The 288,358-nt window shown below is 39.1% G+C and overlaps 5 protein-coding genes and 1 long non-coding RNA gene across 14 annotated transcripts; 2 read left to right on the plus strand and 4 right to left on the minus strand.

The window, feature by feature from the left end:
• The first annotated feature begins 7,540 nt into the window (after positions 1–7,540).
• On the plus strand, positions 7,541–22,819 carry LOC119155583 (very-long-chain enoyl-CoA reductase-like). Its single transcript, XM_037404397.1, has 13 exons — positions 7,541–7,591; positions 9,520–9,606; positions 10,103–10,154; positions 10,491–10,535; positions 11,872–11,975; positions 14,007–14,122; positions 14,241–14,346; positions 18,852–18,924; positions 19,013–19,056; positions 20,448–20,505; positions 21,239–21,327; positions 22,361–22,406; positions 22,506–22,819. Exons 1-13 carry the CDS (start codon positions 7,541–7,543, stop codon positions 22,631–22,633), a joined length of 999 nt encoding a protein of 332 aa, XP_037260294.1. The 3' UTR covers positions 22,634–22,819.
• Positions 22,820–23,959: 1,140 nt separating this feature from the next.
• Positions 23,960–108,249, minus strand: ABCA4 (ATP binding cassette subfamily A member 4). Of its 4 annotated transcripts, XM_037404341.1 has the most exons (51): positions 107,897–108,249; positions 102,388–102,520; positions 98,450–98,542; positions 94,533–94,626; positions 93,876–94,017; positions 91,877–92,016; positions 88,990–89,117; positions 84,732–84,929; positions 80,447–80,536; positions 79,826–80,066; positions 78,176–78,315; positions 76,946–77,062; positions 75,980–76,177; positions 71,286–71,491; positions 70,311–70,487; positions 67,154–67,376; positions 65,088–65,309; positions 62,983–63,187; positions 60,276–60,374; positions 56,046–56,270; positions 53,261–53,438; positions 51,778–51,909; positions 50,914–51,053; positions 50,084–50,221; positions 49,642–49,829; positions 48,770–48,860; positions 47,960–48,165; positions 47,490–47,538; positions 46,703–46,944; positions 46,151–46,275; positions 44,817–44,915; positions 43,595–43,784; positions 41,420–41,514; positions 40,302–40,334; positions 39,056–39,161; positions 38,858–38,932; positions 38,249–38,418; positions 37,102–37,279; positions 35,564–35,679; positions 33,711–33,858; positions 33,077–33,200; positions 32,181–32,310; positions 31,213–31,333; positions 30,319–30,381; positions 30,101–30,207; positions 29,118–29,259; positions 28,407–28,541; positions 26,847–26,950; positions 26,667–26,759; positions 26,075–26,324; positions 23,960–25,148 (listed from the first exon to the last, which is right to left on the minus strand). In XM_037404341.1, the coding sequence occupies exons 3-51, from the start codon at positions 98,513–98,515 to the stop codon at positions 25,026–25,028; spliced, it is 7,002 nt and encodes a 2,333-aa protein (XP_037260238.1). In that variant the 5' UTR covers positions 98,516–98,542; positions 102,388–102,520; positions 107,897–108,249; the 3' UTR covers positions 23,960–25,025. The 4 variants fall into 4 exon arrangements, with proteins under 4 accessions (XP_037260238.1, XP_037260240.1, XP_037260239.1 ...); XM_037404343.1 differs by lacking the exon at positions 102,388–102,520 and having other exon boundaries at positions 56,139–56,270; XM_037404342.1 differs by lacking the exon at positions 102,388–102,520 and having other exon boundaries at positions 46,703–46,941.
• Positions 108,250–110,295: 2,046 nt separating this feature from the next.
• ARHGAP29 (Rho GTPase activating protein 29) lies at positions 110,296–163,696 on the minus strand. Its single transcript, XM_037404132.1, is given in 25 exon segments — positions 110,296–112,182; positions 112,581–112,700; positions 113,067–113,175; positions 113,345–113,651; positions 114,459–114,691; positions 116,207–116,344; positions 116,517–116,705; positions 116,956–117,119; positions 118,619–118,717; positions 118,889–119,017; positions 119,521–119,687; positions 121,469–121,659; positions 122,938–123,075; positions 123,317–123,505; positions 123,800–123,880; positions 123,993–124,103; positions 124,602–124,666; positions 124,951–125,076; positions 125,569–125,629; positions 129,535–129,601; positions 129,971–130,041; positions 130,043–130,068; positions 138,692–138,835; positions 160,465–160,810; positions 163,584–163,696. Coding segments are annotated over 24 exon segments (4,086 nt in total). The 5' UTR covers positions 160,727–160,810; positions 163,584–163,696; the 3' UTR covers positions 110,296–111,283.
• Positions 163,697–171,849: 8,153 nt separating this feature from the next.
• LOC119155266 lies at positions 171,850–190,988 on the minus strand. 2 transcript variants are annotated; one of them, XR_005106658.1, is made up of 3 exons: positions 190,646–190,988; positions 190,176–190,499; positions 171,850–173,092 (listed from the first exon to the last, which is right to left on the minus strand). It is a non-coding gene; the product is annotated as an uncharacterized LOC119155266 (long non-coding RNA). The 2 variants fall into 2 exon arrangements; XR_005106657.1 differs by having other exon boundaries at positions 171,854–173,092; positions 190,701–190,983.
• A 27-nt stretch (positions 190,989–191,015) lies between these two features.
• Positions 191,016–223,945, plus strand: ABCD3 (ATP binding cassette subfamily D member 3). Of its 5 annotated transcripts, none has more exons than XM_037403650.1 (23): positions 191,016–191,201; positions 204,657–204,693; positions 207,010–207,111; positions 208,623–208,711; positions 209,574–209,643; positions 210,526–210,623; positions 211,280–211,403; positions 212,373–212,429; positions 213,598–213,740; positions 214,040–214,109; positions 214,548–214,617; positions 214,755–214,852; positions 214,932–215,023; positions 215,592–215,680; positions 215,756–215,828; positions 216,881–216,944; positions 217,315–217,392; positions 217,485–217,550; positions 217,654–217,743; positions 217,966–218,085; positions 218,513–218,617; positions 219,984–220,040; positions 220,794–223,945. In XM_037403650.1, the coding sequence occupies exons 1-23, from the start codon at positions 191,089–191,091 to the stop codon at positions 220,869–220,871; spliced, it is 1,983 nt and encodes a 660-aa protein (XP_037259547.1). In that variant the 5' UTR covers positions 191,016–191,088; the 3' UTR covers positions 220,872–223,945. The 5 variants fall into 5 exon arrangements, with proteins under 5 accessions (XP_037259547.1, XP_037259550.1, XP_037259548.1 ...); XM_037403653.1 differs by lacking the exon at positions 191,016–191,201 and adding an exon at positions 191,494–191,664; XM_037403651.1 differs by lacking the exon at positions 191,016–191,201 and adding an exon at positions 192,154–193,355.
• A 9,478-nt stretch (positions 223,946–233,423) lies between these two features.
• On the minus strand, positions 233,424–239,876 carry F3 (coagulation factor III, tissue factor). Its single transcript, XM_037404802.1, has 6 exons — positions 239,767–239,876; positions 238,621–238,735; positions 236,589–236,773; positions 236,017–236,198; positions 235,733–235,892; positions 233,424–234,566 (listed from the first exon to the last, which is right to left on the minus strand). The coding sequence occupies exons 1-6, from the start codon at positions 239,834–239,836 to the stop codon at positions 234,427–234,429; spliced, it is 852 nt and encodes a 283-aa protein (XP_037260699.1). The 5' UTR covers positions 239,837–239,876; the 3' UTR covers positions 233,424–234,426.
• Positions 239,877–288,358: the final 48,482 nt, after the last annotated feature.

Genomic DNA, 288,358 nt, shown 5'->3' on the forward strand with positions numbered 1-288,358 from the left:
GGGCGGCAGCACCCCCGGGCCGGCTGGGCTGGGCTGGGCGGCGCGGAGCCGGCGAGGGAGTTGGTGCTGGCCGAGCCCGGCGCCCCCCGGCGCAGCGCCCACCGCCCGGCCGGGCGATCGAGTCTGGGTGGGGAACGAGACAGCCGGCCCGGGGTTCGGTAACAGCTCCTGGTGTGCGCGGGGTGCAAAGTGACAGGCACCGGGGGAGAGCGAAGGGTGAGGTATCCCGTCAACTTAGACACACGGCCACGCCGACTCTGCTAGAATTAGTTAGGCGGGCTGATGCAAAAATTCTCCGGAGTGGCTTGTATTACAAAAACAGGTCGGTATGAGCTCAATGACAGCAGTCCTGAACGTGTTTCTGCAGGCTTACACTTCAGTTTCTCCAGCACGACTTGCTTAAAAAATGAACACAGTTCCTCCCTCCCCATGCAAAATACAAAACAATTGTTATAACATTAACAGAATCCAAAAAAATCTGAAAAGCGGCTGCTCCTCTTTCTTACAATGACCTAATACTTCAGATCTCGCTTTTCAAAGCTATAAAAGCATTCTGCACATCACACAAAATTCAGCAGAATAGGCTGTCTCCAGCTCTTGTGGCTGTGATGTAGGCACCTGTGCCGTGCCTTCTTCTCCGCCGTGTTTACACCCATTTTTAAATAAAAACAACCAAGCTTTTCACTGCCTCCTGCATTTCTACTACTGTCCCAAACTCTGCTGAGATCCAAATGCAGGAGCAGACACGTGTATTATCCTCCTGAATGTATTTGGTCATTGCCTGGTCTGCAGGTTTGGTCTTCTGCCTTAGCCATACTGAACGTCTGAAAAGCACTTGCTACTAGAAGACCTCAAAAGCATGAACATCGTTACTGTTACCTGATTTTGCAGATGGGGAAACACAGGAAAGTGGAATGCCCTGCTGCATCTTGCTAGGCAGAAGAATAGCAGCAGATATAGGTCTTTTGTGTCCTAAATCAAGATCTTGTGTTTAAGCAACACTAATCCAAACTCAGAATGCCTCGTGAATTTCTGTGTCAGCCTTGTATGTTTTAGTACTTTTCCCTGTACAGCAGACAACGGGTGGAAACACATTTGCCTAGCTCATCCAGTGTGTGTCTGAGCTGGCTCAGGACGTAGGATGCGGACAAAGGCAGCCTAGGTAGCACCGAGCAGTGCTGTTGCATATCACTTTCTGCACTGTTCTTCCCCACTGATTTGCTTTCTGTTATAAATTCACTGAATTTGTATTCTGAATTGCATTTCCCCACCTTGCATTCAAAACTGAGCTATCAAAAGAGAGAAGGTAAGTGCCCACCTCTCCCAGTGCTTCCTGAGGAGGGAGGGAAATCTCTATTGATGTTATGAACGTGAGTGTTCCCTTATTGAGGTATTGTACAGTTTTGTACTTCTCTCTGTACATTTCTAAACTATTTACCGTTTATTTCTCTTCTGTGGTGCTTCCTTATGAGAATCATGAAGCACTTTACAATCACCGAGCTGTCACTGTTTGAATTTTTTAGAATATGGCCTTTACAAGTATAGCAGAGCTTCATTGGTAGAATATTTCTTCCTGTTTTGTTGAGTTTGTGCATTTGATCATGCCAAGTACACAGTCAGTTTTATAGGTTCCTGAGTATGTAGGAAGATCCTCTCCCTTATGCATGAATAAAATTACTCTTGGGTGGACAGACCTACAAAACGATGGCCAAGAACATCAGACTGACTGAGTGCTGAGGCTGTTAATTCCATTGCTTTTCATTATGAGAGTCTTCCTGAGTGCAGCTAAAGACAGAAACGTTTAAAAAATAGGCAACATTGTATTAAAGTGACTGTTAAGAAGCCAGTGAAAGGCAGATTCAGCTTTGGAAGTACCTTTAGCTCCTTATTTTGAGCTGGCTGTGTTCAAACCATACCAAGAATTAAGAGCAACCACCTAATCAAGCCAAAGTATGCTGGACTGGATGGATGGACAGCAAAAAAAACCCAAAACACCAGAGTGCCCGAGTGATATCCCTCTGCTTATGAGATACCTGTATTAGAACCGATATGCAAAGTCAGGTCCCTGTACTCCTAGACCTATGTCTGAACGGCAGCCTCTACATTTCTGATTCTGTAACAATGCTAGAATAGGTCTTGTTTACATCAGGCACTGGTATATTTCTACTTTCACCTCAGCTTTTTTATCAGTGATATCTCAGGAGAAGCTTAGCAAGGACAACTACATTTTAAAGAAATACATGCAGACCTGAAAGTTCTGCACCTGATAATTTTCATTGGTTCACCTCTGAAAATTTAGAGATTTATGATAAAGATTTCAATCTAGATAATATTATCTAGGAGTGTTCATTTCTCCAAACTGTTTAAAAAACAAGTCTTCTGACCTATTTTAGATATGTTTCGGGTCTTGTGATACAGTTTATCCTAAAAGTGCCTGCTTTTCTCCTTTCCGTACAAGGGATGCCTGTGTGACGTGCTCAGATGTAAATGTCTGTAGTAGCACACTCTGAAGTTAGTTAGGCTAATGAATTCTTTCTACTTGACAGGTTTAGGTCTTCAAAAGCATTTCATATAAAGAAAATAGTACAGTGTTCTGACTTCCTAGAGGAAAGATACTTGAACACACACACTCATACTGTAGAAAATTTGTGTCATAAGAGCCACAGTTGTCCTTTTGCTTCCTTAACTGGTTTGGATGGGAAGTGCCTCTTGTGAGCAGTGATAACCAAAAACGTTTTGGAGTCTTCACTCCCTGAGGATAGATTGAACCAACATATGCAGTACCGTCTGAAAGCCCCCCCTTTGCTGGCATTTAAAGTTTCTCCTTCTGACTGTGATGAAAATGCTCTGAATGCAAGGGAGGGGGTGGGGGTGACGGCTGCCTGGCTGGCATCGCTGAGATGTCACAGCTCCTGTTACAAAGGTTTCTCCCACTCAGAGCTATGCTGTCTAAAGCCTCATCAAGTAAGAGCACTGAGAGCAAGTGCCAAAAGCAGGACTGCAGAGGATTTAAAGCTTCTGTATCCTCCAAGATTTGCCTGAACAAGACAAGGCCACATATGAGATATCCGAATGGTCATTTAAGGGGACACTGCTGAAAATTGCCCTGCTATTTGAAGATACCTGCTCTGTTTTCACAAGTAACACATAAGATCATTGTCACAGGAAGAGATGAGATGATTGGGAAAAACATTATCCCTTTCTCTCCCCTCGCCACTTTTCCACACACTTACCAACACTTTCTACACTCAGTCGTGCTGCTTCACTTAAAAGACAGCAGTTTGTCCTTTTTCTCTATGGATCTTGAGAGAGAAACTTAATTTTGTATAGGAAAATATGATGGTAAAACATTACCTGGCAGGAAGTACCTGGAGCTACTCAGAATTTGAAGGCTATGTTTGAAATCAAAAGTCTTGTTTGAAGAAAAAAAATGGTCTTTTGAAGTATATTTTAAAAAATTAATGCAAATCTTGTGCGTTCACCTGTCAGCATAAGGTATCCAGACTTCCCAGGGCTTCCAGTCTTTATGCTCTGTCAAAAGAAGCAGACTCATCCTTGCTACCTCTAGGTTAAAAAAAGGAAAAAATCTCTCTCATTCTTTTCGATTCCATGTCAAAAACATACACTGGATGTACATTTTGACATCCATACACCAAATGATCCATGAGAAGTAGTAATGGAACTGTAGATACTGAAGATCAGCATTGCAAATCACAGTGCTGATGCAAAGAAATTATTGTGATTTCGCGAAGAATTTATAAACCTCTTCTCCCTGAGTACTGCCATTGTAGAAAATAATCACCGTAAACTAAAGCCTGAAGGCAATGAATATTCTCTTGTGTGTGGAAAAGGCTATGCAGCGGAGTGTTGAAAAACCTGGATGTCTGCTTAGTGTTGAGTCAAAGCTGGCTTAGGTTCTCAGATGGAGGCACCCCAGTCCACTTCATAGTGACAGTGATACTCAGGGAATGGTGTGACTCTTCAGTATGCCTGGGAAACTGGCAGTGTGCTGCTCTGTGTTAGCCAGTGTAAGTAAATACACACTGCGCAGTATTAACTTGTGCAGGTTCCTTTCCCATCTTGTGTATCCTCCTGGAAGATGCATGCTAGTAAAAGCTGGAAAATTTTCATAGGCCTTCAAGAGCCAGAAGTCGCTGTGAAAGCACAAACCACTTAACAGCTCTTCCTTTTGTGAAAAATAAACCGGCTCCCAACTCCATGGGAACAAACCTTTCCTTTCCTTCCTGACCATCCTTACGCCAGCTCACTTCGTCCCCTGTCAATTGCACAAACAGGTTTGTCGTTCTGAAGGATGACCATTTGTGCTCTACAGCTGTTACCAGCCACAGGTCCACAAAGGGACTCGGGTTTTGCTGTGCCTTCAGGTTAGGCACCCAGCTCCAAGAGTGGATATGACAAATTTGGTGAAGGTATCCAAGCTGACTTCAACTCTGTCCCTTTACCATGTAGTATCCCAAAAGGCATCTGCTGTAGGGAAACGCTGGACAGAAGTACAGTGGAAGGGAGAAGTGCTTGAAGCAGCCCAGAGAGACAGGAATTCAGGATTTCTCTTTGGTAGAAGGCTGCGCTTCTCACTGGAATACATTCCTGTCCTCTCCTGCCTGTACTTTCGGGTGTCTCTTGCATTCTTTATTCCTTGCTTGGTGGCCCAAGTCGCCCAGACTGTCTGTGGGAGGAGTGGGGAATGGCAGAAGACAATCTAAAGCAATTTTCCCACTTCTGGCAGTGTGTCTAACCATTACATATAAAGCCTGAAGAACTAGATCATCTCCTTTGCTGACAGTATAGTTTCATTCAGGAATAATCTAAATGCTGTGCACTGTGCTGACCTTCAGATAAAGATGGTTACTGGATCAAAGTCCTCAAGGATTTAGATGCAAGCATGCCTAATTAACAAATCTGAGACAGGTGGAAGACATCAAAATGTACTATGAGTTTCAGGACAGTTCAGACAGTGGTGCTCACGGGCTTGCATAGGAGCAGAACTTGGGAAGCTGAGGAGTAAGTCCCTAGTGTTTATCTTGTGAACCTGTAAATGTTAGACATCTAAATTCTACAAAAGTGAAATTTAATTGTATAAAACCTTTTGAGATGGGTGTAACTATCTTTTCTCTTTATACATAGTGAAATAAGGCAATAAGGTTCTAGTCTCATGAAATATAACCCAACTGCTTCAAAGAGGTAAGGCTTTATTTAGTTGGACTACTTACAGTTTAAGGTACAGCACTCCACAGGTAAGATGATGGAATTTTGCTTTGTGGTTAAACTTTTGCCTTGGTTCTGTTTTGGGGATTCCTCATGCAGCATGTGACTAAGCTGTGGAACTCCGTGCCTCAGGACACTGCATGCAAGAAGTTTACACATGTTTAAAAGGCAAGTGGATAAACAAATTGAGGGAATATCCATGAAAAGCTATTACACACAAAGGCAGCACTTCTGGTAGAGGAAAATGCAATCTCTGTGTCTGTCTCCTCCCCTTCCCCCAGCCACTACATTCTTGCCCTGTTCTGTTACGTTTTCTGAGTCACCTGCTGCTGGCTGTATCAGAAAGGAAGATACCATCCTAGATGGATCTTTACACTCATCCTCTGCAACAGTTTGTACATTCCTGTGCAAGGGAAGTTTCAGACTGAAAGTCAGTTGTAGCAGCAGCAGCACAAACACAGTTTTCAGTGTACGTACACTTACAGCCATTTTCTTTTGGCTTAACTCTATTGACTTCAAGAAAGTTATTCTCGTACATGCTAGTGTGAGATCACACTAAGGCATGCTTACTTCCTTCAGGAACAGCATAGTCTACCAGAAAATTCTAAGGAGATAGAGAAAATGACTAATTCCATAGAAAAAATAAAATATTTAGAAAGATTTAATTAGAACTAGATTTTTTTTTGGTGTTAAATTCAAGGAACCTGACTTATGTAAGCACACAAATAGTTCAGGGAGAATTCAGTCTGCATTATTCTTTCCCAGGCTGGTTGGTTCCTAGACTGTAAAATAAGCAATCTTTTTACTGAGTTATTTCAAAATAAATCAATACAATATATGGTTAATGTCAGTGCTCACAAAATCTCACTCAGCTACAGTTTACTCAATCTGCTGAGTACAAATGGCTGCAAATAAAACTTCCAAGAGGCGCAGACATGATAACTTTATCAGTATTTCCATAATAGTTATCACATAATTTCTGAAGATCTGTTGATCCTTAAGAAGCACTTGATATAGCTTTAAACTGTGGGAATTTGATTCACTATATTTTTGTAATCCTGTTGCAGGGACACTGCATCTTAAAAATGTTTTTTTAAATGCTGTTTGCTCAACAGTTTTCCCCTTATGAATAAACTTTCCCCCCTTTTATTTTCTGAACAAAAGTTTAACAGCTGGATTTATTTTTCTCTGCTTATGTAATGGATTGTTTATTCTTTGCCCTTGACCGTTCTAAACAATAATAATCAAGAATTTTTCTGTTTTTAAAGAGACTATCAATCTTTAATCCTTACACACTAGCACAAATTTGTCTTCTAAAATTGAAGATACTTATTTGTAGTCACTTATAGAAGAGTTTTAACATGGCTGTCTTTCACAAATCTGCCTGTTGATTAAGTTCTACTCAAAGTAGTTTTAGAGAAGCCATAATTTAAAATGCCTTTAAAAATTCACCAAGTAATTGGACTGTAAGTCATACTGCACTAGTGCAGGCCAACAGTCAGTGTCCTATTGTGCTAAATGCTTTGAAAACACATAGACATTAAAGTTCTCTGAGCCGAACAGTTCATGTTTGAAAGGGATGATACCCATGAGAAAGTGTTCCAAGAACAGATTGCTGGGTATCTAAAAACTGTTGCCAACCAATGCATTAACTGACTTGGTGCTGCGCCTGAAGAAACACTGTGTTCAGTGCTATGTGGGTTCGTGTGATTGGCCATTATGTTCAGAAAAGATAAAATTTCTTGCCTTGGATCAGGCTTTTCTGTCCCTGATGCAGGGATCATCTGAACACTGGGGAATGTTCTGATACAGCTAAGAGGTGTGATAATTAGAGGAAACGGTCACCTTGTTTTCACTCTGTCGTCACACAACTTTCTACAGACTGGAGTGGAATCTAAAGCTGTGTTCTTGCATCCATCTTTCTGAAAAGGGAAGGAATGTTTGATATTTGCTTAGATCTTGACAATAACTGAAAGTAACAGAAATGTTTGAAGTTCAGGAATGGGTGTCCAAAAAAAAAAAAAGAAACATTAAATAATTTAGGTTGCAGGGGACTTCTGGAAGTTGTGTAGTCCAGCTCCTGTTTGAAGCAGATACAACTAGGTCAAATGGCATTAGATCTTCCCCAGACCAGTTTTAAATACCTCCAAGGATGGAGATTCCACATCCTGTTTAGGCAAGTTGTTCCACTGTTTGGGCAAGCTCATGGTGAAAAAATTTCCTTGTATCTGATTGGATTTTCCCATATTGCAACTGATGTCCATTGCCTCTCACCATTTTCACTGTGCACCTTCAAAAAGATTCTGGATCCACCATGTCTATAGGTTCCCTTCAGGTATTTAAAGAAATGGGCCAGTACAGGCAGGTATGTCAGTTTGACACTTCAAAGAGACACACTGGAATAGAACCAAACAATGGTACAGAAGATCTTGTTTGTTTTCCACACTGATTCCGAAGGTCCACAGAAGTACCTACATTTTTGTACAGCCACTCCCCTGAAAACCACAGAGCAAAAGAAAATGCTCTATATTTTTCAGTCTGGCCTTGTGCATAATAAGAATAACTCAATTAAAAGAGCACAGGTGGCAGAAGGCAATCAAAACCACTCTGTAATTGGCCTGGAGAAGATTCCTCTGATACAGCCACCGAAGGCCATAGACTAAAACAGCCCCCGGGGGGTTCTGATCCAAACTGTGTATGCTGGGAGTGGGTATGGAACAGGAGGGAGACTGCTGAGACTGGGGACTGCTGTAGTCTGTAGGGCAGTGGTATTCACTGAGGCAAAAGCTTTGAGATACAGCTCATTTTTTAATAATCCTTATAGCAACTTTGCATCAGAAAGGACAAGAAATGGTTTACAGCCCCTACAGTACTTGTTCTGTGGATGGCAAGAGTCAGAACGCTGTATTTCAAGAACAGCCCTCTGGGAAGGGAATCCACTCATTTGCTTTCCCATGGAGATGTCCCACAGAGACACTAGAACTTGGTATTTGAGTCATTTCAAATTAAAAAAATAAAGGGAAAGCATATAATATTCCAATCATTGTTAGATATCACAAAGGAGGAAAAGTGCTTACCTCCCTTGATGTCCTACATAAGAGCTTACGATGCACAAGCAGTAAATATCACTGCAATAGTACCCCTGGCGGAGATCAGATCTGATACTTCTGGCTGGAGCTGAAGTGCTCCATTGCTGCACCAATACAGAAAGAACAATTTGGGACAAATAAAACAAGGAAATAAGATACCCTAACCAAGCTATCTCTTCAGTGCAGCCCTATTAGAAAGATACTGGACTGTGACTCCTATTTTTAGTAAGGAATCATATTTAAAGCCTAATGTTAGTCTATCCTCTTGGCCAGTTAATACCAAGCATAATTAATGCTAGATGTTTATTTAAGAAAAACAAAACAACTAACTCGTTTGTTACTAAGTAATGATGTCATTTAGTGTGACAGATAAGCTTTGGACTTTCACTCTTAGCTACACCACAAAGTTCCTTTACTGTGTTTGATGAGAACAAATGAAATTAAAACACCATCACTGTATTTTAGGTTTTGCTAGCCTGCTGCAACTGGGCTTTGAAACCTCTGGGGACTTGTCTGCTTGTCTGTTGGTTAAAATCATAACCATCTGCCAAAGTGCCATTTGATCATGGAAATAAACTGCTCTTTCCTTTTCAGAGCTGTAGCTAAACCGCTACTTGGAATATAAAATGCTAATATGTAGTTAGTAGTACAGGTGATCTGAGGTGCAAGAGTGAAACTGAATATTCCTACAACAACCTTTTAAGGATTTGTGAAATCCAGATCTTTAGCTGCGTTTGCTCATTATGTTGCCTATGTTTTCCACTCTCTTTATAATTAAAATATTCTGGGAACAATGCACATTAATCTTCAAGCTGTGTGTACTCAGAACATTTGCTTACATGCATACATATGCACATTTAAATTTTTTTTCTCAAACTGTCTAGTTTTACGAATCATAAAAATTATGTTCCTTAGCGATTCCTTATTTGTTCCTCTTGCTCTAGCATAAGAAAATATCCAAGATCAATGTGTTTTAATCAATGTTAGCTACCTCTGCTTCTGAATATATGCAGGAAGATCATTTATTTGGCAAGAATATTACTAGTTTTGCAATTTGAGTGCTTTGAGAACCTGGCTACGAGCAACACTGTCTCTTGAGCACATCAAAATTGTTTTTCACACAGTCCACAGATCAGAGAAAAATGGTGCCTCTGAACAATGATTGTGAATTTGGGAATCAACTAAGAGTTTAGAGATTATGTAGCCAATAATTAGTAATTATCATTTTGTGCCCTATCAGGTGGAAATCCTTGATTGGAAGACAAAGAAACAGCTATGCTTCCTAGATAAGGTAAAACAAAAATCTGTTTAAAATGCTAGGTGACTGTTTAAAAATTACTAACTTTGCTTAAGTAAACTTAGTGTTTATGAAGGTTATTTCATCTCCTGATGGCCCATCTTCGGCCATTGAAGGGGCAATGATGATGCACACTTCGTACTGACTAGAGTACTTCAACCCTTTCCCAGAAGGAGCTTTTGGGCAAAGAGCACGCTTCAGTTCCTTCACTAAGATGTTGCCAGTCATGTCTTACTCACTCATAAGCCATCAAACTGTTGCTGCTGTTGTAGTAACTTTTGATCACTGCTAGAGAGGCTGCCTCTGAAATAGATGTCACAAATTGTCCTTTTTCCTGTAAGAAGTGATGCGAGTCACCCATACCAATCCTAGCCATCTGTAAGAAAGTTACAGTGTTACATTGTTTGAGTCACATTTCTACTTGGAATAGTCTTAACTAGGTGCCTTTCAAAATATGCATCTTACATATGCAATATTTTTTGTTGCCTAGGTGGAACCAAATGCCACAATTAGGGAGATCAGATTGATGTTCCATAAATTCTGTGAGTATAACTTTTGCCGCAGTTCACGTCACATCAGCATATCCAGTATATAAATAGGAGAGAATTACATAATTTGAAACACGTGATGTACACACATAATGCTAAGTAACCTGCAGCTGAATGCGAAAACCAGTGAGATTTCAGTATAGTTTTTTATACTACCCAGATACACCTTTGTGTTTTGTCTGCTGCATAATTTCTTACAGATATTCATGTTGAATAAATATTCCTAAAAATCTTTAACTAAATCTTATCTTGTTGTGTTGCATTCACTGTAATGGTGGATGATGTGAAACAAACATTGTATATATCACACAATTCTGTATGATCTTACAGATCCTCGGTGGTATCCAGCAAGGCAGTCGCTAAAACTTGATCCAAGTAAGTACTTGTGAGGACTCGAGTAACAAAGCTCTGAGCAGGGGCCTGGCATAAAAGGTGTACTCTGCATGGGTGTTAGCTCTTAAGAATGAGTTTCCAGCTACATTAATTAGCACTATGAAGGCTGAAGAGAATCCAGAACAAATTTAATTCTTTGAAAGTACTGAACGGAGTTCCACCCATGTGCCTGGTGCTTGGTAATTAACTCAGGAGTCTGCACATTGTTCCAGTGCACTTTCTAACTACTGAGCACTTGTGCTTTCAAGACAGGCAGCACAGAATATAGATACTAATTTCCCTTAGCTGCAGTGAAATGATCGCCACAGTGATGCTCAGCTGGGAGCACTAAAAAGGGCTATGAGTTAGAGCTATCAATTCACATAATCCACTGCTCTCAAGCAGGAATTAAAGTTCTTTTGAGGTAAGCTAATGCAAAACACATTGCTGTGGATGTGGGATTTGCTGACAAAGCTGATGCCAGCTGGCTGACTTCATTAATGCAGTTGAAGGTATTGCTACTAGAAGCCTCTTAGTACATGTCCTGGGTGCGCAAAAGAAAGTCTAATTGCCAAATTGTGTTAATTGATCTTTGCATTCAGTATAAAGTGTAGCACTTTCTTCTTTTGCTTTCATTAAGCATAAGTTTATTTAAATGTCCCTTAGAAGCATGCTGGTGAAGATTACTTCATTGTGTGGAATCTTTCCGTGGAAAACAGGCGTATGAACATCGTATTTCCTTCTTCAAAGATCTACCTTGTCAGATTCCTCCATGGACTTAGGTTGTGAGGCTTGCCATGAGAAAATGCTGGCCTTCTGGAGATTCCCCCAGATCTAGGCATTAAACCCTTGAGTACTAGTCCAAGTCCTGTGGAATAACCTCCTAGCTGCTTGGCTGGGAAAAAAGGAGGCAATGAAAACCTCTGTAGGGGGGCCTTCCAATCTCAGCTTATCCTAGCTTCTGTTTGTCTGACGATGAGCAATGAGGACAGATGAGAGAGATGGAGGTGCAGCTGACTAGGAGGTCAGTGAACTCTGTTAAAGGGCAGTGACCCACCAGCAAATTCTGCTGTAGCAGTGATGGAGCAAGTCTACTAGACTCGGCAGGCACACAGGGCTGAAAATTCTCCTGTCTTAGTGTGAATAGAGGATCCAGGCTTATATGTGACTACAGGGATACATCAAAATTAAGTATAAACATTCTCAGTTTACTGAGGTTCCAATAAACCCATGTCACGTCAAAGAGTCTCACAGATTGGTTAAAGCACAATATAAAGCTAGTATGCTACCAAAGTTGACTTGAATTTCACTGAAATGTAATTACCTCTTTCCTTCTCAGAAGGAAAGTCCCTGAGGGATGAGGAAATCCTGCAGCACCTCCCTGTTGGCACAACTGCTACCTTATACTTTAAAGATTTAGGGCCACAGATAGGATGGACTACGGTGAGCTATGCTTCAAGTCTGAGCCATTTTAATGGCTATTTTTCCATAATTAATCCTTACATCACATTTTGTCTCTCTCCAATATTACTGCATGATGCCTGCTCTGACAGTGGGTGCAGGCAATGAATCCTCATTGCTTCAGTTCATGTAATCAGGGAAAGCAGTAACAGGATATTCTGAAGGCCTAGTTCCCTGGGAGAGCAGCAGTGGAAAACTTGCTGCAGGGTGGGTTGGCTCTACTGAACTAAGGTGCAAGTTCTCAAATTAATCTAGTTGTCTACTGCAAAATCACTAGGAACTAGGTGGCTAAATGCCTTTGGGGCTCTGCTTCACAGGGCCTGCATAACCCTCCTGACAAGGACCAGGATTATACCTCTATGAGTTTGTCCTGCAAAGGGGCACATGAGCGACTTCACATGTCAGTAATTGGAGTGACTCTAGCAGGAAACCACACAAAAGTAAGATCAGCTAGTGGTCTGCATGTGGCTACATCCCAGGGTGCTAGCGGCAGGCTAATTACAGCTGATAATTTCTGCAATATTAGTAGCCATCACAAAGACCTTGCATATTTACTGTCTTAGCTCAAATGCAAATTCTGTCATAACTCAGCTGGCAGGCAACACAGCACTGCTGTTTATGCAGTGAGGTGACCAATACCCTTCCAGTTCTCCAGAAGGTCCACGATGCACATATTAAAATAGTTCTAATGAAACAGCACAGCACAAAGGGAATTATGTGCCCACATTAATAATATCTTGTGTACATGACAAATAGCAAAGGCAACATTCATAGGAGATTAAAAAAAGTCAAATGTTCTGCAAGACTGAATCTTTGCATCATTAGTTTGGACGCAATGCTGATAAATCGGGCAGCTATCACACAATCAAAAAACCCAGCAAGACAGGGGAAAACTAATGGCGGTGTATACTCCAAGTCACACATGCATTAATATATACCAAAATATCACAGTGCAGAGTAAACCAGAGTTCTGCCATTCCATAATCTTTCCTACACATTCTGCTCTCCCTGCCCTCCAAAGCTACTTCATTCAAATGTAAGCCAAGAAATACTTTAGTATTATCAAATAAAAAAAGACAAACTTCTCATCTACAGTCAAATCCAATCTTTGCCAGAGAAAATGCTGATTGTTACAGCACAACTTCTCTGAGCGTCCAAATAACTCTAAACACATTAGAGAACAGTGGTTGGGGATTATTTTTTTTTTGGTTGTTCTTTGGGAGTTTTTTGTTGGGTTTTTTTTTGACAGTACAATCAATTTCCCTTCTTTCTCTATGAATGAGATATGGTCCTACCTTCCTCACTTACGGAAGTGTGGAAAATTCAACTGTTAGTGTTTGGTCCAAAGTAAACTTCAATTTAAAGTGATGTTCCTAAGAAATGCACACCTATCTGAAATGAAATCAAGTTAGATAATAGCTTCGTTGGTTTCCTGTCTCTTTTTTTCTTTTTTTTTTCCTTTGTGTTCAAATTAAAGATTGTTTGAACATAGAATGAATTGATTGTTTTCTGGGGATATCTGCCTTGCCTGACTGTTCACACAGATGGGGTCACCTGTGAACACTTACAAGCTGTGTTTCCAATTTAAACAACTCATTCATAAGAAAAAAAGCTGCTCTTTTTCAAGATAAATTCTTCACCAAATTTCATTTTTACCCAAAATAAAGTGACAGTTGTTGAGGGCAAGAGGAGGGTGAGAGCTGCGTAAATGTAACATGCATGTGTATTTATCATGATCTCTGGGCTGCCATTACTATCTTTTCATACCCGTACTGTTTCAGCTGCACTGGCGATGGCTGTTTGTATGCAACTGAGGCAAATGCATTGCAAAACATTTACTGCATGTCTACCAGTTTCACAGCCCAAGCCCAAACCTGCTATTTCCTCCCTGCCTCTCTAAATGCCATCCTGGGTCAGCGGAGGTGTTTATCCCACTGCATTAGTTATCACAAAGAAACCAAAGCAAAACCATCATCTAATTCAGCTGTCTAATTATTTTCTCTCTTTTTGCAGGTATTTTTGATAGAATATACAGGTCCATTGTTCATCTATTTTCTGTTTTATTTCCGCATGCCTTTTGTCTATGGGCTGGATGAGAGATTTACATCAAGTCCGCATCCAGTAGTTAAGTAAGTCCGTTTGCAGGCTTGAGCAGTATTTCTTGTTAGCATTGTAGTCTTATTCCAAATGTCTTGCCACACTTGTTTTTTTAAGCACTCTTAAATGCTTTTGTCTTGCTGTTTCTAGCTTGGCATGTATCTGCCATTCTTTCCACTACATCAAAAGGTTGATTGAAACAGTATTTGTTCATCGGTTCTCCCATGGGACTATGCCACTGAGGAATATTGTGAAGGTAAATTGTGTCAGAATCTATCCATAGCCCCCCTTACAAATCCAGCCTAGCCAACCTATGCTCTGCCTCCACAGCACAGATTTTTTTGGTGTGGCTTTTGTAGTAATGCACAGCAAATCTCACCCATAAAAGCTGTAGTTCTTTCAAAAGAGTTCTTAACGTCACAGTTGTATAACCCTCATGTTACAGTAGTCTCATTGCTTTTTTAGTATTTTTAACCTCCAGCATACCCTTCCTTTTCACTCAGCTTGGTGTGAAGGTTTTAGTAACACTGGTAACTTTTATGGTAGTACAGGCAGGCACAATGTTGAGAGGGTTGCCTCTTTTTTTTTTTTTTTTTTTTTTTTAAGTCTACCTGTTTTTTAACAATCACTGTACATCTTCTTTGCCCCTAACACTCTCTTTGCTGTTAAGCAACCGTTAATTTACTTTGATCCAGCACAAAGCAGCTGGGTTGTTCTGCATTTTCTTCTCCCACCGGAGCACTCCCTAAGGTTACCACGGCTGCTGTGGCATAGGGCAGCTTTTGAGATGCAGACCTGCTATTTCCCAGATGTCTGCAAAGTAGTACAGTGGACTGCATGGTTATGCATGGGCGGTAGTTATTTTACAAATGTTTGCAACAAAGTACACACTAGTATTCAAAAATACACTTTATACTCAGGAAGACAGAAGATTATAATCTACAACTGGGAAAGCATATAGTATCAGCGTTTGGGTATTTAACTTTTGGGATTTAGACAGACCCTTGGAATTTGCACTGTGGCAGTGACACTCAGCACCTGAAGCTCTGCCTTGCAGCGAAATACTTACAGCTGTGCAGCAGCTCTGATAGTTCTGGTGAGAGCTTCATGCTTCCTAAATGGAAGGAGGGTCCGTAGCTGAGCAGTGGCCCTCAGAAAGAATCCTCCCCAGCAATTTTACTGTGTTTTCTGCAGCAGAAGAGTGCAGGCGTGGTTAAAAGGCTAGCAGATCTCTTAAAGATTTGTTCTTGGCACAACAGTAGCTAATGCATGCTAAACAGCAGATAAGTGAGCAACTTCACCTTGAAAAAGCATCTGTACCGTGTGATAAATCTTCATTTTCTCACTGCTGTCTCTGACAACTACTCGTTCCTTTCAGACCATACAAACTGTTGTTGCTAAAATTGACACTTGTACCAGTCATTCTGATCACTTCTACTTTTCTGCCTTCTCAGGTTGGTGGTACTTGCTTTCATCTGTAAAGTTGATCACAGTTCTTCTTCCTTCTTAGCAGTGCTTGGGTTTGATTTGCTTTTATGATTTCATTGGCTTTGGTGGTGCTACTCCAAAATTGTGCCAGTGAGAAAAATATCAGATCCTCTTCCCTTTTTTCTCTTACATACAGATGGTAGACAAAGCTGCTTACTTTAAGTAAGGCAGCAGATATAGATAGCTTATTTCCTAAGTACAGTGGAGTGCTACCTTTAAGAAGAGACACTTCAGTCTCAACAAGCAGAGATCTAAGACAGGAATTAACAAGGTTTGTGATTTTCATCCTTTTTTAACCAGATGGAAATAGGAGTAAATGATACTGTAAACCGCAGCAGGGCTTCACCAAACGTGGTTCATGCTATATACTAACATAGTATAATTCTTTCTAAGATATGTGATTTTTCTAGGCAATGGAAAGGTAGAATGCCTGATTTATCTGGACTTAGTAAACAGCTGGCTCAGGGTGAATAACATAGGGTTTAATACAAAAATTGTGTGGTGGTGAAGGAACTAACTAAAGAAAAGATGACCGTGGTTGTGCCAGAAAAGGATCCGTCAGACCTGTAAGAATAGAGAGGTACCAGTGGAATTCCTTAAAGATTGGTCTTATGACTGTTCTTACTGAACATTTTCATGGGTAAAAAGAAGGGATATTGTCGCTTTGTGTAAAAACATCTGGAGGAAAGAGGAGGAAAGAAAACACTAGACCTAAAGAAATACTATTTAAACCAGGAGACAATATAACAAGACAAACAGAAGGGTACATGCTTGTCATGAACAAACACGGGCAAGGCATTAGGAAATAATTTTGATCTTTATAGGGATCATCAACAGGAGAAGAGAAGACAAAAATCCTAGCCATAACTTTGTAAAGTTACAAAAAATTTATTCATGGGGTCCCTGCAATATCTGAACTTGATCCACAAAATCTTTTTCTGAGAGTTTGTTGTAAGGCTTTATTATTCACCTGGAATATTAAATATTCACAGAAACAATTTTTTCCTTTCGAGTGAGTTTATGAAGTCTGCCTGTACTCTGCTGTTCCTATCTGAACTGCACTGAAAGCTTTTGTATGAGCCATAAGGCTTCTAGTGGCAGCCAGGCATTTGCAATGTTACTGCTAAGGACCTTAGCAGTGCCAGACTCCACTCATCTTAAAGCTCCTTTTCTTATAACTAAGGAATACTCTTGCAGTAAATCATATTCTTTGGATGAATAGTACTTGTTCAGTTTAATTACAGCATGTATTGCTGGGAGCTAAGCCATGATTATTTATTTATTTAATTTTACTTTACTGAAATCCATTGCCAAATGATCCGTCCTGTGCCAAGCCCCAAAGTTAGGGAAAGGTTTTTCATAAGATGCCATTCCAAGATTACAAGAACCTGTTTCCACCTAAGTTTGTACAGCAGTTAGTAAATAGGTGATGGTGGAAGAAGCTAGTGTTAGGGAGGAAGCAGTAGTTTATGGACAGGACACTAACTAGATTGCTCCTCACTGGAGTCATTCTTCTGGCTCTGCTTCTTTTCCAGGGAAAAAGGGAAGTCATCACAGGGAAGTTACTTAATCTCTTTACTATTTTGTCCCACCTGATCTGTAATTATTCATTAATAATTTGCTTTTTCTCATCAGTTACCTACTAATATATAATCTCAGAGCAAGGACATAGTATGGGCCTGTATTATGGCATACCCCAAAAGGTGTCCATTTTGCCTAAGCTCGCTGGGCACTTCAGTGGTTCAATTAATTCTGAAAAGAAAGGGGAAATGCAACAGAATGTTTGACACAACTGTTTGGAGCAGATCGGGGGGCTTACCCCTCACCACCATTTTAAGAAAAATGCACCATTAGACACTGCAGTCAGCTAGTGGGGGTTGCAGATGCTAAGGTAATCACTTTTTCAGGGTATTGTTGCTAGAAATGCAGTTCTGATACATACAGGGGGAAAAGGTTGCAAAATTCAAAGCCACAAAAAAAATGTTAAACCAGGCAGGACAGGCAAGAATGCAGCCTTGAATAAAACTTTTGGCTGCATGAGCAGGAAAGGAAAGCTGTGAAGGAGAAAGCAGGAAGACCTATAAATGTCTAAGGTACATGAACCTATTAGAAGGCCAAGAAAAAAAGTATCACCAGAAGAAGTAAGAGGATCAGTGTTTTATGCAAGAGGAGGGAAGGAAAGACAAGAGGAATGAAAAGAACAGGAGAAGGGGTGAAAGGAAGATAAAGAGCTCAGTTTTGGTCTCACTGAAGTCCAGGTAATAACCAAACATGCCCTAAAACGTTAACAACTGAGGCACTAGGTTTGATAAAGGAAGAAATCTCAGCTGATGAGAGGCAAATTTATGAGTTGTCAACAAGGGTTAAAGTCTGTCTGCAAGGAAATGGCACCTAGAGATGAAAGCATAGAGGAAGAAGAGGAATGGGCCAAGAAAGGGCCTCCCTCCTACCTACAGATGTATAAGAAGGGACAAGATTACCTGTCACCAAGATACTACAACAGCAGTGAGTGTCTGAAGAAAAACTGCAAAGAGGCAGGGCCAGGAAAATGAAACAAGAGGTAGAGACTGTCATTGTAAGTAGGATTTTTTCATGGACGAAGCCTGCGAACAAGCTCTGAGATTCGTCAGGAATGAGTCAGTATAGCCATTAGTGACAGCTGTGTTACCAGAATTCAGAGAGCGGAAGCTGGATCGCAGAAAGCCAAGGGCAGCAGCAAAAGGTACAAACTGAAGATATCACAGTGAAAGGGCAGAGGAAAGTGTCAGGCATGGTGCCTTTAAACAGGAAAAGTTAAAGCATGGGAAAAAAAGAAAACTCATGGGGTGAAGGAGAAAAGGAAAGGCAAGAGATTGGGCAGTACAAAGTAATAAGCGGGGAAAAGAGCGCAGTGCCTAAATCTGGTTCTACAAAGTCTCAGGGGTCAGCAAAACAAGTCACTCCCTCACGTACAGTCTGTATGGCATTTATTCTTTGGCCATTTACTTGCTTCTCAAGATAAATTTGTTTCCAATAATACGATCATATGTTCTAAAACAGTTTATAAACCTAACAGCTCCAAGATACTTGAGAGGAAATCTTGCTCAGTGAGCACTACTTCCTTCCTGTTATTTCCTGCTGTCTGCTCCCACCTTCCCACACTTAGGATGTCATTCTTTGTTGTATTATCAGCAACCTGAAGGATCAGCCCAATTAATTGTTATCAGTGGTCCTTGCAGTGAGTACTGGCCCAAAGGATTGTACTAAAACAGAGAAAAATTCCATGTTTTTCAGAACTGCTTATATTACTGGGGATTTGCAGCTTGGCTTGCTTATTACATCAATCATCCTCTTTACACTCCTCCCTGTAAGTAGCAAAACAACCCTCAGTATGATTTAAGTACTTATGTGTTTGTATATTAGTACTAATCACATGTAAACTTTTATTTTTATAGCTTATGGGAAAAAGCAGATTAATTTTGCTGTGATCATGTTTCTGGTAGGTTCATTGCTCTTTTTATAAAACACTAAAACATGTTGCTTTATTTCTTACATTGTATAAATGGAGGAGTGAGTAGGATTAGCAGATACTTGGAAAGTCAACACTTGGGACATATTACTAAAGCTGACCACTTGCATGCAGAACAGATAAATCTGTCAGTTTTTAATGTGACTCTGTACGCAAGGAAAGATTTCGACTCTGTATCCATTCCAAGACTGGGATATATGGGATATATGCTGGGGTGATGTCTCATAATCTTTAAAAGAATCCTGAAACTACCAGTTTGTCACACTGTTTAAAAGCCAATGGTTTTTTTTTTGTGAACTGTCTGTTAAGAATCACAACAGATCATAAAACTCAGAAAAATAAAACAAGAAAGCAATAAGAAAGTATATTGCTGATAATTTCCAGGGATAAAGGTTCATTTTACTGGGCTTCAGAAACTTTTTACAGCTTTCCTTATAAAGCAAAACTCTTAAGTCACTGTCTGTTCATTCTCACAGTTCCTAGGAACATTTCATACACGTGGAAGCAACATTAGTGTAGCCAACAAAGATCTACCCATTTCTCTCATGTATGCATAACTTGTTTAGGGCATCAGCTGTCCATTTGCTTTGAGCAACTACTTGTCAATGACTGCAGGATCTCAAAGCAGCTCTCTAGTATGAAAATTCTGTGAGTTCATAATCTATTCCCTTTTTATAGAGAGACTACATAACTGAAAACACAGAGCTAGGAATAAAACTCAGGAGCTCTGACCACCAGTCATTTGCTTTAATAGTTATGCTTTGCAGACGCTGGAGGCTATCCATAACCATATAAATAGGCAATTTCACTACACTTTCTGCATAATTGATTGGGGAAACATTATTTAAAACCAATGGAGAAACCTGGGTTATGATTCATGTCAATTATACTCTAGAGAAAACTTACTTAGAGTCCAACCTGTATCTTCCTTGGGATTTTAATAGCTTTTGAGAAACCAAAACTATCCAAATAATTTTTTTTTGTGCTTTAGAAAACGTAAGACTAACCAAAAGATAAAACAAGTACCTCCTGGGTTTACTTTTATCCCCTTTGGTTTAATTGCCTTTAGACCTCACAGGGATTATATAAGTAGAAAATTTGATCTTTTGGACACAGAGTCCACATTTGCTGGCAAATATTGTAAATATATGAATATAATATGGACTCATGTTTGAACAAAGACATTCAGTTCTCCTGTCAGACAGCAACCTTAGTTAAGGATATTTATTATTTTATAATAGAATCTTTCCTCCCCCCCCCCCCCCTTATTTTTAAGTACCCCAGATAATAACAAAAGGAAATAACAAAAGGTAAATAGAAGAGAAGCACATTTTTAACACCATCATGCTGTTTTCTTGCAGCTGTGTGAAGCTGGAAATTTTTCCATTCACGTTGCACTCAGTGACCTCCGGAGAAATGGTAAAAATTGCATTATTACTTTTCACTGTCGTACAGCCATTCAGTACTTCTGCAGTTACTCTGCCTCACAAAAGACCTGCTCCTGGAGGGTGGTGATACCCGCCAGCTGACTGCTGTGGGGGTGCAGATTGCTCAGCGCTGTGGAGATTGGATTCTAGGGGAGATCGGACAGTGCAAGGAATCCAACACCAGACTGTTAAACAGCACTTCTTATCTTACTGTCATTTTTATTGGTTAGGGCCAGGTTATGTTGGGGGGAGCTGGTATATTAGTTAACACTGGTAGTGCAAAAGGAGACTGCTAGTATAAGCTATGCTGTGGGGAGCAAGGCAAGTAATTTCACTGGCTTCTACAGGGGGCACAAGATCTCTGTGCAGGCCAGGGTTCTTTGGGCATAAGCCAAAGATCTTATAGCTGTCAACTATGACTGCTAAAATTCCATTCTGTGGCAATCTGAGAAAACCTTTAACTTCTAAATCTAAAACCTGAGGTACCTCTTCTTACAGGAATGACTGTGATCAAAGGCATATGTAGATGTCTTCCTAATGCCCAGAACATTTCCTCACAGTTATCCTACTCCTCCTTGTGGGTCCAGAGGACATGCTGTTTTCCCACATTCTGCTTGTCCCTCTCACAGTGATGAGACACAGGAGTAGGCAGAGTTGGGTTGTCTTTATAGGAAACAATATATTTAGGAGTATGAACATTTTGTGATTTGTTTTCTAATCTATAGGATCCAAAACCCGTAAGATCCCATATCCAACAAAGAATCCTTTCACATGGCTGTTTTTCTTTGTATCTTGCCCTAACTATACATATGAGGTATGTATTTTCAAACAAGATGTTCAGATTTTAGTTTTACTGAATATATTTTCATTTATTTTAGAATGCTAAATATGGAAGAAACCTCTGAAACAGTTCAGCTCAATACATATCCCCTCCTCCCCTAAATCCCATGAAATCAGATTGCAGACAGGAACTTGTCTGTTCTTCCTCTCCTTCCCTGAGGCAATACTTATGGGACTAACCTTAAACAGACAGCCCTGACCCTGGGCCTACACGTCAGTGTGGCTGCTAGACAAGGCAGATACACATTAAAGCAGTGCAAATTCTGCAGAACAGGAACAGCATTGCAATGAGGGGATGGGGGCATCTGGTGGATTTATATTGTAAAAGAGCCCAGGAATATCACAGTACACGGGAAGACAGTGGGCAGACAAGTAAGAGATACTGTGGTAGAGAAAATGGGGAAACAGATAAATAGAAGATGTTGTGGTAGGGAAGATGTGCCTGGGTCTTCTTCCCCATTTTCTTAAGTTATACATTCACTTGTGTTGGTGGTGATTGCTTTAGAAGCTTGAATGAGTTTATCAGTTCATATTCCTTAACCAGGAGCCAAACTCCCAACTCAGTTTAAAAGCAGTTAAAACCAGTGCAACTCTGTGTAACATGCACTTTTGCACAGGAGGACAGCATCAGGTTTTAACTTCAATGGAGTTTAACAGATGTTAATGAGAACAGCACCTGGCCTCAGGCTATAGAAAGTTACCATTCCTAGCACTGACAGAAGGAGGTGTGAACAAAGACAAATTAGACAGAGAAACAGATAAGACACTTGTAGTGCTTAAATTTTTGTCACGTTAATAATAGCTATGGAAGCAAACACAAAGGTTTTGTTTGTGATAATAAGGCACTATTCACCTTTTTGGCTAAAGGTTATTAACAAATAGAAATTGATCTGGCTGACCTTGGCTTTTTTATTTACCTGTACTAGGACAAGGTTGTTTTTGATCAATAGAGACATAAATGCAAATGCTGTCACCAGAAATATTTTAAATTTCCTTGGCCAAAACAGGTGGGGACGTGGATCAGTTTCACTATCATGACTCAGTGTGTTCCAGGTGAGTAATATTTTGGTACTTCACCCTGAAGTGATGTCAGTAACAAGAATGTGGGTTTAATACGATAATGAAACTTTGGGTTTTCTCCCTTCCTTCCAGTGGGGCTGTTCACTTTGCTTTGCTTCATTCAGATGACAATCTGGGCAAAGGATAAACACTGCACTTACCTGCGAGAATTCAAGGATTACCCAAGTCTTCGAATGCCAATTATTCCCTTTTTGTTGTAAGAAAAAAGGTATAATTTGAATATTGCACGGAACTTCAAGAAGAAAAAGCTCATAAGCCTCCTGCCAAATAAGCAAATTAATTTAAAGGATTTTGGTGCATGTTTAATCTCCACTGCTGAGGGAAACTGTATGCACTCAAAAGCTACACTTCCTTAAATTCAAGAATTCTCAACTCAGAAGAACCTTTAAAAAAAAAAAAAAGGCTTCGTTGCACAGCTGGTAGTCAAAAACCCCTACAGTTCACTGAAATCTGACTGACTTAGATTTTCCTGTACTAGTCTATTTAGATGGATGGATCAGATACTGAGAAGTCTGTGCTGAAAAGCAGCTCCAAATTTAGCAGCAGCATTCTGCAAGACATAAGTACATTGGAACAAGGACATACCAACTAACTACTAGAGAGCTCAGTTCAGCCAGCATGGCCAGCTGGCCTGAAGACAGTTGCATGATCTGGCTTGTTTGACTTGAAGAGAGTGTGCTGCCTGGAGGCAGCTGCTGTGTAACAAATAACACTACCAAAGAACATGAATGATTCTTGGAATAAAGAAATGGGCAATACTCAAATACCTGATTTGGGTCTAACCCCTAATTTGCCAAAAGAATCTGAAGTAAGAAGTATTTGTATTATTTATGGATGTAACATCCAGTGTTGCTGGGGTTTTTGTTTGGGTTTTTTAGTCTTCTTCATTAGTAAATTGCATACTAGTAAATAAGGTTCAGAAGATCCTATATATGTGATATTTGGCCTGTTTTCATATAACAAGTCCTTATGATACTAAAGGATCTTTTACCTAGCATTTTATGTCAGCATTCTCTGAATAATTTTTAATACACTTTGTAAATACATGAAGTGACAGCTAGTCCTCAGAATGCTAGCTTCCTTCCTATTTTCAGAGCCAGGGAGAAAAATCAGCTACATTTTGGACTTCCTGTGTTTTCTTTTTCACAAGATGTTCAGTGGGACTTAGCTGGGTTTTGTGCAAATCTAGTAAAAAAAGACTATTGCAATCTATCTAAATGACATTTTAAAGAAGCTATTTTAGAATATGAAGAGAATGTATAGATACTGTTTTGTTTCATGATTAATTTATTTATCTATAATGGATGTATAGAAAGATTTTTGCAACTATTTGTAAAGGTGAAATATGCAATAAATTCTAGACTATATTTTGAAATCAGTTGAAATAATTATGGCAAAAGAAGATACCTACAGCTGGTTGCTGAAGCTTCATAATATTTCGTACAGTAAAAAGCAAGAGTGTTCTTTTATATATATATAAAAGAAAAACTACATCAATTGAAGAAAAAAACCTTAACAAAGCAGAAAAGACATGACCCAGATTTTATTTCTGTAAAACATATCTTAGAGAAGATTCTTAGAAATGGTTAGCTCTGGTAGATAACTGAAGCATTACATCATTATGAATTTGTTTTCAGTATTGTTATTTTCAGTAGTTTAACTGTGAGCCAGAGAAAGGAGCTAAATGTCAAATGATTTCCCACAGAGTGCAGTGTGGAGTACAAGCAGGTTGAAATTTTCCATCTAAGCACATGCCCTAGTCACACTTTACACCCAGTTAAGGTCCAGTCACAGGAAATAACTAAAAATTGATCTTGTTTAAGTAACAAAGATATCTTTCCAGGCCTCCATGAGAAAACAAAACTTGTGGCAGATTTGGACATATCTCTTTCCTTTTAATCTTCATTTTGACACTTTGCTTCTATTTGAGAAACCTGAAGATGAGTATGAAATAATTTTCATTAAGATTATTTATTTTTTTTGGTAAGCAAATTTCTGGCCTGGGTCTGAGATCGGAATTGATTCTTCCCATTCTTGCTGAGACAACCATTTGTTTTCACTGGCAGCCTGGTGAGACAGTGAAGCTGTTTCCCAGCACTAGCCCCATCAGCCAGCACTGATGTTCTGACCTTGGTAGTCCCGTGCACTCAGGATGGCAGGAATCCACTTCTTAGCTGGAATGCTCTTTGCCTTGGGACCTATCTGCTGAGGTGGCAGTTGACTTAAGCAAGAAAAACCTACCATCCTGAAAGGACCAGATGGAGAAACTATCTTTAATGTTCTTTACATGTCAACAAGGAGGAATGAGGACTCCCTCCTTGTATCTTATAACGAACTTCATGTTAGAGAAACATTGTGTTCTATAGCAAGGACTCGCCTGTCCTTTGACACTTTCAGCATGTAGTGTTCCTGGTAGAGCAGCAGAAGTTGGCTGTTGCTAGGGCTGTTGCAGTTGTGAGCACAGTGCTCAGAAAGGTGCAAAAAAATCAGTATAATACTGAGTGTGGAAACTTTTATCTTACCCTTGTACTGCTCTGATATGGCACATCTTTGCACTGTGCACACTCAAGCGCTAGTGACTGTAGGAATTGTCTATGCAACTCCCTGCTGATGCAAAGCAGGGGACACCTTTGCTTCTCGGCTGGCTCCAGCTGCACGGGGATGCAAAAGAATTTCCTCATCCTCCGTCTGCTCTTTAGCAAAGTTCACAAAAACCTGTATGAAGAAAGCAGAAAATGTCACCATCTCATATCAACTGGGATGTATTAGTGGAATGTCTGTACATTTGCATCCTCTTGGCCTCTCTGCAGGGAAGAGACAGAAAGGTTTAGACATGAACTGAACTGAGGCACTGCATACCAGCAGGGAGCATTAATTCCTTCTTTATTTTGAAAAACTTCCTTGCAACCTCCTTTTTGGATGCACTTACTTGCAACTAAAATCCTGTATTTTTGCAAGCAGGAGATGGGTTAAGCAAGGTTTGCATGGCTTGCACAATGTGAGCTTGGTTGTGATGGGAAAGAGGAGACAGAATATTTTAGTAGGAAGCTGTAAGGCAGCCAGGAATGTCTCTCTAGCATTCCCATCAAAGACAGCTTTGCATATGTGGACCCTCAGCTACTTAGGGAAGCAGGCAGATGAAGTTAATACCTTCTAGCAAGTGGGTGCTGCCAACAGTCATAGTGGACTTTCCAGTTTTTTGAGGTCTAATTGCTCCTGTATAAAAGCGCATGACACAGACATATAAACATTTAACTAGATAGCACAGTGTCTGACACAACACAGCCCAAATCTCTTATTTAAAATAAAATGTTACTCCCAGCTCAGCAAGCCTTATTCTGAACAGGTGACCTTGCTCAGACTGCTGTCTCTGAAGGAATGGGTTGTGTGAATTCTGTCATCTGGGAAACGCTGTCTTACTAGCTTTCAAATGGCACCTATTTACACAGGGAATTAATTACAGATTTCATATCTGATCCACCCTCCTTGATGAAGGGTCTGTGAATTTTGCCTGAGAAAGAAGTGTGAGAGAATTCTCTACTCTGAACAGTTTGGTCTTTCCGTTGTTTAGATACACCCCTATTGCATTGCCTAAAACCCACCAGACAGGCTCTCTCATGGATGCTTTATTTCTTACTCACCTGATCTAAAGTTGTTTGAGACACAGAATATTCTTCAATATGCAAGTTTTCCTTATTGGAGAGTATTAACCGAAAAATCTTAGCCAAAGAGGAGGAGCAAATCTGATACTGCAGCATGTTGTAGTGTTTCTCTCTCTGTAAACTTCCTGGGAAGTTCATGCGTATGAATTGCTCAGCAGGAGTAGGATCTGGAGGCATGCCATATTTTGGAGCTTTGATTTTCAGAGTGACAATATAGCCATCTCCAAACCTGGGAAGCACATGTGGATTTGGGAATTGGATGAAGAGATGGTTTCATTATTCAGGAAGGAAATTAATTTTCTGCAGCTATGAAAACATTCAGAGTTTCTGAAAGATAAAGCATAAAATCTAGCTTTGTAGCAAGCCCTGTGTTTGCCCTGCAGAAGTGATGTGTAGCATAGCAGAGTTGAAATGAGATCTGCTCAAATTGCCTAGCATACCACATAGTTGCACCCAGAAATGGGTCTGTTTAAACAACAGCTCTTCAGATTGAATTGCTATTTTAAGAATGGTATATGTCACATACATTAAGTTTTCCCATTAAAATGCACTATAAAAATCTTTTACTCACTTGTATTTTAGCTGCTGAATTGTGCCCAGGCATTTGAAGGTACCTTTTACCATGATGGCTAAACGAGTACAGAGGGCTTCACATTCTTCCATACTTTCAAATAAGAGAAGAGATATTTGAGATAAAAGCCAGCAGATGAACTTCAGCTACTCTGGGATTCTGAATTCTAACTCTTTTTACCTGTGTGAGGTTAGAACCACAGCTCGCCCATCTCTGAGCACACTGACAATAGAGTCCCACAGGAAGCGCCGGGACTGAGGGTCCATTCCAGTAGTCGGTTCATCCTGTAAGGGAAAGGTTAAGACAATCAGAGTCAGAAAAGCAGATAAGAAAATCTGTTTAGAATCAAGTCATTATGTGTTTGGGCCTTAGCATATAGCTGCTTCCCTACTGAAATCTGTGTCTTGAGAAAGCACCTGCACCTTGTGCACTGCCCATGAGTGAATGGGTACTAATGTACTTCTTGGCACAAAGCAGTAAGGAAAAAGGTACAAGAAATTGCAGGTAAGAATATAATGCTGGCTGTGTAGGGCACGACTACAGGGAAGGGAGCGAACACAGTGACCAGTACAACAGTCTGGTCCCAGTTTAGGGACTTAGATATCAAAAGTATAAGCAGTTGTGATACCCCATTATACAAATACTTAGGACCCAAAATATAAATAAATGGAAGGAGGCTCATGCAGTAGCAGTTACATCAAATTGTGTCAAGTTTGGCTCCCATGTTTTGATGGACATTAGAGGTGTAGGTCAATGTACTGAAGAAACAAAGAAAATAATCTTAGTTCTATAATAATGGATACTTCAGATAAAATCTTCCTTTTCTGGTGCAACAGCTCTTGTAAGAGGAGAGCAAGTTCTCCCCAGGTAACCTTCTTACTTAACACAAACACAGAACACACCTCTCAACCCAAGAAGCTAGTGAAGTAACCCTGATTTACACCAGCTAAGGATATGGTCCTGCATAAATCAAGTTAACACAGTTAGTAAGAAAAACTTTTAACAAAATCTTGGGGAAAACAAATTCATTCAACATTTTGTCTTAAGAAATTATGAGAAAACATTTTATCTGGCTGTTTACTGTGTACAGGCAGAACACATATAAAGGCATATTAAATGGCACAAGGAACCATGCTGTTGAAATGCTATTAAAATTTTTCTTTTTAGCGTACAAATTAAGGTGATACAGTGTAATTGAAATAAAGACTTTCTGTAGTAATTGCATTTAGAATCTCCCTTGAGATACACAATTATCTGATAACTTATTTGATGAGAACTACGTTTCAGCATTTGTATACTTTAGTCTAAATTTGTATAATTTATTCAAATACATTAAAGGCTGCAAGAGGGTAACTATCTTCCTCTGTCCTCCTGGATAAAGCAGCAAGCTGTGTGTCATAAGATAATCTTTTACATGAGCGGTTATACTCTAACAAGAAAAGGCAGACTGAAACCAAATGTGGATTTAAATTCAGATTTGTCTGGATTATAGATTTTATCTAAACCATTCTTTGTGGAAGATATTTCTTTCATAATCACTTGGGGTCCATTGAAGACATAGTTATACATTTCAGTCTATCCCTGAAATTAAAGAACTCACAATTACATTGAAGTAGATATAAGTTGAGGGTAGAAAGGAGCTTGCGAGGACTGTCATAAACATTCTCGTACCTCTTTAGCACGTAGTTTTATGAAATGTTATATTGAACTATCACAGAGCTATGTTACCGTAACACTTACTAGCAAGATGAGCGGTGGGCAGCCTATAAGTGCGATGGCAGTGGAGAGCTTGCGCTTATTGCCACCACTGTAGGTCCCAGCCAGGTGGTCTGCATACATAGGAAGGCCCAGCTTCTGGATGCCCCATTCTGCAACCTATGAGAAAGACCATCTTTTTCACACAGCAGCTAATGCATAACAGACAGGATTGCTGATACATCCCTCTTCTGGCAGACATGGCAATCCGCTGGGTTTTAGCACATTCATTTTAGAAGCAGAGCAGGGGAGTCCAAAAAATTCGTGATGATGAGGGGAATTCTAAATAGTTGAGGGAAAGTCATAAACCAGCCTCAGCTGTAGAACTCCTATCTGTACAAGAATTGAATTTTTTTTCTTCTGGAACCTTCCCCATGTTTTCTTTCTTATACATAAACAACTTTAAAGGCAAGAACAAACCAGCAACCAGTGCAGTTCTGAGTCATAACAACTGCATCTTTACCCTTCCACAGTTGGCGCCACAGTTTTGCAAGTACTATTAATGGCTAAGAACCTGCATTTGATGGTGCAGTCTTCTATTTAACTGTCCAAATCACAGGAACCAGTCCCTGGCCTTCAACACACAGAATGGCAAGCCCACTTTGGAAACTCCGGCCCTTGGCATGTTATGAACCCAGTTTATCACCACAAATACTCACTGTAACTACATCTAAGTCAAAAGCAAGAATGCTTTACCCTCTTGATTTCCTCTGCTGGAACCCCCCGCAGGCGTGCATATAAGTAGAGATGTTCTCGTCCTGTGAGCAGGTCATCAATGGCATCAAACTGAGGACAGTATCCCATGTTTTGATGGACATCAGAAATGTGGGTCAATATACTGGAGAAACAAAGAAAAGGGTATTAGTTCTACAGTACTAGCTTTAAGACAGAGATGGACAGTTTCAACAAATTTTTTCTTTTCTGGGGCAACAACTCTTCTAAGAGGGGAATGAATTCTTCCTGATACAACACCCTACTAAAATATCTGTCTGTACAGAATAGCAAGGAATATATGTTCGTTAAAGTCAACTCAGTCCTGGTTAAGAGTGTAAGCCCATTTCCCCTCACCCATTTTCCTAACTACAGACTATGTTAAGAGAATTTCTTTGAACAGCCACTCAGATCTTATTTTTTGCTAATGTTGTTTATTTCTAGAAGAAAAAGATCAGTCAGTTTCATCACAGAGTGTGGCCACTGGGAACACATGGGCAAGACACAAGGCTAACACTTTGCTAACACTAGTAGTAGTAGTAGTAGTAGAAGTACAGAATCACAGAGGATTGAGGTTGGGAGGCACCTCTGGAGGTCACCTTGTCCACTCACCCTGCTCAAGCAGGGCCACCTAGAGCAGGTTGTCCCAGAACATATCTTGGCAACAAAATAGCCATTGTTCAAATCACAACCATGGACAAAGAATCAAAACCCAAGCACACCCAACAAACCAAGACACACAACCTGAATCTAAAATAATGTAAGTGAGTACCAGATCAGACTTCATTAACTTCTGACATTATGCCAGCACTGTGCAAACAAAGACACTAGAAACAGCCAGAGAAAAGTCCCAAAGGTCAAAGTACCCTATTGGACTCGTTATCTAACATTTGTTATCTCTTGCCATTAGATCCAATTGCTTTGTCCCACTGTCAGCATTAAATTTCTTATTTTTTTAAGGTACTTACCTATTGCCAGCCACTACAGCATCTCCAGATGTCACATCAGTATCTCCAGTCAGCATTTTGAATGTTGTGGTTTTGCCAGCGCCATTCACTCCCAAAAGACCAAAGCACTATATAACAAAATTTGTCACATTCTTTAGTATTTCCAACTTGGAAATCAGTGAGGGCATGAAATCTGAACTGATCTGTGGAATGTAATCTAGTGTTATTGAACAACCTACCTCTCCGGGACGGATGCCAACACAGAGTCTGTCCACTGCAGGCGTGTGCCTACCTGCATAAATCTAAATAGACAGGAAAAAAACCCAATAAAAATCCTATTTTGAGACATCTACAGCAAAGTAAATCATCTGAATTTCTTAGTTTAATGTTATTGGGATGAGCCAACTTTAGAACCAAGACAGGAGTAAATAAAAAAACTTAAGAGAAAGAGTAAGCATTCTACAAAGTCAGTCATTTATTTACATTAAGTAAATCTGTAATGATCCCTAAAAATACCAATTTTTCTGCATGCAGCCTTTTCCTTCATATCTTCAGCACTAGGAGACAGACCTGATGCTTTGCGAGGACAAAGTGTCTCTGACATATCAAACCAAGGTGGAACAATACAGCAAGATAGCCTGAAGAATGATACTCCAGTTCTCTATTCATAAGATCCCAGTAAAGTGTGTAATCTTTGTACTTCTGTAGCTCAAGCTCACATGTGTTTTGATAGCATGCAATGTCTGGAAAGAAGATAAGTTAGCAATAACTATAGCCCTTGGTGTGAAATCAACCACGTGGTTAACTGAGACTGAAACTCACCTATGGAAAAAACAGCATGGTAGAAGAAAAGACTACTAGTAGAAATGTACACTCAGGAGGTAACAGTTGTGTCAGACAATGCGAGGTTAAAAAAAACACCTTAAGCAGGGAGGGTTGCACTGTCCTTGCTGGACTTCCCTGTAGTTTGATTTCTAATCAAAGGAAATAGCCTTGACTTCTAACATGTTTGTTGTTTTCCAAGGCACAAGGTTGACTTTGAAAACAATACTGTCTGAATCCACAGCTGAAATACATTCTGAAAGAATAAATTTACACTGCACTCATTTGTTTCATTCTTCTCAAAATACTACCTTGGTCAGGTCTTGCAATTCTAAGATATCTGTTTTGTTCCCTCCACTCATGATTCTTTTTCTTTCTTCTGCAACATCCTCATCTTCATCGGTAATGGGTGACATGGCAGTCTCAGAAAACCTGGAAAAAACCAAGAGATTGATTGCAGAAACAATGAGTTGCCCCGGATGCAGTTAGAATAACAATGTGAAACAATGGTTAATCAGTTGCTAAAAATGCAACTGGTGGAAGCAGTGGTATTGAAACTTCACAGTGTGACAGTGGCTGGAGCATTCTTGCTGTTGGGAGAATCCCTGACCTTTGAAAGTTATTCTCTAAATACTGAAATGGGAGGAAACTGCTTGCTTGATATCAGTCACTGCTTTTGCTATTTGGCTGCTCTTGAGTGACTACAGATAGTCCTTCAGCAGGTCTTTTGAGTGCACCTCCCTGTAAGACTGTATTTTTGTAATTGCACCAATTAGTACTCTTGCTGGCAATCTTGAACAGGAGTCAATGACCTGCTCACACCTGAAAGGTAACTGCTTTCATTGAGATAGAGGCACATTTGTAAAGCAGAGAGGGGAAGCTTCCATAGTGTCCAGGCTGCAACTGTCCTGTGCCATGGACTAGAATTCCTGTTCAGGGGTGTCAGGCTAGTACCTTATGCCAGTACTTATGACACTACAAACTTGCCAAGTAATTTTATAATCTTGCTATTACAGTGTCTTAATCTAAAAACATCTTAATTCAAGAAAACTAATTTCTTTAATAATATTTTCTTAAATCCTCTTAAGATAATGCACATTTGTAAATGCTTTCTTGAGCCAGGATATCAACAAATTCAGATGAAATCAGGTAAGCAAACAGAAGGAAAAAAAGCTGACAAAAGAGAAAAAGAAAGAAAAAGAAAAAAGAAGGACATAGAGAATAACAAAGACACTCACCCTGTTAATAAAGGAACATTAATAGAAGCTTTCAAACATACCATCTTGTGGAGAACAAAGGGTGCTGCATAAGGAGATTCAGAATGAAGAACGCAACCCCTTGAACAGCCATGGCAACCAGGTTCTTTCCAACAAAATCCCACTGAAAAGGGTTGGAAAGATGCTCCTCACCTTTGTGGAAAGAGCACCGGAAAGCAAAGTGAAATACTGCTGACAAAAACCACTGCTCCTCAGAACAAAAGGCATAATTGTAACAGTTTAAGATGAAAATCTGTACTTTATTTGGTCATGATCAGGCACTATCTTCATTTTCCAGTGTCTTATAAAGATTTTTAAGATACATCCCAAGCTCAGCTGGCACACGGGAGTAAAAGTAAATATAAGCTCTCCAAAGATATATTAATTTGGATATCATAACATGAAATTTGCATGGATTATGTGAAAGACATACATTTTCTGAATAAAAACAGATGAGTTCAAAACAGATGAGTTCTGCTATGTGACTGTTCTTTTAATAAGAAGTTGTCTGGTATCAGAGGCAGCCATATCCTAAGAGGATGCATTTGAAGAACAGTGGCCACTTTAAGCATTAAACCAAGGGCCGCCAAAGTATTAAAATGAAATTAAATAATATATCCTCTGCTAATGATCTAAGGACTTCAGAACAAATGATAAGAAGACACCAGAATCTGGCACTGAACAAATGGGTTCATTTTCAATAGAGACAACTGGTTGGGCCGTAGAGTTCTAGCAGCTCTGTCAGAAGCTGTGATTCCTTCAGAGAGGTTGAACTTTCATATTCCTCATCCATCTGATGATGTGAAAGGGGAGAATTTCAGAAACAGCCACTAATTTTCCAAGATAAAACTTTCAACCATCTCATCCAAGGTCAGGCTATGCAATGCAGATATAACTTGTGCTTACTGGCTTAACTTACCAAACCTGGCATATACTTCAGTCACTGCTTGGTTCATGGCCAAGTCAATGAGTCCACGGCCCAGGCAAAAATGTGGGAAGACAATCAGTACATTTTTCAATGTTTTATTGAACTTCAGCAAAGACTACAAGAAACAGAAACAACATAACAAGCAGCTGAAACCAGACTTCTTTAATATATGATTCTATGAATTTACCTTACTTTCTGTTTTTGATTTTGAGTAGCTAATTATGAAATTATTATTGAAGTTGGAACAGCTGGCTCCAATTGGCTGAAGGGATATTCTGTACCATATGATGTCACACTTAGCAGATAAAGCTGGGGGAAGGAGGAAAAAGGGGGGACATTCAGAGTTATGGTGTGATGGAGCCCTGCTTTCCTGGAGATGGCTGAATGCCTGCCTGCTGACGGGAAGTGGTGAATGAATTCCTTGTTTTACTTTGCTTGTGTGTGTGGCTTTTGCTTTACCAATTAAACTGTCTTTATTGCAACCCATGAGTTTTCTCATTTTTACCCTTCTGATTCTCTCCCCCATCCCACTGCGGGGAGGGGAGTGAGCGAGCAGCTGTGTGGGGCTTAGTTGCCAGCTGGGGTTAAACCACAACAACCAGGTGTCAACAAAAATATTACTTACCGGCTTATTTTCAAATAACTCCAGGATGAATGTAATGGCACTGCTGCTGATCCCCACAAAGAGATTAATACAAGACAATGCAACATAAGCAGTGCTAGGGACATTGAAGAAAGAAGCAGCGGGGTACATCATGGGAATTACTGCCCATCTGCATGCAAAAGACAGAAAAACTATGACAACAGCTTCTCAGTATTCTCATGTCAGTTGGTCTAATGAAAACACAAAGTTGAGCCTTCTCATCCCAAGTGTAATGAAACAGTGTAACCAACCAGACATACCACTACAGCATTCTTTCCCTGGTTACTAGATAAGTTTTTTCTGCTTAGTCTTTTTTGTTGTTAAAATGCCGGGCAATAGAAACTGCTAAAATTGAGAAAGCTTAATGCTGGCAAGGTTATTATTACCCCAGATATCTTTGCCCATCTCACTGGATTGCACCCCAGGAGGGAGAAACAAATGTTAGATAAAGCAGATAAGACGCGCTGCTTTGCTAGATACTCCTCAGCCTTTGGAAATGCTCAAAGAAATCAGAAACTCTGTACATTTTTATATTCTTTTCTAACTCCTCTACCATTGTTTTTTTACTCCTGATTTGGAACTTCCTGTGCCATGATTTCTGGGACATAGCAAATGTACATGCAGCAGCACAAGAAGAGTATTCCTCTGGAATAAACTTACAATACTTAGCAATAATCAGTCTGACTAGAAAGAATTCAGTAACAATAACCTGAATTGCTTAACAGGAAAATACACATGTGGTCAGAAAGAATCATCCTAAGTTTCCCACTGTGACTGCAGCTGAACACAAGGGTTAACATACAGTTCTATTAATTTACCTTCTTTTATGTTTTCTATTCAGAGTAGGAAATCATGAAATTATTATTGAAGCAACTGCCATGTGATTACATTTTTTCTGAAAATTTCATCTTGGTAGATGCTTTAAAATATGCAAAGACATTTTAAATGTCCATCCACACAGCCATGAAATACTGTATTTAAAAAAAAATATACAGAGCCACAGATAACTTATAAAAGATACCACTGTTGCACTTTAAAAAGATATAATGAAAAATTAAAACAAATGGATGTTCTGATAGCATTTTTTAACATTGGGTATTTTACAGAGATTAAGTGACGGTAATGTTTTTCATTTTCTTGGGATTTTCATTCAAAGAACACAAAAACTTCAGAAAATTAAAGGTAGTCTGCCCAGAAAAGAACTGTTCCCTCTTAGGCTTAATTTGTGATATACATAGAAGGATGTGAAGCACCTCATTTCTCTCTTCAGCTCTAGAAATAGATCTAGTTGATCATTTTGCCTAGACTACATCAGCTGCAGGGCTATCAGGAAAATTATTTTATAGATAAAAATATATTACCACTAATTAAATGAGAGAGTGAATTTCAGTCAGCCTTATAAAATGGTATTTTACCAACACAAATGCTCATTTGAAGGGAAAAAAAAAAGTCTTGAAGACTCAGTACTCTCTGCCTTTCAGTTAAATGCTGAAAGATACTTGGGTATTGGCTGTCAATGAGGCAAATGAACAAGCGCTAAATTCCTACACAATGTACTTATCAGAAAGCAGCAAACCGAACAAATATATTTTCCTGTAGGGATCACACTTAATGCTTAAAAATCTAAGGCACTGATGATAAAATCTCCTTTACAGCATGTGGCCAGAGTGTGTAAATATCCTGGAGGAGGGATGGAATCCATTTCTAACCTGTATTGCCCCCACTCAGTTTTACTCTTTAAAGCTGGATTTCTCGAAGCACAGAGCTCAATAGCATGAAATCATTTCCATGTGAAATACAGGGCCCCACATGCAGGAATAACCTTGAACACTCACCCATACAGAAGCAGCAAGGCAACAAGCACAGGGAGATTAGTCGGAGAAGTGTATGCTTTCTTGTTGAATCCAGCAAATATAACCACAACCATTCCAGCACTCAGTGCATAATTGACCTGCCACATCACAGGGTGAAGATCAGTGTGTAAGACCTGAGACAGTCTGTAAACATACCCAGATCCTACACATTATTCCAAAAAGATTTTGAATTGAGGAACACTGGAATTCATGAGCTAGACTAGTCACCCTCATGCTTTTGGATCAATGGGTCCCTGGCATCACTCGACATCTTCTTATCAGACTGTTCAACAAAAATACAATATATATTGCTGTTCTTTAGATTATGGTTTGGGAGCCAAGTATTTCATGGTCCTGCTGGCAGGCTGCCTGCAGAAAGAGGCCGTGCATATGCAATGGAAGTGCAGTTTCTGATGGTGCAAAAGCTGTTTAGGAGGGAAAAAGCTAGTTACCTGAGCCACATTCCTGGGAGGAGGCTAAAGCAAGTATGCTTGGCCACTGCTCTTCTCAGTTTCTCTGTTTGGTATTAGTAGTGCTAGCCTACTGCAATGCACAGAGCTCCCCATGCAGAATGGAAGGTGGCATTTCACAGAACTGCCAGCACCAATCAATACCTTTGCATCATGCTATCAAGAGCCTCGGTCAAGCAGAATCCATGTCAAAGAAGTAGCTGGGAGGCTGCGCTGACCAGCAGGGGACAGGAATTCAGAGAATTGCTTCTTTTCCCTCATTTACTTTACATTCCTCTGATAGAGCACCTTCTGAAGCTTGAAGAGGTTTGGGCTTTTCAATTATTTCAATATTTTTCCCTTTTTTTTTTCTTTTTTTTCTCTCCAATTCCATGTTCATGCTTTTCTTATTGCATAAGCCCTTGGCTGTTCTCTTTGTTGAGAAGGCTTGGCTAGAAAACAAGCCCCTTGCTGTGCATCAACCAGGCAAAGAATTTGCTCCTTTGTCACAAAGTGGCCTGAGGAGTAATGGGAGGGTAGCTGAACCCTGACTAAGGAAGCCTGGGCCTGTGGTCTAAATCCTTTTGGAACAACACAGATTAACATGATTCAGTGACCTAAACAAATACATTTATGTAATTTTAGACACCCTAGAGTATTTTCTCTGGCCTCCAGTTACTGTTCCAGCAGCCCGTGAAACTCCTCCACTTAGATTTCCTGAATATCTTGAAACATGTTATGGTTCTTCTAGAGGACAGGAGTGACTAGCATCATGCAGGCTTTCCCCTGCTATGGGAAGTTGTACTTTATTATGCATTCAGTTCTAAGGAAGGTAACTCTAAGATTACAACCATTTCAGCTTCATTAGTTGAATAATGAGTTGGGCACCCAACAATTCCTACATCTGTAATTAGGAGGTCAAATCCTTAGCATGCTCTCTGAGAAACATTTAAAGAAATGAATGCTTTGCAATGCTCAGCATCACCCTTCACTCAATTCACTGATTAGTCCCCAGTTCATGCAAACCCAGGAATAATTGCAGGCTATGAAATCAGACCAGCCGTTACTCACTATGTCCCACATGAAGTTAGTTAGCCAGTAGATTGCAGGGCTCACACCACTGATGAACTGTAGATGCTTGGCTTTCGTTACACGTTCTTGAATCAGGTATAAAACATAACTGGCTGGTATAAAGGACATGGCAAAAATCACACAAATGGCAACAACAGCATCCACTGAAGTGGTCAGCCTAAAACAGAGCACAAGAAGCGACTGTGAGCAAGGGAATGGATGCAACACAGCACTATAGTAGCATTTGGGGAATCTGGAAGGAATTTTAAGATCTAGAAGTAGCAACATTATTTTGTAAGTAGAAGACCTTTCCGATTTCAAAATGTGCTAGTGTATTTCCCAAGTTGTGCTGGGTACTGTAGCTAAGAAACACGGATGATGGTGGTACCATTTCCTGATTTTTTACTTTCCTTCATTCTCTGGGACAGTTCAACTCCTATATATATCTCAGTTTGATAGCCTTTCCTTTATGGTGTGTGTCAAAATAGACATTAAGGCACAACAGTCAAAGTGTTCTGGGTGCTGGGAAAAGAGGGACTCAAGGAGGCAAGTTGCAGACAGTGAGATGAAGTGCAGATCTTGCTAAGGCAGAAGCTTTCAGTTTCACTGAATTCTGAACTTAATAGAAGACAGGAGTGGGAAGTCATGTTTTCTTAGGGGTGTCTTTTTCAACAAATTATGGCTTTTAGATTCTGGAATACACCAAACCTACCACATGCCATTGAAAATAAACCTGTGTGCTGTCCTTGACACCAAGATGGAGATGGTAGACTACTGTCTACCTGTAGTCAGTTAAGGGCAATTTCTGATTCTTCTTGGGATTATGATCTCTGTGTTATTTCAGAAGTAGGTCTGTTGGCTTTTGAACATGAACAGACTTCAGAATCTTTCAGAATCAACAGAAACATGTAATCATGTATAACCAATGGTCATAGCTCCTGCATGGGATGGGAATGAACTCTTACAGGAATATAAGGAGACAGAAAAGAATAGATTGCATATCTAATTCTCCATCAGAATGAAACTTCATGGAAAGGCCTCCATGTTCTGTCAACTGAACTATTTCTCCTCAGAGTGTGAGTACATTGGAGGTGGTAAGCTCCCAGGAGAGGAAGGGGTAAAAGCTAGCAGCAGAGGACAGACTTACACAGTGACTTCAGAGAGTTGCTCCTTAGTAAGGTTGAGGGGATGGTTTATAGCAGTGATCCCATACTCCTCAGGGGCTTGGCCAGTCCGCAGGTTAGCTCTAAGGATTGCATTGTTGGCTACATTGATGAAACTAACCATAGCATGCCAGCCTTTATTGTTAAACCACACCTAAAAGAGCCAGAAAGCACAGATTCATTACCAGAAGCCTTCACTAATAACCCTGAGCTGCAGGAGAAAACTTGGCTGCCTTTTATCTACTTTGGTGGGCATTGTCAGCAGGGAAGAATGCACCACCAGGAATTCATAGCTTCTAGGCACAGTCCAGCAGGAGGAGCTCACAGCCCCTGTCAAGGGATTTTGTAGAAGCACATTTTAAAATTTAACAGAATGTGTCCTACTCGGAAGTATTTAGGACAGCAAGAAGTACTAAGAACATGGTTAAAAAATCTCACATTAGAAATAACTTGACATTATCACTGTATCCCTTATTACTTATCATTAGTATTTCAGCTCCTCTTGCATCCAAGAATGCCACTACCAATAATGTCACAACTCAAAGTCTATGACAGAAAGGACTATGAGTTAGCAGACTACTTCCAGAAAATACCTTAATATTATCTTCAGTTTCCATGTATTTAAGGAAATTAGAAATTTCTTTAGCAGCAGCCAGTGAAGTTTGTCCCTAGAATAGAAAAGAAAAGGCTAAAGATCAACTGTCTGGGTGCAATCTGGTGCTGCAAGTTTTCAGCTTTGTAACAATTCTTTACTAAGGGGACCAAAAAAACCCCAAAACTATCTTGCTTACTCCTGTCACATTCATCATTCGGCCAAGATCACTTAAAAAATTGACAACTTGATCTCCAGAAACATGAAGGACTGGGAGCCTTCCTCCTGTAGAAATTCCTCCGTATCTAACAAGAAAACAGTATCATCAGTCACTTTACCACAGACACAAAAATCTGTACATTGATCCACTTAATGTAAGTTTGATTTCTATATATCATATAACTAATGTATAACTCTCCGCTCTTTTCTAACAAGTTGTATTAGGTCTTTACAGGGCTTACAAATAATAGTTCTATCAGTTTCTGGGAGGTTCATGCTATGATTCTGAGAAAATTATTATTTAGATAAAAGATTTGGAGAAAACAGTTATTTCTACGGTGCAAAATCTTTAAATCAAGATAATTGACTTATAACTGTTTGGACAGCATGAAGGACTGAGGACAGCATGGACCTCAGTTAAAATTTCAGTTGCCCTGAAAGGAGCAGGGATTCACCTATGCTGGTGCCAGCCAATACTCCATAATGATAAATACTATTGCACAAGGTGAACCAAAGTCTAATCCCATAGAAAGTAATGTCTGCACATGAACAAGCAGATATTCTATGAAGGAACCAGTCATCTGTCTACTACCTTCGAAGTGAATTCCTACTGCTGATGAAAAACTAAGCATGTTCCTCAAGGCTAATTAGTCACCTTTCTAAGCTTTGTATCTACAGTGTAGACCATCACACTGGCATTAGCTGATGCCTCTACATAAGCGTGGAGTACTAGTGGAGTCTGTTTTATAACTACTGTACATATTCAGAGCAAGGATGAGGAGTTGTTATTGTTACTTCTATATTTCATAGGCTAGTGTCTAGGTCTCATCTTACTCGTGTCCTTGTTTTGGAAGGCTCATATTTTTCTGCTCCACTTTGAAAGAGCTGCATCAGAGCACTATTGCAATGTAGTGCACTATTGTATTGTAACTTTCCATCACTCAGACCCCATTAGTCTGACTCTTGTAGATAATAAAACTGTGACAGTTCCATTGTGTGCCTCTGACCTTCATCCTTGTGGGATTAGTCCAAACGAATATAACCCCTTGTCTTTATAAAACCCTTGCTGACTCCCAACCTATTTCCCACTAAAGCAATCACTTTGTTATATACTATCTGCCACAATTCCCCTTGTCCATTCAGAGAAACATTGTGAAGCTCCATGGTTAAACACAAATTCCTTGTTCCTTTTATTTACAACCATAATCTATGAACTAGTTTCTTACCTCCTTTCATTGACCCAGTATTTGCTCTTCAAGCTGAAACAGACAAAGAGAATCCTGTTTTTTAACGCACTGAACCAAAGTCAATGGTATTGTCAGGCTTAAATGGAAATTAAAGGTGAATTAAAGGTGAATTCCTATACTTTGCAGATCTCCAGTTCCCCCCAGACAGCTTCCCCCCCTCGCCCCCTTTGTATTGTCTTTCTTTTTTTAATTGCTGCCTATTACTTTAAGTTGTGGGGTTGTCAGGACTTCTGGTATTCCCTGCAGTGGGTTTTTGGATTTTTTTGTTTTGCTTTGGTTTCCAACATGATTCACCTCCAGCTCATACAGAGATAAGGAAGATTTCTGAAGTGACACATACTGGCTTTATCCTAAATCCGTAATGAATTGGTTTTAAAAGATGTATCTAAAGCAATTATGACATATGCTAAGAGGAATCAGTCAAAGGCAGCCAGCACATAGCTAATACAACAGAAATTTCAAGAACTCTGCTGGGAATTGAAAAGGTGGCAAGGTCTGAATCAGAAATAACAGGCGATGGACACTGCATAGCTAATTACTATGCACAACACTCAGGAAAGCTGAGAAGCTATCAGTACGATAGATGTATCTATGTAACACTGTCCTTTGGCTCTTCAGCACTTCTGGGAAGCAAGTGATAGTTAACAGAGGCAGATAGTCATGCTGGTGTGGCTAACAGTCCTTCTCCTTTGGCTCTTCAGCACTTCTGGGAAGCAAGTGATAATTAACAGAGGCAGATAGTCATGCTGGTGTGGCTAACAGTCCTTCAGGGACGCAAACTGGTATCTCTGCAAGGCAGTTCCCCATGCTGTGCAGAGGCATCAGTTTTCTCACCACTGACAGTTACCATTAAGATGGCATTCCATCACCGCTGCAGCTTAGCTCTGCCTATAAAGGAGTAGCCAATTATACAAATAAGTATAATTAAAACAATTTAACTCCTCTAAAATGGGCATCTCCTTACATCAGTAATATGGACATGATGCTCAAGTCTATGCAATACTGTGGCAAATCAGGTGCTGTGTTATTATTAAATAAGAATGTAAAGGCCAGATACAAAATACCACATCTGAAAAAACAGAGAGATTCATCCCTACCTCCCTTTTATCAAAGTGGGATATGTTTTCACCAGAAAATCTGAAATATTTCTGTGGGTCAGGTCTTGAAGAATTTCTGTGCTGTGCTGTACTCTCTGGAAAGAAAAGAAAACCTAATCAATCACAGTAAACTTTACAGTCTCTAAAGCTATTAAGTAAGTCTCAGTAAAACAGCAAAAATAGTTTTGACTTAGAGGAATTGCTTAGGTTCATACTGTTGCTGATAGTGGGTCATTCATTTTCTAGCCCAAAATTCATTATTTTACTGAGATTTCAGAAGAAATCATGAAATCACAGAAGTCTGTGATGTCTGACACAAAACAGCTGCACTTTACTCTGAAACTTGCCCCAAATTTTTACCTCAAGTTGCTAAATCATAGAAAACTACCTTATCTTCACTGGGACCTCAATTTATTTGAAAAGCTTCCTTCTTTCACAGTGAAGATAAGGTAGTTTTCTATGATTTAGCAAGTTGAAGTAAAAATTAACATGAAAACTTCACCTTCACTAGCAAATTAGATGCTTTGAATGAAAACCATGCCTTATGACACCTTTGTGAGCTTTTTTCAAACACAGGGTCCCGTGAAATGCAAAAGCTCAAACTTGCTGAGTTTATCCCAAGGAAGAATATACTTTAAAAGGTTCCCGGGCGGTTTCAGAGGGCAAAGCTTGCAACCTGAAACGACCTAGAAAGTAAGGCTAATGAACTTTCCAGAAGTTCCTACATTTGTCCACAGAGAGGCAGTACCGGATGACAGAAGTTGAGCCGATTCTTGACAACACACAGGAAGACGTAGCATCATAGTGCCTTCATTAAATAAGCTGTCTATGCTCAGACATACTTCACTATTATTTACTTCCCTGGAGACTTAAATGTGTTTCTTCCTGAAAAGTTATATAAAATTATCATATCCTGCAAAATTATCAGGATAATATTATGATAAAGACATTTCCCTTAGACTACTAGAATCTCCACAAACAAACAAACAAAAAATTAATTTTGCATCCTACTTGGATTTGAAGTTTTAGACTAAATTTCCCTCTCAAATACACTAGCATGCAATTAGCAAAATTCAACTTTGGCTGTCTGTTGGATCGGAATTACTTGGAAATGAGAAATAACTTGGGATGCTGTGAATAACATCAGACTATAATCTCTTTATTATTTCTTTTTTTGCTTCATAGACAGGAATTCTAGAGATACGTAAACAACTTTTCTTTGTTGTTTTGCGAATAGTGGTAGATAAACCAAAGCAAGGAGAATCAGTGTTTTTAAGAGATTGTGTCATAGATTTGGCTTCAGAAATTTATCAAGCTTGTGACATTAGTGGTAAAACTAGAATGACTTTAGTCATTTGGCTGTTGTGTGCAGTCTGCCAAACAGGAATATTTAAGTTGAATGGGGTGCATGGTGACACATTAAATTAGCCAGCTAATTACTCTGAGAGTGGCTGTAGTTCCATTTTCTTTAACTTGTTAGAAAAACATTTAGAAAATGTAAATACTAACAGGCTACAATTGTCCTTAGCTCCTCAAAAGAGCAAGCACATTTTATAAAGGGCACTACTAAGATTATTCATCAATAGAAGCAGGTGGGAATGTAGGTCTCATCTCTTCATATAGCATCAGTGGTTATTAAACTACTCATCTTCATGCACATCTAACGAACACTCATTAGGATTGCTTAGAATTTTCTTTCTAAAAATGGAACCAAAAGGCATGTAAAAAAATGATTATTTGGGGTTGACTCAATATTAATTTTTCCAATTTTTTCCATGTTTTTCAATTAATGACATTTTTTTCTTTCCTTCCTTTCTTCTTTCTCCCTTCTTCTCTTCCCTTCTTTAAAGAAAGGCAATCTTGCAAATAGAATTGTTCTCTGAGGCAAAAATAAATAAATAAATTATTTGATAAATTGTTGAATTTTTTTTGTGATTTTCTTCTATATGAAAAGTTTGTAATTTGGATGAAAATAGTAATCACATTTCATTTAGATGTGCAAGCTTTTCCAATACCTTTGAAATTTAATTCCAAATTCCAGCAATTCTTGTTCCCTTGGAAATATACTCAGCTCTTTTCACGTATATTGGCATGGCAAGGTACTTGCACACTAATCCCTCCTCCAGCACTTGCCATGAAACTTTTCTACAAAGATTTATGGCACAAGGACACAACCTGTGGTGGTGGGAGGCCTCCTGCGCCTGCAGGGCATTCTGGCAGCATAGTGAGTTTCTTGTCAGTGCTGCACTTGCAGGAAGGTGATGGATTCTCAGGGCTCCACTTTTGGCTCAGCAGGAGCCTGCTTAGGTTAGGATGAACAGAAGGTGTGTTCCAGGCAGTTGGCATATTATTGCATGGGTAGTTTCTGTGTAGAAGAACAGATTCCTTAAACTGTGCAGATATACAGTTCATGAGAGCTCACAAATCCACAAAATCACAATGCTTTCAACAGATATTCTCCTCTCAGCCCTCATCCTGTGAGTTATGAATAATAAGAACATTTTAAAGTACTTGGTAAACATGAACAAATATAATCTCCCCCTACATCTCTGCCAAGTTCACTGTCTTCAGCTTACAGATAGGACACTGAAGGAACAAGGGGACTGTGTTAGACCCATCGGTACATACAAAATCTGCAGTGGAGACACATCTTTGTAAAGAAACTACCCTTCTCCTTGCTCATGCAGTATCTTTTCTCTATTTTTAAAACTTTCCTCTTTGCTCCTGCTGTAGCAGGCAGAGGAGAGGAATCGGAAGAGAGAGGAGAGGAGAAGACAGCCAGAAGAGTCAAGCTGCTGGATATCTTGACTAGGAGAGAGGCAGGAGAAAAGGAGCAAGTGGCAAAGCATAGCAAGCCAGTGACAAATGCCTCCAAAGCACGACTCACGAGCAGGGTAAACAGGTAGGACAACAAATGTTAAAGAACTCTAGTAACACTTCCCTCACTTCACAGTGAGAATAGCTTCAAATTGTGGAGACTGTTCTATTGCTACTACACAATCTGAGCACCTGCTGAAGCTACTGCTTCCAAACACACCAGGGGGAACAGGAGGAACATGAGGGGACTCACGTGGGAAATGCCAGAGAAGCTGTGAAGATTTGGATCTGAGCCCACTGGCCTACTGACATAAATTTCAACATTGCTAAATGCTCAATACAAGGCTACATGAGCTGGTTTCCAGCTAGGCACATTGAGCACTATGAATCTTTCTTAATTCCCTGGCACTTGCTGTTTGTTTGTTACTTTTGACCCCATATTAGATATTATTGCCAACCATCTATCTGAAGCATTGGTTCTAGTGAAAAGTCAAGACAATTCATACTTGTTTCACTACTCAAGTTCCACTAGTAATATCCTGCTAGAATCTTGTTCAAGAGAGATTAGCTAGCAACTTACGGAAGAGGCTGATTCTTCATGCAGCGATTTCCAAATCCTGGTTTATTCAAGAAAGCATTAATGAGGGAGACCATCTGCTCACTGCCGGGACGCTCATTGCTAAGGGAATAAGATAGGACTTTCTCTATCAAATTTTCTTTCAAACTATTCTACTGGAATACACATAGCAACTGGTGAAGGACAGCCATATGGCAGAAGCAACTGCATCCCTACAAATGCTGATAATGAAATTATTTATTTATGCAAAACCCCAGAATCTTCCAAGAAAGTGAGCAGGCTAAAACCTGTTTCTCCAAATATTAAAGCATGACTTCTGAAATAGTCCTATAGCAATACTCTCCAAAAAGGCTTGAATCCACATTTCTACCCTCTCGGCCCTGTCACACTCAGTAATTAGAAGATGAAAAACATATTCTGCATTTTCAGTTGCTGAGGCCAAAGAGACAAATCTGCTAATAGTGAAGTGTCTGCAACTAACAACCTAATAACATTAGACTACAGACTGTTGCTAGTGACAAGTGTTATACAAATAAAAATATCAGGATCTGCTCCACACACTACCAGGTGTATATTAAATTAAAGTTTCATGTCCATTTTCTATATGAAACTCGAGGAAAATGCTTCAAAATTACTGCCTTCAGTTTTGCTGCTTTCTGCTAGTTGTGATCGAAGACTTAAACATTTTTTATATATTTCCTCTGCACTGCATGTTTTGACTTGGCCCAAGTTCAGCTTTGGAATATGTGGAAGTGAAGGTGAAGCAGGTGTTCAGGAGAGCACAGAGGAATTGTGAAAAAAATTCTGACCCAGTGAAAGGATACTGTGAGGGGAGAAACTGTTAAGCAGCAGCATTAATAACACTTGAGCTCTGCTTTCATCCTGTTTCCATAACTTTGTCCGAATATTAAGTATAAATATATCTACCACAGGTCTGCAGATAGGCTTGAATCATTTGAATCATATTGTTCTCTAAGATTATGATTACAGGAGTAGTTCAACAGTGTATCAGAAACAGTCAGATTTCTCACTGTCCTGGATCTGCTGTTAGGTAGTGTATGTAACTCTGTAAGTGTTGAAGTCATGAATTCAGGTAGGAAGAGAAGAGTCCTAAAGGTAGCAAGATATATGAAGGACTATTGGTTAGACATACTAGCAGCTGTATTCTCAACTTGCACCAGTTTCACGCTGTTTTAAATCTGCTGATTCCAGTGGAGTTAATCCTTTTTTACACCACACCAAGTGAGTACAGTAAGACAGGGGCCCATGATCTTAAAAAATAGGGAGAAAAGGGTGTATATATGACAGATGTACTTTTACTCAGTGATTCCTCTTACCTGAAGAAAGTAAACTGTTGTCCATAGATCCAAGGGTGCAAGGTTAAGGCAGGATATTCTCCAAATGGAGGAATAATTACTGTAAGTATTAAAGACAGCAACACAAAACTACCAGGGAGAACAGTCTGCAGGGAACATGAAAAAATCACATGGTTATTAGATATATGAAGTGACACTGTACACACCTCATAATATATATAAACGAAGGAGGAACAACAGGAGCACACAGGTCAGAGCTGGTTTAGCTCATGAACACCAACAATTTACAATTCAGTGCTTTCAGTTAAGATTCTCGTTGTCACAGAAGTGTATTATGTTAGAAATAAAAATGCTGGACTAGTAGTGACTGAATAGTGAACTTGGTGGAGTGATAGACTCTAGGCAGAAAGAAACAGCATAAGAAGCAGAAGAGTTGGAATCATAATTAGAACAGTCAGGGACATCGTTACCCATTTGCAGCACCCCTGTTGCTTTGCATAGAGACATTGTTGGGAAAGACAGTGTTGAGAATGTTGTAGGAAACCATCAAAAACAGCAAACATCAGTCAATACCTGGGCTAGGAAGTCCTTGTGGCTGCGGGACGCATGGTGGAACCGTTTGATAAGCAGTGCTTTGATCTGCTGATGTACAAGCTGAAAACCTTTATACTGCCGGGACCCTTTGCCTTCATTTTGATCTCCAGCTATGCCTACTGGCATTCGAGAAGTGCCATTAGTTTTCAGAGCAGTTTGTTCAGCTGGTTTGTCCTCAGCAGAAGTTTTATCAAGAGTAGAACCATTTTCTTTAGTGTCTTCTAGGTAAAGATGAAAAAGGGCGGAGAAGACACTTTATCTTCCACACGCGAAGGTAGCACAAACATTTTCATGATCTCCAGATTTTACCAACTGAATATATCACATCACCAGATTGCTTTACTTACAAGTGTTGCACTGTGTCTGTATCTGCTAGTGGCATCATATAAGTTAACACTCCTCTTACTCCAGCAGGATGAACAAGTGACTCGTGTATGTAGACTATGGACTAATGGTCAGCAAGGTACTTTTCATAAAAATTACTAAAACCATTGGCATTTGGGGGCTTGACACTCCACTTTTATTTAAAGAGTTAAGAGCCTTATCCATTCTAAATAAAAGTCTTTCTGCTGACTTCATCTTGTTTCTGAGATATCATGTCAGGCCCTGAAAACAGGTACTTGCTGACCAAATTTTTTTTGGCAAAACCACCATACAAAGACCGAAAGTTCTGAGACTCCTCTTTACATGGCGTTCAGAATACAGAACAGTCCCAAGAAAAGTTTATCAAACACTGTTTATCAAATGCTGATTCATGGATCTATACCTGCTTTTGGCACTCCAGGGTCAGCTTCTGCTGTGACCTTTAGGAAAACCTGCCACAGACAAACACATCTCATGGTTAGGAAAAGAACAGGTACAATAACCTGACCTCTGGAACACTATCCTTTGATGTAACAGGAAAAATTTAGATACCTTTTCAGTATTCTTGCTTATTACAGAACCCGAGGTCTCTTATGAAATAGCTCAGAAAATAAAGAAAGGAACAAACTAAGATACAAAGACAGACAGATTTCAGTCTAATGAGTGATTCACCACAAGGCTAACATGAGGTAAGGCTTGGATCCTTTCTCTATGCCCATCCCAAAGACTTTCTGAGTGTGCCACAGCATATGTGACTAGGTTTTGAAGGGAACATTAGGAATTAGGATGATTAAAAATTTAAGAACAGGAACTGTCTCAGAAAACATTTTGGGGACTGATGGTGATCAGCAGGTATTTTAGTTTGTCTCTTACCTCTTCAAGCGGTGTGTCTGAAACTCCAAAACTGCTGAGTCCAAGGTCATCCAATGTTTCCTCCAGTTCTCTGAAGAGACTGGCATAAGATCTCTGTTTAAAGTGTTTATTGGGCAAAAGGTAAATGAGTTCTTGTCCAATGCTTTCAATTAATTTTGCTTCTGGGATATGATGATGAATAACTTCTGCTAGCTCATTCAGATCTCCTGTGAAAAGTCAAAACAGTGTTTAAAGAATGAATATTTAAGCACGATTTCAAAAGCTGTTGTTTGCACTATACAAAAGGGGACTGTTATATTACTTAACTCACAAATATCTCAGTTAATTCTGTACTAGACTGGGCTATATTGTTAATCGTGCTCTGGAACTATGTAGCAGGAAACTATTTCAGGTCTGTTAATAATGCACAACAAAATCATCAGGAATATCTACTTCAGTTCTTCAATTACGTAGAAAAGCCAAAACATTTTTTCTGAGAAAGCCAATTTCCTTTGCTTTAGATATGTTTCAGTTTTCATTAACAAATTACAAATTTTGGTACAGAGTAGTTAAAACTCAGTCTACACTTCTAAAGCACACAAACTTCCAATTCATCACCTGTGCCTGAGACCACATATACATCAAAAAGGGGCAATGGTAATCAAAAGCACAAAGAAACCTTATTAAATTTATGTTACAATACAATACAGATGTCAGACATGACACAAGTACTGAAAAAGTGGGCCTCAGCAACACTGATCTGTAAGATGAGATTGCAGCATAACTGGAGACACAGCTATGCATTGGAATGCCAAACATCCCAGTTCTTACCATCCAGTTCCTGCTCTGGAGCTCCTTCTTTATCCCTGTGTGCACAGCTGGAGCAGGAGCAGGAGCACTGAGATCCACAGCTACAAAATGACTAGCACGGACAAGCAACAGATACAAAGATAAAAGTGCTTCAGATACATGCAAAACAGGATGTAAGGGTAGTTCAGTCTCCGAATGGCTTGAGTCAGTGAAAAATATGTGGTATCTGGAGCATCTTGAGCATGTTATACTGAAAGTCATCTGAGGACTGGATTAAGCAACGCAGAAAACATAAATCAACCTGCATAAAGCATATCTGTCTGTTCTAAATTGCATGCAAAACACCTGGGGAAATGCGATCATCAGTGCCCATGAGTATACAGATCATGATACTAAGAATAGAAGCACTACTAATAGCAGAAGGAATCCAGATCCCTGCTTCTCAAGCTGTCCAAGGCTGGTTTAGCTACAAATTAATGTAGACTCTTCAGGTTACTCTTCAGTAACTGAGCTAGTTACTAGACTACACCATGTTTCCAACCAGTGTACTGCAAAGGCAAACATCAGAAAGACTTGTATCTGGACAAAGGCAACTTGGTTGGTAAAAGTTCAGACACGCTTAACTGACAAGAATGAACTACAAACCACTGAGGGCTTCAAATCCACCTATTATTTTCACCTGTCTGGCTGAATACATATTTAGAAAACCAGAGAAGATTTTTACAGAGACTCAGGTATCCATATAGTTTCCTGAGGTGTCATCAAATTTTCTCATTGCTTTCTTCATTTTTAAGCCTCAGGCAGCACTTAACTGCTTTCTACCTTGGTGCAGTGCATGAATACGAATAACTGTTTTTCAGATTACATGCGCAGGAAGGGAGCTACATACTTACTGAAGCCCTTCCAGTTCTGGTATTTCTCATCTTGCGAACAAGAGTGAGATAGAAGCCAGACCCAAAGCGGTTCTTTAGGAATACAGGAGAGCCTGAGCAGAAGAGTCTTCCTTGGGATATGATGGCTACTCTGTCTCCAAGGATGTCTGCTTCATCCATGTGATGGGTTGAAAGGATGATGGTTCTGCCTAGAAGGAACAAGGAGGAATGTACAAGGCATGGAATTTCTCTGGAACTCAAAACTGTGCTTAGTTTTTTGGCAATTAATGCAGGGGTTTTCTGCACCACAGCCAGGTCCCAGGTTGCCACATCCATAGGTATCTGTTCAAAGAATCTTGTTTGTTTGTATTCTTATCCCACTACTCATGACAGCAGGCACATGCTGCATCTATGACGGGTTTTGAAAGAAAACCCAAACAATTTCCACTCTCAGATCTGTTACCTGAGCGATACTTCAGCAGAAGATCCCAGATAGATCGCCTGGAATATGGATCAACTCCAGAAGTGGGCTCATCCAAGACTACCACTTTTGCTTCACCCACAAAAGCAATGGCAACAGACAGTTTCCTTTGCATTCCACCTGCCAGAGGACAGACACATCCAGGAGTCTGAGATGAGATGTATGAGTATGTGGCAGGGATGTAATCAACACTGCTTTTCAGTGCAGGGACAAATCGATACAGTAAAACAAAATCATCCTCAGACAAATCTTTCTACAATGTAAATCAACACTCACATTCTTCTCCTGAAGTTCAGAACAGCTCATTCAAAATTTTATTATTTTTTAAACATATTTTTCATCAACACATTGCATTTTCTGCTTCTGACAAGAAGCAAAAGCAGGAAGGTATGTGAAACTAGCCAACTTTTATAGTTGCAATCAGGACAAATCATAGAGTATTGTATTTGGAGTACTGATCGAAACAGTAGAGCAGCATGATAGTATAATATTTCATTTGCCTTGAAATAATAGAACATTGTATTTTGGTTTTTTCTTACATTGATAGATTATATTTTTTATATAGTCATTTAAAAATAACAGCTTTAAGTATATTTGAATTTGTTGTGTATTTATAAGAAACAGAAGCTTTAGGGACAGGTTGTGCCAGCTTTACTATTTGCACAGTCCTATTTACTCTTCGAGAGTAAAGACCTCCCCAGTGCACAGTGATATGTCAGAATATGGCCTCAAACATGTTATTCAAACAGTAATTGCCTAAAGACAAAGAAAAGGCAACAGAAAAAAATATCTTAGAACAATCCTGTGGGCACCTGACAAATTCTGAGCCTCTTCATTCCTTTTGTGGGTGAGGCCTATGTCTTCTAGCATTGTTTCCAACTCTTGCTCAGCTTCATCCCTGGATCTCCCTTTCAGCTGAGAATAAAACAAGATGTGCTCTGCTACAGTAAGGCTGCAAAATGAGACAGAAAGGCACCAAGGCAATTGAAATGAACAAGATTTTTTTCCCAAGCAGCCATAAATTCACTCTAGCTTTATCTTGCTAAAGGAAGAAAAGCGGCTTTAAATCTGGATCACAGGTCTTTGGTATCAACACACTTCACTCAGATGTCACAAGCTCTTTCTCTGCCTTTTCAAAGCAGAACGTGCTACTATAGGAACAGGTATATCAGGCCTCAAGCTATCCATTTATGGGAATAAATGGGAACTAACACGAGCTGCATTAAGGAAAAGAGTCTGCTGTTGAGATGAACATGAACTGATGGCAGTGAAGCTGAAAATCACCTGAGAAGGTAGTAGTAGATGGTCGGGTGGTAGTGCATAATGGGTGTAGAAATAGCCTGCTACTGTGCTGTTGGCTCAGGTTTTTTTTGCTTTAGGAGGCCTAAATCATAGTGCATGAATCCCAGCCTGAACTCCTGCTAACCCACAGTGCTACAGAAAACACCAGGAGCACTGCCATTTTCCTTGGAAACTTTGTTCCCAGCTAAACGATGCAGGAGAATTCTACTGGAGAAGGGTAACACCTACACTATGTCTGCGTTAAAGAGCTGGAGAATTGCCTCTGAGATACATCTGCTGCCAGCACAGCGAGAGAAACAAGACAGGCTTTGGGGATGTGTCAAGCATGCAGACTGGGACCCTTGTTCTGAAAGCTAGTATGGACTGATACTTACTGATTGAATAAGATGTTGTACTGGGGGCACATGCCTAATCTGTGCCGAATGGAGTCCATGTGAGTCTGAATATCCAGGCCGCCAATCAGCACAGTTCCAGAGGTGGGTGGGAAAAGGCCTGTCAGTATCGACCTGGGAAAATAAAATGAGGAAATTCCCACTCCCCTATATTTCTGTGCCAGATTCAGAAGATGCATTACATCATTCCACTAGATGGAGCATGATGACTTCTTACTATGAGTCTTGAAACAACTCCAATTAAAAGCTTATATAAAAATACTCTTGCTCTGCTACAGTGAGAATCTTGTGGCTCTGCTAACGTAATTTTTGATACACCTGTCTGTATGGTTCTGGCATGCATTAAAAAACTGTTTGAGTCAGCTTCTCTGTTTCAGAGTAGTTCAGCATACTACATCACCCCCATGTACAAATGTGTCTAAAATGAAACCTACTAGGACTGAGATAGAGAATAATGGTTTGAGGTCTCTAGCCATGCCGATTCATGCCCTACACTTTCATCTTCTGTAAAATGGAAGGGGGCCAAATGTTATGCTGCAAATGGGTGGAACCTGTTACTAGATTTTAATGAAGAATGTTTTTTTCAGTTCTGAAAATTTCAAAGCAATAGAAATTTTTATTTTTATCAAGAGAACAGAAAAACAATAGAAAATTTACAAAACATTTCAGCAGATTAGAATGTTTTATTTTGGGTTGAACATATTTCTTGCAGAACAATTAAAAAAATTAAAAGGCAATTTAAGGTGTGTTTCAAATAAAAGTCTCTTTAAACTGAAAAACCTAAAGTGTTCTGCTGGGAAAAATCAAAATGAAACACTTCATTTCTTTCAGCATTTGGTGAACTTGTCACAGACTCATGAATTGTTTTGTTCACCAATTGATCCTATTTTGCCAAATAAAGTTCTGCCTATGTATGAAAATTAAATGTATATGTATGCAAATTAAACATTCCTAAAGTCCAGCTTCCCGAGACACTGGGGTCTAGGATTAGAGAAACATTTTATTCTGGACATGGATCTTGCATATATGTAACCATTTTGCCTAAAGAGGGCCTATATTTTGTACTCTTTTCCACACAGACCAAAAAGTCTGACTGAGTTCAAGTCAGAGAAACCAAGAACACAAGGAGTGCGGTAGCTTTCAAATCTTCAGCTCTTTCAGCCAGAAGATCCTTCTCCCTCTTCATCTGTTGGGAACTTGGCCATGGGAAATTAATTACGGGGGTTGGGGGGCGGGGGGATTACTTCCTTCTCTCTAGACTTTCACTTGTTTTGTGTCCCCACTGCCTCCCTCTCAGGGTTTTAGTTAATCTCCTCTTTGCCTAGGGGCAGCATTTCCCTTCTGGAAGAACCTTGATGTTGTGTGTCAGGCTAGCTGCAGAGGTGGTAGAGGAAAGAGTGGAGAAGACTTCCTCAGGACAGCAACAGAGCACTGCCCTGGATTTGCTTCTAAAATACAGACTTACATGGTGGTTGTCTTTCCTGCTCCATTGTGACCAAGGAAGGCTGTGATCTGGCCCTCATAAAAGGTGATATTCATGCCATCTACTGCTGGCTTGGGCCTGTTGGCAAAAATCTTCACCAGGTTCTGAATGCATACTCCTGGAATCAATCCCGTTGGCTCAGGCTCAAAGAAGGTATTTACTTGAAAGGCAAGAAATCAAGAATGAAAAAAGAATAAAAGCACATGTTTTAATCCCAGTTCTGATGATGACACATCAATAAGTGCAGAAGCAACAGCACATACCCAGTAAAACCCAGCACCACATGCCAGGGCCAGGTTCTCTAGACACACCGGTACCAAACTGAGGCAAGATATCTAACTGCAGTGCAATTTATTTAGATCCACCCACGTATCAATGACAGGAGAAGCAGAGCCCAGAACTGTAATGGTCTGTGGAGAGGTAACTCATTGGATCAGGTGAAGCTGAACATGCTTTCTGTTTTCATTGTGTAGCAGGAAGATTATTTGGGATTGTTGTCTGTAGATACTTAGATAGGCTGAGGGATTACATTAAACAAGCAGCAAGTTGCCTTTCTAGCCAGGCTGAAATCTGCCATTCAAATCATTTGCCCAGCTGTGCATTCTTTTACCATGATGCTTTAAAAAAAACAACATTTGCCTTTAATCCTGGTAGGTGAAATATACCCCCTTGCTGAGGCCAGCTCAAGACTTAGGCAATACCTAACATGAGCACTACACGGGATGTCTTTCTCTCCAGATTAAAAATGCATTATTGTAAATAGCACCATCAGGATGTTTTATTGCATCAGCTTCTAGACAAAACAAACTTCCTTTGAAGTAAATTAAGCCCTTGGGCAATGTGAATTATGGAAGTTAAGAAACTTAAACTAAAGACCCTGTCCACTTTTGTTTACACAGAATGCTCAAGGCTTTGTAGGGAGGCTTGTTTTGCAACTGCAGTTTACTTAAATTGTTCAGTACCCAGCAGGCCTGTGTGGAGAGCAGCCAATGCCATCTGGGTGAAACCAGCCCCACCTCCATCAGTGGCTTGTATGACAGACATTATAAACAATACTCAGGAAAATGTCCTGAATATGTCATACATGAGAGAGCTGTGTATACTACAGAGCATCTGAAATAATTTATCTAGAATGGGTAGCTTTATTTTAAATAAAATTATGTTTATGACAAACTTTTCTTTTGCTTTGTGAAGAAATCTAGGTTTCGTTTTACTTTACTGGGCCAACAAACATCCTTGTATTCACAAAAGTTCACATGGAGTCTGGCTAGATAGTTATGCATATATTGGAAACTGAGGTACTGTCCTTGGTTTTGTATCTATCACAAGCATAATTCATACTTGCCTTCAAGACTCACTGACAAGTTCTGACATAAATTCTCCGATGATCTCCCTCAGTACCTGCTTTGCATCACCTGAATGACACTGGTGGAGGGTTGAGCTCACTTTTTTTGTGACTCATATTTCTCTATTCTGAACCTGTTCCCTCAGTGCAATTTTGGGCCTTTTAGGTCTTTCTTCAGAGATGGCAGTATTTGTGGGAGATGTGGATGGGGCTTTGGTGAAAGCTCTGCTTAAAGCATATGAAGTAATTTGGACAGATTTATGGTGTGTCTTCCCTGCTCTGCTAATTCATGCTAGTATTGGACTGCATAGAGTTAAGCCATTAGAACTACTCTCCATTTCCCATCCCATTACTCTCATATGAAGCACTAGCTCTTACATGAAGCCATTTTGGAAACTCTCCTTGACCTATACCAGGTCTGTTCCTGGCTTCTCCAGTCTCCCAGTTCCTGTGTGGCTGGCTGAAAGGGAAGGCAGTTTTTTGTGCGCAGTGACAGGCAAAGCCCTTCCTCTGGCCATGGAGCCGCTGGAATCTGGGAGCTGACGAGTACAGCACCACAAAGATAAGGCAGTACTAGGAGAAGACTGGCTGAAATAACCTTTGCCCTCTGCCTCTCTCTTCTTTTGAAGTCCTGTCCTGTTTTCATTCATCCTGAATGCATGTTTTCAGTGCCTACGTGAGGAGTTCTCATGACCCTAGCTTTTATCTCTAGCTTTTCAAGAGAGTCGGAGTGGGCTCAGAGCTGTCAGTGCAGTTACTTTTGCTACAGAATCCACATGCATTCCTCTGAGCATCATATACAGAAAACTCCTCTGGCTCCCCACAAAGGAAGACATTAGGAATTGAAAACAAGGCAGGTCATTCAGGAATTCTTAGGTGGTGGCTAATGTCAGCATCAGAAAAGGCTGCAGACACATAGCACTTCAGATAAATCCCTTTGAAACCTGCCTTTCCCTATAGATGCAAGACACACTAAAGTTGCGGGGGAGGGTGTGTGTGGGTGTGTGTGTGTCTAGGAGGGAAGAACATTCCTCTCAGCATAAGTATTTTTATTGAAGTAATGGCTCTCTTTAATTCTAAGAAGTCAATGTATGTGTGTCTGAGGCTTCCCTCAGCATGAACACTAACTTGCCATAGAAACAGCCTGCATTTGCACAGTAAAAAACAAGTTACAGATCTCTTCTACAAGGCAGCTCTCTTACACATGGTGGCTAAAATATTGTAAGGAACTGTGAGGGTAGAGGAATCAGTAAGAGGGTAGCTGGGACAGTCAGTGCCTCTCCTGAGATTAGCTCTGGCAGTGGTATGCTATCCCCTGTAGCCTACTGGGCTCTTGGACTCCAATCACTCCTATGCCTAGTTTGTTATGAAGTACAGTGAGTATAGTATCTCCGAAGTACTCAGATTTCTCTCTTTCCTTACTATTAATTTCATCTTTGTCCTGGACATCTGTCTTAGGCTTCCCCTGCTTGACGGGTTGTTTTTCTTGTTTGTGTTTACATTGTTTGTTTTTACCATCCTTTGCCCCCTGGTTGTCAGTCTTTGCTTCTGGCTTTTCAGGTTCTTCAGATTTCTTTGTTCTGATTTCATTTTCTTCCATTTCCATGACCTTCTGATCCACACAGCCTTCTGACTCTGGGCTTTTTTCTATATAAACCAAAAGTAACCAACATTTAATTAACAAAAATTTAATTTCCTCTTATCTCTAGAGGTGCTTTGAGGAAGGAGGTAGTCCTAAGCTGTGAACTCTCCAAGAGCATTAATCATCAGTGCTTTACTTGGGTTAAGAACACAGTACTCAAAGCCATCTAGCTTAAAATCTGCTTCACAGTGTTAGGAACAGATATTTAAGGAAGACAACTGACGATTTTGCAATTATAGACTCAGAGTAGAAGATCCAGACTAATATTAAGTACATGCTTTATATTTTTGTCCATGCAGCTCTAGACCAAGTTCTTCATCACATGAAGAGAAAGGTCCTACAAACATTTCCCAGACTTACAGGGGGTGAGAGGAAGAAAAACAAAATGAAAAATTTAAATAAAAAGCAAACTGCTAAACTGCTGTTTAGATTAAGAGACTAGCTCCAGGCCAGAGTGAATGAGCTGGTGTTAACATTTGTACAAGAATTTTTGGCTTTCCAATTTGGTCTTAGACCTTGTCACACAGAGGAAAACAGTCACACAAAATCACTAATAGGGACAGGCTTGAAGCAGCAAGAACAGTGATGTAAGAAGAGGGAACCTATGTAAACAGGAAACTGTTTATATAACACAAATTCAAGCTGGCAGCCTAGAGTGCAACTAGCACAATTGTAACTTATCAGATGGCCTAGGACTTAATTTTGTTGTGAAATCTCACCAAAACCTTCTGCTCTAAGATGTTTTAGCCCATAAAATTGTGTAAAATTACCTGGTGCTCAAACAGCAACATAAACAAGCTCATCACTTCACCTAAAATGGCAGTGGGAGATACAAAAGTGCACTGAAAGAGGCAGTTTTAAAAGTACCAAGATAATTTACATATTTAGCTTCATTTTCAGCTGTACATTTGCATTCTGACATTCTTACCCCGTTTTCTTCCCAACACATTAACGAGTTATGATAGATTAAGACAATGCTTAGTATTGGCCTTGAAGGAAAGATATGAGCTGAGAAAAGTTCTAAAGTAGTTCCTGTAAGCTGAGGCACTGAAGACTCTTAGCTCTTCAAACAGGTAAAAATCACGTGTCTCCTACAAAGGAATTAATCAGACACGACCTTTCCAACTGTCCCTGCTTTAGATAATGCAAGGCAATGTTTTGTAGAAGGGAGGAATAATTTATATCAGAAAGGACTTCCAAAGATCTCCAGTTCAATCCTCAAAAAATAGGGCCACTTTAGATCACAGGAACTACCTCCAAAAATGGAGATTTCACAAACTTTCTGAGCAATTTGTTCCAGCATTCTAACTACCTTCACAATAAATAATTGTTTTCTTATGTTGAATCAGAATTCCTGTTTTCCAGCTTATATCCATTGCCTCTCATGCTTCCACTAGGCACATCGGAGAAGTCTAGCTCTTAGCTTTCTTAAGGCTAAGCAGACCCAGCTCTCTCAGCATCTCCTCATACGTTATATGCACCAGCTCCTAATCAACTTGGTGGCTCTTTACTGAGCTCCCTCCAGTAACTCTATGTCTTCCTTCCAAAGAGGATCCCCAAAGTGGACAACACAGTACTCCAGATGCAGTCTCAAAAGTGCTGACTGGAAGGGAAGAATCACTTCCCTTGAACTGATGGCTATACTCTTGCTAATAAAGTTCAGGATGCATCTGGTCTTCTTGGCTACACAGACACAATTGATGGCTCATGTTCAAAATGTTGTCAACAAGACCTTTTCTACAAAGCTTCCAGCCAGCCAGGTGGTGGCCAGTTTGTGTTGTCCTGTGGAGTTATTCCATCCCAGACACAGTATTATGCATCTACTTTTGTTGAACTCCATGAAGTTCCTATAAAGCCGTGTTTCCAGCCTGCTGAGGTCCCTCTGAAGAGCTGCCCTGCACTCCACTGTTCCCTCCAATTTGGTATCTTCCACAAACTTGCTTATAATGTCCTCTATCCCGTCACTCAGGCTGTTAATAAAGTCATTAATAACAGTATTAAGTCCAGCGTCAGTCCTTGTACGACTGCTGCAACTAATACGTGGTCCCCAGTTATGCTTTGTACTGCTGATCATAATCCTTTGCACCCAAGAGTTCAGTCAGTTTTCTACTCACTTTAGTGTCCACTCAAGCAGCCTCTATCTCCTCAATTTGGCTATCACAATACTATGCGAATTTGTACTAAAGCCCTTGCTAAACTCAAGTTAAATGGCATCCACTGCTCTCCCTTTGTCCATTGATCCAGTCATCGCAGAAGAAAATCAGACTGGTTAGGCAAGATTTACTCTTGGTAAAACCACATTCATTATTACCTATCACTTTGTCCTTCACGTTCTTGGGAATGGCTTCCAGAAAGATCTATCTCTTAATCTTACCAGAGACTGATAAGCATCATCAGAACTAGGATGAGAGCTGTGAAATGGACTGCAAGATAGCTCCATTTTTTCTCAACAGCGAGCTGTTAGATCAGCTCAGCTTTCTGAGGTAGTGTCACCTACAAAATAAACTCTAGGCTTCAATTAAGTAAAATGTCTTATCCAAGTAACCTAAAAAATGCTACTAAAGCCTCATAAAATAAATGAAATAAGGCAATAAAGTAGTAGCCATGAACTTTTCTGTTGCTGACCTACCTGAGCAACTGAATATTGTGGGGTTTTCAAGCCTTCTCACAACCATTAGTTTGGGTACCAAGAAACTGTGAGTCCACCTTGTATTGGAAGTATAGTAAAGAACACATAGAACTTACAAGGCATTAAGATAACTGGAAAATAAATTTCGTTTCTACTAAATTTAGGCTTACACTAAATAAATAGAAAACGTTAAAATACTGTATGTAACTGTGCTCCAAATCTGAGATATTCAAAGGAGCTCTGGTGTAGGATATGCCCAAATTCCACTGAAAAGTTGCTGAGATGTAGTGGCTGACATCTTATCTGGGTCTTCAGAAATTCTGCATTCATCTACAAACATGCTCCAGGTCCTCCTTTGGCTCTTTCCTCCTCCTTCCTATACAGTCAAATTCTAATCTGATGGCAGCATTTGTGAAGCTGAAGCAGGTAACAGACTCCATAATGTCTAAAAATCCTCTACCATTCTGAATACTCTCACAGAAAGTCAAAAGGAAAATCTGGTCATTCCCTCAGAATGCACAGCCTCTTCAAAAAAACCAGCAATGTTATAACCTCCTCTTTTCTGATCAATACCTGTGAGCAGTGGACTTCACAGGAAGGATTAACTCCCTTCTGGTTTATAGGTATCAACCTGAGATCGGACTGCCTTAGCAGCAGTCTGTCTGAGTTGACGAAAGGTAAGACTGCTAATGAGAAGACTGAAGAAATTATTTCTTCATCTGTCATTTTGATTGATATCACTGTTACCTTGTAAATTTAAGCCAGACTTCAGAACACTACCTTCAAAAAGCCTTTATCCCAGTCATCAGTCTGCATTAATTCCTATTTACATACAATCACCTACATGTTGTTCTTAACTAATCCAGTATCAATGCACAGAAAAAAATCTGCAGAAGCAGGAATTCTGTACTCATTCAAGTTGGTCCAAGGGTGTCATAAATTTTGATCTTGCTTACAAAACCAAAGTAAACAGACTTAAATTACTATTAAACTAGACAGAAAAGAATCAGGTTGAGAAAGATGGGGGAGCCTCAGCATAAGTAAGATCAACATTGTATTTCATTTTGACTCATTTCACAAATGCTGTGTTGAGCAGTAAGGACTCCTTGAATGTCTCAAAGAGTGTTAGTTAGAGAGCGGGGGTTTGATGTTGCTAGCTAACTCATGCCTTAAAGGCTCTCAGATGGAACAGTGACTCACCTCTAATAACTCTAATAATAGCAGGCCACTCCAAGTTCAAAGGCACCTGCTGAGATTCCCAGTGTATGGCTGTCTCTAATCTTTGGAGCAGCTCAGGTAATGGAAATGTTATGCAGTCACCTCTAAGCGGATCAGTGGTTTTGAAGGTATTTCTCAACACTGAAGTTTTAAAAAAACTCACCATCAGCAGTTGCTGTTTTCTCAGCTTTTGGGTTTCTAGAGCCAAGCCAATAAGATTCCTGCACAGGGAAATACCAGGGCTGTGGTAGCCCATAGTCCCCTAAAACAGAAATAAGCAGGTAAAGTGCACTTCATAAAGACATTCCTCAGTAGGCATAAATTCATCTAGGCAAAGCCTGAGCTATAATTATATACACCTTGCATATCAGAAGGTCAAACCATCCACCTGACAGAACAGATTTTGTTTGCATATAGTTCTTTTTCTTTTAGACAGGAGTAAAACACTCAAAAAACATGTGATCTGATTTGCCTTACTTTTTCTTAAGTAGAATGTGGTTTAATTACAGAATGAAGCTACTCCTTACACAGGGACAATTTGAATCCTCACTAACCAGTCAACAGCTGTCAAGGAACACCCTGACTGCTTAAGATGGGATCCCAGCCCCACTCAGGGATTTTCTTTTAAGGCCCACTTAACACTTGAGGGTTGACATGAGTGAAAAGCTTATTATATTTACACTTATCACCCTGGGCCTGAATTCACAACTGGCAATGAGAAAAGAGACTCTGGCTGTTACTTCAGCACACAGCTTTGCAGGAAAAGTGACAACAGAGTAATCCTTTTCTTAAGGAGAAATGGGCTTTTTGGTCACACGTTAATTGTTTTGAAAAGAAAAAGTACAGTAACATTATCAGTTCTTGTCAGGTCAGACCAGAGTTAGTACAAGTCAATACTGCTGTCCTGGATCATATTGCTTTATAGAATGCAGGGATTTGAGCTACTATGTTTACAACTGTCATCCTTGGGAACCCGGATGTTATTGGCCTTGTGCTACTCTTGCAAAATAAGCAAAGGGAATTTGTGATGCTCACTCAAAGATGGTCAGGTTTTCCATACCGAAAACCACTGTTCATGAAAGCGTCTGCCTATTTCTGGCTTACCAAAAGTACCCTGTATTTCTGGCAACCACTTGTGCTCCCATTAATGCACACAAATGCTCTGTCTGCATCCATAAGCAGTTTTCCTTGCACTTGTTATGGACTGGATTATACCTCTTTGAAGCTGGTGGCTAAAACAACCGCTTCTCATTCAGGATGAATGCAAAATCCAAGGGAACTCCATTATGAAGCAGAATGCTCAAATAGCCAAAGGACCAGTGTGCCAATGGGTGGCTGGTTGCAGAGAAAACTCGAGCAAGAGCTGAACCATATGTTTCAAAGGATTAGCTAGGGAACTCATATAGTAACCTCAAAGACTACAGCATTGATTTGGTAGGTCTTCATGTGTGTGACAGAAATGCTATGAGAAATTCTACAGAAACAGAGGAACAGAAAGCCAAGGAGACACTCAGAGCAAATATTGGGAAGAACTGAAGCTAATGAATAGAAGTCCTGAGAGGCATTAATTTTGTGTAAAATGCTGGCTGAAAAAAACACCAAGTGGGATCCATGAGCAAAGAAACCCATCTTATTTAATTCCTGCTGTATTCATTGAAATGTATGTTGTTTGTGCATTCTTTTTTAAATAGAGAGTTAAACAGGGTTGCAACACAGGCATCTCTAAAGAGGAGCTTCTAGGAAAGTTACTGCACATCATCTTTGAAAATAAGTATGCCAAAATTGCATTAAAATTCTTTGTGAGGACACATTTCTTAAAAACTTTACAGGCATTAATTTGGTGTAGCATAGCTCACTTTGGTAGGGACAGAAACAAAGCAGTCTTACAGTAATATGTTAATTTTGAAGCAAAAAATCCTCATCTAAAACCATTTAACAAACCCTTCTTTTCTTGACTTGGATTAACTGTTGTGATATGTGCAGAAAAGCACCATACTCCCTTATCCATCATTAGTTTCCCTTCACAGCTAAAAAATCTGCAAGGTCTCAAATTCTGAGTAACCAGTCAAGCAAAAAGTGAGGTTTTATTTTGTTTTTAAAAAAAAGAAAAAAAGAGAAAAAAGCAATCTGCCAAGAAACACATCCTGGAACTGTAGTTCACATGTAGGAGTAATAAATTAATGAAAAGAAAAGAAAGCTCACTTGCTTGTACAGCATAAGAATCTGCATTTATTATATTGTAATAATATTCAATAAGAACATAATAATTTAAGCTACAAGGACAAACCATTTTGTCATAAAAAGTTCCCAAACTTTGTAACTGATAACAAAGGAAATCCTTCTGTGAACTCGCACTAGAACTAGGACTCCCATTTAGAAATAAAATACATCCACATAGGAACTTTCACAGCTGTCTAGGACACAATATTCACCTCAGGAAATCATACTATCCTTTAAAAAACAGGTGGCCTAATGTGGCCATAGTATTATGTGAACTAGGACTGTTATTTCTATATTTTCAAAAAATTTAAAAATTCTCACTAGATATGGTTGAAACTTCTCAAAAGAAAAATATACACACAAATTGGCTTTTAACAGATGATATTTTGATAATTATTTTCTATTTAAATTTCAAAAGGACCAGTAATGTTATCCTCCTCACTCTTTCCTCCTTTTCAGGACTAAAATAAGAGAAAGGAAAAACAAAAGAGAGAAAAGTGGAAGTCCTTAATAAATCAGTGGTGCTATACTGGATAAGACTCACAATCTGCAATGTCAAATACCCTTTTCCTGACAGAAATACTCAGTGATTAGACTAACACATTTTATAACAAATACCACTACCTTGTATGAATCAGAAATCGACATACCTGGAAAAACATTATCAAAATACCAAGAAAGTACTCCATAAATAAAAGCGTCACAAAGCATCATTTTAATGGAAAAAAGAAAACTATATTCATCTCCTTCCAAGGGACTGGTTCTGATGTTACCCCACTGTAGGCCAAGACCTTGCTCTTCATAGCGTGACAAATATTCTGTACCAAAACCAAAAGCTACTTGAGAAAGCAAACTCTGGAATAAAGAAAAAAATATATTCAACTCAGAGGGACATTTTGTAAAGCAAGCACAAAAAACCAATGACCTTCAGGGACTGGACTTCAAAACTGATAATGCCTAACAACTGATCAGGAAAAAGCGTTTTCACACTATATTGGACCCGGATATTTAATCCTCTGAATGGCAGCAATTCTAAGCAGTATTTAGCCATAACAGACTGAATTAAACCTTGGCTGTACTTTCTTTAGCTACTAGGTAACCTTCACAGCTTGTTTTTTCCCATTGATGTCTCTGTTCTGAAAATACTGTAGATGCATCTAGAAATCTGCAGTGTACACCTTTGCCTACCATGGAGAAAGAAAATATTTCCTGAGTATATGGGGCAGGGCCACTATTGAGGATCGAGGCAGAAAGTACACCAGATGCTCAGGATAAGGAAAACCACAACCAACCCCTCCCTTGGTGTGTCTGCTACCTGGTTCTCACACAACAAACCAATAAAACAGTACAGGATTCAAACATCCTTTTCAATGTTGTATTGCAAAAAAAGAGCAAGAAATGATATAGAGCTGTTTCACAGGATATGTAGTTCAGCCAGGAATGTCAGATCTTAGGAAAATGAGGGGACAAGAGGGATCCCGACAGCAACTCTCAGTGAAGCATTATCATAGTGGGCTAAGTAAAAAAATATTTAGTTTTCAGCAATACATTCATCATTCAATTAATTTACTTGTTCTTAAAAAAAAATTGTTTTTCTTCAGGCCCCTGACACATGGACAGCCCACCCCTTATCATCCCTTGTAATTAGCTCTTCTTTGAAGACCAACCTCTGAACAATAAAAGACTAAATGTAACAGGAACAGAGAAAAATATTCATGATTTCTGGCCAGCAAATATCCTTTCTTACCAGAATGTCTCCTCCTCCACTTTAGGAGGAGGAGAAAGTTGTCTTTATGCTTAGACTGTGCACTAGTCTCAAGATTTCTTCCCAAATCAGAACTTGTAAGAGGCCAACCCTACTCATTTCCTGACTTAATGACAGGATCAAACTTTGCAATTATCGCCTTACTTGGTAGAACTACATCTATACAGTACATCAATTAAGCATGCTGATTCACAGCCATATTTACACTTAGTTATAGCCTTTAAAGTGTTTTGTTTTCTTTTTCATTACATTTCCTAGTGCAAGAGGAAAAGACAGTACTTCTCTTTTACCAAGGTTGGTAGAATGCTCAGCAGAGATGGGGAGAGTGGATTCAAACACCTGCTCCCCTTTCCTGATCCACTGAGCAATGGAAAATCACTTTAAGTTCACAGTTCCATTTCAAAAAACAGCAAGAAGTTTCCACCTCCACTGAACTGTTATGTTTTTTACCTATAATGGAAGACAACCAACAAGGAAGCACTGCATGGAGAATGTCCACAACTTCTTACGCAGAAGGTATTTCTACAGAACTTTGGTACTTGGGTTTAAATCCTAATTCTGTTCAGGTAAAGAAGGAATGTGAACCTGAGGTCTTCTCATCCTTAGACATTACCCTGTTAATTAGGTTATGGCACGCGAGAAAGATAACTGTCCCCATTTTGTGAATTGCCTTTGTATATATTAAACATAGCTGAAGTTTATAAGGAAGTGTTAAAAATTTTTTGAACATTATGATAATCTCCTAGCATTCAAAAAGTAAAATAATTTTTACTGAGTTTTCTAAAAGCCATGAAAATATCTCTTGGTCAGTAGGTCTGCTTATTCACTTGCAATCCCTAATTATTTGAGAGAGATTCAGAGGTCTCCCTCTCTGGATCAAAAAAGCAGAGAGGAAGAGAGAGGTGTGCAATGCTTTGTTACTTACATATGCATAGTGAGGGCAGCTAAAGTTTGAACCCAAAGATACCATAAAATCTGTGAAAGACTTACTGCTAGGATCTTCAGATTAATAGTCATGTGGTCTTGCCAGACAAAGCAGACAATGTGGGGCAGGTACAAGGTGAAGTAGATGACACCACTGCAGGCAGCTGCTAGATTTGCTTTGGAGAAGAAGGTGCTGAACAAGAAACACTGCATTATGGTGGCTGTGATGAACGTCAGTAGGAATAGAAACAAGAGAAGTGGACTGCTATAATGTAGTACTTGTCCAAACTGTAAGCAAAAGGAAAACAGAAAAATTTAGAAGTACTGCCACTTTCTGAACTAGCAGGAAAGGTCAGAATTGCTATTGACATGTAACATGTAATAGGCCAGTCTTCCTTACCTGATATGACTTCTAACTCTCTCAGGCAGTAGTTTCAACACCTGAGATCATTACAGTAACAAATCCTTCAACTAACTTGATCCCTGCTCCTGGATTGTGATTTCAGGTTAGTACAACTGGCTGTGGAGTTCATATTCATATTTGATGACTGAATTAAGATCATAACTGCTTGAAAACAGACATTCTGTCCCTGTCTTAATAAGCAAATGATTCCAAGCATGATGTGCCTGCTTGGAAATTCATACACTGTAAATAAAACTATTTGAACTATCATAATAAATTTTCATTGATCTCCTCTCATCTTCTCCTCAATCCACTTGCTCAATGTGCAGGAAAGACAATGTAAGGAAGTCCAACAAAATGCATCTTCATAAAAAAAACCAAAAACCAAAATCCAAAAAAAGCCCCAGGAAAATTATAGAGTTTCTGCACATACATGGTATTCAGACTCCAGAAGCTTATCACAGCTGAGGAATCCAAGTGTAGTTTCTCAGAGATCCTTCCGTACTAACTAACCCACAGAGTGAACTTTAATGGACCTTTCTTCTTTAGAGCTTTTGTAGATTAAATGTTCCCTCTCAAGAAGAGCATGTACTGCTGCTGATTATTTATTTACTCTTAAAAAACAATGCTGAGATCTATTTATTAGGCTCAACTTTGTTCTGACCCTTATATAAGGCTCAAATAGATCAATAAAGCCCTAAACAGGTCTCAATATTGTTGCAATGTCCCAGTGGGCCTCTAAGACCGATTTCTTTATCAACAGTGATACAATCTCTCCTAAGAATGTATTTACAAAGGTGCGTCACACAGGCACAGCGAAATCCAGTAAAGGAAGCAAATTACAGGTATAAGCACATTCCTCTCTGGTATTAACTACCTCCTCATTTTTAATTAAACCAGTGTAGCACATAAAGTAAGCTTTCTCTATCCACCCAAGCTGTAATGGAACTGCAAGTAACTAGGATTCATCAGGGCAGGCTGATAAGATAGAGGAGATTGAACCCTAACTATACATTTATACCAATACCAGTTCCCCATATCAGAAAAGATGCAAGGGCATTATTCCTTATCAAAATGTAAAGCTTTATATAACTAAATATAGCAGCCAGGAGGAGCTTGGTTCTCAGGTAACAGAGGTAAGAGGTAGTCCTTAGAGACAACATCCAAACTGTCCTGAAAAGTTAGAAAAATTACAGAAATTACAGAAATTCTGAGTCACAGAGCTAAAAGATTTTTGGTTTTGGCTTTTGTTTGTTTTGGGTTTTTTTTCAGACTGTCCTGTAAGTTCTGCCCTTGCAGTCTCCTTTTCCATTGAAATAGTGGCATCAATTCTAAGCAGGCAAGCACTGAATATTATAAATGAATCACCTATGGTGAATTAAGAAATTAAAATTCTTCATATTATGATCCCTTCTATTTAAAGAAAATTATTATTTCTTGAGAGATCTGCCTCTGTCTACAGGAAATAAAATATACAGAGTAATCAGCTTGATGTACTGTTCTGGGGGGGATACCACAATAAATCTTCCTAGTGAATTTATCTTTCTGTCTCTGCCAAGTGCTAGTGCTGTCATTAGGTCTGCTTAGAAGAATGTGCCTGCTGCCTGCTGTGATCAGAAGAGGCCACCAGCCATTCATATTCCCTATGAATGGCTACTGTTCTTTCTCAACAGCAAACTAGTATCAACAGTACAAACACAACGGTGAGTTTGAGAGTAGCGATCCTTACCATAATCAGTGCTGTGAGGAGGAAGGTGCTCACAGCCATCACGACAAAGCTGTCTAGGAACCAAGTGCACCAAATCACCCCATTAGTTATACCCCGGTTCTTCATAGCCTCTTTCAGACGCATTTCTTTCTCCAGCACTATACTCTTCACAGTCATGGAAACTGAATATATCCAAGCTAGCACCATGAAGATGGGAAAGGCGCGGTTTAAGGTGATCATGAAGCTACCAAAGCAAGAAGGGAGAAATGAATTAAATTTAGGTAAAACAATGAAATATTGACATGAAAAGCATGAACAAAAAGGAAAAGGAGTAGAGAAGAATGGATTTGTTAAAACGGGCTGGAAATTCTCAGTCTAAACGTCAACAACACATTGTTCACACATTGTGAAGTTCACGAGCAACCTGAAAATTAATGAACTAATGGTTGCTACACTCCCGTGAGACAGACAAATGTTATTTTTATTTTACAAAGAGGTTCTGAGGGTTACTGAAGGCTACAAAATGTGGTGACTCATGAAAACACCTCTCTCTTCACAGTGAATTGCCATAATGCTTTTACTATGATGTACAAGGAATATCTTCAGACATATTCTAACTTTAACAATTTGGCTATGTCACTGTCTTCTTATGCTCCCCAGATTCACTGGCAAAATAATTAAACAAATTAACCGTTAGAAGCATCAGATGTTGCCAGAAAAGCTGCTGAAATTCATACAAACCATGACTGGGGGAATGCGTTGGGAATATTTCACACAGTACCACTTCCAAAATGGCAGCGCTGGGACAGGCTGCTGTGAGTTGCCCTTCATGTACTGTGATGAAGATGCTGCTCCCCCTCTGTCCCTCCCCCCAGGCTCTATGGCGGTTCAGCCATGGCAGATGCTTCTTGGTAAAGCACTGCCCCAAGTGTGCTGTCACGGTGAGAAAGAAATTTTGGGGTGATAAAGCTGAACACATTTTCTATGAATTTGGGATTGCAATTTTCCAATGAAATTATGATGAAAACCAAATGCAGTTGATTCTTTAAAGGCCAAAAGCTTAGAGCTGTTAAAACCAAAAGGGAGCAAAAAGCCTTCAGCTTCCTAAATATGACCCCTACAGAACTACATTTTTTCCGTATGCTATCCTAGCTATTCCATTGTCAAAACAAATGGAAAATCTTAACTTTTTCACCAAAAATTCCTGAAAAGCAATCTGGCCTGCTGAAACAAAGCTAAGCTTTGGCATTTTGCCTGTTGGCAGACACATGTAACCCAGCACTAGGCCTGCATAGCACAGCATACGTTTGCCATGACAATGCACTTGCTTCACTTAAGGAGGCTCTCTGCAGATGCAATCACTGGGGTTGGATATCAGCCCTGAATTGTGCATGGCTGCTGCAGGCTTCAGAGACCTTTTGCACAGATAGGGTTTCTGCCTCTGCAGTATTCTCAGTGGGTAGGAAATAAACAGCAGGCCCACCAGGGTGATATTTTGTCAGACTAACAGGTAATGACCAGTGGGAACGACAGATCAAATTATGTATGTCTGCAATCTGCTGTTATCTGAATTATTAGCATTTGCCTGCACAGAGCACACCAATAGAACTATGAAATTATTTTTATAGTGCTTTTTTTTGTTTGTTTGAAGTTTTTTGTTTGTTTGGGTTTGGGGTTTTTTTGGTTCTTGGAGTGAAATGTATACCAAGACAGTCACAAATTGTAGCACTGGAACAGGTACAACATGAACGGGGAAGAGGTACCACTTCATATAATCTGAAACACCCACGCTGTTTCAGGCAGTGCTAAAGGAGGAATCACAGCATCCACAGCCCCACTGCCTCTGTGCAGCCGTGAAATCTCCACACCCAGGAGCAAGCCTCTCTTTCTTCATTACAGAAAAACAAACCACCTCTTTCTCCTTTAGCTTCTTCATTCTGTTCTTCCCAGGGAAAGAAACTCCTGGTGTCTGCAGTAATGAACTGCAGACACAGTCCTGGAATCCTTTGCTAGATTAATATGAGATTTAAGACAAAAACCAGTCAATCTGCATAAAAAACATGGACAGGCATTAGGGAGAAGAAGGTTAGAGAACACCAGGTTATTGTTGAAAACTGTAGCATCCACTAGGGAAGGGGAGAGAGCTGATGTTAACAGAAACCAATGCCATATATCCAGTTTGATTGCAGATACTAGTCATGTAGTTATAAACAGAATCCTGTTTAGAGTTGTAGTTAGGATCTTGAAAGGAAAGAGTCTTAGGAGCCTAAATTGTCTTGGGATTCTGCAAAGCCTGTAGGTGTCTTCAAGGAACAAAACCTACAGCTTTGGGTACTACCATATCTAGATATGATGAAGTCTATGGTTAGGGTTTCATAACACACTTGAAGAGACTGGGTTTGTTTGATTCCTCAAGACTCACAGAGATAGCAAGAAAGGTACCAATTCCATTGGGACAACCATTTTCTGTTCCATTTCTTCTTAGGAAATGATTCTTTGGATCTAAAGAAAGTGGGGTTTAGAGATGTAGTTAGAGAAAAGCTTACTGCACTCCAAGGGATTCTGCACAGGTAACTGAAGGAGGCAGTCTTTGTTTTAACATGGTTCAGTGCTTTGTGTTCAGTTTTGTCACACACACACTGGTCATATGCTATAGCATGAGACTTAGTTTTAGTTAGAAAAAAACTTTTTAGGAGATTACATTTTTTTCTGGCTCCTGTGTAATCACAGGGGTAGTTCCAGGGCTGACATTGTTATAATTGTTAGAATCGGGGTGCCCTGCTGACAACAGATTCTCATCTGTAATCAATATTAAGGTTTCAGTTATTATTATTGCCTGGAAAAGTAAGGCCAAAAAGACCCGGATTATTTTTTGGAAATTGGAAGAAAACTGCTGCTTTGAAGGGGCCAGTGTTTTGTGTTCATTTTAAGTCTGGACACTAGTTGCCTGGATGCAACAAAGGCCAAGACTGGGATTAGGTGTAGAATCTTGGCAAAACTGGCTTCTGGATTCTGGGTTACAGCAGGATAAGGAAAAGAACAAATTAATTCAGTTATGTCTCAGTTATTGCTCTTGCATATATACCTTAGGACTAGGGTTAGAACTGGTGCTTGAGAGTCTTGAAGCACCCAGCAATCCAAGTATTCATCAGATTTGAGACAAACTGCTTTTACTCACACATCATCCACAAAACATGGATATGGCATTTGCTGCAGATAAATTCCTAATGGCACTTCAGTGTTGGTCTGGGTCTTTATAATCCCATGCTCAATCATGTCTTGGAGATATGCAAAGCCTCCCCAGATATACCGTAAATCATCCACAGGATCAGCTCTTGGACCAGGATCCCAGTACCTCAAAAAAAAAAAAATCACATGGAAATCATTTGGGTAAACAGTGGTTTTAGGAGAAGGGCAGGGGATAAATATTAATAGATACATCTTAGCTACTGAAATTGTAGAGGCACTGCCTGGAATTGTCTTTTCTAAATTTTGGTCTGTCAGACCACATTGCTTGAGAAAGTATATGACCTCCAAGGTTATTTTGTTTCCTTTAATTTTCTCTACACTGACACAGAATAGCAATTTTGGCCAAAAATGTACATAAATTAACAGAGTAGCTGTTCCAGAATAGAAATAACTGTATTTGGAATACAGTATCCTTGGAGATTAAACTGAAACAGCTGGATTGCAACTACCAGCCACCATTATATTCCTCTATGTAGACAATCCTGAGAAATTATTCCTGCTATTCCTTTAAGTGAGTCCATTTGAGAGGGACTTGAGGAGGAAAAGTAGAGAAGTTCTACTGTCCAGGTGGAGGACAGCTGGGTCACAAACCATGTAGGACCTCCTTGTCTGTCTCTCCAAGTGATGGAGCCAACTAAAAACTTAAGCAGATTACTGAATAGATTCTGAGCAGTCTCATTCACTTTGCCATGTATCCATGAACCTACTCACTGCCTGGCCTAACTGTCACAAGAGTGATACCACTTGTGTACCTGGTAACTGGAGATGGATTCTGCACTGCATTACACTATTGTGAATACAGTTCTATTTCATGCACGTATCTAATGCAGGTTCTAATATCCTTATGTCTCTCATATTCATGTTATGGCAGGCAAGAACTGAGAAGGCAAGAACTATCACATACCGGTCTTTGATTTTGTTTGTTTTCTCTACTGCATCTATGTCCATCCGGATCTTGTATGTCACATGTGGTGGAAGACTGCTCGCTGTAGGCTCTATGTCTGGAAAAACCACACCAGCCCAGAATTTGTTTTCCTCCAGCAGATGAAGGGCTTGATGAATCAGTTGAGTTTCATCAAGATAACCTTCAAATTTATCCAAGGTCAAGCACTACAAATAACCATAAAGAGAAAAATCACCTGGGAATAAACTATTAAGAGGTATACATTAAAGCAAACATCAGTAGTTGAAAACAGAAAAAAGAGATAGGTTAATCTGAAGTAGTTGCTATTTTCAGCTTTAAAAGCTTATGCTGAAACCATTAGAAGTTGGCTCTCTCCTCCTTCCTGAAAGATCCTCTATTCTTACTCTAATTCTGATGACAAATTCAAAACACACAGCATTACCAATACCAGCTCAGAAACATCATTCTCCCTAATAAGAACTGTAAACCTCAGATTTAGCATTGCTGTGGTCAATGTGAGTGGATGGAATAATTTTGAAAGCAGCTTATTCCTGACATTTAAGGATTGCCTTACTCCAAGCTCAAGAAACGTCCATCCTGACAAGGAAGAAATCAAGCGAGGGTGGCCACTAAAGCAGGAGCTGTGCTGTAAATTTAAGTATAACATGGCAAATGTAGATGTACCTGTACAAAACATACAGCCAGTACTGGGTTCAGCCAAAGCCTATGGTATCATGTTTACTAATTAGGTAGAATGAAATAATTTAAACAAATATATTTAACTCTAGTTAAGTCACTGCAATCATCCAGCATGGAAACATGAACTCTGCCACTTGGACTATACTTGGAAGTTCCCTCAATAAGGCAAGTATCTGAATTGGAAAGGCTAAAGCTGTAGCACAGATGAGGTCCCAGTATCAGCAACTTTCTTGACAGTCTGCATCCTGGAGATAAAATTAACTCATCTACAAAATATATCTGGCCATGACAGCCTTTTAGCAGTCCAGCTGAATGAAAACACTATCCTTTTTCAAGTTCAGGGACATTGTTTTCAGCTTAGGAAATGCCTGAGTGAACATCAGGGAGCTAAAGGATGACTGATCCATAAGAAAAGCACATTAGCTATGGACTCCAGCAGAAAAGCACTTCATCAAGTGAATTGCTGGGAAAATCAGAGCATAAATTTGAATATTAAAGTCTCTTAGGTATTTAAGCATTTATTCCTATTTAGTGGCAGTCAACTAGTCCATTGATCTTACTGATAATATTGTGTTGCTACTAAATTCTGACATGTGATTAACTTGCTGGCTTAAGTAAACATGCTTTGGCTATCTCAATAATAAAATGTAGCTTCCCCTTCACAGCAAATAGCCTTCTTTCTTAGTCTCTGTCATTACTGTGAAATGTATTATTATCACTCCATATGCAAGACACCAAATCATCAAAATCTAAGCCCTTTACGTCCCCCTATTTAATTCCTACTTAACAGGCATTGTAAGACAACAAGATTGTGAACCCTACAAACTCTATCATTAGTTATGTGTAGAATTACAGACTTATGTTTGTACATTTAGCTTCCCCCCCCCCCCCCCTCCAGAATTGGCAAGACATTACTAAAGAGTAGAATTATTTAACCTCCTGATGGACTGAGAAGATACTTATTGAATTTCCTCGCCTCATAAAATTCCAGGAGGCTAACTTGTTTGATCTGATTTTCTTGATCATCTCTCCCTGGTCAACAACCGACAGTTACTCCACATCAAATTGCTTATGCCAGCAGCTTGTTATTTAATGGGCAGACATCTTGAGGACTCCTTTAGGTAACCTTTTGTTGTGATAAATCATGCTCTGTTTCCTTTAAAACCTGAAGTATCACAGTTTAACGGGATCTATATGAAAATACATTTTTAGCTGGCAGCAAAATAAAATAGTGCTTAAACTGATAACTTTTTTAGTTTGTAGCTTTACTTTTCCTGGTGTTTTGCAAATGTTCATTCTCCTACTTTGCTTTACAAAATTAAACTCTATAGATTTTCATATCAGAAAGAAAAATAAGGCAGAAAAACTTTCTGGTTTGTATGCCAGAACAGATATTGAATTAGACTGATGGCTCAGGTTGTATTAATTTTTGGGGGATACATTTATCCCACATAGTTAACAAAGATCTGGAAATCAGTTTAGTTCTTGCCAAAGTGTCAGCGTTTCCACAGCAAAGTCCTGCTTCGGAACTGTGCCTTTGCAGCGTCTGGAGGACTGTTTGCTGTTTCTTTGTTATGAGAAATAATTTCAAGGTATTTGTTGCAGCTGCAGAAGAACTCATGTAGCTCTCCAGGGGAATGGCACTGGCAAAGTACTGACAGACAACTGATTTGTCTAGATTTTCACTGCAGAATAGACAGTGTCTGAACTGGGCTGAGGAGCAGTTCAGGGGTCCTTATCCAGGGGTCCAGTCAAGGAAGCAGCAAGTGTTCAGAACAGAAAACACAAATGGTTATAGAAATTCTGCATTAGTAGAATAAAACTGAGGCTTGTGTAAGAACATAGGCTAAGACACCAGTGTTGCAATAATTCACAGAGTTAAAAGAGATTTTATATTGTAATCTACTAGCCAAAAGCTAGAATTTCTTTCTTGTAACATCTTAACTTCACTTGTATTCAAAACAAAGACTGCTCTGCTTAGTTTTTTTTTCAGTGAATTGCAACACAGCTTGTGCCTTCATAAACTTCACTGTATCAAAATTCATCAAGCACTTGGGGAAATTTATTTCAGATCTTCTCCCAGTAATTATTTAACAATTTAAAATGGTCCAATGAAGATGGGAAAAATAAAACTAAATACAAAGTGCAGGTTTGAAAGATAAAACCAGAAAATAATAAGTATAGAGAGGGGACCAGGAAGCTCTCACGAACAGTTTAGCTATTCTGTGGCCTAAGGTAATCAGGGAAGAACAGGAAATTCTTGGGGTGGTGAGGGTGAGCAGCCACTGCACAATTTGTGGGATTCTCAGCTGCATCAGAACAGTTTGCAGCAGAGATCTGGAGTCTCCAAAGATAGTTGCTGGCAGCACACCTCTCCTCATTGTCCCTGAAAGAGAGCTATTTGTTTCCATTGTGCCTGGCACAGTGTGAAAACAATCTCAAAGGCTAACAACTCAGTGTAAACACCAGACTTAAAAGAATACGCTCATTACAAAGAACTTCAGGACACAAAGATCTATTGCCAGGTACAGTAACTGCCCTGATGTTCCAGCCGTGGATGTTCCAGCACAGACCTGCTGCAAGCGATATATTTCACTCAGCTTAAGTAAGAAATAATTCCGCTGACATGATGCAAAAAGATCACCAAAAGAACCAGCAGAGCTTTGTGCAAAAGTTTTATTGTTCCCTCTTGCCATAGCTATAGGAATGCAGATAAACTCTCAGTTCCTGCCTTCTTGCAGGGGACGAATGGTCTTTTAGACTGAAATGGATTGGAATTAGGAGAGCTAGGCTTGGTTTTGTTGCCTACAACTAGTACCAATTTTCACTGTGAGCTTGAGGCTCTGCTTGTTTAACCATTAAATAAAAACTCAATATTTACTTTTATTTCAGAGATGTTTGTAAGATGTAATTAATCTCTATAAAGACTCTGACCCTCATATGGCAGATGCTAAGTGTTGAGTTCCCAAGTATTAATATTACTGCCAACAGCAATGTTTTTTTAAATTCTTGGGCTTAATCTGCAACATTGCAGGGTCTGTGTTCATAAGTTTACAAAGAAGAGTTGGCATTTCATTTATCTAACTGAGCAGGAATCCACTCCATCTCAGGTCTAGTTCCAAACACATCTTTACCTCTGGATCAGAAATGTAATGGATAAAAAACCAAACCAAACCAAACTGCTCTGGGAAGGAACGGATGCAGCAGTTTGCCTAGTCCTCTAAAAAATATAACCTTTTTTGCTCTGGACTTAGAATGAACCTGATGAATTCATCAGTAAGTTAGATTAGCCACACCAGAGTAAGCTCTTACTCAAGCTATCTTCCAAAGTATTTTTACCATGGCTTGATATTTTAATCTTTTTCATTTTTAGTATTTTTTTATTTATGTAATACAATTTCACCTCACTTTCTGCACTGTGGCTCTCTAAAAACCTCATAGAGCCCCACTAAAAAACCAGCAGCCTAGAGAAGGGGGGGTATAGATACCAGGAAAGAGACACAGACATATTGTCAGAAGCGGCTTACAGAACAAATGGGAACTCCCTCATTGGTTTCAATAGAATTTTGATCAGGTGCTTAAAAACCTGAAGGGGGACTTACGTGTTAGCTTAACTGTTAGCGTCTCTGGTCCAGGTCTTGCTGAAATTAGTGGTCTGTCAGATATTAGTACTTACAAAAAAACATTTCCTTGAGGTTTTTCATTCACTTTCTGCCTCTCACCATCAAAGTGTGTTCAGACATTTAACCAGAATTTTGAACACAGCATTTGGGGAACATCTAATTGAAGGCTTTTTTCATAATAATTATTATTCATGTTCTTATACTGCTGTATCATTTTTAAAATGTGCTTTTAATATTGAGATTAAATTTGAAACAAATGAAGATGTCTTATAGTTTTGCCTTCTTGACTGTTGCCACGGATCCGCAATAATGCCTACCTTTCTTTAAGATATTCTCTACAAGTATTTCTGGCAATGGGAGGGCTGACCTTACCTCTAGATACTGACTGAGCAAACGCAGAGCTTGGTCTGCAGCACTGAAGATGTTCCGCCAGTCAAAATCTGCCATTCCCTTCTCCCGGCTCTGTGGAGACCCATTGTGGAGAAAATTGATTATGTGTTCAGCGGTTAAGCCTTCAGCACGCAGTTGGCTGTTCAAGAAGTCTCTCACTGTATGGTGCTTCAGAGATTCCTGAGGAAACACATCAGGACAGCTGCATTAAAATGATCCTCTTTACATGCCCTGTTTAGCTAGGAAAGTTTCCATTTCTATAGCTCTTCCTGAGCCATGAAGTAGTACAAAAGGGTATGCCAAGGAATTAATTTCATAAATGGGCAATTGCATAGCTGAACTGGAGGTGACACTTGAAGAAAGGATGAAAAGAAATTTATCCTTGACTATTTATTGTGTCGTTTCCTTATAAGCAACAGTATAAATGTAGTAAATGTCTAATCTAATATAGTGTGGGAAAACAAATGTTCTCTCCAGTATGAACTGCTTTATAAACTTTAATTACAGATACTACTTGTAGCTCATCAAAGTCAGATCTAAGGGATGTGCAAATAAACAGTTTGCTAAGGTATTAAACTGCTGGGCCTAGCAAAAACATGGTCCTACTGCCGCCTTTGCCTATGCAGAACCCAAGAAAATCAAGTTGTCTGTTCTTGAAGGACATTTTGGAGAGAAAGGGAAGCAGCAATTGCTGCCTTTGTTAAAGAAGTCAGGCAGATTCTGGAGTGTACAGATCTGAGTTTGTCACAGACATGCTGTAATGCATCTAAGACTAGCCTTCAAACCAAGCCCACTAATGAGTCCTGCAGCCTTAAAGGCCACAGACTCCTTGCTGCAAAGTTTGTGCTTACAGCCAAACCTTCCAAATGAATTCTCTTCTCCCTTAGTAAATATAAAGGATGGTGAAAGTCCACTCTTACTGAAGATCCCTGCTAAGTTATAACATACACGGATCATATTCATTTGCAGGCTGTTTTGAAAGAAGTACCACAGCTGAGGTCCTACTTCTTCCCAAGCTTTGGTCAACAGTCTGAGGCGTTCAAGTTCCTCAAAAGTGGAGTTTGCCTAAGGAATAAAACAGCAGAAAAGGATGTTAGAAAGCTAAGGAGATAAACAGAATTTATGATCCAGCCACTCAGGGAAGTGAAACCTGTAACTTACAAATGGTTTAGTTTTTACCCTCAATACTCAATAACCTTGTTAAAATAGCAGAAATGTTAATAATCGTCAGAACAAGAATTTCTAAAATCCAACTGGAATCAAAGTCACTTCGAATAAATTTCTGTTTTATGTATAATGGAACAAACAAGTGCAGATTAACCCCAGTTAACTTCAATTCCTTTAAATACTCAGGTTTAAGGTAGAATGATGTCTTCCTCCCCCTGCCCCCCCCCCCTATTTTTCTCCATTAAGAAGGAAAAAGAGAGATGGTGTGGGTAGGATAAATGGAAAGCAGTTGGAGAAGACAGATACTCTTATAGTTAAGATTTGAAATGTTTGGCTGCTGTAAATCTGATCTTCTTCTGTTTGAACTATGAGCAGAAGTTCTGTGCCTTACATAGATACTGAGTAAGTGAATTGAGGTTATGAGGCAGCCAAAACCTAGGTCACAGGCAACCTTGATTTAACTGATTGATTAATTTCACCCAACTTCAGGCACTTCACTGAAGAGTCCAGGCTCCATCTTATTTTCATGAAGTGAATACTATTTATCATTTCAACATAGACAATACATAAATACATACATAATACTAAGCCATGATGTTGCCATTGGTTTGTAATCCCTCTGTGTTAGGTCTCAGTGAGTCTATCCAAGCCTCACAGCTTCTCTATTTAAATACTTACTGGCACAGAGCTGCTGATGTTCCTACATCTGGAAAATATATATATGAAAACTACTATTTTTACCAGTGTAGATGTGGAATCATGCCAACAAAAGGCTACTTGAGCTGTAAAAAGCATGTAGTGTGGACCAAAATGGGATGAATCAGTGAAGATCTGTCTCCTGTTTTTTAAACAAAGAGTAACTGTCCCTCCTCTGGTGACCGTCAGAACAAATGGAGTTCTGAGAAGAAAATCTGATTAAGCTGATGTAGCTGGGTCACTTTTTTTTCAAAAGACGTTTCTTAGGACACAATTTTCTGCAAATATGCATTTTTGTATTTCAGAATTTCTTACATTTTTTAGGATTTGCCGCACGGAAGGTGAATCAGGAGCAAAGAGAATTTTTCCCATCAGCAGGGGCTTCACAGCACTCCAGGCTATCTTGGTTAAAGGGTTTGATTCCAAGGTCTGGATCAATGCATTACAAAAGGGTGCTAAAGACAGAAAGACAGACAGTCTTTATATAACCCTACTCAAATCCTATCATATATAATGTCCTGCAGGGCTTTTTACTGGCAATACAGACAGATTAAAGCATTTTGACTCTGAATGGGTTAAGTACATTCTGCAATGCAGAAGTACAGCTTCTGATTAGATGTGAAAAAGTATTAAGTACATATTGGAGTTGTAAAACAGACACTATGGAAACTGGAAGAGCAAAGAAATTTAACCATTTGAAAGTTGTTGTTATTTATAAGGCATTTCAGATGGAAGGAAATTGGACAGCTCAGATCTCACTGAAAAATTTCAAACTAATTGCCTTTTCTGCTAATGACTTAGCTCCTTTGTATTGCAGTTGATACTGCTATGAAGCTATTTTTTCTCGTATTAGTGGTTAATTATTACACAGTATAAAGCACTGGACTGAAGATTCAGCAGGCTTGGATGTTGAACTCTAGAACAGTTCAGGACTGGATCCTACAATAATTTAGAACTAAACATTTTAATGTAAGCATTTCTGTCTTACTCCTACACTGTGAAGTAATTAGTTTACTTGGATAGCATTTAACTGTTCTGTCTCCTGGCTGAAGAAATGGAGTAGTGGGCCTTTTACAGGCCTTGTGAAGGTTCAGGCATAAGTAGAGACAAGTATCAATATGAACAGTGAAAGGTAGGAGTCTCTCTATAGGCAAAGTGCTGACCTGCACTTTGTAACCATACAACCATATCTATCACAGTAGAAGGGACACAGAAATCTACTACCGGCTGGAATATGGCTGTTAGTACAGAAAAAAAATTGCTGGCAGTCTCAATGTAGAGAAAAACTAAACAGCAAACAGAAGGGGACATAATAAAAAGATAAAATAATGAATAGTAGAAAAGATAAAATTGGTTCCTCCTTGCATTGCATTATCTCCTACTACAATTGCAAGAAAGTAAGTGAGGAAATCAAAGCAGTGAAAACTGGTAAATTGAATTTTTTTCTATGTAAGATTTAATTATGCTGTAGAACATTACTGCTACAAAATATATACACTCTTATCAGGAAGATAACAGCTGCCGTGTATCAAATTGAGTATTATTTTAAAGGCGATATTTATAAATTCCTGTGCTCCAGGCCATCAATCTAGCTGAGAGGCTTTGAAAAAAATTATCTTGAAGAAAAGTAACTCCAGAGTGCGGTACTGTATTTTCCTGAAACTTCTTCAGAAGCATCTAGTTCTTCCTGATATCAGCAGCATATATTAGAAGATAAGACAGACAGACTGTCTTAATAATGATGATGACAATGTTTATGCCATCATATTGAAAGCAAATGAGTATTTCTCTCAGTTCTCGGGCTTCTCTGCTTCCAGTTCTTCAGTATGAAATAAAATCATTTCACCTTTCACTAATTTCCTGATTCAACTGCTTAAAAATGTTATTTTATAAAAGCAACAGTGCTATTCTAATAAAAGTTGCACCTGTCTATGGGGTCTGCAATGGTTTGGTGGACAAACTTACTGGTTGTATTATCATAAAGATAACTGGATTTCTTCCTTGTTGAGTCAATCCCCAGGAAAGCTTTGTAGTTATTATCTTCATACCAGTTGAAGGAAAGCACTCTGGATCCACCTCCTTCTGGGTAGCCACAGAAAAGATCAGACAGGGAGCTCACCAAGTGGCCTAAGGATTCTGGCCTTCCATCTTGTATAAAAGGTTGCAGAACTGTCAAAAGGTTCTGAACGCTTGACCTCCTGGCTAGCTGCAGTAAGACAAGACTTTGTTAATCACAGCCCTCAAAGGATGAAGTATCTGGTGAAGTCTCAGCTCTGCCCAGACTGGTGAAGTATGGAAGCAATCAGAACCTCATCCTTTTATCTCCTCACTCCTGGTCACAGGCATCATTTTCAGTTCTTGTTCTCTGTCTTTTCTGAAGAGAAGAAAATGCTTCCTAATTGCCAATACTTATGTCTGCATTTATTTTGTAATGAGAGAAGAACTAATTTCTAAGGAATCAGCTCTTCCCAAACAAGTCTATTTCCTTTCTGATAAAGCAGGTAACTGGAACATGAAAAGGACTAAGGAAAAGGACGACTATGTGCTACACAGAAAAGCGATGTCATCTATTATTAGACCACTTACCTTTTGCACTGCTCGGGAGACATTAGACAGCACCCTCCCCCAGGCCTTCAGGTCAGCACCTGGCGCATTCCTGTCCAACACAGTGGGAAGCTGTGAATACACCAGAAATACAGAAGAGTTTTATGTGGTTTCTACATGACAACAGCTACTACAGTGAGAGAAGAAAATCCAAATGGCATCTCTTTAGCTCAAATACTTTGAGTTACTTAAAACAGTGTCTTGCAAGCCTGTCTTGTGGGGCCACAAATCCAGTACCCATGTGCAGACTCACACAGCAACCTGTGTAAGTGTTCCTACTAATACGAGGCTGAAACAGTTACAGGCCACTGAAAATATAGCCTGAGATTTGTTCTGTTTATCTCAGGCCATCGTGAAGGTGCAAAAATGGAGAAAGAATGCAGCAACTGGGATTTCTGAGGAGCTGATTCTCACAGAGGCTATAATTCCAGCAAGATATCCAGGCTTTTGGTAACTTCTGAATTTCGTAAAGTTTGTGATACAGAAGCCTCCATTTGCCATGGAGGTAAATAACTGGTAGTACTTCACAGTATTGCTACGGAGAGATTTCCTGGTTTTGGAGACAGCCTGGTCCTTGCTATCTACCAGATTGGACAGAAACCATTATTTCTTCAGGCTCCCGCAGACCGGCCAAACAGCCTTTCCAGCAGAAATTAACACTTTAGTTATCACTGGCTTCTTAAGAAACCACTTTGCTTGCATCACTGCGCCCTTCTTTGTCACTTGAGGCTTTCTTCTCAGGCACCCATTTCTTCTGGTATTACAAAAAACCCATAAAGCTGGGCTTTTAGGTAGCTAGACTGTGGTATTTATGAGCTAAGCCCCTAAAAAGACTTCCCCAAAACTGTGTAGCTATACAACCTGCTGATTCCCTGCCATTCCTTCCAGTCGGTAGGTGGTTAAGAAAGCAGATGACAGCTGCACTGTGTAGGTACCCAGCAGGGAATCACAAAGCAAGATGTTTCATGGAAAGCTTATGTTAGCATGTTCTGATCTGTCACTTGCAGTTGAGGCAGGAAGAATACACACAGAATGCTTCAAAATACACTTTTCCTTTGTCCCCTAAGGGGAACCAGCCTCTGCAAAGATTATACAGAATTCTTAGAGCACTTGCCTTAACCTGGCCTTTTTGAAACTGTGAGCAACAGGTCTTGTAAACAATTGGAAGTTAACCAGAGAAAAAGCTTGGATAAAGCTGAAATTAAGAAAAGAACCTCCTTCTTGTAGCTAGAAGAAAACAAAAGATAAGTAGGGGCAAAACTACATGTTTGCTCCTAAATGTTATTTCTTTCAGGAGGCATTCAGTAGAATCAGGTCTTAATAGAAATATCTTAAATGAGTGAATTTGTACTCAGCTAGCTTACGTTCTTTAGAAGCACATGTAAGACAGGATCAGCAGACATTATAGGCTAACTACACTCTCATCGAACCTAAATACCAGAGCATACAGTTGGGAATGTTTATTGGGACTAAGCCGAGATGAAGATTAAAGCTTTCCCCAAAATATTTCTCCAACTATTTTCATATTCAGTGGAAGTAAATATGGTGTCATGAAAAAAATGGAAGAGCACAACCATTGAAGAGTTTCTTTCTAACAACAGAAGGCCCATTTCTAGAATTCACAGTCAGCTGCCCATCCTAAAATTATGCCCTACTCAAACAAGCAGCTCTACAACAACAAACTCTGGTATGTGATTGGTTATACTATACAACTGTAGCCTGAAGACCATGAAGTACAGAAAGACTGACAGTACAAGAGTGCAGAAAATAACCTGGGTCTTGAACAGACAAGTATTTCTAATACAGAGTTTAAAACTAATGTAGAATTTTTAAAAGTCAAATGAAGATTCATTCTGCATATGTATCCAAGTATAGATTAACACTCAGTTTGATTACATATCAAGTGCACGTGGTGATAGTGATCAAAGCCGCTGTTTCAGTAAACATGTCTGGGCTTAGTGAAGAAATGCTTACTTGACCCAAAATTGCAATAAGCTATTAAAGAATTTTATTTTCCTTTATTTAGAAGGTTTAAAGAACTTCAAACCCAACTTAAACAGGCAAGTTCAAGAACAGCAGTGCTTCAGAAAGAGGCTCATTTTTCTTGCTGCAGCTGAACCAGCCAGACAGTAAAGGAAGGGTCTTACTTTTCTGCCTCTGCTTTGCTATCAAAAAAGTGAGTTACCTTAATTTCTGGCAAAAACCCCTAGAGGGTATACATGAGCACATGAAGGACTTGAGCGTATATTCATGTACATACATGCCTGAATATGTTTATTACAAATTCAACAAGAAACGTTAATTTCCAAGTGCTGAAGTTCATTGTCAAAATAACCGTGGCAAGGAGTGTTTATGCACAGTCTACCTTTTAGTTTAACAGGAGTAACTGAGACAGATTTTGATTTAAAAGGGGAGCTTCTGCCTTGGGAAAAAACCAGAAAAATTATTATTTAGGAACTATAATGATAGGAGTGTGGGAAAGCTTCTACCAACTTGAGATCTTGTGCTAGGCATCATGAAAAGATTATCCCTCTTCTCCACAGCTGGGTGCACATTGAAACCCACTGGGAATCAGGCTATGGATACCCTTCCAACAAGGGACTTCCATTCCAATACTCAGGTATATTCCTGGCAGAGAGACCTTGTAGTAACAGACTAGATCGTAAGCCTGCATCTGAATACCCAGTCTTTCACAACTCCACATTTTGGTTTCAGGCTTATGCTCCTATGTCCCATGTGAGCCTGTTTTTGTATGAACACAGACAACTGCTTCATGAAATTTCATCTTTCCATTTTATTTCATATGGCAGCAAAATCATAGTATGTTAGCAGCTTAATTTTGAAGCTGGGCAGTGCAGTGTGCATGTTCACATGAAGTCTTTAATGCTGAAACCCTTATCTTAGGAGTACTGTAGCATTAATTCTCTGCTATTTCCAGCAAGCATCAGTTATATGAAAATATCTGAGTGTATTTTTAGGTATGGAAAATAGTAGCTTTCAAACAACTGACCACAGATTCTTATCAGGAGTGGCAAAATTGCAGGGGCACAATGAATGATTGTCAATGCTACAATAATCAAACAGTAATTTGGCTGGTGTGTCAATTAAAGCTTCTGGCATCCTCTGTTCCCAGATCTGAGCAACTCAAAGCTGAACAAAATCCATGTTAAATCAATCATCATATTACACTGCTGTGGCAGAAAAGTCCAATCAATACTTTCTATGTAACTTTAGCAGCTGCTCATATATCCTGCCTGCTGTACGCAGCAAACTGACAATGTGATGGTCTCATGACATTTTTACAACATGAAAAACAGCAAATTAAATTATTTGTTGAAAAATGCAAAATCATGATCATGGGGAAAACAAACACAAAAGGCCTATACACAGTGATGTGCTCTAAGTTTGCTGTCATGAGGAAAGAGGCCTTGGAGTCTTTATGAATAGTTCTCTGAAAGCACCAGCTCGGTGTGCAGAGTACAAATGGAGTATTAGAAAAATATTAGGAAAAGAACAGAGAACAAATGCAAAAATCCCCACCAGTATGCCACCTTATATATATTAAAAAAATATTACTTTAAAACTTATAATAAAATATAAATAAGAACATATAAATATATTTATAAATTGCATAATATATCCATACTGAACCTATGTTGCAGCTGTGGTTAATTTATGGCAAGAAGGTCACAGCAAAAACAGGAACAGCACAAGGAAGGGGAATGAAAATGAACAGAAGTAAGGAAATTCTTCTATAGAAAGCCAGTACAACTTGTTTGGTTTGGGTGGTTTTTTTTTTAAAAAAAGGCTCACATGCCTATCCCAACTCAAGCTTCATCATGGCTTTGACTTCAGTGTAAAATTCTGTCCTGCTGGATGGAGCAAAGACAGGATGGATTGTGTAGGATATTCTCAGAATCCTCAGTAAGGTCCCTGTAGGTCTTGCTACACTCTGTTTTGCTACACAGACTAGAAAGACCACATAATATTTACACACACACACTGATTTTAAAATTACATTTGATTTTTTTAGTTCTGTTGTGCTGTGAATTTCATCTGTTTCATCCTAAAGCATACTCAGAACTGTCTAGTGTCCTGCTGATGGTAGGTTAATGATCACACATTCATTACCTTACATTTTCAGGGGTAAATAAACAAAGACTACTTAGAACACTGGTGATGTATTACAAAGAAAATTCTTGAAGGGCAATGAAATATCAGCCAAAAAAATTACAACATAAGGCAAGATTATTGTGTTTATACTTACCAGCTGAAATAGCTTAAAGAAATCAACATTTGCATATAAGGCATCTTCTACTCTCTGTAGGCTTTCCTGAGACAAGGCGCACATGGCCTTGTGCACAGAAGGGAGTGCTTTTCGGCTGCTGAAGATAATAAAGCGGTCCAGGAGCATCTGACTGCAAGCAATGTCCTTCAAAGTCAAGCTAGGGACACCATAGGCAAACTGCAACCAAAATAAAATTGTTTACTGTTGTGGAACCTTTAAATCTTGAATTGTTCCTGAGCAGTGTATCAGAAGTGGACACCTTGATATCAGCCCCTGCTAATATTTTCATGAATGGCAGAAGGATGTGGCCAGCTAAAGCATCAACTCTTGAACCACCTTCACTTGATATTATGCTAGATCACTTTGTCTTCTCTTACATTTTTCCTCTTCTCATTAGTGATTCTCCCTTTCATTGAAAAAGTTCTTGTGAGTCTTCTTCTCTTTCTCTGTCACCTAAGCACACTTGCTGCCATGCCACCTATCCTTCTGGCTAAGAAGAGGTAGCTACAACTTGCTTGAAAGTATTTCCCCAGGGTCAACTGATTGTGCCACATCATTCTACCTTTCCTGTTTAGGTTAGTTATATTTTTGCTGTCAGTTGTTCTAAGAGAAAAAGGCCAGTTCCACTGATTCTCAAGCTTGATTTCCCTCAGTATTTTATTGCAGTTATGACTATTCCACACCAATGCTTCCTCACAGCCATTATTCATTGTCACTGTGCCCAGGCATACAGCCAGGATTTACAAAGCCATTACATCAAACCACACCCATCTACTGATTACCACTTCTAATAAAAACATGGAACAGAAAAAACCAATTATCTTTAGTGTCCAGCTACTGGGAACAGATTAGTTTATAGTTAAACCAATGTAAATACAGAATAACTCCACAGAAATCAGTAGATTTATCTGGGATTTACATTGTTGTAATGGAATACCCTTAGAAGTTTACAGTTCAGTCCTAGTTGCTTTATAATGGACAGAATACATGGCAATATAATAAAAAGTAGCACTGGAAATTCCTCATAAGCTAACGTTCCCATCCTTTGTACATCTCCTTTCACAGTACAAATTGTAAGGAAACAAGCTCACAACACTGATGACTACAAATGCCTACTGTAATTGTGACTCAGACTTTCAAACAAACAAGAACTATACACTGACAAGCCATCCTTAGGCTAAATGAATGTAATAAGCTGCATAGAAAAAGAAATCTTCAGAATCAGCACAGAATATAATTTTCTTCAGAAAAACAATCTGTTGAGCATTTCAGTCTAAAGTATTTGGATCAAAACAAACACACCACATCTATAACCAGGTCAGATGTAGTTGCACATTCATTTCCTAAGTAAAGTAACAACCTCATCTAAGAGATTCTGAACATTACCAAAATTTTATATCTGCAAATCTCCTACAGTTAGCAGCTGAGACTTGTTTGGTCGTGCCTATAAAGAGAAATACTTGAAAACCCAGAGGAATGAGAAATAATTTCATTCAGTTGCTTCTATCCATTAAGTGCTTCAGATATCAGAAGTCACCAATAACACTGCAAGTGTGGCTGTGGAAAGTCAGCAGCCAGAATAGGAAAGGCAGGGGAAGAAAGGTCTAGTACAATATTATATTTTGTCTACAATGACTGCCCTGAATTTCAGCTTATGGAGCTGCAGCTGACAAAAAACCAACAACATTGGAATTACAGATTGTGCATTGGAATTATGATGCAAAAAAGGGATGTGAATTTCTAGTAAAATATCCGAGAGGTACTGTCACTATCATCACTACAGCTGTAGCCCTGTAAAGGCATTGTTAACACGAGCCAGACAGTGTGGAGAGAGGCAGAATGCAGAAGATGAAATGCAACCGATGGATACAGCGTGGCTTGCAAAAAAGCTCTAAAACCAAAACCAAATTGGAACATTTGAATTGGATTTAACTGACTTTACATGAGTGAAAGAATTTGCTTATTTTCTCAGTCACTTATATCCTGGATATGTGTGTGTGTAAAGAACAGCATTTTTTAACCATATATGCCTGGTCTGGTACAGACCTTATCATCCAGTGTGAACTGCAATGAAACTGAGCTGCACAGGGAGGCAGCCTGGGAACCTTGTTTTGACTTGTGAAAGGAGGAAACTGTGACACTAACATCACTGAGAAAGATTAAACACAGAAGAAAAAAAAAAAAAAAAGAGATGCTATTTACAAACTGTAAGTGCATTTCAAGAATGTTCATGAAGAGATGGGATTAGAAAAACATCAAACCTCCGCCCTTCCAATTTTTCCGGTAGGGTGGGCTGTTGCCAATCTTTCCTGAACTTCTTATTGTGTTTTAACATCTCTTATCCTTATCTTAGAATGACTCAAAAAAGCAGGCCCTCAGAGGAAAACTTCAATACTTTTTTTTTTTTTTTTCTCTAATCCATGTGTCACTGTTTGGTCTAAGATGGCAATATGAAGTCCAAATTATTTTTTCAGCTAGTTGGCTGTTTGATCAGGTTTAGCTTTCAGTTCTGTGTGTTGTTTCCTGCACTCACAGGCCGCTCAGACCTAGATCTGCAGCCAGCTGTTGGCAACAGTCAGGTTCTTGTAAACAAGTTGCTTTCAGGTTGATCAGCTCTGTGCCATCAGAGCCAGGGCAGAGGGTTTACAGTGATACGCAAGCAAACAGAGGGTAGAGCAGCATGAAGAACTAGAGATGAATTATCATAGCTGGGGCTTAGGATGACCACGTATCTAGGTTCTAGTTATGGCTCTGCAAATTCTACCTCAACCAACTTTAAGTCCAGTGCCAGTAACTTGCTTATCAACAGGGTCCATAGGGATTGAGTGATTTACCTCCCATAGGAGATCAAGTGTTCAATTCCTGCAGAAAATAATTCTTTTGTGCTCTTTCGAAAATTATGAGATTAGTTTTTCTGCATTAGTTGCTCTTGGAGGATGTATTCACAGGACTTTCTTTCCCGATAGCTGTAAATTAGCCCTTGTGAGATGATCTTGTATCTCTGTGATCACTGCTAACAAGAAAACTTTATGGAGGACAGCAGAAGTGGTACTCAACATCAGGTCTCCTCTAGCTTCCTCCCTAGCAGGTCTCAATCATACTTTCAGTGATAGTATTGAAAACTTCAGTCCTGCATACACTGGCAGACAGTTTTTAACACTAGATGAATGAAAAAAAACACTGGGGGGCTAACAGAGGATAACAGAGGATAACACAGCAGCACACAGTTCTCTTGGCACAGCAGACCTCTCATGAAGGAGATGTTAGGGATGAAGGGGTAAAGAGAAGCCCAGCAGGATAATACATTCTTCTTGTAATACATTCTTCTTGTCACAATCAGCAAGGAAGCAAATTTTCACCATCTCAGCTAATATGGATGTGTGGAAAAAATGTAGGATGTATCAGCTGACACTGGCTTTGGTATGGTCTTGTATTGCTTCATGACAAAATGAAGATAGGGGAGAGCTTCCCCTGGTACCAATCAAGAAAACAGCTGATAAGTAATCTGGCTACTAGTTACACCAGCTGGAACCTGTGGTGCACAGAAGGAACTGCACACAAGTTCATTAATGCTATCCCTCTTTCTGGCCACACACAGTTCCAGCATTTGTATTTTATGTGACAGTGAAAAAGAGGAATTGTGCCTTTCAGCCTTAATTATTCACTTGCTTCCACCCACACACTAACACAGTGTAGAAATTGTTCCAGAGTTCTGATTCAGCAGTATTCATTCATTAATATAGCATTCCTCACAGAGCTCCCAGCCACCAGTACACGCAGAGGCAGAGACAGCCTGACTTGGTCACACACAGTCTCCTGCTTAGCTGCTCCAGGAGGGACCTGACCTGCAGTTTTCACTGAGTTTTCTGAGCAGATCTATTATTCAATCAGAATCTAAGAAAGTGGGTCTGTTTCTCCACTCCCACCTATTCAAGTGAGACAAAGCCATAAAGCCACCATATTACTCTGCTGACATTGAGGCAGAGAACTGCAAATAGTTCTCTGCTGCTATTCATCAGGACTGCTGTCACAAAAGGATGCACAGCTGCCTTACACTTTTGAGCCAAGTATTTAATCATGGGGATGGATGCATTGCTTGGCAATATCGTTTCTTGGTGTTTCTTATTTGGGAGCAACAACAGCATCGAACCAAATATCTATATTATTTTTTAAAAAACAAACCAAAACCCTCTTCCTCTTGATTCATAATGGGGAGAAGATGTTATACTCTACCCACCTGTTCAGGGCGCACTTGAGCATTAATAAGCTGGAAAACAACAAAATCAGGGATGCCGGCATCTTCCAGCAAGAAGGAAGTGAGGGTCTCCCCATCTTTCAAAATGTCTAGAATTCGTATTCCTCTTCCTGGATGAAGAAAGGAGTGTAGAGATCAGTGAGATCCCCCCAAAATGTAGTTAAAGAACAGCCTATACCCTGGCTTAAACCTGCAAAAAGTATGTTCTTTGGCTCACATACTTAGTAGCGACTAATAAAGCTTAGGGGTCCAAAGCTATTTTTGAAATTCAAAATAATTTTAATCCTTTGTTGGGGAATGATCATCAGAATATGCTGAGTGTTCTGACTCTGCATATCTGATTTCTCAAAGATGTTTCAGACTAGAACTTCATCAACGGAAGTACTAAAAGCATCCCTGACTATATTTGAAAGGCTGCCTTTTTTCTAAGGTAATGTCTCACTTTAAATGTTCAGATTCAAGTGTGCTACTGTTCTTAGCGTCCTTTCTTCTGAGCCCTGCGTAAATAAAATTAGTCAACCCCTTACATTTACATTAATTTATCACTTCCTGCTGATTGATCTTAGCTAGTTAATCTTACGCTATAGGATTGCAAAAATGGCCCCTTGAAAATCTTTCGTGAAAAAACCTCACTATCCTTGGAGAAGCATAAATTGTTTGCAATTAATAGTCATATTAGACCAGATTACTAACTATTAAATGAAAAACTGGCAAATCTTCAGGCAAACCAATGAGACTACCCACTGTTAAATTAAACACATGTGAAAGGCCTCCAAGTTTCCATAATTCCATCTATAACAATATCCAAAATACTGCTGCTCTTAAAGTCTAACAGTGTCAGTGTGAATTCTGCCTCATTATGGTCCAAGTAAAAGCTTGGAAAGTGAATGTTACTAACGTCCATTGAATACTACAGCCTTTAATAAAGTAGATCACAGAGCATCAACAGACTTCAGTAAAGAATGCTTGAAAAGCACTAGTTCTTCCACTTTTCAAGACAGGCAGTTGAAGCTGATAGAAGCAGCATGTATCATGCTGACAAGGGGAATGTAGCTTTAGACATCTACACATAAACATGCATAAATTTGCTCCTGAGTGTCTCCATTCTATGAGTTAAGCAGAGCCTTATCAGAGCTTGACAACTAACTTCCACAATTCCATCTGCAATAAGCATATGCTGTCCTAGGGCTGCAGGGGCTCCTCCATGTATTTATTCAAGCTGTAAACACTGAAAACAATAGTAGGGGCCTGTCCCTCATTCCCTCTGATGCTCTTCCTGGCGCTCAGGCATCGTGGAGGAAAAAAAAAACCCACAGTACAGGAACACATCTCGTCAAATGTGTCAGTGCAAGGAGGCAATGGGAAAAGGAAGGACTCAAGAAGGAGAGCCATTTTTAAGGAATCAGGAGAAAGAGCAATCTTAATTCTGACATTTGTTAACTTTTCATCACTCAACTTTGCAGCTATAACAATATTCTGTTAAGATTGTTACCTACAGGCGACACTAGTAAGCCACATGCTCAAAGAACTTAGTCAATTCTGCAGTACCTTTTCCTGTATGGAAAAACGTGCCAATTCATATTTTGTTAGTTTAGCTCCAGAACTGACTTTGTTACTTTGTTTTATGAAACAGATGATTCCAAACATTATTTTTTGTTTAAAGTAAAACACATTAAAAAAACCCACAGACTCTGAAAGAGAATTAATATTATATTTCACAGGGGTAGAGAGGAATGTGCTCTATTTTCCAGCTGCTGAGTAAAGTTGATAAGGGATGCAAAAGCAACTTCCTAAACCGTGGGGTGTGGTCCCTTAGAAATACGTTGCAAATCCATGGCATGTTGTGCTTTTCCTCAGCTCTAAATAGGCGGGTTTGGTTTCTATAGTTGTATACAAACCACAGCTCAGATTATATTTCAAGTTCTTCTTTGCATTCTGGGGCATTTTGATTGTCTCACAGCTATTTACAATGAGATAGTCCCTTTTTTACTTCTAGTTAGAAACTTCTGATAAGATAGTGGAGCACATGTATCAGAGGGTTTATATACATCTTACTAAAAACACATGGAGAGTGACTATTTGATTTTTAATAAGAATATTATTCCTATGGCAAAGGACTTGAGAATGGGACACATCAATTCTCAAAGCCAGTCCATTTTCTGAGCCTCTTTCGTTTTAGGAGTACCTTTTCAAATTCTATACTTAAAGACCAAATATTAAATTAAAAAATTGTTGTTAGTCCATTTCCTATTTTCCCCCAGGACTGTGTTTTGAGTTTGGCAGGTTGTTTTCAGTAAAAATTAATGGAGTCATATAATTTGCGATCCTGTCTAGAAGCAGCATAACGTACCTTCTTTCTCTAAACACATCAAAACAAGAAGAAGGTGCTTCCTTCTTGCAGTTCCAAACCTGTTTCAGCTAACACTTGAAATACAAGTATCTCTGAGCTCTTTTCTAGGTCATGCTCCTAGTATATATTCAGGTGTATTCCTAGCTTTCCATTCCTCTGCATCTCCCAGTGATTCTTTCTTACTGCTTCTGCCTGTATGGTAATCATAATTAATGAAATCTCCAACCACATGTTTTATTTTGGGTGGCAATATACTCATAGTTGTGTGGTTTGGTTTTTTCTACTGTTATTTGTTATTTAAGGAAGATGGTTACAGAATGGAGCTGATGACCTCTCTCCTTTCTCTCAAACAAAAGGTGTTAGTTACAACACTGGATGATTTTTAACTCGCCCTAATGGTAAGCAGAGTAACAGCTACATGTGAAATACATTATAATGTTGTCAGTCTGCACGGTAACTACTAGTCAGCTCTCAGAAGGAAAAATTCAATAATCTAAAGGATATAGACAAAGCAATTACCTGCAATCCTTTCAGGATTAGTTCTTATTGTTTCCATAAACTGAGTCATAATGACAAGTTCTTCCCAGATTCTTCCAAGGTCACGGATCGCAGGGGCTTCCAGTAAGAGCTCCTGAGCATCTTTATATACCCTTGCAAGGCTGAAAGAAGAAATGGTGAATGACCAATAATTTAAGACTAATGACTTGAGACCCTTTGACATTAAAAAAAAAAAAAAAAAAGTGAAGCTGACTTTCTTTGTGACAGCGATAAGGAAAAAATAAACTACTCTGTCTTCAGTCTTGAAACTCAAAGCTCAGTTCTGTGGTGACAACAGAGTAATTTCAGGTGATGTGGGCTCCAGTTAGATTTGCAAGTCCACAGACGGTTTAAGAGGGCTACTGGTGTTGTAGAAGGTTGACACACTTCCTTCATTAGCCATGCTGATCTTGCTGGGGAGATAGTACCTTCCCCAGACAGCATTCATCTCACAGCTGTAACGGTTATTTGCTTTGGTTCTGGCCCAGGCTCAGCTCCAGCAGTTGGATGGGACAGTCTGGGCACATGCAGCCCTGCTCAGCCAGGTAAGTGACATGGATTCAGACACAGAATTCTCCTCCCTCTCCCAGCTCAGTCCCCTCCAATATAAGGGTGGCGTTTAGGTCCCTTCAAAACATTTCTTCTAGGAGAGGCAGGAAAGCATGAGTGACAAACTTGTCACAGGCAGCTGTTGACCTACTGGTTCTGCATTAGAACATGCAGTTCAAGCAAAGATGCAATCAGGTCCTGTTTATAAACAAGTACAAAAATTTCTTATTAGCAGTAGGGGAGACCATTACATTTCTTTAAGTATGTTTGTCCATGCATGTAATGGTATATCTCAGTCTTCATGACTTTTTTTAGCTTACAGGAAAGAGCAAACAGGAAGGACTAAATTCTTTCAGAAAACACAATGTATTTGCTTCCTCTGTAGTGCACTGAGTTTACTCTGACTCACAAAGGGACGGTTTGCTCTGAAATAAGCAACCTAGAAAAGCCCGAACATAAAGAAAACAGAACCCTCTAGCTTCACAGTGTGATTGACTGTACCTGACAAAAAGGTCCAGCTGACTATTTTGAATCCTGTTCACTAGGAACAAAAGGTCAAATTGTAAGTTAACTCCAAGCTATGGACTTTCACTTGACTAGAGCTTTAATGGCCTGGACATTGTTAGCTTATGAATTTAAACCATTGGATGCTCCAAAGTGGACTATTTGGAATGACAGATTTGGTGCATTTTTTATAGCTATTTTAACAGGTTTTTATTTTAAGGGTCTTTGACCACTACGCAGTCTTTCATGACTCAGCTATAACAATCAATGCATTAAAGCACTCCCACAGGTGTTTTTTTTCCCACTAACAGTCTGGAAACCTCCTATCTTCCTATTTTGTTAATAAGCTTAGTATCTGAAGGTTACAATGCTGATTAAAGTCTCACAGGTATATAGTCAAAACAGGTACTACATAAGAAGTGGCAGGGCAGATTTTCCTTGCTGCTACTTCATCAGTGCTTTCATTTTAAGGGACAACTTAAGTGATGAGAAAAGAAAGCTTAGGGGTTTCAAACTCTTATCAAAATGATTTGTCCTGAGACATTTACTAAGCAGCAGGAAATAGAAAGGATGGATTTTATTAAGTAAATACACGTTCCTTAGAGACTAGTACAACTGAACTCTTTCTCAAAAAGGCCCAAACCTACCATCATGAGCTCTGTTTCAACTTTGGTGACCATTGTTGGAATCAATTATTTGCACCCTAGTGTCTTCTTAAATGCTTACATTTCCCTTTTCATCCACACCACAAAACAATTCTTTAAAACATCCCCCAGTATACCCGAGGGACCTTTCTAAGCAGGCTAAGGATACTCCATCCTTTCTTCTTGCACAGTTCATGCCCATGAATGCTTAACAGGTGCCAAGAGCAGGCTATCAGCAGTTGCCTAACAATGCAACCCAGTCTCACACGTATAGCTCTGCTTACATGGAATTGTTGTAGTTGGACACAACACCTGGACCCTCTCCATGGGTTGGGCTGCGGAAACAGGGGTTGTTCATGTTACAGAAGATGCCATGTAACCAAGGCAGTGTTCCTGCAGATGGCATTGCCTTGTTTGGGAAGTGACCTAGAGTACAGAAGCACAAAATGTAAACGATCAGGTGACTTTTCTAACACAGCCTGCATGAATCTAAATAGCATGATGGGCTGGCTCACGACAGAAGGAATGTGATGGATATCATACAGGTTTCTCATTCACTAAGCAAAAAAAACCCCAAAACAATATAAGCAATATGGTTATTTTCAACTGAAATAAATTCTGAGCTTTTATTAAGAGGTAGTGAGGCAGTACTTTCTCAGTAACAGAATTACAGAAATCTACAACCTGATAGAATCTTGAGATCCCATGTAAGTCCACCCACAAAGCATCTCACAGGAAAACCAGAGATATTTTTTTTCTCCTCACTGGTAATTCTTACAATATATGGCTATAAATAACTAAACTACTTGAGGCAAAGTCTGTTCTTTTGCCACTGGAGAATAATACTCAGCAAACAGGTCCCAGTGTCTCTGAGAACTTTTAGCTGTTACCTATGTTACCTAGCACAAGTCAGAGCATTAAAACATCTTTAATGTTCTTACATTCATGTTGGCGATACAGTGGATTAGCTTTCCTCAGCCAGACAAGAGCAAGAAATAATGACAGAGGCCATACAAGCTCCACCAGAAAACGAAGCTGGAAGGAAAAAAAAAATTAATTAAAAATAAATTTTACAGATTAGTCATGTACAGAGTCACTAAGTGCTTAGAGGGATAAGGACCCTTCTCACAGCAGCAATGTCCGGTGCAACATGGCCGTGGTTATCCCTCGCCTGTTTCACCATTTGGAAAGGACACTCAGAAATAGCAAGGATTTCATCAGAGCCCCATGAAGCATCACCATTAAGTCAGTGGCTTCACTTCTTCTGAAGAAACTTCTAAGCATCCTGACTGAGGTAAAAAGAGGCATCAGATAGTACTAAACTGCCAGAAAACCAGATATAAGACTAAATAGTTTTTACACAAAGTGCATGACTCTATAACAATACGGGAAAAAAGGATTAGACGCAAGAGAGAAAAAGTGTGCGGGTTGTTTTTTTTTTTTTCTACCCACACTTTTTCAATGCTTAGCTCATTAGTAGGCTGCCTGTGCACTGTGCTTATCCAAAGATAAAAGACTTTAGCATAAGCTTACATTCTTTGATCATTAATTTTGCTTCTTCTTGTCATCATTCATTTGAACATTACTAATTTTCTAATACAGGTAGATATGCATACATTAAGATCAAACACCTTACTCAATAACATAGAAGACCCTTTCAAAGGCCACTTTATTGCCCAAATCTTTCAACATGCTTAGAACAGTCACCAGCTCCCAGTTATGACAGAAAATCAAGGGCACTGCTTTACCACAGAGCAACATCCTGCCTGGTTTTCAGTCTGTTTCCTCCACTCCTGTGTTTCAGTTTGTTTTACTGCCTCTGTGTGTTTTGGCAGAGGTTTGAAACTACAACCCTTTGATCCTGTGGCACAGGCTTTGAGCTCTGAGGACCAGCTATGGGATTTTTGTGTTCAGCCACGTGGCACTTTTTTTCTTCTCCCTGCAAGAGCCAGGACAAACTCTCTCCAGAACCCAGTTTTTGTAGCACATGCACAGGAAAGCCCTCTGTGCCTCCTTTCCTTTGCTCCTGCCTCCGTGACCAGGCATCAAATATGTAACAATAATGCATACAGCAGCAGAGCCAGAGACAAGATGGGTCACATGTGAATGCTTTTTTTTTCTTTCCAAACTGAGCCGTGCAGGGCAAAAGATACTCCACAGGATAATTAAAAACAGGTTTTTGGACCTGCCCTGTTTTTTCCAATATAACTTTCTCTAATAGCTTTAATTAAGCGCAGATTATGCTTACAGCAAAAGGGTAGAAAGATTTACACCAGGCAACCATTTCCTATTTCACACTTTCTCTCTTCAGGCTTTTCCTTTTTTTAAAATAGAACAACAAAACCAAAAATACCTGACCACCTTGGAAGTTGTGCATGCCTGAATATTTTTAAATCCAGACAAATCTTACCAGCAGCAAAGGGCAGATGACATAATTATTAGAAAAGGAAACCTGCCACTGTACAGCTCTTTTGCTTGACAGCTGTTTTGCACAGCTCAGAATAGTGTTACAGACCCTTCTCAGCAGGGGTCCGCAAAGTCTGTTTAACACCCATCACCATCCATTTGATAAGACATTTGGGACAAGCACTGCATGCCCATAAACTCGGAGGGGTAAGAACTGGGAAACTCCTTGATTGTTGTCTTTGCTGCAGAATTTATCTGGGTTATTGCTCAGATGTCAATTCTTACTTCATTTCCAGGAAATACAAAATCCTCTCGACTTGAATTCAGTAATTCTTTTCTGTCTGAGCTAACTGGTTTGGAAGGGATTGAAGACTGAAGTGCAAGGGAAGCTTTCTTTCAAGCTGGTACACAATGTGTTGTGTGACAAGGACAGACCAAGTGCAGTTAGCCCTATGATTCTTTCCTGTGATCCTTTTCCTGAGGACACATGGGTGTCTCAGGACTCACTAGAAGGATCAGAGAGCCACCCACAAGCCTCCAGAACCACAAGATAGACAACCAGAAATCCCAGCAACATGCACAGAGAAATGTAACACTCAGTTGGAGCTGTAATGGATCAAGCACAGTGATAAGACCATATAAATATGACAAGCATAAATTGACTGTGCATCAACTGTTAACTCTGTAATTAAGTCCTTCCTCTTGTGAATTACCTTAGGCTAAAGGATGAACTTGAGTAGAAGATGGGCTATTCCTCCATTTATGGTACTGCACGATGGTTAACAAAAACCAGGCTGATTTTCACAAAACGCATTTCATTGCTACTTTTGACATGGATTTCTGTTTTGGCTAGCTTGTTTCTCTGTGAGGACAAATAACCAGGTAGTTTTATATACTTGGAAAAGGAAATTATTTTTACTGACTCTGTTGTAAAATGTTTTACTTTTCAGAGCGGAGAAAATATTTCTCTGTTGTGGATTAAATCACTGTGTTTATAAGCTAGGAATGATCATCACAGACAGGGATCTCTGGCAACACCAGGAAATACCAAATTAGCATTTTTTAAAATTATATAGGAAAAAAACAAGAAAAAATAATTCCTGAAACCCAAGCAGGCACTTTGGGTCACATATCTGAGCAGATTTACCCAAACAAAACAGTATTTCATGTACTGAAAATTCTGAAGAATTAGATAAAGATCCATTTGCTAAAAATTAAAACCCTGCAGGTTCCAATTCTCTCAGTATGCACATCTGAAGATCAGAAAGACGTGGATTTTCTGTTTGTTTGGTGCTTTTTTTCCTGACTTGAGAACCAAACTACTACAGCTCCTTGATAAGCAGCAACTAAGTCCAGCTTCAAAAAAGGGTCCTTATATTTGGTGTAATTTAGCTCAAGTATTGACTGGTGACTTTTATGCTGTATTAAATTATGAGCTGGCAATGTTATATGCATCAGCTCTTGAGGGCAACATAGACTGTGGGAGAAAGTCTGCTGAGAAGCTATGAAATAAAGCACATTCAATTTGTCTATGAAGAAAATCAGATAAACCTTTGATCCTGGAAATTTCAGCATGCGAGTCATTCTTAATGATTAAAATCAGGTCAGCATAGATCAGCATTTCAGCTCATCCCATGGTTCAGTTTGACCCTATTGATCTCTGTTATTATGGCAAAATTGTTTGCATGACTGTTACAGCCTCACAGATGCCCTAATGTAGTTTTAAATTATTTTTAGTTTGAAACAGATAGTCTATCTGTATAGGACCTCAAAGGGACTTCCTTTGCTGGACAGCAGTAATTGTAGTACATCAGATGACCAAGACCCTAGGCTGAGGTTTTGTTTCACTCTAAGAATTTGGACTAAAGAAAAAAAAAAGAAAAAAAAACAAGAAAAAAAGAAAATAGAACAATGATGAAATAAGGTGGAAAGTAATAGATAAATTTGCTCTAAGACAAAATATTGTAACATCTAAGAGGATTTGAAAGGATTTAAAATACTTACCTGATTTTCACTTTACTTATGTCATTCAGCCATATTAAAAAAGATAAAATCTGTGTGAATTTTAGGGCCTTAACTGGATTTACATCTAAAAGCAGCTGGTTGTGAGGAACAAATCTAAAATTAGGAATCAAACCTCTCTGAGCTGAATGGTGCCCATAATGCTTTCTAAATTAGATCTTTTAATGTGAAAATACAAAAATATTACTACTCAACTCTTCTCCTGGTACACCATACTACCTGTTAAAGAAAACCCCAATACAGGTATTCTGTGTTTGGTCTGTAAAGAGCAGCTTTGCAAACAGCACCAGACAAGATCTGAATAGGCCCATACAAAGACCACATTTGATTCTTTGGGGAATTTGATACATTTATAAGCACATAAAAATCACAGTCACTTCATCCCATGAGCGTACAGTCCAAAGCTGAAATCCAAAGACTACCACTTTACCTTTTGTCTTTTCCGGAGGATCCAGTTCTTCCAGAGTAGAAGTCTGACTTGCCTGAAGAAGCTCATTCTTCTGCATCAACACTTCTGGTTAACCTGTGCAAAGGATGCATTGCCATTTCTCAGCTGACAGCTGAAACAGACCTCAAAGCAAAATAACAGCTTTCTGTTCTTATTTTAAGATTATGTTATCATAGAGATTGGTTCCTTTAATTGTCTGCACCATTTAATTTTGCACTTAATACGCTATCATACATGAAAAATTGTGGTTTTCCTTTGTTTGGAGGCCATTTCCTGTGACACATTTATCAGTGCCAAAAAGCAATAGAAAGGAAAAGCGCCTCTTTCAAATGAAAAAATAGTCATTAACATTGAATCCAGCTATTAACTTGGACTTGCAAGTAATGAAAGCAGTTAACTGTTGCATCACTTATCAGATTAAATCTGTGCTTTCAAAATATTTCTTCCAAGAAAAAGATGGATTTACAACTGTACATTAGTTATTATGATAAAGACAGAATTATGTTTTCCATTCAGACACTAGAAATGTATATTGATTAACACAGCCTGGAATGGATTTTCTAAAGGCAAATACATTTTGTTGCCATTTTATTAAAAAATACAGGATCTCATTTTTGCGCTGTTTAATTCAGCAACTCCCACTGTATTTTAGTAGTGATACAACAGAATTTAAACCACTATATGCTCTGTTTTCTAGATTCATGCCTCATTTTTATCACCTAGAATTTTTGCCTTCAAAAGGAAAAAGATAATTTGACATATAAATCTAAATACCAGATAAAGGGACCTATTAAAAACCAAACAATTTGAATTTGCTACCTATATCAACTTCCTACTTTATAGATGCCTTATGGGATTTAAATGACTGAAGAGTGGTTTCTTCATGAGCAGCAGTAACTGGGAAAGTTGTGGAAAAGGAAATGGAAGTTAGATATTGGAAAGCATTTTCTAATTATAAGAATGGTGAAGTAGTAGAACTGATTGCATTGGAGGGCTGTGGGGCCTCCATTGCTGGAGACTACTGAAACCTCTGTCAAGACTCACACAGGCAAAACTGCCCATGGATTAGATTATTTGTCGAGTTTCTCTTGCCACTATTCTTCTAGAAATTTGTTTCTGGAAAATCTAATAAATGGAGGAGATTTTGTCTGATTTTAAAGGACAAAGTTTGGAAAACACATCCCAGTACTTTGGCCTAATGTGTCAACAAAGTATTAGTTACAATCATTAGACAAAAATCCACAATAGTTGACTGTTTCAGAAAATCATCTCAGGTCCACATTTTATGAACTGAAAAGGAATTCAGACCTCAACCAGGGAGGAGGTGGCCAGCCCTGGGGAAAGGCTGTCACCAGCCCTAACCAACCGTGCTGGAAAGGGATCCTAAAGAATGAGCAGCTCTCTTCTGACATACTGGGCATGGAAGAGATTAGAGCAGGACACTTAAGGACAAACTTGGCTAGAATTGGCTGTGCTACTTATTGGGGGTGAAATAACAAAACAACAGTTCTGCAGAAAGATCATCCATGCAAAACCAATGATGCCAAAACCTGGAGCATTTTCTATATTTTGTAGGTCAATGGTTTGATGCAGTTTTCAAGGTCACTCCATCAACTCTAACTGCCTAAGTTGCAAAGCACCACAAGAAGTGAGACTAGCTATAAAAAGCTACTAATGCTGTAAAGAGTAAATCCATTAACACTTGATGGTTTGAAGAGATACACTTTTGGGGTGTGACAGCCTCCCACTTTGAGTGGATAAAAGCTAAAGGGAACAAAATTAACCCACAGCTTTGGTAACTGCCTAACACTGTAAGTTGAAAAACAGTCTTAATAGTATAGACAATACTGGGATCCTAAACATGCATCATGACATGCAGAACAGGACCAGTTTTGATTTAGGACACTTAGCTTCACACTGATGGGATGTGAAGACTGTTTCAATCCATTATGAGAGGGAACATTATTGAAGTCTTGACATTGAGACTAAAGAATTGAATAGAGAGGAATATGAAATTCTGTATCAAATTGGCTAAATGCTGTCCTTGCAGAGTTTGCCACACTATTTGTGCACAAAGGCAGACAACCATGTAGTAACAGAGGCCAATTTTGCAAGCTTAAGTGTCAGCACACAGACATTTCTTTTTCTTAGAGCTTACACTACAAAACCAATCTAGATCAATTATTTGATTGCTGAGTGTATTCAGGAGACAGAAAAGGCTAAATTTAGACACTAACATTCAAATTTTTTTCTCCTTCACTAAGTAAATGAAAAGAAACACATCCAGTGCTTGTTCAGACATTTACCCAATCCAGGGCACTTCTGAGCAATTAGCTGTTGGAAGGGTTTAGAGAGTAGCAATAAAATTGGCTGAGCATCATCAAGAAAAGACAATACTTCTGTAGTTTTGCTAGTGGCAGCAGGTTCTGCATGTAAATAGGGTGATGACACGTAAGAACATTCTCACATGGGAAGCTGCCCTATATTTGGTTGCAGGCAGCTCCCATCAGTCACCAACTTGCAGCTGCCATTAGTGTGGCGTGCCTGCTGCTTCTCAGGAGCTTACAGCAGTGCTCTCTTCAGAGTTGCCACGTACAGGCAGTCAGGTGGCTTTCTGACACTCTTGCATGACCCAGGGCTCTCCTGCTGCTGTTCTGAAGAATGAATCCTGCAGCTGAACAAATGAGGGAAAGCCAGTTTTGTTCCAGCTCCTCTCACCTTCCTCCAAACCCCAGATGGACACTGCAATCTTTCTGCAACAGCTGTGAAAGGAAATTCAAGCCTTCATGTCAAGGCCATAAAATCTGTAGTCTACCAATGGCCTGGCTTCTCCTCTTCTTCCTGGCTCTCTACTGAGCAACCCATCATTAAGAGTATCTTAATGAGAGATTCCCTAACAGTATAGAGAGTCTTAGCTCATGTTCCTAAATCTCTCACTATGTATGACATACCTGCACCATCCTGTAACTTTCACTACTATTATTGAGAAAATTTGTAGTGCAAGACCATAAATGGGAATAGGATTGCCAGATAAAATGGCTGTTAGAATTTGCTCTGGAAAATCCAGCTATTATTCTGAGACTAAAAATATAAGTAGTAAAGAAGCCAAAACAAACAACTTTGAGAGAAAAACAGGGCAGTAAGGTTATCCCGATTGTGCTTGCAATTTAACTTTCAAGGTTTTTTACATTAAACCTTGCTAGTTACATTTGTTGATAGTAATGGGGAGAGACATTCCTTATAAAGAGGAGAAACTCAGTCAACTTAATTAATATGCACAAAGTGTGAAAGGAATTTGTCTTTAAGAAAGCAACTACTAGACTGATTACCAAGGTTAAGACTCTGCTAAATGAGTCAGAATTTAAAAGTACTTTTCCTTTTGGCCTAAACCAAGCTGTTAATGCCATATGGCATTAGTTATGGCATTAGTACATGATGAGCAATCAACATATAAAAAAGGTTCTATTTTACTCATCAGACACACCTTAGAATTGCCTCTAATTTTAGGATGAACAAGAATGCATTTATATATCCCCAGACTGCTTTGTTTATAACACCTGCACTAGGTGCTAAAGGGAAAGAACCTTGCTTTCCTAAATAGAACAGCTTCACAGATGTGTTGAAGTGCATTAACCTTATACTGCTTAGAAATCTGAATTAGGCAGGTGAACATGAGACAAAAGCGTAGAAAAAAAAGAACTTAATGTAATCAGAAGGCACTAGAGACAAGACTCAGATTCTCTAGCAGCACAGAATGAATAAATAATAATTAATTTTCAATCCTGAAATATCCCTTCCTATCTGGGCATTACTCAGACAGACAACACAGAATTGTGTGCTTAAGACTCAAGCTCTACTAATTTAAGTAGAGCAAAACACTATAATAAAATAATTGAGTAGGATCATGATAAAAACAGTACCTAGCAATAACGTGTTGAGAACTCCACTTGGGCTCAGGAAGTACCAGAGCTTCAAGGGTGATTAATCATGGTGGGGATCTACATTCTTTAAAGGCAGCACCCTGCTCACAAAATCAGTGGTGGCTTGAGACAGCTGCAATTAGAAACAGCACAGGCACTAGAAGAAGCTCAGTTTCCAAAAAACCAAAGTTTATTAACATAGATATTAACCCCCTCCTAAAACCAGAAGAAGTCCCCCACACTTATGAACTGTTGATTCAGTTTTTCATTAAGACGCTAATGCAAATTATGACTGTTACTATTTAGAACGGCAAATGCTTGCTGCCTTGAAGACAACATGCTCAAGGGATGTGACATATCCACGGCATATGAAAATCTGTGTTTTGTTGATTTTCCTTTTGCAGGAACTGATTTTCTTTCCAGGGTGCTGACTGTAAGGGCCAACAAAATTAACTTGGTTATAAAACCAGCATACTATTGAAGTTTAGGAAGACACTTACAAAGCCCCAACTCAAGAAAATAAAAAAAACCCACTTATTTTTTTACTTTTTTCTCTTTTTTTTCCCTCAGCAGTTCACACTACAACATGGATGACTTGCTCTCTGCATTCAGAAAGAAAACTCATATATTTGTTGACAGAAGACAAGAAAGTGAAATAAATAATTGGTTACACCAGTCATTACTGCTAGTTTTGATACACAGTATAATAAACTTAAATACTGATTTTAGATCAATAGAAATAAATTAATTTTTACATTTAAAAATCCTAATTTTTCACAGTTCAATCCTATCTTACAACATCCAGGACATAACCAGAAGAAAAAACCAAGAGTTAAAAATATCTTTAAACAATTAAGTAATAAAAAAAAAGGCCTTTCCTTTTTCTGGCTTTTGCATTTCAGCAAGGAAATATGGTGACAGCTTTTATCACCTAGACCTTCTTGCTAGACAGCACATATTCTAGTGTTACAGCTGGAATCACAAAAAGGTGTCTGGGTTAGTAACCAAGTTAACCATTTATTTCTCAGCTGATAGTGCAGGAGGCTGAAGACACTCATGCCGTGAATCAGATATTTCTGTATTTCACTTTATAAGAGGTAACAGTAACGTCTAGAAATGAAGCAAGCAAATTAACATCACGTAAAGTTTCATATTTTGACTGGCTGCCAACAATAAACAATAGCTCTTCCCTGACTTTATCCTGGACGTTCAGTAGAACATTCCTGGCCTCCAGATTATCAACAGCAGTTTGCAAAGGGTCCTCTTACCCTGCTTACACTGTATCAATTACACTTTACTATCAAAAGTTATCAAGAATTTCTCTCAACTGAGTATTTCTTTAAGCCATTGTTTTCTGAATTTAGTCATTACTTGTAGTATGTTCCTGCTTTTCCTGAGGAGCCTAAGCTCCCAGGGTACTGACATATCACAGCCTTCCTCACTACCATCAGGTTAAGAACACTGCAACATGTTCATTCATTCTCAAATTCTTTAATGATATCATGACAAACAAGCGTCACCCTCATTAAGTTTATTAGCATTCTTTCAATTGTATGCCTGCTGATATGACAGAAGTCTTTCCCACTACTTCAAAACTTAGTTCATAAGATTTTCAATACTTCCTCTAAGCTCCAATTGTTTCATGAACATGGCACAAGTGGGTTTTGTTTTAGGGTTTTTTTTTCTATTGGAGACAACATTTTAGAGACTGGTAATTCCTTCTAGGCTTTCTAGACAAATCAGAACTGCAGTAACTGGAGAAGACTATTTTTTTCACCCCATTCATTTTCAAAAATTTTTCTGACAAAATTAACATCCTTGCTGTTACTATACTTCCCTTGTGAAAGGCCTGGGAAGTTTGTTCTTGTAACATCTGCATGTGCAGAAATATAGCTAGTTTAGTACGTTTCTTCATGGACTGTCATTCTCTTAAGAATAGAGACAGCAAGACACAGAAGTAACTTTCACAAAACTGCAGGAGAGGAAAAAATATCACTCTTCTCATCTGATCTTTGATTTTATATTTTCTAGAATTTCTAAAATGTCATCAAGCTGCAAGCTCACATAGAAACGTACTAAGCTAAATACAACATGACCTTATGTGTGTGCAGTCTCAGACTTCCAGAGATGCTTTCAGAAAGGCTTTCAACAAGCTCTGCCCTACTTCAACTAATATTCACTAAATCAAGCTACATTATTATTATTAAATAGCTTATTTCACATCTCCAATGTAAATTACCCTCAAGTAGCATGATCAGATCCAGAAGCAAAAAAGCACTGGGTGAACACTGCATTGTTTACAGATTTTCATCTGTAAGGGTTGAAAGACACAGCAGTACAGCAAAACCTCCCACCAGTGCTCACACTAGGCAATGGCTCTGTATAAGTATCGTTAAATCCTCCCTCACTGCCTCGCTGTGACTGTTTTTCTAAGCAGAAGTTGAGCACCAATCCACTCTCCGTTATTTAAAACAATAAAAAAAGAAACATGCAAACACTGTCACATCCTTCTTCGCAGGGCTTTGAGGGGACCTTTGAGGATCCTCCACAAAACTTCATTTCACTGCATTTAGCAGTCGACAGGATTACACCACACCACACTGCAGCTCTGACAGCAGAGCACTGCACTCAGCACACTGCCTTCTTCCCAGTGCCGTGTCAGGACCTTCAAGCCTCCACACAGATTCACCACCTAAACCACTGATTTTAACCTGGCTTCCTGCATGAAGGAAGATGTGGCAACCTCCTCTTTTACAAGTGGCTTTAATCTAATTTCTGTGGACGTATGTTCGTATCTCAGCTAAGACTCACACTGCTGCCATCTTGACAAGGGGCTTTACAAAGTCATAGAGGGAAGTCCGCTCTGATTAATGGCAGTGCAAAGCAGAGAAACTACTGCTGCTGCTGATCAGCTGCAGACTATATGTTTAAGCGCTATGATTGTGTCTGAGGCAATATCTAACAATTTTATTCAGCAAACAAACATTTTAACTCTGAGATTCTAAGTAATTTTAAGAAAATGGATCCGTTTTGGCTGCCTGCATGTACACAGACAGCTCTAACAGATTAAACTAATCTCTCCTAATTAGATTTTTTACATCACAATTGGATGATGGTAGGATATATTTGTTTTCTATGTTCAGGCTGTGCCTGTGACCCATTTTTCCTCTGTAAAGCATGGGATCTTTGAAAGTAAACAGAGAGAGCTTATGTAAAGCCTATCATTTCACATGGGATGGGGAAAATACAGTTCAGTTTATGGAGCACACTGCACAGTTTCTCTGGTAGCTCTACCCACAGTTGTCACTATTAGGGTTTTCCTAATGATCTGTAGTTTGCTGCCAGTAGTAGCAAAAAAGGAGGCATTCCATGTACTTATCAGAACATAATGAAAGCACTGAGTGGCAAGAGATATGGTGATAGTTCTTGCATCATTCCTGCAATAGATATGTAATAACATAAAAGTTCCCTGTGATGTACCTCATGAACACATACATGCAATACCTCAAGTCATATGGTATGTGTGTTCCGTTACCCCTTCACCTACATACACCATAGTTTTAACAGCTGTTTTAAAAGCCAGCATTTTACTACTTTTCTTATTTCCAAGCTTATTCCGGACACTTGACTACAAAGTCAGATCTGGTTAAATGCTGTTTGTTCAGCAAACTACGAAAACATCACTAGTAAACTCTCCAGCAACACAACCAAAGATTTCCCTAAAATGAACAGAATTTAAAAATTACTTGAAAAGAAAGCTTTGAAAATATGCACACTCATGCGTACCGGGTGTGCCCATGGGCCAACACTTCTAATTTTCAGGAATAAAGCTTTCCAGCATTATGACAAATTCTTAACTGGCAAGATGTTTTTTCTTATACGCGTCACCAGACACAGTCTCACGAGAGAGCTAGCACAATTAATGCCAACACAATTTTACCCAGGCAAACTGTAGGAGTGTGCATGTGTAAATGTATCTTAAATAAACAGATACACCTGTGTGTACGTAAAGAAAGTTACACATATGCAGGCTGGGGGTTTCTGAGTTAAGCTTTTCACCCAGCTACCTTAAACAGGTGGGGAGAACACAAGCTGAAGGTTTATAAATTTTTCCTAATGTGTTTCAGAGGTTTCCCTCCATAAAAGAGTAACCTGAAGGACAAGAATGGAAACTTCTGGCAAACTGGGGTCAAATGATATTTCTTAGATAAGGCTGCTGTAAAAGAGTTAAAGAAAGGAGTTGGAAAGCGAGGAAACTAGTTGTACCACTTGAATAGATGGCAAAGAACACGATGCCAAGAAGTGAGTATACCCAGAAACTGGTGGAAGCTGTATTATTCACAAGGTCAGTGATAGAATCGTTCAAGGACAGTGCTGACAAGAAACCAGACAGAATAAGAAAAGGCCCAGTGAAACGTCCATTTGAAAGGTGCATTTCTAAGAAAAGACAATCAGAATTGGCAGACTCCTCCACACATCAAACACAGGGAAATGTGGCGTCTTGAACAGATCCTGACCATGTCCAAACCCAGTGTTGGGCTAATCGCCTCAATCTGGCTTTAAACAAGCACGAAGGATACTAAGTGCAAACTCAGAAGGCATGTTTTCTACTTCTGCTGTAAGCCAGTTTACTTCACAGACACTCTTCTGACATCCACCAGCATAAGGACTGAGGAGTGAGGCCTTTCCTAGCATTCACCTTCTTCCAACATTTTACATTCTGTAAGATTTGGGATGGCTTTTCCTTCTACCTGTGAGTAAAATCACTTTTCAAGGATCCCACACATCTCTCAATTAGAATCAGAACAACTCTCTCTCTTACAAAATTAAGTGGGCACACAGAATATTTTATTGAGAAAGGCTTGTCTCCAAAGCATCCTTCTGTGAAACTTATTTCCACATTGACATTTATATAAAAATAGCATTATCTGTAAATATCAGACATCCCCCCATCCCAAACTTTGCTAGTAGAAAGTTGAAATGGTTTCAAATGTCCCGTTTTCCCAACATATTAAGTCCAGGTGTATGCTGACAAGTAGGATGGCCCAGCGAGGCAGATTTATAGTGTAACAGTGAGTGCTGAGACCCAGCACCCACAGATGATGTGTCTGGGGGTTACTTCAGATGATCTCCAATCTGGCCCCATGGACTGAATGTGCATTAGCAGCTGCCGCACATCAGGTACACTGCTGAAGCACATGTTCCAGTTTAGTCTTATCCAAAAAGGATAAAGTTTGTGTGCTCTGAGATCACTCTGTACGGTGAACCACAGTGGCATGTAAAGGAGTCACTTCAAAAGCAGAAACATGCTCCGAACTAAGTTGCCAATGTTAGCGGACCCACACTAACTGCCTTCACAGAGCCTTTTGTGTCAGCTTTCAGAGGAACTCCGTTAGGCCTCTGCTACATAGACTACAGAAGCTAAAGAACTAATAGATTTACAAGCAAGGCAAGGAGTTCTTAAATCGAAGCAATAAAACTCCTGGAAAACTTACCACAAAAATCTTACCTCATGTGCGAGCGCTGCTGTGCTATGGGAAAGGGAAAGGTTTCTGAAGGAATATTCAGCTTGGTTGCAGAGAAACACATATCTTAGAGGCAGTTTGTGCTTGCAGAGTAACACTGCTCAGTTTTAAGGAGATTGTTTTAATCCCCTACTTGATACAGAACAGCTCAATCTGCAAGTTTAAAGGCTCCTGAATAAAAATCCTCCCAAATATCCAGTATGACCAGCACAAACACAACAGTCTGCACTAGGGGCTACTTCCGAAGGCGTTTCTTCAGATCTGAACAAACCCTGTATTTGAAAAGATGGTCTCAGAAGGGTAGTTCTGGTAGCATAGGGGCCCTGCTAAACAAACAGCTGTCATGACTAATTAGGTCAGTGACTTATGGAAGTCGGTACTCTGCCAAAGCTTTAAGAGGGATGAGGCAGCGCATTACGACTTCAGAAAACGCAATTACCAAGCAAATCTGACACAGAAAGGTTTCTTCCGCAGAGGACAAACCGCAGGGTGCTGGCATGACCCAGAGCCTGTCACTTGGGGCAGGTGGGTGGAATTACTGCGATTCAGCTGGAGAGAAGCCATTTCAAACACAAAACCTAGGGAAATCAGCATCAGAACCTAAAGAAACAATAGGGCCCATTAGGAACATTTCCAGTCGAAAAGAAAGCCTAAGTCTTTTCCCCCCGGCTGCCGGCTCTGCCGCCGCGGCCAGTCACGTCCCTCCTCAAGCCGCCGCCTCAGCGCCCGGCGCCCCCAGCCCCCCCAGCCCGCGATGGCGGGAGGCGGCCACGCCCGCCGCGCCGCTTCCTCACACGCAGGGGAAGGCGCGGAAGGCCCCAGGGCACCAGCCCCAACCCAACACAGCCCAGACATCAAGCTGCAAACGTTTACAAAAGTCTGCGAACAAGTCACACACCGGCCCCTGACCCGCTGCCTCGCAGGCCCCTGCAGGCTGCCCCGTCCCTCAGCGTGGCGGGAAGGTTCTGGAAGAACTCTGGCCACCACCCCGCAGGCGCTCCTGTGCTGGCACTGTGCTGGGCAGCAGGGTCACAGCTCCTAAGCTTCCAAGGTTTTCATTTCGAAAGAAGTGCGCTTCCTCCTTCAGTTGCATTGCATGAAGAGTCAAAGGCATTACAAACCAGCGGCGTGCATAATTCTTTTGAAAGCGATGAGTTTTTCATAAAATAATGGGGTTTTATGAGCCACCTGTGCACCCCCACGCACAGCACGCAGCGGGGTGCAGCGCTCCCCGGCTCCCAGCTGAGCCCACCAGTAGCTGCCCAGCTATGGGAAAACACTGAACGAAGAACCAGGGCAGATTTAAAACAGCAGAAACCTTTCACACTAGCAAAACACGGAAGCAGATGGTACATAAAAAGCAATATGGTAACTGCCAGTAACTGGCATTACGACTTGGCTGATGTTCATCTGTTTCTCACAGGTGAGTATAGGCTCCCTGATCCTCCATCACTGCAGCCTGCTCTGGCAAGTACTGGAGACCCTCCATCCAACTAGAGGAACAGCTTTTAATTATAACCTCAAGCTATTAGCATGTTCAGTGCTAGACATATGCTAAAACACTTTAAAATATAGTGAGACAATAGATTTCATGGTAGTTAACAAATAAATTAGCTATCTCATAGCCCTGATCTGTCCTGACCAGCACTACCCTTTCACAGCTGTGCTATGAGGTTCTGATACAACACCTGTAATGTTTCATTAATGCTATTTGCTGCTCCTTAACCAGTTGTGTGGGGTCTCCTTCCTCCTCCATTTTCTAAGTGGAACAAACTATGTCAAGAAGCCTTTATCCCTCCTCTCATTTTATTATGCAACTCACAATACCAGTCTGGGCAGATGGAACCTTCAGATTTTCCGTAGTATGAGGCAGCTCCCCAAAGGAAGGGCTCCGAGCATGGCCAGGGCAGCCCAGTGGTGGCAAGGGCTTTGCCAAGAGTGCAAGCCACGCTTCTGTGGAAACGTGACAAGGAATCAGAAGTTCAGCGTTGCGGGTTTAGTATCTTTTGCTCTGGAAACTGAAATCAGATTACGCCCACTGAATGCAGCGTGGGATTTTATCTGGGATATTTTGGGAAAAAGGATAAAGGGAATGCAGTAGGAAAGCCCAGCGTATTTTACGTTGTAAAAGCAGAAAAGCAATTCTTTGCTTTTCGTGTCCTCCAAGAGCCTTCTTGGTACTTATATCAGTAGCGATTACCAGGCTACAATAACTGTACTCTATAGTATGTGAGAGAGGGTCAAGCTAATTGTAATCTCATTGAGAAAAGCATACCACCCCCCATCCCCAGAAGACAGATGCAGCAGAGTACTATCCTATTACAAAGGCCAAATGTCTGTATTTTAATAAGTTAGAAAAAATCCAGATATGGAAGCCATAGAGTCACTGAAATGTTAACAAGTTAATATATTTTAAAGCAAATAACACAGTGTACACATAAAAACCATTTAATACAAAGTGAAAACCATTAGATGCACCAACTAATGCAGATTTTTGGTTATTTTCAGTTCTTTCACTGAAACTTGGAAGCAATGCTCTTCATTTCAGTTACACCAGGTTAAGTAGTGAAACTGATCTACAGCAAGCAAATCACTGCCTTTTCATTCACCTGGGAAAAACAGCACCACCGCAACTGACAGTCTCTCCACAAGGCCATCCCAATGAAACAGGCTGTGCACATTTGCCCCACTCGCTAAGCTATACAAGAAACCAGATGTGGATTGATTGCTGCTTCTAAATAGTAAAGCTCAGTAAGTGCATCCTTGCTGTACAAAAAATAATAATAAAGTGACAACATAGGAGACTGGCAACAGATAACCATGTCTGCCTAAAATATACACATATGGTACATAATTATGGGGCATGCTGGCCAGTACGTAAGTCTGTTCAGGAGCAAAGCTTTAATTGCACAGATTAGAACACCGAACAAATGCTTTTACAGAACAAAGCACAAGCTTTGGTTTATGCTTAGACACTGAATGTTAAACCTTCCATTTTTATTATAATGTCTATTATGAAAAATGGCTCCTTTCACTGCTACACGCAATAGTTGTTTCTCTATGGGTAAGTACTCCAATTCCATACAATGAAATGAAGATCAGTGCCTTATTTGATGAACCCATTAGCTGTATCTAGACTGGGAATGCATTAAATCTTTATGAAAAGCTACTGAATTACAAAAAAGCTTGACTTAATTCTTTCACAATTCCCTAGCCCTCCCCCCCCATTTTTAAAATGCTGCATATATAAAAATAACTTCAATATGGCACAAAAGTAGGATTCTCAAGGGAAGGCAAAGGATAAAGGGGCAAAGGGAAGCCTCCACTGGCAACATCAACAAATTGCATGCAGTCCAAGAGGAATTTGCAGCCTATACAAAATGAGCTTCCCTGTGTTCCAGTTCCTGGATCCTTTTTGGTCTGAGTCTCTGGTAAGTAGGCTTCAGATCTGTGGGGTGAGTGTCTTCTGAGCTAGTTTTTTGTTCATTTGTGTTTTGTTCAGTATCACCTGATGGAATTGCAGAGCTCCTAGCCTGTTTCACAGTATTATCCTGGTGAAGCACAGAGCTAGCACTGGCTGGTGCACATGCTTTAGCAGAAGAACCCTCTTCATTTTGTTTTGATTTGTTCGAGGGTGGTTTATAAAAGGTCCCTGGGGGTGGTTGCAATGTTCTTGGTGCTCTAAAGGCAGCAAGAGGACTGGCATCAGGACCATTCCCTTCTGTTGCAGTCCTTCCTGACCTGACAGAAACAGAATATGGCTTACTAGGAAGCATGGCATTAGCTGCACTATTACCAGTGCTGCATGACGAAGATAAAGCACTTGCAGTTCCACTCTCAAGTGCTCGGTTCTCCTGGGGCACATTAGTCACAATCATTGCTGTCCTTGATGTGATATCATACTGTTTATATTGCTTGTCCCAAGTTTTTCGCAGCATCTGGGTGTCATAACAAGGAATTCTGCAGCAGGTATTAACAGCAGGGAGTGCCCTCACCTCTGAAACTTCTTCAATAGTAGGGCTCCTGCCAAGCTTCTCTGGACTTACTGCTCCTGCATTTCGTGAATTTCTTTCATTCAAAACACATGGAGGAAGTATTCGGTCTACAGGTAGGCTCACAGGGCGAGTAGCTGGTTTTGTCCTTGGAACCCGCAATGGAACTTTGGTAATCTGACGGTTAGATTTTGCAGGAAATAAGTTAATTTTACAGCTGTCTTCACCTAGAGAAACAAATGAATCATTTCTCTCTGAAGCTGGACTCGCAGCATCACCTAGAAACACAAAGAGATGTGACAATCTTTACAGCAAATAAAGAGAAATCAGCAAACTTTTGCCAACAGAATATGAACTTTAGTAAAACACATATTGTACAGACATAAACAAGGAAAACATGAAGGAGAAAACAGGCCAAAGAGAGAGTGCACTTTTTGTCTGATGCTTTCCCATCCCTGAATATTTTCAGTTTTAATAATGTTTCAGAATGTTGCGCTATTAATGTACAGGACATGACTGAACTGGAAACACCAGCTGAAAATCAGTATCTAATTAAAAGAGATCATGTACAGTTACTCCTAAATAGATGAAATCATGTGTATGTTAAAACAAAACACTGTAGCAGCACAAGCAGATAAACAGAAAAAAATATCTTATAGAAGATAGGTTAACAAACCTGGCTTTTTTGGAGCAGAAACATTAATATCCAAAATGCTGGTAGCTGATGATTCTATCAGAGAATTACTCTTCCCAGAGCCTTCTGGTTTAGTTCCAGTGAGTGGCAATGATACATATTCTGGGGGACAGGAAATGGTCAAAACATGTTAACTGCTGGATACTGGTTTGCAGCATCATTGTGGATTTCAGGAATCCAGTGTCACAGCACAATTATATATTTTTTTTCTTAAAAAGGGAGAAAGCAAAAAACACCATTGTATTCTCTTACCAAATACTTTACGCTGATTCCATAAACACAGGTTTCTTGAAAGCCTTTAGAAAGATTTAACTCTCTGTTCCTCTTACAAAGATAAAACAGCATATCAAGCAGTGATAAGAGCGTTTTATCACATGCTTCTGTCTAAATTGAAGGGCTGCATCCACTATAATCCAATGTATGCATGACTGCTTATTCACCCACCCCAGGACTTTAAAGTGCACTAACCAGTTACAGATGTATCTACTTGTTCTTTTGTATTCTTGCTGTTGTTCGACTCCAAAACCAATGTAGCTGTTTCTGAAGCTCTGCTTTCACTTGGAGCTATCAGAATACCCTGTTAACAAGAGTCAGAGCAGAAGTAAATGAGAACTCAAGAGGAAAGGCACTTCTTAAAAAAAATGACAAATATTTAACAGAAATGTGCTCTGGAATGCTGCAGCGTTTGACATGGAAGTTAAGATGGCACAGGTAACATTGAGGCAACACAAGAAAAAGTTACTCACTTCCTTCACAGCAACAAATGACTTCCTCTGCTGCTGTGGCTCCCTCTCTTGTGCTGATACAGCAGCTCTGACTGTAATGGCAGCTTCTTCAGACTGAGATGTGCTCAGAAGTGGTTTCAATGAAACATCAAATATCTTTTCATAGTACATGATGAGCAGCTCCACCACCCGGGCCTGGTAAGGGTAATCCACAAGTGATGACAAAGAAACCGTAGCATCTGTTTGACGCGGCCTGATCAGAGTTGGGCCAAATATTATGCCAAGGTTACTGGCTGACATTTTATTTTCATCAGACTGTTCTGTAACCCTGCGTAAAGAAGGAAAAAAAAAACAACCAACAAACCAAACCCCCAAGAGTTAGAGGGTTTTACTACTTCAGAAGTATTTTAGATATTAAAATATTCTGTCTAAAGAGACTAAAAGACAATAAAAAACCAAAGGTGAGTTTGGTAGGTGGGAAGACTCTTCAGTGCAGCCTGCATTTAACAACAGCTTGGACTAGGCACTTTCCACACAGGCTGTTTTTATGTCCTACTCTGTTAATGTTATTAGGGGCTATTTGGAATTTTTGGGCTTGGGGAAAAGAACGTCTCTCTCATTCTAAATAATAATACACCTGTAGCCCAATATTACCCATTTTTATTGGTAGTCATCATCTTGGTGCATCCTCATTATACATCATCAATACAGTCCAGCATTTGGACAACAAGGAAGTGAAATGTAATTGGAGAATGGTTATTAACAGACATGAGACAAGTTTCAATTTTCTGTTAATAGCCACCAAATCACTGCCCTGACTGGGCCATATCCTCATTTAAATCACACCTAGGTCCCTGCAGCTGCCACTAGTTACCACCTGCTGACTGCAACGTTAGAAGAGAATGTTAGCAGAGAATCAAGAGTAATTGATTCCTTCCCTCCTTTCTTTCCATTTCATATTCTTCTCTCACCTTAGAATTCATTACACAGGAAAGAAACAGCAACAGAACAATGTTTTCTAAGGTGTATGTGACTTCTTCCTCTACAGTTATCAAAAGGGTACAAGAACTCCCTAGTACGCAGCATGTAACAGTTTATTCTTCAACATCAGTTTGCATTTTAAGTCTTTTCTCACCTGTGAAGGTGTCCAATAAGGTACTGAAGAGTGTTATAGTTTGGTACAGGCAGTTGCTTCAGAAGATCTTTAATTTTAATGATGATCCTATTCAGTTCAATACACATTGACTGTCTTTTCTTTGATCTGGGGCTAGCTTGTTTAGCATCCAATTCCTCATTAACATTCTGGCTTTCTTTTGCAAGTCCAATGAACTCATTGTAAAGCCGAAACAAAATCAAGGGTTCCGGAAGCTGAAGAAATAACAACATTTCAGAAACACACTCAAGCCTGAATTTTAACCACTTTGTTTCTTTCCAGTTTTTCTTCAATTTTGTCTTATCTAGCATCTTTGCTTAGATGATGGCATTGTTTAATCCTTGTTCATTAGCTCAAACCACAGTTTGTCAAATCCAATCCCAGCTAACAATAACACTCCTCCCCTACACCTTTCTCTGGAAATCTTTTGCTAGCCCTTTCCTGCAATAGCTTCAAGACTGAGCATTTATCAATACAGGTACAGATTTCAAGAGGGCGATTGCTGCGAAGGAGGGTGTCACACTGCATATGCATAAATACCATGATAATAGAGCAGTTATACTAGCAAAGACTGGAAAAATAAGTATTGTATGTGGCGTCAAGTTTGGTCCACATTCCATTTTCTTACTCTCTCAGTATGAAAATGAATAATTAATAAAGAAATACAGAAAAGACAAAGCCCTCAAGCCTGACCTGACTATTTGCGTTGCCCAGCTTAGATAAAAACAGAAAATAGGAACACTAGATAAAACTCAAAATGATTAGTTTTAACAGCCTCAAATAGAGTAACTCGGGATTCTGTCTGTAAGTGTCTTAACTGCATGTTTCTAGCACTGCTCCTGCATTTAAAATGAGCAGGTTTACCTAAAACCCACACCAACAGGACAGCTACGAAGGAAGTAATAAGACCAGAAAAAACCACGTTATTTGCCTTCTTTTTTTTAATTATGAGCCTTATTCCTAATACAGTACAGTGCCTCAAACTGGTACCCCAATATGATGTATATAATATGCTACCTTTTTATTTGCTTAAGTAGGAAGAGTACATCTTTGCAATTTTTCAGAAGCACTTAATGGTGATGATCATAGGATTGGAATGCTCATCTCTGACAGCCAGTGTAAGGAAGAGGACAGGACCCTGCAGCTAAGGATTATTCCTTTCAGGGTCAAGTTTTCAGACTGACTCAGAAATCTCACTGGGCAACATCCCAGATTCATTTTTTCAGATACATACTTTTGGGAAACTCAATCACGAAGTTTTAAAGCCCCATTTTGAAAGAAAAAGATGGATGAATCCTCTATAATGAGCACATCATCATGACCATTGTGTTTCATGAAATTTTTGTTAGCATATATTAACAGCAATACATTAGCATCTGTCTGTATGAGGAGGCAAGAATATGGGAGTTTTCAGCTTTACTTAAGACAGGCAAATTCAGTAACCAGAAAGGTTTTAGAAATTAAAGCAAGTGGATAAACAAAAGCTTGTTCTGTGTATGGTACTAATATTTAAAGAGACACTATGCCCAAGTGGAATACAGACTGTAGCACCAGCAGCTTTTCCCCATCCCTGTCATGGGCTCCACGTGAAAATAAAGAAGCCTACTGCAAATACACAATGCGCTCCTTTAATCTTCTGCTGCAGGACTGCTGAAAAAGATTTCTTTTTCCTCTTGTACTGAAGAAATATACTACACTATGGTTTTCTATCTGGCCTCTCAAGTACCTACCTGGCGGAGATACAACTTGAGAACATTGCTGATATCATGTGCATAGAGTTCTGAGAGCTCAACCAAATCCTTTCCATTTTCAAAAGCTTGACAAAGCTTTTCAACTCTTGACTTGGCTCCATTCACACGATATATACCCTGAAATTAAAGGACCAGTACAACTCTGTTTTAATTTGAAAGACAAGTGTTTTAAAAACACAGATGGTATCAACAGTACAGCATTAAAATCTTAAAGACTTTGTTATGTGTGTGTGTGTTTTTTTAAAAAAGATTGTTCATACTTAAGTTTTATAAACAAACTTGAGCATACCTTGACATTGAGCGCTCTGCTTTCGATTTCTGATGTACACTTTTTGATGATGAAAGGAATGCCATCAGGAACATTTTTAGCAGCTTGGGTAAATTCCACTCCAAACAAGTGAAGCCTTCCATGAAGTTTTTTGTGCCCACATTGAATAGCTAAAGTCTCTAAACATTTTTTATGGCATGCAAGCGAACACTACAGGGGAGGAAAAAAAGCACATGGTTTGATACAATCTGACACCATAAGAAATATCTCTGCTGTTTGTCACCCCATATGTGAACAAAAGGAAAGATTTATCAGTCTGTTGTGCTTTTGCTTTAAGTTCACAATGATTCTACAAGCCTCAAAGCCTCTGTACTTCTTATACAGAAAAATAATGCGAGTTTTCAAAAGTCCCAACTTTACATAAATCCCAAGCAGCTATTGGAAGTACTTTATAACTTACCTCCTCACATTCAGCTCCGTGAAATACCACTAAGCTGTCACATTCTCTGCATTTAGATGGAGCTCTCAACTTCCGCAGTTTGTGTGTTTGTGCTGCTTTGGACATATTAGCATTTCTAAAAGGTCCTGGAGAATTTGCAGTTTCAGATGTCAAATCATTTAAACCTGGAGAAAATTTTCCCTGTTTAAGTCATTCTAATAACTACTATTGGGATAGGGTATTCTGATTTTTTAGAACCATGGTGCAGAACACAGAATTCTTAAAGTAATAGCAACTATCAAAGCAAAAACATTTCAATCACAATGAAGCAAAACCATGTTACAGTTTACCTAACAGACACATTACCTATCAAATAATCTTACATAAAAGTAGAATCAAACAATCAGTTTTGCATTTTTAAGTATTTGAGCTTTCTCCTGTACTAATGGTATTGAAAATATTGGGACATTTAATTACAAGCACCCTACAGTTCAGGCAACTATTCATGAAAGTCTCATTCTATGTATCTCAAAATCCTGTACCAGAGAATAAAAAAATGACATTATGGTTTGGCCTGTAATGTTTCTGAAATACTTTAAATAATAATACTTTGCAGCAGGGAAGAATCACCACACGTTCTCATCAGACCCCATTTAAAATAATCATCTCAGTCTCCTATGATAACATCAAGGTATTTTCTAGATGATTCTAAAACAGAATAGCAACAGGTGCTTTTTGTGACCAATTTTTCAAGCAATTTACTTAAAATGCTATTAATAATTCTGTGAACCAAAATCCTTTGTTTTACAGATAAATGTATGAGGCAATTTTAACTTAACTGCCCAGAAAGCTTCTTTAAGGCACAAGTATTGATTAAACAATACCACTCCAAGTGAAAGTTTGCATTAATTAGCATTTTTCCAGGCTTTAAATCTGGATCTAAATTAGTGTTGTTAACCATAGGCTCATTCCTAGAAGGCAAAGTATACGTTTAGGAAATAAGGACTAACTGAAGAATTTCCTAAAGGATTTACTGAGCAAGGGCCACAAATATTTCAGAACTAGTCTGTAAATACTGCTGAATTCCCATAGAATTCTTTCTGATAATCCAGTTATTCAGGTTTCAGTACCTGTGGCAACACTGTCCTCCTACAGTCAAAATTATTTCGAAAATTAGAAATGGTCTGGTCAAATCTGGGGCAGATTACTAAACTTGTTCAGGTAAACTGAAAAGGGTAAAAATCTCTGTTATACCTTAAATGTTTGGATCCACTCTTTCCTAACTCGCCAGTTACCAACTCTCTGTTTCTGTGTATTTCACTTCAAAGTTTAGAAATGATCTTACATACCACAGTGCCATGCAGCTAATTTTAATTGCCAATGTCTGGAGGGGAAGGTTAGTGGATCATTTATGTTTACCTCAGGAGGGTGAAGACACTAGAAATGTTCTAAGGTTGTGCCTATAGTTAGTCTAAACGTATGAAGACAATTTTGCACCACTACATTAAAATGACCTGCAAGTTGTTCAACTCTCAACCTCAACTGGATGCACACTGTATTGAAAAACAACGCTGCTGGCAATCACAGCCTTGTTAACGAACTTTTCTTAAGCACATCAAAAAAAAAAAGCCACACATTAACAAAAAGCATCTTCTGGGGACTTCATGTATGGAAACAACATTACCACAGTCTGAAGGAGATGGTGGCTCTCTTTCATCAAGATCATCTGCAGATGACATAGTACCAGTGGAAGGTGTTCGGGGGAGTCGTCTTTTAAAATCCCCTAGCAAATGAGAAAAATTTTCAGGAAGCTGTAAGTATCAGTTCCACCCAACTGCTCATTTTCATTAGAGGCTCTATCCAACACTTGTTAAACTAACAATGATTTCTCCATTAATGCAAAACAGTCTAAAGAAAAGACTTCAAATTAGTATAGCAGTGAGTGTAGCCGTACCTGGGCTAGCAGATGGAGAATCCATGGACCGTGACTCGCTGCTCCCCCCTGCACTTTCAGAATCACTGCACATTCCTCCACTCTGGTTGCCAACTGACCACGATCTAAATGGTGGTGGCCCTCGTGTCACTTTTCAAAAGAAAACCCGCAAATTCCAAATGTCAAGGATGAAATTACATTATTTTGTTTAAAGACTGTTTATATTCAAAATAGGAAAATACTGCAAAAGTTGCATGAACATGCAATATAGTAAAAGAAACTACAGCATGTATTGCTGTGAACACTTTGGGATGTGAGATAATGAATGTCAGAAACTTGATATTTGTGCTTTTGCAAAAGACCTGAAACTAACATAACATTTACAAATCAAATGGATTTTCCATTGCTGAAGTTAATTGCAATAGTTTAGTATACTGAGCTTGACAGTACTTGCTGTTTGTGTCTCATCTCACCTTTCCTGTCAAAGAATTTGACCTTATGCTCAAGTACATAACTGGTTTTATAGGCTTTGAACTTTAAAATACTTTTTAACCTCTTCAGTGCTGTATTTCTGACAGCAAGACATCAAGCACATAATTTTTTTCTGTATTTTTATTTAGAGACGAACTCCATTTGAAATACAGAAGAACTACCTTGGATATCTGTGCTGCTGGAAGACCTCTTCTCTCCAATCTTTTGCGAATGATGATAAATGGGGCTTCCCACATCATCTACTGTCTGTGCAGGATAATCTCCTGAACACTGAGATAAGTTACCATGTGACGTATGGACACTATTGGTTGATTGCTTATTAAAAACCCTTCAGAAAGAACAAAATAATTTGAAGAGTGAGTAAGATAGAACTGAATAAAAGCCATGCATTTTTTTATCCCTGGGCACTAGGAAAGCTTCATTTAATTGCTGTTCATGGACATACATATTTGGTATGTAATTATTGAAGCCCCAATAAAAATATTCAAAAAAAGATAGCAATTTTTTTTTAAATATATGAATTTTCCTGGTGTTTCCTTCCCACCCCATAAATCAGCTTTTCCATATCTCTGCAAGGTATTACGACTGTTATTTTGCAGACTTTGTAAAAACAGCAAATGTATTCATCTAAATACAAGAATAATTCAGAGGCTATGGCAATCTACTTTTATGCTTTTCTCTGAAACACTCTCTGCCCAGCCATCAGAATGATTCACTTATAAATGTATAGGTGTTAAAATGCTGTGCTTTTTTTAAAAACACAGAAAATATGTTGAAGCTGCCAGAGCTTATAGTCAGTCCATTGTGAAAATCTGCTCTCACGATATGGACAGAAACAAGTTAAAGTAACGAATGTAAAACGCTGAAGCACCCTGTGGAAAAAATGGCCTGCTAGACAAGTTTAGCAGTCAGGAAGCTGCTCCTTAATCAGTTCTACCCTACCCACCTGAAGAAAATAAGACTTAAAAAAACATTAAAAATTGCATTTGTCCAAGCTACCATCCCATAAATAAATGCAGACTTAAACAATAAAAATGATCACTTCAAGTACACGAAGAATCACAAAGTCATGTCAAAGAAAAAAGGCAGGAAGAGGGGAGCAGAAAACACTTACTCCTATAAATCTTAAGCAGTAAATAGCTGGGAAAGCACACAGTATGAAATTTCATGCTCATCAGTTTCTCGGGCAGCTGCATAGTTAAATCCACCTAAGTCAAAGACTGTGAGTATAGCCTAAATCAGTCTTAAAAGGCAGGAAATTTACAGACAAGAACTAAGAATCTCAGCTTTAACATTGAATTTCCTGGCTTTTGTTGGTAGAAGTCTGACTCAAGCCTTAAGGTTTTTTTGTATTTGGTTTCCTTTTAACAGACTATGACCGATGACGACACTTCCCTGTGTAACTGTGAAACACACAGATTGGAATGGATATTCTGGTGCTTTAGTGCCAAGATGACTATTTTACAAGTTCAAGGTGGAAAACCATTTGGCATACTAACATTAGGAGCTATCTTTTGTTCCCTAGTCTTCCACATTAGCTGTATCTTTTAACAGTAACAGTAAAAACTGCCATTTCACACAGGCTGGAAATTAAGTTACAGCATAGGGACCTGTGGACTCTAAACTCTTTTCAGACACACAAGACAGAAATTGAGCAACACTTCCTGCCAAAAAGTTGCCAAATGTAAACAATATTAAAGAAGGTACTGTAGCAGCAAGGCTTGCAGAAAAACTACCTCCTCAGACTTTCTAAATTGGTTATCAAATACTAGTGCCACATCATACTACAGAGTTCGCAATTTACATTTTCCGTAGTAACCAGTATCTATATTTGAATAGTAGTAAATTAATTCCTGCACAATGATTGTCAATGGTTTAGCAAGTCTTATTACACAAAACAATACTCTGCTTCGGAATTTAAAGTTAGGTTTCAATGTCAACATTATATACGACCTACCAAAATATGAGTCAAAGAAATAGAGAATGGTAAAGCTTGGTAAAACACCAGAATTCATTTCAGTCCTCCAAAAACATTGTTTTACTGTTAAAATGTGTGTCTAAGCATTTAGTTCTAAACCAAGCAAATGCCAACTGTAGTTTGGGACTTACCCATCAACTCGGGAACTGTGGGTTTCAAAAGAACCTGATTCAATAAGAACACCTTCCTTCGGTAAGCTTTTCACAAACTCTGAATACTGCTGACCAGGGTCATAGAGTTTGGCACTCTCACAGAGGGACTGGCAGTTAACTGGAAGAGATACAACCTGAGCGTGCTGTAGCTGGAACAGGTTAACTGTTGCCTGTTGGGAGAAAAAAAAAAAAAAGATCACTTACTAGGTATTTCACTTGCACTTTGCTCAACCCAAATTAACATCCCAACAGAAAATTATTTAGACAATAGGACTAGAAAAATTCTATAAAGTAACATTTTAGGGATGGACTTTGTGCAGCATTCCCCAAAGTCAACTGCAAAATCTTCATCCGTAGTATAGGTACTAGTATTATTGTTCATTTTGGGTTATTGAATCCTCCAGGTAGCAAAGGCAATTCCAATGGCTTCCCACTTTGGGTTGATCAAGATAAGCAGCAAGGGTTTTTTTGCTACCAACAAGGCATTTTTCATGCTCTGCAGGAAATTTTGGTCACCGCTACAATGATGAAGTAGTTGGCGTTACAAACCCAAAGGAGCTCCATATCACCTTGATACAGAAAAAGCATAAAACTGTCCTGACAGAACAGATTAACTGAATGTTTTCCTTGTTAAATTACGTAAAACTTCTAAAATATTTTATCACAAGGCAGAGACCAGGAAAGGGAACAATGCATGGATGCTTCTTCAGCATCGGGGTTCCAAAGCAGTTCACAATTTAGATATATTTGGAAGTGACATATTTGTCTAAGCTTTCTACTGGCCTTAGGGATTGGCTTTTGGGTTGCTTTGGGAGAGGGTGTGTCTATGTGTTTTATTCTTTTTCATTTTCCCACCCCCTGCTCCAGCATTAAATTGTCTTTGTCTGATCTCAAAGAAGTACACATGTATCGCCATAATGCGGTCCTAAAGCTTTTTTAAAAACTGTGTGTAGATACACTGTTTTGACATTCTTTGCTTATTTACATTACATTAATATAGTAAATTAGTCACAATGGGTCCTGAGTAATTGAGACTGTCATCAAGATTAGCAGGCTCCATGCTGCAGTGTGCTAATGTCCATTCTGTGCTTGAGCCAAACACCTTTGCTAATGCACTAATGAAAATAACGGGAATGGGAGCTGTACACTTAAAGCAACAGATTAACACTACTACTATCAGTATTCTTAGAGATATTTCATAAGAATTACGTAGTCAGGGTTCTCCAAGCCAACAGCTCATAAAAAACATTTAAGACTCATCTAATGCCCTCCCTTCTCCCCGTCCCACAAAATCCTAACAGAAAGAGAACATCACAAACAATAGAAGTTTTTCTTCCTTCACTATTGGTTTGACCTCTGTCTTTTGAAAAACTTTCTATTTTAAGGCTTTGTCTTAGTCTTAACAATATTTATGCATCTGTGCCAAAGTTTTTAAAAAGCATGCTTACAGCTTTAAGAGTAAGATCACACTGGTAAATAAGCTCCCGAAGCTGTGTTAAGACATCACTTTTAAAGCTTTCCAAATCGTTTCTTTTTTCTTCAACCTCTGCCATGCTTGCTTTATAGTGTTCATTGGCCTCTTCAACCTAGAGAAAACACAAGTATAACGTGCTGATGGATTACAGGCCTTGATACTAGAAGCAAGAAAAAAACCCCACACAAACGCATGTAATTGGAGATCCCCATTTAGGATAAAAGTCCAAACGAGCACAGCAGGATTAAAATTAAGAATTATGAACACAACACTTGCTCAAATGCTCCCATTGGGAAAGCATGAGCAAACCCAGCACAGGCTTAACTTTAAAAGCAAGGAACAAAACCTCTCACTTTTTGAAGAGCTTCCTCCTCTAGCCTTCGTTTTTTTTCCAGTTGCTTGCTGAAATCTTTCACAAAGCTTCCACTCGAGCTAAGATGTTCCTCCTCAGCACGAGCAGTGCAGGATTTTGCCTTTTCATACTCATCTTGACGCTGTGTATATAGCAACTTTGCTTTTCTTAGAGCAGCTTCTAGCTCTTGCTGCAGTATGCAACAAAAAAAGCAAGAGAATAATTATTTTTAATTTCTAGTTACTTAACATGGTGTTTAGAGGCTGTTATGCACAGGTCTGTATGCTACAGTGACAAGTACATAGTCATAGAAAAATAACCTCTTACAAATACAAGTATGTAATGACATTGACAGTGACATATTACAACCAACACGCCCTTAGATTCTACATGTGAATTTAAGTGCATAACAGCCTAGTTTGAAAGTTTTGTCCTTTTGAAGACTTTTACATTGAACACTGTTAGATATGAAAGAAATACCAACCATTTTTTTCTGTTCTCGCTGCCAAAGCTCCTTGATATCTTTCCTTTGCCTATCCAATTCATTTTTCCTTCCGAGAAGAGGCTAGATAGGAAAAATTAACAGAGTATATAAAAGGCTTACAGGCTGCAAGTTTGTTGCTACAAAACTTTTTTTAAAACCTAAACAATATCTTAGTCTTTTTCTTTAAGCTTACCTGCACAAATTTATTAGACTGGAGAGCAGCTGCTGTTTGTTGCCAAAGTTGATTGTTCTCAATATCATTTTGAAAAGCATTAATGAATATTGATTGGAATGGCATATAATCCTAAAATTACACAAATGAAAACATTTATGTTCTAGGTAAGGTAAAGGTATGCTGACATTCTAAACGTCTGTACAACTGTACTAGGTTTTCAGTTAAATTTAATAAGGTATTTATGTGTCTGTGGAAGTCAGAATTAGGTATGAATGTAGTATTTACTAATTTCTCAGCTACATTTCATTTTACTAGGAAAACACTCTGAAAGAGAAGTCTACAAGTCCAAATCACAAGGCATACAAGATATTAGACAGAAAAAAAGCATATTGTGAAAACTGTAAGGCTATACTGCATTTTCAACAAAAATAAATTTATATATCCAAGTTTCAATAGGAGATGAAAAGACATAAAATACAGCAGACCTTTTAAGCAGTGATTTACAGTATAAATCAATTCTCTTTCAACTTAAAAATGCACTCCTCAACATCCCCAAAGTTTCACTTTTTGGCAAGACTTCTGAAACACTTTTAAGACTTTAAAATAAAGCCCCTAATATGTACTCACCTGGTGTCCAACAACAGCTTTAGCAGTTTCAGCCATTTTTGCTAAGTTTTTAGCACACTCCACCTCTGTTAAATAAAATAAAAAAATCACAGTTACTATTTTACACAAACAGTTGTACTACCTGCTAAATGCTTTTTATGTTCTCCCTTTAACAGACAGGCTACAGAGGGGACCACTTCACTTTGTTACAGGCCCTTAATTATACGAAATGTGGGATAGTTCTGTCCACTTCAGCGGAACAGCTACTTATTTAGAAATCACATTATTGACAGTCTGCAGCACAGAGGCCTGACAACAGATTTAATTTCATCATGACAAAGCTGATTAAATGCCAGAAAGAGCCACTCACCCAAGCTAAGCTTTTTTTCTACCCATGCGACTACATCCTTGGTATATTTTGACCATGCTTTAGCATAGGACAGAGCTGATTCAATTCCACTGTCATTTCTTAGCAGCATGCTATCAACCTCCTCTGCTCGAAGATGTCCTGAAAATAAACCATCCAACACAAAGAAGTGAATCTGAGACATGACCACACACTGAGAGCAAAGCCAGTATTAGCCAAACGTGAATGCTTAAGCAGCTCTGATCTTGAGTTGGTCTTTAATGCTAGTTGACTCTAAACAGGACTGACAGAGGTTTTAGGACAAATTAAAGGGTCATAGTATTTTATCTGGAGTAGTCATATGGTCAGCATAACTTTCTTAAAGAAAGTGACCCAAGAAAACACCAGTCATATGATGACATACAGAATTGCTTCAGGCACTGCTGCTTTTCTGCCCCCAAAAAGCAACCCAGGCTGGTTATTCACAAAAGTGTAAAACCTCTGCAATAGCAGATTTTCTTCAGTGAAGTTTTAATGGCAGCACAGGTGTAGAAAAGTGACGAAACATGTTATTTACAACATTTTAGAAGATGAAAATACAGGTACAGCATGGTTTTCACTAATATTGAATGAATGACCTACCTTGAATATCATCCCTTTCGTGCAGTGAACCTCCAGACTCCACAGAAAGATTCTCAAAAGACTGGTACACAAGAAACAAAGCATTAAATTAGCAAAGAAAAACTCTCACTGGAACTGACAGGCTAGCAAAATAAATGGCATCATCTGCTCTTTTCTGTTTTTGCAGATAGAGCAACAAACCGTATTGTAACTCCCTCTCATCTAGGGCACCATACCTTCTAAGCTCCCATAGCTGTTGATTGAAACATAAATAGCAAGGAATCGTACACCTTTAAATCAACAATCCCGAAAGGCTGTGATGAAAGAGTTAAATATCAACCTGATTTGTTACACAATTAAGTGAGCTCCAGCTTTTCTCAGATCCCTACCTATCTCTTAAAAAGCATTTCATACAGACACCATTCTACAAGCCATTAGAATCCTGTATATTTTCCTCAAGGGAATGAAGTTATGATTTCTCCTAAATTACTTGCAGGTGTGCACTGTAGGCACAACAGCTGACTAGTAACACTTGCTAATGAAGCTCTGACAATTAGTATAACATGACAGAATTCAATCCAAGAATATAAGGAATCTAGCACAAGAGTTCATCCATACCTTTGTCCTCATACTATATTTTGCTACCCTTTTAATTGTTCAATTTGAACTGTTTGTAGGACTGCACTGTAAACCGGGCTGCTGCATAAATTTAAGTGAATAAAAGTTTGCCTAGTAACCACCACCCCCTTAAAAAAAAACCAACAACAACCACAGAACAAAAAAACCCAACACAACCCTACATAAATTTAAAAGAATAAACTACTCTTAAAAATTCTGAGGTAGAGAGCAGGCAAAAGAAAAAGTCCAAGAAATAGCTGCAAAGTGGCCTTAATCTTCACAAAACCAGCTTGTTTCCATTTTAGACTTTGGTCCTGTTTTGTTTTCAGACTTAAAAGCTAAAATGGAACACAGTAACAGTGATGCAAGTATCTCTTCAGGTTTTTTAAATGTAAATGGAAACTTGATCCTAAGTCATACAGAAATCCATCAACAATCATTACTTACTTCACAGCAAAAGCAGTTCTTCCATATACCAAAACTTGCAAGGTATTAATCATCAATTACATTGAACAGAATCAAACTACAGTCTAAAGCACAGTGCCAATCCCAAGAAAGTGGAGTACTAGCACAATTGCTGTCTGATAAAAGAGTTTCAGTGAAATGGAAGGGCTTTTTCAGAACTGGTGGGAAACCCATCCAAAGCTGACTATCAACCAAATAGTAAAAAACCCGTAACACCCACCCCCGCCAAATTTAGAGATGTATCAATATTCCATTGCACAGAAAGCCTGAACTAGATTTAGATCTGGTTTGGGTATAAAGTATTACTGTCTCCAAGTAGATTTTAAAGTGGCATACAGTTGTTAGGGAAAAACAGATAAGAGGACACCCCACCCCCCACTTTATATTAACTCAGGATGCACTTTTAAGTTCAGGTCCTAAAAATTATTTCCCATTATACAGACCTAAATCGTTTCAGTTCTAAGAACTGTTCACTCCTTTCCAATAATTCAAGCACACATAGTTAGGACAGCTAATCAATGCTCATTCATCCATCCACATTCACCCCACTGCAAATACATAATACCACATTTTAAAAGCAAGCACAGGCACTAGTTTTACCCATGTCCTGCAACTTATTTTTAGAATTTGACCCATACAGCTTGCCCTCTCATGCATCCAGAAACTCACCCCAGTGAGACTAGCAATAATGAAATAAAATAAATAAAAAAAAGAAGCCTGACTTCTGGAGAGTTTTCATTTCTCAACTTTAGCCAGCCTCTTCTTTTTCCTATTACCCAAGAACTCTCACTGTAACAGAGGCAAATCTCTGCAGACATTTTGAAAATTTTATCCTTCCCCTTTATTATGCTCTCAGATCTACATAGCATTGAATAGCATTCAAATAGCTTGTTAAATAATGAAAGGTCAGACATGCCCGTCTCATCTCTTCCAATGTATTCTAAAGCTCTTCTGTTTTTAATTAAGAAAGATTTTTGCTTCCATCTTGTACTTCTGGTTTTACTACAAAGGCTAAAATGAGAACAATCACATTTGCTAAGAGGCAGTATACATATCATTTAACTTAAGCTTCCAAGTGGAATGCCTGAACTAAAGAATGTAGACTCCCCTGCAGTCAAGAGAAGCACGAACAGCACTGCCCCCCCCACCCCCTTAGAGCAATCCTCAACAGCTTAGTTGGGGAGGTCCCTAACTTAACAGGCAATTAAAATCTCTCTCCTTAATTAACCCTCAAAGCACTTACATGTTAAATTCTACCAAAATATTATGCTCTAACCTTTTGTAAGATACAGCTAGCTGCTGTGTTCAATGACTGAATGGACACATCTATGGGAATGAGAACTTAATACAGCTGCTGAAGTATTTTGGTTTTAATTCCTCCTAACACTCAGCTCCTAGTTGGCCTCCAAATTGCCCTCTGAATTGCAAATCAAAGTGAAATCAAAGTGAAATGCTTCATCTGTTAAACGTGTATTTCCCTAAATGAAAATGGACTGAATTTAAGACAATTTCTAAGAAATTATCCCATCTGCTCCAAAATTTATAATTGTTACCTTCCATATTAGCAAAAGTAAATGACACTATAAAAAATGGCTTTTAAATATGTACTGGTGACTTCTGGAGCATCTAGAATAGAATTCCTTCTCCATTTCACTGTATTTAATTTCCCTTTGGTCTTTCCTCACCTCCACATTCATAAGAACTATCTTTTAGCCAAGCATTCACTTCACGATACAATACATGGGAACATCTCATTTCACAGGAACACATTTATGCACTGCAAAGCCATTACAAGATGAAAAGATTGGCAAATTCAGCACCTTCCTTCTGCTGGTGAACCAATTAGCTGAAATAGTACTTGTTCAAATTGCCTCATTTAAAGTTACATGAGATGCTGGCTTCTATGCTATTTTATTTCATACTTTTTATCAGCAATCTAATCCTCTGATTTCAAGTCTGCTGGAACCAGTTTTCCACATAGCCTCCTTTCCTCTCCATGTTGTTTGAGGAGTTTTGTCGCAGCTACAGAAGTAGAACTTCTGTGATCATCCATCTCTCATGTGTGTTACCAAACACAATGAAATTAAAGACTACTACTCAGATGTAGCTGCCACAGCATTACTATGATTATCAAGCCTGTGTGAAGAAATGCTAAACCTTAAGTACATTTCAAAGCAAGCCTTTAAAAATTCCACAATTAAATTTTTAACCCTGCTACCACTTAGTTTGTCATACACCCAATTGTCAACTACATTTTCCTTGCATGTAACTTAATTGACTTGATTTACTTGAAAGTCTGCTTCTAGATGCATAAAAATTCAAAACAGAATTTGGTACTGAGCATTTTTTCATGTCACCTTCAAAGTGGTTAAAGGGGAGTTTAAAATGCTAATGTTTTTCTCTGACTATAAGTTGACAGTGCTATTCAGTTCTCTTACTGATTGCTGAAACAGCTACAGCACAACTGGGCTCTGGAAGAAGAAAAGGGTTATTTTGTGATTAATATTAGTCCTTAAAAGCCCAAAGGAGGTCATTAAACCTTTAGCTTCTAGGTCTAAAAGGTCTATTTAAACTACTCCAACCTGCATATCATTCAATATCTTACTTTTAACTATTTGGTTATTTTCACCTTAACCAATTCTAAGATCTCAAAGACAATACGCAGGTTGTTATTACATATTTGAGTGCTAGCCCACTGAGTCAGTCACTGGCATTTAGAACAAGAATACATTTAAGTATCTGAAGCTTTGAAGGCATTTTTAATGCGTTGTAATCGTTGTTTCAGCCTCTGAAGACTCCAAGTGTCCCCGCCCCATGATGCACAGAGTTTCAGTGGAAATGAAAATCCTCCTTAAAAGATAATATATTCCACACTCTCAGAGAAACGTGTTTAGCCTACCCGACTCTCCGAGATACAGGAAGTCCCAATGACGAGCCATTGTCTACATCTCCCATAAGGAAGTCTGAAACACTGCCAGAAAAACAAAGAATTGTGTTACTTCATTACTTTACTTACCAAGCAATTTCAGATCACTGAAGAAAAATTCAGATAGCATTTCTAGTATCCTTTAAAACGCTCTGCAACAATTTTAGAAGTAGTCTTATCGGTCCCTGCAATTTCTATACCATCACTGTTTCCTTTTTAAGGAAAAAAACCCAAACCAAAACAAGACCACCATCAACCATCCAAACAAAGCAGTACAGTGTTCTGGATGTGGTTAATTTGTATTAGTTATTAACTAATATTGTCCAAAGAAAACTAAAGGTTTTGTTGCTGTTTAGTCTTAGTTTGATTCAGCTCCAAGAGCTCTTTCAAAGCTCCTTCTGGATTCCAACTTACACGTTTCCAAAGGTGAATGCCAACGTTTCAATGGAAGAAAATATTTCACTGAAGAGTTCTCTCTTGTTTTCCTTCATTAACTTCTTTGAAGTTCACCGCTTAGGAAAAAAAAAAAAAAAAATTAAAGCAAGGGGTGAGAGGCAAGGTCAATCAAGCAAGTCTACTAGGCCTAAAGACGAATTTTATAGTTTCCTCCAGAACATGCAACATTATACTTCCCTGAACAATTTAAAAAACACAGTTTTCAAGAAGATTAGTAAGAAATGAAGGACTAAAGGAAAGAAATTAATACAATCCAGATGCTTCCCACAATAAAATCGGATTATTCTCTCACTTCCTATATCTTCCCACTTAAAAAGCAGCTTTGTGTGGGAACATGATGGTAATGTGACAGCAAGAGAAAAACAGTCGTTTATCAGCAAGAGTCAAATCACACAGCAGCAGCGCCACCGCAAAGTAGCCCACAAATGCAGTTAAGTATTTGAAAAACTCTTTCTTTTCTGGTTAGAAATTTAGAATTCATAACAGGAGCAGTAGGTCCTGGGAGTACCCCCACCAAACTGTATGCAATCCTGTATGCATGCAGAACACCGGATCTCTGGCTTAAGTACAGACAAACAAAAAATATCAAAAGGTAGTGTCTGTTGCAAACCCCTTTAATTATTAGCTCCATAGTCTGGGAAAAGCCCCTCAGTTCTGCCTGTTAAAAGTAAAGGAAAAACCTCAGCCTAACTGTCATTGTTCCAAAATAGGAATAGGAGCATTACTGGACAAACTATAGACCGTTTAAACTGGTGATCAAGACCAATATTTAGCCGCTCAGTACTGGAACTTGAACATGCTTCCAACACAAACTGGAATAATGAGACAGGAATGATTCATCCAGAGTTTCTATTAACAACTACTGGGCAAGGGAGAGGAGGGAGAAAAAAAGCACAACCATTTTGTGTTTTCAACTTAACTCCTTAATCATTGGTGACTGGGAAAAATTTTGTAGAGAAGTTGCACGTATTCCTTTGAGCAGAAGCTGAACCCTCTGAATGGAAGTTTTCCCAATTTTACATTGCGAGAAGTGACAATTTCACATTAGTAGTTACTGTTTGAAAGTTTGATTTTTTTTAAGCAATGCAATATTCTTAATTATCTAGATGCTTAAGTTACACATGCTTATCTGTTTCAGATACACTGCAATGACATATACAGTTCTTCACTCCTATTCGTCCCTTTTTCAAGACCCGTGACAATGTTGATTTATGTATCCTCCTTATATTTCAAGTACAAATATGGAAATAATGGACCGCAATAACTTCTAGAAGTAGCAAAAACTATATCCCATTAAGATGTTCCGTATTCTATACACATTATCTTAGCAAATTACATTAACAGATTTTAAGTCTTTAAAAGTATCCAAACTTCCTGCCAGGTGCCTAAATGCTAACTGGTAACAAACAAAGAAAGTACAGTAATCTGCTCCTCCATTAGACTTCCTTTGTGAAAGGAAAAGTTTTTTAACCAGTAAATTAACACAGTTGAATCCACTCCTTTTTACACAGCATGCCAACAGGGCTGATCAACATTTTTGTAACAATTCCTATACAAAGCTACTACAGAAAATATGTATTCCTCTCATGGGTTATTTTCACAATTACTTGCAGATCTGGAAGAATGTGTTGTAATAAGCCTACCGCAAAAAAAACCCCAACCAACAAAAAACCCACACATATCGCAAAAATATTAAGTCACTGTTGCCACAGTTCACGGCTAAATTAAGGCTTCTCCTACCTCTTCATTCTTCTACACTTCATAATTACATAAAAAAATGCCTCTGGCAGCTTTGTTTGAAATGAGACTCAATAAAGCTCCACAGACGGTAACTTTTTTGACAACTTTGTTAATACCACTGATTTCTTTATTTTTTTAAATTTGGGTTAGTTGAAAACTTCAGCTTTCCAGAGATAATGTTGCTTATAAATCTAAACTTTGCATTCCAAACCATTAAGCAACAGCAGTTATATGAGATCTATTGATTATCAGCCACTAATGACTGGAAAAATCATTTGGGTGCTGGCGTGAAACACAAACTGTTTCCAAATTAAAAGCAACAAACAAAAACTGTCTATATAAAAGCACTTACCGCTGAAACATTCGTATATCCATTAGCTGCAGTGTCTTCAGAGAAGAGCTTCTTTCGCTTTGTCCCTGAGACATTAATTTAGATGCCTCTTCCTAAAGAAATGCTGCCTGTTTCACCTCGGTCTTCCTGTTTCCAGGAAGAGTTTTGTTAAGCTTTACACTTTATATACCAGAGAAACCCTTTCTTCTCAGGATCCATCACAAATGGAATAACTGATCTGAAATTTTTCTCAATTACCACTTCTCCCAAAAAAGGTTAGTCCAAGCTCTCACTAAGTCAGTGGAATACAAACAGCTTTCTTGTAGCCTACTACCACTGGAATGCTGATGTACTTAACATCAACTTTAAACCATGCACTCTTTCCCCAGGACATCCTGACTGCACACAATAGCTACTGACAACAATGAACTATAGTAATCTTTCCATGTCTGGAAATGACAGCTATCTATCTATAGCTCTACAGATTTCAAAGCAAGTATAAAACTTAATGCTTTCACATAAGGCTTCAGGGGGCACATAATGAACTTTAAAAAAATCATATGGTAGCAATACATTAAAAACCAGAATCCAGTACTTGAAACGCAAGCCTAGCTTGCATTAAAGTGGATCTATACTTCTGAAGTTAGCAAAGTTGTCTTCAAACTGAGCTGGGTTTGGCAACCTCATAAAAATGCTGCAAGACACTGCGAAGTTTCAACTCTTGGGTCAAGCCACCAAAAGCTTTCTGAAACAAGCACAGAACAGCCTGGGGAACCAGCAACAGCCATGGAAATTTTGGAAGCCAGAATTCCAGAAGCTGAAGCAGCACCTAATGACATTCGAGCAAGGCTTCTGAAACTACGATGAAGAGGCTTGTCAGCTGTCAAGACTCAAGTGCAAACCAGGGCTTTAAACATAATGCTTAGACACCTCACAGTGACCACAGCACACAGTTTCTGTGAGGGTCTTACCTCCTTCCAGTCAAATCAAGACAGCAGAGCCCAGGAAACCTAGGGTCCACAGCCACGACAGCATCTGCAAAAGTTTGCTTGCTTCCTCCTTCCCTATAGACATGTGCAGGACTGGCAGCAGCAAAGCAAACTGCAGGGCCTGGACAAGTCTAAACTACACCAGCTTACAGAATTTACTCTTTGCAGGTCAATTTTCTTATTTTCTTGAGTCTAACAGACATACCTGGTAACACCACCACCTATTTCCTTAGACAGGAATACATCTTCAATCCATATTTTACTAGCTGACTTTTAAGCAGTAAGCAACTGGTTGACTTGTTGGACCTGAAGACCACTCTAACCAATTTTCTGTCCTTAAACTCCTAACAATGCTTTCAAGAAATTTTTATTTTTTATTTTATTTTTTATTAAAAAATAAAAACACCACTCACCCAAAGAAAAAGCAGCCAACCAAGACCAAAACACACTCCCTTCTCTCCAAAGACAGACTTGTAATACTTCTTGTTATAACCTCTCATCATCTTCAAAAAAAAAAAAAAAATATATATATGGGGGGGGGGGGGGAACTTAAAAAGTAGTATGCAGACTGGAAAAAGACAAAAGAAAAAGACAGCTGGAGAGGGTCAGCAGGCTGTCGAGGCCCCATTGTTCTACTTTTAGTTTTCTATGCTGTGTAATTTCACCAGCCTGTACTACTACCAAGTCTGTCGGCCTTCCAAAATTCACTGGAAGTCTTTTCCTACTCCCCATCCATAATTTTGCTCTGAATTTACATCACAGATACAGCAGAGCTGAAATACTTCACCTTGATAGAGATATTAACTTTGAGCAGGAACCTATTAGTAAAAAAAAAAAGTACCTAAAAAGGGAATTTCTACAAGGCAAGTGCAGGTTTCAGCTTTACTAGGAATCTACGTTCGTTCCAGTGATTCAGTTAAGTCATACAGTTTAGAGAAAAAAAACAGTGTAAACTTGAATTTAGCACGGGATCAGGAGAACCATGTAGTCTAGGGCCATCAACTACTTAAAGACACCAAGTAGAAGAATAACAACTATGTGTACAATGGCATGCCAGACTGGAAACTGACTTCCAAAAATAGGAGCCTAAACAGGTTCCAGGCAAGATGCTTCAGCAAGTCTCAATTCTTCCATATCAAGTCAGGTGTCATTTAAAAGACAGCCTTCACGAAGCACTCGAGTAAGCACATACAAGTAGCAGAGTACAAGCGAACAGGCCTGGTGAACCACGTTATGTCCAAGACATAACCAGAGATCTCAAGGTCCCCTGTCCATCCCTCTCTGCTATGTTTTCCTGCAGCCTCAAATGGTAGAAGTCTGCATTATTTGTTCTGCAAAACATCACTCTCTGTAGCAAGATGAAGATAACATGCTATACCTACTATTTCCTTCAATCTGTCCAAAAGGAAAACCATTAGGTATCCAAAGCAGAACTACAACCAGATTTATATCATTCCCACTGAAGAACCTGAGAAATGACTGAGAGGCTTGAGAGGGAGCACAAACAATTTTTGTTAGCATTCAAAATACTCCCAATTGCAGTATTTTAAAGGGGGTGGTCTATCTGCACTGGACATTAAGTTTAAATCACAGTGCAACTTGTCATACTCATGAGAATACTTCGCAAGCCAGAGTCACCGACAGTCACTGGTTCCAAAGTTATTAAGTGCTAAGGTAGTAATTTATTAAAGTAACCATGTGCCCCTAATATGAAGTTCCAAATATAAACTAGATTTGAAACCTTGGCATTATGCAAAGATTCAAAAAGGTCGTTCTAGAACTTAAGCCAGTTATGCTTCTATTTCTGATGGGGGGTGTGTGTGGGTAAATCACACGTAAATCCCAGCTTGTTTCTATTTCATCCTCTCCTAAATAAACATCAGAAATTTTCCGTGCCACGTTAATCATCCTCCTAGTCATAAATCTGACTACAGATACAAACTGCTTCCACATCTTTTTATAGTTCTATCCTCCAATGACAAGAAACAGATGAGTCACATGAACTTCTTTCATAATGTCACATTAACACAGCCTGGGAAGACAGAGGCAAAAGGATACCGGTTCTGTCCTACCAGCTTCTCACATTCTTGTAGCTTCCTGTTTATTCAAAAGTTACGTTACTTCTAGTGAAATAACCACAGCTGAAAACCTGTGAACACATGTGTTACTGACAGGCCACTGTAAGCAAACTTGAGGCCCAATATGCTTACGATTCACCCACAACATGCTGTATTTCTGCTTCAGCTTCCTCAGTTCCAGCAGTCATACACTTCAGATTGAATACAAACACAGAGCAGTGTGATCATCAAACAAAAACCAGCTATAAAAACCAAACAGATTCTGAAGACAAACTACCTTTGCATTTATCACAGATCACACTGGGGGGAGGTAGGCTGTCTGCATACAGCAAAGGTTTTGCTGTTCTCAGAAAAGCAGGGCTGAAGTACCAGACGGAAAGAGCTGCAGCCCTGTAACTCCCCCTGTAACTCCCCATTTCCATCTCCAGACACATGAGGAATACATGACTGAGGAAACACTGACAGGAATTACCGTCTTCAATTAAAAGTACTTGTTTGTATCAAAGGCTACAAATATTGAGGCAGGACTAACCGAGACCACCACCTTTAGAGTGAGCTGGAGCTCCCTTTCCTTGCAATTAACTCGGGAACTCCGCAAGGCCAGGTCATGCGGCACTGGATCACAGGAACAACGCTTTGCCACAGAGCAAGTTAGTGTTTGCTTTAGCCAAAGAACAACCAGACAGTTCACGCCAGCCTTTCCGTTCTAGGTCCAGAACATATGCTGCTTATGAGACAGATGAATCCTCAGCGAGAAATTAGCGAAAATGTTGTGAACAGCAATTGCATGCCATAATCTTCTATTCCATTAGAAAACACTTCTTATTTGCTTATTCAAACTGGAAGAACACATTTGTATCAGATCAGCACTGTGCATCATACCATTACTGAACTTTGGATCCTGTAGCAGGAGTCCTAAAGCTGGATTTTCAGTAATGTCAAACCATTACCAATGAGAAAATTATTCAGAGTAACATAACCAAGGGGGGGGGGGGGGGGGGAGGGAAGTCAAAATTTGAGCTCAATTCCAGCACAAGGACAAAGACTGTTACCATGACAAAATCCACTCCCCGCGCCTTTTTTCTTTGAGAGGTTTCTCATCATTAAGATTTAAGATCATTCAAGTGAGTCATGGCTGAACAGAGACTTTTCAGATGTACCTAAAGTACAGTCTTACAACTTGACCCACTTGAGCACATTTGACAGAAAATTGGAAGACACAACTGTACCGCTTTTGCTTCAAGTTGCATTCTTAGAGCAATAAAGAGTGGAGTCACTTTCAAAATTCTGTAGTTATACAATATACACAGTGCTTTCCTAATTTTCCTTTCCACATAGAAAATAACGCAATCCCTCCACAACTGTAGCTCCTCATAAACCAAATATATTAACAGTAAGTGTGTTAGTTTATTTCAAGTGTGCACATATTAATTATATGAACTACAATCTTCCTTTTTTTTTTTTTAAGTACTAACTTCTTTTGGCAATGCAGATACTCACACATACTTTTTAGCTACCCAAATATGTGTGAGTATCTGCATTGCCAAAAAAATCTTAGTTCTAAAGTTTTTTCTTCTGCTCACTATCAAGAGACATGAATGAATCCTAAACCAACTATTCAAAAAACAGGTACCCATCAAACCAGACAGAAACAGAAGTATATAAGAAAATGCATGAAACACTGGTGCACCTGCTCAGGGTTCAGTGATACAGAAAATGTACAATGGAACAGTGTGCACCAAGAAAAGAAAAAATAACATATGTACGGCACCAAAATCAGAAGCCTGCAAGTACTCTGTAAGAATAGATTCTGTAATTCAACAAAATACTTAATTCTCCTCTTCAGAAGCAGGAGGGTAGGCGGGAGAACACCTAAGTCTAGATCTGGAAAACTAGTACAGCACCACAACTACAGAAAGTGACCTTGGACTTATCATGGACTTTAAATTGAACACAAACATTGACAAAAAGGCTAACATAATTACGGAATCAATCACCAACGTTACCAGTAATTCTACTGCTCTAGTCTGTAACGGTAAACTTGGACAGTATAGGCAGTGATCAGTTTGGGGCACTGCATATCAAAAACCCCTTTGATAAACCATGTAGTCCAGACAGGATAGGTGTTATTGCAGTAGTTTTTGGAAACATCATTTAACAAAGGTTGATGTAATCCGATATACCTGCTTATCTTAAGTCAGTTCTCCGCATTTCTTAAATTAAAGAGCAAACAGTTGAGCATTGACCTGCATCCACTGAAATTATGGGAGGGTAGAAGACACACAGTAATCTTGCCATAGCACTTAAGCATGGGAACAGCTTGTTTAAGGTGAATGTAGAATTAGGTTCACTAAACATTCAACCTGTTCTCTAGTGTAAGTATCTGATTATTATTTTACATGTGTACTTAACTATTCCTGAGACCAACAAGACAAACAGCAGCTTCTCAGGGATATCCTCTGTGTTTCTACTGTTACATAGAATTCTCTGAAGGAAGTTCAGAAGTTGCAGGGTTATAATTCCGTGATAATTTCAAATACCTGGGACAGATCTATAGGAAAGTCTACATGTAGCAAGGAGAAAATGCCAAGTGGGCTGCCAGTACCTGCCAAGATCAAACTGGCAAAACTATGTATTAATAGGAAGAATCCATAAGAAGCTTGGAACCATCTAAGGTGTATAGGAATTAGGCAGCTAAACACATTAGCATTTTAAATGATACTCCTACTTTACTGAATCAGCAGTATATGTTCTGACATATAAGATTATTAGGAAACATGGGGGGAAAACTAAATTATGCATCTCTGAAGGAATATGTTCTACATGATTTAACAGAGGCAAGTGGTACAGACATACCATATAGACGAAACTGTACTGGTTCCACAGTAGTATACTGGACTTATTCCAGAGTAGGGAGAGGCTACACAGAGAAGAAACAGCTACAGTTTATGGGGTTGAAGCAATTGTGTGCTTCACCATTTGCATTCATCCGGCATGCAGAGAACTGCAGCAGCAAAGGCTAGCAACAGAAAGTATTAACATTTATGCCTATGCAGCTTTTTTTTTTGTTGGTGTTGACATTGACACCTTTACCATGCTTGTGATTATTTGTGAAATTTATAACTGTTAGGCCATTCAGATTACTTCTTCACTTGAGATAAATACAACACCATCCCTACAAATTCACAGAATTAAGCAGAGATTTTTGGCAAATCTCTAAGTGGATAAATGTGAGGTTTGTTATTCTGCTATACACAGGTAAAAAAAAGCTCAAGACTAAAGGCTTTTGTGCTTTTGGAATTTGGTGTGGGCTTGCAGCTAGCTTCCTATAAGCAGGATTTTACTACATCAACAGGAGAACAAGCCATTTATTACCACTTTTCACTTGGAGAAAGTATTTTTAAACAAGTGTTATGGTACTATTAAAAAAAAAAATCCTGTTTCTTCTGTATACATGGAATCCTATCTGTAAGTCCAAGCCAGAGTCAATCAAGTCACTAATTACAATTTTCCAAGAATATCAAAGGAACTAATTCCTTACCTTTCACTTTTGCAATAACTGTTCCTGCAGCACTAAGAATATCCACTGAGTTTAGAGTCTGATGTTTATTTATCACTGCTTTTAAAACACGTAGCAACTCCCCCAGGCGTTCATGTACTACCTGATGCAGGCCGTCTTGATTTTCTGAAAAAAGTAAATGAGAAACTACGTTAAAACAGTAAATTAATGCCCAATCACATTACAAACCACTTTGATGGTATTCAGCTGCACTGAAGCCTAGGTCATGTAGAAGCTGGGCCTGCTTAGAAAAAAGAAATTGTGAAAAATAAAAAGCTATAGTAGCATTTGCCAGTTTACTTGCAGTGTTGTATGCTGTTTGCATATAAACTCATTTCTCTCCAAAAGTCAAGCAAGTGTACTTAAACCCCAAAGGACTCTACACCAATACCCTAAGGTTTCTGAATTAAACCATCTTTTTCTCATGTCATTTCATCAGCCAACATTTTGATAGTCACATATATTAAAAAAGAACAACAACAAAAGATGGTTGGGATTGCTCATTAGGTATTTCTTCACCTGATACAAATTCTACACTAATTCTGTATATTCACAGAATTAAACAAGTATTTTTGGAAAATGTTGGCTAGCTTTTAACTCAAGTGTCAGTCAAATCTTAGAGCATTTTTAGTATATAAGCCTAGATCTACAAAGGTCTGTCTTTAAGTATGTCAGTCACGATAAAGGAGTTGAACACCTGAATTATTTGTGGAACTGGCCTAATCAGAAAAATTCTCTAACAAGCACACTTATAGGGCAATGGTTTTTACAGCATATGCTCTTTTGCTATGTGCCCTTAAGTCCCACCCCCCTACTTATTTTTTTTAAAAATAGTTCTTGTTGCATATGTGGCACAGGTTAAACCACAACCTCTTCCGTTCTGTTACAGGAGAGGTGCTGGTGCACGGAATTAAAAGTTTCACATGCACTAGAGTGCTGCGTTGCAAGTTGTGGTAAAAAGCTTTCAAATTCAGGAAAGTCTAGCTTATGAAAAAGAAAAAGAGGATCTAATACAAGCTGACTCACTTCCCCACTGAGCAAAAAGGAATGGCAATTCTGTGTTGTCTGTGGCCACGATAACAGGTCAATACAGACAGTTACAGTACAGTGCAAATTGATGCAGTGTTACTCAGAACAGCTTCAAATCTGACCCATTTTGTTCTGACTACAAGACTTCATATTTAGGCTAGAGGCACCTGAATTTTTCTGAAGAGTCAACAAAGTACAACATGACACATCGGTACATGTGTTAGGTGGGTAAGGTGGGGGCACTACATACAAATGAATACAATTATATCAAGTGCAAAAGCAAACCTTCCAAGGACCAGTGTACTTCAGGCTTTATCTCCCTAGATGTCAAATATCAGGAGATTTTTTTCAACTCAGACTGGCTTATACACGGTCAAAGGATAAACCCTGACTCAGGAAGTAGACTAAGGCAAAAACTTTATCTACCATTCATGGGAACTTTGTGTGTTTTTTTCCTGCTGGAGGGGAGGTAGGAAGTGCTATCTGTAACAGGACACATGGAAGTCTAGGAAAACACATCTTACACAGCAGTAAATTAAGAAAGCTCTACGTGATTTATTAAAGGAACACAGTTGTGGCTTTATCTTCATTTACATGCATAATGGTTTTTAACTGAGACTCAAACACAGCAAAGGCAAAAAAAAGTGTCATTAGGCTGGTACTAAATGTGGGTATGATTCAGTACATACATATTCACAGCACAGATAGTACACAACAAACAGATCGAGCTAAAGCCATGTTATAAGACTTTGGAACTTAATTGGGAAAGTAATCCAGATTTGAAGCAGTTTCCATGCAAACAATGATACAGAAGACGAGACCTTGGATAAGAGGCGATTTATAGGGGATATGAAAATACTTGAAAAGAATCAAAGTAGCGGGTACAAGCAATCGCTTACCAATGTGTTTCAGTTGAATATAACACACCTCAGATGATTAAACAAGGGAAGGAGGAGCCAGATTTGCAAGAGAAAAGGGTGATTCCTCATGTAAGAGACCTGTGGAATTTCTTGCCAAAACACAGCATCGACACAAGAAGTTTACATAGAAACAAGGAGAGACTGGACAAATTCTAAGTTTCCCTGTGTGTTACTAATGAGACAATAAATGCCTTACCAGGTCAGGCCATGGGTCCAACTAGCCTGTGCCTTACATTTACTTACATTACTTACAAGTGGGCAACGCTGCTTAGGAGACTAGACAAGACTGGCCACTTTCTGCAGTCTAGACCCCCAGCACCCACAGCTGCTGCACCACAGCTGTTCCTATGCACTTTAGTAACTGCTCACACACCTGCCGTCTTTGAATTCATTTAATTCCTTTTGAACCTGCCTCCACAACTTCTTTCCACTCAGCGACTTCCCTTTTTAGTCTACAAAACTACTAAGCATGGTAGTCAAACAAACAATGTAACCTGCAACAGCTCAAGAACTCCCCACTAAGCAGAAAGGGTTCGGAGGATACGTCCAACAGCATTTTCACTTTTCTCTAGTTAGTTACTTTTGGCAATCATTGGAGTTCAGACACTGAGCTAGACACAGCTTTAGTTTAAGTCAGTACAGATGCTGTCACCTTGTAAGACTTGGAGAAATCCATCAAAGCCTCAACTGTACTCCATCAACGCTGTTGGGAGCACCGGGCAGCTCCAGGCAAAAGCAATGGGGAAAAGCAAAGACAGCAGAGCTGTACTGACACCCATAAACCCAAAGTGGATCACACAACACAGAAAATACATCTGAAAATTACGGTAACATGTTATTTTCTGAAAACTGTATTAGATAGTTAAAGATACTTCCTATTAGTCCATTAAGAAACAAGTCCAGTGTGTAGACTTAAGTTTTGAAATACTTAAGAGGTAAGTCTATGGAGGTCCTGTCTCATCTCTTCTTACAAACCTCCAGAGGCAGACAAATATTCCACAGTCGCTCATCAGGACTAATGATTTATATTGGCAGGACGGGGGCAAATCAGCTTTTATGAAGGCATGTGAAGGCTATACACACAAACCTTCCCCGTCAGCTGTCTCTGTATAACCAGACTATATGCAGTCCTCACATGAAGGGCATGAGTATTGTGGTCAGCTCACTACAGCTGGTCTGCACAAGTGCACCTTTTGCCCTCAACCGCATCTCTTGCCTAGCCAAGGTGAAGGTGTCCCTGTCTTCTGACACACAGATGTCCACTTGTGGCTGGAGAGAAAAGGGTTCTTAACCATGTGATCCCGAATACCCATGCACAGGAAAGCATCCAAACAAGTCGACAGATTACTCCCAGCTTGAGAGTCCTCAGGGAGTACATCACAGACATATAACTGCATGCATTATTCTGGGGAGTTCAGTGTGACCCACAGCTACAGGCTTGTCATCACAGGATAAAACAGCCTCTTGAGGTTCCTTACAGTTTAGGTCAAGGCAAAGAAAAAAAAAAAAAAATCATACAGAAGACAAATTAAAGCATATCAGATCCCAAAAAACAGTTCGTTAGTATTAAGATCTTACTAGGCCAACACAGTTGGGAGAAAAAGCGAAGCAAGCAGGAGGGGGAGGAGAAGAAAAAAAACACCCAACTGAAGGGACATAAGCCTCTTCAAGTCTGAAACAGCAGCAGTAAGCTTCAAAGGGAAATAGAAGTTGAAAACAACTGCCGAGTTGAGTTAGATGTTTATCATGCTATCCAGGAGAACACTATCACTAAAATAATGCATTCAAGCATGAGATTAATTATTTGTACTCTCACAAGTAAAGGTCTGGCTACACCCAACTGAGATTTCTTTGTATTCCATCACTGTATTATTTGTTTACAAAATATCTGAAGCATTGTTTCTGTGCCTCCAGAAGACAAGAAGTCTGTGACAGAAGTAGTGCTTGGGGAGGGGTGGGGGCAGAAGTCAGGAACCACAACCACACTGCATTTTCAGCAGCTGATCCTCACCAAACAGACACTAGAACAGATTTCCTCTTCAGGACAGGTTTATTTAAACTTCAGGTAGTAAAACAGTGTAAATACAGCGGATTAACAGAAACAGTTTTACTACTGAGGAGTCCAAAAGTGGCTAAGAGACCAAAACAACAGTAGAGCAAATACTGGTTCAGCAAAAAGAATGCATCAGAAAATGTCTCCAGCAATTCAATCAGACTCAAGCAGTCATAAAAATTAGTATTTATTTTCAGTTTTTCTTTTCTCCCTTGTCTTACTGTACAGATTCATTTATCTACATTAAGTCAAGCAGGTAATTCCTCCACCAATGGATGCTATATCAGTTTTAAAATCTTTCTCAAGCTTAGTAACATGAATTGCAATACTGTAGAAGACTAGCTAGTACTCGGGGCCAGAGGACTGCGACTGCCAGTGATCCTGCAGCACAGAGGACCTCTCCAGGCACCTGAGTTCAGCTGTTTCCTTTGGTGACCAGTCTCCTGGAATCTCCTGGAAGAATCAGTCAGCCCTCTAACCAACAAAAGGAAAAAAAAAAAAAAGAAAAAAAAAAGAGAGAGCTCTTGAGACTTAAAAAGGCTTGGAGAGCCCTTAGTAGCCTATCTGCAAATCTTCTTTCCTTGGGGTTTAAACTGTCATTTACGTTAGCTGAAAATAAGCTCTTCCAAAATGTATAGGCAACCACACCAAAGCACACTCTGTAGCAGCAGTGTAGAAAGAAAAATAGGGTGAAAAGGCACATACTCAAAGCTGACAAACCTAAGGCACAAGAATGATAGAACAAAGCAGCTGGGAAGCCTGTCTGTGTTAGCCAACCCACCTCCATAACACACTGTTGTGATCAGCATCCCACTCCCCGACGGTTTTGGTCATCACATTTTATAACCATACTCATCCGTCTTTAACGTAAAAACAGCATAAACTACCTATTTTCTAATTTTAGGTATTTCTCAACAGGAAGCTTTTGTTTAGTAAATTAGCAAGCAATAATGACCTTACAGCTATGGATTCTGTTCATGCAAAACAAAATAAGATTTGCTCATTGAGCTTGTCAGCGCCCATCAACCTCCCTGCCAAGTCAGGACTGGTCACAATACACGTAGTCAGAAAAGGCACTGCTGTGTCAGTTGGCTGGTATTCTTTTGTCTGACCCGATTTACTGTTGGCCCAAACATTTCTGAAGCTGTTTATGTCAACAAATGTTTGCCAGGACAAGTTTAAATACAGACTAACAGTTTTTCCCTTCCACTGCCATTGCATATCCTATGCTGCTGTTCAGACTCCTACACAAGTGCACCATTCTGCTTACTGCTGCTCCACCTAGAACATTAACACTTCCTAACAGCAGTAGACCCTTCCTCTACTACCCAATTTCCACCAGTCATAAAAGAAGGGGAACCACTAATACAACTACTGTTTTGCTGCGGCTAAAAGTTTGTTTAGAGCTGAAGCTGGTCACACCAATGAAAAGAAAAGATAGGGTATCAATCCAGATAAACCACCTGACAACTAACACATCTTGGAAAAGTCTTCAAGTCAGATTGCATGAGACTTGCAAAGCAAATATTCTAGTTCACACCATCTAATAAGGTCCTGCTTTCCATACAAAGCTTTTCACAAGTAGAAAGATGTGATTATTTACTTAATGCATTCAACAGCCTTCAAGAATGTTACAAACAGTGAAAGATACTATCAGTTTGAAACAACCTGCCACCAATACTCTCTACAGCCACAAGTTCATAGACATAGACCAGTCTTTTGACTACAGAGTGGGGAATATATATAAACTCATCTCACTTGTGAAAATCTTAATATAACCAAGTTAACTTGTATTTTTGCACAAATAGTTTCTCCATCTACCCTCACAAACATGATTAAATGCCCTGTCTTTGGCACCTACCATGAAACTCACTCTCCCTATGGATGTTACCACTAGTTTAAGATGAATAAATGCAACTGGATGAGAACACTTAAAACATCAGCTGTGCAGAGTCACTGGGACATAGCCCGTGGCTGAAACCAACCATCACCCTCACTAGGTCTAGTCCCCATTTTGAGGGCTCCCTTTGTAAATTGCTGCTTTCCTGGGACCAGCTGAGGAGTGTGTACTTCAGCTTCCCTTTTACTGCCACTGAAATACAGGAGCCTCGCTTGTGGTTTTAAGTAACATCATCTGCACAAATCCCAACCTCCTTCAGAAGAAAGGGAGAAGCCCGACAGAACAGCCTCCCAGAGTGGTGGTGAGAATAAGCACACAAACTGGGAATCAATTTCCCCAATATCTGAATATTTGGATCCAGAATTTTTACGTTTCACCTGATGGAACACAAACAGTCAGCTCCCCATGGCTTTTGATCTTGGAAGGATTCAGAAGAAATATGCTGAAGTGACCAACATTTCTCTCTGCAAGACCAACATCTTGCTAAAAGACAGCCAGCTTCTACTATAACCTCATTTTTGGCGTTAAGGTAAATTACATCCTGTTTCCATTATGTTACACTGAAGGATTACATGGTATCAGTAGCTACACCACCTCGGTTGGGGGGGGTGGAACCAGCATTGGCCTGAAGCTGATTCAAAGTAAAGCAGCTTTAAACTAAAATCACATTACTATCACCTCCATCAACATCCACGTTGCACACCAGGAAACTGTCAGCACTCAGGTCTGAACCTGATCCAGACTATGAGACTTCCCAGTGAGCATCACAGAGTAGGCAAAACAATCACACAACAATGAACTGTGTGGAAATCACCTAAATCCTACATCTGCAGTTTGGGAAACAGTCCCAGATTAACCCATCACTTTACTTTCGCCGTCCTCCCCCTATCAGCCCCATTCTAACATGATTAACAGCCTGCCATTATTTGTCTGACTTGACAGAGGTCACCATCTCAAAACACAACAAGAACTAATCAAACACACAGTGAAAGCACGTTTTACCCTTTGGTTTGACCATAGTAAAACTGATCTACATCACTGCTATGTAGTCAAGTCTCAAGGAAGCTTTGTAAGTCAATAAACATATGGGCTAGACTTGACTTTCATCAATTGTACAGATATAAAATGAACTAAACTTTTTTTCCTTTGATAATGTTGTAGATATTTATATGTTGGTGGCCACAGCTCAGGAGTGATGAGAAAATGGCAGTCTTGGCTGTCATAACTTAATTGGCTGCAGATGTAAGGAATGAAACATTTTAATTCACTGAAAAACAAAAACTCAAAAGAATTTCTGGAGGCATTTGCCTTTGTAAAATCTCTTAACAAGGCCAGAAGCTGCCAAAGGCACTAGCAAACTCATCATGTTTCAACCCTATGTTATGATGCAGAATTAGAAGCTATCTACCAGAGATCTCTATGTCAAGAAACGTCATACTTGAAGCTTTCGAATTAGCAAGATAGCCAGTCCTAGCTTTTTTGTTAGTCTCATGGTGACTCTGGCTGTGATGGCATCACGAGAAGACACTACACCAAAATCATACAGTCTTTGGCAACATGTGCTCCAGAATCCACTGTGACCAATGTTTTAATCACATATTGCAGCAAAATATCTTTATTTTACAAGCAAGGATTTAACATTTGGCAAGTCAGTTGCCTACTTACTGCCAAACTACTAAATTTGATCTTAAAAATCAGGTTGTACAAATCTAGGTTAAAATAAAAAAACTTGTAAGTACCAGCTGCTTTTTATGTATTTTAGTGGTGGAAGTTCTCCCTTGACTTTGAAATAAATAGGGTAAAAGTACAAAAAAAATAGATTTTTTTTTTTTTGGCAGAGAAATTGCTCTTGGATAAAACACAAAATTATCCCTCGTTAGCCCAGCCTTCCAGGTAAGACTTCTAGCATGATGAGCTTTTGTTGGGTACTCATCATGATAGAAATCTTAGCCAAACAGGCCTTTCAGATTTGTCATCTGCTATCAGGGACTGGCCAAAATACATCAGTCTTTCTGTATAGATACAACCATTAATCATGCTGACTAGCCTCTGATGTGACTTTAAGCTGTGGCGGTTTTTGGATGGTTGGTTTTAAACTGGGTAAGCATTCCTACCCCATTTTAATTATGGGCCAATTCTGTACTACTTAGAAGTCAAAGCTCATCTAAGAAGTCCTTCTCTGCTATGCAAATAGGTCAAATCAATGCTAGATTAATTTTCAGAAGTTAAAAGTTATAAAAATCAAGATGTCTTAAAAAATATTTTCAAAAAGTCAAGAAAATAGGTGGTGTATATGCAAAACATCAGAATAATCAAAATCTCACAATTCTGCCTACACTGAAAGCAGTTAAATATTTTTATTATGTCAGTTTGCCAACTGACATCAGCAGAACAGTTACTTCACATTGAAATTCATAGATGAACTCCCCATTTGTGTATGTGGGGAAGCCTTTTGGAAAAAACCTACCACAATGCAGCTTTTCATTAATCTATTTCAATATGCTGTACGCTACATTCCTTCAACTTTTGTATTCTACTAGCCTTGAGATTCCAGTCAACTAACCTAGATGTGTTCAGCCATGCAGTTTAATCTTTTATTAACCCATAATTTAAAGAACAGAAACCAGCAATGAAAATGGCTGGCGTTTCCTTATTTACCTGTTCCTGACAAATGACAGTGAACACACTACATGGCCATTTTAGCCCCTGTTCATACAGTTTCCCTGTGTATTCCAGGAGTTTAAGAACTGTAGGTGAAGACAATGCTTCAGCACTTCCAGAACATGTTTTAAGTCAGAGCTGTAAATTGTCAAGTGGACACAAGGCTACATTGTTTATGATGAATACATTTTCAGCAAGCCCAGTCAGTCACATTTGACCAGGAAGTCACATCCATCAGGATCAGCGACTATACTTTCAGTAGTATGCTAGTTACTTCTTATTCAAGGACATTTTACTAAAACTTAGTAAAGTAGTCCCTGGACTGAACAGCTGTCAAATGGAAGACACTGTTAAAATAAAATGAGAAGACTTTTATGCTTTAAGCAACTATGTTCCTTGCATATTGGTTTAAGTTCTGAAAACATATGAAGTAATACTCATTCAACTTCACAGCATAAATTTCTGAAAAAAAGAATAAGCCGGAAAAGGAAAGACTATTCCCAGAAAGTCGATCTTACCATATGAAACTAGTACACAGAAGAGGTAGTATGAAAGTTTTGTTTTATTTATTCAAAATAAATTTAACCTTTGCTAACCCACATCAAGAGATCATAAAAAAAATACTTCAGCTTTAACTCTTTTTACTTTTAGTCTAAAATACTACATGGTTAGTTCTACATGGCTGCTCCTTCCACTTCTAGCCCAAGTCACTGATTCAGCCAAGAAGCTATTTTATTGCTGCCAGCCCACCTAGATTTCAAAAGACCACACAAAGCCAGGATTATAAGATTATATAGTGTTAAACAAAAGATGCATTACTTTGTGCATTTCTTTTAAAGGATCTTTCAAACACAACTATGAACTGCTATAGGATATGATAGTATCCCATTTCTGTTTTGGTGATGAAAAGAAAAAAAAAGTTACACAAAATCAACTTAGATTTTAAGTGGGATTCAAATCACTAAAGCAGCAGCCAGTACTATTAGTTGTCTAGAAAACTGGTGAACATAAAGGATTAATTATTTGAAGGTCCAGCATTTAAGTCCTGCTGAAAGAACCACCCGAGAGAGTAAAGCCTGACTATATGACTTGCACAGGTGAGACAGTGATGAACCATTTGAATGCTCAAGAGGAAGTATTTTCACAAACTTACCACTTTCTAAATCCAGGAACAGCTAACCCCCTCTGCCATATAAAGTTTTGGTATCAGATATTTCACACCAAAACAGTTTTGGTGATTTCGTATGAAGAGAAAACACTGAAAGACCATCATTACAGTATTAAGTGACGTCACACTGACACTTGTACACCCCAAAAGACAACAGTAACCCACTGTACAGCTCACTATGAATTTTTTAATTGAGTAGTTTCTTCACAAATACTTTGCAACAGAAAGGTGGAAAAGACAAACCATGGAATCTGTTTGCTTTATGGTTCCGGATTTACACAGCTGTTTCCCCCAGATCCACTGAAATTGTCATTTGAGCTAGTTACTGCTAAATTTTAAAAAAATAAAATTAAACAAAACACCACCAACCAACCAAAGGATGCACAGGCCAGAAAAAGCTACAGAATGTGAAAGTTTTAATAGAAACAGACTGAACTTGGTGAACTACATATTTGAATAGTAGCCCCATGCATATTATTTTTCATCCAATGGCACACAGTTTTGGGTTTATGACAAGCTTCTTTCATTATTAAGAATCAAATTTATTTATACACTCCAGACCTACTGCTTTCTTTTTAAATTAAATTTTCAGCCACCTTCTCTAAAAGCTCATGTCTAGTCACCACCTAAACACCTGCACCCCTAAGAAGAGTTCTCTATTCCTTGCTGAATATTTGCTTGTTCTTAAACACAAGGGCTTAAATATGAATACCAGAGACCACTCTGCAATCTTAATCCTAATGTTAGTTTCCACTTCTTCACCACTGGCATAAAGTATTTATCACAGTCACTTTCTCAAAGCCCTTTGCAAACTGTCTTCAATCAACTATCACAATTCACGTACACTACTAAGCTTTCAGACAAACAACTTGCACCTTACCAAACTAAGCACAAAACATACAGGACTATCCCTCCAAAAAGCTGCCTCCTTCAACTGCTCTTCTGCTGGCAGTAGTTATCCTACATGTCTGCTGAGACCACAGGCCGTTGTGTTGATCAGTACTTTTCTGTTTCTCTGCACCTCCACATTAGTGATTCCAGTAAGCATTTTTTCCACTTCTTGTCAGCATTGAAGAACTTCTGGACAGGCTTTTTAGTTCCATAGTTGTGGTAGCATGTAGGACAAAGTACCTTATGTACCCTATATACGATGAATTAATGAAAAAAAAAAAAAAAACCCAGAAAAAAAACCCAGAAACACAAAATAACTTAAGCATCCTACTACAGAATCCATTCATCTGACTACCAACACTAAAACAGCAATAGGGATCTGTGAACACTGAGCAGTCATCAAGGTAATGCTTCAGGAATTCCCTGTCCGTAACTAGCTCAGCAACATCTGATCTTGCAAATAGAGCTAAGAATAAGCTGCAGTCCAGAACTAGAACATCAACAGAGATGTTAAATTTGTTCACAACACAGAGCCTTAAACCAATCACACCTGCACAAACTGGAAAAATTTCAATACAATGTTCAGAAAAAGCACCCTTTGGAAATCCTGTGCTACAAACCCCAAATTTCACCCCAATCCTAAAGATGTCAAAACCTCTCTCATTGAAAAGGCATGGGGTGAGAGAGGGTACACACTTGTGCTTTAACTCCACCTTACAAATATACTTCCTGCAAATTACTGATCTACAATCTTGCAATTCATTTTAATCAATGACGTTATTTTCAATGCATCTTAGCTAAAACTTCCTCACTAGGCCTTCCACATCTTGCAGTTTCCTAAAACTAGGAAAGGATTAAAACATAACAAGACTTAGAAGAAACACTTTGTTCTTTCCAACATAGGAGCTTTCCTTTCCCTTCAGCATTCACAGTACGCATAGCAAAAACATTATGAACTGCTGCAACACCCACTTTGTGGGCCCTGAACCCAACTTAAACACAGCACAGAGAATAAATACATTTGAGAAAGGGAAAATGTTGTATTACAACAGCAGCTCTTTGGAACTGCTTAAGTCATCAGAATTTGAACCTTAGGCTTTCTTATTTCTCCCATACATTCCCCAATATGCATTTACATTAAAAAATAAAAAAGCCCATATGTTATTTTGCATACAGGCATGCAAGAAGGTGAGCGTGCAAATTTCCAGCATTCATTCTCTGATCATTATTCTGGACCAAAGCAAATGAAGCCATTTTAAATGCTGTTTCACAAGCAAAAGGACCATGTAACTGTGTGCCGTAACCCCCAAAATAAGAGTCTTGTAAATTCCTTTAAAAGCTTCTTACTGCTTGTTGTATTAGATATATTTTCATCATCACATGAAATTTAAATGGGGATTTCATTGTCACTGCACATTTAAGCAGTAAGTGAACTTGCTCAAGTATCTGAAGCAGTTCAGTCACAACACAGAACAACTCTAAAGAGTTAGGCATGATAAGCCAACCTTCGTCTTAAGTTGACAGTCTCCAAAATAAAGAACCACAACTGGCAAATAGGAATACATACATACTTTTAAAAATTAGCCCAAGAAAGTACTTTTAAACAGTAAACAGGAAAAAAAGGTAAAAAAGAAAAAAAAACTTTCTTCAGCTACATCACAGCCTCTACAAAAAAAAAAAATTCAAGTTCTATGTTTTTCAGTTACACTACTCTGTAATGAATGTCATTAAGATGAATGTTTAACCCAAACGTAACTCTTTTCTACAGCCTTACATGAGTCACTCAATCTTCTATAAAAAGGGGCATTTTAGCGAGACAAAGGAATAAGCCCCATAAATCCCCATTTTCATTAAAAACGGGAAACAGCTACCTATGAAGATCAAGCCCAGGCTTTGTATCCCATCTCCTACCCTTGCCATGCAGTTCTAACTCCAGTATGTGAGACATCAGACCTAACATAACCAAACCACCACAACTGCCAGATTAGATGAACACTTGCTTGGAATTAAGAAACAAATCAGCTTCAGTTCTGTGGCCTTGCTACATAAATAGAAAGAAGAAACACTCCCAATGAAACTGGTTGAAAAGGAATGATTTAGTCTATGAAATCTTCATGAAGTCAAGATCATTAAGATGACAGTCACAACTCATAACTCTATGCTGTTAGGCATAGAAAAAATACTTGTATTGATGTCCTTAGTTTATGTTGCAACTTTATAAACTGATGCATCAGAGAAATAAAATATATATATATATTTTTGTGGGTACACTGTAATACATTTTGCCAAGAGTAGGAAACTATTTTAGGGCAAGGGTTTCCTCTAAACAAAAAAGCTCCTACATGTACACAGGAACTGCTGTTAAGAACCAGAAGACTTCAGCCTGGATATGGACCAAATCTTATCTTTCAGGTGTTGGGGCCAAGATCTTAGAGATACAAGTTTTTGTGTCCAGGTGTTCCCGTTTCTTAAGCTGCAAACAATATTAGAAGAATGTTTGTTGTTGAAAGGCCTAACTTTACATTTACATTCAAAAATGAAAATCTGACTATTCATCCTCTTCCTCACTACTTACCTTTCATCTTGCTAATCTTGTAATTTCAGTTTCATTCGTCTAGCTGCTGTGATGGAAAGTGAAGGTAATTCTAATTAACAAACTAGCTCAGACTAAGTATTTTGAGATTCTTTTGTACATCAGAAATGCAAAAGGAGGAAGAATGCAGTTTTGCCTTGTATTACATTTTTTTGGACTTCAAAAGCAACATAAAAATGGAAAATGCCTGTGTTCTCTTATAAATAGTTCACTTTTCCCAAAGAGAGAGATGCTAATTAAGTCAATAAAAATATCCGGACTGCACATAAGGGTTGATTTTACATTTTAAACACTCACAGGCCTCCAAGACACACACACCCCCCTCCTGACTGCTGATCTTAGACACTATAGCAACAAGTGAACATTTGTTCTGAAGGAATGCGGAGTATGCAACTGGGGGAGGGGTAGTACTATCAGCCACAAACTTATCTCCTGGTCCACTAAGTTATTATTTAACTTCAGTCTTCCCCGAAACTGAAGAAACAGCATTTACTATCCAATGTTAGCAACCTGCATTTAACAGGCAGCTTACACTTTGACTATGAAGAGCACAGCTTTGCTTGAACTGGACTTCAAGAGGAGGTTGGGTTTTTTCCTCTGCTTGTTCAGAGTACTAGAAACAGCAGAATTGTTCCATGACTACAGATTAATTAAGCAGCGCTCTAATACTGCAAACCTGCAAAGCAGAAGAAAATGCCCATCTCCTCTGGCTCTGGTCACAGTATCTGAGTGTCCAAGACTCCCTAACAAAAGCCTGCAAGATGGTGGGCTCATAGAAAACAAGAAGCTTGGATAAAACACTTTGCAGAATGATCTGCAGTGAAATGGAAATAAAGGAGGCAAGTTCTCTCTCCCAGCTTAAGTGTAACATTTTTGAGGAAAACCATGTTCCATAACTATGGCTATCTCCCATAAACTTTGACTGTGAACTACTTTGTTGGATTGTTGTGGGCTTGCCTTCGTTCAGGCTTCACTAGCCCTTTATGGACAGAGTTCTCTGGAGTACACAAAGCTTCTGCTTTCTTCGCAGAACCTCTCAAGTTTGAGCAATCTGCCACTGGACAGGAACTGGACTCACAGCCATAAATCTCAGTGCTTTCTGCTCATGAGAGAGACTAGGAAGGAAGGACAGTGTGAAAGTAAGGGAAGTACGGGAAAATGACCAGGAGGTCTCTGGCCTGATGTGGTCAACCAAGAGAAGCAGTTTACATGCCTATTACTTTCCTCTCTGACTTTTGCTGTAAAAAGCATCAGTAGCTGTTAAAAAAAAGTAAAAATCACTACCATTGGCTTTGGATTCTTAGCAATAATTTTACTTGTTAAAAAAATTTAAGGAGGTATTTCCTTTGTTCTTACATCTCTTTGCTTGAAAGACTATTTCATATTTGTCAAAGAACAGTTTCAATTTCAAATTGGCAGAATCAATACTTAGAAGTGACTACTACTTGGAGATAGGTGAAAGGGTGTACTACGGAATTTCCAGGTCAGAAAGACTGGAAGCACATATGTCTTTGCATATAAGAAGCACATTTTAGGAAGGTAAGTTTAAAAGATGACTGTTGAATTCAAGTATGCCAAAAGCTCAGAGCTAAGAAAGCTGATTAATTTGCCATCAAAGGGCATTTTCTGCTTGCTGTTCTCTCCATTCCCTCCTCCACCACCACCACCACCCCCTTTCCTTCATATATCCCAGTCAAATTTTGCATTCAGCAGAGGAGACAAAAAGAATTGGTACAGGGTTTAGCAGTGGATGCAGTGATGCCAGAGTGGAGTGCCACACCAACTCCATCCAGATCCTCCTCCATAGGTTGTTGTTCCATTTTAACCTCTGGTCACTTGTTACTTTGCCAGCCGCCTTCTCCCTCTTTTGCTGTACCACCTTACAGTCAGTGCATGGAACTAATCTGGCTGAAAACTAGTTCCCTTCTTCCTAGGAGTAGTTTTCAGGCAGATCTGCCCCCAGAACTGGCTTGATACGCAATCACCGAAGAACTACTGCCAGTGCCTGGAAGGAGTGGTGAGATCACAGCAACTCACACTTAAGTTTCTTCTCTAAGCTGCTGTGGAAATACACTATTAGCACATTTAAAACACAGACCTAAACATAACAAGCTTTATAATAAGAAAACAACAATTTTAGACGTATCTTACATATTTTCAGCAGTTACAGAACTGTACCATCAATTCAGCTGTTAGTAGGGAAGAAAAACCTGTAATTTCTGCAGCAGCGCCTTCATAAATTGCTCCTTCCAGCTGCCTGACACTGGCCCCAGCCTGGTTTAGTCCTGGCTTCCCTGCTACTATGGCTCACGTCACTTCTGCCAACTCTGCTATGGGAACAGCAATATCCAAAGCAGCAAATACAAATTGTCAGAATTCACCTCTTAACACCTTATTTGACTCAGCAAGAGGATGAGCAATGTTATTACAGGCTAATACATTTAAAACATGCAGTTAGTTCCTTGTGGACCAAGCCTGAGTAGAGCTACAAAGCACAAAAAGGGTTGTATTTTAATAGCAAGTTACAGAATTATTCTTCAGGTATTACAAGTATGTAACACTTCAGTAGATCCTGGAAGTTATTAACATTAAAATTCTACTCCAGACTATCTGTCAACATCCTCAAATGTTGTGATTTCTATAATAGGATTTATTATCTACTAGACAGTTTGTTTTCCCCTTTTTTTGTGCTATGTGGAATAAAAGAAACAATGCGCTATGCTTTAAATGAATTCCTCTGCCTTTTTCCAAGGGTTCTTGAAGGTCATTTAATCAATTCACAAGCAGATTGTTTACACATTTGGTAATCACTACGTTCTCACGGTCCCTGGAAGTCAGCTGCCCTGACAGCATTTTACTTTCCCTTCTCCCATAAAGGTTTTTTATTTAGGACAGAAAATACTATCAAGAGAAAACCTGCATCACCTTCCACAAAAAAAGAAATCAGTCCAACTGCCCTCAAAAAAACCAACTACAGCACCCCCACCCCCAAAACATTCCTTCCAGAGACTGTTGAAAAGCAAGACAAACACTATCAGATCCTTGTTTAGAGCAGTTTGCCACCTATCAGGCGTTTGTACGATGAGGTGTCATTAGACAGGTAAATACATCCAGTTTAAGGTGTATCAAAGACAGCACCTTTCATTGAGAGACATCAAAATGGGAATAAAGAACAAACAGCAAAATTATACTTCGCATTATAAATTATCATAATTTCAATCTGTAATCTTCACTGCAATAGTTAATGAACTTCAGATTTCCCTAGCAAAACAGGGCAAACTGACTTCAAAAAATACTACCTCAAAAAAAGGACAGTAATATTTTACCCTGTAAGAAAATAAAGAAATAGAAGTCAAATGCTAAAAATACTACAATGTGTTAATCATACTGAAAATATGGACGGTACTAAAAAAGCACATATTATCAGGCCTGGAAGGGCTAAAGAGAAATCATTCATCTTTGACCCTTGGGCACTATATTCAGTAGAGAGCTTCTGGCTTTTAGCATAGCATGCAATTAATACCAGTCTTCAAGGTGCTAGAACAATGTTTTGAAGTCACTGCAGATTACAAGTTCCTTATTTTGAGGAAACTATTTAACCTGACACACCTTTAAAATTGTCTCACTGGGCTGAATATCTTATCCTTCAAAAATAAGGACCTGATACGTTTCAAGTTAGGCAGCATTCCTGATCCTTTTGAAAGTATTGGTGCTACTATAAAGAGGATGAAAACATTCATGACCAGGCCATCCAGCTTCACCAGTATTTTTACCTCTGCTTTAGTTTAAAATAAAGGAAAAAAAAAAAAAATATGGTCTCAAACTCTAGGAATCCAGACAGCAAAATCTGATCCTCAAGGACAAATCTACAATGAAAGGTAAGAACTTCATCTTGCTATTCCGTTTTCTACAATACCTGGAAAAAAGTGTGTATCAACATTTAAGAATAAGCTACAATTAACATTAGTTGAAGATAAGATGAACTTGAGGAAAAGAGGTTTTGCTCATGAAAAGGATGCAGAATTACCCACATGAAGCACACAATATCACACTTTGAAGACTACTTCAAAGTTTGTGATAAAGCAAGCAATAATTCCAAAATATATGCTAAAGTACAGTCAAGAAGCTTATATATTAAAATATAATTACTCCTGCACTTTTAAACCACATGCAAATTTTACCCTTACAGCTATTCATAATGTAACACAATTTTTCCCACAGTCCCAAGGGCAAACCTTACAGTATGAAGCATACATTACATTCCTTAAAAAATAACAAATAGCAGATGACACAAAACTAGTAGCTAACTATGTTCAAACCAGAGAAACAGGAATGTTTCCCTCATCTCTGATGTGAAACAAGTAAAAGCTACTATTTACTGTTTAAACGTGAAACACTGAGTAAAAATACCTTCTAATTAGGAACTCAGATCATGTCTTAAATATTCTTCTGTATGGTCCTTTTAAACCTGAGTAAATGAATCTGATTTGAGCAAAGACCACACAGTGGCACCATTTGCTTAAAGCAACAGTGGAATTTATTATATGCCGTAACAGCACACGGATTGTGTCACCAATCTCATACATAGATACCTATTTTCTTCAATAGGGTCTCAACTTTGCATATCTATGCAATAAGCAATAGTTTTTTTGAACTGATGAATTCTCTAATAGAAGAGGTGGCTAGGTGGCTCCTGCACGGTTTGTCCACAAGAGTGGCTTACGTGCTTTCTATACAATTTCTATGAGGTATAGGCATTCTTACCTTTTGAAAAGATAGGACAGTATATAGCAGTTGCCCCCTATCTCCTGTCCTCCAGGAGGCCATATTGTGCATGTGGAAGTCACCCAGCCTCAAAATTCAACAGTGCTTACTTGTAGACCCATTAAACCCCTGCTTTGGAACAAGAATTAACCTCTTCTAGTTACAGGATTTACCTTAAGTATGCCTCACACGCTTTAAATACTTCTGAATTTTCAATACTACTGCCAGGCTGTTAAGCCCTCAGCAAGTCTCTGTGGGAGGCAAAGAACTTCTCAGACCCCAAAACATTTTCTACCATGGAATCTACTTCTGGAGTGCCACTACCTCTGAAGATCACAGATCGATCCAGCCTTTAGATTGTACTTCACTGCATGTCCTAGTTTTCCAAGAGGAGTGCAAGCTGAAGGCAACAATTAATCTCACACTCTCAACCTATAGCTAAAAAGTTATTACTGGAACGCAAAACACAGACAAAACTCACCACCTTTCAAGCCACTATGTCTTAATAGTTTGTACTTCAGGTGTACATTAAAAGAGAAATAACAACTAAACCCAAGTTACATGAAGAGTACAGAATGCCATCAAAAAAGCTGAAAACTGAAATGAACAGTCTTAAGAGTAGCACAGATTGCAGGCAATGATCTGAGTCTTCGAGGTATTAATTCAACATACAGTCTCAAGTATGGGCTTCCAGGCAGAGATTTCTGAGAAACTGTTTTAATTTTCTTCTTATCAGAAAGGTGATTGACTTATTTTCAGTCTTCTCAACGTATTTCAATTATCTCTGACCTCAGAAAGTACAAACGCTACAAATGAAGATGACCTTTCAGTCATCAAAAAGATGATGATAATGCAACGATCCTCACTAATATCAGCCATATGATACAATTCTACTCATCTGGAAATTTAACTGAAAACTGTACCAGGAGACTGTTGCGCTAACTCTGCATTTCAACCCCTACAAGTTCAGCCTGTCATCAAGTAGAATTAAATAAAAAATTTCTTGCGAAACAGCACTACATTCATTGATGTGGGTTCAAAAAATGCTCAGACCTCTTCTTTAACGAGGACATTGATAAAGTATCTTGATCTTATGCCTCAAGTTGGATTGCCAATAACTGATAGTTATATCCAGTGAGCACAATGCCTACATTCAAAAGGGAATTTAAAAAAACACAGCAAGAACTGAAGTGTATGGAACAGATGTTTTTTCATTCCACACAAGAGGCAACTGCAGCTCCCTCATGTCCAAACAGCTGACAAACCTTTCATCTCTGCAGTTATATTCAGAGGGTTTTTTGTTTGTGGGTCTGGAGTGGGCTGTTTGGGGGGTGGGTTGGGAGGTGGGTGGAGGGTGGAGATGTTTTGGGGTTTTTATGTGAAGTATCATTAAGAAACAAGTTTCTTACTTGGTGCCAAGCAAGGAGATCCCAAGTGTTTTAGATTTTAGTTTATACAACATTGTTAGGTGAGAGTCTGAAAATAACGTTACAATCCTGGGTTTACCTTTACTGAAAAGTTGTAGCCAAAATTTATTCAGCATTATGACAATGAGACTACTGTAAGAAATTAAATTATATTAGTATAAGTAAAGCAAAGAGCAATAGCCTTTAAGTCTACAGAAAACCAGTTATATAACACTGCCCTTAAAAGAGATCTCAGCTTATTTTTCGGGTTACATATTGACTTGCATTGGTACTGCACAAAACACAGTCTATAAGGCAAAGGCACTTACAATCTAGTTTAGACATGAATACAGGTTACAATCCAAAACAGCTTAGATTTTTCATCCAAGATAGTATCACTACATCAGGAGAATGTGAAGTGAACTGTAGGTGAGTAACTGTTAGGCTCTTCCAAGGCAGCTCAGATAAGAACAGCAGGGAATATAACCATCGGTACAAAATGCACGGCACGCACCCACTGGAACCAGCCTACCTACTGATGCAGACCCCAGCAGCAGACTGGCCAGCCCTGGCTAAAAGGGAGCTGTGTGTCGAGACTGAAGCCACTGTGCACACAAAGGGAGTTTAGACAGGTCTGCCAAAGCAGCAATACGACGACTAACAGTAGATGTAGAAGCTGAGGGAATAGTGGTCAGAAGCTGAAAGACCTACAGCAGGCTCTAGGAACATTTGCCAGGCAAATACAACAGCTCACTGCCGCAAGCCCACTGCACCACTTAAATTTGCCACCTCTGAATTGCTTGTAGATATACGCAACGTATACGCATCAAAATTATTTTTTGTAGCTACTAGCTAAATTCATTTTTAGTTCTCATTTCATAAACTTCAGAGCAAAGTTTTACTATTCAATAAAATCTACATCAAGTTAATAGATAAATGCTGTCCAAAAAGGAAAGAATTGATTTCCTATCCCTGCAATTGATTCCACCTTGGAATAATTCATATAACTAATTTCAGGATGGGGGTACTCTACAAGCATTACAAGCCAGAATTTTACATGGAAGAAATCCGCCCAATCACTTTAGTAAGTTTTCGTTAATTTTTGGTCAGACAACTGTAAACACTTCCAAAGACAAATAAGATGGAAAAAAGCAATCCAAACTATGCAGCTTCTAGGAGGTTGTCTCCATCCAGCAGCAAGCAAGTCCAATATCACAGAATTCACTATATTATGAGACACTTTTGCGGACAGAGGTAAAAAAAGAACACTCCCAACTGTGGAAAACAAACATCTCTCCTTTATAAATTAACAATCTTTTAAATGAACAACACTGTTTCACCAATTAATTCCATAACATAGCATAAAACAAGATGACAATTCCTATCTTTCATATTAGTTTTTCAGATCTTCTGAGTCCAAAGTTTTAAACTGAACCTTAATTAACAACTGCTGCGTAGCAAACTGCAACACTTCATTATTTTGATAGTCCCTTCCTACAGGATGCCCATTTCAGTGTTAGTAGGCACCAGACATCCCACCTCGCAAGCAACTCTGCTTATCTTGTGTGCTCAGGAAAACCACTATGGACACAAAGTGATCACTAGTCTGAAATTATTGTTCTGTTAAAATCTGCTCACACCTTTTGGCCGAGGTATTTCAGCTGTGTGCAGACTCACCTGAAACACAAATGCTCAGCCCTCAGGCCATCTTGTACGTAACTGCTCTGGATGTCATTTCAGCTATTAACACTGTAATTCTACATTTCTGTAGAAATATAATAAAAAGCTTTCCTGCTGATGACCAAAAATGGACTAATACATTTCCCTAAAGGAGCAGCAACACACAATAACATACACTCCCCATAAGCAAGAAAATTTGCAGTTTCCACCTGCTGGCAGAAGATGGTAAACACTTACCTCGTAGAGGAAGAAAGTGCTACGAGTTACAATTTACCTTAAAACTCAAACTGCTGGCATATAAGACTTTCAAAAACCAAACCAAAACAGCCTAGAAGACTCAAACATACCCAAAATATTAACAGAATTCTTTGGAATTATAAAAAACATTCAGGTGGTTAAAAACGAATTAGGGGATGGTCTCACCAGCTTCTAGCAGCGGCCTAGAAGTCTGCTAAAAGCCTATTTTCCCTTGTTATGATTATGAAACAGATTGCACAGTGTTCTGATGAGGAAATAGAGAACCCAAACTACCACCATTTCCCGTCATCATCACGCTGGGGGAGGGGAAGGGGGAAGAAAGGGAGGATAAAGGGGGAAGGTAAAGGGCAAGGGCGAATAACCACAGTAAAGGCATATGAATGGAGTTGTGACAATTTCAGAAAGTCTAAGAATTAAGAACAACTGACACACCTTCTGAAAGAATGGCTTCCTTCAAATAGAGTAGCACATCTGCAAATTTTCTGACATCATTCACCAGTTGCATGATGTATTCCGGATCCACAACAGGATTATCATAGCAGTCAGAGTTGGAGCTAATGCTGCTCAGAGAGCTGCTCTTGGTGCTGCGCCCCATTCCCCAATTTCCTGAATTAGAGATGGTGAAGAAGTTGGAGGTAGACAGTCGGGCTAATCCCAAACCACGCTTGTTACTTCCACCGTTCTGTCGCAACATCCCAGCAGCCGCTGTGCTTATAGAGCTCTCACGGTTAACACTCAGTGTTGCTTACTGTCCATTTGACAAGCCAAAGATGAAACCCTTAAAAATTAAGGGGAGAGAAGGAGATGGAAGAGAAAGAAAAAAGCTCATTAATGTAGAAATACACATTATGTAATACTTTTGTACTGACATGATCCAAAACTTCTTTTGAGATGATACTGCTTTACATTACAATGCTTAACTGAAGTATTATAAAGGTTTTTGACTATTTGAAGTTATTTAAATTCGTACAGCAGATACAGTGTGCATAAAAATCAATGGTATGCAGAAATAATTTCAAAAGCTAATTACGATGCACACTCATTTCATGAGAAAAGCTTCTTCCCTGAATATTTATTCTGGAAGCTTAAGAAACATGTTTTTTTACATTTACCTCGAGACTTGCTCTTTACCATTAGATGTACTACGACTGAATACAACTGCAAAAACACTTGATGTGATATAGACCATAAGCAATATCCCTGCTCGCATCAACCACCAAGCTCTGTTCGCATCCTGTCTCTTAAGATAATAGACAGCCTTGATCTGATAGGATGAATTTTCTTTGTGTAGATTGTGCCGAGCAAGAAACTGTGGCTTTTCACAGTTTGTCTCAGAAAGGAAAACATCCTGAAAGAACTTATATGGGCTTTTTCAGCCTGCTATTTTTTAATATGGAAGGCAATCAAAAGAAAGACATAGAAAAGTGAAAAGATTTAAAAATATTTTAGAATCAAAGTTCATCTGCAAGTCTCAGTGCAGTTATCTTGAAGGGTGTTGCTCTGCTTTAGTACACCTTAAAAGTCCCACCACAGAAATGCACAGATTTGGGGGAGATGATACTGGTATAACTAAGCAACTACCTGCATTCCTTTCGTTCAGAGAAAAAAAAAAAAAAAAAAAAAAAAGAATGCTACTGCAGACTTCCCCATGTCAGGTTAAGCGATTCATTTCAAAGCAGCAAACTCCAGGTGGCAGAGTCAGGTATGGTTCCAGCAGCTCACACAATGCCTGCTATTATTCTCTCAACACCAGGAGAAATTCTCGATGTTTACACTATATGGTCAACACTACAGGGAAAAAAACCCCGAAGTGGAACGTGACAGCTAAAAAGTTAACTGGGGTTGCAGACATATCTGCAGCAAAATCCCAAATTCGACTATTTTTAGCAAAAAATAAAAGTTATTACTTCTAAACTAAAAACGCAGGCTGAAACAGGTTATCTTGCATATGTTTGCAATTTTTTAGACCAACTGAAGATGTAGAACCTTTAACATCATAAACACTCCCGCTATGTATTTCAACAGGCTTTGTTCTAATGCACTTCAATTATTTTTCCATTATTGCTGCTTTATTTCACTTTGCAATTTAAAAATATCTGAGGAAACGTGGTCACAGCAGTTGTTTTTGTAATTAATCTGGCAGGGCTTCCCGAGACTGTGCTGGGGGAGGGGGAAGAAAACTTCAGAATTTAACGCAAATTAACTGCTTTAATTTCTGTTTACTGTTTAAAGTCAGTACCTATAAGAGCACACATGAGACCATATAAATATTGCAGATAACTAAGCAATTCCAAACACCTCAAATAGACTGAAGTGAGGTTTACATTAAACATAATGTTTAAGTAAGTTTCTTCTGTTCCCACATGTAATTCTCATGGCTACAAAGCTACTTTGCAGTTCCGCCTTGCAATTACAGCAAAAACAGCCACATAACCCTCTCTCCTTTTAACAAGCGTGATATCTATTTATATCGGGACGGAGATTTTCATATTATTTAAAAGGCATGCCTCTTTTAAGTCTGGCCAGCTTCAGAATCAATTCTAAGCAGCACGATGTGTTAGACCTGTTCCCGTAGCAAGTCCGCACTTCTCATGCCACCTTTAGAACCACTGCATTTATTTATTTATTTATTTTTAAATTCAGATGAGCAACAAAGAGCACCCTAATACCACCGCTTTGAAAACTACCGAAGTTACGCCAAAGGGTTCCGAATGGGGGAAATCTGGAGAGAAGCCTTTACTGCAAAGCGCCAGCAGAAGCAGGGCTGCAGCTCGGCACAAGCACCTTTCCCTCGCAAGGATTAACCCTTCCGCCCGCGGGGGCGGGGGGCTCCCTCACAGCACACATGCCTTTCATTACTGGGACGTGTTTCATATTTCTTCAGGAGACTCTGGCTTCCAAAACGAGAAGCGTCCACCAGCTTTTCTATAACCGCCTCCAGACTCCTCTGGTTAAGAGCGAGCCATTGCCAGTCCCGACAGAAAAAGGAAAAAAAAAAAGTAAAAGCGCCAGATATTCCAGAAATTTGCTCTCCCAGCACAATTTCCCCGGCGGGGCGGGGGGAGAAGACGCTCCCGAAGGGGCCACGTCTCTCGGCCGCCGCCAGCCCCGTGGCCGCGGGCAGGGCCGCTCCCGTACACCCCAGGCAGGGGTCGGGGCCCCGCCCTGCCCCCGCCGCGCATTCCCGCCGCCGCCCGGCCTCCGCCGCCGCGCTCCCCACGGCCGCCCGGCGCGGCAGGTAGCGGGCAGAGGCCGCGGGGGCGCCACCGGGAGACCGCGTGAGGGGCGGGGCGGGCCCGCCGCCGCCCGGTACCGCTCCGCCGAGCCCGCCGGCCGCTGAGGTGTGCCCGGAGGGGCGACGCCCGCACCGGGGCCCCGACGGGCGCGGGAAGGGGGCGCCTGGCCCTCCGGCTGCCCCCGCTCCCCCGTCCGCTCGCGGCCGCCCTGCCCCGCGCTCACTCGCGGCTCCTCCCGGCGGCAACAGGCGACGCCCCCTCCCCCCCGCCTCGCCCGCCGCGGCGCGTCCCAGCTCCGCCAGCGACAGCCCTTACCGGAGCGCGGCGACCGAGCGCAGGCAGCAGCCGGGCCGCCGCGGGCCCTCCGCACACCCGGCCCGCTGCCCATGGAGCGCCCTCCCCACCGCGCGGACCGCGCCGCCGCCCCCAGGGTCGCCGCCGCTCCCGGCACCGCCCCCCCACGGCCGGGGGCCGCCGTTGGCCGGCCGCGCGCCGCTGGGCGGGGCTCTGCGCGGGGCCCGCCCCCCTCCCGCCCCCCTCCCGCGGCACCGGGGCAGCGCGGCCGCTCGCACGGTGCGGGGCGGGGACGCGGCCCGGCGGGATCGGGCCGATGGGCCGCACGGTGGCCGGCGGGACGCGGGCAGGCGGATCCGCCCTCCCGCAGCCACCCGGCGGGGGGCTCCGCACGGCCGCGGTGCCGCCGCCTCAGCGCCAGGCGCAGCCCGCGCCGCCGCCGGGAGGGGTCTGGGCACCGCCGGGCGCGCTGCGGGACAGGGGCCGCACAGGGGCGGCTGGCGCCCGCAAAACAGGCTCCAGCGGCCCGGCAAAGTCCGAACTGCGGCTGCGGCGTGTGCGGCGGATGGGGTTTGCTCTCAAGGGATTTTCCCAGCGAGAAACAAAGGCTGCGGCCGCGGGGAGAGCGCGTTCCGCGCGGAGCCCCCCACCCTGCGCCTGCGGGCAGCCTGCGCCCCGCTGCAGCTCCCGGCGCGGCCACGGGCGGGGGAGAGCCCGCAGACACGCGTGCCTGGCCGCTAGCGCTCGGCTCGCCTTTCTCTCTGGGTGAGCCCTGTTGGCCACCTCGGGACAGCGAGCGCCGTGACCAACCCGGAACGCAGCAGGGTCAGACTGCACCCCCGGGAGGGGAGCGGGGCAGCTGCCCAGGCAGCCCAAGGTCTGGCGTAATTTAGCTTCTGAGTTCAGTTGCAAGAGCACATATATGCGCTTTTGTCTGGTTAAGAAGGAAAAGAAGTTGGAAAAGCAGAAATTTGCAGCATCGTACAGAAACTCCAACAGTTCCCAGCAGCATCAGGACCTTTAGACCTCTGCACAGACATTTGTATATCAGCTCAGCTACTGGTGGCAGCAGCGCTTTTTCCAGAGGCAGGAACTATGAACCCACACACTATTCCTCAACTAATAAAAGGCCATTTCAATTCAGCAATCTTAGACCTGATGCACAAGCCCTGGACTGGGACATGCTTTCAATGACATATCAAAGCCCCCAACCAACATATGCTTCTTAGCCCAGTCCCTCCACCCTGGCAGTTTCAGGCTTTACACCTTGAAATTCCCCATCCTTGCTCCAATCTCCTTCCCCAGGCACTCCAGCACACTACCCATTCAGGATTCTGTGTCAGAATACCAGCCGTTTCCTTGGTCCTTTCTTCCTTTCCATACCTGCCGTAATTTCTTCTATTGAAGAATTTTATTCCGTTTCTTTTGGAATTTATAGAGCCTGAAACTAAGCAACTAAACTAAAACAAGTTGTGACATTACTTATCTCTACTGTCAATGTTAAGCACTGTTCAGTAACTTCACCTTAAAAAAAATCCTAAATAAAATGTGATGTAAATTTAGAAATCTGGTAAACGTCATAAATTCTTCAAGCCTCCTAAGTATGGAGAAAAGCAAACAAAGAAAACAATGCCCTGAGATTCAGAAAGATTTTGATCATTCAGGTAATTGGTCCAGCAGATGTCAAAATCAGGCCAGAGCAAACAATTGTAAACTAATTTAACGTGAAAGCAAGGAACTAAGGTAGGGAATGTGAGTTAAATAGTACAATCAACAATCACATCATCAGAAAAAGTATTAAAGGTTTATTGTGGGAAAAGTCATTGAAACCATTAGGTAAGTGTCCAACAACAATAAAAAAGATAAACAAGCAATTCCACCTATACTTATCAATAGATAGAATACAAAGCAATGGATACTATTTGGTCTGCCAAACCTTTGTTAGAAAGCAAAGCACACACCTACAGCAGACTCTCTCTTCCTTACAGATACTCTTTTTGAAAACAGAAGTGACTTTATCTTGCCATAATTACACCATTCCTAGGCACTTTTTAGAAAAGGCAAGGAATAATGAACTCGGCTGTTCTGAGTATATACCCAGCTCTAGTCCTTTCACTGTTTCTGAAGTAGACATACATTTTGTCATGCTTCAGCCCCTCTGTGTGTTAGTCTTCTCTCTCCCATCTTGGCTCCCACATAAGCTAACGTGTCCATACAAGAATTCAGCAAATTTATTTTGGTGAATCATTTATTTGAAAAAAAAAATTTAAAAAATCAGTTCCAGAGGTCAAACTGAAAGCGACAAAAAATAGAAATGCTAGGATTACATGTTTTTATGCTTCTGGAATATTTTGTTTCAGGCACTTTTGATTTAAAACATAAAAGTGTTCTACATTGTGGGAGGCCTAGCTTCAAACATCTTTTGAAAAAAGGATTTGAGCCCACATCTGCCACATTATGTGAATGTTAAGTTTTGGGGTTTCCTCAAAGTAAAACAAACAATCGTTCCTTTTTCATTTTAGTTGTTTAGAGCTTTTTTCCTCCCCATTTTCAGTTTGGCTGCCAAATTGAATACAGAGTCCTCTGGATTCCCCCTGAATCAAGACTAGCACAAAACAGCTGCAACCGTGTCCCAGACTGTAGTGTCGACTACCTCCTAAATTGCCTTGGAAAATATTATGTGAAAGAGAAATGGAAATAACAGATCTACATTCAAGAAAATACGGCTTGCACAAAAGCCACGTGTACATCACAGCTTGCAACTTTTGCCGGAGTAGATAACTGGAAGGAGGATTAAAGGTCTGACAGCTACTGTATGTTGGTCATCCTTTGCTAGTCTACAGGGCTAATGCCCCCTTTCAGCCAAGTATAACCTACAGCATCACTAATGCGGGCTTCAGAGAAGCAACAGAAGTTGAGCAGATGAAAGGTTGTTAAAGTTACCTTTGTAGTCACCCTTCTTCTGCACTTCATTCAACTATCATAGTTTGCTTGGAGTGAACATTCAGTTTGTTCTATGAACAGTAATTACGCAAATAGTGAAGATCAGGGCAATAAAAATAGTACAGTGTCTCAACAATGTATTCTTCAAAAAGAGACACCAAAATAGAATTTGTTTTCATTAAATATGCTGAATTTTCCTGTGAGCAGCCATTGAAATCTCAAAGTCATTAAGAGCCACTTGTGTGATTCTTTTAACAGGTGGTTTTTTTCCTATCGAGCATATGTACACAGTGGAACAAAAACTATAGCACATCTCTTTAAAAAAACCCACAAACCCGAACAAAACCAACAATCAAAAAAACAATCTATGGAGTAAACTCCAACTACCTGCTTCTCCCTTCTTAGTGTCGAACAGTACTTTACTCACACAAGAGTCCCTTTGAAATCCAAGGAAAAGCCTGCCTAACAAAAGCTGCTCTACACTGCAGCTTCCAAGCACTGTTAAGAAAAGAAACACTTCTAGGTAAGAGCATTAATGTAACTACAACCGGGAAAGTCACATTTGTTAAGAAATTAGTTTCAAAATACTGTCTTTATACTAAGTATCTGCAGAGATGCTAAATATTCTAGACTAGTTGTAAGACACAAATTATGAGTATACAGCTTACTGCAAGCAATAAGAGTTCAATACAGAGCTGGATATTTGTTACTCCTGTTAATGCCAAGTCAGCAAGGGAAGCAACAGCTGAGAAGGGAACCCAATTCCAGCCACACACAGAGCATCACTGTAAATAATGGTAAACAAATCACTTAGGCAACTTGGTAGAAGTTTCTACCTTCTGTTTACATTCCAGCGAGCAGATTCTGCTCTCAAGAGGTATTTACATAAACCATTTCTTTCCAAGAATCTTATATACAGGCTCCTGCAAAAAGGCCAACATCACTGGTATATCAGAAAACAATTCAAGACACAGCTCCTGTTAAAAGAAATAATGTGACATTTTTGGTAAAAGAAAACCCTGCCCACAAACACATTTTAAGTTTTAATGAACAGTCAATGAGGAACAGCTAGAAGTCAAACCTGAAAATAATTTGTATAACGTCTGAGAGAACTCAAAATTGTTACCCCAGCCCCATTGCATCTACTGCTGGTTTATAAAAGATTTTTTTTTTTTCTCCCATGAGATCTCCATTTTGGTTTTAATAAATGCCACCCACCTACCTGAGAACCCATCAAGATATCCAGATTCATATATGCACTTCCTAGAACATCCTACATTTCAGCCAGTGCAACAAATGCCCTTAAGGGAGCTACGTGGGTGAAACTGCAGCAGCCACTATGAACTGGAATGAACCTGCAGAGCCAACTGATAGAGACATGCAGACATGCTCTCCTGCAGACGTGCTTCTTACCCAGGGATCAGCCATCTTTCTCTTCTCAGTCCTGATCTTCAAGGCAGACCACAAAACACTTCAGAAGATGAGCAAAGGAAATGAAGTTCATAGCTTCAGCAGGTTTAGAAAACATATTTTTTGTTTTATGGCTCATTACAATTCACCCCCGAGATAATCCCTCCATGCTTTTCTATAGGAGTTAATCACTTTTTCACCATTATTCCCTGTTTTTTTCCTCTCAGATGATCTAGCTGATATTTAGCCTAATGCAGAGCAGTTATTCTCAGTTATTTTCAAACCCGATGCCCCAAAACTTGTTGGCTTTTTCTTTTCAGTTATATCAACTGATCTAATTTAAACCTTTTTCCCTGGTCTTTCCTCTGTTTATATAACATCCTGCCCTGCTCAGGATGAGCTACATACCATTATAAAGTATTCCTCAAAAATGGTGCAAGGCTAGAAGTGTGATGTGAGAAATGCAACTGGACACAGAACAACTCCATTTGCTAATTCTCCAGGGAAAAGGATTGCCACTGGCACGGGCAGCACCCCATTTCCTAACATTTAACAAGCAGTTTCTTAAAAAACTTCCACCTTAACTAGCAATTGCCAGGGAGGACAGTGGGTGGTGAGGAATGAGAGGAAAGACTGCATGAAGGAAACAACTTCCAGAACCTTCGCAGCTTGCCAAACACACTATTAACCAACAGTAATTACGGCACAGCGACCTGCTGCTTTGGGAGCCAGGAGGCCTGAAGCTAACCACCCTGGCTCTGTTAGCCCCACCTGCTGTACCGGTACCAGCTGGATTTAAGGGAGAGAAAGCCCAACAATTAAAGGTTAGCAGAGAAACAGGCTGTTTCTACAGGGAACAGGAGGTTTGGCTGGGAACTGCTTGTAGGTGGTATCTTGCCAAAGGCTGTCAGCCAGGCGGCTGTTGGTTTGATGTGCTCTGGGTAGCAGGGTTACCGCCTGCCAGCTGAGAGAGAGGTGGTAAGCAAAGCTGTCAGTGCTGGATTTGCCTTGCAGGAGAAGGGGGTTGTGATGTAGCTTCTGTTGGCTTTGTGTTTTGAATTAAGGGTTGGAAGTAGATTATAAGATACAGAGACAATGTTACCCGGGTTCTGAAAGTCTTCAGGATGCTGAGCCTGCAGGGTGCTGTGGGGCCTCCTCCTGTCGCTGGGTTTCTTTCTGGCTGCTCTGTAGCATGCCAAAATCCTTCTGAAAGTGCTGAGGATTGCTGCTTTCAGCTGTAAAGCAAAAGTTCCTTTATAAGTTCTTGATAGTTTTTAGTAGCTTAAGTGTTTGATACATCAGATGAAAACCAACCAAACAAAAAATACTGTGAGTAGAAACTTTTCCTTCTCCTATTTGCATAATTATTAACACAACAGTAAGTCAATTCAAGTGTAGCAAACAAAACCCCGAAACCTCCACAGTTTCATAACTATTGTCAGAGAAAAATGGAGTGTAAGTTAAAAATACTTCTTTGCCAGAGAGAACAGTGTATTTCAGGCTAGGAGAGCAGGTAAGGTCCTTAAGTACCAATCAAAGGCACTACGTGTGATTAAGTGGTTTCTACTTCCAGATCTATGCTTTTGCTTCGTCCTTCCTTCTCCTGCCTCTGATGTTGTGGCATGATTGTCCAAGTCTGGTCCTTACAAAAAGATCCAGATTAAAAGAACCCTGTGGTTAAAGGTCTTCCAGTTCACTGGGATCATTTTGCCAAGCAGGCAAATATGGCTTGCCTCAGCGCTGGCGAACCTAAGCCTAATGGTTTGCGATGGGGTAGGGAGCTGCGATCTCACAACCTGCTTTAGGTGAAGCTGGAATAGTTTTTCTCATTGTGGCTCAGGGCTTTCTGTGCTAGTCTCACAGACTCTATTTGGCTTCCATGTGCAGTTTTGTTGCCAGGGTTCATATTTTTATGTTGGAGCCTAGACAAATAAAAGAGACTCGGCTAAAGATTAGCACGGTTGATACTTCAGCTGTTACAGTTTGTGCAGGAAGAAACTGTTGCATATTCAGGTTTTATGCCAACATACCTGTTTCAGATACAATGATGTATATTTTCTGTCAGGGTTTTTTTCCCCCCACCTCTGGAAGGCAAAAAAAAAAAAAAAGTTAAACCAAAACTATTCCTAGTTGTTCGCAACTATATAGGCAAAACCCCCTGCCTTATACTGCACTCATTAACAAGATATGCTATTCTCAGTATAGGTATCTTCATAAGAGTGTAAGTGAGCCCTGTTTAATGGTATGTAGTGTAATCAAGAGTAAAGATTGCTGATACCTGCTAGTAAAGACAATTGAGGCGATCATGGTGAATGTGAAGCATAGTGACTATGTTAAAGAGTATATCTGAACTGCTGCTAGGGGACTGCTCAGATACAACGGAGGAAAAGGTGATGAACTACGTTCCTCTATGCATGACTAATGGTCAGTATTTGGTATGTCAGGACCAAAAAGGACTCATTCTCATTGTAACAGAGCAAGCTATCCTTTACCCTTACTATAGTTCATAGATAATTAAGCTGTATGCTGAAGCAGATCTATCTGATTATTCTGCTTTCTAACTATAGAGGCAGCATTTGACCATAATGCTACCAAGGCTAGGAAAACAGCTGTAATGCGTGGCTGAGCCACGTTTTTACTGGATTTCATACGCTGGTCACATTACCTGAGGAAGTGCTTGTTGTGCAAGGAGCGCATCCAGTGGTTTTCATCCTAGACTTTATAACCTGAATATCTCAGTCAAGTTCTTTCTAACATCTCACTGAACTAAGTATTACAGTCTGCTTTGTGATACAGTAGTCTTCAACACCTGCATTAATTTAGGTCTTTAAAATGACATCCCACTTCATTGAACATTGGTGAGTATATGTGCTAGAGGGTGTGGTATTGTTTGCTGAAGTGATTACAATGTGTTCATAGGTTTTGAAAGTACAGTGCTATTGCCCATCTCTTTTGGTGTTAGTGACTTCAGATCAATCTGCTGAGGCAATATTGTCAATGAGGACTCTGTAGCACGTCACCGGATTAGCAGCAAAGGTGAGCCTCAGGAGAGGGCTCTCTTCCTAGTCCTGTGTAACGCTTCACATAATTTGTCAGTGTTATTTGTCATCTAAAAAAATCTGCTCGCTTCTGTCAATGATAATTATGAATGCCTCTTGATCATGAATATGAGCCTCAGACAAACCTTCTGGGAGAGGACTTGCTACTCTAACTGAGCTTTTCCACCCATCAGTATTTCTTTTCTTTCGAAGTACTAGATCTTCACTCAAGAGATATAATTACAAACAGAGGTAAGAAACATCTTCCATGTAGTTGTGAGACCTGTTCACGTGAATAGAATGGTATAAATAAATGCAAGTAGAAAAGATGCAGGTATGGGCCCTCTAAGGGAGAGAAAATTACTAAACACCTCTTAAATATCTTTGAGTATGCAAATCCCTGAACTACTGTGCATAAGCTTCAGTAGAAATAGTGAATTCTACAACCATTTCATCAGGAACTGAGTAGACGCCTGGTCCCAAGGGACAATTCCTGAGCAGATCTCTGCTGTGAGCCTTCCCACAGCCTAGGTGCAGCACCTGAATTCCTGAAGGGGATTTCCTACTGACCTTAATGGCTCTTTGCTCAGGGCACAGGTTGTTCAGCTGTCCTATAATGAGGCTCCTAAATCTTCCTATTCACAATACAGGGAGTGTAGGTGCCTAATACAGGATTCCCTGCAGGCCATGGGCTGGGACACCAAGCGTTACAGCCCATCAGTCTCTCACTGGACTTGGCCCAAAAGTTGCTAATCCGACACCAACAATGGTTTGTCTGTTTTGTTTTGTTTCCTGTTTTTGCTTTAAATAGTAATGATGAACCTGATTAGCTGCAAGATAGCAGATGCTATGGCAATATAAGATTTGAATAACAGATGTGAGAACAGACTCTGGCCTTGGTTTAAATGACATGTTATTTTTTTATTATTTAACATTTTCTTGGGCAATGTGAGCCACGTTTTCTGCTCTTTGAGAAACTCATTACTGAATAACACATTAAAAAAATCAGGACCATTATTATTTTATGCATGTATATATAAATCTGAGAAAATAAAATTGCTCTACCTAAAAGAACAGTATATATTTTTAAATAGGATACTGATCACAGAAAGGTTAAGCGATGAGCTAACAGAACTGATTATTTCTGTCATCTTGCCTAGGTAAAATAATCCAACATGATACTTAAACGTCAATAAAGGACATGTGTAAAGCTTTGTGACTTTAGGTTATGTATATGGCATAAAAATACAGAGTACGAATCACTACATTGAAAACCAGAGTATTTTAATGATTTTATTCTGACAAAAGCTGTCAATGGCTTGCACTTACAGATCTGAATTATATATAAACAGAAAACTGCATTTTTAAGTAAAAATCAATAACCTGGCCCTAGCTGTTTATGTCCAAGTTATTACTGGTCCATTGGCACCTTAGCAGTATGGAACTGTGTTGGATAACAGCACAAATGAGAAATTGAAGTTGATGGGTTTGCAAACCTAGTGAATGGAAAGGTGATGTTGCCTGAGCTATGGCAGAATGCACTCTGGAGCCCCTCAGCTTTCTCCTGTGAATTAACTTGTCTTGATAGGAACACGTGGGGATTCCTTGTGAGTACCCCAGCTTGCCCCATGATTCGGAAAGATGGTGGTCCCTGCTTATGATGCTTCTGTGAGGAGACTTAGGCCACATGTCAGGTCAAGATGACTGCAGATAGAGTCCTTTTGCTTTGGCAGGCACTGCTGGTAGCTGCTCTGGGAAGATTAGTCCAAATAGGTAAGAGCCTGCGGGGAAGCAAATTCCATTCTCGTAGAACCAGAGGTCTTCACCAAGGGCAAGCTACAAACCTAGGCTGGTTCCTTCCTTGCCACCCTGATACTGTTCTGCAGAGTGGCTTTGGAGACTACCTCTTCCGACAGACAACCTCCAACTCAGGATTTAGCCATGAAGCAGCATATAATCAAGAAAGCAGCACTGGCAATCTCCTTTAGTGTAGGAATGTGACTCCAGTGCTGATGGAGCATTTGCCATCGAGCTCCAGTAACTTCTTCCAACCAATAGAAAAATCTCTGAGGCAGGCTTGGCTGCCAAACATTACAGGCTTTGAAGTCTGCTGGCAGGTAAGAGCTGTATGTCAGTGACCTACAAAAACATCAAAAGGTATGTCAGGGAATGCTATTGTAAGGGCTGGAAATCTAAAAGAAAATCCTCAAAGACAGTATTAAAGGACTTCAAAGGTAGGAGATAAGTAGAAAATCAACAACACTGGTCAAAATCAGACAGAGAAACAAAAATTTTCTCTGACTTGAGTAGAAGTTAGAAAGGAAATGAAAGGGAGAAATATGTACTGCTTTTCAAGGTCACACGTGCACCTGTACTGTGTAAGCAACAGCTATCTTGTCTTCAAGGTGTATATATCAGTACACTCAGAATATAAATATATACAGTTAATGCCTCAAAAGGAGACTAATAATTGATACCCATATTTTTCTTTTTACTCACATATCTAAAGGTGCTTTATAATTTTTTTAACATCGTTTATCACAGTGTAGTGAGTATGTAATAGTGAAAGATACCATCGTTAAAGATCAGGTCCTTAATGTAATCTGCCCGAATCCAAATGTGGGACCTAAAAGACTCGAAGTGAAGGCATTAATGTAGGAAATTTACTCAGCTATGGATTAATCTCTATAGTATAAGGCTTTTTATAATCTCTGGTACTTTATAGCTTAACTAAGGATTTTTCAGCAATAAAAACCTAACATGAGAACATAGAATTTCTGTAGAAAGAACTTTGGAACTGGAAATAGGTAAGGCTTCAAAATAATGTCCAGGCTGCATAAGACCAAGAATCCAGTAAGACCAGTATCCTGCTTCTCATAATAGCCAGGAATGAATGCTTAACGAAGATATGAAACCCTGGACAGGAATATATAACACTTTCCCTGAGCTTCCAGCCATTTGCAGCTGAGAAACTTCCTCAGCCAAGCATAATTTCTTTATATCTAGTAATTCTCAGTAAAATTCTCTCCCACAAACTTGGGTAGTCCTCTCCTAAAACTAAACTTTTAGTAAACACAAATATCCTGTAGCAGGAAGCTCCCAGTTTTACAGACAGTGTGAATAATTACACCTTTTCCTTCCCCCCCCCCCCCCCCCCCCCCCCTCCTTAATTTAATTTTCCTACTTTTGACGCTCGAAAGTCACGGCTACTGTACTGAGATACAGACTGGGTTTCTGAATCTGGCCTCTGCCACCAAACCTGTCCTGTGAAGACAGGCTGTATCAGGACAAGCTGCAGGAATGGTTCCTCCATCAATGCCCTTGTGCAATGAGTGAAACAAATCAGAAGGGAGAAGGAAATAGCAGCAGCATATCATCTTGAACATCAAAATGACCATCTGAAGACATTTTCAAGATGCATTATAGCACACTTGTGTGTGCTATGTGTGGTTTACCATGCTTGCAGAGCGCACAGGGCTGTAGTTAAAATTCCACTGATAATTTTTTTCCTTTTTGTGAAGTTCTGTTTTCAATTTTCAGTGTGTAGCAGTGTTACCAAATATGGGAGAATCTGCTACCATTCTGGACTTGTATCACTGCCTCTGCACTGGAGATGCATAACAAATGGATTTTTTTTCTATTGCAGTGATAAGTACCGATTCCCTGTAGCCTCCAGTGGACAGAGAAGCTTACAGGCACATTGTACAGTATGTCAGATTTTTTCTGCTTTGCTTCTATCCAATTAAAAAAGAAAGACCAAGCTGTGAAAAGGAATGTTGAATATATCAGATATAGTAAGAAGGGTTAAGCTGTTCAGATCACCTTACTTCAGATGCAACATAACAACCACCACCCCCGTCCCCCCAGGAGGAAAATAAACATTTCCCTTGTCCCTAGGGTGGCAGCAAGCCCTAACAAGGAAAAGCAGGACACATTCCTTCCTTCCTTCCTTTATAACTAGTCACTGAATTGCTCCCAACACATTCCAGATCTGGTAGGATAGCCTAATTGTCTTCACCTGGAGGCCACTGCTTGAATTCCTGTCAGTTAATATAACACCTATGGAGTGAGGCACTGTGATTTCTTTCTGATGAAAGTGGATTATGTACCCAGACCCATGGTCATGAGCAGTTTCACAGTTTCATTTGCATACAAAGTTTTAGAAGTTTCCTGGGTGTAGCTGTGCCTATAAAAGTTTGAGTCTGTAAGTGTCATCAAACATAATTCCTCCCTAAAGAATTAGAACAGATACATGGAAGATGCAGAACTGTTTATTGTAATAAGTTGTGGTTATGAGTGAAATCTTTAATTGCTTCCTTTACAATGAAAGGTCTGTGCAAAGAAGGGAATGCTGCTAGTTTGCTTTCGTTGGTGGTGAAATAGGGAAATTTCCGTAACAATTCCTGATCAAGTCTGCAGTATTACTCCATAAGGCAGTTGAAATTTTGCGATGTCAGACAGCAATTCTTGTCACAGGTTGTTATCAACCAGTATTCTGGGTCATAATTCCCCATTTCTGTAGTTACAGATACCACTCACACAGAATGTCAAGAGGAGCCCCAAGATTCAAATCTTAATTCAGTAGTAAACCAGCAAGTTTATCCCCTTTTCCAAACAAGTAGTTAGGCAATTAGACTAGAAAAATAAAAATATTTAAGCATACAGACTTGAAGTAATTTGTCATTGTTATGTACTTGTTCTATTCCTACCATCATTTCTGAAGCATTTTGTAGTAAGCTTTGAAACCACACTTGTCTTGCCTGCTTGTGTTCCAAGTGAAGCAAAATGTTAATATTGTTACAGAAAAAGACCCTGGAATAGCACTAAACACAGCTGTTTCCTAGAAAACATTTTGATAGTGTGGTGAGGCATCAGGGAGTTCTCCTAGACAGCAGCTTATCACAACAGTGCATAGACAGCCAGAACAAGTTTCAACATAGACCAGTCATGACGGTCTTTACTCGTATGTCCACTGCAGAAGTGAATATACAGTGACCAGAAGGCCTCTAAGGCTTGAAAATCATGGTAAACATAATGCTAAAAGCAGTAAAAATGTGCAAGACCACAACCAGGATGATAAGGAAGAATGAGAATATTAACAATTCTATTTTTACCCATCTTCACTGATTTATAAATTTCATTGAGTGGAATAATGATTTAATGCAAGACTTCTGACAGCAAAATGAGAGAATTACATAAGTGGGACACAAGTACAGAGGGGAAAGACAAAAAAAAAATCTGAATAAGGAAAGGTATCTGTTTTACCAATGCTGTCCTGATATACCCCTAACTGTTAATCTAATCTGAACTAGCTTGAAAGCTTGTATGAACTAGAGCTTTGAATTCCCATGGATAAAGAAACAAATACTGCTTTTCGAAAACTGCATATAGTTATCATATGTTGCATATTCTTACGTATATCCTGTATCAACAAATCTATATTATGGGTTGTATTCAGATACTGGAAGCTATAGCTCTCAATCCTGTAGCTGCTTGTGATTAATTTCAAAATAAACCTGAGAGACAGAGGGGTCTTAAACATCTACAGGGCTCCTATTACAGTGAAATTAATGGTATTGTTTTCTTCTTAAGCTCAAAAGACTAAGTTCTGTGGCAAACAAAAAAAAGCATTTGACAGTGTTAGTCGCTTTATTTTAAAGATCACTCTCTGCATACCTATATGAGCTACTCAGTTATATAGGCATTTTAGGAACTTTCTTCTTTCTTTATGTAAAGAACGTTAACGCACCACAGGAAAGGAATGGAATACCTGCTTCTCAGATGTCTTATACAAATATGTTTCTTCATTGCTCCCATAACTCCTGAAGCATTCCCCAAAGTAGACCAACAAAGGCTGGTTTAACTACTAGGACAGCAGAAGGACTATTCTTATGAAATACACCTTTGGTAAATTAAACGAAAAATCAAGAGATCTGTAGATTATTAGCTCCGCAGTTCACCACTAATATTATTTCTGCACAGCATGTTTTACAGATGTTCCATAAAGACAAAGTTATGAAGGCAAAGAGGGCTATGCTGTTTCACCAGCGACAAGCCCCCACTGTACAGATGTTCACTCTGTAGTTAGCCCGCAGACCCCCTCACCTCTAGCACATACCCGAGCTTCAGGAATGGAGATGAGATGAATACAGATCAAGAAAATAACAAACCTGACTGTAGGATTTAAGTTAGCTGTCAAGATTAGAGCAAATACAGATACTGCCGGCCGTTAAGTGTACAGTATTTGCACGGATTATTTCCTTTAGCATTTACTTTTTCCAAGTGTTCTTAATCAAATGTAACCTTACGGCACCATCCTGCGGCACGCTGGCTAACTGCACGGCTCCCGGCGGCGCCTTCCCCGCTGCGCACCGGCTGCTCGCTCTCGAACACTGGTGGAGCAGAGGAGAGTTCAGAACTTGAGTTTCATGTCTTTTCTGTGACCAAGCATCACATCTGCTGCTCTAGTAAACTTTTACCTTATCCGTGGGAAAGTGGTTTGAAGGGAAAACAGTGTTCCCTACTATCCTAAAATCGATTCAAATCTACTCAACCCTTGGCAAGTATGATTAACACAAATAAAAAGTAGAAGTGGGAGATATGTGTTTGAAGAATTAAAACTCGGATTGGATGGGCTGAAAATCTTCATCCCAAAATCCTGAAACAAACTAGACTAAGACTACTGTGGGGCCGGTTCTGTGGGAAATATTTCAAATAAATACATAAAGTCAGGGTAGTATACGATTGTAGAACAGGCAACGCGGTATGACTGCATAAAGGAGGGAGAGGACAGAAGTGATTCATGTCTGAAAGGTCTCTGAATTTGACCTGAGTTGTCTGTAATAATTTGAAGCAAATAGCGAAGTGGTGAATAATCAGATGTAAAAGTAGACAAGACTACCACACCTGGCTGGCTGTTTTTCCAAAATAACTTTATTTTCTAGGCAAAGACAATGTGACACACTTCATTTAAGTGAATATTAATAAAAAATATTATGTAGTGCCACTCAGAAATTTATTAATGAAGCTGGCAAAGTTGGTAATTTTTATAAGGGTTATAATATATGCAACAAACTGGCAAAAAGTGGTAAGGTACTGAATGATTTTGGAACGGTGAATCCAGCTAGAAGAAAGCTATTAGATTTTAATATAGTCATTAATGACCTGCCATAGATGTTACCAGTGCTCTGTTGACAAAAAAAAATATTAGAAGGTATCATTTATACAGGATGATGACAAATGTGATACAGTTGTAAAAACGTCAGGATCTACTTATACCTGAGGTACTTCCTGCAGAAATAGGAGTGACACTGATAAGACTTTAAAATGGAATATTCAAGTAAATCAATATACAGAAAATAGACACGACACAGACATGTGCAGAAATGACTACTGAGGTGACCAAGGGAAGAAAAACAAAGGCTGAGTAATATTAGATGTGATCGTTGCATATAAATCTGTTAACTGAAGAGGGAGATCTGCTTAAGTGAAAGGGCAATGATGATGAACAAACCAGTTTAAACTGTCTTTTATAAATTAAGATTGGAATTTAGGAGAGATCCTAACCTACAGCAGTGAGTTTCTAGAACAGATTTCCAATTGGAACACGGGGACAAAACTTTCAATAGTGATCTAAACAAAGAAATGAGGTGATACAGTGCCTCCAATACCAGGAACTGGACTTGATCCACATCTCTTTCAAGTCTATGTTATTCTTATAATTATTCTGAAGATGAATTAGTTGTGCCTTTCTACAAATATCACCCTAGAATGTGAATTTATTAGCTTTACACTATTTGTGTTTTAGCCCCCAATTGACTTGAAAACTTCTGGGGAGAAAACCAGACTTATACAGCATGATAAGCATAGCACCACTCTCCAGTGCTAATCCTGAACAAACTGTCCTTCAGGAAATGTCATTGAGTCTTCCATAAGCTGTCAGCCCAGTCTCACCTGCGGTGGATCAGAGATTTCCCAGATGACCATATCCACTAAAGACTGGTTGGATACCTTAACTTATTAGAGCCAGCTAAGAAGAAGCTGAATGCTACCTTCAAAAGGTAAGAATGTAGTTAAAGAAGATATTTATACTGGAACGGCTATACAGTGAATGGTCACAAGCATAGTGAAATTTCTGGGTTTATGGCATAGGTTCATTTATAGTTTTGTGCCATTATTAGGTTCTTGTGTACATTATGATTGCCTTGGAAGAGCAAATAAAAAAAAATCCACAGCCAAACTGGCTATGGAAAGAGCTAGTTTGGCTTTGCAACCCAAGTACTCACTAACATGTATACAGCAATTCCGAGTTCTTTTGCAGAACACTGTTTTTATTAATCAGTATCTGGGAGGAGGAAAACTAGAGTAACTGTGTTTTGGGTGGGTGTTAGAGTATTTATTGCTGCTGGAGGACACTATGTAGCTTTAAAGCAAACCTTAGAGCACTTTAATCCTTATTCTCATGTTTGCTCCACTTTTTTATTAGTTCTCTTGCAATTTGTGCTATTTTATTTTAGTTCAGTGATGGAATTCTGAAAACAGTAAATTCCAAAAGCACAAGTGAAAATACCCTCAAAATGTTAGCACTATGTTCACTGTAGGACTACATTTTGCATTCAAAAGAAAGATGATGAATTTAGAATTTTTTGAGAAGAACCTTAATTTGGATCATTGTCCAAAAGTCTGGAAGATGAATTAAACTTTATTGAACCAGTGAGGTAATGCTTATGTGACCACAACTGAACGCAATGAAGTTGGAGTCTAAGACTTGTTACTGTGAATGGGAGGTCCCATTATTCACCTCTAGAACTTACAAGGAACAATCATTATTACTTTAAATTACAATTGTAGTAACCACCCCCCTTTTCTCTTTCCTCCTTCTCTAGACTTTTCTTGTTTTAACCTTTTCTTCTGAGATCCCTATTACTACTTTCCTCGACGCAAGGTAGGAGTAAGTGCTCTGCTTTCCTTAAGAGCCTATGTTATTCAGGCACATACTCTTTTCCTCATGGATATTCTCCTTCCAGCAGCAGAGAGAGCACAGGCTATGGTTGTACTACGTTGCTACACAAACCTTATTTCTGTTACGAATAAAGGTTTCAGATTTTTGTTACTGAGAAAATCTTGGGAAAAGTAGAGACACATGTTTCTTAAGATGTAAAGGTCTCTGGAATTGGAACAATTGCTTTAAGCTGCGAGATAGCACAAAAGATAACCCTGTTGAGTATCGATTTGAGAAACGGCAATTTCAATTGTACCTGAAGTAAACTCTGCAAAATGTGCCTGCAAGAACTACTCGGCCCCTGTGTGTCTTGATCTCTTGCCTGCTTTTAGCAGTTTTATTCATCCTCCTCCTATGCAGGACTACAGGGCTTCTTGGACTGAAAGATATTTCAACAATGCAATCTGGACCACATAACTGCTCTGCTGCTCGTTTACCCTGGTAGTCATACGATTTAAGCCCTAGGATTTACAATTTCAGATTACAAAAAGAAATATATATTAAGGGTAAAGATTAGGGCACAGGCATTTCTGAAGGTCAAATGTATGCACAACTAAGTTTAGGAAAAGAATTAGAAGCATTAAGTTAATATTTCTTCTTCCTTAGTTATCATACACAGCTATGAAAGGTGTGGTCCATATGTAGTATTTGGTTACTTCTGCTGCCTGTTTATGCTATTGCCATCAAGTTAGTGTGAGATAAACTAGCGTGTGAACATTCAGTGCATTAACTAAGTTGTGATAATAACACAGAAACATGTCTTTACTTGTGGTAAAAACTCACTCTCATCTTATTTCAGATAACAGGGCAACTGGCAGTTGACATTTGACTTGGAATGATGTAATTTGGATGATTATTTACTTAATAGTTAAAACTGTGTACCTTCTATTTATATATTCTGCATTAAGATGGACTGTGTGGGTTCAGTCTTGCTGAGCTGGAGCAAAGAATCCTGCCCTACCTTATAAACTCTGCCTTAGCTGGCAGGCGAGAGGGTGAGCTTTCAGCTGCGGCTTAGGGTGTAGCTCTATGTAGGAAGGAACAGAGAATTTTCTCACGTTGGTTAGAGACATACAACTTTATGCCTTAAGGCAGAAGAGTAATAGCATTTTTTTTTCGTTCCGCCAGAACGGGATAAAACTTTGCCATTTATTTTTTCTATGAAAGAAAGGTAAATTTATTTTCTATACCAAAAAAATGTGCATATGTATCTGTGTATTATGTTTCTGTGTATTTATATATACACATGCACACATATGTATATTTACCTACATACAGAAACTTCCACCATTTTTTTCTAAAACAGGTTAAACACTGGCCTATATAGCATGAGGGCAACTGTCATGATGGCTATCACATTTGGACAGTTATGTACACTATACTCCCTGGTGAATTCAGTTTCAAATTTTAATTTCCAGTGGACATGAGCCACACTAGAAAGCCCTGTAAGCAGTATCTTTACATGCTGAACAAGTTAAAAGACGTTTAACAGCAAGCACTGTCTTCAGTACTAGCAATCTATGTAACTTCTCCTAGTGATCTGGCTTTAAATGTACTGTTTATCAGTAGTATCACAAACTATTAGTAGTAGCAAGATGTAATATTAATAAATTAGCAGCAAAAATTATTTGTTGCAGATATTAGCAGCAATATGTAATATTAGTATGTAGTAGTAATAATAATAACATGTAGTAACATGTTTCTAAAAAAATAGAAAAAAAAAAAATAAATAAGTAGAACACCAACAGTCTATTTCTATATATATTCATGGAGAGGAGCTTCATATCTTTTAAAATTTTTACTGTTTTCTTCACATTCTTCAGGGGTCTACTTTCTGTCTCCTCCTCTGCTGTTATTGATCCTATGCTTATTTAACAAAAGCCTACTTGTTTCATGTTTCTGAATTTTACTCATTAAATTACATATTTTGTTACCTATTCTGCAATATGTATTAGGAACATATTTCTTCCTGCATGCTCCATACAACTAAGAGGTTCACTACGTTAATAACCCTGCTGCCCTGGCCTTTTTCATAGCTCTCATTCTTTGCTGAAGACCATCTGGATGATCCTGAAGGTACCCTACAGTCCTGATTTTTATGATTCTATGATCTTTAATCAACACTGAGATCTAGTCTCTCTTGGTTTCCTCAATCAAATTTAAAGATCCACCACTTCTGTACAGTTCCACTACATTCTCTATTTTCTTATCACTGGACAAGCGTCACCATTCACGAGTAGCACCTTTCCTCATTGCTTCCTACTCTGTTACCAATGCATTCTGTTTCAAAACTGTGAGTAAGTTCAAATGCTTTGGGAGAGGAAGAAGGCAACTAGATCCTATCTACTGAGAGATTTTTGGATTCAAAGATTACAGATCTAAACCAACACCTCAATTATGGCAACTACTGGAAGCCAGAGCATGCACCTTTTTGCAGAAAAAAACCACCCACCTTTTTTTCAGAAAATGCTACTAAGTAAAGCATCTGGATTCTGCACGTGTGTCTTCTGGGATAGTCCCAAATAAGTCTGCCACAAAAGTAGTCTAAAACTTCTCAAGAAACTTGAATCAAGGCTGTATCAGGATTAAACCTTTAATTATATGCCTTCATGTTTTTAGCCCAGTATTGCTGCTTCATTCAGTGACTAGATAGTTATTCAGTATTCATTTGTAGTATTAAATTAATTTGTAATCAGTATCTAGCATTAGACTTTAATGAACATCATCCAAATATAATGCAAAATTTAAAAATATATTATTAAATGCTAAGTATTTTTTAAAATCCTATGTTTGGGTTTTTTTAAACTGCTATTTTAAAGAAAGCTCCACCTAACTGCAACACTTAGTAGCACAGAACACTTTGGCAAATACAGCTCTGATGTATCTCATGATATTCCGGAAAAAATGGGGGAAAATGCAATTATAGGCCAATTTTGAATGTGTTAGATAACTTACCCTGGGGCAGCATCCTACAGTGATTCTGTGACAGAGTTAAAGTGATAGTTCAGATCACTTTATCAGCATTTATCTGCCTTAGCTACAGAACTGTCATTTTTCTTCCCATCATCACCTGCCTCATACGCTATGTCTCAGAATTTTCGTAATATACAACAGAGCAGGCTTGTAGGCAACAGCCTACTTACCTATACAATCCTAATCCAGTACAGGTTCATGCAAGAAGGGAACTGGATTTTTTTTGCCTGCAGAAAAGGAGACTGAGGGGAGACTATCGCTGTCTATAACTACCTGAAAGGAGGTTGTAGCAAGGTGGGTGCCAGTCTCTTCTCCCAAGTAACATGCGATAGGACACAAGGAAAAGGCCTCAAGTTGTGCCAGGGAAGGTTTAGATTGGATTTTAGGAAACATTTCTTGACCAAAACGGTTATCAAGCATTGGAATAGGCTGCCCAGGGAAGCAGTTGACTACACCATGCCTGGAGGTGTTTAAAAGACTTGTAGGTGTGGGACTTAGGGACATGGTTTAGTGGTGGACTTGGCAGTGTCAAGTTTACAGTTGGACTCAATGAACTTAAAGGTCTTTTCCATCTTGAATAATTCTATGACTCTAAGAACTGCACTCCCAGTCAAATATTTTGCCATCATGTTTCCCTCGTCTCCTCCACCATGAATTGCTAGCCCAGGTACCACAGGCACCTGGTCCAGCCAGTTCCATCTCACATCTCCTCATTAGATTTAAGTTGCTTTCTTTCAGCCTTTTTCTTCTCCAGTCAATTAGCTCTAAATCCCTCCTTTCTGTTTTGCTCAGTAGCTCCATGTCATCCTCCTGTTTTGCAACACACATCCTGGTCTGCTTTTCTTGCCTAATCATTTAATTCCCTCCCAGTATCAGGATCATTGTTCAGCCTGTCTAATCTCCTTGCTCAACTGGTCTCTAGGTCCTCCTTCCACTAGCTTCCTGACCCGAGGTGGCTCAGCCTCCCTTCTTAAATACTGTCTTGCTTAGCCACTCTAGTTTCTGTAGCCCTTCTTCACTGATTCCTTGTCAAGCCATTTATTTCTCTTCCACTCTCAGTCTTGGTTCATCCTAATGCATTTCTTTCATCCCTTATCTGGTTTTATCCCCCTGCATTCAGATCGGTGGGATCATTCCTAAAGCCAAAACCTGTTGCCTGTGCTCAGTCCCCATGCATAGCTGCATTTCGGTATAAAACACCCATTGCAGGAAAAGCCTTCGAGCTTGCATAGTAGATGACTGCTTAGTCTGTATGGAGGAAGGTTGCAGAGACTTGGATAATATGATCTGTAAGGAAACTGATGGTGCATGATCTGAATATACAAAATGATGGAATCTCCAGCCCTGTTGGTAGCCCAAAGCCAAGAATTGTTACAGAAGGCATACAAATCCATTTTTCAAAAGTCAATACTTCGGCAGTGTGAAGGAGCAAGTGAAAAGCCTGTTCTATAATGCTATATGGATACCATGTACGACCTCTTATTAGTGTATAAGAGCAGACCATTAAGCTCCTAGAATGCTGAATGACTCTGACATGGTTAATGAGAAGGGCTGCTATAATCACTATCAACTTACGAAACAATGGGTGGAGATAGGAGTTCAATTTTAGAAACCCACTTCAAGTTACCACATTGCTTCTCCACCTTCTACCTTTCCTCAGCTAGTGTGTAGCAAAATGATAATCGAGTCTGACTGTTAATAGATGCAAAGTATTGCATACAGAGGAGAAATGATAATTCTACTTCAATTCTCAAAAAAAAATAAATATCTGAACTATATTGACTCAAAACAATGATTAAGAAATACTGTACTTGCCAAGGATAGAAGTTTATTGTGTAAAAAGTGCTGAACACTAAATAGTTTAAAAGTCTCCATAGTGAGACAAAGTAGGAGAGAGTAGTTTCCAGGAATGTGCCAATAGGGAGAAGAGTTTTGCAGAGTCTAAAAACTGGACCTTCACTATTGATCTTTCACGGTGATCAAATAAGAATAGATCTGGACACATAATATATTAAAATCCTTGTTCTGTATATTAGCATCCATTCTACATTACCGATGTTAAAAACATACTGTTTCTAAAGAACACATCACCATAATATACATTTGTGGCCACAGCTGCTGGAAAACAGAAAGATGGGTCTGATGAAGTCATTAAGGTTTAAACTTAATGTCTGATACCTGTTGGCCAAATATGAGAGAGGGATATGAATCCTTTCTAAGGCGTTAAAACAATTCAAGCTTCATCACCTGGAATAAGAAGGAACCATAGCATAAACAGTGATGATGACACTGCTTTTCAAAAGTTATGTGTCTCTTGTATAAGCTAGTCTTTGCCAAATTGCAGTCTGCATTGCAAAGCATGGTGATAAAGCACAATGACCTAAAAGCTTGTTACATTTCCGTAATATATTGAAACTAATTTATTTTTCCATTGCTTCATTCTTGGAAATAATTGGACCACATTGGCATGACATCTTTTATGAAATAAATTAATATCCAAGCCAAGGCAGAAAATTTCTGCCAACTTTCAGTTTGCATCATTATAAATCAGCAAAGATATAAACAGCTGAAAAGCACTACTTATAAAGGAATTGTGGCGCAATCTCAATAAAAGAATTACAGCTCTACCTAGGAAACAGGACTCAGTTGTAAACCTATTTTAAATGCTTTTGTTTAAATTACTGAATTCAGATATCAAACTTGACTCCTTGAATTTGCTAATATCCATTTCTTTGTTCGTGAATTTGTTCATTAATGCCTTTTGGGTAAAACATTCCTTTAAAACTTCCTTCATTTTTCTCACTTTTTCATGGAAAAGAGAACTGTTTTTTAACCAAGCATTATTCTAAGTACGATAGGAAGTTAACATTGATGACTTCTCTGGTCTTCTACTTTATGTATTTAATAAAATAGAAAACAACACAATACTTGAGATAAGCTAGAAATAAATGTTGGCTTTCAGATAATCAAACGGTGTCAAAATCAAACTGAGCTGTGATTCACTTCAGGAAAAAATGGAACAAGCTAAACAGGAACATTTAGTTTCAGTTACCATTTTTCTACCCACTCACTTAGTCCAAACTAGGTATGCAAGTGAAGCACAAAATTCTAACTGACACTGTTAAGAAATGCAGAGTACTGCATTTTGGAGGGAAAAAACTAATTCTGTACTTATTTCACACAGATTGTCCAACAATATTGACTCATGAAAGGAGTATCAGCATTCTAAGCATCAATATGGACAGCTCAGTGAAGACGTTTTTCTGTAAAACAGTCAAAACCAGAAACCAACTAATAGGAAAAGCAAATGAAAACAGCAGGCAAAATAAAACTGAATTCTTACTACAAATCTGTGCTTTGCTCTCATCTGAAATAGTAGGTGCGCTTTCTGGACCAGCAGACTATGAGTAATTATAGTACTTAATGACAACAAAAATTAGAATGCGTGTCAAACACTGTACTTTAGAACTAAACCAGTGTGTAAATGTTTGAAACACATTAACATCCACATAGTAAGATCCACTATGAAAGCAGATATGTGGAGTCTATACTGCTCTTATGTATGATACTATCAATGTACAGACAGGAGACAAGATAATTTCTGAGTCTAGTCTTATAGTGGTAATTCCTATGTACTTCCACATTTTCACCTGGAATTTTAAATTTATGAGCTGTGCTTACAAAAAATGAACTGCCACCTTGTATTTTGGAAAGGCATGAGGTATTAAGTAGCGGTAAGGGTTGTTTTTATAGAGGATAGATCATAGTCACATTAAAAAAACAGGCGTATACAGCAAAAAATACAGTCAGAAATCAAGGAAATGCAGAAAGTAGAATTCTGTGTAGCAATTAAACTCTTGTGGGTTGTGGTGTCAATTAGTGAAGATGAGAACAAATACTCCCATCCCCATACAGTGGGAAAGTAAGGCAGTGATGGCACAGAAAGTCTGCAAACATCAATATATTTAAAAGCTGATGCTCTGTACATCCTAAGCTCTCAAAGCTTTTTTTTTTTCCTACACACCCCTTCTCCCAGATTTTACTTTCTGCTCAGGAAGACTCCTTCTTGCATCTTAAGCTCCTGTAACATCCCAGTCATCTGGGAGGCATGCAGGAGGTGGGTAAGAAAAGGGCAAGAACAAGAGAAAACACGAGGTACAAAGAAATGGAAGCATATCTTCTCTTTCTGTTCTGCAGATCAAAGAAAGTTTATGTCCATTTCAATTTCACCCTGTAGGCCCCACTCTGAAGATCAAACCTGTGTTATAATCAGCATATGTTTCATGGAGGTGGAGGCTTATGGATTTTGAGTGGCTGATACCATATCCATACTGTTTCACCCACACTGGAGTTTCAAGTTGTATGAAGTGACTAAACATACAAGGATTCCATTTGGTTGATATTAGCTGTATTAATGAGGCTGTCATTGGGAATATTCTGTATCATTATTCATATATACACATATATGAACTGATACATAATTAAATGTAGCTCAACTTCAGAGGTATAATTTCCTTCTGTTAGAAATCAAGCAACAAACATGCTCTGATATAGCACTTCAGTAGAATGTCAAAACCTTATCACTTAACGGTGATGACTGCATTAACAGAGCAGTTCATTAATTTCCCTGCAAACCATGCCAAATTCTACAACTAAGAGATACACCTAAAAGATAACACAGATTTCACAAAAAAGACCACATCAATCCCTGGAACTGTCCTTGCTCCACTAGTTACTAAGTTTTCAAGAATCATAGTACTTTACGTAGCATTAAACAAGTGACCAATCTTACCGAATGTATATGGACTTAAAAATTAAGCAAGTGCAAGCCTACGGAATGGAGACCAGCACTATACAAACTACCTTCACACTTAACATACATGGTACAGTTTGTACCTTACAGCTTACCTCAACTTACATAAATTAATCTCACTCTTCTGCCACCTTTCACAACATTTGTAAATTGCTCTTCATGATACTAATATGTTACATTGGACCTAAAATAAACAACATGATTTTTCATTTAATTATTAGATGATATGTTGTTCTCAGAATATAGCTGGGTGTTGTATGCCAAGTGCCAACAGCAAATAATACAGGTTCTTCCTGTTCTGAGAGAAACCAGATCAGGGCATCTTCTTATTTGTTAAGCTAGACTCCATTTAAAAAAAAAAAGTATTCACATAACTATTAGTGGGGCAAAATATACACTCCATAACAATTTTTTATATTCCTGACTTTGACTTCTTAAAACTTGACTGGATAAAATCAAGACTGACTGAGAACATAACTTGAGAATCTGAACTGTTTAGCGATTTTATTACTGCTTTTTATTAAGTAGACTTTTTTTAAAAAAATATGTGAAATTGAAGAACTGCTTAGGCAGAAAGATACTGCTGCTTAACACTTCAGACACAGGACCATAGCCTAACACTCACTGTTATGAAATCTGACGTCCATTATAGGGTTTTAAGGCTTTAATAGCAAATATGTGTTTTAATTCCTACAGGCTTCAGTCTTCCAGAGTACACTTTCTGGTTTAAATAGCTTGCTTTCTATGGATATTCTTACATATTTGGTAAAAAGTTTGAACCATTGGACCATCTTAAAACCACAGTTGGCAATTTGATGTTGCTTCTTCAGAGAAACTACACACAGGATTATTAATACAGGTGACAGGCATGGTACTCTTTGCTTTGTTTTCCTCCAAACTACCTTTCTACCTCTAGCTTTTACATTTGAAATAATTTGAATTAATGTTATTGTTATTTGCTACCTTGGAAAACTCTCACAGCTGACTTGTACAAGGAACACCAAGAAAACAAAATTGCTGCAACATACAAAGTATTAAAATGCAGCAGATTGCAGAACAAAGTAGGAGCTTTTGTCACAAAAGCATTTAATCAGTGTGGGTGATTTTATTGAGGATACGCTTAGCCATGAGTGTTGTTGGAAACTGATGAAATAATGGATCTATAAAAACCTCATGGTTTGAACTAAGTCCCCATTTATCAATCATGCTAACAAAGTTATTCTGAAAAAAGGCAACATGCAAGAGTGGAGGCCGTAGAAGAAACAGTGGAGGACTGGATGCAAGAGACAAGTTTCTTAGAAAATGATAGGTGTGTGTGAAATTATTTAAAGACAAGTTAAAAGAGAAAATATGTAATAGGACATGTATTGGCTAGCCTCAGAGAGTGGGATAAGGACACACTGCAAAAGACAAACAGAGCAGAATGCAAGTCATGCTGTCATGCAAACAACAAAGGTCAGCAAGGCCCAAATGAACGGACATTGTATGTAAACAGAGTTAGACTGTATTAGATAGCTAGTTCTGTTGAAGGGTACGATGAACCTAAGCATAAGGACAGAAGAGGCCTTGTAAAGAAATGTGTAGTAATATAGCACTCTTGGTCTCTGCACATATTGACATCAAAAGTAGCAGCAAAACTGTACTTCAAAGATTCAGTAAACCTGAAAACTTGTAGAAAAAATCACTTTTGTAATGATCTGAATATAAAAAGTTTAATTTGATGAAGAAACTAGCTCTTTTTAGGTTCTCACATTTACCTACTGCCAAAGTATCTAAGATTTAAAAAAACTAAGACATTTTTACAAACATTCATCTTATAAAACAAGATTAATTTATTAATGCTGTGTAATTCTGTTGCATATTTTCTTGAGGATCAGAAACAGTGTGTATATGATCCCCCGTCCCCAACACCAATGTACAGCAGGTATTGTGAAGAAGGGAGATTACTGATTTGTTCAAGGTCACAGAACAAGTGCCAGAGAACTAGATTCAGTAGTCCTGATATTTGGTATTTTGAGACCCCAGCTTTTACATCAAAACATAAATTTGCCCCCAAATGCCTGATGATACCAATGATGGGGAGGGGGAGAGGGAGAGAGAAAGAAAAGTGTATGTGGTGATTCACAATGAAGAAACAGGGATTACTTCTCATCGAACTGTAGCTTTGGCCCTGCTACTCCAGGCAAACACATCTGAACGAAATAGGAATGTTGTAAATGAACTGACCTATGCACACACTTTTATAGTCGTTAACAAAAGCATAACGTTCAAAGGTATTCAAACATTTTTAAAAGCCTGTATTAAAACCTCTTCTAGACTAAAAATAGAGACATCGATCCTAACCACCTTTTGATCTACATTTAAGTTTGACCAGATCGTTTTGTCATTTCAGTGTTAACTATTGCACTGATAAAGGCTGTAAAGATATAACTGACCAGTTCCTGTAGAAAGTCCAGCCACTTCATATAGGTTATCATGGGTCTTTCTGAGGGATATGCTTGGCCACTGGGGAAGATCAGTCTCAATACAGTTACACTGGCATGGGTGTTTTTGCTGATACATCTCGACTTGGCACACTGTTACTAACTCTGCTGGAAAAAGCACCTGTGTGACTGGTTTTGCAGGAGGCGGCTGGCTGGTGCCTCCCGCCGTGCCTGGCCTGGCGCTGCCGCTGACAGGGATGGTTTTCCTGGACTTACACAGGTGACAACTCATTCCGCCCTGTCTGAAAGTCAACCTTGGCAGCTCCCCTCACGGCCCTAAAAAAAAACACAAGAAAGACAGCATGGCAACGCTTGCACCAGAGTCTCTCTTAAAGGTTTATTTCCTATTGTCTCCGCGTTGATATGGCATTCATCATTCACACTCAGAAATCACACTGTACCCCTGCACAAAGACCCCTCACCCCGTGGAAGCGGATGACCGGAGCCCCACGGCAGGGGGTGCCAAGCCGAGGGTACCTGAGAAAAGTAAGGCGGAGGCGCAGGGGGCCACCAGGCCCCACAGCCCCTCCCGGCCTGGACAGCCGCCGGCGGCCTGAGGGGAAGCGCGGGGGGCCAGGCCCCACAGCCCCTCCCGGCCTGGACAGCCGCCGGCGGGCGGAGGGGGAGGCGCGGGGGCGCGCCCGCTGGGGTGGGACACGGGGGGGCGCGTTCATCAGCGCTGCCGCTGTTGCACAAGCTGCCCGCGCCGCCGGCTCCCCAGGCGCGGCCCGGCCCGGCCCGGCCCGGCGCGGCCCGGTCCGTCCTGCCGGCGGAGCGCCCCGCCCCCCTCCCGGCATTCCCCGCGCCCGCTCGGCTGGCCTCGGCTCCGCTCGGCTCCGCTGGGCTCCGCGGCTGTGCTTGCACCATGGCCGCCTACAGCAAGTACCTCACCGTGCGCCACTCCGCCGTCGCCGGCGCCGCCGCCGTCTGCGCGCTCCTCTGCCTGCTCAACAAGCGGCGGGCAGCAGCCCAGCACGGGTGAGCGGCGGCGGCGGGGCCGAGGGAGCGGCGGGGCCGGGGGCCGGGGCCAGGCCCGGGGTGCGCGGGGCGGGAGGGGCCGGGGGCCAGCCGCAGGCCGGGGGCGGGGGGCCGAGGCGAGCCGTAGCTCTGGTCGCCCCCCTCGGCCCGGCGGAGGGGCAGCCTGCGGCCCCGCTGCTGTGGGGCGCCGCGGCCGGCGCCCCCTCGCCGGGGAGGCGGCTCCTGTGGGGGTGGGTCAGGCTCCTTCCCCCTCCCGCCCTCCCTGAGGCGCGGTCGGTGCCGCGGTTGCGGGTGCCCAGCTGCCGCCACCTTGTTACTCAAATTATACTTGTTTCCTCCGTTTTCCTAACTGTGAGCTGATCTTAACGAACAGTTGACTCCTAGGGATGTCCTAGGACGCCATGTCTGCGTAGGCAAATAATGGACCCCAGCTGCTGGCTTAATGCTGCCGTGTGACAGTAAGGTACACGGGTAACAATTTCAGAGAGGTACTATGTGCTTATGTTGCTTATAAGGATGCCTTACCGGTGTACGTGGGCTAGGGTGTGTGTTTGTTCATCTCCTGTAAAGCACTAGGCTACCATATAGTGTGGCAGATGAAGAATACACCTCAGGCTCCATCCTTTCATAATTTTAGTGTATTAGTGGCTGTAGGTTATTTGCCATATGCGGAGGACCCAATGTGTTGCAGTACTACAGTTACATATTTTGTGTAGTCGCTACAGCCTTATCCTGCTGCTAGATCTTGATGGTGAAATGGACTTAACACACTTAAGTAATAACATACCTGTGATTAAGCAACAATCCAGTTTTATTTTACCTAATTCCTTCCATACCTTTAAGAGCTTTGTGAAGTTGGGTAACTTTGTTGTATAATGTCAGAAATCTATATGTTGCTGACAGTTCATGCATTTGGTACCTTACATTGTTTGCATGAGAGTAAAAACAAGATCCCAAACTATTTCTGAAAGTTACTGTTCTATCAGACTCTTAGGGAAGGATGATATTTTGCAGGTATTTCTGCTTAATTTAATGAAATACTGTTGTAAAAAAGGAGAAAAACTATATAGAAGGGCCTAAAAAAAGAAAGCTGGCTGTTACTGACACTGTACTGCAAGCTTTTCACACTTAATGTATTACAGTGGTGTTTGTAAGAATGACCAGGCCATGCAGATGTTCTGGCAGCATCTATATTTTAATTCAGATCAAGCCTATTCTTTTCAAGTGAACCTCCTAATTGTCCTCACTTACCTTTCCCTGCCTTTATTGAGGAGTGATCATGGAGCGCATAAGCTGGATTACATCCAGGTTGGAACACATCTTCAAATGTGGATGCAAGTCCAGGGTAGTTTTAAAGTGCATTTAGTATATTCCCACTACTAGTAGTGTTCAGTTGACAGGAACAGGCTAGCAGCTGTCCAGAGTGGACTCTGGGTTGTCCCAATAAACTATTTTGCTTGCAGATCTTCTAATGTTGATCTGCAGGACTTGTTGGCTTGAGAGTAAATATATTGAAAGTGATTGTTAGCCTTAATGCTGAAGACTATGTTTGAAATGTGTCCTTCGTGTATGAATCTTTGATTTTGCTTGGTACAGTGTTAAAAATCCAAGGCATTCATATATATTAAGTGGACCAAACACTATTACAAGATGAGTGAGAATTGGAAAGTGGAGATAAATTACGAATTATGTTCCAGCTAATTCAGCAATTGAATGGAATTGTGTAAGCCTGATCTGATCTGCCCCTTTTCCTCTAGCTGTACTGCAGTCTTTCTGGTACCTCGTCCTTTACTTGTGTAGTGTACCTCTCTCAAGCAATCCTGCATTCTCAAATCCAACAGATATGCAGTTGCTAAAATAAGTACCATGCTTGCAAACTTGATTGTTCCACTTTTGTGTATGTGTTAAAAGCATAAAGCTGTGGAGTCCCTCCACAGTTTAGGTCTTATTTACTACTGGTACTGTATTGTGGCCATAGATTCCAAACTCTAATATCAACATTCAGTTATTACAGTAATAGCTGTGCTACTGCTTGAATACTATTTTTGAAGATGGTTTTTGCCCACTGATCTTCATTATTTTCTCCATGTTCCCCTGTGAGGCAAAGCTTGCCAGGAGTCTTACAGAATGCAGCCTATCAAGACTAGGCAGTAGGTAAGCTACATTGCCTATACCACCAGCCTAGGCAAAAGCATCCAGTTATTACCATTGCCTCATCTTCGTTTAGTCTCATTAGTTCATGTATCATTCATTTCTTAATGCTTTGTTGCTAATGTAAATTATAGCATACTTTTGGAAAGTATTGTCATTGTGCCAAATCTTTACATATGCCAGCATCCTTGTGCTGGTATATGATGCTGACATATAATAACAAGTGGTAAACCTTTGTGTAGTAATGATAAACATCTCCAGGGCCTAGTGTACCTTCTAATTTCTGCATTGTATTTCTCTCTGCCACTTTGGGAAGAGGGAGAAGTTGGGAGGGTATGGCTGTCTGAAATTTGTTTACTTATTCCTGTGGAGAAGAATTTCACTTGGCAGTCTAGGTAGTCTGGAAAAGGACTGGTCGTGTATTTGCTGCTTGACATTGACTGAGTAAAGTATCTGAGGAACAGTGGCGATTTAGTTTTGTATGTGTGAATTCTTTTGTTAACCTTGGTATATAATGCCTGAAAATGTTGTGTCTTGTTAGTGTGAGATGAATTTCAGAATCTTGAATTCTGGAAGATGAAATTCTAGTTTCAAGCTTCCTGAGGGCAAGGGTAAATGTTGCAGACCTGAATATAAACTGCAAAACACTGGCCTTAACATTCAAGTGAACCATGGAAGTGTTCTAGTGCAACTGCAAACTTTACCTGCAAAACCTCTTCCTTCCTTACATAGTTTATTTAAGAATACACGCTTAAGTATTTATGCTTACATATACTTTATGTTTAAAATAAGATATGCTACTATATCATGTTTTCTTGGAATAACTGTCTACTGTTTTATTTTGGTGCTTTTTTTAATTTTCTGCTGGAGTTCTGCAATAGTTCAGTATCACTACTGGCTGAAGTTGAAAAGTACATAACACACAAATTAAAAAAAATAATAAAAATCTTACTTAAGCAAATCAGATTTATTTGAATGTGTAACAAAAATGTTATCTTGCACACACTTTTCATATTGTGTGTTAATTTTGATAGGGAATAATCAGTTATAGAAATGATAGCAGGAAGGAAAGAAGAGGCAACTTTCACCTACTTTTCTGCTGTCAGACAGTAGGGGCAAGGTCCAGTACAACTCATATCAAGTAGTAATGTATGAATAATTAAGCTGTATATGTTATGCTAACCTGTCTTAGTAGGTCAAAGATCACTTAATTAATGCTAGCTGGATTAGTCACAGGTGCTCTTCTGTAAGAGCTATTATATTGCTCATCAGTTCTGCACAACTGAGAGGTGGTATCACTTGTAGATTGCAATATATTTTAACCACAACTTTCTAAAATCCTCCAAAATAAGAATGACATAGAATTGTTTACTTTTAGTAACTTCCTAGTGTTCCGTGTTGCTTCCTTGGAATAAAACATGGTAGGAAAAAAAGCACTGTTTTACTACTTCACTTGCTGTTCTCAAAAGGTTTGTTTCCTTGGAAAAGCTTGCTTTCTTCTTGGGAAGGGAGAAGTTGTAAGTAAATGCAATTATGACTTGAGTTGTATTTGGTTTTTTTAGAATCATAGTTGTAGCTTCTCAAACAAGACATTATCCTGGGTATATGATACAGGAAAACCCAATCATTCCATTCTTTTTATTCTCTCCCTAATCCTGCCTCAAACGAGAAGCAGCACAGGATTTGATACGTAAAGGAGATGGATATTGTCTCTTACCCTTCCAGTGAGAATTGTTCCTGAATATCCATGTAGCTTAAAATGAAGTACTTGCACCAGTGGAGAATGAGCTTGGATTACTTTCAGAAAGAAGATCTTTAACTCATACAGCTTTCTGCTAAATGGAAGGGACTGAAAGGAGTAAGAAAAGGTAATTAGGGTAAAGAGTTTGGAACTGCAAAATTAGAATTAGGGAAAGGCAATAAACAGAATGGAGTTAATAGTAAGGAACTTATAATATATGGAAAGGTGACAAAGATTTTAGAATCTGCTCATAGATACACCGGCCTTTCCAGTCATCCAGCTGTGTCCATTAGAATCCAATTTGGTATGAACTGAACTTCTGAAGCAAGTGTTGGCATACTTCCTGTGGACAAAAAAAGTGCCTAAGAGCAGAACAGTGTGTGCTTGGGGCTTTAGGAGTTAGACGTGCGTAAAGCAAGGGGAAAGGCTCATTTGAGTGAGAGATCAACAGAGTTGACAAAGTATATATCAAATAGGTTTTTACACGGTTTGTCTTAGGTGACATGCAACTTGTGCACTTGTCTGTCATTGGGCTTCTCAGCCTTTTTCATCTGACAGAGTGGAAGTACATGCTCAGCTTAATGTCATCGGCTAGACTGCCATGAACCTACAGTTTGGCAGTGATTAATAGAAGTACAATCAGAAGTGGTAGACACATGTTCAAATATTTGGAGGAGCTTTCAAATATAATACAGAAGCTTAAGCATAGCAAGTGGCAGTTGTAACTAGAAGCAAGATTTTTAAATTGTAAAATGCATTTTTATTCCATTTTTGTGTATTTAGGATGTTACTCTCTTTTGTTAGTTTGCCTCATTTATTTAGGTTCTGAAGATGTTTGGGTGAGCCTTGCTAGTGTACTTTGCATGAAGGGACCTGTTCTAGTCAAGTCCCCTGCGACTGATTGACAAGAAGAGTGAAATTATATTGCTGTGGATTAATAGACTGCTTCAATCCATGTAAAAGCTTTAAAGGGAACCTGTGCTGCTTTGTGAAGTTGGCAGGTGTCAAAAAAACCTAAACCTCTGTGCCAGCTACATTAAAATAGGTTTATCCAAAACATGAATGTGACTGTTTAGTCCACTGCTTGCTGTATGTAGAATCATTTAGTTTGGAGAAGACCTTCAAGATCATCAAGTCCAACTGTTACCCAGGACTGTCAAGTCCATTGCTAAACTATGTCCCTAAGCACCACATCTACATGTGTTGTTTTTTTTTTTTTTAAATGCTTCTAGGGACGACGGTTCCACCATGTCCCTGGACAGCCTCTTCCAATGCTTGACCACCCTTTCAGTGAAGAAATTTTTCCTAATATTCAATCTAAACCTCCCCTGGCACAACTTGAGGCAGTTTCCTCTTGTCCTGTCACTTGTTATCTGGGAGAAGAGACCTATCGCCACTGACTAGAACCTCCTTGCAGGCATTTGTAGAGAGCAATGAGGTCCCTTCTGAGCCTCCTCTTCTCCAGGCTAAACAACCCAGGTTCCCTCAGCCGTTCCTCATTGGACTTGAGCTCCAGACCCTTCACCAGCTCTGTTGTCCTTCTCTGGACACACTTCAGCACCTCTACGTCCCTCTTGAAGTGAGGAGCCCAAAACCGAGCACAGTATTTTGAGGTCTGGCCTCACCAGTGCAGAGTACAGGGGACAATCACTTCCCTTGTCCTGCTGGCCACAGTGTTTCAGATACAGGCCCAGGATGCTGTTGGCCTTCTCGGCCACCTGGGCACACTGCTGGCTCATGTTCAGCCGGCTGTCAGCCAGCACCTCCAGGTCTTTTCCCACCAGGCAGCTTTCCAGCCACTCTTCACTTACTGAGGGTGCACTTGATCCCCTTGTCCAGATTGTCGATGAAGATATTAAACAGGAGTGGCCCCAATACCAAGTCCCGGGGAACACCACTTGTGACCAGCTGCCAGCTGGGTTTAATGCTGTTCACTGCTACCTGTTAGGCTTGGCCAGCCAGCCAGCTTTTAACCCAGTGTAGAGTACATCTGTCCAAGCCATGAGCAGCCAGTTTCTCCAGGAGAACGCTGTGGGGGAGAGTGTCAAAAAAACCCCAACAAACAACCAAACCAAAATAAAAAAAACCCAACCATATAGATAGGATTACTAGAAAATGTATCTAAAACCTAATGTTACAGAAAATCCTGCCTGTGGCTCAGAAAACCCTTCTTCAGCTGGAGGGTATGGAGACAGGAGAAACCAGATGACTCAACCCCACTCCTAGCATTCAGACTGCCTTTGTTTTGGGCCGGGGTAGTTAATTAGTGGTTTCTGTCTTATTAAGTTGCATAAAATGATTGTTGTCTAAGCCAAGATCTAGCGCGTGTGTAAGTGTGAAACTTTTTTTTTCACCTTGCAGGGAACTAGCTGGAAGTGTTTTTCCACTGTTACCCATGAGGGAGAGCTACAGCCACAGTTCAGGCTAGAGCACAAGCTTATGGAAAAACTGGTAGCTCTGAGGTTTTTTCTTTACGTATTACTTTGTTATTGAGATGCAGACTTCTACTGAAACTCAGAATTTTCTCTACAACGGTTCTGCTTAGTTGCCACCTTCTCACGTTTGTAGAAACTTCTTGAGTAGCAATTCAGAGCCCCTGCTTGCAGTGACATAACGGTCTGTAACCTTCTCAGTCTCCTACTTGGTTGCCTGAATGCATTCCCCTCACATTATTTTTGGTCATGCTGCAAGTAGCCACTAACCTAGAGCCAAGAAAATTGTGCTCTTGGTTTCTGTGTGTGCTCAGGCTGTGCTGCGTAAGTGGACATGCTTTTGGAGCGTGCCCAGGCTTCTGAGTAAGGTTGCTGCCCTTGACCTGAAATAGCTGTACTGTTGCGCTCTATTCATCTGTGTGGGGTATGCAAGACGAAACTGTGTCTACCAGTGAGCGTGCTGTAAGCAACACTGTATTTTTCTCATTATAGCTGTTACTTCTTTACACTGCAACAAGGTATGCATTTGCATTCCATCTTCAGTCATTTGAATGTATTCTGTCTTTACAATGTCTCAGTAGTACCTTTACTGCAAAACTAACCTGAAAACTGCACAAATAATCGTGAACTATTAGAAAATTGATTATCTTGTCTGTTTTGTTTTTTTAAAGCTATGGAAATTGCCCATGGCTGTTTGAGAATGTAAGATCTGCAAAATGCAAATGCTAATGTTGCTTAGAAGTAACAACTCTTTAAAAAGCTCCACTTAACCCTAAAGCAGATATTCTTCCTTTGCATTGTGTTGGGCAGAAGTTTGTCATCTTACTCCAGAAGGAAGGTAGCATGACCTAGAATTTGTAGCTTTCTTTGCAGTTAAGCATAACACTTTCAAACCTTTATTTCCTCTTGACCTGTCATTAAACTGGAAGTCTTGGTTATCTCTCTCTCCATGTGCAATTCCCTGTTATGCTTAGTTTGGTGTAGATTGTTTCCACTGGACTTTGTTCTGGCATGAGACAGGTATTTCTAGAGACAGTAATTCTTTAACTTTTTCCTGTTTGCCAGTAAATGCCACAGAACTAGTGTTCTTGAGACCTTTCAGTAACTAGACTCAACAGCCTCTTAAAGGTTTTTCCCAGTTTCTCAACTCTTCTTCAGTAGTGTTGCGAATGATCCTTTTTGAGTAACCACCATAGTTGTATGTTTCTTTAGAGAGAGTATCTTCACTGGTATGGAAATAGACTTAAACCCAAAGACTGAGAGCTGTAACCAAGACTTATTTGGAGACTGAAATTGCGTGGTATTATCAAGTTTTCTGCCTCCCCCCTGTGCTACATTGCTGCCCTCAAAGTAGGATCAGCTGCCAAATGCTGGTACAGAGTCCTGAAACTCTTAATTAGTTTCTTTAAAACATTTTGCTGGTTTTGGCTAGTCATGTTTCCTGATGTTGAGGAAAGTTATTCTGTGTTGCCTACTGTCTGTTGGGTAGGTATTTGTCTATTTACTTACATTTAGCAAGCTGCTGTTCAGTTACCATGCATGCATGAATGAAGAGTTTGGTGTAGTTGTGTCATCCCAGTACTGCTGATACCTCGCTTCACTTGTTGCACGAATGTTTGCTGTAAAAGTTCTGTGTGGTTAAATAATGGGTAGCCAGCTCCATATGAGGTGCTGCTTTTCCTGAAACTTCCTCAGGTGATACATTTCCCATTATATCTCTAGCCTTGCTGTGGTTTGGTTTGTTGGTGGTTTTGGTTTTGTGGTTTGGTTTTTTTTAAGTAAAATCATAAAATAATTTCGGATAGACGGTACCTCAAGAGGTCACTTAATCCAGGTGTCTGCTCAAAGCAGGATCCACATTGAATTCAGACCAGGCTGTTGAGGGCTTTGTGCAGTCATGTCTTGAAAACATCCAATGACAGATTCCAGTTTTGAACAACATATTGCAATGCTCTGTTATTGTAACAATGATTTTTAAATTTTTTTTTCCTTATATACAGTTAGAACCTCCCCAGTTCAGTTCGTGCCTGTTGTCAGTCTTCGCTGTGTGCCTGTGTGAAGTCTGGCTCTGTCTCAGTGGCCTCTTAGGTAATGGAAAGTTGCTATTGGGGTCTCCCAATGCTGCTTTTTCTCCAGGATGATCAAGCCCTCTTCCCTCAGCTTCTTCTGACAGTTGTGATGGCCCTCTGCAGTAGGCCATCTGCTGAACCTGCTCAAGTTTACCGATGTATTTTTTTGTACCGGGGGTCCAAAACTGGTCATAGTACTCGGTGTCATAAATGGCAACCTTGATAAGGAGTGTGTAAGACATTGCTGTAGTTAAGTGTACGTGAAAAGCCATTTTTATTGTAGTCACTAAGGTGTTAGTTTGATTTGAGTCTGGCTTTAAACACCCTGAGTGTAGAGAATAATTTTGAAAGAATGTATTGGTTTGTGTAGCCTGAAGGTAGCAGTCGGAGGAAACACCATGAAAATTCATGTAGATTAAACTTATGCTGACCTTTGTATTTTGTTACCATAGATAGTCACGTGAAACAGATAAAAGTTGGGGGGGGGGGGGGTTTAATTATTATTTTAATAGGACTGAGTCTTTATAGAAGCTCCTTCTCTCCCCACCCATAGTATAGACAAAGATATTTTAGAATTACTTAGTCTAGGTATTCTGAATGTTTATTCCATGGATGGATCATCTGAATCAGAAGTACTTTGTATCTCATTCTGTGTGATTTGTTCTCAGCTTTGTGATCTGCATTGCTGCAGAGGGGTTGCTGCATCAACCAGGATGATCTACAGATGAAGTTCTACCTTTGCTCGGTCAAACTGAGTAGAGATTGATTCATTGATTGCTTGAAAACTTAAGCCTGAGACAGTGGAAGTTTGGGGAAAGACTTGATTAGTGTAGCAGAAGTACTTGCTGAATACAGGCAAAGAGAGATGTATATAATTAAGATTTTTTTAATGCTTCCTGAGAAAATAGTGAAGAAACACTTCTTAGGTGTGGTTTTATGTTGGAATATTCTGTGTTCCTATCCTTATCCAAAGCTATGCAAATAAATAGATTTGGCTCAGTCTTAGAAATATTTTAGTACCATCATTTTTCTTATATTGTTTTTTCCCTATATGTTGTCTGGGTAACCCTTCTCAAAAACTTCACCATCACTACCCCTTCTTGTCTGTAAGGGCATGAAGGAAGCTCAAAAGTCAGTCTGCCCATCATCTGCTTGTTACTTAATGAAATCTGTTATTTCATTACTGTATTGGCAGGTCTTTTTTCATAACTCCCTGGCAGTAAACTTAGTTTCAGTCAAGCGTTTTACGTGTAGAAAAACTGAAAAGCAAGCAGACACTGGAGATGGGTTATAGTAAGTTAAGTAATTCTGCTACACAACTCTCTATTGTATTGGTACAATAAGAGCTTGGAGGAAAGCTAGCTTTTGTATTTCTACAGGGTTTATTATTTCAGAGAAATAAATTGGAGCAGTTCAATATAAAAGCTTTCATGTAGTTTTGAGTAAATGTTACTGTATTTGTGCTTGACTTAGGCTTGCAAAGTGTTCTCTGCATACGTAAACTTTCATGCTTCAGTTTAAAATCACATTATTATTTTTAACCTGCATTTGGGCATTCATAAGTTCAAAAATGTTATAATTCAGTTTCCTGGATGAGATTGTGAATGCCATACTTTGGGTTTTTTTTTTTTCCATAAAGTCACCTTTGAACATTTGTTCTTGTAGTCTTGCATTGTCACCATACCTTTCTTTTGGTCACCTAAAGCAAAGTCCTGTATTTTCTTAGTATCTGTAATGTAACAATCGAATCCTTTCTGATAAAGTCTTAAGTGTCAGGGGAACTGATGGCTGGAAGTAAAAAGGCAGTCCAAAGCCAGGGCAAGGCAGGAGAAAAATCACAGGACTTTCTGATATAGAAGGAAACGGGGAGAAATGAGTGGTGAAAGGTCACTCACAGTTCTGACTTCAAGGTAGAGAGGAACAGAATTATGTTCCCTAGGGGACACATTTCACATCAGTGGTGAATTCAGTGCTACTGTCATTCAGACTGTTTGGAAGTTTTTTTATACTTCAGGATCTTTCATTGTCCCAGCCAGGTCAGATTCAGTGCCAATACATATACTCAGGGAAGGGTTTCATTGTAACTACACTAAAGATCAAAAGTAGAGCTCTTCTGCAATTTTATGGTAGCTGTCTGAATTGTAGTAATATTGATTGAATAAGCATGTAATTAATTGTACTAACCTGAGCTGTATCATAGCCGTTACCCTACCACATCGCCAAGTCAAGCATCAGTAGAACGAGCTTCAAGGCACTCCTACGAGAATAAAACGCGCAGTTTAACTCAAACCAGAGCGTGCTATGTGTGGATAGGGTAGTCGCTGAAGTTAACACTGCAGCAGGAGGCAGCCTTATGTTTCTGTTCCAGGCAGTCCTTATGCTGTGCTGCTCAACACCGGCCTCTACACCAGAGGAGTTACTTGAAATCGAGAATTTGGACAGCGTCCACTCACCGTCCTTCACCAATAAGGCTTGTGATGCGCAGCATTAAGTAAATGACAGGTCTGGAATAACAGTGAGCTTGAATCTATTCCAAATGTTAGAGCTCTCTGCTGTAACCAGATAGTCTTGTTGTATTCCTGCTGACTAATTGAGGGTGTTACTTAGTCTTTAAATTCAATGAGATTGCAACCACAATCTCACAGAATAGTTTAATGGAGTCTGGAGCAGTGCCAGTATGTATTGAACTGAAAAAATGAGACTCTTGAGAAGGAAAAGTCCTGCAGTAATCAGCCTGTGGAAGTTTTATTCCAGGCAGAACTGTGGCACAGACTTTTGTTGCAAGTAAAATGGTTTACTTGTTAAAACAACAATGGATTATATTTTTTTTAATAGCAAGAGCAATGTTTTAGGAGCTATGTGCCCACATGTATTTTTCTGCTTCTAGATAGTCCATGCTTCGTATATATGATTGTTTCCTTTCTTACTGAAGTATTAATCTTGTTTTGAGCTTGCATGAATTTTTTTAGAGCAAGTGAAGAAAATGCTGTTAAAGCTCTTTTTTCATTAGGTTTTGATTTTACAAATACTTAATTTTTATCTTAAACTTTTAAAGTACAAATTCTGATTAAAAGTGAGTTCACAGTTAAATATAAGATCACTATTTCTAAACAATCCATTCTCCGTAATGGATAATCAGTTTCGACTCAGTTCAGTAGTTTCAACTGCTGAATTTCTCTCAACTGTTCCGTAGGAGAAAATGTATCAATAAATACATCAGAGGTATTCAACTGCCAGAATAATTCTAGGCCTCATCATTTTAATATATTACGATTTTAATGCATTCACTTCTGATCCTTTTAAAGCTGAAATAGTTGTGCATTATGAGTGTTGTGACTGCAAACATTGGCAGGCCTTGAAGCAGCAAAGCTGGGAACTATTAAAACATATCTGGAAGAGCAGCATGCTTTCATTTTACACTACAGCAAGTCATGAATCATCTAGGGAAATACCCACATAGTTTGATAATTTATTCACATTTAGGAATACTACTTTCTCCTAGTCCCAAACCAGATGGGACTGATCCATACTCAAGGACACTTTAAAAAAAATAGATCCGACTTGCTCCTACATCACCAGGATGTAGTCTCTAACTGGATTTTTTTCTTGGACTTTGCACACTGTTGCTGTTTCCACAGACATACTTCCATCATGGCCTAATCAAGTGTTGTACTTCTTCTGAACTTTTATTGAGATATTTCTCCCCTAATCTGCCCTCTGCTGCCCTTCGTGTTCTTTGTTCTGTCTTTTGCACAAGTAGTTTACAAGATTTTTATCTTGTCCTCTCAGGCTTCCGTCTCACCATTACCTTTAATTAAGATCTTGTTAAACTGGCATCTCTCCCTTCTCACTTTCACAGTCTTTCCTTCCCTCCTTTTCTCATATTCTTCTGCTACTCTGCCTCTTCCTTCCATAGTAAAGTTATTTCTCTTCATTGGTCAGTGACATTCATAGATCTTTCTAATAATCAGCAATTAAAAGAGACATGGTTTTATCCTAGATATTGTGCTTTAAAGCTCTGCAAAGAGAAGTGCGAAATGATACTGTTGATAAAGTTGCAGGATAACTGGTTGCATGGCAGTCTGCAGTTGTTTTGATGTAGGCAGAAGGAGCAGTTTCTGCTTCCCTGTAACTTCGTAGGCGCTGTCTTGAAAGTATATGAATATATTAGTTTTAAGGCAGTCTGTTCTCAGTGGGTTAGTGTGATGGCTGAGAAGTGGTAGGTTCCAATTTCATGTGATTATCTGTCACTTTTAAATGACATAAATGCATAAGCTCTTCCAATAGCTTCATGTGCTTATTTATTTGATGCTTGAATGGTCAGAAAATCAGACAGACTGTAACTGTCTTACATCAGCTTGCCTTTCTTAAAAGGAGAGGAAAAAGAATAACATTGTATTTCTGAATGTTTATTTAGCACTAGTTGATAAATACTTTTCCTCTAGCTGCTCAGTAAAATGTAGAAGGAAAATGAACAGGATAAAAACTAGCTCCACTTGCAATACATACTTTTGCAGGAACTTGGTTTCACAAGATCTGATTTTTTTATTTCTGCCCTGCAGTGCATGTTTATGAACAGATCATCTTGATCTATAGTAAAATGTGTTATTTGGAAGTCAAATACAATGCAAAACAAATCTGTTTGGCTTATGTAGATAGTGCAGAACATGAAAGTTGGGTTGCTTGGATTGCTGAATCTACATTCATGTAGTTTTCATTTATGGTCTGTGGAACCATGTAGCCATGCTTGCAAAGTGTATGTGAGAAACACAGAAACACCTGGAGTTCATGATGAGAAAGCCAAGGTAAAGTAAAACTCGGAAATGCAATGAGGAGACTTAGTTTCCCTGCATGAAACTGGATCTGGAAGGAGTAAGGTTTCATTGAAATTGTATAAAAACAGGACGTAAGTTTGACATAAACGGTAGCCCTGCTGTGGAGATACCGTGTTGCTTTGAAAGAAATAGATAATCCTAAGCTTTCCATTTTGTCTCTTCTGTGTAGAGATGAACACAAAGAAAAGTGTGTTAATAACAAGCAAAATACTTTTTTTCCTCTACAGTAAAAGAAGTGGAAAACAAGCACTGCAGAACAATGAGGTAATTATTTCTTAATGTAATGTATTTTATATAATTTTAAAGTTTAAAAAAAAGTATTATTCAAGTCCCATAATTGTAGTTTTATTTTGGGCAGGATGGTGGCTATGGTGCAAATGTGGTTTGACACATACTTTCAGACTTGCATTGGTGAAACAAATGAAAGTGTTTAATCACATGTGACTGAAGTTTGACTACATAATGATATGTACTTGATGTGTACCATGTGCTTCTGCATCTGCGCCTTATGAATGTGTAAGGACTAGTGTTGTATGTTTGCCTCTATGCTTAGCAACAAACAGCTGCCTGTAGATTTGGTATAACTTGTATTTGCTTTTTATTTAAAAGAAAAAAGTATGGAACAAGATGCAGAGTCTGACAATTTCTGAAAAGTACTTTAAACTTCTGGTAGAAGGTTTGGTCTTTTCTGTCAATTCATTTGTTTGAAAACAAGATATTATATCCCTTTAAATAAAGCGGGTTTTGTTTCATGTTCAAATAAAATATGATAGTTAGCCCAAAGGGCAGAGCTCATTATTAGAAATATCAGGTAATATGATTATATGAATAGGTAACTACTCCATGTACTTCCATCTTTACTGAAAACTTAAGAAAAGGCTTGTGCTAGGTAAATACAAAGGTGTATGCAAGCATTGTGTTAGTACAGTCAAGGTCTGGCTAGAAGCTATCTGCCATAACCACTTGTATTTTGCATAGCTATACCTATTTGTAAAAATTGTAACTAGCTTTCTCTTATCCGATCCCTCTTGGATTTAGTTATACTGAATGAGGGATTAAGTCTAAGGGAAAAAACTTCTGGGAAAGAAGATATTGGAATTAATGCGAGTGCAACACAGAAGTAGAAGTGAGGAAGAGATGTATAGAGAGGAAGAGTAGGTTCAGCTTGAGACACCAAATATGTTTAGTCGTATACTTCTAGAAACTTCACACGTCAGACATGATGTTTGACATTTCTATTGCTGAAAATAGAGTCATGCTGCTTTAGGCCTGGACAGTAGACTTTAGTTGTTGGAATTACTTGGATTTTTGTGTAAATGATTTTAAGTATTTTTATCATTTACCGTACAGCATCCTGTCTGGCTAGAATTTTTATCCGTGATTTGCATCTATGTATTTTTTTGAAAAGGCCAGGACTACAGTTGACTTCATCCCACGAAAAACAGGAGTATGCTGATTCACAGTATTCAGAGTAAATTTTGTGTTTGCTGGGGCTCAGAGCTTGCACTTGGTGCCCATCACGTTGCATATGTAAATTGTAAGTGGAGAGACTAAGTTGGGCTCTTTGTGCAAGTTTCAGTGGTTTAATCATCTGTGGAAATAAAGAGTGCTTGATAGGGTTGTCTGACTTGGTTAATGGTGAATCACAGGGTACTTTCTTTGTCTTCCCGTCTTGTCTCCCTAGGGTTTTTTCCAGGTTTCCTGTCTTGAATATGTTGTAGTATTGCCATAGGCATTGGTAACATGGGCTTCACATGAGTCTTGGCTAGCAGGGATAGCAGGATTAGGTTGATTAGACAGGACTTGTGGACTTTTTTGTATGCACTTTCAGTCGTTTTTTTAGGACTGAATCCTTGTGTCACAACTGTGAAGGGAAAGAAAGAAAACGAAGAAAAGAAAGAAAAGATACTGGTCTGTTAGCTTGTTAAAAAGTGTTCAGGTTAGTCAGGGAAGAAGATAGGGTTGTACAGAGTAAAATGCAACTGACTCAAAAGGTGTTTGGGTATAGGAGGGGTTTTAAGCCTCATAGATTTAGCTCACTAGTGTGTTGTGCTGACTTTTTATAAGTAAAGAAATAACAAATTCTGGTTTCACTTGAAGTAAGTTTGGTGCTATACAGTCAAGGAGTTAAAACCATTGGTGGTCTAGACAAATGATGGAAGGCATTTCAAAAAATACAGGCTGATGGTGTCTCTTGGAGACAAGCAATGTTAAGAGGTGGGATTGCATTATAATTTGTAATTGGATGTTTTATTGCAGTGGTCTGCATGGTTTACGTATTGCTTTTAACATGGATTTGAAATAAATGCTATTTTGTACCATGGCTATTTCCTGTTTCGGTTTGCTTTGATAGCTTAATTTGTTTGCTTAGGATTTCTGTTAGCTGTGAAGGCATAGGCTCTGGATTCTTAACACTTCATTTAACTTGTGTGTGCAAGTCTTAAACTGGGGGAAGATTGCAAATGCTGCAGAAGGAAGGTAGCTGTAAATAACTCAGACAGGGAAAATACCACATCAACATTTAAATAATACGTTACCAAAAAAATCTCACTTTCCTTGTTTTGCTTGTCCTCCATGCAGCAGAAAGAGGGAAAGAAGGAGCGAGCAATGGTGGACAGAGTGTTTATTGCAAGAATATGTCGAATCCTGAAAATAATGGTCCCTAGAACGCTTTGTAAAGAGGTAAGCATTGCCTGCAGTAACAAATGAGCATTTTTTTGAGTCAAGTTTTCTTTTGTAATTGTATTAGAATTTAAACAAAAGCATATACTTTACTTGAATAGGACTAAAAATCTACATGTATGTTCAGCTGTTAGATAACTAACAAGTTGTGTTCTGGTTTCAGTTACAAGATAAGCCATTTACTGTCAGCTAATAACTATTGTCTGTAGCATATCTTTTAAAAGGGCATCTGGGTTTTGCATGATTCTATGTAAGATAGTATACTTCTCTGTGCAAATATTTCTCATCTTTAAATAGCATGCTGTTCATCCATAATTTTGCTTTTTTAACTTATATCTAGGCCAACCCTTACTGGAAAGTGAATTTGTCAAAAAGTCTGTTAACATCATTTCAGGAGAGCTATGCAGACTGGAATTTAGCAAGATAAAATTGTTTGTCTCAGAAACTTTCTCATACTTTCCAGGACATTTAAGTTTTTTTGAAAGAGCATTAGTTGAGCTCAGAACTTAAGTGATGAACTGTAATACAAGAGCAATGAATTCCAACGTACAGAATGTAGAGCAAGCATGGCAGCCAGCTAGTCTGGGTGAAGAGGGACATTTGATGGCTTATTCACAAAAAGGAAGTACACAGAATGTGGAAGGATGGATGGGAATGCCTCCGAGAGTGCTAGCAGAGCTGCCCTCCAACTTCAAAAGGTTGTGGCCATCAGAAGAGATTACTGATAATCCCCCCAAAACCCAAACATCACTCCCATGTTTCAAAAACAAGTATGCTGGAAGCTACAGGCTGGTCAGCCTCACCATGTTTTTAGTAAGGCTGTGAGCAAATCCTTCTGGAAGCTAACTGGCCACACAAAGGACAAAAAGGTGATTGCAAGCAGCCAGCCTGGATTTACAAGTGGCCGATCATGCTTTATGAACCTGATTGCTTTCAGGGATGAGATGACTGGCTGTGTGAATAAGAGAAATGAGGGTGTTGAATATTTACATTTTTATTGAGGCTTTGAGTGTTAAGGTCTCCCCTAGTACACAGATAGCCACACTGAATGGGCTGGATGAGTGGACATTGAGGTGGATGGAAAACTGGCTGGATTATTGGTCTAAAAGGTTTTTGATCAATGGTACAAGGTCTAACTAGTTACTAGTGGCCCTTTTTTCATTGGAAATTGGAGTAGATGGCCTTCAGAGGTCCCTTGCAATCTATATGACTCTATGCTTATGCCAGAAAGGTGTCTCAGAATAGCAGTAACTTCTTTATCCCTGTAATCCTCCATCTTATAGGATGTGTGCAGTATATGTATCAACCAAATACAGCTTTTTAAAAGACAAAACTTTCTCCATAAAAATTTAATTCATATTTAAAATATTGTATGCTGTGTGCTTCCTGCAATACGTTAGCTGGGGGCAGCAGGGTAATGCTGTTCTGCTAGATATGGTTGGACTACTTACAAGAAAAAAGTGGTAAATTTTATCCATTGTTTAACTGTTACATTTCTATTTTTGTACTAGACAGGTTATTTGCTGCTTATTGCTGTGATGCTGGTAGTCCGCACGTATTGTGATATTTGGATGATTCAAAATGGAACAGTCATTGAAAGGTATCTATAAACTTGTTATTTTAAAGCATTCTTTCAGTGTATAAGAGGGAAAATACACATATTCAGACATTTTGTAGCTAGCTTATTTATGTAGAACAGTTGGAAAACTGGTATAGTTGAAATTGGGGGGGTCCTTATATTTTTTAAAGAAAAAAATAATTTCTAATCAACTGCTTTTCTGCTGTTGTACACATTTGTATGTGTTAAATTATTTTCAGTTCTTTTGGTCACATTTTGTACACTGAAGACTCTAAATCTTATGTTGATTTGAACATCCAAGATAGCACTTCAGAATAGCAGCATAGTGGTTCTGTGTCATAGACCCAGACATATTGCTTGGATAGTGTTACTTCTTCCTACTGAGCTGTTTGGTCTTTTGATTGATAAACAGTGTGTTCAGTCTTGCTGTTTTATAAAGTGTTTTCTGGACCGCTCATTATTCTTGTTGCTGTCCTTGCTAATCGAAGCAAGTCAGAATTTGTCTTGTCAGAATTCAAAATGATACTGTGTTTCAGGAGAGCCTTTCAGTGCTTTGTAGAATGGAAGGACTGCTTTGTTTCTCTCATGTCAGAATCTATGAAAGCAAAGAAGGAAAGGAACTGGTAGTCTGTGACCAGAATTTCTGAGCCTTATATGCAGACGGTTACTGCAGGAGCAGAAGGGAGATAATTGCTTGGTCTGTCACTTACCACTTAACTTACAGAAGTCTGTTATACTTGATCCCACAGCTGATACTACAGACTGCCACGATGACTTTTTTTCTTTTTTTCTGTGGTCCACTGAGAATGTAGCCACCGAAGAACGCTGGTTTATGCTTGCTTATTTCTCTCGTAACTAACTCTTAGCTGATGGTCATTTACAGTGCTATCATCGGCCGCAGCAGAAAAGATTTCAAGAAATACTTGTTCAACTTCATTGCTGCAATGCCTGCTGTAAGTGCTTTTCTTGTGCTGGCTTTCAGTAGAATGTACTTTAAGTGTAAATCAAGAATTTGGGGAAAAGATCTCAAATGAGTGTCTTAAAACCCATGGAAATTAGTTGTTTTACATGCAGGTCTGTATTAAGATGCATTTAATTCTTTGGCTCCAGTGTGTGGGAGACGTATCAGCATGTTTCCTTATTGATTGCAACCGTTTTTCTGATGGATATATTTAGGTTTTCAGGTTGGTTTTCTTGATGGCAATTTTGTCTGATAGCTTAATGTGCCATCTGTAGTACTTCGTAGTAACATCTTATGGATTGGATGATGTTTCAACATTGTAGGTTTGGGATTCTTCTGACAGCACTGAAGGTGAAGATATCTTTTTAGTCTTTAACTTTTATGTTTATTACAGCTGCTTCCGAGACTTGTTACATTGGGGTATTTTTTCTACCCTTTAACTTTTCTTCAGCTTGTCAATCTCTCTGACCTGCACCAAACAGAAATAATTGTTACTACTAATAGATAATGTAATTGGTTTACAATAGATTTAAAACTGCATTGATAAATTTAAGGTAGTTGTTGTCAAATGCTGGTTCTTTTCTAGAGCTTCTCAGAAGAGCTACAGATACACCATATGAACATAGTTTTATATTAAATCTTTTGATGTGGTGAGATCCACTGGGAACAGGAGTTTTAAAAAACACAGACAGAAACCTAATCAGTGGCCCTGTAGATGCTGTATGGTTGGTCTTAGGTGTGGTAATAGTATTACTGACTTCAAGGGGAGAATTCACCTGTTCTGAAGTGTTTGCACAATTTATGCTGCAAACTGATCTAAGTATATTAAGTACATCTTGTTAGCAGAGTATTGAAATACTGTCTCTTATTTTAGATCTCTTTAGTGAATAACTTCCTGAAGTATGGTCTAAATGAATTGAAACTTTGCTTCCGAGTAAGACTTACCAGATACCTCTATGAGGAATATCTTAAGTAAGTAACACCTTGTTAATGTCTAAAGTTTTAAAAACTCAATTGATTAAAGTAAAACCAAATCATTATAAGTACATAGCAAGAAAGTAGCAAGGTGCTTAACGGGTTAGGTGTACTGTTAGAAAAGGTTGCAGTTAACTTGCAGTTAAGGATGGGTGGCTTATCCAGGTTGTATGTGGCACAGATACAAAGGCTCCAAAGTTGTCTCAGTTGGGGGAAAAAAAGGTTAACGCGCTGTAGTGCTTCCGTTACTGGGTCAGCTTCCAAAGTACTTCAGTTGCTTTATGTAGTGCTAATAATCCTACAGACTGAATTGGATGCATGAACTTTCAGTACTGCTTAGGTCTATCTGCACTGGATTTTGGTTGTCACATGTGCTGTTACAGAATTTATGAGGGTTTTTTAACTCTGAAGTGCAGCAGCAGTGCATAGAGCAGCATGGGCCTGAGCTTCAGCTAAGGCATCCTGGAGCCTACGCAGTTCTGCAGGATTTAATGTGGACCTAGTCATGCAGAAGCACAAGTTGTGTTGACTCCATACAGTCATTTAATGTTTGCACTATGTTCGATCGCAGTTGTATGAAGCAGTGGGGTTACAATTATTTGAGACTCCAGGAATGAATTTTTTGCTGCCACTCAGCTATTGTTTTGTTTCAGAGCTTTTACGTACTACAAAATGGGAAATCTGGACAACAGAATAGCTAATCCAGATCAACTCCTTACCCAGGATGTGGAAAAATTCTGTAATAGTGTAGTAGACCTGTACTCAAACCTTAGCAAGGTAAGGCTTTTCAGAGAGAACTCTGAGTAATAGCTGTGGATGTTTAGGATGTGATGTCAGAGCTCAAAACCATTTATTGCATTTATGTGTATTGCTTGGAGTACATGGTTTAAAAATACTGTTTATGATACTATATTGTTTCACATGCTCTGGTTTTCATGACTCCTGCTAAAGCACTGTTGTGGGTTGCTATAATTTGTATTAAATTTTCTTTGAAAGAACTGATTGCATTCTTTTGCAGTTGAACAGTGAGTATGCTTTCTCAGCTAGTGAGGTTTCAGAAGAACAATGTCTAGCTTTTAGTTACATACAACTATTATTTTGGGTCGGGAGGTGTGGTTGAGTAAGCATTCCCCTCTTCCTGGTCTAAATTTTAGGGGGTTTAGGTGATGAAGTAAATACTATTGAAATTTTTAGAACATATTTTCTTTGACGCTATGTTTTTCATACAAGAAGTATAAAGCAAAATACGAGTTGTGTTCAAAATTTTCTGACTACAAAACCTGTAGTTCAGCCGCTCTAGCTTTGAGCGAGAGAGTGTGTGGAACAGGATGCTTGCAAATTGGAATATTGCTTCTGCCAGGTGTGGCACTGTCCTTCTGCTCAGTATTTCTCACAATTACTTCAGTTAAGTGGGGTCTAGTCCAGCTTTGCTTCATGAGCAGAGAGTTATTACAGACCTAATATAGTGAAGTAGGTTTTTTATACATCATGCACTTTGTTTGAAGATCATTATGCTTTTCGTGATCAATTCTGGAGTGAATGTTTTCAGGAAAATGTCATGTGGCTGAGATTCCTTTTGGTTTAGCATTTAGTTTGTATAATAGGTTAAAGAGTATCATTACTGCAGAGCTCTAACTGTTATTGGGATGTTTGGTGGTTTCTGAACCATTTTGTATTTGTTTTATGTTGGTGTTCTAACACTTTTTTCTTTTTTTTTTCTTTTTTTTTTTTTTTCTTCTCTTCCAGCCCTTCTTGGATATAGTCTTGTATATCTTCAAGCTAACAAGTGCAATAGGAGCTCAGGTAAATTGAGTAGGGTTTTTTAGCATTATAAGCAAATCTTCCTTTCTTCAGTTACAGCCTTGTACCTCTTTGGATTCTGAGGAAAATTCTAGGTGTTAATTATAGATTCAGTCATTATTTGAAATTATATTTTACCTTTAATGTTTTGTATGCTTTAGTGCTCTTTATCTTGAGGCAAGCAAAATAAAACCCAGAATTTGCAGGCATTTGATCAATGATTGGAAGTTCTTTTGTTTCTTCCAGCAGTTACTGGGGAATCCCATTTAGTACAGTACCCTTCTGGCTGCATGTATCTTGTGTGACTTCCATTTAAGGGAGAAAATTAAGTTTTCTGTTCCTTTGCAGCCTCTGTAAAGGGGAGCCATTCCTTGCATTGAGCTGTATGATAATTATATTCCCCCCCCCCCCCCCCCCCCCCCCCAGTAAGCTGAATTATTTCAGAAATATTTTTTCAGTGTAGTAAAATGATGCATTATCAAAAATATTCAGGGTTTGACAGGAAGTAGCTCTGGGATTTTGTCAAAACAGACTGCAGTAATGCTTAGCTGGAACTAGGTAACTTTTCCAGTCTCAGATGTCTTTGCATTGCTGTCTGTAATACTTAGCTATTACAGGCAGTTTATGCCACATTCACTTTATGCCTATGGTTTTATACCATGCCAAACTTCAGTAATATTTAAGCATGCTGTTTGGGAACCCTGGTCTGTTGAAGCTTAGGATCTAGAAGAATAAGAGATTCCTACCGGGACTGCTTGAGAGAAGCAGGAAATGTGTTAGAGATGTATGGATCAAAGAAGAGAACAGGATTGAAATATTGACTGCTATGGCAATGTAGCAAATAGAGAGACAAAAAAGTAGGTAGAAAAGGAGAGTAAATGAGAAGGACTTACTAATGAAATATGCAAGGACAGTAGGACGCAGAGATTGGACTGGGTGATGATATAAAAATTGGGTAGAAGGGTATCTGGGGACAGAGAATTAGTAAAATTAGTAAAACAGTATCTACAGTGCCAAAGAAAGGAACGTGATGGGAATTACCAGTTCAATTACTCTTGCAACATGGGAGGTGAGAATCAAGGGATTCATGCTTTCTGGGCATTTTGGATGCAGGTGTTGCAATTTGAGACCATCTAGATGGTAAGCTTTTCTTCTTTTTTAATATTCACAGGGTCCAGCTAGCATGATGGCATACTTGATTATTTCAGGGTTTTTCCTTACACGTTTAAGGAGACCAATTGGCAAGATGACTATTATAGAACAAAAATATGAAGGGGAATACAGATACGTCAACTCACGGCTTATTACAAACAGGTATGGATTTACTACATGACAAGATAAAGTGACAAAGTAATCCTGTGGTATAAATTAAAGCTGGATGGTAAAACATATTTGGGAAGTCTGATGTTGTCAGTTCTGAGTGAATTGTTGACATCTTTATGCAGATCATTATTTAATAAATTCATAGTTGCATTATTTTCCTAATGCAAAAGACAAACTGTAGCTGGGGTATAATAAGCTTATGTTCCACTGTTGTGAAACAGAAGCCTGTCTGTAACAAAATGAAGTTGCATTCTTTGTGGGTTTGTTGTTTTTTGTGTTTGTTTTTTTAGTGAAGAAATTGCTTTTTATAATGGAAACTTGAGAGAAAAACAGACTATTCACAAAACCTTCCGTAAACTGGTAAGACTTCTTTTATGTCTTAAAACATTTGAAGCGAAACTTCTAATTTTATCATGGTGATTCTTAACATATATTAACATGAATTGAATTATAGTGGCTTGGTGTTTATGCTGCTACAGTCATTAGATTTATAAATAAAATAGTAGGCTATAAGCAGAACACAAATTTCTCATAGAATAGTCTTTCTTTTGCTGCATAGCTCCTTTTCACCCACAACTACTATTCTCTCACTGCTTAGTTTCACGTGTAGGTTGTTTTGAGGGCAAGTCTTTACCAGCAGGGACACTTGTGCAGTGTTTGTCAAAGTTAAGGTATGTTGAGGTATCTGTAACTTATGGAAAAATAACTGTGTTTGGAATCAAATGTCTGTAAAACAATAAAAGATGGTAAAACAGCTACTGATACACTTTCTCTTTTTTTTCTTCTGTAACTTACCAGGTGGAACACTTGCATAATTTTATCCTGTTCCGGTTCTCTATGGGTTTCATTGATACTATCATTGCCAAATGTAAGTGTTTGTCCAGTGCTCATGGGTTGCTATAAATAACAAAGTGCTTAACTTTTTACATGAGAATTCGCTTTTTTTTTTTTTTTTTTTTATTGCTTCAGTTAATATGTAGCTTAGTATTTACTCTTAAACTGCAGATCTTGCCACTGTGGTTGGTTACCTGGTTGTTAGTCGTCCATTTTTGAACCTGGCTGATCCTCGTCATCAGAATAGTACTCATGCAGAACTTTTGGAGGTAAATAGAACAGCATTAATACAGTTTCCTGAATTTAATTTTTTTTTAGTCCACATAAAGAAACTTTCTTCTACTCTAGGATTACTACCAAAGTGGGAGAATGTTACTGAGAATGTCTCAAGCTTTGGGCAGAATAGTCCTAGCAGGCCGTGAAATGACAAGATTGGCTGGGTAAGCTTAATAGTAGTTGTGTAAGATTAACTTTATGAAAAATTATGTTGTTGCTGTTTCTCATCTAATTTTAAGAAACTGACCGTAGAATTAAAATAAGCTTATGTGCTTATTCATTGCAGCGCCCTGAAAAACTAGAAATTAAAAACATTTTTTGCTGAAAAATATATCTGAAGACATGCTAATTATGTTGCTAGTAATTTCATATCTGAATAGTAGCTGCATACAGTTTGAATGTTTAATAGAAAAGACATTGTCAAATACTAATAATTCAATTACGTATTGATTTTTTTTTTCCAAACTTTTATATCATAAAAGGAAAAGTTACCAAATACTTGGCTATTACACAGAAAGGTTCTTGTAGATATTGTGAATACTGGACAACCTCAGTGCAACTCTAAAATGTAAACGTTTTGTTTCTATTGGTTGAATAACCAATAGAAATGGGTTGAATAACCGTCATTTTGACAGTTTTAATAGAGTACTCTTTAGAGCTTCTGTGGATTTCTAAAACTTCGAAAGATTAATTACTTACAGGTTTTTTTGTTTTTGTTTTATTTTTTTTTAGTTTCACAGCCCGAATTACAGAATTAATGCAGGTCCTGAAGGACTTGAATAGTGGCAAATACCAGCGTACTATGGTATCACAAGACAAAGGTAGATGTGATGTAATTGTGATAGGTACATCTCTGTGTAGTGTTCCAGTCTCTAATACTTTTTTCTTAAATTAAGATGCAGATAAAAAGCAAGCTCTGCCTTTGATACCTGGATCTGGAGAAATTATCAACACTGATAACCTTATCAAGTATGTTTACAAAGTTTTCACAACTTCAATATTTTTAATGTAGTCTGGCTTCTAAGTTTTTCCCTCTACCACTATTAATAGGGGGTTTAATAGGTGTTATTACAATATGCAATTCCTGTTGTACTATAGTTCATTTACAAATAATTCCACCTCACTCCATTCAGCATTTCTATTCTGTAAGTCAATCCTCATCCTCCCATGCTAGCAGAGGACATAGTATGCTGTCTAGACTTAGCCTTTTTGGTAACATTTTCTGCTGTCCTTTGCAATATGACTTCCCAGAACGTTTTTTTAACACTTTGTTGAATTTCTTCTTAGAAATGCATTGGCTGCAGATTTTATTCCATGATATTTCATTTCATATTTTATTATAATTCATGTGTAAAAATCAGGGGCAAGTCTATATTCAGTTTCAGAGTATTTGCTTGTATTTTTGTATGCTTGGACATTGATGTACTCGAGTAGCAATCAATTCCTCAGTTCTTTGCAGTCTGAGGAACATAGTATTGACATGGTACTACTACTTAAAGGCTTAAAGTAAAACCAGTTAAGAGATTAAATAGCCTCAGTCTGATCAATGTGGAAAGCAGGTGGTGGAAGAGAAAGGGGGAGGAAGAGGGAGAGGAGAGAGGAGGTGATAGAGCTATTTTTATTATTAAAAAACAAAAGAAAAGCAAGGGGAGGTGAGCAGAGGGGGTCATTCATTGAGTATCCTGGAACTAATGGGATGCACTTCCACTAGCAGATTTAAGTGCATCTTTAAATATAGGTTTACATCCACAAGATCCTTTGGAGACGAAAGGCTTAGAAGGATTCAGAAAACAAATATCAGAAGGGAGAAAAAATCTTCAGATGTTTGTTAAACACTAAGGTACCTCTTTCGGTTCAAGAACTTCCTTTGCTGTTTATTTAATAGTTGGGAACTGGGACAGTGGACTGAATGAAGTACCGCTGAAGTCTTGACCTGTTCCTTAAATCTTCGAGTAAGCATGCAGTATTAGCTGATTTTAAGCAGCTGCTCTTTTCTTTTTTTAATGTTGCAATACAAATAGGTTCGATCACGTTCCGTTGGTGACACCTAATGGAGATGTTTTGATTCAAGACCTTAACTTTGAGGTAAGATTTTGATATCATAGAAAATTATATTCGTATAAAATTAAGTGAAGATGTTGATTTCAGAGGTAACCTGATTTGGAGAGGTGCTTATATGGTATGCTTAAATCTGAACAAAATTAATCATCTCATTAGTTTAAAAACCAGGCAATAAGTTATTTAAAAAAAAAAGTTCTTATTACAAATGTGTTTTCTTGCAGCTGCAGTTGGTGTTGAACTTGTTGGGGGGGGGAAAAACTATTGGTGGAAATCAGTCATTGTAATGTTGTACAGTGTACAAGCCTACAAGGATACCAGCTTGTCTTACTGTTTGTAGAATCTTTCAACGACAGTTTCTCGCTGCCCTTTTAATGTGCTGGCTTTGCATTTTTAGGTTCGATCTGGTGCAAATGTACTAATTTGTGGGCCGAATGGGTGTGGGAAGAGCTCACTTTTTCGTGTTCTTGGTGAGGTAAGGGAACTTTTAAAAAATAAATGAGGATAATCCGAAGCACTGTTGTAAATGGACTTTTTTGGTCAAGTTTCAACTCTTTCTTTTTGCAGTTGTGGCCTTTGTTTGGTGGGCGTTTAACAAAACCTGTAAGAGGAAAGTTGTTCTATGTTCCCCAGGTGAGGCATAGTACTTTAATTGACAATAGTGTTCTTGTTCTTCTTACTTTGGCTGTGTTTAGAAATATTTGACATAGCTTTTTTTTTCTAACTGTGTCTCCAGAGACCATATATGACTCTTGGAACGCTCAGAGATCAAGTTATCTATCCAGATACTTTAGAAGATCAGAGAAGGAAAGGTATTTCTGACCAGGTAATGATAATTAGTTCATCACCCCTTTGTTTTGCTTAAGATGAGTAATGCTTCAGATTTAGAAATACTGAAACTGCTGTTTAAAACACTGCATTTAGTTTGTTTTTAATATTAATCAGGGTTGATAGTATACCAGTATAATGGCATAACCTTTATAATCTTTTTTCAGTCATTTCTTTAAGTTCACTTAATCTCCATTTCTAATTCCTGTTTCAATAAAAGGTGCTGAAGGAATACTTGGATAATGTCCAGCTCGGGCAAATCTTGGAACGTGAAGGAGGCTGGGATAGTGTTCAGGATTGGATGGATGTACTCAGCGGGGGAGAAAAACAGAGAATGGCAGTATGTCTCAAAAGCATAAATACTTTAAAAGAAAATACAGGACATAGGTTGAAAATGTAATCTGAGTTGTAAGTGATTTTTGTTTACTAGATATTGATGTTTTAGTTAGAAGAAACCCACAAAATGTGAAATACCTGAATACTGAGGAAACAACCTATAATATTGTTTATTGTATTCAAAATTTAATTGTAAATGTTGGCCTTTTTACAACACCTTACACTTTAGTTATATAAGCAGAAGTTCTAAAAATTGTTTTTCGAAAAAAACGTAAAGACAATATATAGCTCTCGGATTTTCAGGCTTCAGTGGGTGCCAACTTAAAAGAAATTCCCTCTCCATAGTAAACTTTTGGACACAGTTTAACTTTTAACACTGCATTATTGGTTGTAGCTCTGTATCCACAGTAGCTTTTTGCTTTGCATTGCAGATGGCAAGGTTATTTTATCATAAGCCCCAGTTTGCAATTCTGGATGAGTGCACCAGTGCTGTTAGTGTTGATGTAGAAGGCTACATTTACAGCCACTGCCGGAAGGTAAGCTCTTTGGTTTGGGGATTATTTCTCTGTATGTTCAGAGGAAACTTATACAGAGTTCACTCTTCCTTATGCCTAATGCAGATTAAAAATAAAATAAAAAAAAAAGCTTAAAGGGCATGCAAGGACCGTTTATGCACACTAGAATTCAATAATTGTTTTTTAATCTTAGGATACTTTAGATGTACATGTGGCCTCTGTATATCACAGGACTCTTACTAACTGCTAAGTAACCTTACTTTTCCAGATAAACTCTTAGAATGTCAAGTGAAAATAAAATTATCTAAAATTTTATACTTTCTTGTTATTCAAGACATTTCTTTTGGCCGGGGCAACAGGAGTGAAAGGCTGAAAATTAATATTTCCATCTGTTCTGAGATATGGGAAGTCGAGCACTCTTAAGAAAACATTTTGACATGAAATGAAGTTTCCTTTCCCTCTTAAATTCACTGTTTCAGATTCTACGTAGTGCCATGTGAAATATCAACAAGATTCTATTTGACACCCCTAACCTGAGAAAGAATGGGCTTGAAATAACATTAATTAATGAGTAGTAGTATTCTCAGAATGGTACTGGAGCAAAACAGTGCAACCACTGAAATATGTGCTTGAAACTTGGAAGTGGGAACTTAAGGAGCCTTCTGTAGTAGTAAATTGACAGTAGCTGAAGACTCTGCTGAAGAGTGGATGTTATTTCTTGAACTAATTTTATCACATTAATATCAATACCCTGACAATTTTCCAAGTCTGTCTCGCATATACTTGTTATTCTGTTAACTTGAATGTTCATTTGTACTTTTGTTTTAGAGTTACTGTTGCCAAGTAGCTAATACTTACTACTGAAAAATAGAATTCATGGTTAAGGTGTCCTTGCTGAAAGAAAAAATGTTACCGTTTTATTATCAGAGTAGTTTTGTCCTTTAATTGGTGCTACTGTTAGGGATCCAAAATTAACTGAGTTACAAGGAAGCAAAGGAAGATTATTCACCTTTAAATTGTTTCTTTTAAGTTTATAATTCATTAATAGCTTTTGTGGCTTTGGTTTTTTTGCTGTTAGACTACTTTCAATTCCTACATTTATTGTTTCACCTGTCTTCTACCTTACCTGCTTTGCTCAATTAATTCTACATTTTGCCATATTACTAGGAGCAAAAAAAATGGTGAAATCAGTTAAAAAAGATTAATCCCTCCTGCTTCTTTTTTTCCTACAAAATCTTATATTAAGGCTACATATATATACTGTTAATAATAGTCAGGAAGTTTGTGTTCATGACTTTAAGCTCTTCAGCTGATATCTTGCTGAAAAATAAATAACACCTAACCCAGGAGAAAATAACTGCTTTATTGTGTGTTTTTCTTCATGTAGGTTGGCATCACTCTCTTCACTGTCTCCCACAGAAAATCACTCTGGAAACATCATGATGTATGTAGCCTTTGCTTTTTGCTACGAGTATCAGTAGGTGGTAGGGGTTTTATTGTTATACTTTCTATTAAATTGACTTTACAATTCAAGGTGTTGCCACTTTACATCCTAGTAGGTTGTGTTCTGTTTTTTTTAAAAAGGTTTTACTTTCATAATCCAGTTGCACTATTTGAAATATTCTCACACTTCTAGTTACAAAGGGAAAAATAACCAAAAATCCTTAAGTGTATCTGTAAAAGTAGCCTCAAAAATATGAAAGGCTCGCTAGATACCAAAGTCTTCAATCTTAGCCTCAAAAAAGCCCTTGAACCAGAATCAAGTCTTTGCTTTCAAGATACCTAATATATCTATGCATTTAAAAAACGTTAATCTTTAATATATGGACTTCTTTTCTCCCAAACTAAGATTTCACTATCGTTATTACTTTTTATGCAGGCAGATTGTATGTGTGGGGAAAGTACTGAATTAATACACCAGGATGAATTTGTACCTTAAGTATATTGTCACAAAACCCAAGATGGTGGTGTTAAGTCTAGGTGTGACTCCTAGCAGACTGATGGATGATATGAAAGAAACCCAAAGCAATCGGTTTAACTTTTTTCCAGAGCCTACTGAATGTCATGAACTGTGAGGTGGGAGAAGCTTACCCTCTGGCTAGCTGAGTTTAAAATTTTGCATTAAAACTACTTTAAAATATAATTTATTTAGACCTGGTGATATTTAGGTTGCTGATAATGTATGTTTTTGTTTCAGTTTTACTTGCATATGGATGGCAGAGGAAACTACGAGTTCAAGAAAATAACTGAAGACACAGTTGAATTTGGATCTTAAAGTTCATGAACTGAACTGCTAGAGACTGATGATTACAGGAAGTGTGTAGGATGGCAGACATTGTACAAGAAAACTGCTCAGCTTGTTTTATAAACAAATTAACTAGGATAACCCAAAACAAGCTGTTAAGCATTTACTATTATGTAGGATATTGCTAATTGTGTATATGTTGGTTTAATTATTGATATGTACTAAGAATGTCCTTATTCTTGTGGTTTAAAAACCTGCCTAAATTAAATTGGGCTTAAATCACTGTAACCTGATTCATCCTGGGATGCAAACCATTTGAAATCAGCTGATTTGACTTTTGTAGACCTTCTTTCCCTTCAGTGAAAAGCCCTGTTAAAATTAGGGTTGCTACCTCTCTTGTTCCTGCAAAGCAGTCTTGGATTTTTGCTCTGTTCTATGCATATTTCTGAGTTATCCCACATGGAGCAGGACGTTATCCCATCTTCAGATCTGTGCCCAGCTAAATGAAAGAGCCTTTTCCTTGACCAAACCTTGTGATGTAGCCAATACACCCTTGCTGATAAAGGATGGACTGAACATAAAAGACAAAACTAATTCCTTCTGGTAAAAAAATTAAGCTTGTTCTTTGCTGAGTTTTGCATTCTCTTTTAACATCAGTCTCTCCATGCAATTTTCTGCTGCTCAGCAATCCTGTTCTTTCCCGGTTTAGCAAGAGTTTCATCCATCCTCCACCTCAGCTGCCCTTTTTCTGTCAGAGAAATACTATGGTAATGAAGAGTTTAGAGGAGGTTGAAGCAGGAAAGGACTAACGAAAGGCAGGGGGCTGTAGAAAAAATATGTTCCTTGTATGAAACACTTGTGTGTGTTTTCAGCTTTGAAGGAATGAGTGGTTCCCACAAGAGGAAACAGAGAAAATAATGTGGGTCCAATCATTCTTCTCTTGAAATCAGCAGGGGTTAGAATGGACTCAAAAATGCTAATCTGTGAAGTAGCAGACTGTCATCTGTCCTGTTCTGTTCGGTCCCGTAATATAGCAGTTGCTTTCTCCAAGTTTGTCCTTTTCTTCCTCTTCACAAAATATGATCTTGTGGGTTTAGCTGCTCTTCAGATCTGAGCTTGAAAGTGAGTGATAATGGTATTTCCTCTTTGGCCTTCTAGGCTGTGAAAGCCTAAAATGATACTTTCATCCTTCACATTTATTCTTTTATTTGTCATGAGGTTTCTTGATTTCTGATACAAATTATTCACCAGTGATTCTTGCTGTTGCCTAAGGATCATTAGTCCTTGTTGGTTTTCTTGTTCCAGCTGCCAAATCCCCTTGAAGAAACCAAACTTGTTGAATAGTTTACTGTAACCATTTTTTCCATGCAAATGATTACTGTCATTGCTCAGTGACTTTGAGAAACATAAATGCAGCAAGGTGATTTTTGTGATCAGGGAAGAGGAAGGTATAACTGAAACTGAATTGCAGTTTAGGCTTTAAAACAAAAATATACAATACCTGTTGTACATTGAAGGTCTCGTAGTTTTTTAGTGTTCCATATAAGATATAATATAGGAATGCACTACATGAAGGCATGCATAAAACATGCAATAAATCTGTTCTCTGTGCATCTTTTATCAAGGGTTTAGATTAAAAACAAACCCAACTTTTTATAAAATGTGTATGTACTTGGATGCACTGCTGTCTGTTAATTTTTACCCAATTTGATTAGTCATCTTCTTTCATGTTGAAATTGCTACCTGTTAATATTTTCCCTTTTATCATAGTTCTTGCCCATACCTGTCAGTACCACTATTCTTTCATAGTACTCAAATGCAAATGGCTATCCTGGTATAAGAATCCAGTGACCACAGTATATTCATAGTATAATGCATCAATGAAAATCAGAAAGCCTCTCTGAAGTGTAGTGCATTCAAGAGAATGAGGTACCAGAATAAATTTTTGTGCTTGGTCCACAAGAAGGCAAATACGTATCTCCATTTTACTAATCTTTTTTTCCTGTTCATTCAGATTCTCACATCAGCCATAACATAGCAGGTAGCAGCATGCCGTATGTGAGGTGGTAGTCTTTTTTTTTTTTTTTTAATTGTAACTGTGAAAATAGGGATGCCAGGTAGTTTGTTGTGTGGGGTTTTTTTTTGTTCGGGGTTTGTTGGTGGTTTGGGTGGTTTTTTTTGGTGAACGTTCTCAGCACAAATGCAACTTCTCTTGGAAGGGATGTTTTAGTAGCCTTTAAAGACAAAGAAGAAAAATTCTGAAATGAGAAGGTTGCTCTTACCTTTGTGACTAGGGCAGACTTTGCAGTGAAGTAGTGAACTTGGGATACTTCAATGTATTTTTAACGCTGACAAGCAAAACCACACACAGCATACTTAGATAGCACCCCAGCAGCCAATCCCAAGGTACTCTACAATTAAATTGGTTAATAACAGAATTTTGTATAAACTCAGATTTATTTTAAAAACTAAAAACAACAAAAACATTAAAAATCCAACTCCATAACCAAGGAGGAATAGGTTTGCCTTTAGATGCCATGAAGTTTGTTGAAACTGAGTATGCTAGTGTCTCCTTAGGGCCAGGACTTGGTGTTTCTAAATATACTGGAAAAAAAGGAAAGAAAAATACTCTTCTATGCTTGATTGTAAGCGAGGCTTATCAAGAAAGTATAAAAAGAATGTAGTTTCAAAATTATATTCTTAAAAGGCCTTACATTAAAGTATTTTGAGATAGACTTGGTCTATTGAAAGATGGTTTAAAAATCTAATTAAAATGATCCAAGTTCCATTTCTGTTGCAGAATTGCACTGTGATACTGTATTTTAGCTGTTACATCTTTTTAATAGCACAAGTTGGAAGTTTGTAAATTGGAATTCTGAGCTATCTTGGTAAGACAAAGTACTGATGAAAATTTTCAGTCTCAAACTGTTGGTGCTTTGAAGATGGTACTGGTAATAGTCAGAGGGCTGCATTTCAGCAGTGGTGGGAAACATTCCTGTATGTAAATACTGTAAAGTGTTTTGAAGGGGGAAATGGCGCTATATAAATGTAAGACATTAAGTGCCTCTGAAATAATAATAAATCTAAAGATAAAATATATCTGAGCTTTTTGTTTCTTGATGATGTGATTATGAATTTTGTAACAATACAGTGAATATGTACTCCACAAATCCCAAGTTGCTAAACGAGCCAATTGACTTGTGTTCAGTTTATAAAGTCTGTAGTACTGTGTGAAATTCACCCTGGAATCAGCCAAATGATGCCATCCAGTTCTAGGCTTAACAAAAGACATAAGCTCACTACTTGAAAATATGTACTTAGAGCCGTTGGATTATAGGTGCCTTAATCTGTTTTAAGTGGGCGCTGATTCTGACCTCTCCTTTGTCCACAGGCCTCGTTATTTCCTTTCAAGTTTATTGATTGTACAAGGGCGTGGGGCCTGCATAAGGTTAACATTATCAATACTTATTTTGAGTGCTCATTAATCTTTGTACTTTGAGGAAAAATAGGATAATCACTCTCCACCTTGATTGTATTTGTGATTTTTTAAATGGTTTTCCTTTGTTGTGGTAGATATACCAGCTATCGGGATACTTGAAGCTTAGTAGTGTAAGAGTGAAACTAAGATATGCTTGAATGAACTGATTTTAAGGGTCTTTTCTTGTGACCAGTGTTTTCTAATGCTAATTAGTACTAATTTTTTTCTTCTTTTAGGTTAGTTGTGTACACAAGTGTATTGTGTAGCATTCTTAAAGGGTAAAGCTCCCTTTGAAAGGAAATTCCTGAACCAAGTATCAATGTCATCCAACTTAGCTGATGAGCTGGAGAGAAAAAAAAAAAAAAAGGAACTTCTGTGTTGGGGATGGGATGTTAAATACTTAGTATTCAGAGTAGTGTGAAGTCCTGTTAGCTGTTCAAATCTGGGCTCTCAGCTACCCAGTTCATTCCAAATGCTTGGTTTGTATGCCTCAACACTTCAATTCTTCTTTATGTAGAGGGAGAACATCAGCTCCTGGAACAGTAGCACTGAAACCATGGAGCAACAAATTCAAACTCCTTTCTGAGAATCAATCCACCGTCATTTGAGGATGTTCAGTAACCTTGGTCCAGTATTTCCAAAAGTTTACTAAAGTTCGAGGCAGCTGTCCCCTCAGAAAAAATTAAGCTTTCTTGACGAAGACTATGTTTGGGAGGCGATGGTGCTTTCTACAGGACTAGTACAAGACTGGAATAAGCTGCAAGGTGAACAGAACATCACTGTGAACCTTGTCACCTTCCATCCCAAGTGCAAAGCATGCTTCACGGCTTAATGGATGTATTTTCTTAAAAAAAAAAACCCCACAGCAGGAAGTGTGCACAAAAATCCAACCTACCTCTGACCCTTGTAATTCTTCTGGGAAAAGCTGGCAGTTTACACTGCATCCTAGCCAGTACACATGTTGCAGGGATGTTTCTTGCCCAGATGTATCACAAATAGTGTGGAGTAGCCACACCTGACTGGACAGCCCAAATACAAGATTACTTTAGCACCATTTGAAAGTGACTTGTATTATAAGAAAATTCTGGATGTATTGCCACTTTCTTAGCTCTGTACTGTACTAGTGAGAAACAAGGCAGCATGGAGTGCTACTGTGACGGTTACTTGACAGGTTTTTAATTAAATCACATCTAGTATTGACAAATGACTTACGCTTCTGCAGAATAGGGGATTCAATCTTCATGTTTCTTAAATCTATAAGGAAGAAATACCCTGTGGCTTAGGACTGGAGAGAAAGAGTTAATTTAGTGATTCTTCCACAGGATTCTGCTCTCTGCGCACTCGTCAGGTACCAGTGCGTCACCTAATCCTTGGTGTTCTGAACTGGTCTAAAAATGTGAAAAAAACCCCAAACATTAAGATGGCCTGCTATCAAGATAGGACTTCAAAATCCATTGTTAAAACTTTATATGTAGTTGTTATAGATAAGAGATGTCCATAGAAACATCCATGATAACTATCACCTGAAATCCAGCTGTGAAAAACAGTAGGGAGGAAAGGTTAATTTGATTTTACAGAAAAAATAAACAGCAACTTTGATGTGTCATGAAGCGAACAGTGTGCAAGTTCAAATTTCTGCTTATAAAGCTGCTGTTCAAAACACTTATTTCTGTGTATAAGGTATTTCCTTCTTTCTTAATTGTAGATACCTGTAGGCTTGTGCCTGTCCCTTCCGTGACCATGGGAAGAGGTTTCCTGGTTTTATGACTCAGTGATGTGCAGCTTTCTGGGAGAGGGTGGGTTGGTTGATTTTCCCTTCACGTGTGGTACCAGGGTCTTGCTAGTGCTCTGAATACAGTCAGATTTTCATTAGTGGTGCCTTAAACTTCTCCTGGAAGTTCGGAACGGCTGTGCACGTTACAGGTTCATATAATATGTTTGTTTATGTGTTCTGATGAAACCCATCCTGTCGTGTGCATTCAAACTGGTTACATCTTGAAACTGTTTTCATCTTGAAACAGAAATGTGACCAAGTTAGGTTACTATGAAAGCAATTTGTCTTTTACATTAAAACCTGAGAAAAAGACTACCTTCAAAGTTGCTCAGCCATCTTTGAACTGTTGCATTTTATTTTTTTTTTTTTACTTGTATGCAAAAGCAGAGCAGCCAGATGACAAGCAGCCTGAGACATCACAGACAGAAGCTGTCTTAAGGGAGTAATTTGAAAAATATGACAGCTTTGGCGTTTAAATAGAAATAATATGCCTAAACATCTGGTGAAATTCCATGGGGATTGACTTTGGAAACTGAAGACATTTTGCCAATAATCCTACAATGAATGCAGCAGTGCAAGAATAATCATCCAACTGGCATTTTAAAATAGGCGAGAATGTATCTTTCACAAACCAGGCTTAACAATCACGATCTCTGACCTTTGCAATACAATTGCTTGTGCTGGCAAAAGGAGCTCTTGTGCTGTAGTGCCCAGCCTCGTTCCCTGCTCTACTTGTCCGCAAACCAACATCCTTGCTTCCCACCCATCCCTCATTCTGGGAAACAAGTGGTATCCACATGTGATGCCGGCACCAAAATAGCACAGAACTGGAAAAATGAGGTCGATGCTGTCTAGACAAAACTAAGACTGCTGAGGTTGGTCTGCTGGGGTAGAAATAGGGGACTCCACCTCCATGACAGAGCAAGTTTTATGCATTAAAATTACTTTACAGTTTGGCACAAATCAAAGCTAATTTTTTAAGCTTGGTTATAGAAAGTTAGGGGGATACTGCTCTGGAAAAGACATGCTCTGTCTGTGTGACTGAAGAGACATTCTTCTCTGTAACCAAATACACACTTTATTTCCTTTGAGCTGTTTAGTGCAAGCAGGTAGTGAATCCCATAATTTTGATCATTGTGGACCAAGGTAAGTAGTGTGAAGATGCTCCCCAAAATAAGCCAGCCTTTATTTGTTTAATTTATTATTGTGTATTCTGCTGGGGGAACATATTGGCACAAAAGCAACAGAGCTAAAAATGGCAGTTGTCAGAAGCTGCTAATGTGACAGACCTAGTAAAACAGAGATAATGAAGTATCTATAGAGGGGCTGATAAGCTGCTGCATTTGGGAAGATAATGTTGGAAAAGAAAGGGGTGTGTGCAGGAGGTTTCTTAAAACTCAGATGCAGTCTTACACATTGCAACGGGACTGATCTGCAAAGCCAGATTTGTTAATTAGCAAATTTTTTTGGAGCTTAGTAGGGAATTAAGGGCCAAGGTCAAATCTACACATTGATATTCTTTTATTTTTTAACCTGTAAATGCTAATTAGATCATTAAAAAAATTAAAAATTGAAGTAATTTTATTTTTGCTATAGTAGTTGTGTTTATAATAGTAGAGCATTTTGGAAAGGCTCCCTGAGGTTGGTGCTTCAATGTTGCAGAAATCTCTGCGTGCTTAGGTGTTCATTCCATAAGCTTCCTCTGAGGCACTGGGGTGCATCATGCCAGTGGGGTAGGAGGTACGTGAGTAGGTGGGTCTGAAAGACAGCAGGTAGTTCCTGTGTGCACCGTACCGTGTATTTTCTTGTCCCCAAGGTTGTTACATAGCATAGTGACCTGCTTGAGAGACTAGGGACAGAAAGGCAGCCCCTCAGCTGGGGCTTGGTTTGACTTCTTGTGCTTGTTGCCACCTCTAGAGCCATCATTCCCTCAAAAGACTTTTGGGGTTGCCTTTTCAAGCCAAACATAAAGCCCAAAATAGCCCCAGTTACACACTGCATTCCAGCTATTCCTACCCACGCCTTTCTCTTCCTTGCTGCGGGATGGATAGTGTGTTATCACAGCTCCAAACGTAGCTTGTACTTCAACATAACTTACGGAACTTTTACAGCTCAACTTATGACGCGTTTTATGTCACATAACTCAACTTATGACACAGTAGTAACACATTTTCCATTGCTCCCGGAAGAATTCAGTCCCTTCTCTGAGGTTCTTGGTCTGTTCTTCTAACACAGGGGTCCTCAAGCTTTTTAACCAGGGGGCCGGCGCGTGGATGCAGTGGCAGGCAGTCATCTGCGGCTGCTTGGTTTCCCCTCCCAACCCCGGGCAGGGGGGACGGGGGGTTCTGTAAATACCGGGGGCTGGATTGAGGACCCTGGGGGGCTGTATCTGGCCCACGCGCCGTGGTTTGAGAACCCCTAATCTAACAGTTAACAGGGCAGCAAGAGGGGTCTCTTTTCTGTTGGAAGCATACTGAGGGGAGAAAGTCTGGTAAGAAGCTTAACATTCAGTGTGAAAATCTCCTAATTCTGATCTACTCCTGAGTTTTCTGAGACTAAAGGAGAACTTTGTCAGGAGAAGGGAATATGGTTTTGGACTGGCTTTAATGCCATCATGCAAACAATGAGTAAATAAGTGCTTGTTGCTGCCTGCTGGATTGTAAACTGGGGCCTTGTTTCCAGCAGTGCCTGAAAACTGGACATGACTGGGTGTGTTATAATCCGAGATCCCTGGAGGGGCTGAGGGAAGCACGGACTGGATGGAAAGGGTGGGGGGTGGGGGTGGGGGGGTGGTCAGCGGGAGAGAGTGGCACCCACCATTCTTACTGGATCTTTTTGAGCTGTTCAAACTGTCTGTTCTTTTCGTTATTAGGGAAGGGATGCTCTAACAAATATCCCATGCCCCTTTTTCTTTGAATTTTGATGCAATCTGGATTCAAACCGAGTATCGGTGTAGTAGCCATTTAGGAAAATTTGGGATTAACATAGCGATTATGCCTGGTTTTGCCACTGGGGGTCGCCTTTCCTAAGCGCAGAGCGCCGGGCGCGGTGCCGTGCGCCGCCGGGCGCTGCTGCTCCGGTGCGGAGCCTGCGGAGCGGGGAAGGAGCAGCTCTGCGGTGCTCCTGGTCCTGCTGCTACAGTGGCAGCTGCGACGGTGACACACGATGGTGTGGTCGCACCCGTGATGCTTTATGGAGTCAGTGATCGTGTCAGGAATAAAGCGGAAAGGCAGGAGAGCAGGCTGAGTATCCTCTCCGTGGAGACCCATGCACTTGGTGTGAGTGGGTGGTGAGGTATGAAGGCAGCGGGGAGAGAGCCAGCTGTGTTAATCAAGGATGCGCTCTTACAAAACCAAAAAAAAAACAAACCAAACCAATAAAACAAACTTTTCCCCTGGAATAACAAGTACTTTTCATAGGAGTAGGTTTTAAGATCTCATGTGTCATTCTACCTCTTTCATTACACTAGCTTTTTAATTGTGTTATGTGATTACTGAACAACTAATTTAACACTTATGTGATCTCATTGGGAAAACATTTTTCTGTTCAGAGGAAGGCGTTTTTTAATTAAACCTCTTGGTGAAATAGTTTTGTGAATATAATGATGTCGGTACTTTGCTATTTAAATATTTCTGGAAGTAATAAAGTAGAAAATTTGAAAATAAAAATAGAAGAAAACGCAGCAGCAAGGATAACTGATCTGGATCTGTGAATATTCTTTGAGTTCAGATTAATAACTTCATTGCTAGTCTAAACAAGACACTAAACCCATTAATATTTAATTATGTGTACTGAGAAAGGCACTCAGAGCAGTGCTAGTGAATGTTCTCGAAGTTATTGATTTAATTACAGTGACAAAGGGAAGCTTTAGAGAGTGAAAATATGCTGCCATGCTACTAATATATTCTTGATTGTTCATTAAGAGATATATATTTTTTCAGGTGCTATATTTTAATTTAAATGAGATCTTAACTGTGTGTTTGCAGGAATGAGACAGTGAGTTCATGTCTGAGGAAGAACAGGTAACAAAAATGAGTAGGGGATGGAGGAGAGGAATGGAAACGTCAACAGAGGAGCCAGGGCAAGTAAGGAGGAGAAACACTGTGAGCTGCTTACAGGAGCAAAGCACTGAAGTATGTCACTAATAGGGCACACGTTTTGACAAGATGAGAAACAGGCGCAATCCCTGCAGTTGGACACATGAGAGAGGACGTGGCTGTAAAAGCCCTGGAAGCAGTGGACACGGCTGTGTCTTTATTCCCAGGTCCGGCCAGATTTTACTGGAAGACATCGCCTCTGAGGCAAATCTTCCTATGAACTTGCCTGATTCAGCTACAGCTAGAGGCTGAGGAACCACCAGGGAAGATGTTCCTTCGGGGTCCTGTGTGGGGATATGGAAAGGGGCTATCTGGGTTGCATGAGAGCCCATGCCAGAAGAAGCAGAAGGATCTCCCTAGCAGGAAGATTTCTCATCATAAGGTGGAAGGAAGAGGAGATCAGCAGCACATTTGTCCTGGTCATTGTGCCCTGAGCTGTTGTAGGTGCCCTGCCATGGAGGACACAGGCTGGCAGCGAGGGGAGGGCAGCTGCCTGCCATGGTTTCTCGTAGTGAAGGGAATGGGCACGCAGAGAGCATGTGCCACGGTGAGTAACGCCATGCCTGATGGGGGTGGAAAAACTTCCAGCTGGCCAGTTCCTGCTTCTGTCCTGTCCAGCAGGTTATTCTTTTTTTTTGGTTTTACTGTCTCAAACATGAACACCAGGACTTCTCTCCCTGTCAGTGACAAACATAGACTATAGAAAGCATGGTTATTTGTATGTGGGTAAATACTGCGTAATTAGAAGACTACTCAACTGACTTTTGGGTCTGGCACTGTCAAAAGCCTGCTCATTCCTGTGTATTACGAGGCTCTGAAACTGTGCAGCAATTACTACTAACCTGCAAAATAATCGGCATTACAAAACTGAACCAAGAAGGCAATCTATCACCACTGTTTATTCTCACTTAATGCAGAAACTCTTTGTCCTGAGTTGCCACATGAGTGATCCAAGTTAAGCATATAATCACATTCTTATCATTACATGCCTCTCAGCAGCAGCCTTCTCACAGTGGAAAGCTGAGTCTGCTAGAAATAGATTTAGCTAAGCTGGCTGCTGCTGTATCTATCATACATACATTTACGAAGTTCTGTACAGTTGTTCATTTTAAGTAATGACAGTAATTTTATTGTCTGTAATGCTGTCAGGGCTGACAGAAAGGTAGCATAACAATATGAGCCTTTATTCACTCACATGAAGAAGAATATGTTTTTAAGCAGTACTATAAAATGAAAGTGGCTTATTACAGTATGCAATGTTACATGCCCGTTTGTGTAAGGAGAGAACAGAAGTACCACGTCAGGGAGCTGAGCACATGTTTTCATCCACTTGAAACAGAGGATACCCTTTTCTGCAACAGATGACAAGGAACAAAGCAGAAAAGGGGAATTTGGAGCATCAGCAGGAGTGTGCTTGCTTACAGCAGCCTGCTTAGAAGATAAGCCAGGGAACTCAGGTGCGTAGGAAAAGCCTTCCCTTTCTCACACTGATGCCCTGGATGGCTGGCTCTGTCTGAAATCAGTACAGTCTGAAGAAGTGGCCACATGTGTGTTGTCGATAGGATCTAGTCTTTCTTCCTAGTGACAATACCTTTATTCAACAACAACTCCTGCCCACCCGGATACTCTGAGAAAGTTAAATCTCTGCATAAAAGATTTGGTTGTGGGCTCAGGCTCAAGGGATAATACTTCCAGAAGTTTGCAATAAAAAGCTCCTTTTCTCAACTGTCTCCATAAACAGCAAAAAACCTCTTTGAAATAGGATCCGTGAGCCCCGTGACTCCGGTTACTCAGCACTGCTGGATGATAACACACCGCAGCTAGGGAACAGAAGCGCTGCAGGCTTCCAGAACTTGTGTGGCAGTGGGTCACTGTCAGGCCATTTAAGGCACTTGTTAGCATTTTTATGGGTTCGTTCATTTGTTCTCTCTTCCTTAAACAACCTCCATATCCAGAACAAACCAAAAATCTTGGAAGTAATGAAGCATGATTTATAACACCCTTCTGTGTAGCTTATGACAATCACCTGGATGGCCTAGCACAGGGGTCCTCAAACTACAGCCCGCAGGCTGGATACAGCCCCGCAGGGTCCTCAGTCCGGCCCCCGGTATTTACAGAACCCCCCCGCCGGGGGTTGGGGCAAACCAAGCAGCCACAGATGACTGCCTGCCACTTCATCCGCACGCCAGCCCCCTGTTTAAAAAGCTTGAGGACCCCTGGTCTAGTTTAATAAAAGCTGTGCTGTAACCTACAGGCTTTCCTTTTCCTATGAGCTTTTCTGTTTTCTGAGCTTTGCACTGACTGAAACTGAGGAAGCAGAACACCACAGGGAAGGGAAGTAATGATGACAAGTTTGGAAAGTTTTTAAATTTCCTCCCACGAGCTCTCCTGTTTCTCATTGCTATTGTAAGATTCCTCCTCCATACAAGGCTTATGCATCAGCAGAAAAAGCATTAAGCATTTATTGCACAATATTAAGTAAACAGGGGTGGGGGGGGGTTTGCCATGGTGGTGCCATTTGTTTTCTTCCCTCTGTATAAAAGGGAATTAACAAACAAAGAAAACCCCCATAAACTACACTCGCACATTCACAACAGTCTTAATCCATACAAAGAAGGTATCTGTGATACAGTAGGGATGAAAGATGTAAAATACAATTCTGTAAAAATTGCTACATTGGGATACTGTATGGTTTTACTTCTCATAAATACAATGGATATCTTAAGACATGTATAAATCTTTGAGATATACAGCCAATTGGTGCCTGCTACAAGATGCATTTTTTCCCCCCCTTCTCTTTATTTTTATGTTGTTGTGTGCCTATCACCATCATTAGCAGCAGCAGTCACTAGCAGCGTTAGTTACAGCAGTTCTCATAACTGGGCAAGGCCCTGTAATGCCTTGAATGACCGTTAGTACCACAAGTGGTACCGGCACCCCTGTGGGATGTTTAGTATGCTTCCCATTAGAATGCAGAGCTGTGAACGCAAACACTGCTCATACAAGCAAGAAAGCTGGAAAGCAACTCAGGACTCTTCAAAACCTTCTACCAGTTCATAAACTGTGGCTTCTTACCCTTAGAGATAGCAGGTGCCCTGGTAGTCTATTTTGCAAAGTCCTGGTTAGACTGCTGGAGCTTGCCTATGCTGCTGTCACAAAATAAATTTCCTAAATGTATTTTTAATTTAGTTCTGAAATGAATATTGTAGTTCATTTAAAAAAGGAAAAGGAAGTTTTGTTTTGCCAGTCACCTTTATTTCACTAGAAAAGTATAAATTACCACCATAAATACAGATATCACCAGTATAAAAATTAGGTTCTCATTTATAAAATAAATATTAAAATAGTCAAATCAACAAGTACCTCCAAATCCCATCACCAAGATGATTTGAATCTATACCATATAAACTATTAATTCACCAACTGTTTAATTAAAATATTAAAAATGCAGTAAATACTGCTACCTACTCAGTGCTTGCATGAAGTGAGTTACTAATGACTCAAAAACTGCAAAGTACATGTTCTAACACTTACTTGGAACCCTCACACTACCCTGTCTGTGTAACTCCAGGTGTAATATAGGCAGATGGGTAGCAGCTACCTACTTCAACACTCTTTCTTACAAGTCACCAGTACAGTAGTTTACCTTTGATTGTCTATATCCGAAGATAAATAGACCTAGTTAATTTTATCCAAGAAGTGCAGACATAATAGTAACATTGTTGTCACATCTGAACTAACAGATCATTTCACCAGTTAATAATGTTAAAAGAAAGTCAGATAAATTCAGATTTTGTTTCATAGAAACAGAATTAAGTTCCTTTTAGTTAGGAAAAGGACACAATTTTCAAAAGTAGTGTTTTTTTCCCCCCTTACAAGTACCATAAATCTTCTGGCTCAGAAAGGGCATACTTTCAGAATGTCTGTACCTGGTCAGGTCAAAGGTCCATCTAGTTCAGAATCCTGTTTCAGACAGGACAAAGGAATGGGAAGAGTTTCCACCAGGATACTCTTCCAGCCTCCAACCACTAGTGACACAGGGGTTTTCCGGTACCTAGATTTTTCATCTGTGACTGTCTAACAGATTTTTAAAACAACATGAAGTTTGGGCTTCAGAATTCCTGTACCGGAGAGGCTAAAAAGCTCCACCCAACTACCCAATTCATGGGTTTTGCCTTTTTTTTTTTTTTTTTTTTTTTTTTACACTTTGGAACTACTGTCTGCAATAATTTTTCCTTAAACACCATTAAGCGGTTCCTTTTCTCTTGCAGCTTTTGCTTTCTTGCGTTTACACAGGATCACTGGTAGGACAATGGCAAGAGTGATGACTGCAATTGCTATCACTGCTGTGATGATAAAGACTTCTGCTCCATACTCTGTAGGAGAGGAAAAAATCCAAGATTCAGTTATCAGAAGCCATAATGTCACAGTGTTACAAACTCTTAGAACACATTCCACTGAATTAAAACATGCTTTGCGTATTTTACAGTATCACAGAAGAGAAGTGATCACTTCAGTGTGAACTGAATTAATTTTAACATGAACTTTAACTGACTTAAAGTTTTATTTCATGTGGTTCGTGCTATGTTTTAATCTAGTTTAGTTAGTGCACTAAAAAGCACGCTACCACCACAAGAATAAATCAGGCCATTGCCCCTACCCTGCACTGCTTCTGTAAAACTTAAGTCTAAGTGGAAATTTATTCTAGGTTAGAAGCTACAAAACACCAACAGAAGATATTTCTATTCAAGTTGTAATTTGCTATAATTCAATCCTTGTAATAAACAAAAATATGCATCTAGATAAGGAAGTTAATTTGAGAGAGCTGATTTGCCAGTTCTAGAAGAGCTTTTCTAGAGTGCATATATTCTTACCTGCTGGAGAAGAAAGAAATAGTACAGCAATGTGATATTATTTAATAAATATTGAATTTATATTGAAAAAAGTGTTATCCAGATTGTTTGGAATTAGACTGGCTGATTTCATCGACCACTCACTAACTTATTTGCCAGTAAAGAAGTCGATCTGCCAGCCTCTGACCTTGTAATGCAACAGTAAAGTCTTAGAGTCTTAGTCTTATCACCTACTTTTTGAGACAATAAAGTTCAGCTCAAACTACAAGTCAATGGACACGTAGGTTTCCAGCACACCTATGTTTTAGAGCTAATCCTTCAAGCACTTGTTATGGGACCTGTTACTGGAAGGATCTGAGGGAAGCACTCAGAAAACAAAATAAATGAAGCTGAAGACTAGTGACGAGATCTGAAACTTCAGTTAGCAGTCAACTCAGACAATTTAAAACTAATCAAAACACTTGAGTAAAAACCCTAAAACAAACTCCAGCTAGCTAAAGATGGTGGCCTCTTAATGTGAGTTCCTCCCACGGGTTTCCGTGTTCAGACCGTGTCCTCTCACTTAATACAGCAAACAGCTTAGTCTGTAACTGGCATCACAGTTTGAAGAGATATAAAAATATATTCAGAATTTAAGAGTCTTTTTGTTAGAATGCTAAAGACTATGACAAACTTCACCAGATACCTACCATCTAAGATGTTTCTTCCTATACTGGTACAAAGCACCATGCTTTCCTGACCATTACGGTTTTCTCTGCGGGTGGGAATTACTCCCTGTACGTAGAAGCAATAGTTCTTTGTGCTGTCAACACTTACTTCAAATACATGGCTTTTTGTTGTTGCATCTTTCTGTAAAGGAAAAATATACTTCAAAAAAGTGTTTTCTTCAAAAGCGTTAACTCTTCAGGTAGCACAGAAATTGTGTAGCTATAATACAGCCACAGAATATGTAAAAAGTAGACTTAGACTTTACCTTTCCAGAACTTTGATCTTTCCAGTAATACAGTTTGTATTCCAGGTCATGTTGGAAAATATCTCGAATACTTTGAAAGCTTCCATTAGGAAATGTGTATGGTGTAAGCGGATCTTGGATCACAACATTCAGTTTGGAGCCTTTTTGCGTGTAGTTCTGTATCTCTGGTTTTCCCAGAACAGCTAAACAAGCATTTTCAGAATTAAAAACCTGACATTATCTTTTCTATACAACATGCTCTTTTTTTCTTCCTCCAGTCTCTTCCCTACTCAAATCTGTTCTAAGTTTACTGAGCCAAAGTAATACAGCGAAATCCTGGATTATTAACAAATATCTTCATCTTGTACATAATGTTAATAAAATGGTTTACTCACTGTAGTGCGAAACAAGTGGTAACTAAAATCTTACACACTCTGCTACAACAGAGAAAGCTTTATGACTGAACGTCATATTCTCAGGTATCAGTATGGCTACTGTAAGAACGTATAGGAAAACCCTTTAGGCCCAATCTAAGCCTTGTTTAATCAATGGAAGTAAGTTTATGATAAGATTTAACTGACAATCCTACTTACTCTGACTATAAGGCGTAAATTTTTCAGAGACTGCAAATGGTGGTTCTTCAAAGTTATCCATCTCTGAGGGCATGACAGACAGTATGTGTGCTGTATAGGTCTCTTTTACATTCCTGAGCACATCAGTAACATCACACTCTGTTTCTGTTGTCCATATGCATTTTTTTTTTGTGTCAGATGTCTGCCTGAAAAGAGCATGAAAGAAGTGGTAACACTTTCCAGCCAGACTTACTATTTAGATATGTTAAAAAACATTTTCCCTCCCTCAAACTGTAAAGACTTCCCTTATCCAGTGGGACAGGCTTGCAGGTGTACTAGGCTGAAAAGGAGAAGAAAAAAAAACCTCAAACCCCACTATCCTGTACAGCTATATATTTCACAATTCAAAGCAGAATCAAGCATATAAAATATGATCCATATTAATTATATAAATATGTTATTGGATACATACATGAATTAAAAGTTCAGTCTTTTGTATGAATTGCATAGGAACCATAAGTAGTTCTGATTTTGCATTTTTCTGCAGTTGACTTATTTAAAAAAGCATAAGATGCATTAATCACTTTGAAAGTGTTATTCTTGATGCATCTGAAAACTATGGCCTTAAGAAACATCACTTGTCCTATGAAGCTCTGGTGACGCCAGTATTAATTAATGGTTGACACACTGTTTAATGTGACAGTTCTCCTCATATATGTCACTTTTGTCACCAAGAACCAGACAGTAGCAGCAGTTTTCATTGCAGAATTACAATTAAAAAATATCGACAAGAAACAAGACTCATGCACTTCTGATTTTTAAATGATAGAAAGCAAGTTCATTTACTTGAGAAATAATAATGAAACCAGGAAAAGAGAGTTAATTCCCCATTTTACTGCCTAGTTAGAAAGAATAGAAAAACAGATTGGATACTACTGCTTCAATTCTTTTCCCTGTTTTTGCTGGTGAACTAAGGTGGCGGGGGGGGGGGGAATCGACTCCATAAATCTTTGCTTCCTCATCTATGTACATTTAAGCACACTTCATCCATTAGAGCAACTTGTCTAGAGAAATGCCTCTGTATCAGAACTACACCAGATTTTATACTGGATGTTGGGCAAACAGACTTCAATTTTTTCCAAGTACAAATGGCTGGAAAGAAACTCCAGATTCATGAATTTAATAAAATCCACTTTGCTAAGTGTGTAAGTCTAATAATTTAATCACTCCCTTAAAGAATAAGTGAGCACATTAGGCCATTGCACTGGATTTCATCCATTAGTCATGAGAAAGCTGTAATTTCTATGCCACTTTTAGAGACAGAAGAGACTAAATTACCGTATTTTCATTAATATGTAGGAGAGTTGATGATAGTTTCCCTGTGGGGCATGATTAATGACGATATATGAATTAATACAGGAGCTAAGAACAGCACAGATTTATTACTGAACTTCATGGAAGTTTTTGTGCAGTATTGAAAAAGGTATTAGATGCTTCACGGAAGCCGGCTACTTTTTATGTCCACAGTATTTCATAGCTTACATAAAACATAACAGAGGAAGTCTTGACAAAGGCAGACAAACAAAACTAACTTTTAGTATTACCCAGCAAGACATATTATTCATTTACCGTGATTCACCAATTAGAATAAAATGCAGACATATTTACCAAGCACCTCCCAAGACTGAACACGAAACAGTCGGTCCAGACACCTTGAAAGACATAAAAAGGTGAAGTTCTCTCTAATATATGGTATGTCAGATTGAGCATCAACTTCTTCAGGCTATCCTGGCCCAGATCTCCGGTGCAGCCGCCCTGCATCAAGCCCCAGAACTGAAATGTGGATCCAAAGCTCAACTCTCCGTTTTGAAGTAGGCAAAACCAGAAGCCTGAATCAAATACTTTTATAGTCGGGTACAAAGAAGTATTAAGAGCTGGGTTGGCAATTTTCCTAACTCATATTTGGGCTCTTTTCCCGTTACATTCAGTCTCAGAAATAATCAAACCTTCTTCAACTGCCATTAATGGACACACCTTGGTGTCATCTACTTACCCGTGTATTTCTACTGTATAGACGTAACCTGATGGTTTTGGTTGCCACTGTAGTATAGTTTTAAAATTGATTGAAGACCAAGTTATATTAACTGCTGTTGGTAGTTCTGGACTGCCTTTAAACACAGGAAAGAGAAGAGCACCGTCAGGGATGTTATGTGCAATTCCTGGTTCCCTGCAGTCACTGTTTGGTTAAACGAAGCAGTTGCTGTTAATAACTACTTGGAAAAGTTCTTTGTGGGGAAAAGGTTCAGAGTCCTGCCCTCTGGGATCATGCTTGTCTTACTAAAGGAATGTGTCCTGGCAGAAGTGAGAAATATGAGAAGAAAATTATTTTTCCCTCCTGTAACTCTGAGGTTACGGAGGTAACTCATTCAGAGTTCTGTCTAACGCCTCCTTTTCGATCCAAGACCTCTGAAGAAGCTACAAAATCTTGAAGATCCTCTTGAGAGCGGCCAAGCACCAAACCGACATGGTGCAGTACAAAACCATACCGGGCTCTACCTGCTGCAGAAGGCATCAGCTCCCAGCTTCCCCATTTATTTACTTTGGGAAGAAAAAGTCTTTAACACCCAGCGGTGCCCACAGGCTCATGCGAGGGGCTGCCCGGGGTGAGCTGGTGACCCCGCGGGCGGAGGCCACAGCGGTTCGGGGAAGCGCCGGGAGGAAGCTGGGGCGGAAAACCCCGCACCACCTCTGCTGCTTCTGGCAACGAAGCGTTTCACTGAGCGATGTTACCATGAATTTCCAGATGCCGCCCTCCCGGCCCCTTCGACGAGCTCAGCACGGGAGGCCGGGGGAAGGGGCCTTGCCGAGCGCTCCGTGCTGCTGCAGGTCACCCCGACGGTCCCCGCTGCCCCCCCCCCGCCCCGGCCCGGCCGTGCTGGGGATGGGTCCCCCCCCCGGAGCCACCGGCCCCTGCTGACCCGGGCGCCCCCCTCGCCGGCTGCTGCTGCGGGGCCGGGGTCGGGGCCGCCACTGCCGCGCGGGACGGGACGGGGCAGCCCCCCTCAACGGCGCCGCGCGAGGCAGCCGCCCCCCCTTTCCCCTCAACGGCCCCGCGCGGGGCCGCTCCCTGTCAGCGGCACCGAGCCCCCCGCCCGCCCCAGCCAGCGGCCCCCGGCCCGTCCCGCCCGGCGCTACCCACCGGCGGCGGCCAGGCGCCACAGCAGGGCGCTCAGCAGCAGGGACTGTCCCGCGGCGGCGGCTGGCGGCATCCTCGGGGCAGCGACGCGGCCCGTCCCGGCGAGGCGGAGCGCGGTGAGCTGTCATCGCGGCGGGAGGCGCCGGCTTATATCGCCCTGGTAGGAGGCGGGGGCTGCGCCGCCTCGCCCGCGGAGCGGCCCGGCCGGGAGGCGGCGGGAGCGGCGGGGCTGGGTGCCGGGGTCATGGGGGCCGGGAGCGGGGTGGCGGAAGGGGTCAGGCACCGCCGGGTTGAGCAAGCGTGGCGGGGGATCTTCGAGGAAACCGGCATTACCGTGAGGAGAGGGGCACTGAGGGAAAGGGCAGCATGTCCCCCGGGCGGCCTCAGCCCCGGCACCGCGGCCCCGGGCGCAGGCTCCCCTGGACGTGACGTGCCCGCAGCCTGTCTCCTCACGACCTCGGTGTCCCCACACACTTGTACCACCCCTCACCTCCCCTCTGTTGGCCACAGGACGGAACACTGGTGGAACTGGGCCGCAGCTGATAGCCAGCTTCACCCCCTGCAGCCCTCTGGCCGGCTGGCAAGGGCGAGGGGTGCGAGCACTGCCCCGGCCCAGCTCGGGGGGCAGCGGGTCTGGCGGCAGCGGAGTTGGGCTGACTTGGACCCTGTAAGTTCTGAAGGGCTGCGTATGTCACTTCTGGCCCCACCACCCAGCAGCGTCTGTCACAGCTCTTGAGCTAACCCACATCGCCTATTCTCTTGCTCCGCGCACATGCGTACGTGAGCCCTGCCAAGGCTCACCTGGTCTACTAGACAGCAAGTACGGTTCAGGTGTTCAGGGGTTTGTACCTCATCTCCCCCCTAAATGAGGGACCTGTTAACCTTTTTCCTCAGGCTTACATTGGAAAGGTATGCCGTGTTCACAGGGAACAGAGAATCTGTCTCTGACAGAAGATTTTCAGTATCTCAGTCTGAGGCCTTTGCAACAGGCTCCCTGGCCTCTCTGGTGTATATATTGCTTTTTCTTAGGGTGCTGCTTTAGTTATAAGCACTTAAACCAAGCTTTTGGAGCTGGGGGGTGTGCTGTGTCTTAGTCTTAATACTCAAGCCCTAGAGGGAGCCACATTCGCACTTTGCTGGTGATACTTCTGCAGGGGAGGCGAGAAGAGACTATACAGTAGAACCCGATGTGCAATTAAGGGGGCTAGATGCATTTACAGTGTTCAGCTGACTCTTCTCTTTATTTTGATGCTGATTTGTACAATGTTCTGTACCTGGCAAAATATGGGTAGGAGGAGAAGACTATTGGGGAAGTTTCATAGTCAATTGCCTTTAATTTTCACAACTGACACATACTTAGATGCAAGCAATCAGTTCTGTTTCATAATGTAGAATATCCATTTCACCCAGAGTCTGCATTAGAATTCATATAGTGTGTTCCAAGGTGCACCTTGGATTTTGAAATTCTCAGCATACCTTCGTTAAAATCCAGCCATACGCCTTCTCCTTTTCCTGCCTTGTTTTTCATCAAATTTCAGTGCTGTCTCTATGCAGCATTACATCAGCCAGAAAGCTTGCATGCTTTTAACTTTGTGTAGAATAGAGATCTTGTATGACTAGATTTTCAAGATTGTGACCTTATAAGATTACAGTTGATTTCCAGAGGACTTTACAAAGTGAAACAATACTCACTTTTTTAAAGAAAAAAGGTGCTTATATAAAACTTTAAATCACCTTTGAACTCATTTTCAAGTTAATTTCATTGTAGTTCAGTCATGAAAGATGGAAAGCAGGTTAGCGGTGGTTTCCAGTTTGTATGGATATAATCTCAGTATCCCCTTCTCCTGCCCATCCTTCTGTCATGACCTCCCATACCTGAGATAGGTGGGGAACCTCCAGACTAACCAGCTTGACCAGTGCTACCTTATTCCAGTTTCCTGCAAGACATTCCAGTGTTCACGAATGCCGAGCTTTAAGATGTCTTGATTCATGCTGCAACATAGGAGAAGGCAGCTGACAGTTCATCAGAGTGGTGGAAAGCAGAGCCTGAATAAAAGGACGTGCATGGATCAAGCCATCAAGCAGGGCTTGGGGGCGTTGTGTGGTTAGAGGAAACAGGGTAACTTTACCAGGCTAACCATTCTGAGGGAAGGAAGTTGAAGGGAAAATTTTAAAACTGGGGGGAAAGACAGCATGCCAAAGGGACAGTGTAGCTAGATCAGGTTGGCAGGGGAAGGGCATAATGGACAAGGGAGAAACACTGAAGTGTGGAACTGCTGCTGCCTCTGTTCTTCTTTCTTCTATTGCATAAAGTTGCAGCGCAGATTTGTCCAAAGAATAAGCGCTGCTCAGCACTGCCTGACTCCAGGCACCAACCACCGTGGGAGAAAAGAGGAACGCTATGCTGCTTGACATGAGCTGATGCCTCTAAGGTGGAAGTCTGCTCAGCAACTGGTGACTTAACTGTGACATTCTGGTCACATTTCCTGCCCACTTCACGGGTATTTGAACAGCTCATTTAAGACAGAAAATTTTGCCCTTACTTCATATGTATGTTGCTACATGCAGGCAAGCATTATGCTGACTTAGAGCTCTGGTAATTTGTCTGGAAATTTTGAATTTGGTTTCCATAGTGGAACGCCAAAACGTAAGCCTTGACTCTGAACATGTCTCTAACCAACTTAAGTCATCCTCTGCTTATTTTACAGTCAGCAGAGGAAAATATCATTCCTAAGGTGAAACCTGTATTTTCATAGTATAGGCATCTAAAGCAAGTCAATTAATCTGTTTTAAATATTGAAAGAAATGGGACATTTCTATCGATTGAGGCCAGAATCTTACTGTTACTTTTTGGGATACGTGGGAGACATGCAAGAGCACAAGCCTGGCTGCATGGTTTAGGTTAGGAGATGACCTCTTCTGCTCTGTGACTTCTTCACTTTGATGAATTTAGTGGAATTGAAGTTGTTCACCATCAGGAAGGTTTGCCAGATTATGAGCAGATTTTACAGATTTTCTTTCCATGTTATGTATACCATGGAACCAATCCATGGTATACATAACAATTCTATATATAATATATAATAATCCCTAAATATATATAAAATATATATAATAATCCCAATTGATTATGGGAAAAGTGAGGAGAAAAGCAAAACTGAATCAGTGAAACTTCAGTTTTTGAGATAGATGTGTGTATTTTTAACATATGATCTTCCAGATCTCTAAACAGGTTAGCTTAGAGAGATACAAAATAATTTCTTGCTTAGCAAAGCAATTTCAACATTGTGTTTTCTGTACTATCAGATATAATTGTTGACATTGAAGTGGAATGCCTCAGGTGACATAAGTAACCGATTGGTTTCTTTAAGCTGATAGTTTTGCAAGACTGTAAGTAAAATGTTGTAATACTTATCAATGTTTTGAAATTTTGTAGTATTATAAAACATCATTCCATGCTAACATAAAAGTCAGCAATAGTCTCATGCCTGATAGCATAAAATTTATTGTGTGAATAAGGTTTGAAATGCCTGGGAGCTTTTTCCAAAATGAAATTGCTCTTGATATTTCTCCTTTCACTTGGCTTTTCAGATCTTGTTTGATTTGTCTTAGTGAACCATATGATTGGGAAATTAATTTATCTTTTATGTAGTATTAATTATGTTTAATAAACATTAATTATGTTAATAATATATTAAATCATATAAATATAATAATTATATAAAATAATGTTAATAAACATAAATTATGTTTAATTAGATGAAACAGAAGGTTAGGGAGCAATTTTTGACTGGGTACCTGCTTCTGTAAATATCTTAACATTTATCTTGCAGAACTGCTGTATCAAATACTTTTTTATAAATGCATGCACAGACTCACAAATACCACTGCATTTTAAACATTGTCTTTTAGCAATACTATAATTAAATACATTTGGTAAGTGAAACAGTTTTGTGAGGTTCAATGTATCTTTTGTAGTGCTAGTAAATAGGCTGTGAATTTCAACAACATACATTGTGTGTACCTGGAACAGGTCTTTGTTCTTCCAATCTTTTTCAGTTCCAACCAACTTTCTAAAAGGAAAATACCCTTCAGAAGTCTTGAAATGATAGGAAGTTTACATCAACACTTTCTGCCTGTGCATGTAAATGCCTTAAAATCATCAATTAATTTAGATTATATACATCCTATATGTTGTATTACACCCATTTTAGACACAGTGAGGAAATTGTACTCACCCAGCTCTATGGACATGACGGAAGTGCATGGTGAAGTCAGGAAAGTACAATGTCTGGATTTTGTATAGAATTCAGGATTCTGGTTTCTTTTTTTTTAAGCAAATAAAAATTTCTATCTCTGAAAAATATTAAAGATAAAGGAAAAACATAGAAAATTAAATTCAGTATGTAGATACTTAATAAATCTTTAAAAGCTGAATAACTCATTTGTACTAATTTTCTGCACCAAGGTAAGGAGGGTAGATGCGAAAACTGGAGTGAGAGTTCATTAGATACACACACTGGTCAAAAGTTACTGTGGTCACCCAGCAATCCTGCAGTGCACTCTGATTATTGCTGGCCTATTTTTACAGCTGCTAAACAGCTGCATCTTCTCTAATTGTAATGTGAATTGTAGGTGTGAATACATGAATGAACATAACGTCAGAAAAAGTAAAAAGACTATAAGCAGAATTTATATGAAAATTACTGGCAAAATTTGTATAACAGTATTTGTACTTCAGAAGATTTATATAATGTGGTAAAAATTGGTTACCAAGTCCCCTTTTTTATGCACAGAAACGGAATTAGTATAATGTTACTGACCCCTGTGGTAAGCAGTGCCATTAAACTAGTGTAATGGAGTGACGAGTCAACTTTTATACCTAAAACTATTTGTGTTTGTTCCTGAAGTCTCCACAGCAGTGAAAGTCCCAGTGTGGTAAATCCCTCAAGCATCTCTGATTTTATTACCTAAGCTACTATAAATTATTGTATGATTCTAAAACTACCTTGTAATTTTATAGAATCATAGGTAGCTTAACTGAAAATAACAAAATTGCACTGCAATAGAACTAGTTTAAAATTGAAATGCAAGTCTGACGTTAAATGGGACTTCCTTTCACTTGTTGAAAAAAATAATAAGCAAAATTGATACAAAAATTGGAATCAGCAAAGATCTTTCTTACAGAGGAGTCACATGTCCGATACTAATTTCTTGTTATTAGAAATCCTGAAGCAAATGTTTGTATGGTTTTCTGATATTCTGCTTTCAAAATTAGTTTTGTTACCACATTAGTCACATACACCTCTCCTTACTTGTCGTGTGGATACGTTAAGAACAGACTCTAGCAAAAGAACAAATCTTGTGGGAATTTTGGGGTCTGGATTGGCTCTGGGATCCGGTGTGGAAACAATGCTTGCTTGGGAGCCAGGGGAGGCATCCCAGGGAGGGAGGCTTCAAGCCATTCCCACACTGAAAATTCTTGTCGACATTGCTTTGGTGTTAACCCCAATTTACTGTCTGCTTACCTATTTCTTACTCACAGAATGATATGTGATGCATTTATTATCCTTTTCAAAATACTGTTTTGCAGCATTATTTCTTAAAAAGGAATCTGACCTATGGGTTTGTGTACATTTAATTTCTGTTATCTTCAGGAATGCCTTGTATAATGAAAATTTAAACTACACTTCGCTTAGATTGATGCGTGGAAAACTTTTCAGGAAGTGAGCAGCTACAGCAATATCAGAAATGTGTTGTCAGGAGTGGCATGGTACTGCTGTAGTGCTATACACAGCTGGTTTTGTTTACTAGTGACACTCCCCTGCTAGAGGGCAAGTAATTCTTAGTAATAAATGTCATTGAAGCACAACAGAAACTATGGAGATAGAGGCACTAAATTGTATTGACACCCTTTATTCCAGGTGTTCTGCCACAGCTATGAAGTAGCCTCTTAGAGTAATTCCTTTAGCCCAGAATATCTTAATTACATAAATTAGTTTTGCAAGTTCCTATGCATCTCTCTCGTAAGATTTATTTTTCCCAAAGGTACTTAGGTTTTATTCCCACTCCTGATTTTCTGAGGAAGTGGCCAAACTGGGGGGGGGGCACTCTAAGTAAAAGTGACAATATAACCTATTTAAAAGCAGGCATGTACATTAATGGTAGCAACTTCTTTCATATTTAATCCAGTCTCAACTCATTACTTTTTAATTAAGTCTAAGTAACTGAAATAAATAAAATTTACCAGGCAGTTATTTATAACTGTTACTAAAAATTACTTCCCTTCCTCACCAATTGTTTAAAAATGCTGACTTTTTAATAATAGATGTGGCATATATAACTTCTCAGTGAAGGTAGTGGTAGTCAAATTCAGTGTTCTTTAAAAGTATTTGGTGTGAGCATGCCGTGAAGGTTAGGCAATTAGATCAGTAAAATAAACAAAGCTTCAGTTTGAACAAATGTAGACCCTAGGCTATCACTAAACCCATTCTTAGGGACTGCAAGAGAGGAAAAGGTAAACTGTACGCCGTTTGACTTGGCTATTATAATGTTTGATCTTGTAATACAGCTTGCTCTTTGGGAGTCATTTGATACAACAAAAAAACATTCTGTACTAAAGCTAACCAGCGAAATGAAACTGAGAGTTTTATCCTGCATCTCTGTTCCTTGCAATTACATTACTTTGTTGATGCTGCCTTTATTGCTGACTTGGGAGTGAATAGATTAAAGATATTTGGAAAATGGTTCCATTTAGCTATAGGAGAATAATTCTGGATTTGGTAATTGGACAGAATTAGCCTGCTATACCAGTGTAGTTCATCTTTTGTACAGCCCAGGAGACTTCATTCTGAAATGATTTTTCCACTTCCCAAATCTGCCACGTGTATCACACCCAAGGAGAGTCAATGAGCTTATAAAACATAGGTTTGACTTTTAAAAATGTATCAAAAGCTCTCATTTAGCACTGGAGTATATAGAGAACTTTTTCACTACCGTGTACTTTGAATTACAGTCTGTGCACAAATAATGACATTAGGTAGGTATGACTCTGCTTCTCCAGTTTCAGATGGTAGATTGCTGTGTCTTTTCAGCCACCTTTCTATTCCACCACAGTACTGCATTTTCCTCCTTCCTGAAGAACGTTAAGTAGCATTGCACACTGCAGTTTGTCTGTTCCTATAGCTTACTACAAGGCTCAGCACTGATTGCCTCCTTGATTGGAGACAACCTTTAAAATTCTGAAATTTTTCTGTACAATGGGAAATGGCTGATTTGTAATGATTGCCATGTGTCATTCACAGTATGGCCTTTATTTTGAGCTTTCTAACTTTGTATTGCAGTTAATTTAGTGAACACATATGATCATAATCACTGGAATTTAATATACTTGTGTTTCTCTTTTCCTCAGAAAATGAAGCATGCCAATGTTACCTAGAATTGGACTTCATAAAGTATTGCTTACTCTATGTGATTTAAGGGAGGATTTTGTTTAGGGATTTTGAAAATAAATAATGGTATATTGTTCAGAAAAATACAATTAAAGACATATTTTATTCTTTAATAAAATCACAATGGAAAGACAAACACTGTATTTAATGTGACATAATTGCTTACAATTTACTGAATAATTAAATATCACTGTGAAGTGACATTATTTAAAGAAAAGGATACAACACTGTAAATCAGACATAATATTTACTAAAATTAATGCATTTGTGTGCAGTGTCAGACTTGAGGTTTTATTTTAAAGGAACAAAGAAAATATTAAAAGACTTAAATGGTTAATGCAGTCCCACTGGTTGGAGCTCAGAGATATCACCATGACAAGAAAGAGTGAATTTTACCTTCCAGATGCTGTGAGTGAAAGATTTGAGTCTTGCTGTTCTTTGATGTCAGTTAGTATTCACAAAATACTGGCAGAGACCATATTACTTATTAGATGTTCTCTGCTGCTTCAGGTTATTTGTCAACTCAAATCATTGAGGTCAGCATGAAGATGTTAAAATTTTAGCCCTGTCAAAAAAATTATGCAAAGGGAGGGACATTGCTTCTGTTAATCAGCTGTCCAGTATAAAGGGAAAGAAATATCTTAGATTTGATCTAAAGAGACGGTCTGAAGTGGTTTTCTTGAACATTTATTTATATACTGGTATTTACAGACATACCCATTCTCTGTATTTGAGTCATAAACAATTGTAACTCAGACAGTTTAAGGACAAGATGTTTACAGCATAAACTGGTATGAACTAAGGCATTGCATTCCTGTGTGTGGAGCAATCCTCCTGTAGCAGCCGGCACCCAAATGCATTCTTTCACCATATCAGGGGCAAACAGAGTGTGCTTGTATTGACCTGTGTGAATTGATTTAGGAATTAGTTAAGAATGGGTGATGGGAAATTTCTAGTAACTAGTATTTAGCTAGGAAAGCTGTGTGGTTTGTAGCAAAGTGCTGAATGTTGAACCCTCAAAGTCTCAAGATTTTTAAAACAACTGTGCCGTTATATTTTGTATTTTAATGCGTTAGGAGTCAAGTTAGGGTTCTTGTAAAGCCAAAATGCTGGCATTCCAAACTGTTAACTTTGACATGGAGCTGTTTGATTAGCTGTGTTTGGAGCTTTGTGAGTATGTTTGAATGGAATGTAAAGTACATAGAGGAAATATGTTCTTAGGTTGAATGTTTTCCTTAGAACAAAGAAAAACTAAAAATTAATACCATTGATCTGACTGAATTTCAGATGCTTTTGCTCATAAAGGCTGTGTATTTTCAGGTTATTCTGTTAGCAGCTAGAGATAGCCTACGTTTTTAAGTTTGAAAAACTAATTTTATTTGAGTCTGGTGATGATTGTTCTTTTCCCATGATATTTAACTTTAAAATAACAGCAGATCAAGTTTTGTGTCCTGGTATCATCCTCCGTCATCTAAACCACACCTGGCCATACTGACTCCTGCTGTTACCCACAGGAACATCATCTTGGACTGTGTATCTCTTCCCCTACCTCCTAATTTGGTTCCTTTTGATTTAAACAGCATGGTTGGTAGCTGATTGATACAACAATTGTTAGTATATGAGGAAAAGTACCTTTCATATATATAAAAAAATACTCCTTGCCTATCTAAGACACCTAGACAGTCAACCCTCACCCCACACCCCCCACACCCCCCCCCCCCGTAAGCTTCCAATTACATACTTAGGGTCCTCAGTGCTTTGGTGAACTAGTAGTAAGTACTATGTCTGCTGGTAGCAGATCCCTGGATTAGTGGAAACTTTGAAGTACTATTGCTTAGGTCTTTTCCAAATGCTGCATACTTTAGCACTTTAAAGGCTTTTATAAACTCAAAGCTAACTTGCATTTAGACAAAAATCTAAACTATGCACTCTTTAAATAGGATAATGTAGAATAAGACAGAAGAGAAATGAAAGTGCATGTTAAAGTTCTCTACTCATTCTTTCCTGCAAACACAGTCCTGTTCTCTAGGTTTGCACTTTTCCTCACAGCCTTTCCTGGCTTGCAATAAACTTGACAAAGCCTCTTTAGGTCCCTAGAAAAAGCTTTTTTTAAAACTCAGTTTGGAGAGTTGGCTGTATGTTTACTCCCTGATCTTCTCAGCTGTCTCCCATTCTGTGCTTTTATTGCAGGTTCCTCCTTGCTATGCCTCTCACTCATTCTTTTTCTCCCTTTCTTTTTAGCAGAACATAACAATACAAGACACAATAATCTGCAAACAAAGCAGATAGCATCAATCGCACCATTAAACCATTGCAACATTAAAACATTTATTGCAATTTGCAATAAAGATTCCTTTGTAAGAAGAATTCTAAAATTATTTCAAATGCTAAAGCCCCCAGATTCTGTGGCTAATTATTAGTTTGTATGCATTTGCTTATATTTCCCTGTGGGCCGTTTGAATTGTCAGTTCTTAAATAGGCAAGTACTACAATCAAAGTATGTGAATTGTTGCCTAATAACTCCCAAAGATTTGGCAAAAGGCTTTCAGACTTTTCCAAGTTTGTAAAGCAGGGTCTTAGGACTTATTCTAAAACTGGCACAAATACATCTAAAATTCCCATTAAGATATTAGGGCAAAGTTGTGAAGAAAAATTGTTTTTCATCTACAGAATGTGATAAACTCAGGCGAGTGTTACCTGTAGAATCCCTGTAAGCAGTTGTCCATCCTGGACACTGCTGAATGATAGAAAACAGTAGTGAAATCAGCTGAGCTGTAGGTAATGCTTGTCTGAAGTCAGCTTTCCGTATAACCACTCTTAATTGACATTCAATGTACAGCTGCACCGGTCAGCTTAACCTACCTTGATAATTATACTGTGATGTGGAATAAGAACATGCAGAAGGGGAAAAGCACAGATTTTCCAGGTCCTCCCTATGAAGAAACAGCACTTAACCATTTTCTACATCTGGATTCATGCGCTAGAAGAATTAAGAGTTTGAGTGTTGCCTGTAGGTACACAGTTGAACCAAGTGTTCATTGAGAACCACATTCTCCTGAACAGGATGCACAGAAGACAGGCCTTCAGAAGACAGGCCTGATCATCACCACAACCCATAAGTTACAGTGAGCAGACAAACTGTAGTATTCTCCTAAGGCCTCCAAGTTACAGTGGATGTCACTATGCAGTACTTAATTTACAAAATAGCTTCTAAATCATTGTATGGCAAGTTATTTACTAGATATGGTTGAAAAAACCAAACCCAGCATTTTGTATCATCACATTTGACTTGAATGGCGTTTAACATGCCATTTTAACAAAAGTGCAATTGGATTCAAAATGCATAAGAGACATCAGGATTTCAGAAACATGATGCTTATCAACTTGAGAAACAAGTTTATGAATCCATAAAGTCCTTGAGTGCTGTTCATGAAAATAAAATAGCGTTTTTTACTCATGTAATGAAATCCAGTTCATTAAGAAAATAGCAGCACTTCAGCACATACAGGGTGCACTGTTTGTTATTAAGTAGGCTGGAGTTTTAAGAGCTTCAGAGTCTTGCAATTAAAACAAAATCTGGCTAGGCAAACAAAGTCTTGAACTGCTTTTTTCACATGTTTCACAGCATCCTTTCCTCCCTCCCTCGTCTTATTCTGAGAGGCATGCTTGGCATAGCCACCTCTTGACATACAGCAGAGGCTTGAGCCGATATTGTATCACCTTGGAATTTTAAAATCTCAGGAAGAATTTGAACCCCAGGTGTTACCTTTTCAAGCACATAGTACTGCCAGGCAGAGACAGTCATTCAATGGGGGAGGTGGAATTCCAGTAAGAGAGGCCAGAACTGGCTGGATTTCAGCTTCCAAACTGTCTTAATATAGTCTTTGAACTCCCACTGCACAATTCTGCTTATATCCAGACTTGCCATCTTGTGTCAAGTCCAAAATTACGCCCCCAGAATCTGAAGGATTGTCTCCAATCCTTCTGTTCTTCTGTCTTATTTCAGAATACTTCATATTCTTGTCCAAAACCTAAACTGATTCAAAATTCAGTGAGTGTTTATTCTTTGTTACTGACTGACTGAATTAATTGGGAAGTCATGTGTAGTGATGTGCAAAATACACAACTAAAAGTTTTGATTCTGTAACAAGGTTTTTGGATTAAGCATGCACTGAGAATTTCCTCTTTCATTGCTTGTGTTAATTCCAAAACCTTCATATGATAAAGATTATGATACTCCCATTTTCTAGAAAAGAAAGAAAGCAGTACTAGGAATGGGAACATAGACACTTTCTGAATATAAACAGAGGCTGCTTTGCCCATGAATTGATTGTGCATTGCTCAATGATTCATTTAAACCAGGAATCTGACAAACCAAGAATACTAGACTCACAAAACCTTTTATGTGCTACTTGAAAGAAAGGATGGAGACAGACACTTTCTTGGTCTTAGACTTGCTGGCATAGAAGAAATTGGAAGTTGAAAGAAACTAATAGAAGTACACAGGGAGACACATTTTCTTGCTGCCAGGAAGGAAACAGGCATATTTTGTTCCGTCTCTTTGGTTATTTTACCAGTGATTAGCAATGTAGACTCCCATTTGAGAAAGGCAAGCAGGGGACCAGCTTTTATTAGTCTCTTTTGCCATCTCTTCTTTCTTTGCCACCTGTAACTTATGTTCATAACTTGCCCTAATTCTGAAATTACATTCTGTTATTCAAAAAGGAATGTTGCAAATAAAAATGCTGTTAAGTGAAGCTGATGCTCTGGTTAGTATCTATAATAGCTTTATGTTTTGCCTTGATCAGTTGGCAAATACGACTTGTGTTCCACATATTTCCATAGTTGTTGCATAGCAACTAATTCCCCTATTAGTTGTGGTTTTAATTGCCATCACCCAGCTGGGTTCTCCAGCTACTTTCAGGTCTGTTCTGCCAACTCTCCCAATTCTCTCTCTGTTGGTGTAGAAGTGGAAAGTAAGAGATACTGTTAAGTACAATGGAGATAGAAATAACATTAGATTATTTTTGTGTCCTTTATTTATCCTTCAGAACAGTAGTTTCAGGTGAAATTTTTTACGATAATTTGCTTTCCGACACAGGGGTAATTAACATAAGAAAAATTATGCCAAATACATATATTTACATCTGTTCTCGACTTGTTTTTTCTTTTTTTTTTGGTATGTCTACATGTAGCTTACTTGTGCCAAGTAAGGGAACTGACCTGTAACAGCAAGACTGGAATATGCAGACTATACAGAAAGCCTTTCGCCAGGAAAATTACGCAAGTCTAACTATGCTAGGAAAAATGTTCAATGTAAATCCAGCTTCCCTGTCAGAATATTTATCTGTCCAGAGACTTCATTTTCTCTTCTTGACATTTTTTACTTGAAAAAACCACATTTGAGTTGGGTATACCCAGAGACTCAACTTCAGCTTTGGAAGTATTTTTGTCATTGCTCTTGGAATTATTACAAAAAGTATAATGGCTTTTTTTGGTTTTGTCTTCTTTCAAGCGTCTTTGATTTGAAGATGAGTGACCCAATCCTTTACTAAATTCCCTTCAACAGTGCTTTTAGAAGAAAGACAGCAAATAAAAATCAGTTGCTTCTGTCTTACTTTAAGTTCAGAGATTTTCCTTCTACACTGCTAGCTGAATACTGAAGTATGTACTGCTGAGGCAGATCAAAAGTTCCCTTCCATTCCTAAAGAAGCATAGATTGTCTTTAGATGTGAGTTTGTCAGAAGTTTTTTCAGTTACAACCTAGATTTATAATTTGAAGGTATGTGGTTCATAACAAGTTTGAACCTGGGGAACTTGGAAATTAGTTTTAAATTACTTCTAATTCATTCGCATTTATTTGCAAGCTTTATGTAGTTGTGCAACTCTATTAAAAGGACACATATTCAAATCTTGCTTACATCAGCTGTATGACAGCTTAAAATGTATGGGATTAATTTGATGATGGAAAGAAGAAGAAAATCAGGTTCAAGATATATGAGATTTAGACATGCATGTGAGACCTGCATCTGTCAGCAATGGTGTCTGCCTCATTAGCAGGCTTAAAAAATACACAGATTAATTCTGTTTTCTTCTTAAAACCAGTACCTTTCTGCAAAGGAATAATCAGCCAATGATATCTTCTGACAGCCAGCTCAGTGGATACCACAGCAATTCAGGTTTAAAATTGCAAACAAAACTTTCCTACTTCTATCCACAGTTAAATTCTTAGGGCATGATAATTTCCAGCTATGAAATAGCTGCACTCCCAACTGTTAACCATTGTGGAGTGACAGGATATGACCATACAGCACAGACTGTGTGTTGCAGGCTTCCTAAGCCTCATGTTGTCCAGTGTGTCTCTGTGATGTGATAAAAATGCATGTGTCCACATGCACATTTTCTCTTTTTCCAGCACCAATAAGAACGCACTGCTACTAGTAAAAAAGAATGAATCTTTAGGTCTCATTTAATACGGGCTTAACTATGAGCCTGCATTTACTGTGTGGTAGAACCTGATCCAAGGACCACCTCTTTTCCATGTCCCAGGTGGGTACCTGTATTAACGTAGATAGCAATGAGATAGTGCTAAATGCCATTTTCAGCTTGACAGATGAGCTTTGTGCAAGACATCCATTTCAAATGTTCTGATATTGATACTCTGAAATTCTACAGCACATATTTTAATGTATTTGAAGAACCACATGATCTTGCTTTATTGTGCTCAAGACACTAGTAACCAGCACCAGAACTGTGTACTAGGTTTTTGTTTCAAAACTGATGTTTTTGCTTTCCATTTGGTCTCTATTTGAGACCAACTGAACTTTTACTTTTTCTGCTATTTTTGGAGCAGAAATGTTGCTTGGTGTGTTTCCTCATGTGCAGCACCAGGTGAAAAGTCTATGAGAAAGACAGATAAAGGTTTTCTGAAGCTGGGAACGTGACATCATAAAGGGAAGTTTGGAGACTGTAGTTTTTCAACATACTAGGTCACTCTTCATCATGTCCTAATGCAATGCTGGATCCTAATTTAAAATGATCTACATTAAATGCCTGTTACCTTTCCCTCTTGTAATCAGAATGTTCTCAGAAACACTAGGGCTTATGCAAACCATTACTACTAAGTTTTGAATAAGAAATTTACAATTTTGGTCCTGTAATATCATACACCCACTTTTGAATGTGTAGATGGCTATACAAGATGTGAGGCATAGAAGAAATGGGTCTGGTTTTATTAAATTAGTAAATAAGTAAATCTAGCTAATTCAGTTTGAACTATTATTTTTTGCTCTTGTGTGAGGAGGAACAGAAGTAGGTCATGAAATCATTGGAATTTTATTATATTCTATTTGTGACAGTTGCTTATTTGCTGCATGATCTTGTTCCTTCCTTATTTTTACTTCTGTTTACAACTACTAGTCATATCCTTGTTCTTCTCTTTTCTTAAAAAGGCAGTTTTTAAAAGACATAAAAGGACAACTCCCCATGAATTACATCATGATTTATATGGGTATTTCCAGATGCAAAAATAAACTGATACAATTTGAAGGCATAAATTCATAGGACTCTCTCCAAACAGTGACATAATCCACATATGGAATCAGTATTATGTAGCTGAAGACTGTCAAGAGTGAACTAGTCATTCTCCTTTTTGCAGCACTTGATATTAAACTAAGATCTATTACTTGACTCCCACATTGCTTGACTTCTGAATTAATAAAAACAAACTAAGAAAATGCTTTTAGAGATACAGTTCATCTCAGTGTATTCATTTCACTGCTTTTGGTCTTTCACTCTTCTTCAGACTTATACTGTATTAAGAGGGTTATTAGCACAGTGCTTTCAAAACCTGGAAGCTGAGCTCATGACTGAATGGTTCTGTACCTGCAATACAAGGAATACAGGGAAAGCAGCCATGCTTTAGAAGTTCTTTTGGTAAGAATTCTTGGGTTTGAGACAAATTTTGTTTTTCCATCACCAGGCCAAGTCTATTAATTTTTAAGGGCTTGAAAAATCTTTATGTGATACAACTTGCAAAACTCGACCAATTAATTCTGCCGTTATTATAGCATATAGTTTTGAAGAACAAACTGACTTAATGTTCAAATCAGAACAGAGCTAATACCACCACTGAGAATTTTCCTTAAGGAATTTGCCCCACCCCCCAAAAAAAATCAAACATTAACCTAAAAAACATGCAAGTAATTTAAGAGTATAAACAGCTCAAGTAATTAATTCTTATATATTTTTAATATTACCTAATTTTAATAACATGATATGACTACAGTGGGGACACTTTTTCCACTATAGCAAGGCTCTGTAGGAAGCAAGACTCCTGCTAGAATGAATGTAATGTTTTCCCTTGCTATTGAGCATTTGACCTCTTAGATTTTCTACGAATCTTTTTTAAGGAATGGCATTCAAACTGAACAAGTAGTTAAGGCAGCATCACATTCCCGAACGGAACGGTGGACGTGACCCAGCTGTTGCTGACATTTTCAGGATTGTGATTTCCTAAAGTCTCCATCTACAATCTTAAATTTATTTAGAATGCAAACTGGAAGGGAGCATTCCACATGCAGGCAAGAGGAGGCAGCAAGTCAGGAAAGAGGTCTGAGCCGAGGTCATCAAGTTTGGTCAGCTCCGCCATTAACAGGAAGGCAGGCACGTGGGCTCCTCTAGCCCAGGGTGACGTCTGTTGCTTTCTTCTGCAGCCGACTGAAAAAGATTATCTCAGCTTGAAATCCACAGATTCCTCCAGTTAGGAGCCAGCTTACCTGAATGTTGCTAAGGGATTATACCAAATTTTTCTATTGCATTACTTTAACCTATGTGAGGTTGTATACTCACATTGAAAACATAATGATGCTTGTACCATTCTTTTTTTTTATTATTTTTCCTTTTTCATTCTATATTTTCTACAACAAATTTCAGTCTGCTTTTGCTTCAGACACCTTTTATTTTTTCTCCAGATATATTTATTGACTCCAAGTCTTTCTTTAAAGGACCTATTGGAGTAAGTTTTCAAGATTTCTTCAAAATTTTATTTATAAAAGCCTATGTATGGCTACAAAACTCTATTAATGATTGTCAGCCACTGATGGGAAACCACCTGATGTGTATCACTCTGAGGCTTTAATTGTCAAATGAGATTTTATGTGACAGAAATCAAGATCACTTGGAACAGTGGTAAATCTCATATACTTTGCTTATTAACACCTGGAGAATGAGAACAAGCATGGTTCCCATCTACAGTTCAGCAGTAGTTCTTAAAGCTGGGGGGGACAGGTAAGGGGGAAAAATGAAGATAACTTCTTTTCCTAAAGCTTGAGTCTTAGCTAGAAGCTTGTTGGTTTTTCGTTCTCTTCTCCTGTGTGCCTCTTCTGTCTTGAAGTAAGTAGACCAAAGGTTTGTAGGATTTTACTGTGTATGTGCTTAGGTTTTGGGGGATGTTGCTAACTGAACTGTGTACTATACCATATGCAGGCCTGTCTGTATATGGTTTCCATTACACTTTGTTGCTGAATCTTTATATTCAGTATTATATATCAGAATACATTACTTTTATTTTATTTTTTAAGTTTCTAGTAGCAGACAAGTAGTTAGGGGAGTTTTCTGAACTTAAATGAGGTATTGAGAAATGTTTCTGTATGAAAAAGCTAAAGAGAAGACGTTATTAATTAGGAATTTAAGCATCGTTTCATTGTTCATTTTTTCAATATGCTTCATACTCTTCTATTTTTTTCTCCTGCCATATTTACTAACTTTGTCTATTGAAAGGTTGCATAATCTGACACAAATCTGGTGAGGAAGAATCTGGGATGACAATTTAATGCATCTTTGGGGACATAATTTTTGGCAGAATCTCTTTTATGTAACCTGGTGATGCTTTTATTTTCATTTATTTGGAAGCTGATTAATGTTTGTGTAGCTCTAGGCCCAGCTGGTGGGAGGGGACAGCAATGGGGACTAGAGCCTGGAGCCTGCTTGTATGCAACCAAACTCTTCGTTGCATTAAAGAAAAAAAAAAAAAAAAGGGTGGGTGGAGGGGTGGATGTAAGCAGGAAATTCATGCATTGGCTACTAAAACCCTTAACATTTTAGAGATTTTTATCCTTAAAGAAATATTGCTGCCAATCATTATAAAATTTTCTTTTTCTGCTTCAGAGATGGGCTTATGTCCAGGAGTAAGTGGTGAAACTGGTGTTACAGAATCTCTCCCACGTTAAAGAGGTGTCTGATTCACGTTACAAAAGGCAGGTATTACACTGTCACCCCAATAACACTGCCTGATGCTGCTTATATAAACACTAAAATAAAGAACATAACTTGGCCTATTTAAGGATGCACTGGCACATCCATCCGTTTCCCACACCTTCTAGTATGAAATTAGCAGCTTGCATAGTAATTTTGCGTGGATTTGGAGCCATAAATAGCATTTTCTGTTTCTTATCAGTTTCTGCCTAACAGGAAAAACCACAATGACCTCTTTCCAGCATTTAATATCTGTCAGACAGAGAAGTGAAACCTCTTCCTGTAAGAGATCAGATTCCTGAAATCTTCAGAATGGGGAAGGTGCAGGGGAGAGGAAGAGTACAAAAGGTGCAAAACCGGGAGGATACTTAAGTCAGGTGGATGTTACTTCATTTTAAAGTAAGGTGGTTCCCAAAAATACTTTATCTGGTATAATGCTAAAATTTCAGATATCTTTGTATCGGCACGTTTCCCTGTACCTGAGGTTTCTTTAGTGTCATCTAAACAACAGTTTAGTCTGAAACCTGTGCAAGTTGATAAAGCTCACAAGAAGCCTTTGTGATCTGCAAGCAAGTATTTTCCACCTCTTTCTGAGGCAGAGGTGATAATGCTTGCATTTTAGAGTGTCTGCAAGGATAATGAGGTTCTTCCAGTACACAAATATGTAGTTTGAAATATGTTCCCATGTGTAACCTGTCACAGTGGTATGAAGATCTGCAAAACAAAAGGAGTGATGTTGACCTTTCTCAAAGGACAGTCAGGAGAGGGCTTCTCCTGTGGGCAAGAGTGACTGAGCTAAACATTAGTACCTCAATAAGTACTTCTAAAGTTCATCCTCAGTTATAGAGTAAGGCTCATAATTCTGTATTTGCAGATAGATCATATTATACAGTGAGATGGACCTTATGATTCCTGATGTGCAATTAGGATCCCTAAGCTGTCTTGCAAACAGCACATCTGGTGAGATACTAAAAGAAGTACAGTAAGTTAATAAAAGGAAATAATAATAATCTAACCTGCTAATAAGCCAATAGCTATTCCAGTGACTAAAGATTTTATCAGAGCATCCAGTATATGCCTTCTACTGTGGCTATTACTAGATTAAGATGATAGGAATCAATGAGGTAGTAACAGCTTAATGACGAACTATACAGGTGAATGGGACAAGAGGAGTATTCAACCCAGTTTAGGAATTTACCACCACTTTTCAATGACTAAACTCTGTAATTTTACACCATCACCTGAAAAGTCACTAAAACTTCCTCAAATTAAGCTTTACCTTTTGTCTGCCTGCAGTTTCATTTCTCTACCTTTCACTTTTGCTACAAGCCTAGGATTGGTCGTCTTTTCTGTTACAGACGAGCAGTGGGAAGCCAGACTTTGTTCTTGTATTGGCTGACTAAAATTGCATAAAAAGAGCTGTTGAGGCTATAAATTAAGCAATGTTTTTCTTGTATACCTGTTGTAAACATTAATTTATGTAAGCACTTCACAGGACTGTCTTCAGTTTCAATATATATTTTTTAAAAAATTAGTTCACTGCCAGCAGAAACTAGGGCTGATAGCCATACAAAATCCATTGGGGATTTTTTAAAATAAAAATATAACTAAATTTGGTTTAAGTTTGTTTTAAAAGTACAACTTTAAAATTTGTTTAAAATTTAAACAAATTTTTTGATTTGTTTTAAAAGTACAGCTATTTGTGCTTTTGTTTTTAAAAACATTTTGTTTTAATTTAAAACAAATCAAATTATTTGTTTTAACAGTACAACTATTAACTATAAATCTAAGATATGTGAAGTAGCCAAGATGTGAATTTTAAGGGGAAAAGTTGGTGCAGTTGAATGTTCACCCAGTGGTCTGAGTGCTTTGTGTGATGTGTCAGGACAGAAAGCAATACTAGAGGAAACCATTGATTATTGGAGGTTCTACACAGATAAACTTGTCTGATTGTGCTGTAAAATTATATACATTGATTTCTTAGAAAATTCCCCTTAGGGAGTTAATTTATGTAGGTGAACCATTATGAAAAAGCCTGTAAAAAGTTGTTCAGGCATTTGATTTGAATGTTTTCTCCTTGTTAGCAAGTAATCTTTAAAACTGTGCTTGTTTCGGTAATCCCAAATCTACTTTTCTTTGAGCTTATTTAGGTGTTACAAGCCAGGTCTTACCTATTCTACCCAAAATAAAGAATTATTGTATCTGTAAACCATTCTTCTTTTTTTTTTTTTTTTTAAAATCCAGTTTAACCAACAACTGTAATCCTGTTTTTAAATCTTTTGATGCACAGATGTATGTACTATTTGTATAGCCAGAGGATAAAGCTTGTTTTCTTGATCCTTTAACGTTACTCCCTGATAGTATTTTATACATCATTCTCTGAATCATACCAGAATAACAAATTATATTTTCAATTTGAAGATGTTTAACAATGCAAATATTTTTTTGCAGAATGATTGTAGTGAAGATCACTTCAGCTTGTGTGAACAGTCACAGAAAGGTGTTGAAGGCCTTAGAGCTATGGTTTTGTTATGGGGTAGGGGTGAGGTGGCAAACGAACTAGTGAAATAAGTGGAGTTTGCGCTGCAGCTACCTTAGATTTATAAGTGGCTTTATCTAATCTGTACATAATTTAAAAATTTACAATTGCATCAGTAGTTATATTTTTAGTAGCCCACCATAAGGACGGAGAAGTAGAGCAGTAAGTCATGCAAAACACAAAAATATAAACCTGAGATATGTAACTATTTTTATTGACAGGATAAAGAAGACAGATCAGGGCACTGATTAAAACTTAAATGATGTCTTTAATCAGTTAAATTTTATTTGCCACTATAATCCATCAAGTAATTTTTAGTGGAATCAAAGGTTGAGGTTTTTATTCTACAAAAATATTTTAATTGTGTTTACAATACTCTCCAGACTTCATATATACCATACAAAAAATCTGTATTGCTGAGATTACCTATAATATGAGAATAAAGGCATAGCCTGTAACTCCTGTTTAATTTTCTGTCATTGCAGGATGTGCATTGTACAGCATTCTTGGCTGCATCATAAAAAATCCCAGGACATCTGGGCCAAATACTTGCCATACTGTAAATATGTTCAGATCAGTGGAACATAGTCGGACCAAGATTAATTGATCTTTTACCAAGAAAGCTATCCAGACTAGGAAAGGATTTTAAGAAGCCTTAATCCATCATTTTTAGGAACATTAAAAATCTGCTAATGAGGCTTCCCAGGGAACTGGAACAAGAGATGCTCAGAGCCTGTTTGCTTTTCCCAACAAAACATTTCCTCCAGTATCAGCTTTTACACTAAGGCTCGTTGTTGTTTTAAAGGATCAGCTTTGCAAAGAGGTTTCAGTTATTTATGAACTGGAAGGAGAGGAGTAGCATGCCACTAGAAGATATATTCTGTGTTTGCAGTTCTAGAACATAAGCTTGTATCATAGATTTATCCTGCTCATTTCAGTTTTCTGTTGTAGAGTGAAGTGCCTAATATGACCACTGAAATTAAATTATTCTGTTTACCTAAAGGAGGAATTCTTGACAGGTGTGCAATGAGAATTTCAGAGTATTGCGGTTTCTTTTTTTTTTTTAATGTCTTGGAAGTTGTGCATCAGTGTGTACTCAGCCTCAGTATTTATTATGGTAAATAGTTAATTATTTGTTATATGCTAAATACATTACTTAACTATTTATCAAACTTGATTACTTCTTGAAGAAGTAGTCTAGCAGAGACTGCAACATCATTAGAAAGACAAGGTTCCAAAGCAGTACTGCTAGTCTTTAATACACAAAGGATTTTACTGGTAAAAGTTGTGCTCCTGAGGTCGTGGAGACCAGGTTAGTTGTAAAATCTTGTTGCTCAGATTTACAAGGTTTTAATCTAATCAGTCTACAGTCATTGGCATGGATTGGCAAACTACACGCACTGAAGAAAGGAGGAAGAAGTTCTTTTAAGCTGGAGAAAAGATAATAGCATTGTAAGAAAGAACCTTTCATGTCAGCTGCTGCCCTCAAAGTTGACAAGGCCAGCTGTTTCTCCTAATCCTTTTTAGAGGAGAAGCTTGATAAATGAGAGTGTCAGTAGACTTCAATTAGAGACAATATCCTTGATGTTATCAGCAGTTCAGCTGTGAAAAGAGCTGTCCCGTGAGCCAGATAAAGGCTCACGTGGTAAAGGGTGAGTAGGAAGTAGGACTGTTTAGGTGTTTTGTTTGTTTCGGCATATTTGGTGGAAGGGCAGGTAGAAGCTGTTCTCCTTGCCTGGCCTAAATAGGCTTCTAAGAGAAGAATCAGTCCATGTTGTGTAATGGCTTGTCTGAGAATACTGAACTCAGAAAGAAGCAGTGTATAATCCATGGAGAATCAGGTCGATGACTGGGACTCTTATGATCAGTTGTATTATTGCTCAGTACTCATTTTACTCCCTTTGGAAAGGGGCAGGGAGGATTCTGATCTCTGTAGCATCTGCAGTGTGTTCTGCTTAAGAAATAATAGGGGTTTGGCTAATTTACGGATGCACTGGATATGCTGAAGCATGAGATACAGAAAAACACTAGATGTCTAAATGACAAACAACCTTAATCTATCCTACAGCTGTAATGCTACAGAAAAATGTTAGCTTCAACACAGGCTAAAAGCCCTGTACTTGTACAGTAATCTTTTGTTGTGTTTACCATTATACTTTTGTAAAATAATGATTTTCAAGATCTGTTCTTGCTCAGTACAGGTCTGCTATAACAGAATAACAGTAATATATAAAGATTTAAGTCACAAACAACTAGGATTTTCCCCCCGTCTTACCAGAACCATATGAAACAGAAAGGAAGAGATGCTGTTTTGTTACTTGAATGTTTTATTTTCAGCTGTCTACGAATTTTTTTTATGGCTGTCCCTGCCAATAGGCAATAATCTGTGCGGTTAGTAGGCCAGAATAATTTTTCCTGTGCTTGTCCTACAATAACTGTATGAAGTCATAGATTTTTCTTCAGCTTTTATGTCTTTCAGGTAATATAATACATGCCTCTATAAAAACATAATTGCTCCTGGCTATAGGATTTCCTTAGGCTTCTACTTTAGATGAAATGATCTTATAGTATTTATCCAGCAATAACTTTCTTCAATTTCTTCCCTTTCTTTCAACTAGTGCTTCCTTAGACATCTAGTCAATCACATAGCCAGTGCTAAATTTGAACTGAAGCCAGTTGTACTTCTGGAAGACATCTGTTACAGTTTCTGCAAGCCCTTTGTTTGACAAATGCAGTGTTCTGGGGGCATTTGTGGCGAAGTTGCAGGTTAAAGAACCTACCGGTACTGTTCCTGGGTAGTACACGCTGTCAGCTGACCCTTTCTACCACAACGGGGTATGTGGTGCTGCATTATCAGTGGTAAATTTTCTTAGCTCCAAATTTGCGCTGCTTTTCACTTTTTTCTTTTTGTACAGAACACCTATCCTATGTTCTTCCTTTAGGTGTCCACTAGCCCTCTCCCCACCTTCAATTTACAGCTAAAAGGTTAGGGCTCAGTTGTGTCAGTACAAGTTTTCTTGCTTTGCTGAGTGAAAGGTCACAAACTGGTAACTTTGAATATTTCACTGTAATAGGAAACAACTTCAACCAACACTTATTTATAAGGCTTTTGATGACTTCTGGTTAATCTCGGTGTTATCTAAGCTAACTTGCATCCTGAGTGACCTTTGAAGTTCTAATCTTGGTGTGCTGGTAAAATTGAAAACAAAAATTTTCTTCACTATAACAAATTATGTATTTGTAGTCAGTAAATCTCAGCCAGTTGACCCAGGTGGGATCAAAGTAGGCTGAAGCCCAAGGAATTGCTGATCACCTGAAATAAAATTCTAAAGCGGTATGACAAAAGAATGAGCTTGTACTCACTGCTGTGACAGACGGAGACCAGCTGGAAATGTTTCACCTCAGTAAGATAAGAGAAATTTTATTTACTTGATGTGATGTGGATTGGGATTCATAGCCTTGGTGAGACACTTCTGGGTGTGTAGTTATAATAAATACACACATTCCACTGAAGAGATTAAAAGCTTTTGGCACTAATAAGGAAATGATCAAGGTATATTTATTGCTTAATGTTAAGACACTTGTTCACATGTGCTGCATCTGCGCATAGATACTATACTGCCTTGCCCTTCAGTGAAAATTGCAACAGACCATTTTAGAGATAAAGATGGGTGGGTACACACAGTTTCTCTCCAGCCTTGTTTCATGACTCACACAAAGACGTGTCACAAAACGTAGTGTGGCGACTCAAGAACAACTGTGTGTTTTGTTTTTTTTTCTTTCTTCCAGTGAGCTCATAATAATGTATTCTAAACAGACCAGGTCTTGTCAAATCCATGTGCCCCAGCCCTTCTTATCCTGGGGGACAGGGTGAGAAATAAGGACTAGTTGCAGCAAAAGGACTATGTAACTGTAATAGATAGTGTAGGACAATTGCTTGGTAAAATGTTGAGTCACACCCTCAACATAAACCTCTGTGTAAATTGTACAGTCTAGCCCAAAATGTCTGGCTGTAGTTTGCTGACTTAGGTTCACTCTAAGTTTTATTCCTTGGTGGTTGGGTTGGTTTGCAGTTCTCTCTCCAGCTCTTTCCCTCTCTTTCTTCAGAATTATGTGTACTGTTGCTTGTTTTGGCAGTGTTCTCCTTAGTGGTGTGATGTACTCTGTTGTTTTTTTCCTCTTAAATATTTTAATTGGTATAGCTGGGTATGTGTGTGCCATTCCTCAGAATGATTCTTCATGGTGGGGGAAGATAAGGGCATATTATCACTTTAAAAGCCTATCTTCTGTTTGGTTTTCTTGTATGTCTTCTACTATATTGGTAATTCAGATTAACCACAGTAGATACTGTTTAGCAAGTTTCATAGCGGTATGTAAATATACGCAGTCATACATGCTTGTATACCAAATAATCACAGAAGGTTTGTGGTTGTCAGCCTTTTATAGTCATGGGAGATTGAATAAGATTATTTTTTTAAAATATAACTTTCAGATTAGTCATGCAACAACTCAGTGGAGTATCCAAGTATCTCACCTCTCCTTAAGGTACTTGAGAGAGTCTGTTGCAGAGGTAGAGAAAACCAATCAATCAGATGACTGTTGAATCATTGGAATTACGACAAAGGATGGCCAAAAGTGGTAATCAGAACTTGTCCTGAAATAGACTTCTGTGGCAGCAGTCCAAAGCTTAACCAGGCTAACTGCAACAAAAAAGGACTTAATGTAATCTTGCCGTTGATTTAGTTTCTAATTTATACTGGTGCCTTTGTCTGTGGTACCTAGTGAATTCCTTTTTGTGTTCAAGTATCTTCATGTCAAAAGATTATTCCATGTAGCCTAACTGATCATAGCTGCCAAAGTTTACTGATAGTAATAATTTAAAGACAAATACTGTCTAACAAATAAGACAGTAATAAATAAGTCTAACAAATAAGATTTTGATATTATACCACTTTTCCATTGAATGTGAATTGCACTTTAATCCTATGTATGCTCTCCTTAAAAGCTTTGACGAAAGGGCAACATTAAGTATACTTGCTATGGCTGTAAGCTAGCGATGGATATGCCGTTATACTGGGATGTATGTCAAAAGAGATGGAACATAGTGCTGCGGGGATTTTGGTGCTATTGCAGATGCAGAGGCGTGTAGTCTTTTGTGAAATTCTTAATTTCACGGAGTATGTTGGGTTTGTTTTTTTTTTTTCTCCCACTTATAAGACTGTTCTAAAGTGTCATTACTGTAATAGCTACAAAATTCTTTTGAGAATCAGCCTAAAATTACTGATAGTCAGCTTGCACTCAGTTATTCTTGTGTTTGCATTTGGTTTTAACGTGAATAGATTTTTTTCCTCTGTGCACTTATGTACAGACATCATAGCTTGGGAATCTTCATGTGTTACTTTAAGCTCCCTGATGTTTTTTAGTCAGATGGGATCTCTGTTCCCCTGATCAAACCACTAGCTCCTTTTTGCACCTGTGGAACCTTCAGTTCTCCTTTCATTGACATGGGTGACCCGTATTTTTCCACTAACCCAGGTGAAGACTTGAACAAGGTCACTAATAATTTTCTGCTGGAAATATGTGACCCTATGTTGTGTCAGTTATATCCCATTCAGACTGGCAACAGTCAGATAGCTGTAGTGTCTGGTCACCACTGTATGATTAGTTAATATCCCAGGGCTTTTTCATCCTGCAGTTTGTTTCCAGTAAGGCCCTAGCCTATGACAAAATATTTTGGGGGTTTAGTGGTGCAGGGTTAATTACACCTCTGGGGTTTTTGTTTTTGTTTTTTTCTTTCTGTCTACTCTAAAACCTTACAAAATATAAAGATAGGACTTAATGGCCAGTACTTGTCTAAATAAAATGGTAAATTGACATAAATTGAAATAGAGACTATTGACCCAGTAGATTTGCGGAAACTATTAAAAAAAGCGTGTGAGAGATATTAGATTACTTTGTCATAATATTTTTCTTTAAGTTTGCTTGCTATACATTGCCTGAACTCAGATCACCAGTTCTGGTGTCAAAAGCCAATGTTTCTGGTAAGGTAACGGTGGTAACATAAAGAGCGCAAAACTCGCTGACCACTTACAATCTGATTTGGGACCTTTAGTAACTGCTGAAATATGGCAGCTACTTTGCGTGAAAAATGAAGAATGGTTATGTGTTGAAAATCAAGTGGAACAAGGGGAATAAGAGTAATAATTCTGAATTTACCTCAGTTATGAGGATAAGAGGGTATTGGTATAGCTTATCTTTATACTTTAAATACTGAGGCTAGGAGTTTGTTTCACCTCACCCCCCTTTCAGTCAGTGTAAGTAGAACTGGTCTTGCTCTGAATGGCCCTCCAGAGTAGCGCAGCTTAAAATTAATGGTTATATGGGGACAGGAAAGAAAGTAGCCTCATTAATTAGCAATCAACTTTAGCCTAAGTTAGCTAAATATGCACACATATTTGTTCAACCCACTTGTTTGTACTGCAGTATGGACTTTATTTGTAATGTAAGGCAGGGCAGAGCAGAGAGTGAGGTATGATTTCTATTCTTTGTGTGCAGTACCACAGACTTGGCTAGACCTGTGAGGCATGTAGAAAAAAGCATGATAAGAAATCAGAAGTTTGGTCTGGAGCTTTCAGTGTCAAAATTCAAATATGTGTCCTTTATAAAATAGCTGAATCACTTCTACAGTGAAGAAGGAACTTAATCAGGGTAAGAGATAAAAAGGTGTTAACACTACATGGCCAGTCTGCATAAATTCCTGAAACTTCTTCAGAGTTACAGGTGTTTTAGAGAAGTTTCTAGCCTGATCTTCTCCTAGAATGTCCATAGGAATTACCTGGTGAGCAGGCAGAACATGACTAGATGGAACTGGAGTTGTTTAGTTTTGAGAAAAGGAGGCTCAGGAACCTTACTGCTCTCTCCAACTTTCTGAAACAAGGTTGTAGGCTGGTGGGTGTAGGTCTCTTCTCCCAGATAACAAGCAATAGGACAAGAGGAAACAGCCTCAAGTTGTGCCAGGGGAGGTTTGGATTGGGTATTAGGAAAAAATTCTTCACTGAGAGTGGTCAGGCATTGGAAGAGGCTGCCTAGGAATGTGGCTGAGCCAGCATGCCTGGAAGCGTTTAAAAAAATGCATAGATGTGGCACTTAAGGACATTGTTTAGTGATGGACTTCACATTCCTGGTTTAATGGTTGGACTTGATGATCTTAAAGCTCTTTTCCAACCTAAATGATTCTATGATAACTTGAAAACTTTTGAAACGAAAATGGATTGGTTCTTGAACCTTAAAATTTGCAGCTTGTAATTTGCCATCGGTATGAATATTACATCATTTCTGAAATGAGGGAGTGAGAACAACTGCAAGAGGTTTCCGGAAGTTTGCAGGACTAGGGAAACAGCTGTTGCTTTATTTGTGATGACTTGACACTTTGAGCATGGTCTTTGTGCAGAGGAATTTGTTTAACCCTGGAGTCTTGCCATTCAGACAGTGAGGAATACATGCTAGAAAACAACTTCTTTACCAATGCTGTCACCTGGCTTTAGTTACTACTAGGAAAAGCACTGTGGAAGTACTTGTTGATATTATTTTGCAAGCAGTATAGGTAGGCTGTTGCTGACAGATGCAATCTGCTACAAGGGCACTTGTTATACACAGAAAGCTCTAACTGGTATGCTTCGTTGCCTGCTGATGAGGAGACAATATGCAGAGATGACCTAGAATTTCACTGACTCCTCAGTCTTGGAATATAGTAGGAAAGGGGTGACGGTGGTAAAAAGTGAAGTAGAAATGGGGCTTTGGATGTGACTATGTGTGTTAAGTGGGTTTTCTAAACACTAGATGGGGGTAAGTGTGGCAGGTCACATGTAGCCACTGTCTAATGAGCACAGTGGGCACAGAGTAGAGGAGACAAAACTGGAGGACTTAGCAACTGCACAAACATTGCTCGGTTGCTGAACTTGTGACCCTGCCACTCACACGGGACAATGTTATTTTTGTGACAGAATGTGGCAAAGAGAGCTCTTGAAATAATGAAATTACAAATATCAAGATTTCTTTTTAAACTCTCTACTGATGTTGAAAAGGGGAAGGCGCACTCGGAGAGGTTAGTATGCCTGTAATGCTCATCAAATTTTCCTCTAAAACATCTGAGCACTTAGTTCTTTTCTAAGTGCTTTTTAAGAATACATAAGCAAATACATGTAGCAACTTCATGATTTTCCAAACAAAAATAGTGTATTACTTCAATATAACTAATCCTCAGATTCCTTTATTTCAGACTAGAAAATAAATCCTTACACCTAGTGTAAATGATGCAACTACAAACATAAATGCTAAGACATTGATGATTTTGCCTGTGAGCACTGAGAATGCTTCCTCCATGGTTAGCTTTTGAAGACCAAACGACAAGGCTAATTTACTTTCTTGGAACAGTCATATCAGAAAATAGTGTCACAGGGATGGCCAGGTCAGTGGAGTCACATAATCTGAACAGAACTGTCTGTCTGACGTGTGGCTTTCTGAATGGGGAAATTTGCACAACTTCCTCTGATATGTAAATATGTTTTCATTTACATATTCTTTTACTACCAGTGTTCTTTCATATAAAAGCAATACATGCAAAAATATTTTCAAATGCGGAGAAAGTCTCACAGGCCTGTAATATCACTAGATTAAAAAAACCCCACAACATAAATGCTAAGGTCTTAGATGGCTATTTTCCCATATAATTATCATCTTGATCCTCAGATGAAGTAAATTCATGTTAATTCCATTATCTTCAGCAACTTCACATGAGCTGAAAAATTAATCCAATACAATTAAAATTAGTCTTAAAATTTAAAGATTGCTCTCTAGTTGTGTAGTTCTTTGATGTTCTCGTTATTAAACCATTTGCTTTTCAGGCATTCTTTCTATTTAGCCTTTCCAGGCTCAGCTGTTTCAAACACTTCTAACTGGTCATGCTAATATATAAGGTAGGAACATAAGGAAAAATACTAAACCCAATGTTTAAATCAAAAACCACCAAGCATTTTAGTAAAAGAAAGAAGTCTGCAAGTGAACAGGGAGATAGTAAATGGAGCAGCTGAAATCTAATTGTGTTAAGAACTTTTAGCCTTCTACTTCATAGAAGATCTGTTCCATAAATATTTTGGAGTAAGGCACATATGATGTACAAATGCTGTGTAGCAAGTGTTTTGTTTAGTGGATAGTTTGGATTGAAGCCCAGACTGACATAATAGACAAATGCTATACAAACAGTTTATATGGTATTTTCTTTAGTGGATAATTTGGGCATAAACCCAAACTGGGTCAGTCAAAAGCTGATGTTGGCCAAGCCTGGTTTGTTCCCCTACCCCCAGTCTTTCTGTGATTCATGTTGAGGCTATCACTTCTCTGTAAAGCTTGGAAAGGTTCTTCTGGGCTACAAGAATTCCCCTGGCTCAGGCACCCATAGCTTTTACAGACTAGAAAAGAATGCTGTAAACACAACAGCACCAAAAACAATTGTCACTGTTTTCTTTTGTGTGACCTGGGTCATTCATGGGGCTGAGCAGCTGTTGACATGTGGCACAGGCCTTGGAAAGCATGCAGGAGAGCCGCAGGAGGCGTTCTGAGGAAGCATGCTCATGTGGGACCCCAGAGGTCCTGTTTTTCCACCGATGTTGTGTAATCCCGCTCTGAATAGGTTGCACTGTTGCATAGACCTGCCTAAGCAAGTGTAAAATCGACATTCTGAATATATGATAGCAAGCTTTAGTGCTTCTGGAAGAGATCCCTTCTTCCCCTTGTCTCGCATGTTGTTAGTGGTGGCAGGAGCCAGAGGAGGAAACGTGCAGCAAGGGTGGAGTGCTATAGGAGGGGATGCGAGGTGGGGTGGCAAAAGGGGAGGCTGGGCTGGGGAGAGTCCTGCCCTGTGGTCTGGGGAGAAGGAAGAAAAGGAGGAAGATGTTGGGAGGCAGCAAGGTAGAGGCAGGAATCCCAGAGCTCCTATTCGGTTACAAGACGGTTACAACCATCTCCACAATAGCTACATAGTTCGTTGTGAGTGTAGGACAATACCTCTACCTCCAGCCTTGTGAAGCTCTGTTAACCTGTATCACTCCCCTGACAACTTGTAGTGCACCCAAAGACCCCATTTATTGCACCAAGACTGTTCAAGCGTGGCTAGTCCCTAACTGAATCATTCTTGGGATCTTTGCTGCCACTGCAAAGTTGAATGTTGCCCTTCATCCTTGATGCCGTAAAAGTCATTTTGGCCTGGCTTTCTTCTGAAGTTTTGACTCTTCCTAATATGCTAGGCTTTTTAGTTTCTACTGCATCACTGCTATGAGTGCACCAAGCAGCTGTGTTAGTGTTAGCTTGCACATCTCCAGCTGTTTGCTGGCTTTACATCTTGCTGGAAAGAACCTAAAAGTTTGAACGTAAATCACTGTCAGCTGCAAGGGCATTCTTGTTGCACAGAGTAAATAGATTCATAAGAGATGGTTTTATTTGCAGGTGTTAGAACCAGCTCAATGCTAATCCTAAATGAAGGTGCAGCCATTGTAATTTATTTCTGCCACAGCCCCATTTCCTCACATGTTTTGGCAAAGGCATTTGTCTAATCCTTCAGGAGAACAGTTTTGACAGCTAAACTGCCAAAACCTGATTGTACAAAATAAGTTTTTTACTACCTTAGCTCCCAGAGTAGACTCACCATGGATCAGGATATGGTAGCACCAAGGTACAATTAATGTTGTGGTACTGCACCAGAGGCATAATTAATGTTAGTGATTACAAGAGAAATAATTCCAGTCCTGCCTTCCAGCTGAAGAGCAAAAGGAAAAAGAACGAAGTAATATGTTTTGTAATACCTTCAGTCTCTTTTCTGGCTAGATACCATAATTTTTCTGATTCTATGAGTCGAATCAGTTAATGTATTTTCCAATTGTTTAACTTTTACTAGACTGTCCCATTTGTTTCTATCCAGTGTAAATTTTAAAAACAATATGCAATAAGTCAAGTTTGACTGTTTCTTTTAATTGTCATAACAGAACTAATCAGTGTCATAGCAGAATAGTTTTAGAATAGGAAAATATGCCTGTCTTAGTCCAATATCAAATTAATTCAACCTGTTTACTTGTTGATGTGAAGACCAGGAAACAACCCCTGCTAGCTTAAAAGAAACTGCCTGCGGAAGAGGTGGTTCTCTTAAGTCTACAGAGGCACTCGTAATGCCAGCTGGTACTTGGAAACTGAAATTAGACAACCTTAATATCAGTAATAAGATGCAAATTTTCAATAGTCACTGCAAAGCAGAACATTAGATGTAACTGCTATCATAGGTTTTATAATGCTTGAGATTATTCACACAGACAAAATGTCTGAGGCAGACAGTATTGCTCAGATACTACTTCAAGCTGCAAGTTTAAAACCTCTAGGACTGGTCTGGGCTGTTTCCTCTGCAGGATAGTAATGAGTAAAATGACTGGATTTCTGCCTTACTCCTTAGCCTAACTTTAATGACACCTCTTAAGTTAATCTTAGATGAAAGAAAAAATTTCTAGCCATGCATCTTTGCATACTACCTGTGCATCTAATGAAACCTGTGTCTTTTGGGTAGGAGTGCTATATACAAATAACAAGGCTTCACAACTTATAGGCAAATCAGTTGAAATGTTGTAGAAGGACAGATTATAAAAATAACTTCTATTTAAAGCTTCATGATAAATACTGAAATCCTGGAAATATAATTTAGTAGTAGTCTATTTTACTCAGCAAGACTAAGCACAAAACACTTAGTCCTGAGCTAATAAGGCTCAACAAGTTAGTGATTTAAAGTTGTAATGCCCTACAGCATCCCAACTGTCTAATGTGGAAAACATGGTGTTGGTCTAGGCTATACTAGTATCTCTTTCCCTCATAGTCTAATGTCACTCTTCTCTAAATGGCAGGAATTTGTTCAGTCTTGGCCAGCCTGTGTCCCACCAACCAAAGAGGAAGGACAGGTTGTTAGGAAACTTTTCTTTTCCCACAACCCAAGAGTTGTTAAGGCCTGGTTATGCTTTGCCACCCTCCCTCTGCTCACTTTTCCCCTATGCTTTGGAAAATATCCCAGTCGATCTATGCTTCTATATCTACTCATACTTGAGTACAGTTTGTTCCTTTTGCGTAACTGCTTCTGTTGAACACTCCTTGACCTCTAATGGGTTTAGCTTACCCGTACAGATTAGTTCATACCAGTTTATTTTTCAAGGGATTATATGGTCCAGTTGCATTTGAGGTTGTTTGCTTTATTAGGTTCCTATACCGATGACTGGTGTATATATTGACATAGTAAATGCCATTCTTCTTGGTATGGTCAAGTACATGCCCTTGAACAAATTCTTTGTATAACTCTGCTTTTGAAAAGCTCTAGCGTGAATGTATTGTAATATGCCCTGTTCACAAAGAACACTTTCAATGGCTTAATTTCTGCTGAAATTACTTAAATCTGGCTTTAAAACTGTTATTCGTGCTGGTGTATCTCTGCTACGATGAGCTGTGCTTCACTGGAATAAGCAAAACCAGATTGAATTAATTTATTCTTCTTGTAGCCACGATGCAATGAAAAAGGGGGGAGGGGGGACCCAAACAAAACTCCCAACCTATCAATACATTATCAGCAAGCTTTTCCCAGATCTGTTGAGATTATTAGATAGCAGCACAAAGAATTAAATGCAGGAGTCTGAAAAGTCACAAAGCTGCACATCTGCAGCGTCATACTATGGTAGAAGGGTTAAATGGACAGAAAAGTAAAATAGACGTTTGTTAAATTTTCAGAAAATTTTTCTAGGCAACTCATTATGTGTTTGTCTAGTCTGTTACAAAGCTTTGTTACAGAAAAATATACTTAACTGCTAAAGGATAGGTCTATGAAAAACGTGTAATTCTTTTTAGGAAATAGAAACTTAGTGCATATCCTGATTATTTTTTTTATAGGCACGGCTTTTTGATTTTCTGCTTGGTCAGAAGTACATCTTACTTTTGGGTTTTATGTGGGGGGTGTGATTCTCCCCGCCCCAAACATCTGGAAGCAGGAGCTGGATACTAGTCTTGTGCTTTACTAATTCCAGTCACTTACATCTGTGGTAGTATAACCTCAATAATAGGATTAACAGAAGTAACTGATCATCTAACTTGGTCTGTAGCACTCTTGATTATTGACTCTGCTCAGGAACAAGTAGATTAAGCAAATGTTTTGCAGGAACTACTGAGCAGGAGATCTCACAAGCCATTCCTATAGGGACCCTTAAAAAATATTTACAGGCCAAAGCTGCATGTGGGTTATGGAAAAGCCATACTCATTAATTTAATTGGAAAGAAGTATTTGTATCCATTGGGAAAACTGAACAACTTTAGCTTATGTATTTATTTAGGTATCCTCTCAATATTTTTACATTGTTTTGCTGACTCTTGTATGGCATGCCGAGACACCATTCTGTTTCTATACACGTTAACTTCATGCCATGATGTATAGTTTACTGTGAAGTTAAACCACAAGGGACTTGATTGTTTGAAATTAATTTTTTTGGTAGCTAGTTAATATGCTAACCTAATGTAAGCCCAGCCCATCAACACAGTCTTTGCCAAAAGAAAATTGCAAAAGAGGCAAAAAATATCTGACTTATATTACCTAAATTAAACTGCTTAAGAAATCTAACTTTACTGAAATACCTTGTCATGTGTGACATTTGAGAACTGGACAAATGGAAAAAAATGTTTGTGGACCATGTGGTTTCTAAGAAACTTTAAGAAAATAGTTCTACTGCTGGTTACATGCATGGTTTCATGGAAGGTGACCTCACAGCACTCAAATGTTGCTGCCCTGGAAGCACTGACAGCTTTTTGGCAGTGGATGAAGTTCATGAGCATGGTCGATAGATCTTCCTGCTTCAGGAAGAGAAACTGATTTTGCATTCTTCTGAAATTTTGACTTTTCCTAATATGCTAGGCTTTTTAGTTTCTACTACATCACTGTTTCCAGGCATGGCCAGAATGGGAATAATGGAGCTTTCTTGCATAAACACCATGGGATGGAGAAGGTTTGGGGGCCTATACAGTGGTCTTCCAAAATCTGGCATTACTATAAACTAGCTAGGCAACACCCCTGAGCACAGCAGTGGGAAGCAATGAGTAACATCTCTGCCTATGAAGAAAGGGACTGGGAATTAGTCATCCTGAAAGGTTAGAAGCCACTGGTTTTTCTTACACAGACTTCCATAAAATAACATTATATCAGAGGCACCTGTTGAGCAATGTAGGTATGTCACTGCTCCTGAGTGAGTGAGAAGCTGAGAAGAAAAGCACATCTGAAACAAGAGGAACGCACAGTTGGATCCTTTAACACGAGAGGCTGAACTATTGCTTTTAAGTTATATGCCTGTTCCATAAAGTTCGGCTCTGATGTGGGTGTGAAGTCACTGATTAAAAGTGGAACTGGTATAGGGGCTTTGAGTTTGTCTCGATCATTGGCAAGGAAATAAAGTCAGGAGGTGTTAAGACTGTTCCCACTGGGTCCTTTGGGTTCACTTGTATCCTCGTCCTTGGTGACTTTGTTATTACAGCATCTGAGACTCAATCTCATTATCTTGATTCCCCAAAGAAATGGAATCATTGATGAAGATACAGTTTTCATTTCTAATTTAAATTTTCAGGATTAAAATGCCTTAAAGCAATAGTAGAAATCAGGAAGTAACACAGCACTGTTAAGTCCATGCTAACAGTGGCAAAGTGCTAAACTGTTAAAGTCGCAGATACGGGTTTTTTCCACATTAAAGTGCTGTCACATGAAGGGTAAACTCCTGCTTTTCAAATTCCCAGTCAGGGATTGTCTCATTTACTAGTGGTATGTCTCCTAGAATGTAGAGAATTTACTATTATTTACAGGGGAAAAAACCTGTTATGTGCAACTATATTGAAAACCATGTACTCCACAGAAAATTCATTTTTCCCATTGTTTGGCTGCCAATATCTGTGAAGAACATCAGTGAACAATATAGGAACTGTAGGAAGTTCTGCTGACAATGGAACAAGTATAGAAAAATTTATTGGGGTTTCTCTTAAATATGTAGTATAAAACATGATAAACTCTTTGGATTTAATTTTACACAGCTAAATACTTTGATAGAAGCTGGCTGGGGATGTTCTTAACCATTAGTGTTGTTGGTAACTGAAAAATAGACACAGATATTTGGACTGCAGTATTAAATTTGAAAATATTTGAGGTATGAGCTTTCCTAGTAGTTAGACTTAGTCCCACTATAATTGTATCATTCTAGAAGCTACTTTGTGAACAAAGCATTCCTCTTGAGAGAGAAACGAGAAATTGAGTAGGTTGGAAAAAAGTGAGAAAAATCAGTGTCTGCCATGCCTGTACTTATTCAACTCAGTTGTTGTATTTCAGCTCCTTAAGTAAGTACTTGTGTATATTTGTAGAATACTTAGCACAGGGGTCTCATTGTTCTATAGCTACTATACAAACTGGAAATAAAATAGTATCTGCCCAGAAGAACTTAACGGTCTGAGCTGGCAATCTAGAGAGAACTTGGGCAGGGTAGATGAAAAAAACATGCAGGAGAGGGAACAGCAAGGCAGCTTGTGAATGCTTAGGAGCAGGGATGAAATTCTACTAGGAGAGGAATCTACCCAAAAGGAGAGATGCTGAAGGAGAAGAAACACTGAACGAAATGGAGAAGAGAGACTGAAGGGCAGAAGGAGTGATCCTAGAACACAGGTACTAGAGGGGAGAAGACAAAGAGCAATTCAACTGAAAAGCCCTAATCAGCAAAAGGGCAAGAATATTCAGACTGTAAACTATGAAAGATGATAAAGTATTGAAGGGAGTTTGGACTCTGGCATTTGTTTGTGCTTCATGTAGCTATATCCAAATCCAAAACTGAGGCCACAATCTTCTTGCATCTCATGTTCCTATATATTGCTGTGGGAATAGTATGTCCTTTTTCCACACTGTCACACCTACTCAGTTCTTTGCAATTGAGGCGTCTTCTTGCTACTAGTATGAAGGCACCATGCTGAGGTCTTGGTGTTCACTGGGATACATAGGCATTATGGTAAAGCAAATAATAACAATGTAGAAACTATATGTGGAGGGATAGTGTAGGAACAGATGAACTTATGTATGTAGACAATATAGATAAAGACATTTTTAGCTCTCCACCAGTTTTTTCCAACAAAAAGTTACCATGATCTTTCAATATGTTTCACACCTTAGACCTGGATGAAGCAGTGCTTCAGAAGAACTGAAAAATACACTTATATAGGAATATAACAAAAGTATCCTGTACCAATCGTGTTGCTTCAGAGTATGTTAGCAGCTACAGGCTCTGTGACAGTAGTTATTTTACCTTCTGTATTGTATCCTTAGTTACTAATACACACAGATAAAATCTCTAAGCTATGTATCTGTGCTGCTTTGAGTAGGGGTGTTAGCCCAGTTTGAAGGCCATCTTACATCATGCAGTTTGACTAGAATATAAAGCAGGAAGTGGAATGAAACTTTATCCTTCTTAGGAACCTGTGACTGCGTTTTCACTCTGTTTATTCTCTAAAATCTTTATTATTTTAATTAACTGAAAAAGTAAACACTCAAGAATCTGTCATAATGAAGCAGACTAAGCCGTGTCACTGGAGATTACTGCTAGCTATTATTGTGTAGTTTGTATGTTGAAAATCCCACATCACTTAATCCCTGCAAGGCTTTTCCTCATTGTACATCTGCCCGTTTTGGATTACTTAACTTTTTATTTCTTACAAATCATGCAAAAAAAATCTCTGAATACTATGCTGAAGGCCAAACCAGGGCAACACCTTATAAGGCATTTCATACTAGTTCTGACACGTCAGAAAACATCTGAGAACGCGGAGTGCTTTCTGTTGATCATCATCACGTGTGAGTCAAGTCTGCAATGCCTATGGAGAGCAGTTACTTCTGAAATGTGTGTGAAACTAACATGGATTTTAGAACAATTATCTTCTGAAAACTGAATCATTTCTCTGTCCCTGTGAAGATTATTTAACTGGTATCTCATATTATCTCATTTGTAGCAAAAATTATCAAAACACAGAAAACTTAAACTGATGTTTACACATTAGTGAAATGGATTCAGGTATTTTGTTATGTTACCTGCTCAGGAAAATATTTTTTTCTTATTTAAAAAAGAAGAGATGTCTGAGCTTGCCTATAACTGAGGGCTTCACTTAAACAAATTGAAACCCGATAATGTTTAGTTCTATAATGAAAACTTTTGATTTAGGCAGCCAAAACTTCCATGTGACTGACTTGAATTTTTTGCTTTTAATTGCAAACAAACCATTGGTTAAACTTCATAGTTTACATGTGAACTTCTTCCCACCCCATGGTGCAGGGAAGGCTGCAATTACATGGGAATCAAATAGGTTAATTTTTTAAAAAGGTACAAGCAACCTATGCCCTTAAGGTGCTTGTAACTGGGAGGTTGATTCAGCTATTAGTGTGGGGTCAGCTACGAAATCGGGACATCAGTGAGTACTTCCTCAAAATATGTGGAGAATTTGGGAGTGGAATTTAGGTTTGGGTCCCTTTAGAAATCACCATTCTTCAGAGAAGAAAGGAAGGAGTCATGCACTTCAGAGGATTTCAATTCCAAAAGATTCTTTTCACCCTGAAGTTAACATTAGTTGTAATTGCTAATAATAATTGTCAATTATTTCTTTAATGAGTTTTAGGCCAGACCACTTCATAGTCTTTTGAATTAATTTATGGCTGTCTGGTAAAAGCGCAATCTAACAGAAGCATGGTATCATTGGTGACATGCTGAGAATAATGAAGTAAACACAGGGTTCGAAGAGGCTTCTTTCTGCTCTTTGAAGAACCATTCCCAGCAGAAACCTTGGGAAGCTGACATCACTACCAGAGTGCAGAACTGAGTAATCACTTCTAACAGTGATTTTTGCATTAAAGAATACATGTGGCAAGTCCCAGAAGAAGACAGTCTATACAAAGGGCTAAACCTTTGACTAGTAATTGTTACCAGTTCTTACCACCTCCTCCCACACCAACCACTAAAAGCTAAACTTTCTGGGAGCTCAGGGCAGCAATTCCAAGATTTTTTTTTACTTTTTTTTTTTTTTAAGGAAACTACCTTATATACATACATCTTCATAAATGTTAACAAGTAAAATTTGAACTGGCCATGTGTTCAAGCTGTTGCTATTCCCTTGAGAGATATTTTCCTGTGAAAGGGACTGATGAATGCTGTTGGTTTAAAAAAAATAAAATAAAATGAGTAGCAATTAGACTATTTATAGCTCTAGTGACTAAGCATATGGACTGCAATACTCATACATGACTTGAATCTCATGATGTGAGACCATCTGGTACTCTAGGAAGGAAGCCAAAGGCAGTTTTCAGTGTACATCTGTAGGCCATCAGATCATGCATATCCTTTCCAGAAAGAAGAGCTGCTTTTACAATAATTGCATGCTGCTGCTTCTCAGAAACAAACATTATGTTATTAGGATGCTATCCACATAGGATGTTTTGTCTATCTGGCAGAAGAGAGTTTAAGGATGGGATTTAGTACTTTGAGAAAAGTTTAAGGTCAATAGATGTTGCAGCTCTTAATGTGTTTGTTAAAGATGACCTATCAAATATTAACAATCTAAAAAATGTATTATTTTGGTTTTATAACATTGGAGGAGGACATGGAATGTAAGCTTCTCATTTCTTTCCCTTCATCTGGCTAGGTTTTTATTGTTCTGTCTTTTTAGTTTTAGTTGGATCTGCTAGACTTTATTCCACTGGAATATTCAGAATAAGTTATATAAGAATTATATTGTTTCTTCCATTTATGAATGGGGGTTTTATAAAAAGGTGATAAGTAGGAACAGTCACCATTTTTCTATTAAGCAGGTTTTTCACTGGAAAACTGATTTGTTTAAATGAATAATTGGCAAAGAATACATATCTTTTAAAGGGCTTCTGGTACCATGCAGTACCTTGTTACAGAGACTTACCTGCTTCCTACCTAAGTCACTCTGCTTGCTGCTGTGGAGCCCTGGCTTTCAGGGCTTCACATCTGGGGAATGTCAGCAATGTGATCTCTTCCAGGGTTGAAGACTGCTAAACTGCCAAGAAAGGCCTTAAAGGTTTTGGGTTTAGTTCCTAAGCATGAACTTCTTCCTTCAGGTGTGGTTCTAAGGATGTCCTGGTACCTGGGATTCAAAATCTCTGTTAAGAGTGAGACCTCTGCTAACCTTGCACCGTAGTTTGCTCCATCATAAAAGCCATAGGCACTCTCCAGTATTTCTTCTGGCTATTCTGTTTTACTTTGGGGTTTTTTTAGTTATGTAATACAAATGGCAGCCATGTCCAGCAAGTGACAGTCCTCTCAAGATTAGGAGGGGAAGACAGTTTTTTCCACTTAATTTCTTTTTCTGTTTTTTGAATTCTGCATAGTGTGGTTCAAATACTACTTAGACAAAAATTTGTCATACAAGTAGTACTTGCGGGCAAAAGGTGTACTTCTATTCTATCCCTTTTAAATAATTCCATTTAAATAGTCTGTGGTGCATATATGTGTATTTATATGTACACTTTGATCGTATCTGGGCAGTCTTCCCATATCTTGACTCTGATTTAGTTGGAGATGAGAATTCCAGCGTTCTGAAGGATTAAGAACTTTAAAGAGGTCAAAACATAAAAGTTACTTCCTAAAGATACAACATTCCATACTTTTTTGTTCTTTGCTTTTGGTATGAGAAAAACACACACAAATATCACTATTAGTAATCAAAATATCACTGTTAAGTGAAGTTCTGCACTTTCATTTGGTGAAATAATCATGTTGAGCAGCTCCTCAGGGTTACATGTGGTAGCTCAAAACAGATCAGTCTGAGCAGAAATCACATATTTCTACTTCTAAAATTTTTGCTTGTGCCATTCAATTTACTGTAGTGCTGCTTTCTTATGTTTTCCTAGTTTTTAATATTTTTTTTCCATTGTTTGTCTTGGTTACTTGAAATTTGGTTTATTTTTACTAGGACTGTGTTTCTCCATTTTCAATGCTTTTCGTTATTTACTCTGGTTAACATGTCATGCCAGATATGACTGAGCTTTTTCCAAGCACTACAGATTAATCTGGAGTATGTCTTCTCTGTTCAAGTTTTTAGAACTACAGCAAGAGAAATTCACAGATATCTCAATGTCACACTAAAACTCCGGTCTTATTATAAAACATGCAAGGTGTATTTTCTCCAAATACTCTTCTCAGCCAATATTAGATACAGCCTAGGTGTTAGACCCCAACAGCAGGATGATTATTGCACCAACAGAGATGAATTACAAGTAACAGACCTTCAGTCTTTTGACCGCACCTTTTCTTTGTGCTCACAATTAAATACATTCACTTTTATATTCTTTATTTTAAGACAATAAAAAATTGTTGCCTAAAACTGACAAAATGGAACAGTTCCTCCAGCTGTCAATTTTATTTGGCTTCAGTGAGCAGTGATAAGGGTTTCAAACACTTTTGAGAAACAGAAGTGTAGCAATATCCAGAGATAGTGTCAGCTGGGACACTATATTGTTCTGGTAGTCAAGCACTATTAGAATCCTATGTTCAGTAAAAGCTCAGTGTTTATTTCATTTATTCCCATGATTCATGTCACTGAATTTACTTTCATAGGTATTTATACACTTATCAAACTTTGCCAAAATGACAGCATCTTCATTTGAAATAGCGAGCTGGTTGCTGACAGGGTTTTGTACTGTATCATGTGTTCACCTTGTATAATTCATATTCATTTAGTAGTTAATATCAATCCAATTCTAGTGAAGTCTTTACTTGCTATTTTGCCTGATCCTGACTCTTTGTTCCATCAGTATGATATTTTTTTTTCCTTGTATTTATGGAAGGCTGTTAAAAATCAGTAAAACATAAAGAAAAAATAATTGAATAGAGCATGGAGAGGGTTTAACTGAACTACTGTAATAAAGAAAGATTAGTATAAAACCCCAGGTGTTAAGAAAGCTAGGAAAGTTGATTGTTTCCTGTACAATTTATTTCCTATTGTAATTCAGCCTATTTCAGAAAAAAACTCTTCTTGTAAAATTAGTTGGACTGGGTATAGAGTTGTGCTAGTAGTGCTTTTTAACAAAAATTTGGAATAGTCTTCTGCAGTGAAATAGCTTAATGACTGTTGGACTGAAGAGATTTAGTAGTGAGTTTCTGTTCTGAATTTTTAGCACTTCATTCCCAACATAGTAATATTAGAAAGAAGAGCTAATGAGGGGTTCTTGTGCCTCATGATAGAGCTGCTGTTGATATGAATCCATAGCCACAAATGTAGTGACTAAACTTGATTTCAAAATACCTTTTTCGAAGCTCTGCTTTTTTCCCATACCATCAGGCGTTACATGATGGGTGGCTCTGAGCACATATGGGAATTCCAGAAATTGCCACACATCAAGCAGATGAGCCACACTCGGAGTGTTGTCAAAATTCCTTGAGGAACTACAGGAAAGGAGCAAAAGATGCAGAAAAGCTTCAGTTGCTTGGGAAATAGCTGGGTCTGGAGTTATCTACAGGCTACCAGCATATAGCTAATATTTTATTAAGATGTTCAGGTTTTTTATCTGCAAGAGTAAATTCTCAGTTCAGGACTGAATCATTAAAACTAGCCATACAGCTAGGCAAAGACTTTATTAAAAAGGTAACTTCTTGCCTCTCCTTTATCAACACTCCTGTATCTATCTTTCTTATTAATAATCAAAGTTCAGTTACATGGTATATTACTAAAAAAGCCACTGGTCAGATGTTATATAGTTGAGATGTAGGCAGGTATTATAGTAAAATTCCTGCATTTTTGTATAGTGAAACAAATCAGAACAACAGGATGGAGGTTGTATTTTAGCAGGGGTATAATTCTGTGGCTAAAAGGAGGAGATGGAAAAGGGCAGAAATGAGAGAGTTTGCTTTTTGTTCCTTCCTTTGAAGGGTTGAAAAGGACCTCCACTTTCTGTAACCCATTTTGCAAGGGAAAGACCACAATCTTCTGCCCTAAGCCCTCTAGAATATTTCAGGAGCTCTATTAGACAGACAACGATCTTAAATGCAAGTAATATCACCTGTAGGTGGATTTCTATAACACAGAAATATTACACAAACCTGCATTTCTTTTCTTTTAATTACATGAAATGGTGGAGATGTTTTTATGACTCTAATCATCATCATCTAGCAGTTTGCAAAAAAATACACTGAACAAAAGTGCACAACCCTTAGCAAAAGTATGCCAAGGTTTCATACTGATGCTGTTCCTGGCCTGTAAGCGCTAGTCCAAGCAAAATACGATCAGAGAACCCAATTCTATTACGTATTCATTGGAATAAGGATAAAGTTCACAGTGTAGCACTGAACTCCACAGTTCAGCTTCAGTAAATTGAAAAGCAATGCTAAGAAAAATACAAGAAATAATGCAACTTTTAGCTATAGCAAAGAAATCACGTGCATCTCTTGAAAGAGCTATGTACAAGTCTCTTTATCAGTGAGTTTGTAGTGACTGCATTACACACACAGAGCAAATCAGTAATTATGTCAGCCACTGAATAGCAACCAAAATCCCAGAGGAGTAATAACGCCATTCAGAAGCACCCAACTACAGAGCAAAATCTCGACTGCTATGTAATTGGCTTTCTGCCTTACCACGTGCATCTGTACAGGTCTTTCCTACGTTGTAGTGTTACTTTTCTGTTCTTAGTAAACTAGCTAATGGTTTTGTGATCATTGAAAGCATCCCAAAAATGTCCTCTGTTGCCTGATAGAACAGGAGATTCCAGTGAAGATCTTACCTTACCTAAAGAGGGCTTATCTTAATTCTTGATGAAAGACAGTTTAATTCGTCAGGCTTTACCTCATGTTTTTTGTCTATTCATGCCTGACTTGACATTTAGCCAAGTTGTCACGAAGTCTCTTGGGCAGTTTGCACATATGCAAGAGCTCTGCCCTTTAAGTGGTTGGTGGAGATCACCATGGTGTATCCCCTGCTTGTGAATCAGAGCAATTTCTAAAATATTGTCAGGATATTGTGTAGCATAAAGAGGAGATTCTAAGTCTGTCAGGGCCCAGAACATGCGGTGAGGCACTGTGAATTCCCGGACCTACACAGTTTGCCTGTGTCATATCAGGTGTGGTTATACACTGTTATGCCTTCCTGAAGCCTTCTAAGGTTTCATCAACCCAAGATGTTGAGTAAACATTAGATTTGGATGCTGCGTGTACTATCAAAGACAAAAAAGCAAATAGACCCTCTGATCATATTCCCGGAAGAGCTCCAGTATTTTGTTGGGCTTCTTTCCATACAGCCATTCAAGTGGTGAAAAGCCCAAAGAACATACTGTGGTTATTTAAATTCCCTGTCCTGCCACTGGTGGGGATTTTCATCCTCGGGAAGCCTCAGAATAAAGGAAGCTGATCAACCATCTGTGAACAGCATGTATAAAACACAAGGTTCTCTGACCGTGGGCAAAAATCTGTCTCAATACCCGAGAATGTCAGCCAGCTGCAGAGGGTATGTGGGAGCAGTCTTCTTCCCAATCTTCCCAAGATATTTCCCCAGAGCTTCCATATTACACTGCACTCTAAAGCTTCCCCCTTCCCTTAAGTTCTCTTGTGCTACAGACACCTCCCTGCTGTCTCGGCACTGTTTTCAGCAGGATACTGGCTAGTGGTTAACAAGTGAGGCTCAGAAGGACAGTATTTTTCCATTAAATTTTCCAAGATTGTTACTATTACAGATTTCAACATAATTTTAATATATAAATTTTTTCAAACACAGAGAGACCCTAGTAAGTTTGCATTATTTTAATTGGTTTAAGTTGTTACTTGTATCAGTTTCTGTCACATCAGTTTTAAATGTGTAGCTGAGTACGTGTTTAGAGTAGTACAGCAAATACACAGATTCACATAGACCTATTGAACACAGTTGGCATTTCTTGTTTCCAACAGCTAGTTCTCAATTTTCCCAGGATGTTGCACCTCCTCCTTGCAGAGTGGTTTGGCCACAGTTTCTAATTGTGTGAGTCAGATGTTCTTCCTTTTCCACAGCCTCCCACTTTGATATCAATCTTTTACAGATTCTTGGAGCAGAGAAATATAAAGCACTTGAGAACTGAGCCATGTGGTGACAAATACTAAATTTAAAAACTAATAGTATTTTAATCTCTGGAAATGATCTAGCTAGTCTGTGAATTGAAAGTGTACAACTACCAAAAAGCTAACACCAGATATTTTTCGATACTGAAGGATTTTCTTCCTGTAGAATGTGACTTTTAATTTAAGAAACTTTCCAGTCATCTTCTTGGCATAGATGTTAAGCCACAGATGAGACATTTAATTATTTTTTTCTATTCCCTAGCACACACACACAAAAAAAAAGGCAACTAATGACTCCCTTGCATTGAATAGACAGACTTGAGGGGCCAGCAGGGAAGCCAGCTGAATATGCTTCTTTTCCCACAGTGGTAAAAGGAAAAACTTAATGCCAGAGAAATTATTATGGTAGAATTTGTTTCTACTAATATGTACTGTAAGTGTCTGGTTAAAAGAAAGCTGAACAAAGCAATTTGGTTACTACTACTACTAGCTATAGGGCCAACACTTCAGCTTTTTATTTTCTTAGAAACCCAGCTTCACTGAGTTTTCTTAACCATTGTTAGCTCAACCACAATTATGAGTAGGTCAATACCAGGAATGTGCAGATTTATTGTAGCTTTATTGCAAACAGAAACCAGGTAAGTAATGAGAAGATAGTGTACTACTAGAAACTTGAAAAATGAGGGGTTTGGCATCCAGTGATATACTTTTTCAACTTCTTAAAATATTCCAATGAAATATGAACTTGGAAATAGGTAGGTGTACTGATTAAACTCTAATGCAGAAAAAAATGGGCTGGTTTCTGACGTTTTATGCTTGTGTCTTTTCTGATGAGCCTTCATTGATTTTTACCGACATTTTTCTATCAATGTAGCCTACAACAAGTTTTTTCTTAGCATCTGTGTTTTGCATCAGCACAATTTCTTTCTTTCTCTTGTCCTGTCTACTTCTGACCACTGGTTACTGCCGGGGAAAAAACAACCAAAAATTGTTTTCTCAGAGTGTGTTGAAAACACTGTACTGGAAGACAGGCAGTCTTCTATACTGGAAGAAGTAGTCTGCACAGTTTCTGGTGTCTTTATAAGCCACTAAGTCTTGATATTTCTTTATTTTTATTATTTGTTACTTTTTGAAAAAGTTTTTTCCCCACCTTTGGAAAATACCAAAGGATTTGCACATGTAACTTAAACGAATGAAAATTAATGAAGACCACAGTTTCATGGTTGCAGAGTAGTGGGGTCACGTGCAGATGTTAAGTGAGAAGTAGCATTTAGATGGTAGTGAGGGGACTTCTAAAGCTCATCAATCAGAAACTGAAAAAGCAATAGCTAGCAGTGGGGAGCACAAAGCTGCCTCAGGAAACCAAGCCCCACCAACAGGCTGATGACCGTCTTCTGTCTCAAATAAGTAAACATGCTGGGAACGAAGAAAGACAGATGTGTTTGTTTTAGTCAACTGTAATGGCTGAATTTTTTTTCAAACTCAAAGGAACTTTGCTCTTAATGTCTAATTCCTGTGTACTCGGAACTCTGCCAGAGGCCTCCCACTGCAGCAGTCTGTTCCAAGACCCTGCAGGAAGACATTAAATACTGAATTTCTGATCCTCCAAGAGTATTAGGAAATAATAAATTTGGAAACAAAATCTATTGAAAATGTTGCAAAGTGTTTATGCAGAATGATCTCTTCTTTCTAGTTATTTACTTGGAAACATGTATGAAGCAACCCTCTAACATTCTTTTAGTATGTAGTCTATCATTTTGCTGCTAAATGAAATGTGTGTCCCAAGACCAAGCAAGCTAAGACCCTGATGTGTTCTACATATCCACATTGCTTAAGACAGGCTTGGTAACCTGTGTTTCTGATAAGGCACTTTGATGTGAAACGTTAACTCATGGGACAGTATAGCAACCTGGCTGTCATGTGATATGATATCACGGTATTACGGGATGTACAGTGGGAGACCTGGGCTGAGCAGGCATAGCCATGTCCACGTTTAGCTTACCCACACTACTAATAGGTCTGCATGACAGGATAGAAGGAACACAAGTGGTCTCTTCTCAATGCCAGCAAATTCACCCACAGCCCATTTGTGAGCACAGACTCATGTTCAGAGAGTCTGGATGCACGGTTTAGTTATAAACATGCTCTTATGTTTAAAACAATATGTAAGCAGCGCTATCGAAGTGTAAGCTAAACATGTGGATAAATGTTTATCCCTAACAGATGTAATTTTGGGAAAAGTCAATATAATTCCCATCAACAAACACTATGCAAAAAGCCCATGAAAATGGATTTGTGCCTTCAAAATCAACAAAACTAAGCTTTCTCTAATGTCAGAGTTGAGAGTTCTCTGAATCTATAAAATTTGTGTCAGTAGAAACATGCTGGATGATTTTGGATGTCACAATACTGCACAGAGATAGACATTCTGGAGCCTGGCTGCTTTTTAGGATGTCTAGCATGTAGGTAGCCTCAAATGCTACCTGAAATAATGCTCAGAAATTAACAAAAATAATAAATGCCATTCATTCTTTGTGGTTTACATCATTAGGCAAACAGATGCACATGTTACCCTATCATTACTAAGCTACATAGCTTAAAAATTTAGTAGCTTAGAAGAGGAGTAAATGGAAAAATTACAATCACAATATTAATATGCCATGACTGTGTGAAATGTCTGACTGCATTTGTAGTGCTGTTGGCCAAACCAAGTGCGTGGTAGTTGCTCTCTCATCTAGTATTCTATGTGTTATTCTTTGCATATTCTGGGCACTGATAAGTTATGCATTATATTATTTGCTAATCACAAATATTCTTTCTTTGTTAAACTTAAAATTGCTTGTGTATGTGATCCAAGCCAGATTTTAATAAAGTTCCCAAAGGTGAAAATCTTATTCATCACAGTATTTTTTTTTAGTTGTACCATCTCATACCAAATTTGCATATGCGACAAAAAGGGATTAAACAGCCTCCTAAACCAGAGACTTATGACTTCTGACCCGCATCAAAACCAAAAGCACTGAAATTCCTTGAGAAGTACTGTGCTTACATTATTTTTTTACGTTTACATATTATTACACCTGCAAGTGTAAGAAGATACGACAGTCAGAAATGCCTTGGGGAGGATAATCACTTTTCATGAAGTCAGTATCGCATCTTTGAAATCTTGGTACGTTCAAAGATAGTTAAATGCTTATTGTGCACTTAAAACCAAACCCAAATTTTAACTTTTTGAACTCCCTGCTGCTGAGCCCAAACTAATTATCTTCAAATAGTTCAGCACTGTAATGATTACTGATCATCGTGTTCCAGAAAGTGCTACTTCTTTGTGGTGGTGCATAGTAGGAAGCTACGAGACATAAGCATGTTTAACATTCTTTCCCTACTACCAGGCTCACTAACAAGGAATATGTGTTTATGTTTATTCTTATATTTCAAGCTATTTTGGAGAAAGCAAACCAAAGTAATTATACTAACAACAATATCTTTTTTTTCATCTCCGAAAGATTGTAAAAGGAAGGTGGAAGTTTAGATGATACTGTCCTTCATTCTCAGATGAGGAAACGGGGTCACATAGAGTTAAGTGGCTTGGCCAAAGCTACCTGCAAACTTTTATCTGTTAGTTCTGCTGACAACTACGGTGCACTTGTTTATGTTTATAAACATAGATATCTTTATATTTTCTCATAGGATATTTCAATATTTGCTCTGCTTAAATGCAGTTGTGAAAGCCATGACCTTTTCTCACAGTTTTGTAAAATGCATGTCCCATGAAATAATAATAGTATTTGATTGACTGTAGTGACAAATCAAAGGAAATGGCATAATGTGCATAATAAGCAAAACTTCTGGGTCAGTGGAGAAAAGCCTTTGGCAAAGGGATTGAAATCAACAAATATAGGTTGATGCAGAGATTAGATAACGTTTATCTCACATAGATTCCATCTGTGTAAGAGACAGTGGCTAAAGGTTATGTGACTTCAAAAGGTACCTTATTAAAAAAGAAAAGTGTATTCTCTTATTGTCACAGCTGAACATATCCCAGCTTTAGTTGCTGTTTAATATTCTACTAGCGCAGATTTCACTGCAATTTGTGATAAATATCAGAGAATTCATTTCATATTTTTATATATCCACCTCCAGGGTGTTTCGAGGTTATGTACTCAATAGCATACTAT

This window comes from Falco rusticolus, chromosome 11 (genome assembly GCF_015220075.1).
Source record: "Falco rusticolus isolate bFalRus1 chromosome 11, bFalRus1.pri, whole genome shotgun sequence".
Classification (NCBI taxonomy): Eukaryota; Metazoa; Chordata; class Aves; order Falconiformes; family Falconidae; genus Falco; species Falco rusticolus.

Excerpts from the sequence above, each read along its gene's own strand:
- ABCD3 (XM_037403650.1), top strand. The coding sequence starts at position 191,089 with ATGGCCGCCTACAGCAAGTACCTCACCGTGCGCCACTCCGCCGTCGCC. Across the intron at positions 214,110-214,547 it reads ACAAAACCTTCCGTAAACTG|GTGGAACACTTGCATAATTT; the intron begins GTAAGACTTCTT and ends GTAACTTACCAG. Across the intron at positions 214,618-214,754 it reads TGATACTATCATTGCCAAAT|ATCTTGCCACTGTGGTTGGT; the intron begins GTAAGTGTTTGT and ends CTTAAACTGCAG.
- LOC119155583 (XM_037404397.1), top strand. The coding sequence starts at position 7,541 with ATGTCTATAGGTTCCCTTCAGGTATTTAAAGAAATGGGCCAGTACAGG. Across the intron at positions 14,347-18,851 it reads CACTGAGGAATATTGTGAAG|AACTGCTTATATTACTGGGG; the intron begins GTAAATTGTGTC and ends CATGTTTTTCAG. Across the intron at positions 21,328-22,360 it reads GCCCTAACTATACATATGAG|GTGGGGACGTGGATCAGTTT; the intron begins GTATGTATTTTC and ends TGGCCAAAACAG.
- ABCA4 (XM_037404340.1), bottom strand. The coding sequence starts at position 98,515 with ATGAGCTTCTTCAGGCAAGTCAGACTTCTACTCTGGAAGAACTGGATC. Across the intron at positions 70,488-71,285 it reads ACAAACAAAATCAAAGACCG|GTACTGGGATCCTGGTCCAA; the intron begins GTATGTGATAGT and ends TTTTTTTTTGAG. Across the intron at positions 35,680-37,101 it reads CTAACTTCATGTGGGACATA|GTCAATTATGCACTGAGTGC; the intron begins GTGAGTAACGGC and ends GTGATGTGGCAG.
- F3 (XM_037404802.1), bottom strand. The coding sequence starts at position 239,836 with ATGCCGCCAGCCGCCGCCGCGGGACAGTCCCTGCTGCTGAGCGCCCTG. Across the intron at positions 238,736-239,766 it reads GTGGCGCCTGGCCGCCGCCG|GCAGTCCAGAACTACCAACA; the intron begins GTGGGTAGCGCC and ends CTGTGTTTAAAG. Across the intron at positions 234,567-235,732 it reads AGGAAGAAACATCTTAGATG|AGTATGGAGCAGAAGTCTTT; the intron begins GTAGGTATCTGG and ends CCTCTCCTACAG.